This window comes from Hordeum vulgare, chromosome 2H (genome assembly GCF_904849725.1).
Source record: "Hordeum vulgare subsp. vulgare chromosome 2H, MorexV3_pseudomolecules_assembly, whole genome shotgun sequence".
Lineage (NCBI taxonomy): Eukaryota > Viridiplantae > Streptophyta > Magnoliopsida > Poales > Poaceae > Hordeum > Hordeum vulgare.
In genome coordinates this window covers 7,443,863-7,732,220 of record NC_058519.1, presented here as the reverse complement: position 1 = coordinate 7,732,220, position 288,358 = coordinate 7,443,863, and the positions used below count along the sequence as shown (strand labels likewise).

Sequence of the window (288,358 nt, the reverse complement as noted above, 5' to 3'; positions counted from 1 at the left end):
TTTAACAATTTCTGACTTCATTTGGTATATTTCGTGCATTTATATATTTGTTTTGAGCTAGTTGACCCTGAAATTGAAAAGCACTACAAATGAACTCTGAAAATGTTGAAAGTTGGCATGCTATCATCATTTCACCCACATAGCATGTGTTAAAAAGTTGAGAGGGATATGACAAAAACTGGATGCAGTTCGTGTACAAAACTGACAATCTCTCTCGAAGTAACAGGGTTTCGAACGAGAACTCATCTCTTACAAAGGGATTTCATTTTTTTGAACTTAAATGAACTCCATACTTTTTGTGTGTTCAAAATGCACCATTCAAAGGCATATCACAAATTTCAACAATTTCTGACTTCATTTGGTATATTTCGTGCATTTACTTATTTGTTTTGAGCTAGTTGACCCTGAAATTGAAAAGCACTACAAATGAACTCTGGAAATGTTGAAAGTTGGCATGCTATCATCATTTCACCCACATATCATGTGTTAAAAAGTTGAGAGGGATACGACAAAAACTGGATGCAGTTCGTGTACAAAACTGACAATCTCTCTCGAAGTAGCATGGTTTCGAACGAGAACTCGTCTCTTACAAATGGATTTCATTTTTTTGAACTTATTTGAACTCCATAGTATTTGTGTGTTCAAAATGCACCATTCAAAGGCACATCACAAAATTTCAACAATTTCTGACTTCATTTGGTATATTTCGTGCATTTACTTATTTGTTTTGAGCTAGTTGACCCTGAAATTAAAAAGCAGTACAAATGAACTCTGAAAATGATGAAAGTTGGCATGCTATCATCATTTCACCCACATAGCATGTGTTAAAAAGTTGAGAGGGATACGACAAAAACTGGATGCAGGTCGTGTACAAAACTGACAATCTCTCTCGAAGTAGCAGGGTTTCGAACGAGAACTCATCTCTTACAAAGGGATTTCATTTTTTTGAACTTATTTGAACTCCATACTTTTTGTGTGTTAAAAATGCACCATTCAAAGGCACATCACAAAATTTCAACAATTTCTGACTTCATTTGGTATATTTCGTGCATTTACATATTTGTTTTGAGCTAGTTGACCCTGAAATTGAAAAGCACTACAAATGAACTCTGGAAATGTTGAAAGTTGGCATGCTATCATCATTTCACCCACATAGCATGTGTTAAAAAGTTGAGAGGGCTACGACAAAAACTGGATGCAGTTCGTGTACAAAACTGACAATCTCTCTCGAAGTAGCAGGGTTTCGAACGAGAACTCGTCTCTTACAAAGGGATTTCATTTTTTTGAACTTATTTGAACTCCATAGTTTTTGTGTGTTCAAAATGCACCATTCAAAGGCACATCACAAAATTTCAACAATTTCTAACTTCATTTGGTATATTTCGTGCATTTACTTATTTGTTTTGAGCTAGTTGACCCTGAAATTGAAAAGCACTACAAATGAACTCTGAAAATGTTGAAAGTTGGCATGCTATCATCATTTCACCCACATAGCATGTGTAAAAAAGTTGAGAGGGCTACGACAAAAACTGGATGCAGTTCGTGTACAAAACTGACAATCTCTCTCGAAGTAGCACGGTTTCGAACGAGAACTCATCTCTTACAAAGGGATTTTATTTTTTGAACTTATTTGAACTCAATACTTTTTGTGTGTTCAAAATGCACCATGCAAAGGCACATCACAACATTTCAACAATATCTGACTTCATTTGGTATATTTCGTGCATTTACTTATTTTTTTGAGCTAGTTGACCCTGAAATTGAAAAGCACTAGAAATGAACTCTGAAAATGTTGAAAGTTGGCATGCTATCATCATTTCACCCACATAGCATGTGTTAAAAAGTTGAGAAGGATATGACAAAAACTGGATGCAGTTCGTGTACAAAACTGACAATCTCTCTCGAAGTAGCAGGGTTTCGAACGAGAACTCATCTCTTACAAAGGGATTTCATTTTTTTGAACTTATTTGACCTCCATAGTTTTTGTGTGTTCAAAATGCACCATCCAAAGGCACATCACAAAATATCAACAATTTCTGACTTCATTTCGTATATTTCGTGCATTTACTTATTTGTTTTGAGCTAGTTGACCCTGAAATTGAAAAGCACTACAAATGAACTCTAAAAATGTTGAAAGTTGGCATGCTATCATCATTTCACCCACATATCATGTGTTAAAAAGTTGAGAGGGATACGACAAAAACTGGATGCAGTTCGTGTACAAAACTGACAATCTCTCTCGAAGTAGCAGGGTTTCGAACGAGAACTCGTCTCTTACAAAGGGATTTCATTTTTTCGAACTTATTTGAACTCCATAGTATTTGTGTGTTCAAAATGCACCATTCAAAGGCACATCACAAAATTTCAACAATTTCTGACTTCATTTGGTATATTTCGTGCATTTACTTATTTGTTTTGAGCTAGTTGACCCTGAAATTAAAAAGCAGTACAAATGAACTCTGAAAATGTTGAAAGTTGGCATGCTATCATCATTTCACCCACATAGCATGTGTTAAAAAGTTGAGAGGGATACGACAAAAACTGGATGCAGGTCGTGTACAAAACTGACAATCTCTCTCGAAGTAGCAGGGTTTCGAACGAGAACTCATCTCTTACAAAGGGATTTCATTTTTTTGAACTTATTTGAACTCCATACTTTTTGTGTGTTAAAAATGCACCATTCAAAGGCACATCACAAAATTTCAACAATTTCTGACTTCATTTGGTATATTTCGTGCATTTACATATTTGTTTTGAGCTAGTTGACCCTGAAATTGAAAAGCACTACAAATGAACTCTGGAAATGTTGAAAGTTGGCATGCTATCATCATTTCACCCACATAGCATGTGTTAAAAAGTTGAGAGGGCTACGACAAAAACTGGATGCAGTTCGTGTACAAAACTGACAATCTCTCTCGAAGTAGCAGGGTTTCGAACGAGAACTCGTCTCTTACAAAGGGATTTCATTTTTTTGAACTTATTTGAACTCCATAGTTTTTGTGTGTTCAAAATGCACCATTCAAAGGCACATCACAAAATTTCAACAATTTCTAACTTCATTTGGTATATTTCGTGCATTTACTTATTTGTTTTGAGCTAGTTGACCCTGAAATTGAAAAGCACTACAAATGAACTCTGAAAATGTTGAAAGTTGGCATGCTATCATCATTTCACCCACATAGCATGTGTAAAAAAGTTGAGAGGGCTACGACAAAAACTGGATGCAGTTCGTGTACAAAACTGACAATCTCTCTCGAAGTAGCACGGTTTCGAACGAGAACTCATCTCTTACAAAGGGATTTTATTTTTTGAACTTATTTGAACTCAATACTTTTTGTGTGTTCAAAATGCACCATGCAAAGGCACATCACAACATTTCAACAATATCTGACTTCATTTGGTATATTTCGTGCATTTACTTATTTTTTTGAGCTAGTTGACCCTGAAATTGAAAAGCACTAGAAATGAACTCTGAAAATGTTGAAAGTTGGCATGCTATCATCATTTCACCCACATAGCATGTGTTAAAAAGTTGAGACGGATATGACAAAAACTGGATGCAGTTCGTGTACAAAACTGACAATCTCTCTCGAAGTAGCAGGGTTTCGAACGAGAACTCATCTCTTACAAAGGGATTTCATTTTTTTGAACTTATTTGACCTCCATAGTTTTTGTGTGTTCAAAATGCACCATCCAAAGGCACATCACAAAATATCAACAATTTCTGACTTCATTTCGTATATTTCGTGCATTTACTTATTTGTTTTGAGCTAGTTGACCCTGAAATTGAAAAGCACTACAAATGAACTCTAAAAATGTTGAAAGTTGGCATGCTATCATCATTTCACCCACATATCATGTGTAAAAAAGTTGAGAGGGATACGACAAAAACTGGATGCAGTTCGTGTACAAAACTGACAATCTCTCTCGAAGTAGCAGGGTTTCGAACGAGAACTCGTCTCTTACAAAGGGATTTCATTTTTTCGAACTTATTTGAACTCCATAGTATTTGTGTGTTCAAAATGCACCATTCAAAGGCACATCACAAAATTTCAACAATTTCTGACTTCATTTGCTATATTTCGTGCATTTACTTATTTGTTTTGAGCTAGTTGACCCTGAAATTAAAAACCAGTACAAATGAACTCTGAAAATGTTGAAAGTTGGCATGCTATCATCATTTCACCCACATAGCATGTGTTAAAAAGTTGAGAGGGATACGACAAAAACTGGATGCAGGTCGTGTACAAAACTGACAATCTCTCTCGAAGTAGCAGGGTTTCGAACGAGAACTCATCTCTTACAAAGGGATTTCATTTTTTTGAACTTATTTGAACTCCATACTTTTTGTGTGTTAAAAATGCACCATTCAAAGGCACATCACAAAATTTCAACAATTTCTGACTTCATTTGGTATATTTCGTGCATTTACATATTTGTTTTGAGCTAGTTGACCCTGAAATTGAAAAGCACTACAAATGAACTCTGGAAATGTTGAAAGTTGGCATGCTATCATCATTTCACCCACATAGCATGTGTTAAAAAGTTGAGAGGGCTACGACAAAAACTGGATGCAGTTCGTGTACAAAACTGACAATCTCTCTCGAAGTAGCAGGGTTTCGAACGAGAACTCGTCTCTTACAAAGGGATTTCATTTTTTTGAACTTATTTGAACTCCATAGTTTTTGTGTGTTCAAAATGCACCATTAAAAGGCACATCACAAAATTTCAACAATTTCTAACTTCATTTGGTATATTTCGTGCATTTACTTATTTGTTTTGAGCTAGTTGACCCTGAAATTGAAAAGCACTACAAATGAACTCTGAAAATGTTGAAAGTTGGCATGCTATCATCATTTCACCCACATAGCATGTGTAAAAAAGTTGAGAGGGCTACGACAAAAACTGGATGCAGTTCGTGTACAAAACTGACAATCTCTCTCGAAGTAGCACGGTTTCGAACGAGAACTCATCTCTTACAAAGGGATTTTATTTTTTGAACTTATTTGAACTCAATAATTTTTGTGTGTTCAAAATGCACCATGCAAAGGCACATCACAACATTTCAACAATTTCTGACTTCATTTGGTATATTTCGTGCATTTACTTATTTTTTTGAGCTAGTTGCCCCTGAAATTGAAAAGCACTAGAAATGAACTCTGAAAATGTTGAAAGTTGGCATGCTGTCATCATTTCACCCACATAGCATGTGTTAAAAAGTTGAGACGGATATGACAAAAACTGGATGCAGTTAGTGTACAAAACTGACAATCTCTCTCGAAGTAGCAGGGTTTCGAACGAGAACTCATCTCTTACAAAGGGATTTCATTTTTTTGAACTTATTTGACCTCCATAGTTTTTGTGTGTTCAAAATGCACCATCCAAAGGCACATCACAAAATATCAACAATTTCTGACTTCATTTCGTATATTTCGTGCATTTACTTATTTGTTTTGAGCTAGTTGACCCTGAAATTGAAAAGCACTACAAATGAACTCTAAAAATGTTGAAAGTTGGCATGCTATCATCATTTCACCCACATAGCATGTGTTAAAAAGTTGAGAGGGATACGACAAAAACTGGATGCAGTTCGTGTACAAAACTGACAATCTCTCTCGAAGTAGCAGGGTTTCGAACGAGAACTCATCTCTTACAAAGGGATTTCATTTTTTTGAACTTATTTGAACTCCATACTTTTTGTGTGTTCAAAATTCACCATTCAAAGGCACATCAGAAAATTTCAACAATTTCTGACTACATTTGGTATATTTCGTGCATTTACTTATTTGTTTTGAGCTAGTTGACCCTAAAATTGAAAAGCACTACAAATGAACTCTGGAAATGTTGAAAGTTGGCACGCTATCATCATTTCACCCACATAGCATGTGTTAAAATTTTGAGAGGGCTACGGCAAAAACTGGATGCAGTTCGTGTACTAAACTGACAATCTCTCTCGAAGTAGCAGGGTTTCAAACGAGAAATCATCTCTTACAAAGGGATTTCATTTTTTTGAACTTATTTGAACTCCATAGTTTTTGTGTGTTCAAAATGCACCATTCAAAGGCACATCACAAAATTTTAACAATTTCTGACTTCATTTGGTATATTTCGTGCATTTATATATTTGTTTTGAGCTAGTTGACCCTGAAATTGAAAAGCACTACAAATGAACTCTGAAAATGTTGAAAGTTGGCATGCTATCATCATTTCACCCACATAGCATGTGTTAAAAAGTTGAGAGGGATATGACAAAAACTGGATGCAGTTCGTGTACAAAACTGACAATCTCTCTCGAAGTAGCAGGGTTTCGAACGAGAACTCATCTCTTACAAAGGGATTTCATTTTTTTGAACTTATTTGAACTCCATACTTTTTCTGTGTTCAAAATGCACCATTCAAAGGCATATCACAAATTTCAACAATTTCTGACTTCATTTGGTATATTTCGTGCATTTACTTATTTGTTTTGAGCTAGTTGACCCTGAAATTGAAAAGCACTACAAATGAACTCTGAAAATGTTGAAAGTTGGCATGCTATCATCATTTCACCCACATAGCATGTGTTAAAAAGTTGAGAGGGCTACGACAAAAACTGGATGCAGTTCGTGTACAAAAGTGACAATCTCTCTCGAAGTAGCATGGTTTCGAACGAGAACTCGTCTCTTACAAAGGGATTTCATTTTTTTGAACTTATTTGAACTCCATAGTATTTGTGTGTTCAAAATGCACCATTCAAAGGCACATCACAAAATTTCAACAATTTCTGACTTCATTTGGTATATTTCGTGCATTTACTTATTTGTTTTGAGCTAGTTGACCCTGAAATTAAAAAGCAGTACAAATGAACTCTGAAAATGATGAAAGTTGGCATGCTATCATCATTTCACCCACATAGCATGTGTTAAAAAGTTGAGAGGGATACGAAAAAAACTGGATGCAGTTCGTGTACAAAACTGACAATCTCTCTCGAAGTAGCAGGGTTTCGAACGAGAACTCATCTCTTACAAAGGGATTTCATTTTTTTGAACTTATTTGAACTCCATACTTTTTGTGTGTTCAAAATGCACCATTCAAAGGCACATCACAAAATTTCAACAATTTCTGACTTCATTTGGTATATTTCGTGCATTTACTTATTTGTTTTCAGCTAGTTGACCCTGAAATTGAAAAGCACTACAAATGAACTCTGGAAATGTTGAAAGTTGGCATGCTATCATCATTTCACCCACATAGCATGTGTTAAAAAGTTGAGAGGGCTACGACAAAAACTGGATGCAGTTCGTGTACAGAACTGACAATCTCTCTCGAAGTAGCAGGGTTTCGAACGAGAACTCGTCTCTTACAAAGGGATTTCATTTTTTTGAACTTATTTGAACTCCATAGTTTTTGTGTGTTCAAAATGCACCATTCAAAGGCACATCACAAAATTTCAACAATTTCTAACGTCATTTGGTATATTTCGTGCATTTACTTATTTGTTTTGAGCTAGTTGACCCTGAAATTGAAAAGCACTACAAATGAACTCTGAAAATGTTGAAAGTTGGCATGCTATCATCATTTCACCCACATAGCATGTGTAAAAAAGTTGAGAGGGCTACGACAAAAACTGGATGCAGTTCGTGTACAAAACTGACAATCTCTCTCGAAGTAGCACGGTTTCGAACGAGAACTCATCTCTTACAAAGGGATTTCATTTTTTGAACTTATTTGAACTCAATACTTTTTGTGTGTTCAAAATGCACCATGCAAAGGCACATCACAACATTTCAACAATTTCTGACTTCATTTGGTATATTTCGTGCATTTACTTATTTTTTTTGAGCTAGTTGACCCTGAAATTGAAAAGCACTAGAAATGAACTCTGAAAATGTTGAAAGTTGGCATGCTATCATCATTTCACCCACATAGCATGTGTTCAAAAGTTGAGAGGGATACGACAAAAACTGGATGCAGTTCGTGTACAAAACTGACAATCTCTCTCGAAGTAGCAGGGTTTCGAACGAGAACTCATCTCTTACAAAGGGATTTCATTTTTTTGAACTTATTTGAACTCCATACTTTTTGTGTGTTCAAAATTCACCATTCAAAGGCACATCAGAAAATTTCAACAATTTCTGACTTCATTTGGTATATTTCGTGCATTTACTTATTTGTTTTGAGCTAGTTGACCCTGAAATTGAAAAGCACTACAAATGAACTCTGGAAATGTTGAAAGTTGGCACGCTATCATCATTTCACCCACATAGCATGTGTTAAAATTTTGAGAGGGCTACGGCAAAAACTGGATGCAGTTCGTGTACTAAACTGACAATCTCTCTCGAAGTAGCAGGGTTTCAAATGAGAAATCATCTCTTACAAAGGGATTTCATTTTTTTGAACTTATTTGAACTCCATAGTTTTTGTGTGTTCAAAATGCACCATTCAAAGGCACATCACAAAATTTCAACAATTTCTAACTTCATTTGGTATATTTCGTGCATTTACATATTTGTTTTGAGCTAGTTGACCCTGAAATTGAAAAGCACTCCAAATGAACTCTGAAAATGTTGAAAGTTGGCATGCTATCATCATTTCACCCACATAGCATGTGTTAAAAAGTTGAGAGGGATATGACCAAAACTGGATGCAGTTCGTGTACAAAACTGACAATCTCTCTCGAAGTAGTAGGGTTTCGAACGAGAACTCATCTCTTACAACGGGATTTCATTTTTTTGAACTTATTTGAACTCCATACTTTTTGTGTGTTCAAAATTCACCATTCAAAGGCACATCACAAAGTTTCAACAATTTCTGACTTCATTTGGTATATTTCGTGCATTTACTTATTTGTTTTGAGCTAGTTGACCCTGAAATTGAAAAGCACTACAAATGAACTCTGGAAATGTTGAAAGTTGGCACGCTATCATCATTTCACCCACATAGCATGTGTTAAAAATTTGAGAGGGCTACGGCAAAAACTGGATGCAGTTCGTGTACTAAACTGACAATCTCTCTCGAAGTAGCAGGGTTTCGAACGAGAAATCATCTCTTACAAAGGGATTTCATTTTTTTGAACTTATTTGAACTCCATAGTTTTTGTGTGTTCAAAATGCACCATTCAAAGGCACATCACAAAATTTCAACAATTTCTGACTTCATTTGGTATATTTCGTGCATTTACATATTTGTTTTGAGCTAGTTGATCCTTAAATTAAAAAGCACTACAAATGAACTCTGAAAATGTTGAAAGTTGGCATGCTATCATCATTTCACCCACATAGCATGTGTTAAAAAGTTGAGAGGGCTACGACAAAAACTGGATGCAGTTCGTGTACAAAACTGACAATCTCTCTCGAAGTAGCAGGGTTTCGAACGAGAACTCGTCTCTTACAAAGGGATTTCATTTTTTTGAACTTATTTGAACTCCATAGTATTTGTGTGTTCAAAATGCACCATTCAAAGGCACATCACAAAATTTCAACAATTTCTGACTTCATTTGGTATATTTCGTGCATTTACTTATTTGTTTTGAGCTAGTTGACCCTGAAATTAAAAAGCAGTACAAATGAACTCTGAAAATGATGAAAGTTGGCATGCTATCATCATTTCACCCACATAGCATGTGTTAAAAAGTTGAGAGGGATACGACAAAAACTGGATGCAGTTCGTGTACAAAACTGACAATCTCTCTCGAAGTAGCAGGGTTTCGAACGAGAACTCATCTCTTACAAAGGGATTTCATTTTTTTGAACTTATTTGAACTCCATACTTTTTGTGTGTTCAAAATGCACCATTCAAAGGCACATCACAAAATTTCAACAATTTCTGACTTCATTTGGTATATTTCGTGCATTTACTTATTTGTTTTGAGCTAGTTGACCCTGAAATTGAAAAGCACTACAAATGAACTCTGGAAATGTTGAAAGTTGGCATGCTATCATCATTTCACCCACATAGCATGTGTTAAAAAGTTGAGAGGGCTACGACAAAAACTGGATGCAGTTCGTGTACAAAACTGACAATCTCTCTCGAAGTAGCAGGGTTTCGAACGAGAACTCGTCTCTTACAAAGGGATTTCATTTTTTTGAACTTATTTGAACTCCATAGTTTTTGTGTGTTCAAAATGCACCATTCAAAGGCACATCACAAAATTTCAACAATTTCTAACGTCATTTGGTATATTTCGTGCATTTACTTATTTGTTTTGAGCTAGTTGACCCTGAAATTGAAAAGCACTACAAATGAACTCTGAAAATGTTGAAAGTTGGCATGCTATCATCATTTCACCCACATAGCATGTGTAAAAAAGTTGAGAGGGCTACGACAAAAACTGGATGCAGTTCGTGTACAAAACTGACAATCTCTCTCGAAGTAGCACGGTTTCGAACGAGAACTCATCTCTTACAAAGGGATTTCATTTTTTGAACTTATTTCAACTCAATACTTTTTGTGTGTTCAAAATGCACCATGCAAAGGCACATCACAACATTTCAACAATTTCTGACTTCATTTGGTATATTTCGTGCATTTACTTATTTTTTTTGAGCTAGTTGACCCTGAAATTGAAAAGCACTAGAAATGAACTCTGAAAATGTTGAAAGTTGGCATGCTATCATCATTTCACACACATAGCATGTGTTCAAAAGTTGAGAGGGATACGACAAAAACTGGATGCAGTTCGTGTACAAAACTGACAATCTCTCTCGAAGTAGCAGGGTTTCGAACGAGAACTCATCTCTTACAAAGGGATTTCATTTTTTTGAACTTATTTGAACTCCATACTTTTTGTGTGTTCAAAATTCACCATTCAAAGGCACATCAGAAAATTTCAACAATTTCTGACTTCATTTGGTATATTTCGTGCATTTACATATTTGTTTTGAGCTAGTTGACCCTGAAATTGAAAAGCACTACAAATGAACTCTGGAAATGTTGAAAGTTGGCACGCTATCATCATTTCACCCACATAGCATGTGTTAAAATTTTGAGAGGGCTACGGCAAAAACTGGATGCAGTTCGTGTACTAAACTGACAATCTCTCTCGAAGTAGCAGGGTTTCAAACGAGAAATCATCTCTTACAAAGGGATTTCATTTTTTTGAACTTCTTTGAACTCCATAGTTTTTGTGTGTTCAAAATGCACCATTCAAAGGCACATCACAAAATTTCAACAATTTCTGACTTCATTTGGTATATTTCGTGCATTTACATATTTGTTTTGAGCTAGTTGACCCTGAAATTGAAAAGCACTCCAAATGAACTCTGAAAATGTTGAAAGTTGGCATGCTATCATCATTTCACCCACATAGCATGTGTTAAAAAGTTGAGAGGGATATGACCAAAACTGGATGCAGTTCGTGTACAAAACTGACAATCTCTCTCGAAGTAGTAGGGTTTCGAACGAGAACTCATCTCTTACAACGGGATTTCATTTTTTTGAACTTATTTGAACTCCATACTTTTTGTGTGTTCAAAATTCACCATTCAAAGGCACATCACAAAGTTTCAACAATTTCTGACTTCATTTGGTATATTTCGTGCATTTACTTATTTGTTTTGAGCTAGTTGACCCTGAAATTGAAAAGCACTACAAATGATCTCTGGAAATGTTGAAAGTTGGCACGCTATCATCATTTCACCCACATAGCATGTGTTAAAAATTTGAGAGGGCTACGGCAAAAACTGGATGCAGTTCGTGTACTAAACTGACAATCTCTCTCGAAGTAGCAGGGTTTCGAACGAGAAATCATATCTTACAAAGGGATTTCATTTTTTTGAACTTATTTGAACTCCATAGTTTTTGTGTGTTCAAAATGCACCATTCAAAGGCACATCACAAAATTTCAACAATTTCTGACTTCATTTGGTATATTTCGTGCATTTACATATTTGTTTTGAGCTAGTTGATCCTGAAATTAAAAAGCACTGCAAATGAACTCTGAAAATGTTGAAAGTTGGCATGCTATCATCATTTCACCCACATAGCATGTGTTAAAAAGTTGAGAGGGCTACGACAAAAACTGGATGCAGTTCGTGTACAAAACTGACAATCTCTCTCGAAGTAGCAGGGTTTCGAACGAGAACTCGTCTCTTACAAAGGGATTTCATTTTTTTGAACTTATTTGAACTCCATAGTATTTGTGTGTTCAAAATGCACCATTCAAAGGCACATCACAAAATTTCAACAATTTCTGACTTCATTTGGTATATTTCGTGCATTTACTTATTTGTTTTGAGCTAGTTGACCCTGAAATTAAAAAGCAGTACAAATGAACTCTGAAAATGTTGAAAGTTGGCATGCTATCATCATTTCACCCACATAGCATGTGTTAAAAAGTTGAGAGGGATACGACAAAAACTGGATGCAGTTCGTGTACAAAACTGACAATCTCTCTCGAAGTAGCAGGGTTTCGAACGAGAACTCATCTCTTACAAAGGGATTTCATTTTTTTGAACTTATTTGAACTCCATACTTTTTGTGTGTTCAAAATGCACCATTCAAAGGCACATCACAAAATTTCAAAAATTTCTGACTTCATTTGGTATATTTCGTGCATTTACTTATTTGTTTTGAGCTAGTTGACCCTGAAATTGAAAAGCACTACAAATGAACTCTGGAAATGTTGAAAGTTGGCATGCTATCATCATTTCACCCACATAGTATGTGTTAAAAAGTTGAGAGGGCTACGACAAAAACTGGATGCAGTTCGTGTACAAAACTGACAATCTCTCTCGAAGTAGCAGGGTTTCGAACGAGAACTCGTCTCTTACAAAGGGATTTCATTTTTTGAACTTATCTGAACTCCATAGTTTTTGTGTGTTCAAAATGCACCATTCAAAGGCACATCACAAAATTTCAACAATTTCTAACTTCATTTGGTATATTTCGTGCATTTACTTATTTGTTTTGAGCTAGTTGACCCTGAAATTGAAAAGCACTACAAATGAACTCTGAAAATGTTGAAAGTTGGCATGCTATCATCATTTCACCCACATAGCATGTGTTAAAAAGTTGAGAGGGCTACGACAAAAACTGGATGCAGTTCGTGTACAAAACTGACAATCTCTCTCGAAGTAGCACGGTTTCGAACGAGAACTCATCTCTTACAAAGGGATTTCATTTTTTGAACTTATTTGAACTCAATACTTTTTGTGTGTTCAAAATGCACCATGCAAAGGCACATCACAAAATTTCAACAATTTCTAACTTCATTTGGTATATTTCGTGCATTTACATATTTGTTTTGTGCTAGTTGACCCTGAAATTGAAAAGCACTACAAATGAACTCTGAAAATGTTGAAAGTTGGCACGCTATCATCAATTCACCCACATAGCATGTGTTAAAAAGTTGAGAGGGATATGACAAAAACTGGATGCAGTTCGTGTACAAAACTGACAATCTCTCTCGAAGTAGCACGGTTTCGAACGAGAACTCATCTCTTACAAAGGGATTTCATTTTTTTGAACTTATTTGAACTCCATACTTTTTGTGTGTTCAAAATGCACCATTCAAAGGCACATCACAAAATTTCAACAATTTCTGACTTCATTTCGTATATTTCGTGCATTTACTTATTTGTTTTGAGCTAGTTGACCCTGAAATTGAAAAGCACTACAAATGAACTCTGGAAATGTTGAAAGTTGGCACGCTATCATCATTTCACCCACATAGCATGTGTTAAAAATTTGAGAGGGCTACGGCAAAAACTGGATGCAGTTCGTGTACTAAACTGACAATCTCTCTCGAAGTAGCAGGGTTTCGAACGAGAAATCATCTCTTACAAAGGGATTTCATTTTTTTGAACTTATTTGAACTCCATAGTTTTTGTGTGTTCAAAATGCACCACTCAAAGGCACATCACAAAATTTCAACAATTTCTGACTTCATTTGGTATATTTCGTGCATTTACTTATTTGTTTTGAGCTAGTTGACCCTGAAATTGAAAAGCACTACAAATGAACTCTGGAAATGTTGAAAGTTGGCATGCTATCATCATTTCACCCACATAGCATGTGTTAAAAAGTTGAGAGGGCTACGACAAAAACTGGATGCAGTTCGTGTACAAAACTGACAATCTCTCTCGAAGTAGCAGGGTTTCGAACGAGAACTCGTCTCTTACAAAGGGATTTCATTTTTTTGAACTTATTTGAACTCCATAGTTTTTGTGTGTTCGAAATTCACCATTCAAAGGCACATCACAAAATTTCAACAATTTCTGACTTCATTTGGTATATTTCGTGCATTTACATATTTGTTTTGAGCTAGTTGACCCTGAAATTGAAAAGCACTACAAATGAACTCTGAAAATGTTGAAAGTTGGCACGCTATCATCATTTCACCCACATAGCATGTGTTAAAAAGTTGAGAGGGATATGACAAAAACTGGATGCAGTTCGTGTACAAAACTGACAATCTCTCTCGAAGTAGCAGGGTTTCGAACGAGAACTCACCTCTTACAAAGGGATTTCATTTTTTTGAACTTATTTGAACTCCATACTTTTTGTGTGTTCAAAATGCACCATTCAAAGGCACATCACAAAATTTCAACAATTTCTGACTTCATTTGGTATATTTCGTGCATTTACTTATTTGTTTTGAGCTAGTTGACCCTGAAATTGAAAAGCACTACAAATGAACTCTGGAAATGTTGAAAGTTGGCATGCTATCATCATTTCACCCACATAGCATGTGTTAAAAAGTTGAGAGGGCAACGACAAAAACTGGATGCAGTTCGTGTACAAAACTTACAATCTCTCTCGAAGTAGCAGGGTTTCGTACGAGAACTCGTCTCTTACAAAGGGATTTCATTTTTTTGAACTTATATGAACTCCATAGTTTTTGTGTGTTCAAAATGCACCATTCAAAGGCACATCACAAAATTTCAACAATTTCTAACTTCATTTGGTATATTTCGTGCATTTACTTATTTGTTTTGAGCTAGTTGACCCTGAAATTGAAAAGCACTACAAATGAACTCTGAAAATGTTGAAAGTTGGCATGCTATCATCATTTCACCCACATAGCATGTGTTAAAAAGTTGAGAGGGCTACGACAAAAACTGGATGCAGTTCGTGTACAAAACTGACAATCTCTCTCGAAGTAGCACGGTTTCGAACGAGAACTCGTCTCTTACAAAGGGATTTCATTTTTTTGAACTTATTTGAACTCAATACTTTTTGTGTGTTCAAAATGCACCATGCAAAGGCACATCACAACATTTCAACAATTTCTGACTTCATTTGGTATATTTCGTGCATTTACTTATTTTTTTTGAGCTAGTTGACCCTGAAATAGAAAAGCACTAGAAATGAACTCTGAAAATGTTGAAAGTTGGCATGCTATCATCATTTCACCCACATAGCATGTGTTAAAAAGTTGAGAGGGCTACGACAAAAACTGGATGCAGTTCGTGTACAAAACTGACAATCTCTCTCGAAGTAGCAGGGTTTCGAACGAGAACTCGTCTCTTACAAAGGGATTTCATTTTTTTGAACTTATTTGACCTCCATAGTTTTTGTGTGTTCAAAATGCACCATGCAAAGGCACATCACAACATTTCAACAATTTCTGACTTCATTTGGTATATTTCGTGCATTTACTTATTTGTTTTGAGCTAGTTGACCCTGAAATTGAGAAGCACTAGAAATGAACTCTGAAAATGTTGAAAGTTGGCATGCTATCATCATTTCACCCACATAGCATGTGTTAAAAATTTGAGAGGGATACGACAAAAACTGGATGCAGTTCGTGTACAAAACTGACAATCTCTCTCAAAGTAGCAGGGTTTCGAACGAGAACTCATCTCTTACAAAGGGATTTCATTTTTTTGAACTTATTTGAACTCCGTACTTTTTGTGTGTTCAAAATGCACCATTCAAAGGCACATCACAAAATTTCAACAATTTCTGACTTCATTTGGAATATTTCGTGCATTTACTTATTTGTTTTGAGCTAGTTGACCCTGAAATTGAAAAGCACTACAAATGAACTCCGGAAATGTTGAAACTTGGCACGCTATCATCATTTCACCCACATAGCATGTGTTAAAAATTTGAGAGGGCTACGACAAAAACTGGATGCAGTTCGTGTACAAAACTGACAATCTCTCTCGAAGTAGCAGGGTTTCAACGAGAAATCGTCACTTACAAAGGGATTTCATTTTTTTGAACTTATTTGAACTCCATAGTTTTTGTGTGTTCAAAATGCACCATTCAAAGGCACATCACAAAATTTCAACAATTTCTAACTTCATTTGGTATATTTCGTGCATTTACATATTTGTTTTGAGCTAGTTGACCCTGAAATTGAAAAGCACTACAAATGAACTCTGAAAATGTTGAAACTTGGCACGCTATCATCATTTCACCCACATAGCATGTGTTAAAAAGTTGAGAGGGATATGACAAAAACTGGATGCAGTTCGTGTACAAAACTGACAATCTCTCTCGAAGTAGCAGGGTTTCGAACGAGAACTCACCTCTTACAAAGGGATTTCATTTTTTTGAACTTATTTGAACTCCATACTTTTTGTGTGTTCAAAATGCACCATTCAAAGGCACATCACAAAATTTCAACAATTCCTGACTTCATTTGGTATATTTCGTGCATTTACTTATTTGTTTTGAGCTAGTTGACCCTGAAATTGAAAAGCACTACAAATGAACTCTGGAAATGTTGAAAGTTGGCATGCTATCATCATTTCACCCACATAGCATGTGTTAAAAAGTTGAGAGGGCTACGACAAAAACTGGATGCAGTTCGTGTACAAAACTGACAATCTCTCTCGAAGTAGGAGGGTTTCGAACGAGAACTCGTCTCTTACAAAGGGATTTCATTTTTTTGAACTTATTTGAACTCCATACTTTTTGTGTGTTCAAAATGCACCATTCAAAGGCACATCACAAAATTTCAACAATTTCTGACTTCATTTGGTATATTTCGTGCATTTACTTATTTGTTTTGAGCTAGTTGACCCTGAAATTGAAAAGCACTACAAATGAACTCTGGAAATGTTGAAAGTTGGCATGCTATCATCATTTCACCCACATAGCATGTGTTAAAAAGTTGAGAGGGCTACGACAAAAACTGGATGCAGTTCGTGTACAAAACTGACAATCTCTCTCGAAGTAGCAGGGTTTCGAACGAGAACTCGTCTCTTACAAAGGGATTTCATTTTTTTGAACTTATTTGAACTTCATAGTTTTTGTGTGTTCGAAATTCACCATTCAAAGGCACATCACAAAATTTCAACAATTTCTGACTTCATTTGGTATATTTCGTGCATTTACTTATTTGTTTTGAGCTAGTTGACCCTGAAATTAAAAAGCACTACAAATGAACTCTGAAAATGTTGAAAGTTGGCATGCTATCATCATTTCACTCACATAGCATGTGTTAAAAAGTTGAGAGGGATACGACAAAAACTGGATGCAGTTCGTGTACAAAACTGACAATCTCTCTCGAAGTAGCAGGGTTTCGAACGAGAACTCATCTCTTACAAAGGGATTTCATTTTTTTGAACTTATTTGAACTCCATACTTTTTGTGTGTTCAAAATGCACCATTCAAAGGCACATCACAAAATTTCAACAATTTCTGACTTCATTTGGTATATTTCGTGCATTTACTTATTTGTTTTGAGCTAGTTGACCCTGAAATTGAAAAGCACTACAAATGAACTCTGGAAATGTTGAAAGTTGGCATGCTATCATCATTTCACCCACATAGCATGTGTTAAAAAGTTGAGAGGGCAACGACAAAAACTGGATGCAGTTCGTGTACAAAACTTACAATCTCTCTCGAAGTAGCAGGGTTTCGAACGAGAACTCGTCTCTTACAAAGGGATTTCATTTTTTTGAACTTATATGAACTCCATAGTTTTTGTGTGTTCAAAATGCACCATTCAAAGGCACATCACAAAATTTCAACAATTTCTAACTTCATTTGGTATATTTCGTGCATTTACTTATTTGTTTTGAGCTAGTTGACCCTGAAATTGAAAAGCACTACAAATGAACTCTGAAAATGTTGAAAGTTGGCATGCTATCATCATTTCACCCACATAGCATGTGTTAAAAAGTTGAGAGGGCTACGACAAAAACTGGATGCAGTTCGTGTACAAAACTGACAATCTCTCTCGAAGTAGCACGGTTTCGAACGAGAACTCATCTCTTACAAAGGGATTTCATTTTTTGAACTTATTTGAACTCAATACTTTTTGTGTGTTCAAAATGCACCATGCAAAGGCACATCACAACATTTCAACAATTTCTGACTTCATTTGGTATATTTCGTGCATTTACTTATTTTTTTTGAGCTAGTTGACCCTGAAATTGAAAAGCACTAGAAATGAACTCTTAAAATGTTGAAAGTTGGCATGCTATCATCATTTCACCCACATAGCATGTGTTAAAAAGTTGAGAGGGCTACGACAAAAACTGGATGCAGTTCGTGTACAAAACTGACAATCTCTCTCGAAGTAGCAGGGTTTCGAACGAGAACTCGTCTCTTACAAAGGGATTTCATTTTTTTGAACTTATTTGACCTCCATAGTTTTTGTGTGTTCAAAATGCACCATCCAAAGGCACATCACAAAATTTCAACAATTTCTGACTTCATTTCGTATATTTCGTGCATTTACTTATTTGTTTTGAGCTAGTTGACCCTGAAATTGAAAAGCACTACAAATGAACTCTGAAAATGTTGAAAGTTGGCATGCTATCATCATTTCACCCACATAGCATGTGTTAAAAATTTGAGAGGGCTACGGCAAAAACTGGATGCAGTTCGTGTACAAAACTGACAATCTCTCTCGAAGTAGCAGGGTTTCAACGAGAAATCGTCTCTTACAAAGGGATTTCATTTTTTTGAACTTATTTGAACTCCATAGTTTTTGTGTGTTCAAAATGCACCATTCAAAGGCACATCACAAAATTTCAACAATTTCTGACTTCATTTGGTATATTTCGTGCATTTACATATTTGTTTTGAGCTAGTTGACCCTGAAATTGAAAAGCACTACAAATGAACTCTGAAAATGTTGAAAGTTGGCATGCTATCATCATTTCACCCACATAGCATGTGTTAAAAAGTTGAGAGGGATATGACAAAAACTGGATGCAGTTCGTGTACAAAACTGACAATCTCTCTCGAAGTAGCAGGGTTTCGAACGAGAACTCATCTCTTACAAAGGGATTTCATTTTTTTGAACTTATTTGAACTCCATACTTTTTGTGTGTTCAAAATGCACCATTCAAAGGCATATCACAAATTTCAACAATTTCTGACTTCATTTGGTATATTTCGTGCATTTACTTATTTGTTTTGAGCTAGTTGACCCTGAAATTGAAAAGCACTACAAATGAACTCTGGAAATGTTGAAAGTTGGCATGCTATCATCATTTCACCCACATAGCATGTGTTAAAAAGTTGAGAGGGCTACGACAAAAACTGGATGCAGTTCGTGTACAAAACTGACAATCTCTCTCGAAGTAGCAGGGTTTCGAACGAGAACTCGTCTCTTACAAAGGGATTTCATTTTTTTGAACTTATTTGAACTCCATAGTTTTTGTGTATTCAAAATTCACCATTCAAAGGCACATCACAAAATTTCAACAATTTCTGACTTAATTTGGTATATTTCGTGCATTTACTTATTTGTTTTGAGCTAGTTGACCCTGAAATTAAAAAGCACTACAAATGAACTCTGAAAATGTTGAAAGTTGGCATGCTATCATCATTTCACCCACATAGCATGTGTTAAAAAGTTGAGAGGGATACGACAAAAACTGGATGCAGTTCGTGTACAAAACTGACAATCTCTCTCGAAGTAGCAGGGTTTCGAACGACAACTCATCTCTTACAAAGGGATTTCATTTTTTTGAACTTATTTGAACTCCATACTTTTTGTGTGTTCAAAATGCACCATTCAAAGGCACATCACAAAATGTCAACAATTTCTGACTTCATTTGGTATATTTCGTGCATTTACTTATTTGTTTTGAGCTAGTTGACCCTGAAATTGAAAAGCACTACAAATGAACTCTGGAAATGTTGAAAGTTGGCATGCTATCATCATTTCACCCACATAGCATGTGTTAAAAAGTTGAGAGGGCTACGACAAAAACTGGATGCAGTTCGTGTACAAAACTGACAATCTCTCTCGAAGTAGCAGGGTTTCGAACGAGAACTCGTCTCTTACAAAGGGATTTCATTTTTTTGAACTTATTTGAACTTCATAGTTTTTGTGTGTTCGAAATTCACCATTCAAAGGCACATCACAAAATTTCAACAATTTCTGACTTCATTTGGTATATTTCGTGCATTTACTTATTTGTTTTGAGCTAGTTGACCCTGAAATTAAAAAGCACTACAAATGAACTCTGAAAATGTTGAAAGTTGGCATGCTATCATCATTTCACTCACATAGCATGTGTTAAAAAGTTGAGAGGGATACGACAAAAACTGGATGCAGTTCGTGTACAAAACTGACAATCTCTCTCGAAGTAGCAGGGTTTCGAACGAGAACTCATCTCTTACAAAGGGATTTCATTTTTTTGAACTTATTTGAACTCCATACTTTTTGTGTGTTCAAAATGCACCATTCAAAGGCATATCACAAATTTCAACAATTTCTGACTTCATTTGGTATATTTCGTGCATTTACTTATTTGTTTTGAGCTAGTTGACCCTGAAATTGAAAAGCACTACAAATGAACTCTGGAAATGTTGAAAGTTGGCATGCTATCATCATTTCACCCACATAGCATGTGTTAAAAAGTTGAGAGGGCTACGACAAAAACTGGATGCAGTTCGTGTACAAAACTGACAATCTCTCTCGAAGTAGCAGGGTTTCGAACGAGAACTCGTCTCTTACAAAGGGATTTCATTTTTTTGAACTTATTTGAACTCCATAGTTTTTGTGTATTCAAAATTCACCATTCAAAGGCACATCACAAAATTTCAACAATTTCTGACTTAATTTGGTATATTTCGTGCATTTACTTATTTGTTTTGAGCTAGTTGACCCTGAAATTAAAAAGCACTACAAATGAACTCTGAAAATGTTGAAAGTTGGCATGCTATCATCATTTCACCCACATAGCATGTGTTAAAAAGTTGAGAGGGATACGACAAAAACTGGATGCAGTTCGTGTACAAAACTGACAATCTCTCTCGAAGTAGCAGGGTTTCGAACGACAACTCATCTCTTACAAAGGGATTTCATTTTTTTGAACTTATTTGAACTCCATACTTTTTGTGTGTTCAAAATGCACCATTCAAAGGCACATCACAAAATGTCAACAATTTCTGACTTCATTTGGTATATTTCGTGCATTTACTTATTTGTTTTGAGCTAGTTGACCCTGAAATTGAAAAGCACTACAAATGAACTCTGGAAATGTTGAAAGTTGGCATGCTATCATCATTTCACCCACATAGCATGTGTTAAAAAGTTGAGAGGGCTACGACAAAAACTGGATGCAGTTCGTGTACAAAACTGACAATCTCTCTCGAAGTAGCAGGGTTTCGAACGAGAACTCGTCTCTTACAAAGGGATTTCATTTTTTTGAACTTATTTGAACTTCATAGTTTTTGTGTGTTCGAAATTCACCATTCAAAGGCACATCACAAAATTTCAACAATTTCTGACTTCATTTGGTATATTTCGTGCATTTACTTATTTGTTTTGAGCTAGTTGACCCTGAAATTAAAAAGCACTACAAATGAACTGTGAAAATGTTGAAAGTTGGCATGCTATCATCATTTCACTCACATAGCATGTGTTAAAAAGTTGAGAGGGATACGACAAAAACTGGATGCAGTTCGTGTACAAAACTGACAATCTCTCTCGAAGTAGCAGGGTTTCGAACGAGAACTCATCTCTTACAAAGGGATTTCATTTTTTTGAACTTATTTGAACTCCATACTTTTTGTGTGTTCAAAATGCACCATTCAAAGGCACATCACAAAATTTCAACAATTTCTGACTTCATTTGGTATATTTCGTGCATTTACTTATTTGTTTTGAGCTAGTTGACCCTGAAATTGAAAAGCACTACAAATGAACTCTGGAAATGTTGAAAGTTGGCATGCTATCATCATTTCACCCACATAGCATGTGTTAAAAAGTTGAGAGGGCAACGACAAAAACTGGATGCAGTTCGTGTACAAAACTTACAATCTCTCTCGAAGTAGCAGGGTTTCGAACGAGAACTCGTCTCTTACAAAGGGATTTCATTTTTTTGAACTTATATGAACTCCATAGTTTTTGTCTGTTCAAAATGCACCATTCAAAGGCACATCACAAAATTTCAACAATTTCTAACTTCATTTGGTATATTTCGTGCATTTACTTATTTGTTTTGAGCTAGTTGACCCTGAAATTGAAAAGCACTACAAATGAACTCTGAAAATGTTGAAAGTTGGCATGCTATCATCATTTCACCCACATAGCATGTGTTAAAAAGTTGAGAGGGCTACGACAAAAACTGGATGCAGTTCGTGTACAAAACTGACAATCTCTCTCGAAGTAGCACGGTTTCGAACGAGAACTCATCTCTTACAAAGGGATTTCATTTTTTGAACTTATTTGAACTCAATACTTTTTGTGTGTTCAAAATGCACCATGCAAAGGCACATCACAACATTTCAACAATTTCTGACTTCATTTGGTATATTTCGTGCATTTACTTATTTTTTTTGAGCTAGTTGACCCTGAAATTGAAAAGCACTAGAAATGAACTCTTAAAATGTTGAAAGTTGGCATGCTATCATCATTTCACCCACATAGCATGTGTTAAAAAGTTGAGAGGGCTACGACAAAAACTGGATGCAGTTCGTGTACAAAACTGACAATCTCTCTCGAAGTAGCAGGGTTTCGAACGAGAACTCGTCTCTTACAAAGGGATTTCATTTTTTTGAACTTATTTGACCTCCATAGTTTTTGTGTGTTCAAAATGCACCATCCAAAGGCACATCACAAAATTTCAACAATTTCTGACTTCATTTCGTATATTTCGTGCATTTACTTATTTGTTTTGAGCTAGTTGACCCTGAAATTGAAAAGCACTACAAATGAACTCTGAAAATGTTGAAAGTTGGCATGCTATCATCATTTCACCCACATAGCATGTGTTAAAAATTTGAGAGGGCTACGGCAAAAACTGGATGCAGTTCGTGTACAAAACTGACAATCTCTCTCGAAGTAGCAGGGTTTCAACGAGAAATCGTCTCTTACAAAGGGATTTCATTTTTTTGAACTTATTTGAACTCCATAGTTTTTGTGTGTTCAAAATGCACCATTCAAAGGCACATCACAAAATTTCAACAATTTCTGACTTCATTTGGTATATTTCGTGCATTTACATATTTGTTTTGAGCTAGTTGACCCTGAAATTGAAAAGCACTACAAATGAACTCTGAAAATGTTGAAAGTTGGCATGCTATCATCATTTCACCCACATAGCATGTGTTAAAAAGTTGAGAGGGATATGACAAAAACTGGATGCAGTTCGTGTACAAAACTGACAATCTCTCTCGAAGTAGCAGGGTTTCGAACGAGAACTCATCTCTTACAAAGGGATTTCATTTTTTTGAACTTATTTGAACTCCATACTTTTTGTGTGTTCAAAATGCACCATTCAAAGGCATATCACAAATTTCAACAATTTCTGACTTCATTTGGTATATTTCGTGCATTTACTTATTTGTTTTGAGCTAGTTGACCCTGAAATTGAAAAGCACTACAAATGAACTCTGGAAATGTTGAAAGTTGGCATGCTATCATCATTTCACCCACATAGCATGTGTTAAAAAGTTGAGAGGGCTACGACAAAAACTGGATGCAGTTCGTGTACAAAACTGACAATCTCTCTCGAAGTAGCAGGGTTTCGAACGAGAACTCGTCTCTTACAAAGGGATTTCATTTTTTTGAACTTATTTGAACTCCATAGTTTTTGTGTATTCAAAATTCACCATTCAAAGGCACATCACAAAATTTCAACAATTTCTGACTTAATTTGGTATATTTCGTGCATTTACTTATTTGTTTTGAGCTAGTTGACCCTGAAATTAAAAAGCACTACAAATGAACTCTGAAAATGTTGAAAGTTGGCATGCTATCATCATTTCACCCACATAGCATGTGTTAAAAAGTTGAGAGGGATACGACAAAAACTGGATGCAGTTCGTGTACAAAACTGACAATCTCTCTCGAAGTAGCAGGGTTTCGAACGACAACTCATCTCTTACAAAGGGATTTCATTTTTTTGAACTTATTTGAACTCCATGCTTTTTGTGTGTTCAAAATGCACCATTCAAAGGCACATCACAAAATTTCAACAATTTCTGACTTCATTTGGTATATTTCGTGCATTTACTTATTTGTTTTGAGCTAGTTGACCCTGAAATTGAAAAGCACTACAAATGAACTCTGGAAATGTTGAAAGTTGGCATGCTATCATCATTTCACCCACATAGAATGTGTTAAAAAGTTGAGAGGGCTACGACAAAAACTGGATGTAGTTCGTGTACAAAACTGACAATCTCTCTCGAAGTAGCAGGGTTTCGAACGAGAACTCGTCTCTTACAAAGGGATTTCATTTTTTTGAACTTATTTGAACTCCATACTTTATGTGTGTTCAAAATGCACCATTCAAAGGCACATCACAAAATTTCAACAATTTCTAACTTCATTTGGTATATTTCGTGCATTTACTTATTTGTTTTGAGCTAGTTGACCCTGAAATTGAAAAGCACTACAAATGAACTCTGGAAATGTTGAAAGTTGGCATGCTATCATCATTTCACCCACATAGCATGTGTTAAAAAGTTGAGAGGGATATGACAAAAACTGGATGCAGTTCGTGTACGAAACTGACAATCTCTCTCGAAGTAGCAGGGTTTCGAACGAGAACTCATCTCTTACAAAGGGATTTCATTTTTTTGAACTTATTTGAACTCCATACTTTTTGTGTGTTCAAAATGCACCATTCAAAGGCATATCACAAATTTCAACAATTTCTGACTTCATTTGGTATATTCCGTGCATTTACTTATTTGTTTTGAGCTAGTTGACCCTGAAATTGAAAAGCACTACACATGAACTCTGGAAATGTTGAAAGTTGGCATGCTATCATCATTTCACCCACATAGCATGTGTTAAAAAGTTGAGAGGGCTACGACAAAAACTGGATGCAGTTCGTGTACAAAACTGACAATCTCTCTCGAAGTAGCAGGGTTTCGAACGAGAACTCGTCTCTTACAAAGGGATTTCATTTTTTTGAACTTATTTGAACTCCATAGTTTTTGTGTGTTCAAAATTCACCATTCAAAGGCACATCACAAAATTTCAACAATTTCTGACTTCATTTGGTATATTTCGTGCATTTACTTATTTGTTTTGAGCTAGTTGACCCTGAAATTAAAAAGCACTACAAATGAACTCTGAAAATGTTGAAAGTTGGCATGCTATCATCATTTCACCCACATAGCATGTGTTAAAAAGTTGAGAGGGATACGACAAAAACTGGATGCAGTTCATGTACAAAACTGACAATCTCTCTCGAAGTAGCAGTGTTTCGAACGACAACTCATCTCTTACAAAGGGATTTCATTTTTTTGAACTTATTTGAACTCCATACTTTTTGTGTGTTCAAAATGCACCATTCAAAGGCACATCACAAAATTTCAACAATTTCTGACTTCATTTGGTATATTTCGTGCATTTACTTATTTGTTTTGAGCTAGTTGACCCTGAAATTGAAAAGCACTACAAATGAACTCTGGAAATGTTGAAAGTTGGCATGCTATCATCATTTCACCCACATAGCATGTGTTAAAAAGTTGAGAGGGCTACGACAAAAACTGGATGCAGTTCGTGTACAAAACTGACAATCTCTCTCGAAGTAGCTGGGTTTCGAACGAGAACTCGTCTCTTACAAAGGGATTTCATTTTTTTGAACTTATTTGAACTCCATAGTTTTTGTGTGTTCAAAATGCACCATTCAAAGGCACATCACAAAATTTCAACAATTTCTAACTTCATTTGGTATATTTCGTGCATTTACTTATTTGATTTGAGCTAGTTGACCCTGAAATTGAAAAGGACTACAAATGAACTCTGAAAATGTGGAAAGTTGGCATGCTATCATCATTTCACCCACATAGCATGTGTTAAAAAGTTGAGAGGGCTACGACAAAAACTGGATGCAGTTCGTGTACAAAACTGACAATCTCTCTCGAAGTAGCACGGTTTCGAACGAGAACTCATCTCTTACAAAGGGATTTCATTTTTTGAACTTATTTGAACTCAGTACTTTTTGTGTGTTCAAAATGCACCATGCAAAGGCACATCACAACATTTCAACAATTTCTGACTTCATTTGGTATATTTCGTGCATTTACTTTTTTTTTTTGAGCTAGTTGACCCTGAAATTGAAAAGCACTAGAAATGAACTCTGAAAATGTTGAAAGTTGGCATTCTATCATCATTTCACCCACATAGCATGTGTTAAAAAGTTGAGAGGACTACGACAAAAACTGGATGCAGTTCGTGTACAAAACTGACAATCTCTCTCGAAGTAGCAGGGTTTCGAACGAGAACTCGTCTCTTACAAAGGGATTTCATTTTTTTGAACTTATTTGACCTCCATAGTTTTTGTGTGTTCAAAATGCACCATCCAAAGGCACATCACAAAATTTCAACAATTTCTGACTTCATTTCGTATATTTCGTGCATTTACTTATTTGTTTTGAGCTAGTTGACCCTGAAATTGAAAAGCACTACAAATGAACTCTGAAAATGTTGAATGTTGGCATGCTATCATCATTTCACCCACATAGCATGTGTTAAAAAGTTGAGAGGGATACGACAAAAACTGGATGCAGTTCGTGTACAAAACTGACAATCTCTCTCAAAGTAGCAGGGTTTCGAACGAGAACTCATCTCTTACAAAGGAATTTCATTTTTTTGAACTTATTTGGACTCCATACTTTTTGTGTGTTCAAAATGCACCATTCAAAGGCACATCACAAAATTTCAACAATTTCTGACTTCATTTGGAATATTTCGTGCATTTACTTATTTGTTTTGAGCTAGTTGACCCTGAAATTGAAAAGCACTACAAATGAACTCCGGAAATGTTGAAAGTTGGCACGCTATCATCATTTCACAAACATAGCATGTGTTAAAAATTTGAGAGGGCTACGGCAAAAACTGGATGCAGTTCGTGTACAAAACTGACAATCTCTCTCGAAGTAGCAGGGTTTCAACGAGAAATCGTCTCTTACAAAGGGATTTCATTTTTTTGAACTTATTTGAACTCCATAGTTTTTGTGTGTTCAAAATGCACCATTCAAAGGCACATCACAAAATTTCAACAATTTCTGACTTCATTTGGTATATTTCGTGCATTTACATATTTGTTTTGAGCTAGTTGACCCTGAAATTGAAAAGCACTACAAATGAACTCTGAAAATGTTGAAAGTTGGCATGCTATCATCATTTCACCCACATAGCATGTGTTAAAAAGTTGAGAGGGATATGACAAAAACTGGATGCAGTTCGTGTACAAAACTGACAATCTCTCTCGAAGTAGCAGGGTTTCGAACGAGAACTCATCTCTTACAAAGGGATTTCATTTTTTTGAACTTATTTGAACTCCATACTTTTTGTGTGCTCAAAATGCACCATTCAAAGGCATATCACAAATTTCAACAATTTCTGACTTCATTTGGTATATTCCGTGCATTTACTTATTTGTTTTGAGCTAGTTGACCCTGAAATTGAAAAGCACTACACATGAACTCTGGAAATGTTGAAAGTTGGCATGCTATCATCATCTCACCCACATAGCATGTGTTAAAAAGTTGAGAGGGCTACGACAAAAACTGGATGCAGTTCGTGTACAAAACTGACAATCTCTCTCGAAGTAGCAGGGTTTCGAACGAGAACTCATCTCTTACAAAGGGATTTCATTTTTTTGAACTTATTTGAACTCCATACTTTTTGTGTGTTCAAAATGCACCATTCAAAGGCACATCACAAAATTTCAACAATTTCTGACTTCATTTGGTATATTTCGTGCATTTACTTATTTGTTTTGAGCTAGTTGACCCTGAAATTGAAAAGCACTACAAATGAACTCTGGAAATGTTGAAAGTTGGCATGCTATCATCATTTCACCCACATAGCATGTGTTAAAAAGTTGAGAGGGCTACGACAAAAACTGGATGCAGTTCGTGTACAAAACTGACAATCTCTCTCGAAGTAGCTGGGTTTCGAACGAGAACTCGTCTCTTACAAAGGGATTTCATTTTTTTGAACTTATTTGAACTCCATACTTTATGTGTGTTCAAAATGCACCATTCAAAGGCACATCACAAAATTTCAACAATTTCTAACTTCATTTGGTATATTTCGTGCATTTACTTATTTGTTTTGAGCTAGTTGACCCTGAAATTGAAAAGCACTACAAATGAACTCTGGAAATGTTGAAAGTTGGCATGCTATCATCATTTCACCCACATAGCATGTGTTAAAAAGTTGAGAGGGATATGACAAAAACTGGATGCAGTTCGTGTACGAAACTGACAATCTCTCTCGAAGTAGCAGGGTTTCGAACGAGAACTCATCTCTTACAAAGGGATTTCATTTTTTTGAACTTATTTGAACTCCATACTTTTTGTGTGTTCAAAATGCACCATTCAAAGGCATATCACAAATTTCAACAATTTCTGACTTCATTTGGTATATTCCGTGCATTTACTTATTTATTTTGAGCTAGTTGACCCTGAAATTGAAAAGCACTACACATGAACTCTGGAAATGTTGAAAGTTGGCATGCTATCATCATTTCACCCACATAGCATGTGTTAAAAAGTTGAGAGGGCTACGACAAAAACTGGATGCAGTTCGTGTACAAAACTGACAATCTCTCTCGAAGTAGCAGGGTTTCGAACGAGAACTCGTCTCTTACAAAGGGATTTCATTTTTTTGAACTTATTTGAACTCCATAGTTTTTGTGTGTTCAAAATTCACCATTCAAAGGCACATCACAAAATTTCAACAATTTCTGACTTCATTTGGTATATTTCGTGCATTTACTTATTTGTTTTGAGCTAGTTGACCCTGAAATTAAAAAGCACTACAAATGAACTCTGAAAATGTTGAAAGTTGGCATGCTATCATCATTTCACCCACATAGCATGTGTTAAAAAGTTGAGAGGGATACGACAAAAACTGGATGCAGTTCGTGTACAAAACTGACAATCTCTCTCGAAGTAGCAGTGTTTCGAACGACAACTCATCTCTTACAAAGGGATTTCATTTTTTTGAACTTATTTGAACTCCATACTTTTTGTGTGTTCAAAATGCACCATTCAAAGGCACATCACAAAATTTCAACAATTTCTGACTTCATTTGGTATATTTCGTGCATTTACTTATTTGTTTTGAGCTAGTTGACCCTGAAATTGAAAAGCACTACAAATGAACTCTGGAAATGTTGAAAGTTGGCATGCTATCATCATTTCACCCACATGGCATGTGTTAAAAAGTTGAGAGGGCTACGACAAAAACTGGATGCAGTTCGTGTACAAAACTGACAATCTCTCTCGAAGTAGCTGGGTTTCGAACGAGAACTCGTCTCTTACAAAGGGATTTCATTTTTTTGAACTTATTTGAACTCCATAGTTTTTGTGTGTTCAAAATGCACCATTCAAAGGCACATCACAAAATTTCAACAATTTCTAACTTCATTTGGTATATTTCGTGCATTTACTTATTTGATTTGAGCTAGTTGACCCTGAAATTGAAAAGCACTACAAATGAACTCTGAAAATGTGGAAAGTTGGCATGCTATCATCATTTCACCCACATAGCATGTGTTAAAAAGTTGAGAGGGCTACGACAAAAACTGGATGCAGTTCGTGTACAAAACTGACAATCTCTCTCGAAGTAGCACGGTTTCGAACGAGAACTCATCTCTTACAAAGGGATTTCATTTTTTGAACTTATTTGAACTCAGTACTTTTTGTGTGTTCAAAATGCACCATGCAAAGGCACATCACAACATTTCAACAATTTCTGACTTCATTTGGTATATTTCATGCATTTACTTATTTTTTTTGAGCTGGTTGACCCTGAAATTGAAAAGCACTAGAAATGAACTCTGAAAATGTTGAAAGTTGGCATTCTATCATCATTTCACCCACATAGCATGTGTTAAAAAGTTGAGAGGACTACGACAAAAACTGGATGCAGTTCGTGTACAAAACTGACAATCTCTCTCGAAGTAGCAGGGTTTCGAACGAGAACTCGTCTCTTACAAAGGGATTTCATTTTTTTGAACTTATTTGACCTCCATAGTTTTTGTGTGTTCAAAATGCACCATCCAAAGGCACATCACAAAATTTCAACAATTTCTGACTTCATTTCGTATATTTCGTGCATTTACTTATTTGTTTTGAGCTAGTTGACCCTGAAATTGAAAAGCACTACAAATGAACTCTGAAAATGTTGAATGTTGGCATGCTATCATCATTTCACCCACATAGCATGTGTTAAAAAGTTGAGAGGGATACGACAAAAACTGGATGCAGTTCGTGTACAAAACTGACAATCTCTCTCAAAGTAGCAGGGTTTCGAACGAGAACTCATCTCTTACAAAGGAATTTCATTTTTTTGAACTTATTTGAACTCCATACTTTTTGTGTGTTCAAAATGCACCATTCAAAGGCACATCACAAAATTTCAACAATTTCTGACTTCATTTGGAATATTTCGTGCATTTACTTATTTGTTTTGAGCTAGTTGACCCTGAAATTGAAAAGCACTACAAATGAACTCCGGAAATGTTGAAAGTTGGCACGCTATCATCATTTCACCCACATAGCATGTGTTAAAAATTTGAGAGGGCTACGGCAAAAACTGGATGCAGTTCGTGTACAAAACTGACAATCTCTCTCGAAGTAGCAGGGTTTCAACGAGAAATCGTCTCTTACAAAGGGATTTCATTTTTTTGAACTTATTTGAACTCCATAGTTTTTGTGTGTTCAAAATGCACCATTCAAAGGCACATCACAAAATTTCAACAATTTCTGACTTCATTTGGTATATTTCGTGCATTTACATATTTGTTTTGAGCTAGTTGACCCTGAAATTGAAAAGCACTACAAATGAACTCTGAAAATGTTGAAAGTTGGCATGCTATCATCATTTCACCCACATAGCATGTGTTAAAAAGTTGAGAGGGATATGACAAAAACTGGATGCAGTTCGTGTACAAAACTGACAATCTCTCTCGAAGTAGCAGGGTTTCGAACGAGAACTCATCTCTTACAAAGGGATTTCATTTTTTTGAACTTATTTGAACTCGATACTTTTTGTGTGCTCAAAATGCACCATTCAAAGGCATATCACAAATTTCAACAATTTCTGACTTCATTTGGTATATTCCGTGCATTTACTTATTTGTTTTGAGCTAGTTGACCCTGAAATTGAAAAGCACTACACATGAACTCTGGAAATGTTGAAAGTTGGCATGCTATCATCATCTCACCCACATAGCATGTGTTAAAAAGTTGAGAGGGCTACGACAAAAACTGGATGCAGTTCGTGTACAAAACTGACAATCTCTCTCGAAGTAGCAGGGTTTCGAACGAGAACTCGTCTCTTACAAAGGGATTTCATTTTTTTGAACTTATTTGAACTCCATAGTTTTTGTGTGTTCAAAATTCACCATTCAAAGGCACATCACAAAATTTCAACAATTTCTGACTTCATTTGGTATATTTCGTGCATTTACTTATTTGTTTTGAGCTAGTTGACCCTGAAATTAAAAAGCACTACAAATGAACTATGAAAATGTTGAAAGTTGGCATGCTATCATCATTTCACCCACATAGCATGTGTTAAAAAGTTGAGAGGGATACGACAAAAACTGGATGCAGTTCGTGTACAAAACTGACAATCTCTCTCGAAGTAGCAGGGTTTCGAACGAGAACTCATCTCTTAGAAAGGGATTTCATTTTTTTGAACTTATTTGAACTCCATACTTTTTGTGTGTTCAAAATGCACCATTCAAAGGCACATCACAAAATTTCAACAATTTCTGACTTCATTTGGTATATTTCGTGCATTTACTTATTTGTTTTGAGCTAGTTGACCCTGAAATTGAAAAGCACTACAAATGAACTCTGGAAATGTTGAAAGTTGGCATGCTATCATCATTTCACCCACATAGCATGTGTTAAAAAGTTGAGAGGGCTACGACAAAAACTGGATGCAGTTTGTGTACAAAACTGACAATCTCTCTCGAAGTAGCACGGTTTCGAACGAGAACTCGTCTCTTACAAAGGGATTTCATTTTTTTGAACTTATTTGAACTCCATTGTTTTTGTGTGTTCCAAATGCACCATTCAAAGGCAAATTACAAAATTTCAACAATTTCTGACTTCATTTGGTATATTTCGTGCATTTACTTATTTGTTTTGAGCTAGTTGACCCTGAAATTGAAAAGCACTACAAATGAACTCTGAAAATGTTGAAAGTTGGCATGCTATCATCATTTCACCCACATAGCATGTGTTAAAAAGTTGAGAGGGCTACGACAAAAACTGGATGCAGTTCGTGTACAAAACTGACAATCTCTCTCGAAGTAGCAGGGTTTCGAACGAGAACTCATCTCTTACAAAGGAATTTCATTTTTTTGAACTTATTTGAACTCCATACTTTTTGTGTGTTCAAAATGCACCATTCAAAGGCACATCACAAAATTTCAACAATTTCTGACTTCATTTGGAATATTTCGTGCATTTACTTATTTGTTTTGAGCTAGTTGACCCTGAAATTGAAAAGCACTACAAATGAACTCCGGAAATGTTGAAAGTTGGCACGCTATCATCATTTCACCCACATAGCATGTGTTAAAAATTTGAGAGGGCTACGGCAAAAACTGGATGCAGTTCGTGTACAAAACTGACAATCTCTCTCGAAGTAGCAGGGTTTCAACGAGAAATCGTCTCTTACAAAGGGATTTCATTTTTTTGAACTTATTTGAACTCCATAGTTTTTGTGTGTTCAAAATGCACCATTCAAAGGCACATCACAAAATTTCAACAATTTCTGACTTCATTTGGTATATTTCGTGCATTTACATATTTGTTTTGAGCTAGTTGACCCTGAAATTGAAAAGCACTACAAATGAACTCTGAAAATGTTGAAAGTTGGCATGCTATCATCATTTCACCCACATAGCATGTGTTAAAAAGTTGAGAGGGATATGACAAAAACTGGATGCAGTTCGTGTACAAAACTGACAATCTCTCTCGAAGTAGCAGGGTTTCGAACGAGAACTCATCTCTTACAAAGGGATTTCATTTTTTTGAACTTATTTGAACTCGATACTTTTTGTGTGCTCAAAATGCACCATTCAAAGGCATATCACAAATTTCAACAATTTCTGACTTCATTTGGTATATTCCGTGCATTTACTTATTTGTTTTGAGCTAGTTGACCCTGAAATTGAAAAGCACTACACATGAACTCTGGAAATGTTGAAAGTTGGCATGCTATCATCATCTCACCCACATAGCATGTGTTAAAAAGTTGAGAGGGCTACGACAAAAACTGGATGCAGTTCGTGTACAAAACTGACAATCTCTCTCGAAGTAGCAGGGTTTCGAACGAGAACTCGTCTCTTACAAAGGGATTTCATTTTTTTGAACTTATTTGAACTCCATAGTTTTTGTGTGTTCAAAATTCACCATTCAAAGGCACATCACAAAATTTCAACAATTTCTGACTTCATTTGGTATATTTCGTGCATTTACTTATTTGTTTTGAGCTAGTTGACCCTGAAATTAAAAAGCACTACAAATGAACTATGAAAATGTTGAAAGTTGGCATGCTATCATCATTTCACCCACATAGCATGTGTTAAAAAGTTGAGAGGGATACGACAAAAACTGGATGCAGTTCGTGTACAAAACTGACAATCTCTCTCGAAGTAGCAGGGTTTCGAACGAGAACTCATCTCTTAGAAAGGGATTTCATTTTTTTGAACTTATTTGAACTCCATACTTTTTGTGTGTTCAAAATGCACCATTCAAAGGCACATCACAAAATTTCAACAATTTCTGACTTCATTTGGTATATTTCGTGCATTTACTTATTTGTTTTGAGCTAGTTGACCCTGAAATTGAAAAGCACTACAAATGAACTCTGGAAATGTTGAAAGTTGGCATGCTATCATCATTTCACCCACATAGCATGTGTTAAAAAGTTGAGAGGGCTACGACAAAAACTGGATGCAGTTTGTGTACAAAACTGACAATCTCTCTCGAAGTAGCACGGTTTCGAACGAGAACTCGTCTCTTACAAAGGGATTTCATTTTTTTGAACTTATTTGAACTCCATTGTTTTTGTGTGTTCCAAATGCACCATTCAAAGGCAAATTACAAAATTTCAACAATTTCTGACTTCATTTGGTATATTTCGTGCATTTACTTATTTGTTTTGAGCTAGTTGACCCTGAAATTGAAAAGCACTACAAATGAACTCTGAAAATGTTGAAAGTTGGCATGCTATCATCATTTCACCCACATAGCATGTGTTAAAAAGTTGAGAGGGCTACGACAAAAACTGGATGCAGTTCGTGTACAAAACTGACAATCTCTCTCGAAGTAGCAGGGTTTCGAACGAGAACTCATCTCTTACAAAGGAATTTCATTTTTTTGAACTTATTTGAACTCCATACTTTTTGTGTGTTCAAAATGCACCATTCAAAGGCACATCACAAAATTTCAACAATTTCTGACTTCATTTGGAATATTTCGTGCATTTACTTATTTGTTTTGAGCTAGTTGACCCTGAAATTGAAAAGCACTACAAATGAACTCCGGAAATGTTGAAAGTTGGCACGCTATCATCATTTCACCCACATAGCATGTGTTAAAAATTTGAGAGGGCTACGGCAAAAACTGGATGCAGTTCGTGTACAAAACTGACAATCTCTCTCGAAGTAGCAGGGTTTCAACGAGAAATCGTCTCTTACAAAGGGATTTCATTTTTTTGAACTTATTTGAACTCCATAGTTTTTGTGTGTTCAAAATGCACCATTCAAAGGCACATCACAAAATTTCAACAATTTCTGACTTCATTTGGTATATTTCGTGCATTTACATATTTGTTTTGAGCTAGTTGACCCTGAAATTGAAAAGGACTACAAATGAACTCTGAAAATGTTGAAAGTTGGCATGCTATCATCATTTCACCCACATAGCATGTGTTAAAAAGTTGAGAGGGATATGACAAAAACTGGATGCAGTTCGTGTACAAAACTGACAATCTCTCTCGAAGTAGCAGGGTTTCGAACGAGAACTCATCTCTTACAAAGGGATTTCATTTTTTTGAACTTATTTGAACTCCATACTTTTTGTGTGTTCAAAATGCACCATTCAAAGGCATATCACAAATTTCAACAATTTCTGACTTCATTTGGTATATTCCGTGCATTTACTTATTTGTTTTGAGCTAGTTGACCCTGAAATTGAAAAGCACTACACATGAACTCTCGAAATGTTGAAAGTTGGCATGCTATCATCATTTCACCCACATAGCATGTGTTAAAAAGTTGAGAGGGCTACGACAAAAACTGGATGCAGTTCGTGTACAAAACTGACAATCTCTCTCGAAGTAGCAGGGTTTCGAACGAGAACTCGTCTCTTACAAAGGGATTTCATTTTTTTGAACTTATTTGAACTCCATAGTTTTTGTGTGTTCAAAATTCACCATTCAAAGGCACATCACAAAATTTCAACAATTTCTGACTTCATTTGGTATATTTCGTGCATTTACTTATTTGTTTTGAGCTAGTTGACCCTGAAATTAAAAAGCACTACAAATGAACTCTGAAAATGTTGAAAGTTGGCATGCTATCATCATTTCACCCACATAGCATGTGTTAAAAAGTTGAGACGGATACGACAAAAACTGGATGCAGTTCGTGTACAAAACTGACAATCTCTCTCGAAGTAGCAGGGTTTCGAACGAGAACTCATCTCTTAGAAAGGGATTTCATTTTTTTGAACTTATTTGAACTCCATACTTTTTGTGTGTTCAAAATGCACCATTCAAAGGCACATCACAAAATTTCAACAATTTCTGACTTCATTTGGTATATTTCGTGCATTTACTTATTTGTTTTGAGCTAGTTGACCCTGAAATTGAAAAGCACTACAAATGAACTCTGGAAATGTTGAAAGTTGGCATGCTATCATCATTTCACCCACATAGCATGTGTTAAAAAGTTGAGAGGGCTACGACAAAAACTGGATGCAGTTTGTGTACAAAACTGACAATCTCTCTCGAAGTAGCACGGTTTCGAACGAGAACTCGTCTCTTACAAAGGGATTTCATTTTTTTGAACTTATTTGAACTCCATTGTTTTTGTGTGTTCCAAATGCACCATTCAAAGGCAAATTACAAAATTTCAACAATTTCTGACTTCATTTGGTATATTTCGTGCATTTACTTATTTGTTTTGAGCTAGTTGACCCTGAAATTGAAAAGCACTACAAATGAACTCTGAAAATGTTGAAAGTTGGCATGCTATCATCATTTCACCCACATAGCATGTGTTAAAAAGTTGAGAGGGCTACGACAAAAACTGGATGCAGTTCGTGTACAAAACTGACAATCTCTCTCGAAGTAGCAGGGTTTCGAACGAGAACTCATCTCTTACAAAGGGATTTCATTTTTTTGAACTTATTTGAACTCCATACTTTTTGTGTGTTCAAAATGCACCATTCAAAGGCACATCACAAAATGGACAATATCTCTCGAAGTAGAAGCGCCTCCCACAATAAGAGACGACATTCTTCTTCTCTCATATATGGTGGACACTAGCTCACCTGATTTTTCAACCGTCGATGATGGTCTCTACTCCTACTTCCCCTAGTGCATAACCAATATCTAGCACAAGGAGAAGAAGGAGAAGCGACCCCCACAACAAAAGTGGTTCCGCGGCACGCCACGTGGTTCCGCTGCACGCCACGTGGGACTAATTGTCTTCCATTTTTAAATGATTGTTTTAATCAAAAACATATCTGTTACGAAAGGGATTTCATTTTTTGAACTTATTTGAACTGTAGACTTTTTGTATATATATGTGGTCGAAATGCATGATACCATGAAGTTAGAAAGGGCTAAACCATTCAAAAGTAGCAAATGAAGTTAGAAAGGGCTAAACAATTCAAATTTGGAAACTATAATGGCACAAACAGAAACTAGACATATATAAATTGGTTCAAGAAGTACATGATACTAGTCCAAACAGTACATAATAATAGCTACCATAGATATATATACAAATGTTCGACGTTCAGAACACTACTCGTCTGAATCATCTAAATCAGAATGTCCACGTTCCTCGAGGTGACGCTGGCTATAGTTGACGACTCGAATCTTGTGGTAAAACTCGTATGAAACGTATGCATCTTTTGCTGCATAATCAATGTTGATATCATCAAGTGGGCCCTTCTCCCAAAGTTTGTGCTGATACTTTGGGAAACTAGTCTTCATATCACCATATGACTCGTCGATCAAGGCAACTGCCATATGAGCCATCGAAGTCCTGTCATGTCGAAGCCTGAATATCGTTTGGAGATCAACGAGGCAACCAGCTGGTATCTCAATACCGAAGCTGTGCCTCATCTTCAGCTTGTCGTTCCTTATGTCAACGGAAGCAAAAGTGATGCCGCTGCAAAGGAACTCCATGAGTTCTGGACAATGCTTGTCACTCCTGCAACAGAAACAAATTAAAATGGAACAAATGTTACATACTGCTGCAATAAGGAAACATGTTTCACTACAACTAAAGAGAAACTTATCTTTAGGATTCAAATAGAACATATGCAATGGAACCTAGAGAGATCACTATAGCTATCCAATGGAACCTAGAGAGATCACTAGCTATATGCAATTTTCATGACTATGACATATCATATTGCTATCCAATGGAACCTAGAGAGATCACTAGCTATATTCAATTTTCATAACCTTGGATCAAAGAACACCGCATAAAATTGTATCACTACAACTATGATTTAAATGGAACATATTGAACCAATCAGATTTTTCAGATTGTGGAACACTATTCCAATCAGATTGTGTTCCCCTCAACTAATCAAAATTGTTTCACTACAACTATTTGAAGGGAACCAACTATGATTCCAATGGAACATATTAAACACTAGTTGATTCTAATACGATTTTTCAGATTATGGAACACTATTCCAATCAGATTGTGCTCCCCTTCAACTAATCAAAACTGTTTCACTACAACTATTTGAAGGGAACCAACTATGATTCCAATGGAACATATTAAACACTAGTTGATTCTAATACAATTTTTCAGATTATGGAACACTATTCCAATTAGATTGTGCTCCCCTTCAACTAATCAAAATTGTTTCACTACAACTATTTGAAGGGAACCAACTACGATTCCAATGGAACATATTAAACACTAGTTGATTCTAATACGATTTTTCAGATTATGGAACACTATCCCAATTAGATTGTGCTCCCCTTTAACTAATCAAAATTGTTTCACTACAACTATTTGAAGGGAACCAACTATATTTGAAACAAATAAACTTACAATGTCACTATTTGGATCAAAGAAAGCCTCAATACTTACCTCGCCCATTGGAAGATCAAGACATGGCTTGCGAAGCATATTTGGATGACGGCAACACCGCGTTGATCGGCCGTGTACTCCAGATCAAGCCCGAAGAACTTCTCATGATCCGATGCATGGTCAAACCATCGTTCCTTCAACTTTTGAAGAAAAAACGGCACCTCCCTGCTCAGGTTCGTGTACACGACACGGAGCTTGGTCGTGCCATGTGCGAGCACCTCACGAAAGATAGTTGGCATGGTGGAAGAAGAGAAGGGAAGAAGAAAGGAGAAGAACAGAGGAGAAGAATAGAGAGGGCAACGCGAGAGAGAAGAAGAACAGAGAAATGGAGACTGTACGCTTCGGTTCGTGCTTTTCATCGCCCGAAACGACGCGGGATGCAAATCGTTTGGGCCTTTAATCCCGGGTTGAGCCACCAACCGGGACTAAAGAGGTATACCAAACGGCTGCCACCACTACAGCAGGCCACGTGTTATGCCTTTAGTCCCGGGTTGAGCCACCAACCGGGACTAAAGAGGTATACCAACGGTCGCCACCACTACGGCAGGCCACGTGTTAGTCCTTTAGTCCCGGGTTGAGCCACCAACCGGGACTAAAGGGGGATACGAACAGTTGCCACCACCACTGCCCGCCCCGTAGCCCTTTAGTCCCGGTTTGGGACACGAACCGGGACTAAAGGCTCCTTACGGGCCGGGACTAAAGCCTCGAGGGAGGCATTGAGAATTGGGGCGACGTGGCCGGGCCTTTAGTCCCGACCCAGAGGTAGGTCGGGACTAAATGGTCCAGGCCAAAGGCCCATTTTCTACTAGTGACGGTATGAACCCAAAACCAAGCACTTCTCCCATTGCAAGAATCATAGATCTAGTTGGCCAAACAAAACCCAAGACTCGGAGAGACTTACAAGGATATCAAATCATGCATATAAGAAATCAGCAAAGACTCAAATATAATTCATAGATAATCTGATCACAAATCCACAATTCATCGGATCTCGACAAACACACCGCCAAAGAGGATTACATCGGATAGATATCCATGAAGATCATGGAGAACTTTGTATTGAAGATCCAAGAGAGAGAAGAAACCATCTAGCTACTAACTACGGACCCGTAGGTCTAAAGTGGACTACTCACGAGTCATTGGAGAGGCGATGAAGTTAATGTAGAAGCCCTCCAACTCCAAAGTCCCCTCCGGCAGGGCACCGGGAAGGGTCTCTAGATGAGATCTCGCGGAAACGGAAGCTTGCGGCGGCGGAAAAGTGTTTTCGTGGATGCCCTGATTTTTTCTGGGATTTTAGGGAATTTATAGGCCAAAGAGCTAGGGCTGGGTAGCGCTAGGGAGGCCACAAGCCTGGTTGCCGCGGGCCTCCCTGGCCGCGGCAACAGGGCTTGTGGGCTCCCTATGCCCCCCCTGCCTTGGCCCTCATGTCCCCCGATCTTCTTCCATTCTGTAAAAATTCATTTTGGGGATTTTATTCCGTTTGGACTCCGTTCCAAGATCAGATCTGAAAAGAGTAAAAAACACAGAAAAACACGAACTGGCACTTGGCACTGAATTAATAAGTTAGTCCCAAAAAGATATAAAAGGTATATAAAACATCCAAATTTGACAAGATAACAACATGAAACCATCAAAAATTATAGATACGTTTGAGGCGTATCAGTGAGTATATGAGTTACGAGGTTGGTGCTCACTTAAGACAATGTGGAATTGTTTCACAATTGACACCGCGTGGAACATAACAGCGTAATGGCGTGTCCGAACGTCGTAATCGTAGTTTATTAGATATGGTGTGTTCTATGATGTCTCTTACCGATTTGTCATTATCGTTTTGGGGCTATGCATTGGTGAGAGCTGCATTCACTTATATAAGGCACCATCAAAATCCGTTGAGACGACGACATATGAATTGTGATTTGGCAAGAAGCCAAAGTTGTCGTTTCTTAAAGTTTGGGGATGTGATGCTTATGTAAAAAAGCTTCAGCCTGAAAAGCTGGAACCCAAAGCGGAAAAGTGTGTCTTCATAGGATACCCAAACGAGATAGTTGGGTACACCTTCTATCTTAGATCAGAAGACAAAGTGTTTGTCGCTAAAAACGCAACATTTCTTGAGAAAGAGTTTCTCTCTAAAGAATTGAGTGGAGGGGGGCAGATAGAACTTGATGAGGTTGTAGAACCTTTGCTTCAACCAGATGGTGGTGCATGACAGAAAGAAGTTTCTGTCGAAGCTACACTGGTTGAAGAGGAAGCTAGCTATGACGATCATGAAACTTCAGATCAAGTTGTGATCGGACCTCGTAGGTCGACAAGGGCACGTACTACTCCTGAGTGGTACGGGAATCCTATGTTATCAATCATGTTGTTAGACAACAATGAACCTACAAGCTATGGAGAAGCAATGGTGGGCCTAGATTCCAATAAATGGTTAGAGGCCGTAAATTCCGAGATAGGATCTATGTACTAAAACAAAGTATGGACTTTGCAAGTATTACCTGAAGGGCGGAAGGCCATTCAAAACAAATGAATCTTTAAGAACAAGACGAAAGTGTACGGTAATGTGACCGTCTATAAAGCTCGACTTTTGACAAAGGGTTTTTCACAAGTTCAAGGAGTTGACTATGATGAGACTTTCTCACCCGTAGCGATTTTTAAGTCCGTCAAAATCATGTTAGCAATAGCTGCATTTTTTGATTATGAAATTTGGGAGATGGATGTCAAAACAGTGTTCCTTAATGGGTTTCTTAAGGAAGAGTTTTATATGATGTAATTGGAAGGTTTTGTCGATCCAGAGAATGCTGACAAAGTATGCAATCTCAAGCGATCCATTTATGGACTGGTACAAGCATCTATGAGTTGGAATGAGTGCTTTGATGAGGTGATCAAGGCGTTTGGGTTTATACAAGTTTTTGGAGAAGCTTGTATTTACAAGAAAGTGAGTGGGAGCTCTATAGCATTTCTAATATTATATGTAGATGACATATTGATGATTGGAAATAATATAGAAATTTTGGGAAGCGTAAAGGATTACCTAAATAAAAGTTTTTCAATGAAGGCTCTCGGAGAAGCTGCTTACATATTAGGCATCAAGATCTATAGAGATAGATCAAGACAGCTGATAAGACTTTCACAAAGCACATACCTTGATAAGATTTTGAAAAAGTTCAAAATGGAACAATCCAAGAAGGGGTTCTTGCCTGTGTTACAAGGTATAAAGTTGAGTAAGACTCAATGCCCAGTAAGTGCAGAAGATAGAGAAAAGATGAGTGTCGTCCCCTATGCTTTAGCGACAGGGTCTATCATGTATGCAATGATGTGCACTAGACATGATGCCAGCCTTGCCATAAGGATGGCGGGAAGGTTTCAAAGTAATCCAGGAATGGAGCACTGAACAGCGGTCAAGAATATTCTGACGTACGTGAAAAGGACTAAGAAAATGTTTCTCGTTTATGGAGGTGATGAAGAGCTCGTCGTAAAGTGTTACGTCAATGCAAGCTTCGACACTGATCCGGATGACTCAAGTCACAAACCGGATACGTATTTATTCTCAATGGGGGTGCGGTAAGCTGGTGCAGTTCCAAGTAGAGCGTTGTACCTGATTCTACATGCCAAGCGGAGTACATAGCTACCTCGGAGGCGGCTAAAGAGGGTGTGTGGATGAAGCAGTTCATGACAGATCTTGGAGTTGTGCCAAGTGCACTGGATGCAATAATTTGTTTTGTGACAACACTGGTGCCATTTCAATAACAAAGGAACCAAGGTTTCACAAGAGGACCAGACACATAAAACGATACTTCAATGCCATCCGCGATAACATCAAGGAGGAGGACATAAATATTTCCACAATGCACACAGATTTGAATGTTGCAGACCCGTTAACTAAGCCTCTTCCATGAGCAAAGCATGATCAACAGCAGAACTGTATTGGTGTTAGATTCGTTACATTGTAAATCACATAGTGATCTGAAGCTAGATTATTGTTTCTAGTGCAAGTGGGAGATTGTTGGTAATATGCCCTAGAGGCAATAATAAAATAGTTATTATTATATTTTCTGTTTCAAGATAATCGTTTATTACCCATGCTATAATTGTTGAATAGAAACACAAATACATGCATGGACACATAGACAAAACATTGTCCCTAGTAAGCCTCTAGTTGACTAGCTCATTGATCAAAGATGGTTAAGCTTTCCTAGCAATAGATGACTGTTGTCACTTGATAACGGGATCACATCATTAGGAGAATGATGTGATGGACAAGACCCAAACTATGAACGTAGCATGAGATCGTGTTATTTTATTGCTACTGTTTTCTGCATGTCAAGTATACATTCCTATGACCATGAGATCATGTAACTCACTAACACTGAACGAATGCCTTGTATGTATCAAACGTGGCAACGCAACTGGGTGACTATGAAGGTGCTCTAAAGGTATCTCCGAAGGTGCGGTGAAGTTGGGATGGATCAAGACTGGGATTTGTCACTTTGTATGAGGGAGAGGTATCTCGGGGCCCACTCGGTAATACAACATCACAAACAAGCCTTGCAAGCAATGTGGCTAAGGAGTTAGCCACGGGATTTTGTATTCCCAAACTGGTAAAGAGACTTGCCGGTAACGAGATTGAAATAGGTATAGAGATACCGACGATCGAATCTCGGGCAAGTAACATACCGAAGGACAAAGGGGATGTTATATAGGAATAGTTGAATCCTTGACATAGAGGTTCAATCGGTAAAGATCTTCGTAGAATATGTAGGATCCAATATGGACATCCAGGTCCACCTATTGGTTATTTACCGGAGAGTTTCTCTCGTCATGTCGACATAGTTCTCGAACCCGCATGGTCTGCACACTTAAGGTTCGGTGACATTTCAGTATTATTGAGTTATGTATGTTGGTGCCCAAAAGTTGTTTGGAGTCCCGGATGAGATCCCGGATGTCATGAGGAGCTCCGGAATGGTCCGGAGGTATAGATTGATATACATGAAAGTTGCATTTGGCTACTAGAAAGATTTTGGGCATTAGCGGTAAAGTACCGGGAGTGACGAATGGGTTTCGGGGTTTTACCGGGAGGGGCCACCCACCCGGGAAAGGACCTAATAGGCCTAGAGGTGGTGCACCAGCCCCTAGTGTGCTGGTGAGGCCAGCCCAATAAACCAATTTCGGCCAAAGCTGCAAAAAGAAAAGGAAAATAAAAAAGGAAGGAGGTGGCCAAGTAGGAAGGGAGTCCTCCACCAAACCGAATTGGAGGAGGACTCTCCTCCCTTGGCTCGGCCGAGGCCTCCTCCTTGAGTAGGAGGCAAGGAATCCCTCCCTCCTCTTCCTCCTATATATAGTGGAGGTTTAGAGGGCAAACTACACCAGAAAAAGCCACGTGCTGCCCTCTCCTCCATAGATCGTCTCCCTCATCTATATTAGTCCGGCATTGCTTGGCGAAGCCCTGCTAGATTAGTTCACCACCACCACACCTTCGTGCTTTCGGATAACTCATCTACCTCTCCGCCCCTCTTGCTGGATCAAGAAGGCGGAGATCGTCATTTAGTTGTACGTGTGCTGAACACGGAGGTGTGGTCCGTTCGGTGCTAGATCGGGACGGAGTTCGTGGGACGCTTGTGATTCAGATTGCAAAGACATTCGACTACATCAACCGAGTTTCTTAACGCTTCCCGCTTAGAGATCTACAAGGGTATGTGGATCCGATGTCCCCTCTTGTAGATGATCATCACCATGGATAGGTCTTGCGTGTGCGTAGGAATTTTTTGTTTCCCATGCAACATTCCCCAACAATTCTTACAAGCCCTAAGGCCACCCACCGGAGACAAAAGCCTATTGTCCCGACATCAAGTTACTCAAACGTCTAGCACCTGACTTAACCCAAATGATGGCCTCCTAATGAATCTGATTGAAGATGTATCCCACAGTCACGATTTTGTTGTTGAAGACCCTCGAGTTTCGCTCATTCCAAATCTCCCAAGCGACTATCATTGCTAGCGAGGATATGCCCTTATGGTTATCGCGATTTCCGCCCATGAAGTGGTCCAACCAAGAAAAGACAATGTTGATGTCCACCCAAGAGGTAGCATCGAGGAAATGGTGCCAAAGCTAATTCCGCATGGAGCCCAGACTCTTAGGGAGAAGAGGCATTGGAACAGGAGGTGCACGGCTGACTCCATGGTGGCGCTACACACGGGGCATAGTCTATAGTTGGCCACCCCCGCTTGGCCAATCGATCCTCCGTCCACACCCTATTTTGAATGATTAGCCATGCGAAGAATCTTCACTTAGGGGGAGCCCACACACCTTCCAAACTATAGTGTTGAATCTTGTTCTAGTTTGCGTGAAGAATTGGGCTTTGTAAGCCGATGTTACGGCGTAGTATCGAGACGGCGTCACATAATAGTGTCTAGCCTATCTTTGATGATTTGCACATGAGAGGTGTAGGACCGCCTAAGAAGTCGATACGTTGCGCCCAAGAGTCACCATCAAGGGCATCTTTTACGCTGCACTATTTTCTTTTTGAGATGTCATAAATGAAGGGCAATTTGCCGTGGCCGCAAACCATTAACCCAAGGCAAGTTCCAATAGCTTGCCTTGGCCCCGTCGCCGACCGTGATGATAGTGAAAGGTCCATATCTGAGTCGTCACATGGGTTGCCGGTACCCACCCAAGTTCTCTCTGATGCGACCCACTCAAGCCAAGGCCAATGAAGGCGCAAACCGCATGCGGACTTGGCTAGGTGAAGAATCCCAAGGCTCCCAAGGGAAGTAGGCCTGCAAACCACCTCCCATTTTATTTTTCATTTTTCGTCGGAGACCTTGTGTGTACCCGTCCAGAGGAAGTCCCTCCGCAGCTTATAAAATGAATTGCAATACCTCAACCGGAATGTCAAGTGGAGTGATGTGATAGATCATCATGGCCAAAGTAGCGCGAGCAATGGTGGTGAAGTATTTCCCTTGCCGGGGGGGGGAGAGTTTAGTCGCCACCTTTTCTTCCACGTGTTGGAAGTGAACACTCTTGAGGCTCTTAGCCGACAAAGGCAGCCCCATGTAGCGCATGGGGAAGGATGCCTTGGTCGCCGGAAGGCTTTGCATGATATCGTCGAGGTTGATTCCATCGCATCAAATAGGCGTAAAAAGGGACTTGCAAAAATTTGTCCTTAGCCCGGTTACCTCACCAAAATCGTTTAGGATTGTAGCAAGCACACGGATGTCCTCCTTGATAGGGGCCACGAAAATGGCGGCGGCGTCCGCATAGAGGGATGAGCGGTAGATCTCCCTATGCACCCCAAGGGATGCAGCACCCCTGCTTGGTGGCCAGCTGCAAGAGACACACAAGTGGGTCAATCGCGATGATGAAGAGCAGCGGGGACAGCAGGTCTCCTTGCCGTAGCCCACACCCATGCCAAATTGGGTCACCAGGGACGCCATTGAGAAGGACTAGTTGAAGGGAGCACTTCAATCCAGTTACGGAAGCGTCTGGGGAACCCACACTGCTGTACTTGGTCTAAGATGTAGCCCCATTGCACCGAGTCGAAGGTCTTCTTTATGTCAAGTTTGAGGAGAATGGATGGTTTTTTCGGCGGTGCAGGCATCGCGCATAGTTGCTAACAAACATGAAATTATCATTTATGCTCCTAGTCTTGATGAAAGCCCTTTGTGCGTTGGAGACGAGGGCGTCCATGTAAGGACCAAGTCTTGTGGCCAACATCGCTGGAATAATCTTTGCAATGGCGTGAATTAGACTGATGGGGCGAAAGTCGAGAATCTCCTCCATCCAAGTTTCAGCGATTATGACAATCACACGTCATAACTAGAAGACAAGCTAATTAAGGTTGATTGTGAGTCTGAGTCTCAGTCCCAGGATTGCCCTGTCCCCTGGAGACATGTATTATACTTATTTTACTTGGTGTAAAAAAAGGCATCACTTTTTTTTTTCCAGAAACTAGGGTTTGGTCTAGCTTTTTTGATACAACAACAACACCAACATAACCAGAAATCCAAGTTTAATAAAATATGGAAAAATAAATAAGCCTACTGGAACCAAAGCTGTGTGCATCTTTTTTTCTCTCGAAAAGGCCACATGCCATATATTAAGGCACTCTTTGGAACCACTCAGATTATATAATTCAGTTTTTATAATGTATTGTGTCTCCGAACATGACAGAATATGATGTAGATTATAAAAACTAGATGGATAGATTATTAAAAACTCACAATCTACTCTATCCCAGGTAAAATCGAATTAGGAATTGCTAATGACACATTACCCTTGTAAAGTTGGAGATAATTACATTCCTGCCACCGCCACCCTCCTTTTCCTTAAAAAAACAAAAGACACACAGGTCATTATGAAATGTAGAACCTAGATTACAGTTTATATAATCTGGCCTCCAAACATGCCCACCTAGATTATTTTTATAAACCAGATTATATAATCTATCTTCATAATTCAGATTATCATAATCTATTATGGGTCCAAACAGGGCCTAAGTAGCACAAACTCTCACAAGAACACTCGTACCAGCACCCGCAAAAAAACACTCGTACCAGAACACTCTTATGGAAATTCAAAATTATATCCAACCCTTCAGGGTACCAAAGTCTTCTTCGTCATGTGTCGACCGGCCACACTTTATGAACAAAGCACGTTGTCGCAGCAGATGAAACTTGTTTAAACTAGGGAACATGTAAAAGCAACGACAGGGAGGTCGCTGATATAGATCAGAAGACGTCGAGGGCCATGATGTACATCTTAAACCTTGCAGACACTTAGTGTGTACTCACTGTACGTATCTCCTAGATTCTATATATGCGAAAATGACGTTTAGAGCTCGGCCTTCATTGAGGCCGGTTTTTAAAAAATCCAAAATTCTTCAAAACTCATAATTTTTTACATTTCAAAAAAATCTGTAATAAATACAAATATACATGGAAACATAACACACAAGTGTGGAAATTTTTAGGATGAAATATGTAAACAAGGGTTGTGTTAAAAAGGAAAATATGTGGCTTTTTAACACATGATAATATTCATCCCAAAAGACCTCCAATTTGTTCTTCTTGCATCATCGTTGAAGCCGGCGTGCCATCTTTGAGGTGGAGAAAAAATTGGGAGGACATTAATTCCATACACGTCGAGATTGCACACCCGACCACGACACCGCCTCACACGCAAGCCCACACCCTATTTTCACTCCGGACCGCTAGATCTAGGGTTCCCCTTTCCCCACCCTTCCGCCCCCATAGCATCCAGAGAGGGGAGTTTTTAATTAGTAGAAAACATAAGGCTGGTCATAGAGGAAGTAACTTAGCTAGTAACATATTGCATTTCAAGAAACAATCGGTTATGTGTCAAGTAGTTAATAAGGAAAGAGGTGTTTAGAGTAACATAATATGTTACTGTAACATAGCACTTCACAATATATTATATCACTAAGCTCCCTTGGATTGGAGGCCTCTCATTCAATTGAGATAACCAATTTAGAATTGGGTCACCGACTTTGATCGCGTCAACAATCTCTCACTCAATTATTTTAATTAACTATGCTCTTTTTCATTGAGAAATTAAATATTGGATTCCGTTCATGATTTTGATAGGGTCGATAATTTTTCAAATCAATTGGAAGCAACTAGCCTATAAAAACTTACCAACCTAGACACCCTGACATCACCTAGAAAAAATATAGCGTCAACATGTGATACTTTAGCACCAATATAATACATGCAGCCACCGACACCGAATTTGTTTCGACATAAGTATGAGTTGATTGGCAGATCACAAAATAACACTACGAAGGACCACCAGAACACCGCATTACATGAATAAAAAAGAAAAGATGCTTCATCATTTTCCCACAAAGTAAACCTAATACTCGCGCCGTTTTAAAATCTAAGATGTATTAATTTATTGAAAAATCAATTTTTTTTAAACTTGGATCAAGTTTAGACGCAAAAATATTGACATCCACAATACAAAATAATAAAATATGATAACTCATTTCATGATGAATCTAAGAATCCGATTTGATATTATGGATACCGATATGTTCCTACAAAATGCGGTCAAATTTAAAGAGGTTTAATTTTTTTTAAACTAGTACACCTTATATTTTAAAATAGATTGAATACAAATGAAAATCCAACAACATTAACAGCCCAACATTAACAGCCCAATAAAGCGCGTCCAACCTTTCTAGTAAAAGATGAATCTACAAGCTAATATATAAAGCAATCTACGACACTTGTACATATTACTTTGCACTATGAATGTAATAACTTAAACTAATATCATACCCATGATACTAATATAAACTACTCACCGGCAACAACTCCCCGTCTCTTCACTCAAAGATGCACATGCGAGCTAATGAGTATGTTGGAACCTACGAAGCACCGATACGGCGACACTGATACGGTGATACGGGTACGGTGATACGGGATACATCAAGTATATATAAATAATGATAAAATAACATGCAATAAAAACTAACATAATAAATGTATGAGATGATAACAAAATACCGACCCACTGGTTGCCTAATTACTTTCATACCTTATTGTTTCTCATTTTAAAATCTCACTATCATCAATGAATAATACGACCAATCGGTCATAGACTGTCACAGTACGATTTGGACTGTAATATCTATTAATATGGCAATATAAAATTAATAAATCTTTTAAAATTAAAAACTTGAGATTGTCAAAATGACAAACATATATAAAGATCAACTTTGGATTGCACGAGTGGGCCAAATAATGAATTGCACAAGTAACATCCTTAACAAAGCACTTTTATCCAACTAGTACGTTAGTACAGTCCACGTGCACTACCTATATGAACAGATCAACGATACATCAAGACATGGACAATACACAACGGCGATACTTTGAGGATACGCGTATCGCCATTTCTTTTAAATTGAAAATGACGATACTTCGGGGATACCCGTATCGAAGGCGTATCTGAAGTATCGGAGTATCGGTGAAGTACTGAACGGCGATACACAAATTTCTGAAGTATCGGTGCTTCGTAGGTTGAAACAAAAGAAACCTCTTCTTAGCAATTTGAAATTGGCAAGTGCATATGCATCCGGAACAGCCAAGAGAAATTCCATTTGTAAACCGTTCGAATGTGTACATGTTAATATGCTCGTACTGTCATCGCCGTCGTCTGTCTCTTCACTGTCGTGGTCTGGGTCATACGTTAAGGTTCTGTTTAATGATGGACAAGTTACGTACGACGGACAGCTACTCGCGTTGACGCATCGTTTAGAAATATACTCTGTTGGGTTAAATGAGAATCAACGGGCCAGGACCAGTCTGACAAAAAGTTTCTATCAGACTACTGGTACGAAGCGTTTTCCAATCTTGTGGGCTAGCTACGTACGATGATGAAAGCCACTTGACCTCTGCAGATATGACGACCTATCATACCAACATAAACAGAAATCCAAGTTTAATCAAGTATGGAAAAATAAATAAATAAATAAATAACTGGGTGTTGGCCGCGTGCATCTTCTTTTTCTTTCAGAAAGGCCACAAGCCATATACTCCCTCCGTTCCAAAATAACCGTCTTAAGTTTATAATAAAGCTAATACAAAGTTGTACTAAGGTTAAGACACTGATTTTAAAACGGAAGGAATACTTATTAAGTAGCACAAACCCTTACAAAAACACTCGTACAAGAACGGTCTTACAAAAATTGAAAAATACATCCAACCCTTCAGGATACCAAAGTCTTCTTCGTCATGCGTCCACCGACCACACATCATGAATAAAACTTGTTGCCGTAGCGGATCAAACTTGTTTATATTAACTAGGGAACATGTAAAAGCAATGACCGGGAGGTCTTCGATATAGACTACAAGAGGTCGATGGCTATGACGTACATCGATCTTAACCTTACAGAGACTTGGTGTATACTCATTGTACGTACCTCGTAGATGCCACATATGATTCAATAGAGGCGCCTTATATGCAAAACTACACTGGGATAACATAGGAGACCACGTCAGTATTGAACACGAGGACTTTTCTTGTCGGAACCTAAAAGAGTACTGTGAAAATTATTAAATCAAAAATAATAGGAACTCATAAATCCACCATCAACTATATCAGCCAGCAAAATTCTATAATGCATATTTCTCAAAATTATAAAATTACATATTTTAAAAGTACCTTTTCAAATACACATATGCATATTATTTATAAACATCGAATCTGCATCTTTTGAGGGTCAATGAAAGTAATAAAGAAAAGTTGTAAAAAAACACGAGCTATGCTAGCTCTAAACTCAGTTGGAGTTATTTCTTAAATAAGGTGGCTGCGAGTGCCAGTCTTAGACCTGCGCGGGTGGGAAAATTGCGGTCTTTGCCCTCTGTGTGGGAGGGAGCAAGAAACAGGGGCTCACCTCTTCTTCAAGTGCTGCTTCACCAAAAGACTCTCGAGGTTAGTCATTGACAAGCTCGGCCTCGATCATATGGACTCTTCTACTTGGCACATGGAAGTCTCCGTCAAGGATTGGTGGCCGAACAGGTTCGGTGTCGGTATCTCCAATAAAAAGGCAATGGCCTCTCTCAGAATGCTGGTTTCATGGACCATCTGGAACGAGAGGAACGCACGCACCTTCCGTCACAATAGCGCGCCGCCACCAATTCTTCTCAACAACATGATCGACGAGGCGAGACGATGGGTCACGGCTGGAGCTAGGAGGCTAGGGGAAAGTTTAGTAAGTGAGTAGTTGCCATGTGGCGTGTAATGTGGGTTGTAAACGGAGAAACTCTATTCCCCTCTTAATTAATTGATGAGGCTAAATATTTTGCCTCTGTTTCAAAAAAAAAGTCTCAGACATGTTGTTTCCCCGCAGACATGTACTATTTTGTATTTGGTGCACAATTCGATTAGGAATTCATAATTCACCATCGACTAGATTGTCAGCAGAACACATGGCAGATCATCAGGCATATTGAAATATATAAATAACCAAATTCTTGAAAACACATAAAAAATCAACAAGTGACAAACAATTAAATAGAAAGAAACAAACATAACCGAAAGGCTATAAGTGTTTAGGAAGCAATAAAAGAAAGAAAAAAACTTAGCACATTTTTATAATATAAATTCTTGATTAAAAGAAAAACTAAATTCAACAAAACGTGCAGTTAATTTAAGAAAACTAAGAAAAAAATGAAACAAAAAATTAGGAATTATCATTTTTTAAAAATTCCCTAGTTAGTAAAGCATTGAATATAGTGCTACCTAAAAGAAAAAAGAGCAGACTGGTACAATATAAATTTGAAACTCTATCTCCATCTAATTATATAGTCTACTTAAAACTGATCTTTTTTCCTTTTGTAATACTAGATATAGATTTGATTACACGGATGCAACTTGTACGATGTACGATATGATCTATGCCACAGCTAGATAGTCTCTTCCATGAACACCAGTGGATAACGATGATTCTGTTCTTTAGAATAATTTGCAGTTTATGCCAAAAAGTGTAATTACTATAGCAACTTATTTAAATGACGAACCTGCAGCAATAAACGAAAAAGCTCACAGTACAAACCCAACAGCAAGAACTTACTCGTAGCATTATCAGCAACAACCACTAGCCTGGCAATTCACTGTCCTGGAAAATACAATTCATTAAACTAGAAAATTACTTCCAAAATAAGAATTCTCACATCGTTTTCAAGCACGAACCTATCTCTATGGATAACCTGTTTCACTTGATTATTAAGCATAATCTGCCGCTGTCTAGTTCTTCAGAATTTTGCCTATATCAAAGGAAAAATGAACCGGGCCTTGAGCCTGATTAGGACGAGCATTTGTTTTTTGCCTTTTCGGTGTTGGGGAACCTCCCCGGCTCAATAATCATTCTGTACAAGTTTGTTTCTACCAAAATGCATGACAATATAGCTTTTATATCTCAGAAGAAATGGTTTCTCGCAACAAAAGCAACCGTAGTTAATAGAATAAGAAAAACTTAGTTCATAGAACAACAAGTTGGCGATACAGAACATATTAATGCATGAACGACATGATGGTAAGACGGGGTCAAAGCTGGGCACACAATTGTACAGCCAGGCATATATATACAACGTAAACATACAAGTTTTGTGCAATTCCCGGGATTATTTGCATGGTACACCATAATGGAAAATAGGAGGTTTTATTTTATATAATTATAGGTACACACATTACTTCAGGGTTACAATCATCGATAGTTTCTTTGTTCGTACACACATGCAGTGTCCTAACATTACAAGAAAACCGAACGCAGCGCCAGCAATATGTAACACGCACTAGTTCCAGATACATTGTGTCGACCCATAAATGAGAAAATGCAAAGTAACTCTATTTAATTTGATCACAAATAGAGATGTGCAGCCAGCCGGGGTGTAGCTTGCAGAACAAGTGGTTCAGCTAGTGCAAGGCCGGCATTGCCTTCTTGGAGACTGATACTCTTAACGCCGGGAACCTTTGTCCAAGTGAATCCCTGCAACATCCTTGCGAACAACATCATCGTGATAGACGTACCAAGTGAAATCCCAGGACAACCCCTCCTCCCACTGCTAAATGAAATGAAACGTAGGCCTGGATCAGTGAGAAGTACATTCGCGGTGTTCAAATGCCTCTCAGGCTGAAACTCCAGTGGTTCAGTCCAGATCTTGGGATTGCGGCCAAGCCCAAGCCGGCTTATAAGCATGTGGCTATCTTTGGGGATGGTGTAGCCAGCAACAGTTGTGTCCGCCATGGCGACATGGGGTACATTAAGAGCATGGTATGGGTGTATGCGAAAGGCCTCCCGGATGCACGATTTGAGATAGTTTAGCCGAGGAATGTCAGACTCTTCAACTAGTCTATCTTTACCAACAACAGTGTCGAGTTCCTCAGTCGCTTTTTTCATGATCTCTGGCGTGTTCATCATCTCAGCGAGTGCCCACTCAACCGCATGAGATGGGTTATCGACTGCTGCAAACATCATTTCCTACACCCATAGATGTGAGAACAAATATAGTAATCAGTATAACGCAAGAGAAAAAAGTTAATACATGTATAATATGGATCGAAGAACAATGAATGAAATTTTTATTGAGGTTAAGGCGACATACTAACCGCTGTTTGTGCTCTAATGTCTTGTAGGGACAACAATGGTTGTCCCTCTGCATCTTTAAGATGAACCAGGACATCCAGAAAGTCTCTGGCCTCTTTCTTTTCATCACATTTCTCAAGTGTAGACGACCTTTCGCGGATCCGCTCCTCTATAATTGGATCATGCAACCGGTTGATTGTTTGCATGGCATCCTTGGAAACCTTTTCGTGGCCATCCAGGTCGAGGCCTAGGAGGGCTGGGAAGTAGTCGGACACGCAAAAGCTGTAGAGATGGTTTAGGGCCATGAAGAGAGCGGCAACATGTGCCACCTCATCATGTCCAGGCCCACTACTGGATGAAGTTGGTAGGTCACTGAAGTATCTTTTACCGAACACAAGCCTTCTTATCATGTTACCAACGAAATGTTGGGTAACATGACGGATGTTGACAATGTTGCTTGGACATGCCATGTCGTTGCAATGAGTTTTATTAATGTACCTCACGAGGTGGTCGTACTCCTCTTTCCGGAGGTGGTGGAGCTTTCGCTCCATGGACGAGGTGAGGATCTCAGCAGTGAGGACGCGCCTCATCTTCTTCCAATGGTCTCCGTGTGGTGAGAACATGGAGCCCTTGTACCCGAAGCTGCATATGCCCGAGGCGAAGGTGGTGGGACGGGAGGCAAAAACTTCATCATTTTTGCGTAGTACCTCAGAGGCCATCTGTGGGCATGCCACAACAATGACATGAGTAGCCCCGAGACGGAGGCACATGATGTCGGTGTTCATCTCCTTGAGCATGCCATGGATCCATCGGAATACCGCCGGCTTGTTCAGAATCACCTGATGCAGGCTACCGATGATGGGTAGCGCCGCAGGCCCCGGAGGCAGCCTGCCTGGCCGCCCCCCTTGCTTGGACAATAGCACTCTTTTAATTTTCAAGAGAAAATACACCAGCATGGTGGCCATGATAACCAGAGTACCAAGAGTCATATTGCATAAGCTGGTTGGGATGTTATATATGAAGTAGGATAGAAGGCAATTTGTGGAACTGATTGGTGATGGACAGATGTTGCGTTTGAAGACACTCTTCTTGCTTGGTGCATCTATGCTAGTTAGTTCTGCTGGTATTTATAGGACAAGCTGGGGAGCTAGCATCCTTGACGTACATAATAATTATTTAACCAGTTAGTGACTTCTTTCATTGCCCCACGTGGCCACATACTCATCATACATTTTAGAGAGTCCACCTACTTTTGTTTAGACAAATGGATAGAGAGCAAATTAAGTGAATGTTGGCCACTCAGTTAGAGAAGTTCTTCACTTGATCATCACCAAAAGCTCTTCCAATCGGCATAGTAAGAGAAGGCCTTTGCTGAGCTTGCTCACATGGAGTCTTTCCTCCATTCGGATTTCACTAGCCTATGGTGAGAAGGAACCTTGAGAGTTTTATGGAAATCCATCCCATTCCAGAGTGTCACAGGCATACAAAGATTTAAAATTTCTTTTGTATGGATTGATGCACACAACCATTTATTATTACAAAGTTTCAACGCCGGAACTAAGAGCATGTACAGCCGGGCGCGTCACATCCTTCTGAAATACCCGGACAGATGCCCGAATGACTGATCAGTAAAGGAAAAGCAGGCCAGCCGAAATCTCCATACCCGCTCTAAACACCCGGGCTAACCGGAGGCTGCCTTATCCAATTTAAATGTAGGACGGATATGAGGAGACCTAGACGCGCTCGGGTGTGTCCGCCATGTTGGATCCGCACCATGCTGGTCCATCCCGTCCCCACATATATTTGGCCCCATCCGTTTGTCGAACCAAACCATAGCCACTCAATTCCACTCTTATCCCCTTGCATCTGTCTAAAGCTCACTTTCGGGGATCTCCGGCCTTCTCCGACATGTCGGACAGCGGATCTGAGTCCTCCATCACCAGATGTGCGAACTAGGACTTCATCCCAGCCGGGCAAGACGAGGAGATGGCCGCACACATTAGGCTCCACCACGCCCGCAAGGAGAACGCCCGACAAACAGTCAGACTTGATCTGGCGGGAATCCATAGTGTCAGCCCAAATGGCGCTTGGATCGAGCGCGAGGTTGCGTTACCGTCGCCTCGCCTGAGGCAGTGCACTCTCTTAGGTGTCCGACTACCATAGAGGTGTAGCCCGTTCATTCGCATGCCAAGGACGAGGCCTTCTGTGGCCCGTCCGCATCTGAGACTAATATGGTGATGTGTGCCCATCGTGTGAGGTAGAGGGAGCGGGACGCCACGGCAGCCTTCCCGGCGGACATCGGCGAGGCGGAGTCGCACTCTCCGGTGCCGATACAGCAGGTGTCCGGCAATCCCGGGCACCACAACAACGTTGTACTGGACGTTTCGGCCTGCGACCACGATAGATCGGTAATCAACCTCACTTCGACCAGCAATGTGTAGGCGACGACTCCGTCAAAGAAGAATAGGGCATGGGAGATGGTGGTGCTTCAGAGTCCCGTGAACCGGTGTGTGTTCCATGTCCTACTTATCATGTAATTGTATGAATTTGAGTATTCATAATTGAGCTATTTGGTTGTGGAAATGTTAATTTAAAGTCTGACCGGAACTGTCTCGGCGCGTACACCGACATTTGCGGCTTCGAATTTGTTGTATACTTGTATCCAGCCGTAGATGCTCTAAATGTTATTTACTTCGATCCAATATAAACATCATAACTTTGAACTAAGGTTAGGGACTAGAGGAATTAAGAAGAACACGGGCTAGCAGAACCCGACAAAAGTGAACTCCTGGGTAAGTACCATCACTAAAATGTGTTATTCATGGGAGACAACCTAGGCAACTGCTCCTGGACAACCTAGACAACCATCCCTTGGCCATGCCAAATTGTGTAATCAATGCAGGATCTGATATGGTTGGGCTTACATGGCAATATCTATGATGGCATGACAAAAATTACCACATCGACCCCACATAGGATATGACATGGCATGTTCTAAGACCAAATTGTATGGGCAATAAATTTCCATGGCCCAGCCATTTCAGGTGACTAAAGAGGCCGAGCCCAACATTACAGGCCAATAATTTGTCTACCACACAATTTGATTTGTATGTAGTGGGCGTTTTAAATGTAAAATTTGCGTTTTCGATTCAATTTATAATAAAGTTGTGAACCAATGTCAGGCCATCTCCTTGTTTTCTTTCCATTAATTTTCTCCTTCCCAGCGATGCATTAAGATAAGAGAACAGAACGCAATGGACAACCATAAAAGAAAACAACTTTGATGGACCCGAACAACCATGAATAACAAACATGTTTATGTTGATTTCATCACTACATAAAACATACACATGGACATAAATACACCATAAGCATCGTTTTAATCATCGGCTTCACCACAATTTCCTCCTATGAACTGCCCTATTGCTCAAACATCCTCTGTTGCTCGAACCACAAGGAAGCTGAACCATAGAATCAAATCAAGCTCCAAAAGAGATATACATCTCACTAAACCTTGTAAGAATCTGCTCTCTTTAAAGTAGAGCTATGAAAAAAACTAGATGGTGTGTTATGATGCATGCTCCTCCTTGACGAAGAAAAGGTGAGACATGCATTGAAATACTTGAGATCTGAAGTACTTAGAAGAAACACCAAACGCTCACCTACACGGAATCAGAATATGTAGGACTCAACCACCGTAGACTAATTTCGTGATTCATGGCTCACATATTGCTGTTGAACTAACAATTTTACTAAATGCATAATGTGAAATACTGCTCACGTATTACTACTGAATTAACAATATTACTAAATACATAATGTGAAATATTTATAAATAATCCGTATGGTTCCAGAACAAACATGTCAACCTGCCAAAAACCGACAATGGTACTTCAAAAGATGTATTAGAATGATCATGATAGAATTGGCTAAGAGCCAGTTAATAAAAAAATAGAGCAGAAAATTAATAAGAACATCTCACAACTTATATATTTGTTGAGAAAACGGAACTCAGTGCAGAGAACAAAAAACAGGTTGTAACATATTAAAATAATGAGAGTGAGCATAAGAACTTGGTATGTAACCATCACTCTCCATGTTATTAAAAATGTCAACTGAAACAAAAGATTATTATTTATGAGCAACATCCATATAGTGCCAACATTGAGAACTAGTGTATCGAGAACTAAATATAAACGACCATATATATCAGATGAGTGCATAATAACCCTATCGTAAACGAACATCTATATCACACTAGTCGATGAGTCGCAAAAAGAAGTCGGATCAACAATAGGTCAACGAGTCACGACTAGTTGCAACTGGGGGGTCAACTATTTAAGAGCGGGGTCAACTATTTAAGAGCCACTATGCCAGTATGACTAGTCGACTCGGAAACCTTGATGAAAACAAGTATCATGTGAAGCAAGCAAAAACATTTTCAAGGCAGGGGAATGATTGCCAATAATAAAAATCAATCAACTAGTACAAACAGCAATCAAACTGTTGGCATAAACTTTTAGATCATCGATCATAGTACTACAAAATCTCAATATAGAAAAAATACCAAGTTTAAGCTTGTATTCCCATGCACCCAGCTTAACTATGTGAATACCCGAAGCACTGAAGTAGAATAACACACCTTCGACATCGTATTGGACCACCCCATGGATTTGATGTTCATGTCTTGCTCAGACGACCCTTGGAGAAATGGGCGCTCTAGAAGGTAAAGAAGCGCTCTAGAAGGTAAAGAACGTGCTCGCCAAGAAAAGCGCGTCAATGATCTCCTTGACGCCGCCTACGAGCAGGAGGCTCGCCTTGATCCTACTCATGCCTTCTCGGTGTCTCCGGCTCTCGACCCCGAGGGTCACGGCGACCCCAACGGCCATCAGCAAGCTTAGCATTCCTCAGCCCCTCGCTCCTCTGGCCGGAGGGCTGAGGGAAGCCAAGACCGGCGTTCCCAGCGCCGGAGCGAACCACGAGCAGTTTCTAGCCGGCGCCGCAAGGCGGATAGAGATGATGGTGATTCGGTCCACGAAGTTCCCCCGCCTAGGCGGCGGAAAAGGGTCGTCACTCCCATACCCCCGATCCTGAATGAGCTCGCGGCCCGGATTGGCGCTCGCATCCCTTGCAGCAAGAATGATGCTCGTCTCCGCATCGACCTTCTGGCGCAGTCGGCCCTCGTGGACGAGGAGGGTCCCATTGGTCCGGCGTGCTTCAGCCCCCGGATCCAAGGGGAGCCATTCCCTACTGGCTTCACCCTTCCCCGCGACACGCCAAAGTACAATGGCACTCCCAAGCCAGATGACTGGCTGATCGACTACACTACTGTAGTCCGCATCGCCCGGGTCAACAAGCGCGTAGCCGTCGGCTACGGGCCACTTATGCTGACCGGCTCGGCAAGGACTTGGCTTAACAGCCTGCCAGTCGACAGCGTCAACTCTTGGGTTGACTTTGAAGACGCGTTCGTCTAGCACTTACGAGCGCCCTGGCCGGCCCCGTGAGCTGGCCATGTGCGTTCAGAAATCTGGACGGAGTTGTGCAACTCCTCTGAAGGAGTGTATGAGGTACAAGCTATCCAGTACTTCATCGACGGCTGCCGACACGGCACCCTTCTCAAACACAAACTCATGTGCTCCGAGCCGACCTCTTTGGCGGTTCTCATGGCCAAGGCGGATAAATACTCCACTACCGATTCCGCCATGAATCAGCGCAACAGACAAGAACGTCCAACCGCCGGCTACGTCCGAGTCGGCTGGTGACAACCGAGGTAGACAGAACAACAAGCGCAAGGCGGATCAACTTGACCCATGACTTGAAAGCAAACAGGTGTCCAACATGGAGGAAGAGCAGGCGGCTCAGCGACAGCGGACTGGCAAGAACGCCTCGCAGCCCAAGCTCACCTTCGAGAAGATGCTTGACGCGCCTTGCAAGATGCATACCGGGGCGAAGCCGGCCACCCATACACTCCGGCAGTGCAGCCTCGCACAAGGCATGTCCCGGGATGAGGGTCTGCCGGCTCCCCCTGGGGCAGCGCCTCGAGGTCCGTCTCCCGGGCTGGGTCCGGCTCCAGCTCAGCTGCCTCCCAATGATGACCGTCTCCATGACCAGTTCCCCAAGCAGCACGGGTCCTACATCGTCTTCACCAGTGAAGGCAACGACAAGCACAGCCAACGTCAACGCCGGAATGAGGTGAATGCCACTGTACCCTCGGTTCCCCAATACATGCATTGGTCTGAAAAGCCAATTACGTGGAGCCGGGCGGACCATCCTGCGGTGATGCCGAACCCCGGCACATAGGCGCTCGTCCTCAACCCACCCTCATATCCAAGAGACTCGCATGCCGGTTCTCGCGGGTGTTGGTCGACGGCGGCAGCAGCATCAACATCCTCTACTGAGACACTCTGCTCAAGCTCGGGCTGAAGGAGAAGGACGTGCAGCCGACCAGGACTGCCTTCGACGGCATAGTGCCGGGACAGTCTTGCTCGCCGATCAGCAAAATCCAGCTGGATGTCCTCTTCGGCGACAAGGCGCACTTGCGCCGTGAGCCAATTTGGTTTGAGGTGGTGGACCTCAACAGCCCCTACCCCGCGCTCGTGATTACCGAGGAGAAAAGGCAGCTTCACCGGCTCGTGGCTCAGGCTACCGAGCAGCCAGCAATGCCCGCTCCTCCGTCCCAGTCGGCCAGCGAGGCCTCGTTCGAGCCGTCCAAGGAGACGAAGCAAGTGTTGCTCGACCCGGCCAACCCCAAGCAGTGCATCACCATCGGCGCCAACCTCAACCCCAAATAGGAAGGCGAGCTCGTCGACTTCCTCCCTGAGAATCGAGACATCTTTGCATGGTCCCCAAAGGACATGCCGGAAGTCCCAAGGGAGTACGCCGAGCACAAGCTTCATGTGCGGCCGGATGCAAAGCCGGTCAAAAAACCTTTGCGCCGCTTCGCTAAGGGGAAGCGGCGCACCATCGGAGAAGAGATCACCGGGCTGCTTGCAGCCTGCTTCATAATGGAAGTTTTCCACCCGGACTGGCTGGCCAACCCAGTCTTGGTGCTGAAGAAGAACAAGACATGACGCATGTGTATCGATTGCACAAGCCTGAATAAGGTGTGCTCGAAAGACCCTTTTGTCCTGCCATGGATAGATCTAGTGATCGACTTGTTGGAAATATGCCCTAGAGGCAATAATAAATTAGGTATTATTATATTTCTTAGTTCATGATAATCGTTTATTATCCATGCTATAATTGTATTGATTGGAAACACAGTGCATGTGTGGATACATAGACAAAACACTGTCCCTAGTAAGCCTCTAGTTGACTAGCTCGTTGATCAAAGATGGTCAAGGTTTCTAGACCATAGGCAAGTGTTGTCACTTGATAACGGGATCACATCATTAGGAGAATCATGTGATGGACTAGACCCAAACTAATAGACATAGCATGTTGATCGTGTCATTTTGTTGCTACTGTTTTCTGCGTGTCAAGTATTTGTTCCTATGACCATGAGATCATATAACTCACTGACACCGGAGGAATGCTTTGTGTGTATCAAACGTCACAACGTAACTGGGTGACTATAAAGATGCTCTGCAGGTATCTCCGAAGGTGTTCGTTGAGTTAGTATGGATCAAGACTTGGATTTGTCACTCCGTGTGACGGAGAGGTATCTTGGGGCCCACTCGGTAATACAACATCACACACAAGCCTTGCAAGCAATGTGACTAAGTGTAAGTCACAGGATCTTGTATTATGGAACGAGTAAAGAGACTTGCCGGTAAACGAGATTGAAATAGGTATGCGGATACTGACGATCGAATCTCGGGCAAGTAACATACCGAAGGACAAAGGGAATGACATACGGGATTATATGAATCCTTGGCACTGAGGTTCAAACGATAAGATCTTCATAGAATATGTGGGATCCAATATGGGCATCCAGGTCCCGCTATTGGATATTGACCGAGAAGTCTCTCGGGTCATGTCTACATAGTTCTCGAACCCGTAGGGTCTGCACACTTAAGGTTCGATGTTGTTTTATGCGTATTTGAGTTATATGGTTCGTTACCGAATCTTGTTCGGAGTCCTGGATGAGATCACGGACGTCACGAGGGTTTCCGGAATGGTTCGTAAACGAAGATTGATATATAGGATGACCTCATTTGATTACCGGAAGGTTTTCGGCGTTACCGGGAATGACGAATGGGTTCCGGGTGTTCACCGGGGGGGCAACCCACCCCGGGGAAGCCCATAGGCCTTGGGGGTGGCGCACCAGCCCTTGGTGGGCTGGTGGGACAGCCCAAGAAGGCCCTATGCGCCATAGGAAGAAAATCAAAGAGAAAACGAAAAAAAGAGGAGGTGGGAAAAGGGGGAAGGACTCCACCTTCCAAACCTAGTTGGATTCGGTTTGGAAGGGGAGGACTCCCCCCCTTGGCTCGGACGACCCCCTTGGGGCTCCTTGAGCCTCAAGGCAAGGCCCCCCCTCTCCCACCTATATATATGGAGGTTTTAGGGCTGATTTGAGACAACTTTGCCACGGCAGCCCAACGACATATCTCCACGGTTTTACCTCTAGATCGCGTTTCTGCGGAGCTCGGGCGGAGCCCTGGGGAGATTAGATCACCACCAACCTTTGGAGCGCCGTCACGCTGCCGGAGAACTCATCTACCTCTCCATCTCTCTTGCTGGATCAAGAAGGCCGAGATCATCGTCGAGTTGTACGTGTGCTGAACGCGGAGGTGCCGTCCGTTCGGCACTAGATCATGGGACGGATCGCGGGACGGTTCGCGGGGCGGATCGAGGGACGTGAGGACGTTCCACTACATCAACCGCGTTCACTAACGCTTCTGCTGTGCGATCTACAATGGTACGTAGATCGGATATCCCCTCTCGTAGATGGACATCACCATGATAGTGTTGGGGAACGTCGCATGGGAAACAAAAAAAATTCTACGCGCACGAAGACCTATCATGGTGATGTCCATCTATGAGAGGGGATGAGTGATCTACGTACCCTTGTAGACCGTACAGCAGAAGCGTTAGAGAACGCGGTTGATGTAGTGGAACGTCCTCACGTCCCTCGATCCGCCCCGCGAACAATTACGCGATCAGTCCCACGATCTAGTACCGAACGGACGGCACCTCCGCGTTCAGCACACGTACAGCTCGACGATGATCTCGGCCTTCTTGATCCAGCAAGAGAGACGGAGAGGTAGAAGAGTTCTCCGACAGCGTGACGGCGCTCCGGTGGTTGGTGATGACCTTGTCTCAGCAGGGCTCCGCCCGAGCTCTGCAGAAACGCGATCTAGAGGAAAAACCGTGGAGGTATGTGGTCGGGCTGCCGTGGAAAAGTCGTCTCAAATCAGCCCTAAAACCTCCGTATATATAGGTGGGAGGGAGGGGAGGAGTCAGCCTCAAAACCTAAAGGTTTGGCCGAAATTGGAGGTGGAGGAGTCCTACTCCAATCCTACTTGGAGTAGGATTCCACCTTCCCACTTGGAAACTCTTTCCACCTTGTGTTTTTTCCTTCTCAAACCTTATGGGCCTTAGTGGGAACTTATTCCAGCCCACTAGGGGCTGGTTTATCTCTTCCCATAGCCCATGAGACCCCTTGGGGCGTGACACCCCTCCCGATGGTCCCCGGCACCCCTCCCGGCACTCCCGGTACACTACCGATGAGCCCGAAACTTTTCCGGTAATGCACGAAAACCTTCCGGTAACCAAATGAGGTCATCCTATATATCAATCTTCGTTTCCGGACCATTCCGGAAACCCTCGTGACGTCCGTGATCTCATCCGGGACTCCGAACAACATTCGGTAACCAACCATATAACTCAAATACGCATAAAACAACGTCGAACCTTAAGTGTGCAGACCCTGCGGGTTCGAGAACTATGTAGACATGACCCGAGAGACTCCTCGGTCAATATCCAATAGCGGGACCTGGATGCCCATATTGGATCCTACATATTCTACGAAGATCTTATCGTTTGAACCTCAGTGCCAAGGATTCATATAATCCCGTATGTCATTCCCTTTGTCCTTCGGTATGTTACTTGCCCGAGATTCGATCGTTAGTATCCGCATACCTATTTCAATCTCGTTTACCGGCAAGTCTCTTTACTCGTTCCGTAATACAAGATCCCGCAACTTACATTAAGTTACATTGCTTGCAAGGCTTGTGTGTGATGTTGTATTACCGAGTGGGCCCCGAGATACCTCTCCGTCACACGGAGTGACAAATCCCAGTCTCGATATATACTAACTCAACGAACACCTTCGGAGATACCTGTAGAGCATCTTTATAGTCACCCAGTTACGTTGCGACGTTTGATACACACAAAGCATTCCTCCGGTGTCCGTGAGTTATATGATCTCATGGTCATAGGAACAAATACTTGACACGCAGAAAACAGTAGCAACAGATTGACACAATCAACATGCTACGTCTATTAGTTTGGGTCTAGTCCATCACATGATTCTCCTAATGATGTGATCCCGTTATCAAGTGACAACACTTGCCTATGGCCAGGAAACCTTGACCATCTTTGATCAACGAGCTAGTCAACTAGAGGCTTACTAGGGACAGTGTTTTGTCTATGTATCCACACAAGTATTGTGTTTCCAATCAATACAATTATAGCATGGATAATAAACGATTATCATGAACTAAGAAATATAATAATAACTAATATGTTATTGCCTCTAGGGCATATTTCCAACAGTCTCCCACTTGCACTAGAGTCAATAATCTAGTTCACATCACCATGTGATTCCAACGAATCCAACACCCATATAGTTATGGGGTCTAATCACGTCTTGCTCGTGAGAGAGGTTTTAGTCAACGGTTTTGAAACTTTCAGATTCGTGCGCTCTTTACAAATCTTTATGTCATCTTATAGATGCTGCTACTACGTGCTATTCGGAAATGCTCCAAATATCTACTCTACTATACGAATCCGTTTCACTACTCATAGTTATCCGGATTAGTGTCAAAGCTTGCATTGACGTAACCCTTTACGACAAACTCTTTAACCACCTCCATAATCGAGAAAAATTCCTTAGTCCATTAGTTACTAAGGATAAATTTCGACCGCTGCTAGTGATTCAATCATGGATCACTCTCTGTACCTCTCAACATACTTTGAGTCAAGGCACACTTCAGGTGCGGTACACAGCATGGCATACTTTAGATTCTACGGCTAAGGCATAGAAGACGACCTTCGTCTATTCTCTTTATTCTGCTGTGGTCGGGTTTTGAGTCTTACTCAAATTCACACCACACAACGCAACCAAGAACTCCTTCTTTGCTGGTCTATTTTGAACTCTTTCAAAAACTTGTCAAGGCATGCATCTTGTTGAAACTTCTATTAAGCGCTTCCGATCTATCTCCATAGATCTTTGATGCTCAACGTTCAAGTAGCGTAATCCAGGTACTCCTTTGAAAACTTCTTTCAAACAACCTTGTATGCTTTACAGAAATTCTACATTACTTCTGATCCACAATATGTCAACCACATATACCTATCAGAAATTCTATAGTGCTCCCACTCACTTCTTTGGAAATACAAGTTTCTCATAAACCTTGTACAAACCCAAAATCTTTGATCATCTCATCAAAGTGTATATTCCAACTCCGAGATGCTTGCACCAGTCCATTGAAGGATCACTGGAGCTTGCATACTTGCTAGTATCTTTAGGATCGACAAAACCTTCTGGTTGTATCACATACAATGTTTGCTCAAGGAAACCGTCGAGAAAACAATGTTTTGACATCCTACGTGCAATATTTCATAAATAATGCATCAACAACTAACATAATTCTAACAGACTTTTAGCATCGCTACGAGTGAGAAAGTCTCATCATAGTCAACTGTTTTATCTTATCGAAAACATCTTTGCGACAAGTCGAGCTTTTCTTAATAGTGACTTATCACCATCATCGTCTGTCTTCTTTTAAAGATCCATTTTTACTCAATAGTCCTATGACCATCAAGTAGTTCTACCAAAGTCTACACTTTGTTTTCACACATGGATCCTCTCTCGGATTTCATGGCTTCCAGCCATTTGTCGGAATCTGGGCCCACCATCGCTTTCTCCATAACTCGTAGGTTCACTGTTGCTCAACAACATGACCCCCAAGACAGGGTTACCGTACTACTCTGCAGCAGTACGCGACCTTGTCGACCTACGAGGTTTGTAGTAACTTGATTCGAAGCTCAATGATCATCATCATCAGCTTCCACTTCAATTGGTGTAGGCGCCACATGAACAACTTCCTGCGCCCTGCTACACACTGGTTGAAGTGATGGTTCAATAACCTCATCAAGTTCTACTACCCTCCCACTCAATTCTTTCGAGAGAAACCTTTCCTCGAGAAAGGATCCGTTTCTAGAAACAAACACTTTGCTTTCGGATCTGAGATAGGAGATGTACCCAACTATTTTGGATATCCTATGAAGATGCATTTATCCGCTTTGGGTTCGAGCTTATCAGACTGAAACTTTTTCACATAAGTGTCGAAACCCCAAACTTTCAAGAAACGACAGTTTAGATTTCTCTAAACCTCAGTCTATACTGTGTCATCTCAACGGAAATACGCGGTGCCCTATTTAAAGTGAGTGCGGTTGTCTCTAATGCATAACCCATAAACGATAGTGGTAACTCGATAAGAGACATCATAGTATGCACCATACCAAATAGTGCGTGGCTATGACGTTCAGACACATCATCACACTATGATGTTCCAGGTGGCATGAACTGCGAAACAATTTCCACATTGTCTTAACTGTGTACCAAAACTCGTAACTCAGATATTCATTTCCATGATCATATCGTAGATAGTTTATCCTCTTGTTACGACGAACTTCACTCTAAAACGGAATTGAACTTTTCAACATTTTAGACTTGTGATTCATTAAGTAAATACTCCTGTATCTACTCAAATCGTCAGTGAAGTAAGAACATAATGATATCCACTACGTGCCTCAGCACCCATTGGACTGCATACATCAAAATGTATCACTTCCAACAAGTTACTATCTTATTTCATCTCAATGAAAACGAGGCCTTGCTCATGTGGTATGGTTTGCATGTCACTAGTGATTCGAAATCAGGTGAGTACAAAGATCCATCAGCATGGAGCCTCTTCATGCAATTTATACTAACATGACTCAAGCGGCAGTGCCACAAGTAAGTGGTACTATCATCATTAACTCGTATCTTTTTGGCACCAATATTATGAACATGTGCAACACTACGATCGAGATTCAATAAACCATTGAAGGTGATTATTCAAGAAAATAGAGTAACCATTATTCTCTTTAAATGAATAATCGTATTGCAATAAACACGACCCAATCATGTTCATGCTTAACGCAAGCACCAAATAACAATTAGTTAGGTTTAACACCAATCCCGATGGTAGAGGGAGCGTGCGACGTTTGATCATATCAACCTTGGAAACACTTCCAACACGTATCGTCACCTCGCCTTTAGCTAGTCTCCGTTTATGCCGTAGCTTTCATTTCGTGTTACTAATCACTTAGCAATCGAACCGGTATCCAATACCCTCATGCTACTAGGAGTACTAGTAAAGTACACATCAACATCATGTATATCTAATATACTTCTCTTGACTTTTGCCAGCCTTCTTATCTACCAAGTATCTAGAGTTTCTCCGCCTTAGTGACTGTTCCCCTCATTACAAAAGCACTTAGTCTCGGGTTTGGGTTTAATCTTGGGTCTCTTCATTACTGCAGCAACTGTTTTGCCGTTTCACGAAGTATCCCTTCTAGCCCTTGCCTTTCTTGAAACTTAGTGGTTTTACAAACCATCAACTATTGATGCTCCTTCTTGATTTCTACTTTTGTAGTGTCAAACATCGCGAATCGCTCAAGGATCATTGTATGTATCCTTGTTATGTTATAGTTCATCACGAAGCTCTCACAGCTTGGTGGCAGTGACTTTGGAGAACTATCACTATCTCATCTGGAAGATTAACTCCCACTTGATTCAAGCGATTGTCGTACTGAGACAATCTGAGCACATGCTCAACGATTGAGCCTTTTCTCCTGTGCTTTGTGGACAAAGAATCTTGTCGGAGGTCTCATACCTCTTAACAAGGGCACAAGCATGAAATCACAATTTCATCTCTTTAGAACATCACTTATGTTCCGTGACGTTTTACAACGTTTTCGGCGCCTTGCTTCTAAGCCATTAAGTATTTTTGTACTGAACTATCGTGTAGTCATCAGAAACGTGTATGTCGGATGTTCACAGCATCCACAGACGACGCTTGAGGTGCAGCACACCGAGTGGTGCATTAAGGACATAAGCCTTCTGTGCAGCAACGAGGACAATCCTCGGTTTTACAGACTCAGTCTGCAAAGTTTGCTACTATCAACTTTCAACTAAATTTTCTCTAGGAACATATAAAACAGTAGAGCTATAGCGCAAGCTACATCGTAATTCGCAAAGACCATTAGACTATGTTCATGACAATTAGTTCAATTAATCATATTACTTAAGAACTCCCACTCAAAAAGTACATCTCTCTAGTCATTTGAGTGGTACATGATCCAAATCCACTATCTCAAGTCCGATCATCACGTGAGTCGAGAATAGTTTCAGTGGTAAGCATCTCTATGCTAATCATATCAACTATACGATTCATGCTCGACCTTTCGGTCTCATGTGTTCCGAGGCCATGTCTGCACATGCTAGGCTCGTCAAGCTTAACCCGAGTGTTCCGCGTGCGCAACTGTTTTGCACCCGTTGTATGTGAACGTTGAGTCTATCACACCCGATCATCACGTGGTGTCTCGAAACGACGAACTGTAGCAACGGTGCACAGTCGGGGAGAACACAATTTCGTCTTGAAATTTTAGTGAGAGATCACCTCATAATGCTACCATCGTTCTAAGCAAAATAAGGTGCATAAAAGGATTAACATCACATGCAATTTATAAGTGACATGAGATGGCCATCATCACGTGCTTCTTGATCTCCATCACCGAAGCGCCGGCACGATCTTCTTGTCACCGACGTCACACCATGATCTCCATCATCATGATCTCCATCAACGTGTCGCAATCGGGGTTGTCGTGCTACTCATGCTATTACTACTAAAGCTACGTACTAGCAAAATAGTAAACGCATCTGCAAGCACAAACGTTAGTTATAAAGACAACCCTATGGCTCCTGCCGGTTGCCGTACCATCGACGTGCAAGTCGATATTATCTATTACAACATGATCATCTCATACATCCAATATATCACATCACATCTTGGCCATATCACATCACAAGCATACCCTGCAAAAACAAGTTAGACGTCCTCTAATTTTGTTGTTGCATGTTTTACGTGGTGACCATGGGTATCTAGTAGGATCGCATCTTACTTACGCAAACACCACAACGGAGATATATGAATTGCTATTTAACCTCATCCAAGGACCTCCTCGGTCAAATCTGATTCAACTAAAGTTGGAGAAACCGTCACTTGCCAGTCATCTTTGAGCAAAGGGGGTTACTCGTAACGATGAAACCAGTCTCTCGTAAGCGTACGAGTAATGTCGGTCCAAGCCGCTTCAATCCAACAATACCGCGGAATCAAGAAAAGACTAAGGAGGGCAGAAAAACGCACATCACCGCCCACAAAAACTTTTGTGTTCTACTCGAGAAGACATCTACGCATGAACCTAGCTCATGATGCCACTGTTGGGGAACGTCGCATGGGAAACAAAAAATTTCCTGCGCGCGAAGACCTATCATGGTGATGTCCATCTACGAGAGGGGATGAGTGATCTACGTACCCTTGTAGACCGTACAGCAGAAGCGTTAGAGAACGCGGTTGATGTAGTGGAACGTCCTCACGTCCCTCGATCCGCCCCGCGAACAATTCCGCGATCAGTCCCACGATCTAGTACCGAACGGACGGCACCTCCGCGTTCAGCACACGTACAGCTCGACGATGATCTCGGCCTTCTTGATCCAGCAAGAGAGACGGAGAGGTAGAAGAGTTCTCCGACAGCGTGACGGCGCTCCGGAGGTTGGTGATGACCTTGTCTCAGCAGGGCTCCGCCCGAGCTCTGCAGAAACGCGATCTAGAGGAAAAACCGTGGAGGTATGTGGTCGGGCTGCCGTGGAAAAGTCGTCTCAAATCAGCCCTAAAACCTCCGTATATATAGGTGGGAGGGAGGGGAGGAGGCAGCCTCAAAACCTAAAGGTTTGGCCGAAATTGGAGGTGGAGGAGTCCTACTCCAATCCTACTTGGAGTAGGATTCCACCTTCCCACTTGGAAACTCTTTCCACCTTGTGTTTTTTCCTTCTCAAACCTTATGAGCCTTAGTGGGAACTTATTCCAGCCCACTAGGGGCTGGTTTATCTCTTCCGATAGCCCATGAGACCCCTTGGGGCGTGACACCCCTCACGATCGTCCTCGGCACCCCTCCCGGCACTCCCGGTACACTACCGATGAGCCCGAAACTTTTCCGATAATGCACGAAAACCTTCCGGTAACCAAATGAGGTCATCCTATATATCAATCTTCGTTTCCGGACCATTCCGGAAACCCTCGTGACGTCCGTGATCTCATCCGGGACTCCGAACAACATTCGGTAACCAACCATATAACTCAAATACGCATAAAACAACGTCGAACCTTAAGTGTGCAGACCCTGCGGGTTCGAGAACTATGTAGACATGACCCGAGAGACTCCTCGGTCAATATCCAATAGCGGGACCTGGATGCCCATATTGGATCCTACATATTCTACGAAGATCTTATCGTTTGAACCTCAGTGCCAAGGATTCATATAATCCCGTATGTCATTCCCTTTGTCCTTCGGTATGTTACTTGCCCGAGATTCGACCGTTAGTATCCGCATACCTATTTCAATCTCGTTTACCGGCAAGTCTCTTTACTCGTTCGGTAATACAAGATCCCGCAACTTACATTAAGTTACATTGCTTGCAAGGCTTGTGTGTGATGTTGTATTACCGAGTGGGCCCCGAGATACCTCTCCGTCACACGGAGTGACAAATCCCAGTCTCGATCTATACTAACTCAACGAACACCTTCGGAGATACCTGTAGAGCATCTTTATAGTCACCCAGTTACGTTGCGACGTTTGATACACAAAAAGCATTCCTCCGGTGTCCGTGAGTTATATGATCTCATGGTCATAGGAACAAATACTTGACACGCAGAAAACAGTAGCAACAAAATGACACAATCAACATGCTACGTCTATTAGTTTGGATCTAGTCCATCACATGATTCTCCTAATGATGTGATCCCGTTATCAAGTGACAACACTTGCCTATGGCCAGGAAACCTTGACCATCTTTGATCAACGAGCTAGTCAACTAGAGGCTTACTAGGGACAGTGTTTTGTCTATGTATCCACACAAGTATTGTGTTTCCAATCAATACAATTATAGCATGGATAATAAACGATTATCATGAACTAAGAAATATAATAATAACTAATTTGTTATTGCCTCTAGGGCATATTTCCAACAGATAGGTCATTGTGCGCGTAGGAAATTTTTTGTTTCCCATGCGATGTTCCCCAACAGTGGCATCATGAGCTAGGTTCATGCGTAGATGTCTTCTCGAGTAGAACACAAAAGTTTTTGTGGGCGGTGATGTGCGTTTTGCTGCCCTCCTTAGTCTTTTCTTGATTCCACGGTATTGTTGGATTGAAGCGGCTTGGACCGACATTACTCGTATGCTTACGAGAGACTAGTTTCATCGCTACGAGTAACCCCGTTGCTCAAAGATGACTGGCAAGTGTCGGTTTCTCCAACTTTAGTTGAATCGGATTTGACCGAGGAGGTCCTTGTATAAGGTTAAATAGCAATTCATATATCTCTGTTGTGGTGTTTGCGTAAGTAAGATGCGATCCTACTAGATACCCATGGTCACCACGTAAAACATGCAACAACAAAATTAGAGGACGTCTAACTTGTTTTTGCAGGGTATGCTTGTGATGTGATATGGCCAACGATGTGATGTGATATTGGATGTATGAGATGATCATGTTGTAATAGATAATATCGACTTGCACGTCGATGGTACGGCAACCGGCAGGAGCCATAGGGTTGTCTTTAAACTAACATTTGTGCTTGCAGATGCGTTTACTATATTGCTAGGACGTAGCTTTAGTAGTAATAGCATGAGTAGCACGACAACCCTGATGGCGACACGTTGATGGAGATCATGATGATGGAGATCATGGTGTGACGCCGGTGACAAGAAGATCGTGCCGGTGCTTTGGTGATGGAGATCAAGAAGCACGTGATGATGGCCATATCATGTCACTTATGAATTACATGTGATGTTAATCCTTTATGCACCTTATCTTGCTTAGAACGACGGTAGCATTATGAGGTGATCTCTCACTAAAATTTCAAGACGAAATTGTGTTCCCCCCGACTGTGCACCGTTGCGACAGTTCTTCGTTCCGAGACACCACGTGATGATCGGGTGTGATAGACTCAACATTCACATACAACGGGTGCAAAACAGTTGCACACGCGGAACACTCGGGTTAAGCTTGACGAGCCTAGCATGTGCAGACATGGCCTCGGAACACATGAGACCGAAAGGTCGAGCATGAATCGTATAGTTGATATGATTAGCATAGAGATGCTTACCACTGAAACTATTCTCGACTCACGTGATGATCGGACTTGAGATAGTGGATTTGGATCATGTACCACTCAAATGACTAGAGAGATGTACTTTTTGAGTGGAAGTTCTTAAGTAATATGATTAATTGAACTAATTGTCATGAACTTAGTCTAATGGTCTTTACGAATTACGTTGTAGCTTGCGCTATAGCTCTACTGTTTTTATATGTTCCTAGAGTAAATTTATTTTGAAAGTTGATAGTAGCAAACTTTGAAGAGGATTGTCCTCGTTGCTGCACAGAAGGCTTATGTACTTAATGCACCACTCGGTGTGCTGCACCTCGAGCATCGTCTGTGGATGTTGTGAACATCCGACATACACGTTTCTGATGACTACACGATAGTTCAGTGCAAAATACTTAATGGCTTAGAAGCAAGGCGCCGAAGACGTTTTGAAACGTCACGGAACATAAGTAATGTTCTAAAGAGATGAAATTGTGATTTCATGCTTGTGCCCTTGTTAAGAGGTACGAGAACTCCGACAAGATTCTTTGTCCACAAAGTAAAGGAGAAAATCTCAATCGTTGAGCGTGTGCTCAGATTGTCTGAGTACGACAATCACTTGAATCAAGTGGGAGTTAATCTTCCAGATGAGATAGTGATGGTTCTCCAAAGTCACTGCCACCAAGCTGTGAGAGCTTCGTGATGAACTATAACATATCAAGGATAGATACAATGATCCTTGAGCGATTCGCGATGTTTGACACTGCGAAAGTAGAAATCAAGAAGGAGCATCAATAGTTGATGGTTTGTAAAACCACTAAGTTTCAAGAAAGGAAAGGGCTAGAAGGGATACTTCGTGAAATGGCAAAACAGTTGTGGCACTAATGAAGAGACCCAAGATTAAACCCAAACCTGAGACTAAGTTCTTCTGTAATGAGGGGAACAGTCACTGAGGCGGAGCAACTCTAGATACTTGGTAGATAAGAAGGCTGGCAAAAGTCGAAAGAAGTATATTTGATATACATAATGTGTACTTTACTAGTACTCCTAGTAGCATGAGGGTATTGGATACCGGTTCGGTTGCTAAGTGATTAGTAACACGAAATGATAGCTACGGCATAAACGGAGACTAGCTAAAGGTGAGGTGACGATCCGTGTTGGAAGTGTTTCCAAGATTGATATGATCAAAACGTCGCACGCTCCCTCTACCATCGGGATTGGTGTTAAACCTAAATAATTGTTATTTTTTGCTTGCGTTAAGCATGAACATGATTGGATCGTGTTTATTGCAATACGATTATTCATTTAAAGAGAATTATGGTTACTCTATTTGCTTGAATAATCACCTTCAATGGTTTATTGAATCTCGATCATGGTGTTACACATGTTCATGATATTGGTGCCAAAAGATACGAGGTAATGATGATAGTACCACTTACTTGTGGCACTGCCGCTTGAGTCATGTTGGTATAAATTGCATGAAGAGGCTCCATGCTGATGGATCTTTATACTCAATTGATTTTGAATCACTAGTGACATGCAAATCATACCACATGAGCAAGGCCTTGTTTTCATTGAGATGAAACAAGATAGTAACTTATTGGAAGTGATACATTTTGATGTATGCGGTCCAATGGGTGCTTAGGCACGCAGTGGATATCATTATGTTCTTACTTCAATGACGATTTGAGCTGATACAAGAGTATTTACTTAATGAATCACAAGTCTGAAATATTGAAAAGTTCAATTCTGTTTCAGAGTGAAGTTCGTCGTAACAAGAGGATAAACTATCTACGATATGTTCATAGAAATGAATATCTGAGTTACGAGTTTTGGTACGCAGTTAAGACAATGTGGAAATTGTTTCGCAGTTCATGCCACCTGGAACATCATAGTGTGATGATGTGTCTGAACGTCATAGCCACGCACTATTTGGTATGGTCCATGCTATGATGTCTCTTATCGAATTACCACTATCGTTTATGGGTTATGCATTAGAGACAACCGCATTCACTTTAAATAGGGCGCCGCGTATTTCCGTTGAGATGACACAGTATAGACTAAGGTTTAGAGAAATCTAAACTGTCGTTTCTTGAAAGTTAGGGCTTCGACACTTATGTGAAAAAGTTTCAGTCTGATAAGCTCGAACCCAAAGCGGATAAATGCATCTTCATAGGATATCCAAAACAGTTGGGTACATCTCCTATCTCAGATCCGAAAACAAAGTATTTGTTTCTAGAAATGGATCCTTTCTTGAGGAAAGGTTTCTCTCGAAAGAATTGAGTGGGAGGGTGGTAGAACTTGATGAGGTTATTGAACCATCACTTCGACTAGTGTATAGCAGGGCACAGGAAGTTGTTCCTGTGGCGCCTACACCAATTGAAGTGAAAGCTGATGATGGTGATCATCGAACATCGGATCAAGTTACTACAAGCCTCGTAGGTTGACAAGGTCGCGTACTGCTGCAGAGTGGTACGGTAACCGTGTCTTGGAGGTCATGTTGTTGAGCAACAGTGAACCTACGAGTTATGAAGAAAGCAATGGTGGGCCCGGATTCCGACAAATGGCTGGAAGCCATGAAATCCGAGAGAGGATCCATGTATGAAAACAAAGTGTAGACTTTGGAAGAACTACTTGATGGTCATAGGACTATTGAGAAAAGATGGATCTTTAAAAGGAAGACAGACGATGATGGTGATAAGTCACTATTAAGAAAAGCTCGACTTGTCGCAAAGATGTTTTCGACAAGATCAAACAGTTGACTATGATGAGACTTTCTCACTCGTAGCGATGCTAAAAGTCCGTTAGAATTATGTTAGTAGTTGCTGCATTATTTATGAAATATTGCACGTAGGATTTCAAAACATTGTTTCCTCGACGGTTTCCTTGAGCAAACATTGTATGTGATACAACCAGGAGGTTTTGTCGATCCTAAAGATACTAGCAAGTATGCAAGCTCCAGTGATCCTTCAATGGACTGGTGCAAGCATCTCGGAGTTGGAATATACACTTTGATGAGATGATCAATGATTTTGGGTTTGTACAAGCTTTATGAGAAACTTGAATTTCCAAAGAAGTGAGTGGGAGCACTATAGAATTTCTGATAAGTATATGTGGTTGACATATTATGGATCGGAAGTAATTTTTGTAAAGCATACAAGGTTGTTTGAGAGGAGTTTTCAAAGGAATACTTGGATTGCGCTACTTGAACGTTGAGCATCAAAGATCTATGGAGATAGATCAAAAGCGCTTAATGGAAGTTTCAACAAGATGCATGCCTTGACAAGTTTTTGAAGGAGTTCAAAATAGATCAGCAAAGAAGGAGTTCTTGGTTGCGTTTAAGGTGTGAATTTGAGTAAGACTCAAAACCCGACCACGGCAGAATAAAGAGGATAGACGAAGGTCGTCTTCTATGCCTTAGCCGTAGACTCTAAAGTATGTCATGCTGAGTACCGCACCTGATGTGTGCCTTGTAGCAAGTCTGTTAAGAGGTACACAGAGTGATCCAGGATTGAATCACTCATCAGCGGTCAAAGTTATCCTTAGTAACTAAATAGACTAAGGAATTTTTCTCGATTATGGAGGTGGTTAAAGAGTTCATCGTAAAGGGTTATGTTGATGCAAGCTTTGACACTAATCCGAATAACTATGAGTAGTGAAACGGATTCGTATAGTAGAGTAGATATTTGGAGTATTTCCGAATAGCACATAGTAGCAACATCTATAAGATGACATAAAGGTTTGTAAAGAACACACGGATCTGAAAGTTTTAAAACTGTTGACTAAAACCTCTCTCACGAGCAAGACGTGATCAGACCCCATAACTATATGGGTGTTGGATTCGTTGAAATCACATGGTGATGTGAACTAGATTATTGACTCTAGTGCAAGTGGGAGACTGTTGGAAATATGCCCTAGAGGCAATAATAAATTAGTTATTATTATATTTCTTAGTTCATGATAATCGTTTATTATCCATGCTATAATTGTATTGATTGGAAACACAGTGCATGTGTGGATACATAGACAAAACACTGTCCCTAGTAAGCCTCTAGTTGACAAGCTCGTTGATCAAAGATGGTCAAGGTTTCCTGACCATAGGCAAGTGTTGTCACTTGATAACGGGATCACATCATTAGGAGAATCATGTGATGGACTAGACCCAAACCAATAGACGTAGCATGTTGATCGTGTCATTTTGTTGCTACTGTTTTCTGCGTGTCAAGTATTTGTTCCTATGACCATGAGATCATATGACTCACTGACACCGGAGGAATGCTTTGTGTGTATCAAATGTCACAACGTAACTGGGTGACTATAAATATGCTCTACAGGTATCTCCGAAGGTTTTTATTGAGTTAGTATGGATCAAGACTGGGATTTGTCACTCCGTATGACGGAGAGGTATCTCGGGGCCCACTCGGTAATACAACATCACAAACAAGCCTTGCAAGCAATGTGACTTAGTGTAAGTTGCGGGATCTTGTATTACAGAACGAGTAAAGATACTTGCCGGTAAACGAGATTGAAATAGGTATGCGGATACTGACGATCGAATCTCGGGCAAGTAACATACCGAAGGACAAAGGGAATGACATACGGGATTATATGAATCCTTGGCACTGAGGTTCAAACGATAAGATCTTCGTAGAATATGTGGGATCCAATATGGGCATCCAGGTCCCGCTATTGGATATTGACCGAGAAGTCTCTCGGGTCATGTCTACATAGTTCTCGAACCCGCAGGGTCTGCACACTTAAGGTTTGACGTTGTTTTATGCGTATTTGAGTTATATGGTTGGTTACCGAATGTTGTTCGGAGTCCCGGATTAGATCACGGACGTCACGAGGCTTTCCGGAATGGTCCGGAAATGAAGATTGATATATAGGATGACCTCATTTGACTACCGGAAGGTTTTCGGAGTTATCGGGAATGTACCGGGAATGACGAATGTGTTCCGGGTGTTCACCGGGGGGGGGGGGGGGGCAACCCACCCCGGGGAAGCCCATAGGCCTTGGGGGTGGCGTACCAGCCCTTGGTGGGCTGGTGGGACAGCCCAAGAAGGCCCTATGCGCCATAGGAAGAAAATCAAAGAAAAAAAGAAAAAAAAAGGAGGTGGGAAAAGGGGGAAGGACTCCACCTTCCAAACCTAGTTGGATTCGGTTTGGAAGGGGAGGACTCCCCCCTTGGCTCAGCCGACCCCCTTGGGGCTCCTTGAGCCTCAAGGCAAGGCCCCCCCCTCTCCGACCTATATATACGACGGTTTTAGGGCTGATTTGAGACAACTTTGCCACGGCAGCCCGACCACATATCTCCACGGTTTTACCTCTAGATCGCGTTTCTGCGGAGCTCGGGCGGAGCCCTGCCGAGATTAGATCCCCACCAACCTCCGGAGCACCGTCACGCTGCCGGAGAACTCATCTACCTCTCCGTCGCTCTTGCTGGATCAAGAAGGCCAAGATCATCGTCAAGCTGTACGTGTGCTGAACGCGGAGGTGCCGTCCGTTCGGCACTAGATCGTGGGACGGTTCGCAGGGCGGATCGAGGGACGTGAGGACGTTCCACTACATCAATTGCGTTCACTAACGCTTCGGCTGTGCGATCTACAAGGGTACGTAGATCGAATATCCCCTCTCGTAGATGGACATCACCATGATAGGTCTTCGTGCGCGTAGGAAATTTTTTGTTTCCCATGCGACATTCCCGAACACGACTCCACGGCCGGTTGTGAATTGTTGTCTTTTCTGGACTCTTATTCCGGCTACCACCAAATCAAGCTGGACCTGGTCGATCGGCTCAATACCTCCTTCGTCACGCCTTTTTGAGCCTACTATGATGTTCGGCCTGAAGAACGCCAGCACAACGTTCCAGCGCTGCATGCAACAATGCCTCCTGCCGCAAATCGGCAGGAACATTCACTTCTACGTCGACGACATCATCGTCAAGACCAAGCAACATTTCAGTTTGCTTGACGATCTGTGGGAGACCTTCGCCAACCTGTGCGAGTACAAGATCCGGGTCAATTCGGAGAAGTGCGTATTTGGAGTTCCAGCCGGCAAGCTCTTGTGTTCCTTCGTGTCGTCTGCGGCATCCAAGCTAACCACAAGAAGATCAGAACCATCGAGCGCATGGCAAAGCCAGCTCGACTCCTCGACGTTCAGAAGTTTGCCGGTTGCCTGGCATCCCTCAGTCGGTTCGTCAGCCGACTGGGCGAGAAGGTGCTTCCACTCTATCAGTTGATGAAGAAAACAACCAAATTCGAGTGGAATGATCCAGTGGACGAAGCTTTCCGCGACCTCAAGCGCGTAATCCCCAGCACGCCAATCTTGGTTGCGCTGGTAGAGAGGGAGCCCATCCTCATCTACATCGCAGCAACCACACGCGTGGTCAGTGTAGTCTTGGTAGTGGAGCACAAGGAAGAGGGCAAGGTGTTGTTGATTCAGCGCCCTGTCTATTATCTGAGCGAGGTCTTGTCCGCCTTCAAGGAAAACCACCCACACTATCAAAAGATGTGCTATGGCGTGTACTTTGCCACCAAGAAGTTGAAGCAATACTTCCAGGAGCATGCCATCACGGTGGTGAGCACGGCTCCACTTTCAGAAATCATGGGAAACCGTGATGCCACGGGCCGGATCTTCAAGTGGTCCATCCCCATGGCCGACCACGACATCCGCTACGAGCCGTGCACCACCATCAAGTCTCGAGTGGTGGCGGATTTCCTCATCGATTGGACCTAGACCCAATTCTTGTTGCCGCCTCCCTACTCCTCACATTGGCGGACGCACTTCAACGGCTCGAAGATGCGAACTGGTCTGGGAGTCGGCATCGTCTTGACGTCTCCGAAAGGAGACCAACTCAAGTATGCTCTCCAGATACATTTCGCCACCTACAACAATATCGCCGATTACGAGGCGCTCACACACGGCCTCCGGCTTGCCAGAGAAATCGGCATCCGGAGGATTCTTTGCTTCGATGACTCAGATCTTGTGGTGCACCAAGTCTCTGGCGAGTGGGACGCCAGGGACGCCAACATGGCCAGCTACCGCTTCCTCATCCAGCAGCTCAGATCTACCGCCAACACAAAAGACAAAATCATAACAGAATTATGAAGGTGTGGAGAAAACAAAACAGGAAGCAAAAAGCAAAGAAACATTTATTCATTGGGTTGCCTCCCAACAAGCGCTATCGTTTAACGCCCTTAGCTAGGCATTGATTTCAATGATGCTCACATAAAATGTAAGGATTGAAACACAACGAGAGCATCATGGAGCAAATGGCTAGCACATTTAAGTCTAACCCACTTCCTATGTATAGGGATTTTGTGATCAAACAGTTTATTGGAGCAAGAATCAACTAGCATATATAGGAAGGTAAAACAAGCATAGCTTCAAAAATTTCAACATATGGAGAGGAAGCTTGATACTATTTGAATAAGTAGAAGCATATGATCCTCTCTCATAGTAATTTTCAGTAGCATCATGAATGAATTCAACAATATAACTAGCACCTAAGGCTTTCTTTTCATGACCTACAAGCATAGAAATTTTACTACTCTCGACATAAGGAAATCTATTCTCAAGAATAGTAGTGGGAGTATCGTAAAAGACTTGAGCACTACAAATTGTGTCCATAATGAAAAAGCACGGTTTAGCAAAGGGTTTCTCGAGAGTATGAAAAGTTTTATCATCCCTCTTCTTTAAATCATAAGTATCCTTGCAAGAATCATCATAGATAGGGGGCATGCTTTCATCAAAATGATTTTGATCATTCAAAGTGGAAGAGCTAAAAAGACCATCTTCATCAAATATAGCATCCCCAAGCTTGTGGCTTTGCATATCATTAGCATCTTGGGTATTCAAAGAATTCATGCTAAGAATATTGCAATCATGCCCGTCATTCACATATTCTATGCCAAGCATTCTATGTAATTCTTCTTTCAGCATTTGAGCACAATTTTCCTTCCCATCATGCTCACGAAAGACATTGAAAAGATGGAGCATATGAGGCATCCTCAATTCCATTTTTTTTGAAGTTTTCTAGCAAAAGAACAAGAAACAAAAAGATTCGATTGCAAGATCTAAATATATACCTTCAAGCGCTAACCTCCCCGGCAACGGCGCCAGAAAAGAGCTTGATGTCTACTACGCAACCTTCTCCTTGTAGATGTTGTTGGGCCTCCAAGCGCAGAGGTTTGTAGGACAGTAGCAATATTCCCTCAAGTGGGTGACCTAAGGTTTATAAATCCGCGGGAGGTGTAGGATGAAGATGGTCTCTCTCAAGCAACCCTGCAACCAAATAACAAAGAGTCTCTTGTGTCCCCAACACACCCAATACAATGGTAAGTTGTATAGGTGCACTAGTTCGGCGAAGATATGGTCATACAAGTGCAATATGGATGGTAGATATAGGTTTTTGTAATCTGAAATTACAAAAAACAACAAGGTAACTAGTAACAAAAGTGAGCACGAACGGTATTGCAATGCGTGGAAACAAGGCCTAGGGTTCATACTTTCACTAGTGAAGTTATCTCAACAATGATAACATAATTGGATCATATAACTAGCCCTCAACATGCAACAAAGAGTCACTCCAAAGTCACTAATAGCGGAGAACAAACGAAGAGATTATTGTCGGGTACGAAACCACCACAAAGTTATTCTTTCTGATCGATCTATTCAAGAGTCCGTAGTAAAATAGCACGAAGCTATTCTTTCCATTCAATCTTTCATAGAGTTCGTACTAGAATAACACCTTAAGGTACATATCAACCAAGACCCTAATGTCACCTAGATACTCCATTGTCACCTCAAGTATCCGTGGGTATGATTATACGATATGCATCACACAATCTCAGAATCATCTATTCAACCAACACATAGAACTTCAAAGAGTGCCCCAAAGTTTCTACCAGAGAGTCAAAACGTGTGCCAACCCCTGTGCATAGGTTCCCAATGTCACGAACCCACAAGTTCATCACCAAAACATACATCAAGTACTCACATGAATCCACGTGTGCAAACCCATATGCATAGGTTCCCAATGTCACGAACCCGCAAGTTGATCACAGCAGATGGACACGTGCAAGACATACATCAAGTGTTCTCAAAGACTCAATCCGATAAGATAACTCCAAAGGGGAAACTCAATTCATTCCAAGAAGGGAAAGGGGGAAGAACATCATAAGATCCAACTATAGTAGCAAAGCCCACGGTACATCGAGATCAAGACATCTCAAGAACACGAGACAGAGAGAGATCAAACACATAGATACTGGTACATACCCTCAGCCCCGAGGAAGAACTACTCCCTCCTCGTCATGGAGATCGCCAGGATGATGAAGATGGCCACCGGAGATGGATTCCCCCTCCGGCAGGGTGCCGGAACGGGGTCCAGATTGATTTTTGGTGGCTACAGAGGCTTGCGGCGGCGGAACTCCCGATCTAGGTTTCTTTCTGGAGGTTTCTGGATTTATAGGACCAGATGGCGGTGGAGTTGCATCAAGTGGGCCCCTGAGGGGCCCACAAGCTTGGTTTGTGCGGCCTGGGGGGCGCCGACAGGGCTTGTGGCTTCCTCGGGACCCCTCTCCGGTATCTTTTTCTTCCGGTATTTTTGATATTTTCCATAAAAAATCATCGCGAAAGAATTATTCCGTTTGGACTCCGCCTGAAAAAGGGTCAAAAACACGGAAAGAACAGGAACTGGCACTTGGCACTGAATTAATAGGTTAGTCCCAAAAAAGATATAAAACATCCAAAGTTTGACAAGATAACAGCATGAAACCATCAAAAATTATAGATACGTTGGAGACGTATCAGGCATCCCCAAGCTTGAGCTCTTGCCACTATTTATCTCTTTGTCCATAAGAACTTCACCCAAAACTTGAAAACTTCACAACACGAAACTTAAACAGAAACTCGTGATAACATTAGTATAAGAAAGCAAACCACCACTTCCTTAGGTACTGTAGCAAACTTAAATTCTACTTATGTTGATGTTGGGTTACTGTATTTTCAATCTTCCATGGTTAATACCCCCCGATACTATCCATAGTTTCATCAAAATAAGCAACCAACTCAACAAAAACAGAATCTGTTAACAGCAGACCAGTCTGTAGCAATCTGTATACTTCGTATACTTCTGGTACTTTAAAATTTCTGACAAATTACGACAGTCTGAAGAATTTGTGTAGCAATCAGAACCAAAAAGAATAAACTCAAAATCTCTTACAGAAAAAAATGAAAATTCTTTCATGAGCAGAAAGTTTCTGTCTTTTCCAGCATGACCAAACGATCATCCCCAAGACTAATCATAACAGTTTTACTTGGCACAAACGCTAAAGAAACACAGAAAACACATTCATAACAGAATTATGAAAATGTGGAAAACAAAAAACAGAAAAAAAAGGATAAATGCGTTGGGTTGCCTCCCAACAAGCGCTATTGTTTAACGCCCTTAGCTAGGCATTGATAATTCAATGATGCTCACATAAAAGACAAGAATTGAAGCACAACGAGAGCATCATAAAGCATGTGAAAATCACATCTAACTCTAACATACTTCCTATGCATAGGCATTTTATAGAAAAACAAATTGTCAAGACAACCAATAGTTATCATATGCAAGGAAGAAGAAAGAGACAATAGAAATCTCCACATAACGAGAGGTAATTGGGTAACATGAAAGTTTCTACCACAATATTTTCCTCTCTTATAATAATTACATGTGGGATCATCATCAACTAAAGTCATGACTTCTCCAAACCCACGTTCAATAATGTTGCAAATATCATATTCATCATGAGGCTTAAAAAAATTTCAAGATCATAAGAAAAATCATCGCCCCACTCATGATCATTGCAACATGTAGTGGACATAGCAAAACTAGCATCCCCAAGCTTAGGGTTTTGCATATTTTTAGCATGATTGTCACTAATAGAATTTATAGTGAAACCATTGCAATCATGCTTTTCATCCAAGGAGCCCTGGTGAATCACTTCATAAATTTCTACCTCACAATTTTCAGATTCACGCATCTCAAGCAAAACTCCATAAAGATGGTCAAGTGCACTCAACTCACTAGCAATTGGATCAACATAACTGGATCTCTTAAAGAGATTAGCAAGTGGATGAGGATCCATATCACTAGATTTTCAGCAAGCGAAGATGCAAGCATATTGAAGGCACATGGCACACAAGCGAACAGAAAGCAAGCGAGAGGAAAGGGCAGAAAAAGAAGGCAAAAGACAAAAGAAAACGACAAAGGAGAAAGGCAAATGAAAACGACAAATGTGAAGTGGGGGATAGGAAAATGACAGGCAACTGGCAAACAAAGTAAATGCAAGAGATGAGTTTGTGACACCTACTTGGATAGATCTTGACTTGATATCTCCTCCCCGGCAACGGCGCCAAAAATAGGCGTGTTGACGGGAGATTATTCTTGTCTTGATACTCCTCGACAAGCGATCCTCCCCGGCAACGGCGCTAAAAATCCTTCTGCTGCGGCTACAAAAGACCTTCCCCGACAATGGCGCCAGGAATCCTTCTGCTCCTAGCTATGCCTATAGGGATTTCCTTGGCAAATATGCAAAGGATTCCCCCAAGGCCATGGAGCCTTGCGTTAGTGTTCCCGTGAAGAGGAAAGGGTGATGTAGCACAGTGGCGGTAAGTATTTCCCTCAGTTTGAGAACCAAGGTATCAATCCAGTAGGAGGAGCGTTCAAGTCACAAGTACCTGCACAAACACAAAGAGCTTGCACCCAATGCTAAGAAGGGGTTGTCAATCCCTTATAGATTATTTGCAAAGTGATAACTAAAAGCAAAAAGTAAACAAAGCAAAGTAAAAGTAAAAGTGGAGACGATAGTTGTGAATAGACCCAGGGGTCGTAATGTTCACTAGTGGCTTCTCTCATGAAAGAAAGTAGACGGTGGGTGAACGAATTACTATCGAGCAATTGATAGGACCGCGCAAAGTCATGACGTTATCTATGGCAATGATCGTATCTATAGGAATCACGTCCAGAAAAAGTAGACCCATACTTTCTGCATCTACTACTATTACTCCACACGTTGACCGCTATCCAGCATGCATCTATTGTATTGAGTTCATAAGAACAGAGTAAGGCCTTAAGCAAGATGACATGATGTAGATGGACAATCTCAAATCTATGATGAAAGCCCATCTTGTTATCCTTGATGGCAACAACATGATGCGTGCCTTGCTGCCCCTTCTGTCACTGGGAAAGGTCACCGCATGCACTAGTGGGGACAGGGCCTATAGCCCTGGCCCGTAAAGGGCTTTAGTCCCGGTTCACCAACCGGGACTAAAGGGGCGGGACTAAAGGCCTAACCTTTTCGTCCCGGCCCTCTTACACGCCGGGACTAAAGGTGCTCCACGTGGGCGCCTCGTAGCGCCCCAGGGGCAGGCCCTTTAGTCCCGGATCGTTACACGGACCGGGACTAAAGATTTTCAGATTTTGCTGGTTTTTGGGTTTTTTTTGAATGAAATTATTTTTGGGTTTTAGGATTTTAGGGTTTAGGTGTTCGGGAGATTAACGTGATGCCTCGTTTGGTGTTCGGGAATTAGTTTTCATATAATTTAAAATAGAAATAATTATGCATATATATATATATAAGATTAACTTATCTTACAAGCGATCATATATATACAATTATATGGAGATGTGAATTATCGGGACTAGAGCCCGTCTATTCGATTACATGGACGAACATCAGTAATGGTCCTTAGCTACACTAAATCGTCCTTTGTCTTCTATAGCTTCCGTCCTCAGAAATCCCGCAAGCTCCTCTGCAACAGTAATCGCGCGTTGCTCTGGTAGGACCTTCGTCCTCATGGCCGTGTGCTATATAAGAAGAGGAGATGAATATGAATATCAATCATGATAACAAAGAATGACGGGTGAAAATAGAGGTGTGGATGTTCATTGCTTACGTCGAATCTGTGATCCTTGACCTCAGAGGTAAACGTGCGAATGGTCTCGCAAACATAGTATCCGCATAGATGCGTTCCCCGTGGCTGTTGGTCGCACTTTACGAGAATAGAATATATATAATCAAAATAATAATCTAGCATCATAAATATATTGAAAATTAATAGAAGTATATCATACTACTACTTACCTGAGCCACTCTAAAGGTCAGCTTCTCAGGAAAGTTACCGGGAGTCATGCACTTGAACCGATTCCAAACCCTCCCCGACAAGGATAATGATTTGCTAAGTTCTTCATTAATTGATATATCAGAAAATCATCGAAAGAGACCGATAGAGCGCAAGAATGGTTAAAATTACCCTTGGAGCATGTCGTGCAGGCTTTGAAACTGTTCCAAGGGTCTCGATAATGGGTCGAAGGCATCAACTCTTCCCTTATCAATTTGAATGTCCAACAGAATCCAATGGAAGCTGCACATGTATATATATATGTGTGTGTGTGTGTGTGTGTGTTTGTGTGTGTGTGTGTGTGTGTGTGTGTGAGTGTGTCAGTAACTTATCAATTACAATTATAAGTGAACGGACACAACAGAGTAAAGACCCTCACCTAAAGTTGTATGGAAACAGTATGTGGTCACAGAAATTTTGATCTCTTAGAAACCTTAGAAGGTTTTCCTCCGTCTCCTTGGGATAATTAGTTAGCGTCGCTATATGTATTTTATCTGGATCAATAAACCCAATATTTAGCATGCTCTTACTTTTACACTCCAGAATCTTCATTCTGCATAATAGAGTACAAGTTATATATAGACAATGAATTGAAATAACTAAACAAGTTATATGTAGACAAAGAATTGAAAAACTTACAAACAATAGCAACTCATAAGCGATTTGTCGAGGGCGTCGCCATTGTACATCTGGAAGAGTTCATCAAAGTCGATATGGATTTCTTCGGAGTGGCCGTAGTACTCCCATGGGACACTCAGCACGATCATCGTTCTCCCATTCTTTGATTCACTTAAGTACCATTTATGCAAGTAACGCATATTTGTTGGGAGATCATCTTTGCTGACCAAAGGCTCTCCCATGACAAACTGTGGCTTAGGGGCTGCCACAGCCTTGGGTATCCTGTCGTCTTGGGAAGCCAGCAAATCTTCAACCGAGATACCACATTCATCCGCCAACTCCTTTGCTTTTTCAAAAGCATGCCCCTGCACCGGAGGGGGAACATTCTCGGTTAACACCTTGAGGGGTGGGATCGACTGTTTGTCCTGTTGTCCAAGCTGAGGAACGTCTGATTTTTTCTTGCTCGTAGTTGAACTTGATTTGCTCCCACTTGTACTTGCACGTGACCTGCTCTTTTTCACTTCCTTCTGCAATGTGCGTGTATAGTCATCAGGCTTATAGTGTAAGTCATATTGTGATGGAGTGGTTATGAAGTCTTTTGCCCATGCTATGTTCTTCTCGGTGTATTCCGGGGGGGGGGGGGGGCTCGGGTTCCTTCCTTTTCATCTGCGCATCATGCTGTTCCTTTGCTATCCTGGCGTTTTCCTAGGCGGTAGGATCATAAGGTCTGATAGGAAGATTAGCATGAGGTACCTTTGGGAGGGGTGACAGTTTGTGCTTTGGGGAGCTCTGTCCCTTAGAAATCATCGACAAAGCGTTCTTGCTGGCACGCTTCCGCCTAGTATCATGTGCGGGCGGCGGTGGAGACGGACGACCCAAGTCCGGCGGCGGTGATCGAGATGGACTCGTGTTGTGCTGGCCGACGTCATGTGGAGGGATTGGAGGTAATGGAGGTTTAGGTGACCTGCGGCGACTCGGAGGCGGTGTTGTCCTTGGGGCCGAGCCTGGAAGCTTGATGTAGTTCTTGTCCCATAGGATGACTCCACCCAGTACTTCTCCGAGTATCCTCTCATCTTTGGGTCCAGCTATGTCGAGCTCCATATCATTAAACCCCGTCGTGATTTCACCCACCCCGACTTTAGCAAAGCCAGCTGGAATCTCACGGCCATGCCAGCGTGCATCAGGGCCAGAAGGTAAAGCTTGTCCGACGGCCACCTTCATGGATATGTTTTTGAATTTCTGATGGAGTTCGCATGATGTTGACTCCTTGATTCCATCCACGGGGTAGCCGGGACCGCCCTCTATCATTCTTCGTTCATCGTTGGGCGGGGCCTCAGATTCAGCCACGCTGCTTTTCCGCTTTGATGGGGCGCCGGTAATATCAACTGCAGGATCTTCCTGGCGCGGTACTCCTCTAAGCTCATTAATTTGCTTCTGTTGCTCGTTAATCCTGGCAAGCGACTGGTTGAACTTGTCATTCTCCTCATCTTACTGCCGCTTCTTTGCTCTCTCTCGGCTTCTGTAAGTGTCTTGGTCTCTGGAAAACCCAAGCCACCATGGGTAAGAAGGACCGAAGCCTCGCGTTCGTCCTCCATGTTCGTCATTGCCGAGGACCAGTGTGAGCAAATCTTTATCTCTATCTGCAGTGAACTTTCTTTGTCCCTCCTTAATTTCTTTCACTGTCCTTTTCCAATTCTCCCTGGGTATCCTAAGATCGTCATTGCAGATGAGGTCCCCTGTTGTTTCGTCGTACGACCCACCATGCGTAAGGAACCAATTTCTTGCTCTCAATTCCCACTCATCACTAAGTGGTTCAGGTACGACGCCTTTATCTATCAGATCTTGCTCTTTCTTATCCCACTTTGGGATGGCAGTCTCATAGCCCCCTGGCCCCAGCTTGTGGTGATATTTCTTCTTGTCGGCATTTATCGTGTTCTTTTCTGATAATGTCTGGGCATCTTCTGACTCCTTGTACTCTTGAAATGCCTTCCAGTGATTTGCCTGCTTGGCTAGATATCCCTCGAATACTGGCACTTTCTGTGTCTTCTGATAGTTTTTCCATAGCTTCTTCTTCCAGCTACGGAACAGTTCGGCCATCTTCTTCAGAGTCCACTGCTTGACTTTGGCCCTCAGTTTGTCTGCGGCGTCTTCATTCTCACATTCTGGCAGGTTGAAATGTGACATGAGATCATTCCAAAGATTATCTTTGTACCTTTCGGCGACATAGTCACTATCAGCTGCCCCTTTGCGCTTGTTCCACTCCCGAACGCTGATCGGGACATGATCACTAACGAGAACTCCACATTGCTTCTTGAATGTGTCAGCAGCATTCTTAGGAAGCTTGGGTTCGCCCGTAGGAAATATCACCTCAAATGTGTAATGCGTCCGTGCATCCAACTTTCTAGTCGGGCCTCGTTTCGTAGTTTTGCTCGATGTGGAGGCCTAAGAGGGAGAAACATTCGTCAAATGAATGTATATGTATACAATATAGAGTTATCTTCAATATTTTTCACATATTACAAGTGATTGTCGAACTTCATATGTATACATCGCCGGACTTCTCCTCTTCACCGGCTTCTCCATCAGTGGAGCTATCACCTTCTCCGTCATTAGACCTATCTCCTGCCCCATCGGCTTCATATTCGTGTCGCTCGACCTCCATTCCAACGTCCTGGTTTAGATATGACGACGGAGATTCAGCTGGTTCAACGTCGGGGCCGTCTTTGATTTTATCTTCCAGAAGTTCTTCCTCTTCGAGGTTCGTGATATGTGGATACATAGTTCTGCAAAAAACGGATTCTCTTAACCTTTGTACCAAAAAAGAATTATTCTATCAGGAACTCCGTTCCAAAACAACTTAAGTCCCGGGTCGTGGCTCCACCCGGGAATCTTAGATTTCTGCATAGTATTCAAAGTAGGATTACTTTTCCAATTTGAGCATTGTGGATCCATAGTATTAAGCAAAACCAAATCGTAAAATAAAGTAGTATTCAAATTAGCATGCATTCAATTATAAGCTAATACATCATCACTTTTGTCCGTACATTGTCGAATATTATCACTAATACTCCTCGAATACTATCATACATATAGCATCACAAATACATCTAGAACCGTAGCGCCCGACGGGTACCGGCGCGGGCGGTGGACATCCAAAGAGAAGGAACCTTCACAGGATCATAGCTCTAGTGAGATCCCCGAAGAACCTGCCAAGTATGCTCGAACCTGCCCTCCAATGCAACCATGTAGCGATGGACGTGCTCATCCTCCTCACTGACACGGTGACGTACCACCTCCGCGGTGTCCGGAAGCCTCGACACCCTCACTGGCCCACGCGACCGCCACCAAACAAGGATCGGGTCAACGACGGGCTGGCTCCTCACCAACCTACGCCCCCCGGAAGGTAGCACCTCCCAATACCAGCCGGGCGGAGCCCAGTCTCGGACAGGGCCCCTCTGATCAAGCAGGTGTCCTTCGCCGAGTCGACGACGAGGATGCGGGATAGGCATCGTAAAATGAACTAAAAAAATAAACTAGTTCTATTAATTTTCTTGCTAAAAATAAACTATTAACACTTAAGCATATACAATAGCAAAATTAAACTATTAACACTTATTTTCATTTTTCTTCTCCTCCTCTTCTTTTCTTCTCTTCTCCTCCTCTTCTTTTCTTCTCTTCTCCTCCTCTTCTTTTCTTATACACTATACACTATATACACTATAGCAAAATTCCTCCTCTCCTTATACACTACACACTATATACACTATACACTTAAGCATATACACTATACACTATACACTTTTTCTTCTTTTCTTCTCCTCCTCTTCTTATTTTCATTTTTCCTAATCTTATTTTCTTATTTTTGTTCATATTTCTTCTTCTTGTAACCCTAACCTAACTCTAAATATTACTAACCCTAATAATCTAGCACAAACCTAACAACAATAGGAATTAAATGACAAAAAAATCTTTTCTTCTCCTTTTTCTTCTTTTCTTCTCCTTTTTCTTCCTTTCTTCTCCTTTTACTTCTTCTCTTCTCCTTTTTCTTCTTTTCTTCTATACTGGCCGGAGTGTTGGGGAGGAGGGGGCGGAGGGCTTACTGGCCGAAGTGTTGGGGAGGAGGACGGCGCGACGGCGAGGAGGACGGCGCGGTGGCGAGGAGGACGGCGTGGCGGCGTGGCGGCGAGGAGGACGGCGCGGCGGCGAGGAGCACGGGGCGACGGTGAGGAGGACGGCCGACGGCGAGCAGGACGGCGGGCAGCCTTACGGCGTCGGTTAGTTCGTCGCTGTGCCGCGCCGGGCAGGAGAACGAGAGGAAGAAGAGAAATGGACGAATTGGGTTGGAAATTTTCGAAGTCCCGCTTATATAGGTGGATCTATAGTCCCGGTGCTTGGCTCGGGACGGGACTAAAGTCCCCCTTTAGTCCCGGGTGGAGCCACGACCCGGGACTAAAGGTCTCTTTTCGGGCAGACCAAGAGGCGGGAAGCAGGGTGTCTTTAGTCCCGGTGCGTGGCTCCAGCCGGGACTAAAGGGGGTCTTTAGTCCTGGGGCGTGGCTCCACCCGGGACCAAAGCCCCTCCTCAGCTTCACGATAAGTTTAGTCCCACCTCGCCCAGCGAGGGGGACTAACACTTGTTTATAAGCTCCGTCGCAGCTTGTCCATCGAGCTCCTCTCTAAAGCAGGCTTACGGGCCTAAACTTACTGAAAATTGAAACTATATTCGAAGTTGTGGATAAAATTCAATCTGAATTCAAAGTGAATTCAGGTTGAATTTTGTCCATGATTTCTCATATAGTTTCAATTTTTTGCTATTTTCAAAATTAATTATTTTGACTATCCAAACTATTAACTTATTTTGTTATTTTCAATTAAAAACTATGTTTATTAAAAATTCTTTTTGCATATCTGAGAATTTGACAAAGCTATGATAATGAAAAGTGTTTGAAATTGAATAAATAATTCAAAACTATTTTCTATTTTAATAATTTATAATTTTGACTATCCAAACTATTATCTATTTTGTTATTTTCAACTAAAAACTATGTTTATTAAAAATTATTTTTGCATATTTGAGAATTTGACAAAACTATGATAATGAAAAGTGTTTGAAATTGAATAAATAATTCAAAACTATTTTCTATTTTCATAATTAATAATTTTGACTATCCAAACTATTATCTCTCGAAGTAGCCGGGTTTCGAGCGAGAACTCATCTCTTACAAAGGGATTTCATTTTTTGAACTTATTTGAAATCCATACTTTTTGTGTGTTCAAAATGCACCATTCAAAGGCACATCACAAAATTTCAACAATTTCTAACTTCATTTGGTATGTTTCGTGCATTTACTTATTTTTTTTGAGCTAGTTGACCCTGAAATTAAAAAGCACTACAAATGAACTCTGAAAATGTTGAATGTTGGCATGCTATCATCATTTCACCCACATAGCATGTGTTAAAAAGTTGAGAGGGCTACGACAAAAACTGGATGCAGTTCGTGTACAAAACTGACAATCTCTCTCGAAGTAGCAGGGTTTCGAACAAGAACTCATCTCTTACAAAGGGATTTCATTTTTTTGAACTTATTTGAACTCCATAATTTTTGTGTGTTCAAAATGCACCATTGAAAGGCACATCACAAAATTTCAACAATTTCTGACTTCATTTGGTATATTTCGTGCATTTACTTATTTTTTTTGAGCTAGTTGACCCTGAAATTGAAAAGCACTACAAATGAACTCTGAAAATGTTGAAAGTTGCCATGCTATCATCATTTCACCCACATAGCATGTGTTAAAAAGTTGAGAGGGCTACGACAAAACTGGATGCAGTTCGTGTACAAAACTAACAATCTCTCTCGAAGTAGCAAGGTGTTGAACGAGAACTCATGTCTTACAAAGGGATTTCATTTTTTTGAACTTATTTGAACTCCATAGTTTTTGTGTGTTCAAAATGCACCATTCAAAGGGACATCACAAAATTTCAACAATTTCTGACTTCATTTGGTATATTTCGTGCATTTACTTATTTGTTTTGAGCTAGTTGACCCTGAAATTGAAAAGCACTACAAATGAACTCTGAAAATGTTGAAAGTTGGCATGCTATCATCATTTCACCCACATAGCATGTGTTAAAAAGTTGAGAGGGCGACGACAAAGACTGGATGCAGTTCGTGTACAAAACTGACAATCTCTCTCGAAGTAGCAGGGTTTCGAACGAGAACTCATCTTTTACAAAGGGATTTCATTTTTTGAACTTATTTGAACTCCATAATTTTTTGTGTGTTCAAAATGCACCATTCAAAGGCACATCACAAAATTTCAACAATTTCTGACTTCATTTGGTATATTTCGTGCATTTACTCTTTTTTTGAGCTAGTTGACCCTGAAATTGAAAAGCACTATAAATGAACTCTGAAAATGTTGAAAGTTGGCATGCTATCATCATTTCACCCACATAGCATGTGTTAAAAAGTTGAGAGGGCTACGACAAAAACTGGTTGCAGTTCGTGTACAAAACTGACAATCTCTCTCGAAGTAGCAGGGTTTCGAACGAGAACTCATCTCTTACAAAGGGATTTCATTTTTTTGAACTTATTTGAACTCCATACTTTTTGTGTGTTCAAAATGCACCATTCAAAGGCACATCACAAAATTTCAACAATTTCTGACGTCATTTGGTATATTTCGTGCATTTACTTATTTTTTTGAGCTAGTTGACCCTGAAATTGAAAAGCACTACAAATGAACTCCGAAAATGTTGTAAGTTGGCATGCTATCATCATTTCACCCACATAGCATGTGTTAAAAAGTTGAGAGCGCTACGACAAAAACTGGATGCAGTTCGTGTACAAAACTGACAATCTCTCTCGAAGTAGCAGGGTTTCGAACGAGAACTCGTCTCTTACAAAGGGATTTCATTTTTTTGAACTTATTTGAACTCCATAGTTTTTGTGTGTTCAAAATGAACCATTCAAAGGCACATCACAAAATTTCAACAATTTCTGACTTCATTTGGTATATTTCGTGGTATTTACTTATTTTTTTGAGCTAGTTGACCCTGAAATTGAAAAGCACTACAAATGAACTCTGAAAATGTTGAAAGTTGGCATGCTATCATAATTTCACCCACATAGCATGTGTTAAAAAGTTGAGAGGGCTAAGACAAAAACTGGATGAACTTCGTGTACAAAACTGACAATCTCTCTCGAAGTAGCAGGGTTTCGAACGAGAACTCGTCTGTTACAAAGGGATTTCATTTTTTTGAACTTATTTGAACTCAATACTTTTTGTGTGTTCAAAATGCACCATTCAAAGGACATCACAAAATTTCAACAATTTCTGAGTTCATTTGGTATATTTCGTGCATTTACTTATTGTTTTGAGCTAGTTGACCCTGAAATTGAAAAGCACTACAAATGAACTCTGAAAATGTTGAAAGTTGGCATGCTATCATCATTTCACCCACATAGCATGTGTTAAAAAGTTGAGAGGGCTACGACAAAAACTGGATGCAGTTCGTGTACAAAAGTGACAATCTCTCTCGAAGTAGCAGGGTTTCGAACGAGAACTCATCTCTTACAAAGGGATTTCATTTTTTTGAACTTATCTGAACTCCATACTTTTTGTGTGTTCAAAATGCACCATTCAAAGGCACATCACAAAATTTCAACAATTTCTGACTTCATTTGGTATATTTCGTGCATTTACTTATTTTTTTGAGCTAGTTGACCCTGAAATTGAAAAGCACTACAAATGAACTCTGAAAATGTTGAAAGTTGGCATGCTATCATCATTTCACCCACATAGCATGTGTTAAAAAGTTGAGAGGGCTACGACAAAAACAGGATGCAGTTCGTGTACAAAACTGACAATCTCTCTCGAAGTAGCAGGGTTTCGAACGAGAACTCGTCTCTTACAAAGGGATTTCATTTTTTTGAACTTATTTGAACTCCATAGTTTTTTTGTGTTCAAAATGCACCATTCAAAGGCACATCACAACATTTCAACAATTTCTGACTTCATTTGGTATATTTCGTGGTATTTACTTATTTTTTTGAGCTAGTTGACCCTGAAATTGAAAAGCACTGCAAATGAACTCTGAAAATGTTGAAAGTTGGCATGCTATCATAATTTCACCCACATAGCATGTGTTAAAAAGTTGAGAGGGCTAAGACAAAAACTGGATGAAGTTCGTGTACAAAACTGACAATCTCTCTCGAAGTAGCAGGGTTTCGAACGAGAACTCGTCTCTTACAAAGGGATTTCATTTTTTTGAACTTATTTGAACTCCATACTTTTTGTGTGTTCAAAATGCACCATTCAAAGGACATCACAAAATTTCAACAATTTCTGAGTTCATTTGGTATATTTCGTGCATTTACTTATTTGTTTTGAGCTAGTTGACCCTGAAATTGAAAAGCACTACAAATGAACTCTGAAAATGTTGAAAGTTGGCATGCTATCATCATTTCACCCACATAGCATGTGTTAAAAAGTTGAGAGGGATACGACAAAAACTGGATGCAGTTCGTGTACAAAACTGACAATCTCCCTCGAAGTAGCAGGGTTTCGAACGAGAACTCATCTCTTACAAAGGGATTTCATTTCTTGAACTTATTTGAACTCCATACTTTTTGTGTGTTCAAAATGCACCATTGAAAGGCACATCACAAAATTTCAACAATTTCTGACTTCATTTGGTATATTTCGTGCATTTACTTATTTTTTTTGAGCTAGTTGACCCTGAAATTGAAAAGCACTACAAATGAACTCTGAAAATGTTGAAAGTTGGAATGCTAGCATCATTTCACCCACATAGCATGTGTTAAAAAGTTGAGAGGGCTACGACAAAAACTGGATGCAGTTCGTGTACAAAACTGACAATCTCTCTCGAAGTCGCAGGGTTTCGAACGAGAACTCGTCTCTTACAAAGGGATTTCATTTTTTGAACTTATTTTAACTCCATACTTTTTGTGTGTTCAAAATGCACCATTCAAAGGCACATCACAACATTTCAACAATTTCTGACTTCATTTGGTATATTTCGTGCATTTACTTATTTTTTGAGCTAGTTGACCCTGAAATTGAAAAGCACTATAAATGAACTCTGAAAATGTTGAAAGTTGGCATGCTATCATCATTTCACCCACATAGCATGTGTTAAAAAGTTGAGAGGGCTACGACAAAAACTGGATGCAGTTCGTGTACAAAACTGACAATCTCTCTCGAAGTAGCAGGGTTTCGAACGAGAACTCATCTCTTACAAAGGGATTTCATTTTTTTGAACTTATCTGAACTCCATACTTTTTGTGTGTTCAAAATGCACCATTCAAAGGCACATCACAAAATTTCAACAATTTCTGACTTCATTTGGTATATTTCGTGCATTTACTTATTTTTTTGAGCTAGTTGACCCTGAAATTGAAAAGCACTACAAATGAACTCCGAAAATGTTGAAAGTTGGCATGCTATCATCATTTCACCCACATAGCATGTGTTAAAAAGTTGAGAGGGCTACGACAAAAACTGGATGCAGTTCGTGTACAAAACTGACAATCTCTCTCGAAGTAGCAGGGTTTCGAACGAGAACTCGTCTCTTACAAAGGGATTTCATTTTTTTGAACTTATTTGAACTCCATAGTTTTTTTGTGTTCAAAATGCACCATTCAAAGGCACATCACAACATTTCAACAATTTCTGACTTCATTTGGTATATTTCGTGGTATTTACTTATTTTTTTGAGCTAGTTGACCCTGAAATTGAAAAGCACTGCAAATGAACTCTGAAAATGTTGAAAGTTGGCATGCTATCATAATTTCACCCACATAGCATGTGTTAAAAAGTTGAGAGGGCTAAGACAAAAACTGGATGAAGTTCGTGTACAAAACTGACAATCTCTCTCGAAGTAGCAGGGTTTCGAACGAGAACTCGTCTCTTACAAAGGGATTTCATTTTTTTGAACTTATTTGAACTCCATACTTTTTGTGTGTTCAAAATGCACCATTCAAAGGACATCACAAAATTTCAACAATTTCTGAGTTCATTTGGTATATTTCGTGCATTTACTTATTTGTTTTGAGCTAGTTGACCCTGAAATTGAAAAGCACTACAAATGAACTCTGAAAATGTTGAAAGTTGGCATGCTATCATCATTTCACCCACATAGCATGTGTTAAAAAGTTGAGAGGGATACGACAAAAACTGGATGCAGTTCGTGTACAAAACTGACAATCTCCCTCGAAGTAGCAGGGTTTCGAACGAGAACTCATCTCTTACAAAGGGATTTCATTTCTTGAACTTATTTGAACTCCATACTTTTTGTGTGTTCAAAATGCACCATTGAAAGGCACATCACAAAATTTCAACAATTTCTGACTTCATTTGGTATATTTCGTGCATTTACTTATTTTTTTTGAGCTAGTTGACCCTGAAATTGAAAAGCACTACAAATGAACTCTGAAAATGTTGAAAGTTGGAATGCTAGCATCATTTCACCCACATAGCATGTGTTAAAAAGTTGAGAGGGCTACGACAAAAACTGGATGCAGTTCGTGTACAAAACTGACAATCTCTCTCGAAGTAGCAGGGTTTCGAACGAGAACTCGTCTCTTACAAAGGGATTTCATTTTGTGAACTTATTTTAACTCCATACTTTTTGTGTGTTCAAAATGCACCATTCAAAGGCACATCACAACATTTCAACAATTTCTGACTTCATTTGGTATATTTCGTGCATTTACTTATTTTTTGAGCTAGTTGACCCTGAAATTGAAAAGCACTATAAATGAACTCTGAAAATGTTGAAAGTTGGCATGCTATCATCATTTCACCCACATAGCATGTGTTAAAAAGTTGAGAGGGCTACGACAAAAACTGGATGCAGTTCGTGTACAAAACTGACAATCTCTCTCGAAGTAGCAGGGTTTCGAACGAGAACTCGTCTCTTACAAAGGGATTTCATTTTTTTGAACTTATTTGAACTCCATACTTTTTGTGTGTTCAAAATGCACCATTCAAAGGCACATCACAAAATTTCAACAATTTCTGACTTCATTTGGTATATTTCGTGCATTTACTTATTTTTTTGAGCTAGTTGACCCTGAAATTGAAAAGCACTACAAATGAACTCCGAAAATGTTGAAAGTTGGCATGCTATCATCATTTCACCCACATAGCATGTGTTAAAAAGATGAGAGGGCTAAGACAAAAACTGGATGCAGTTCGTGTACAAAACTGACAATCTCTCTCGAAGTAGCAGGGTTTCGAACGAGAACTCGTCTCTTACAAAGGGATTTCATTTTTTTGAACTTATTTGAACTCCATAGTTTTTGTGTGTTCAAAATGAACCATTCAAAGGCACATCACAAAATTTCAACAATTTCTGACTTCATTTGGTATATTTCGTGGTATTTACTTATTTTTTTGAGCTAGTTGACCCTGAAATTGAAAAGCACTACAAATGAACTCTGAAAATGTTGAAAGTTGGCATGCTATCATAATTTCACCCACATAGCATGTGTTAAAAAGTTGAGAGGGCTAAGACAAATACTGGATGAAGTTCGTGTACAAAACTGACAATCTCTCTCGAAGTAGCAGGGTTTCGAACGAGAACTCGTCTCTTACAAAGGGATTTCATTTTTTTGAACTTATTTGAACTCCATACTTTTTGTGTGTTCAAAATGCACCATTCAAAGGACATCACAAAATTTCAACAATTTCTGAGTTCATTTGGTATATTTCGTGCATTTACTTATTTGTTTTGAGCTAGTTGACCCTGAAATTGAAAAGCACTACAAATGAACTCTGAAAATGTTGAAAGTTGGCATGCTATCATCATTTCACCCACATAGCATGTGTTAAAAAGTTGAGAGGGCTACGACAAAAACTGGATGCAGTTCGTGTACAAAACTGACAATCTCTCTCGAAGTAGGAGGGTTTCGAACGAGAACTCATCTCTTACAAAGGGATTTCATTTTTTTGAACTTATTTTAACTCCATACTTTTTGTGTGTTCAAAATGCACCATTCAAAGGCACATCACAAAATTTCAACAATTTCTAACTTCATTTGGTATATTTCGTGCATTTACTTATTTTTTTGAGCTAGTTGACCCTGAAATTGAAAAGCACTACAAATGAACTCTGAAAATGTTGAAAGTTGGCATGCTATCATCATTTCACGCACATAGCATGTGTTAAAAAGTTGAGAGGGCTACGACAAAAACTGGATGCAGTTCGTGTACAAAACTGACAATCTCTCTCGAAGTAGCAGGGTTTCGAACGAGAACTCGTCTCTTACAAAGGGATTTCATTTTTTTGAACTTATTTGAACTCCATTGTTTTTTTGTGTTCAAAATGCACCATTCAAAGGCACATCACAAAATTTCAACAATTTCTGACTTCATTTGGTATATTTCGTGGTATTTACTTATTTTTTTGACCTAGTTGACCCTGAAATTGAAAAGAACTAAAAATGAACTCTGAAAATGTTGAAAGTTGCCATGCTATCATAATTTCACCCACATAGCATGTGTTAAAAAGTTGAGAGGGCTACGACAAAAACTGGATGCAGTTCGTGTACAAAACTGACAATCTCTCTCGATGTAGCAGGGTTTCGAACGAGAACTCGTCTCTTACAAAGGGATTTCATTTTTTTGAACTTATTTGAACTCCATACTTTTTGTGTGTTCAAAATGCACCATTCAAAGGACATCACAAAATTTCAACAATTTCTGAGTTCATTTGGTATATTTCGTGCATTTACTTATTTGTTTTGAGCTAGTTGACCCTGAAATTGAAAAGCACTACAAATGAACTCTGAAAATGTTGAAAGTTGGCATGCTATCATCATTTCACCCACATAGCATGTGTTAAAAAGTTGAGAGGGATACGACAAAAACTGGATGCAGTTCGTGTACAAAACTGACAATCTCCCTCGAAGTAGCAGGGTTTCGAACGAGAACTCATCTCTTACAAAGGGATTTCATTTTTTGAACTTATTTGAACTCCATACTTTTTGTGTGTTTAAAATGCACCATTCAAAGGCACATCACAACATTTCAACAATTTCCGACTTCATTTGGTATATTTCGTGGTATTTACTTATTTTTTTGAGCTAGTTGACCCTGAAATTGAAAAGCACTACAAATGAACTCTGAAAATGTTGAAAGTTGGCATGCTATCATAATTTCACCCACATAGCATGTGTTAAAAAGTTGAGAGGGCTAAGACAAATACTGGATGAAGTTCGTGTACAAAACTGACAATCTCTCTCGAAGTAGCAGGGTTTCGAACGAGAACTCGTCTCTTACAAAGGGATTTCATTTTTTTGAACTTATTTGAACTCCATACTTTTTGTGTGTTCAAAATGCACCATTCAAAGGACATCACAAAATTTCAACAATTTCTGAGTTCATTTGGTATATTTCGTGCATTTACTTATTGTTTTGAGCTAGTTGACCCTGAAATTGAAAAGCACTACAAATGAACTCTGAAAATGTTGAAAGTTGGCATGCTATCATCATTTCACCCACATAGCATGTGTTAAAAAGTTGAGAGGGCTACGACAAAAACTGGATGCAGTTCGTGTACAAAACTGACAATCTCTCTCGAAGTACCAGGGTTTCGAACGAGAACTCATCTCTTACAAAGGGATTTCATTTTTTTGAACTTATTTGAACTCCATACTTTTTGTGTGTTCAAAATGCACCATTCAAAGGCACATCACAAAATTTCAACAATTTCTGACTTCATTTGGTATATTTCGTGCATTTACTTATTTTTTTGAGCTAGTTGACCCTGTAATTGAAAAGCACTACAAATGAACTCTGAAAATGTTGAAAGTTGGCATGCTATCATCATTTCACCCACATAGCATGTGTTAAAAAGTTGAGAGGGATACGACAAAAACTGGATGCAGTTCGTGTACAAAACTGACAATCTCCCTCGAAGTAGCAGGGTTTCGAACGAGAACTCATCTCTTACAAAGGGATTTCATTTTTTGAACTTATTTGAACTCCATACTTTTTGTGTGTTTAAAATGCACCATTCAAAGGCACATCACAACATTTCAACAATTTCCGACTTCATTTGGTATATTTCGTGGTATTTACTTATTTTTTTGAGCTAGTTGACCCTGAAATTGAAAAGCACTACAAATGAACTCTGAAAATGTTGAAAGTTGGCATGCTATCATAATTTCACCCACATAGCATGTGTTAAAAAGTTGAGAGGGCTAAGACAAATACTGGATGAAGTTCGTGTACAAAACTGACAATCTCTCTCGAAGTAGCAGGGTTTCGAACGAGAACTCGTCTCTTACAAAGGGATTTCATTTTTTTGAACTTATTTGAACTCCATACTTTTTGTGTGTTCAAAATGCACCATTCAAAGGACATCACAAAATTTCAACAATTTCTGAGTTCATTTGGTATATTTCGTGCATTTACTTATTGTTTTGAGCTAGTTGACCCTGAAATTGAAAAGCACTACAAATGAACTCTGAAAATGTTGAAAGTTGGCATGCTATCATCATTTCACCCACATAGCATGTGTTAAAAAGTTGAGAGGGCTACGACAAAAACTGGATGCAGTTCGTGTACAAAACTGACAATCTCTCTCGAAGTAGCAGGGTTTCGAACGAGAACTCATCTCTTACAAAGGGATTTCATTTTTTTGAACTTATTTGAACTCCATACTTTTTGTGTGTTCAAAATGCACCATTAAAAGGCACATCACAAAATTTCAACAATTTCTGACTTCATTTGGTATATTTCGTGCATTTACTTATTTTTTTGAGCTAGTTGACCCTGAAATTGAAAAGCACTACAAATGAACTCTGAAAATGTTGAAAGTTGGCATGCTATCATCATTTCACCCACATAGCATGTGTTAAAAAGTTGAGAGGGCTACGACAAAAACTGGATGCAGTTCGTGTACAAAACTGACAATCTCTCTCGAAGTAGCAGGGTTTCGAACGAGAACTCGTCTCTTACAAAGGGATTTCATTTTTTTGAACTTATTTGAACTCCATAGTTTTTTTGTGTTCAAAATGCACCATTCAAAGGCACATCACAAAATTTCAACAATTTCTGACTTCATTTGGTATATTTCGTGGTATTTACTTATTTTTTTGAGCTAGTTGACCCTGAAATTGAAAAGAACTAAAAATGAACTCTGAAAATGTTGAAAGTTGCCATGCTATCATAATTTCACCCACATAGCATGTGTTAAAAAGTTGAGAGGGCTAAGACAAAAACTGGATGAAGTTCGTGTACAAAACTGACAATCTCTCTCGAAGTAGCAGGGTTTCGAACGAGAACTCGTCTCTTACAAAGGGATTTCATTTTTTTGAACTTATTTGAACTCCATACTTTTTGTGTGTTCAAAATGCACCATTCAAAGGACATCACAAAATTTCAACAATTTCTGAGTTCATTTGGTATATTTCGTGCATCTACTTATTTGTTTTGAGCTAGTTGACCCTGAAATTGAAAAGCACTACAAATGAACTCTGAAAATGTTGAAAGTTGGCATGCTATCATCATTTCACCCACATAGCATGTGTTAAAAAGTTGAGAGGGATACGACAAAAACTGGATGCAGTTCGTGTACAAAACTGACAATCTCCCTCGAAGTAGCAGGGTTTCGAACGAGAACTCATCTCTTACAAAGGGATTTCATTTTTTGAACTTATTTGAACTCCATACTTTTTGTGTGTTTAAAATGCACCATTCAAAGGCACATCACAACATTTCAACAATTTCCGACTTCATTTGGTATATTTCGTGGTATTTACTTATTTTTTTGAGCTAGTTGACCCTGAAATTGAAAAGCACTACAAATGAACTCTGAAAATGTTGAAAGTTGGCATGCTATCATAATTTCACCCACATAGCATGTGTTAAAAAGTTGAGAGGGCTAAGACAAATACTGGATGAAGTTCGTGTACAAAACTGACAATCTCTCTCGAAGTAGCAGGGTTTCGAACGAGAACTCGTCTCTTACAAAGGGATTTCATTTTTTTGAACTTATTTGAACTCCATACTTTTTGTGTGTTCAAAATGCAGCATTCAAAGGACATCACAAAGTTTCAACAATTTCTGAGTTCATTTGGTATATTTCGTGCATTTACTTATTGTTTTGAGCTAGTTGACCCTGAAATTGAAAAGCACTACAAATGAACTCTGAAAATGTTGAAAGTTGGCATGCTATCATCATTTCACCCACATAGCATGTGTTCAAAAGTTGAGAGGGCTACGACAAAAACTGGATGCAGTTCGTGTACAAAACTGACAATCTCTCTCGAAGTAGCAGGGTTTCAAACGAGAACTCATCTCTTACAAAGGGATTTCATTTTTTTGAACTTATTTGAACTCCATACTTTTTGTGTGTTCAAAATGCACCATTCAAAGGCACATCACAAAATTTCAACAATTTCTGACTTCATTTGGTATATTTCGTGCATTTACTTATTTTTTTGAGCTAGTTGACCCTGAAATTGAAAAGCACTACAAATGAACTCTGAAAATGTTGAAAGTTGGCATGCTATCATCATTTCACCCACATAGCATGTGTTAAAAAGTTGAGAGGGCTACGACAAAAACTGGATGCAGTTCGTGTACAAAACTGACAATCTCTCTCGAAGTAGCAGGGTTTCGAACGAGAACTCATCTCTTACAAAGGGATTTCATTTTTTTGAACTTATTTGAACTCCATACTTTTTGTGTGTTCAAAATGCACCATTCAAAGGACATCACAAAATTTCAACAATTTCTGAGTTCATTTGGTATATTTCGTGCATTTACTTATTGTTTTGAGCTAGTTGACCCTGAAATTGAAAAGCACTACAAATGAACTCTGAAAATGTTGAAAGTTGGCATGCTATCATCATTTCACCCACATAGCATGTGTTAAAAAGTTGAGAGGGCTACGACAAAAACTGGATGCAGTTCGTGTACAAAACTGACAATCTCTCTCGAAGTAGCAGGGTTTCGAACGAGAACTCATCTCTTACAAAGGGATTTCATTTTTTTGAACTTATTTGAACTCCATACTTTTTGTGTGTTCAAAATGCACCATTAAAAGGCACATCACAAAATTTCAACAATTTCTGACTTCATTTGGTATATTTCGTGCATTTACTTATTTTTTTGAGCTAGTTGACCCTGAAATTGAAAAGCACTACAAATGAACTCTGAAAATGTTGAAAGTTGGCATGCTATCATCATTTCACCCACATAGCATGTGTTAAAAAGTTGAGAGGGCTACGACAAAAACTGGATGCAGTTCGTGTACAAAACTGACAATCTCTCTCGAAGTAGCAGGGTTTCGAACGAGAACTCGTCTCTTACAAAGGGATTTCATTTTTTTGAACTTATTTGAACTCCATAGTTTTTTTGTGTTCAAAATGCACCATTCAAAGGCACATCACAAAATTTCAACAATTTCTGACTTCATTTGGTATATTTCGTGGTATTTACTTATTTTTTTGAGCTAGTTGACCCTGAAATTGAAAAGAACTAAAAATGAACTCTGAAAATGTTGAAAGTTGCCATGCTATCATAATTTCACCCACATAGCATGTGTTAAAAAGTTGAGAGGGCTAAGACAAAAACTGGATGAAGTTCGTGTACAAAACTGACAATCTCTCTCGAAGTAGCAGGGTTTCGAACGAGAACTCGTCTCTTACAAAGGGATTTCATTTTTTTGAACTTATTTGAACTCCATACTTTTTGTGTGTTCAAAATGCACCATTCAAAGGACATCACAAAATTTCAACAATTTCTGAGTTCATTTGGTATATTTCGTGCATCTACTTATTTGTTTTGAGCTAGTTGACCCTGAAATTGAAAAGCACTACAAATGAACTCTGAAAATGTTGAAAGTTGGCATGCTATCATCATTTCACCCACATAGCATGTGTTAAAAAGTTGAGAGGGATACGACAAAAACTGGATGCAGTTCGTGTACAAAACTGACAATCTCCCTCGAAGTAGCAGGGTTTCGAACGAGAACTCATCTCTTACAAAGGGATTTCATTTTTTGAACTTATTTGAACTCCATACTTTTTGTGTGTTTAAAATGCACCATTCAAAGGCACATCACAACATTTCAACAATTTCCGACTTCATTTGGTATATTTCGTGGTATTTACTTATTTTTTTGAGCTAGTTGACCCTGAAATTGAAAAGCACTACAAATGAACTCTGAAAATGTTGAAAGTTGGCATGCTATCATAATTTCACCCACATAGCATGTGTTAAAAAGTTGAGAGGGCTAAGACAAATACTGGATGAAGTTCGTGTACAAAACTGACAATCTCTCTCGAAGTAGCAGGGTTTCGAACGAGAACTCGTCTCTTACAAAGGGATTTCATTTTTTTGAACTTATTTGAACTCCATACTTTTTGTGTGTTCAAAATGCAGCATTCAAAGGACATCACAAAGTTTCAACAATTTCTGAGTTCATTTGGTATATTTCGTGCATTTACTTATTGTTTTGAGCTAGTTGACCCTGAAATTGAAAAGCACTACAAATGAACTCTGAAAATGTTGAAAGTTGGCATGCTATCATCATTTCACCCACATAGCATGTGTTCAAAAGTTGAGAGGGCTACGACAAAAACTGGATGCAGTTCGTGTACAAAACTGACAATCTCTCTCGAAGTAGCAGGGTTTCGAACGAGAACTCATCTCTTACAAAGGGATTTCATTTTTTTGAACTTATTTGAACTCCATACTTTTTGTGTGTTCAAAATGCAGCATTCAAAGGACATCACAAAGTTTCAACAATTTCTGAGTTCATTTGGTATATTTCGTGCATTTACTTATTGTTTTGAGCTAGTTGACCCTGAAATTGAAAAGCACTACAAATGAACTCTGAAAATGTTGAAAGTTGGCATGCTATCATCATTTCACCCACATAGCATGTGTTCAAAAGTTGAGAGGGCTACGACAAAAACTGGATGCAGTTCGTGTACAAAACTGACAATCTCTCTCGAAGTAGCAGGGTTTCGAACGAGAACTCATCTCTTACAAAGGGATTTCATTTTTTTGAACTTATTTGAACTCCATACTTTTTGTGTGTTCAAAATGCACCATTCAAAGGCACATCACAAAATTTCAACAATTTCTGACTTCATTTGGTATATTTCGTGCATTTACTTATTTTTTTGAGCTAGTTGACCCTGAAATTGAAAAGCACTACAAATGAACTCTGAAAATGTTGAAAGTTGGCATGCTATCATCATTTCACCCACATAGCATGTGTTAAAAAGTTGAGAGGGATACGACAAAAACTGGATGCAGTTCGTGTACAAAACTGACAATCTCCCTCGAAGTAGCAGGGTTTCGAACGAGAACTCATATCTTACAAAGGGATTTCATTTTTTGAACTTATTTGAACTCCATACTTTTTGTGTGTTTAAAATGCACCATTCAAAGGCACATCACAACATTTCAACAATTTCCGACTTCATTTGGTATATTTCGTGGTATTTACTTATTTTTTTGAGCTAGTTGACCCTGAAATTGAAAAGCACTACAAATGAACTCTGAAAATGTTGAAAGTTGGCATGCTATCATAATTTCACCCACATAGCATGTGTTAAAAAGTTGAGAGGGCTAAGACAAATACTGGATGATGTTCGTGTACAAAACTGACAATCTCTCTCGAAGTAGCAGGGTTTCGAACGAGAACTCGTCTCTTACAAAGGGATTTCATTTTTTTGAACTTATTTGAACTCCATACTTTTTGTGTGTTCAAAATGCACCATTCAAAGGACATCACAAAATTTCAACAATTTCTGAGTTCGTTTGGTATATTTCGTGCATTTACTTATTGTTTTGAGCTAGTTGACCCTGAAATTGAAAAGCACTACAAATGAACTCTGAAAATGTTGAAAGTTGGCATGCTATCATCATTTCACCCACATAGCATGTGTTAAAAAGTTGAGAGGGCTACGACAAAAACTGGATGCAGTTCGTGTACAAAACTGACAATCTCTCTCGAAGTAGCAGGGTTTCGAACGAGAACTCATCTCTTACAAAGGGATTTCATTTTTTTGAACTTATTTGAACTCCATACTTTTTGTGTGTTCAAAATGCACCATTCAAAGGCACATCACAAAATTTCAACAATTTCTGACTTCATTTGGTATATTTCGTGCATTTACTTATTTTTTTGAGCTAGTTGACCCTGAAATTGAAAAGCACTACAAATGAACTCTGAAAATGTTGAAAGTTGGCATGCTATCATCATTTCACCCACATAGCATGTGGTAAAAAGTTGAGAGGGCTACGACAAAAACTGGATGCAGTTCGTGTACAAAACTGACAATCTCTCTCGAAGTAGCAGGGTTTCGAACGAGAACTCGTCTCTTACAAAGGGATTTCATTTTTTTGAACTTATTTGAACTCCATAGTTTTTTTGTGTTCAAAATGCACCATTCAAAGGCACATCAAAAAATTTCAACAATTTCTGACTTCATTTGGTATATTTCGTGGTATTTACTTATTTTTTGAGCTAGTTGACCCTCAAATTGAAAAGCACTAAAAATGAACTCTGAAAATGTTGAAAGTTGCCATGCTATCATCATTTCACCCACATAGCATGTGTTAAAAAGTTGAGAGGGCTAAGACAAAAACTGGATGAAGTTCGTGTACAAAACTGACAATCTCTCTCGAAGTAGCAGGGTTTCGAACGAGAACTCGTCTCTTACAAAGGGATTTCATTTTTTTGATCTTATTTGAACTCCATACTTTTTGTGTGTTCAAAATGCACCATTCAAAGGACATCACAAAATTTCAACAATTTCTGAGTTCATTTGGTATATTTCGTGCATTTACTTATTTGTTTTGAGCTAGTTGACCCTGAAATTGAAAAGCACTACAAATGAACTCTGAAAATGTTGAAAGTTGGCATGCTATCATCATTTCACCCACATAGCATGTGTTAAAAAGTTGAGAGGGCTACGACAAAAACTGGATGCAGTTGGTGTACAAAACTGACAATCTCCCTCGAAGTAGCAGGGTTTCGAACGAGAACTCATCTCTTACAAAGGGATTTCATTTTTTGAACTTATTTGAACTCCATACTTTTTGTGTGTTTAAAATGCACCATTCAAAGGCACATCACAACATTTCAACAATTTCCGACTTCATTTGGTATATTTCGTGGTATTTACTTATTTTTTTGAGCTAGTTGACCCTGAAATTGAAAAGCACTACAAATGAACTCTGAAAATGTTGAAAGTTGGCATGCTATCATAATTTCACCCACATAGCATGTGTTAAAAAGTTGAGAGGGCTAAGACAAATACTGGATGAAGTTCGTGTACAAAACTGACAATCTCTCTCGAAGTAGCAGGGTTTCGAACGAGAACTCGTCTCTTACAAAGGGATTTCATTTTTTTGAACTTATTTGAACTCCATACTTTTTGTGTGTTCAAAATGCACCATTCAAAGGACATCACAAAGTTTCAACAATTTCTGAGTTCATTTGGTATATTTCGTGCATTTACTTATTGTTTTGAGCTAGTTGACCCTGAAATTGAAAAGCACTACAAATGAACTCTGAAAATGTTGAAAGTTGGCATGCTATCATCATTTCACCCACATAGCATGTGTTAAAAAGTTGAGAGGGCTACGACAAAAACTGGATGCAGTTCATGTACAAAACTGACAATCTCTCTCGAAGTAGCAGGGTTTCGAACGAGAACTCGTCTCTTACAAAGGGATTTCATTTTTTTGAACTTATTTGAACTCCATACTTTTTGTGTTTTCAAAATGCACCATTCAAAGGACATCACAAAGTTTCAACAATTTCTGAGTTCATTTGGTATATTTCGTGCATTTACTTATTGTTTTGAGCTAGTTGACCCTGAAATTGAAAAGCACTACAAATGAACTCTGAAAATGTTGAAAGTTGGCATGCTATCATCATTTCAACCACATAGCATGTGTTAAAAAGTTGAGAGGGCTACGACAAAAACTGGATGCAGTTCGTGTACAAAACTGACAATCTCTCTCGAAGTAGCAGGGTTTCGAACGAGAACTCATCTCTTACAAAGGGATTTCATTTTTTTGAACTTATTTGAACTCCATACTTTTTGTGTGTTCAAAATGCACCATTCAAAGGCACATCACAAAATTTCAACAATTTCTGACTTCATTTGGTATATTTCGTGCATTTACTTATTTTTTTGAGCTAGTTGACCCTGAAATTGAAAAGCACTACAAATGAACTCTGAAAATGTTGAAAGTTGGCATGCTATCATCATTTCACCCACATAGCATGTGTTAAAAAGTTGAGAGGGCTACGACAAAAACTGGATGCAGTTCGTGTACAAAACTGACAATCTCTCTCGAAGTAGCAGGGTTTCGAACGAGAACTCGTCTCTTACAAAGGGATTTCATTTTTTTGAACTTATTTGAACTCCATAGTTTTTTTGTGTTCAAAATGCACCATTCAAAGGCACATCACAAAATTTCAACAATTTCTGACTTCATTTGGTATATTTCGTGGTATTTACTTATTTTTTGAGCTAGTTGACCCTGAAATTGAAAAGCACTAAAAATGAACTCTGAAAATGTTGAAAGTTGCCATGCTATCATCATTTCACCCACATAGCATGTGTTAAAAAGTTGAGAGGGCTAAGACAAAAACTGGATGAAGTTCGTGTACAAAACTGACAATCTCTCTCGAAGTAGCAGGGTTTCGAACGAGAACTCGTCTCTTACAAAGGGATTTCATTTTTTTGATCTTATTTGAACTCCATACTTTTTGTGTGTTCAAAATGCACCATTCAAAGGACATCACAAAATTTCAACAATTTCTGAGTTCATTTGGTATATTTCGTGCATTTACTTATTTGTTTTGAGCTAGTTGACCCTGAAATTGAAAAGCACTACAAATGAACTCTGAAAATGTTGAAAGTTGGCATGCTATCATCATTTCACCCACATAGAATGTGTTAAAAAGTTGAGAGGGATACGACAAAAACTGGATGCAGTTCGTGTACAAAACTGACAATCTCCCTCGAAGTAGCAGGGTTTCGAACGAGAACTCATCTCTTACAAAGGGATTTCATTTTTTGAACTTATTTGAACTCCATACTTTTTGTGTGTTTAAAATGCACCATTCAAAGGCACATCACAACATTTCAACAATTTCCGACTTCATTTGGTATATTTCGTGGTATTTACTTATTTTTTTGAGCTAGTTGACCCTGAAATTGAAAAGCACTACAAATGAACTCTGAAAATGTTGAAAGTTGGCATGCTATCATAATTTCACCCACATAGCATGTGTTAAAAAGGTGAGAGGGCTAAGACAAAAACTGGATGAAGTTCGTGTACAAAACTGACAATCTCTCTCGAAGTAGCAGGGTTTCGAACGAGAACTCGTCTCTTACAAAGGGATTTCATTTTTTTGAACTTATTTGAACTCCATACTTTTTATGTGTTCAAAATGCACAATTCAAAGGACATCACAAAATTTCAACAATTTCTGAGTTCATTTGGTATATTTCGTGCATTTACTTATTTGTTTTGAGCTAGTTGACCCTGAAATTGAAAAGCACTACAAATGAACTCTGAAAATGTTGAAAGTTGGCATGCTATCATCATTTCACCCACATAGCATGTGTTAAAAAGTTGAGAGGGATACGACAAAACTGGATGCAGTTCGTGTACAAAACTGACAATCTCCCTCGAAGTAGCAGGGTTTCGAACGAGAACTCATCTCTTACAAAGGGATTTCATTTTTTGAACTTATTTGAACTCCATACTTTTTGTGTCAAAATGCACCATTGAAAGGCACATCACAAAATTTCAACAATTTCTGACTTCATTTGGTATATTTCGTGCATTTACTTATTTTTTTTGAGCTAGTTGACCCTGAAATTGAAAAGCACTACAAATGAACTCTGAAAATGTTGAAAGTTGGAATGCTATCATCATTTCACCCACATAGCATGTGTTAAAAAGTTGAGAGGGCTACGACAAAAACTGGATGCAGTTCGTGTACAAAACTGACAATCTCTCTCGAAGTAGCAGGGTTTCGAACGAGAACTCGTCTCTTACAAAGGGATTTCATTTTTTTGAACTTATTTGAACTGCATAGTTTTTGTGTGTTCAAAATGAACCATTCAAAGGCACATCACAAAATTTCAACAATTTCTGACTTCATTTGGTATATTTCGTGGTATTTACTTATTTTTTTGAGCTAGTTGACCCTGAAATTGAAAAGCACTACAAATGAGCTCTGAAAATGTTGGAAGTTGCCATGCTATCATAATTTCACCCACATAGCATGTGTTAAAAAGTCGAGAGGGATAAGACAAAAACTGGATGAAGTTCGTGTACAAAACTGACAATCTCTCTCGAAGTAGCAGGGTTTCGAACGAGAACTCGTCTCTTACAAAGGGATCTCATTTTTTTGAACTTATTTGAACTCCATACTTTTTGTGTGTTCAAAATGCACCATTCAAAGGACATCACAAAATTTCAACAATTTCTGAGTTCATTTGGTATATTTCGTGCATTTACTTATTTGTTTTGAGCTAGTTGACCCTGAAATTGAAAAGCACTACAAATGAACTCTGAAAATGTGAAAAGTTCGCATGCTATCATCATTTCACCCACATAGCATTTGTTAAAAAGTAGAGAGGGATACGACAAAAACTGGATGCAGTTCGTGTACAAAACTGACAATCTCCCTCGAAGTAGCAGGGTTTCGAACGAGAACTCATCTCTTACAAAGGGATCTCATTTTTTAAACTTATTTGAACTCCATACTTTTTGTGTGTTCAAAATGCACCATTGAAAGGCACATCACAAAATTTCAACAATTTCTGACTTCATTTGGTATATTTCGTGCATTTACTTATTTTTTTTGAGCTAGTTGACCCTGAAATTGAAAAGCACTACAAATGAACTCTGAAAATGTTGAAAGTTGGCATGCTATCATCATTTCACCCACATAGCATGTGTTAAAAAGTTCAGAGGGCTACGACAAAAACTGGATGCAGTTCGTGTACAAAACTGACAATCTCTCTCGAAGTAGCAGGGTTTCGAACGAGAACTCGTCTCTTACAAAGGGATTTCATTTTTTTGAACTTATTTGAACTCCATAGTTTTTGTGTGTTCAAAATGCACCATTCAAAGGCACATCACAAAATTTCAACAATTTCTGACTTCATTTGGTATATTTCGTGCATTTACATATTTGTTTTGAGCTAGTTGACCCTGAAATTGAAAAGCACTACAAATGAACATTAAAAATGTTGAAAGTTGCCATGCTATCATCATTGCACCCACATAGCATGTCTTAAAAAGTTGAGAGGGCTACGACAAAAACTGGATGAAGTTCGTGTACAAAACTGACAATCTCTCTCGAAGTAGCAGGGTTTCGAACGAGAACTCATCTCTTACAAAGGGATTTCATTTTTTTGAACTTATTTGAACTCCATACTTTTTGTGTGTTCAAAATGCACCATTAAAAGGCACATCAAAAAATTTCAACAATTTCTGACTTCATTTGGTATATTTCGTGCATTTACTTATTTGTTTTGAGCTAGTTGACCCTGAAATTGAAAAGCACTACAAATGAACTCTGGAAATGTTGAAAGTTGGCATGCTATCATCATTTCACCCACATAGCATGTGTTAAAAAGTTGATAGGGATACAAAAAAAACTGGATGCAGTTCGTGTACAAAACTGACAATCTCTCTCGAAGTAGCAGGGTTTCGAACGAGAACTCATCTCTTACAAAGGGATTTCCTTTTTTTGAACTTATTTGAACTCCATAGTTTTTGTGTGTTCAAAATGCACCATTCAAAGGCACATCACAAAATTTCAACAATTTCTGACTTCATTTGGTATATTTCGTGCATTTACTTATTTGTTTTGAGCTAGTTGACCCTGAAATTGAAAAGCACTACAAATGAACTCTGAAAATGTTGAAAGTTGGCATGCTATCATCATTTCACCCACATAGCATGTGTTAAAAAGTTGAGAGGGATACGACAAAAACTGGATGCAGTTCGTGTACAAAACTGACAATCTCCCTCGAAGTAGCAGGGTTTCGAACGAGAACTCATCTCTTACAAAGGGATTTCATTTTTTGAACTTATTTGAACTCCATACTTTTTGTGTGTTTAAAATGCACCATTCAAAGGCACATCACAACATTTCAACAATTTCCGACTTCATTTGGTATATTTCGTGGTATTTACTTATTTTTTTGAGCTAGTTGACCCTGAAATTGAAAAGCACTACAAATGAACTCTGAAAATGTTGAAAGTTGGCATGCTATCATAATTTCACCCACATAGAATGTGTTAAAAAGTTGAGAGGGCTAAGACAAATACTGGATGAAGTTCGTGTACAAAACTGACAATCTCTCTCGAAGTAGCAGGGTTTCGAACGAGAACTCGTCTCTTACAAAGGGATTTCATTTTTTTGAACTTATTTGAACTCCATACTTTTTGTGTGTTCAAAATGCACCATTCAAAGGACATCACAAAATTTCAACAATTTCTGAGTTCATTTGGTATATTTCGTGCATTTACTTATTGTTTTGAGCTAGTTGACCCTGAAATTGAAAAGCACTACAAATGAACTCTGAAAATGTTGAAAGTTGGCATGCTATCATCATTTCACCCACATAGCATGTGTTAAAAAGTTGAGAGGGCTACGACAAAAACTGGATGCAGTTCGTGTACAAAACTGACAATCTCTCTCGAAGTAGCAGGGTTTCGAACGAGAACTCATCTCTTACAAAGGGATTTCATTTTTTGGAACTTATTTGAACTCCATACTTTTTGTGTGTTCAAAATGCACCATTCAAAGGCACATCACAAAATTTCAACAATTTCTGACTTCATTTGGTATATTTCGTGCATTTACTTATTTTTTTGAGCTAGTTGACCCTGAAATTGAAAAGCACTACAAATGAACTCTGAAAATGTTGAAAGTTGGCATGCTATCATCATTTCACCCACATAGCATGTGTTAAAAAGTTGAGAGGGCTACGACAAAAACTGGATGCAGTTCGTGTACAAAACTGACAATCTCTCTCGAAGTAGCAGGGTTTCGAACGAGAACTCGTCTCTTACAAAGGGATTTCATTTTTTTGAACTTATTTGAACTGCATAGTTTTTGTGTGTTCAAAATGAACCATTCGAAGGCACATCACAAAATTTCAACAATTTCTGACTTCATTTGGTATATTTCGTGGTATTTACTTATTTTTTTGAGCTAGTTGACCCTGAAATTGAAAAGCACTAAAAATGAACTCTGAAAATGTTGAAAGTTGCCATGCTATCATAATTTCACCCACATAGCATGTGTTAAAAAGTTGAGAGGGATAAGACAAAAACTGGATGAAGTTCGTGTACAAAACTGACAATCTCTCTCGAAGTAGCAGGGTTTCGAACGAGAACTCGTCTCTTACAAAGGGATCTCATTTTTTTGAACTTATTTGAACTCCATACTTTTTGTGTGTTCAAAATGCACCATTCAAAGGACATCACAAAATTTCAACAATTTCTGAGTTCATTTGGTATATTTCGTGCATTTACTTATTTGTTTTGAGCTAGTTGACCCTGAAATTGAAAAGCACTACAAATGAACTCTGAAAATGTGAAAAGTTCGCATGCTATCATCATTTCACCCACATAGCATGTGTTAAAAAGTTGAGAGGGATACGACAAAAACTGGATGCAGTTCGTGTACAAAACTGACAATCTCCCTCGAAGTAGCAGGGTTTCGAACGAGAACTCATGTGTTACAAAGGGATCTCATTTTTTAAACTTATTTGAACTCCATACTTTTTGTGTGTTCAAAATGCACCATTGAAAGGCACATCACAAAATTTCAACAATTTCTGACTTCATTTGGTATATTTCGTGCATTTACTTATTTTTTTTGAGCTAGTTGACCCTGAAATTGAAAAGCACTACAAATGAACTCTGAAAATGTTGAAAGTTGGCATGCTATCATCATTTCACCCACATAGCATGTGTTAAAAAGTTCAGAGGGCTAAGACAAATACTGGATGAAGTTCGTGTACAAAACTGACAATCTCTCTCGAAGTAGCAGGGTTTCGAACGAGAACTCGTCTCTTACAAAGGGATTTCATTTTTTTGAACTTATTTGAACTCCATAGTTTTTGTGTGTTCAAAATGCACCATTCAAAGGCACATCACAAAATTTCAACAATTTCTGACTTCATTTGGTATATTTCGTGCATTTACATATTTGTTTTGAGCTAGTTGACCCTGAAATTGAAAAGCACTACAAATGAACATTGAAAATGTTGAAAGTTGCCATGCTATCATCATTGCACCCACATAGCATGTCTTAAAAAGTTGAGAGGGCTACGACAAAAACTGGATGAAGTTCGTGTACAAAACTGACAATCTCTCTCGAAGTAGCAGGGTTTCGAACGAGAACTCGTCTCTTACAAAGGGATCTCATTTTTTTGAACTTATTTGAACTCCATACTTTTTGTGTGTTCAAAATGCACCATTCAAAGGACATCACAAAATTTCAACAATTTCTGAGTTCATTTGGTATATTTCGTGCATTTACTTATTGTTTTGAGCTAGTTGACCCTGAAATTGAAAAGCACTACAAATGAACTCTGAAAATGTTGAAAGTTGGCATGCTATCATCATTTCACCCACATAGCATGTGTTAAAAAGTTGAGAGGGCTACGACAAAAACTGGATGCAGTTCGTGTACAAAACTGACAATCTCTCTCGAAGTAGCAGGGTTTCGAACGAGAACTCATCTCTTACAAAGGGATTTCATTTTTTGGAACTTATTTGAACTCCATACTTTTTGTGTGTTCAAAATGCACCATTCAAAGGCACATCACAAAATTTCAACAATTTCTGACTTCATTTGGTATATTTCGTGCATTTACTTATTTTTTTGAGCTAGTTGACCCTGAAATTGAAAAGCACTACAAATGAACTCTGAAAATGTTGAAAGTTGGCATGCTATCATCATTTCACCCACATAGCATGTGTTAAAAAGTTGAGAGGGCTACGACAAAAACTGGATGCAGTTCGTGTACAAAACTGACAATCTCTCTCGAAGTAGCAGGGTTTCGAACGAGAACTCGTCTCTTACAAAGGGATTTCATTTTTTTGAACTTATTTGAACTGCATAGTTTTTGTGTGTTCAAAATGAACCATTCAAAGGCACATCACAAAATTTCAACAATTTCTGACTTCATTTGGTATATTTCGTGGTATTTACTTATTTTTTTGAGCTAGTTGACCCTGAAATTGAAAAGCACTAAAAATGAACTCTGAAAATGTTGAAAGTTGCCATGCTATCATAATTTCACCCACATAGCATGTGTTAAAAAGTTGAGAGGGATAAGACAAAAACTGGATGAAGTTCGTGTACAAAACTGACAATCTCTCTCGAAGTAGCAGGGTTTCGAACGAGAACTCGTCTCTTACAAAGGGATCACATTTTTTTGAACTTATTTGAACTCCATACTTTTTGTGTGTTCAAAATGCACCATTCAAAGGACATCACAAAATTTCAACAATTTCTGAGTTCATTTGGTATATTTCGTGCATTTACTTATTTGTTTTGAGCTAGTTGACCCTGAAATTGAAAAGCACTACAAATGAACTCTGAAAATGTGAAAAGTTCGCATGCTATCATCATTTCACCCACATAGCATGTGTTAAAAAGTTGAGAGGGATACGACAAAAACTGGATGCAGTTCGTGTACAAAACTGACAATCTCCCTCGAAGTAGCAGGGTTTCGAACGAGAACTCATGTGTTACAAAGGGATCTCATTTTTTAAACTTATTTGAACTCCATACTTTTTGTGTGTTCAAAATGCACCATTGAAAGGCACATCACAAAATTTCAACAATTTCTGACTTCATTTGGTATATTTCGTGCATTTACTTATTTTTTTTGAGCTAGTTGACCCTGAAATTGAAAAGCACTACAAATGAACTCTGAAAATGTTGAAAGTTGGCATGCTATCATCATTTCACCCACATAGCATGTGTTAAAAAGTTCAGAGGGCTAAGACAAATACTGGATGAAGTTCGTGTACAAAACTGACAATCTCTCTCGAAGTAGCAGGGTTTCGAACGAGAACTCGTCTCTTACAAAGGGATTTCATTTTTTTGAACTTATTTGAACTCCATAGTTTTTGTGTGTTCAAAATGCACCATTCAAAGGCACATCACAAAATTTCAACAATTTCTGACTTCATTTGGTATATTTCGTGCATTTACATATTTGTTTTGAGCTAGTTGACCCTGAAATTGAAAAGCACTACAAATGAACATTGAAAATGTTGAAAGTTGCCATGCTATCATCATTGCACCCACATAGCATGTCTTAAAAAGTTGAGAGGGCTACGACAAAAACTGGATGAAGTTCGTGTACAAAACTGACAATCTCTCTCGAAGTAGCAGGGTTTCGAACGAGAACTCGTCTCTTACAAAGGGATCTCATTTTTTTGAACTTATTTGAACTCCATACTTTTTGTGTGTTCAAAATGCACCATTCAAAGGACATCACAAAATTTCAACAATTTCTGAGTTCATTTGGTATATTTCGTGCATTTACTTATTTGTTTTGAGCTAGTTGACCCTGAAATTGAAAAGCACTACAAATGAACTCTGAAAATGTGAAAAGTTCGCATGCTATCATCATTTCACCCACATAGCATTTGTTAAAAAGTAGAGAGGGATACGACAAAAACTGGATGCAGTTCGTGTACAAAACTGACAATCTCCCTCGAAGTAGCAGGGTTTCGAACGAGAACTCATCTCTTACAAAGGGATCTCATTTTTTAAACTTATTTGAACTCCATACTTTTTGTGTGTTCAAAATGCACCATTGAAAGGCACATCACAAAATTTCAACAATTTCTGACTTCATTTGGTATATTTCGTGCATTTACTTATTTTTTTTGAGCTAGTTGACCCTGAAATTGAAAAGCACTACAAATGAACTCTGAAAATGTTGAAAGTTGGCATGCTATCATCATTTCACCCACATAGCATGTGTTAAAAAGTTCAGAGGGCTACGACAAAAACTGGATGCAGTTCGTGTACAAAACTGACAATCTCTCTCGAAGTAGCAGGGTTTCGAACGAGAACTCGTCTCTTACAAAGGGATTTCATTTTTTTGAACTTATTTGAATTCCATAGTTTTTGTGTGTTCAAAATGCACCATTCAAAGGCACATCACAAAATTTCAACAATTTCTGACTTCATTTGGTATATTTCGTGCATTTACATATTTGTTTTGAGCTAGTTGACCCTGAAATTGAAAAGCACTACAAATGAACATTGAAAATGTTGAAAGTTGCCATGCTATCATCATTGCACCCACATAGCATGTCTTAAAAAGTTGAGAGGGCTACGACAAAAACTGGATGAAGTTCGTGTACAAAACTGACAATCTCTCTCGAAGTAGCAGGGTTTCGAACGAGAACTCATCTCTTACAAAGGGATTTCATTTTTTTGAACTTATTTGAACTCCATACTTTTTGTGTGTTCAAAATGCACCATTAAAAGGCACATCAAAAAATTTCAACAATTTCTGACTTCATTTGGTATATTTCGTGCATTTACTTATTTGTTTTGAGCTAGTTGACCCTGAAATTGAAAAGCACTACAAATGAACTCTGGAAATGTTGAAAGTTGGCATGCTATCATCATTTCACCCACATAGCATGTGTTAAAAAGTTGATAGGGATACAAAAAAAACTGGATGCAGTTCGTGTACAAAACTGACAATCTCTCTCGAAGTAGCAGGGTTTCGAACGAGAACTCATCTCTTACAAAGGGATTTCCTTTTTTTGAACTTATTTGAACTCCATAGTTTTTGTGTGTTCAAAATGCACCATTCAAAGGCACATCAGAAAATTTCAACAATTTCTGACTTCATTTGGTATATTTCGTGCATTTACTTATTTGTTTTGAGCTAGTTGACCCTGAAATTGAAAAGCACTACAAATGAACTCTGAAAATGTTGAAAGTTGGCATGCTATCATCATTTCGCCCACATAGCAGGTGTTAAAAAGTTGAGAGGGATACGACAAAAACTGGATGCACTTCGTGTACAAAACTGACAATTTCTCTCGAAGTAGCAGGGTTTCGAACGAGAACTCATCTCTTACAAAGGGATTTCATTTTTTTGAACTTATTTGAACTCCATACTTTTTGTGTGTTCAAAATGCACCACTCAAAGGCACATCACAAAATTTCAGCAATTTCTGACTTCATTTGGTATATTTCGTGCATTTACTTATTTTTTTTGAGCTAGTTGACCCTGAAATTGAAAAGCACTACAAATGGACTCTGGAAATGTTCAAAGTTGGCATGCTATCATCATTTCACCCACATAGCATGTGTTAAAAAGTTGAGAGGGCTACGACAAAAACTGGATGCAGTTCGTGTACAAAACTGACAATCTCTCTCGAAGTAGCACGGTTTCGAACGAGAACTCGTCTCTTACAAAGGGATTTCATTTTCTTGAACTTATTTGAACTCCATACTTTTTGTGTGTTCAAAATGCACCATTCAAAGGCACATCACAAAATTTCAACAATTTCTGACTTCATTTGGTATATTTCGTGCATTTACTTATTTGTTTTGAGCTAGTTGACCCTGAAATTGAAAAGCACTACAAATGAACTCTGGAAATGTTGAAAGTTGGCATGCTATCATCATTTCACCCACATAGCATGTGTTAAAAAGTTGAGAGGGCTACGACAAAAACTGGATGCAGTTCGTGTACAAAAATGACAATCTCTCTCGAAGTAGCAGGGTTTCAAACGAGAACTCGTCTCTTACAAAGGGATTTCATTTTTTTGAACTTATTTAAACTCCATAGTTTTTGATTGTTCAAAATGCACCATTCAAAGGCACATCAATAAATTTCAACAATTTCTGACTTCATTTGGTATATTTCGTGCATTTACTTATTTGTTTTGAGCTAGTTGACCCTGAAATTGAAAAGCACTACAAATGAGCTCTGAAAATGTTGAAAGTTGGCATGCTATCATCATTTCACCCACATAGCATGTGTTAAAAAGTTGAGGGGGATACGACAAAAACTAGATGTAGTTCGTGTACAAAACTAACAATCTCTCTCGAAGTAGCAGGGTTTCGAACGAGAACTCATCTCTTACAAAGGGATTTCATTTTTTTGAACTTATTTGAACTCCATACTTTTTGTGTGTTCAAAATGCACCATTCAAAGGCACATCACAAAATGGACAATATCTCTCGAAGTAGAAGCGCCTCCCACAATAAGAGACGACATTCTTCTTCTCTCATATATGGTGGACACTAGCTCACCTGATTTTTCAACCGTCGATGATGGTTGCTACTCCTACTTCCCCTAGTGCATAACCAATATCTAGCACAAGGAGAAGAAGGAGAAGCGACCCCCACAACAAAAGTGGTTCCGCGGCACGCCACGTGGTTCCACTGCACACCACGTGGGACTAATGGTCTTTCATTTTTAAATGATTGTTTTAATCAAAAACAGATCTGTTACAAAAGGGATTTCAGTTTTTGAACTTATTTGAACTGAAGACTTTTTGTATATATATGTGGTCGAAATGCATGATACCATGGAGTTAGAAAGGGCTAAACCATTCAAAAGTAGCAAATGAAGTTAGAAAGGGCTAAACAATTCAAATTTGGAAACTATAATGGCACAAACAGAAACTAGACATATATAAATTGGTCCAAGAAGTACATGATACTAGTCCAAACAGTACATAATAATAGCTACCGTAGATATATATACAAGTGTTCGACGTTCAGAATACTACTCGTCTAAATCATCTAAATCAGAATGTCCACGATCCTCGAGGTGACGCTGGCTATAGTTGACGACTCGAATCTTGCGGTACAACTCGTATGAAACGTATGCATCTTTTGCTGCATAATCAATGTTGATATCATCAAGTGGGCCCTTCTACCAAAGTTTGTGCTGATACTTTGGGAAACTGGTCTTCATATCACCATATGACTCGTCGATCAAGGCAACTGCCATATGAGCCATCGAAGTCCTGTCATGTCGAAGCCTGAATATCGTTTGGAGATCAACGAGGCAACCAGCTGGTATCTCAATACCGAAGCTATGCCTCATCTTCAGCTTGTCGTTCCTTATGTCAACGGAAGCAAAAGTGATGCCGCTGCAAAGGAACTCCATGAGTTCTGGACAATGCTTCTCACTCCTGCAACAGAAACAAATTAAAATGGAACAAATGTTACATACTGCTGCAATAAGGAAACATGTTTCACTACAACTAAAGAGAAACTTATCTTTAGGATTCAAATAGAACATATGCAATGGAACCTAGAGAGATCACTATAGCTATCCAATGGAACCTAGAGAGATCACTAGCTATATGCAATTTTCATGACTATGACATATCATATTGCTATCCAATGGAATCTAGAGAGATCACTAGCTATATTCAATTTTCATAACCTTGGATCAAAGAACACCACATAAAATTGTATCACTACAACTATGATTTAAATGGAACATATTGAACCAATCAAATTTTTCAGATTGTGGAACACTATTCCAATCAGATTGTGTTCCCCTCAACTAATAAAAATTGTTTCACTACAACTATTTGAAGGGAACCAACTATGATTCCAATGGAACATATTAAACACTAGTTGATTCTAATACGATTTTTCAGATTATGGAACACTATTCCAATCAGATTGTGCTCCCCTTCAACTAATCAAAATTGTTTCACTACAACTATTTGAAGGGAACCAACTATGATTCCAATGGAACATATTAAACACTAGTTGATTCTAATACAATTTTTCAGATTATGGAACACTATTCCAATTAGATTGTGCTCCCCTTCAACTAATCAAAATGTTTCACTACAACTATTTGAAGGGAACCAACTACGATTCCAATGGAACATATTAAACACTAGTTGATTCTAATACGATTTTTCAGATTATGGAACACTATTCCAATTAGATAGTGCTCCCCTTCAACTAATCAAAATTGTTTCACTACAACTATTTGAAGGGAACCAACTATGATTGAAACAAATAAACTTACAATGTCATTATCTTGGATCAAAGAAAGCCTCAAAACTTACCTCGCCCATTGGAAGATCAAGACATGGCTTGCGAAGCATATTTGGATGACGGCAACACCGCGTTGATCGGCCGTGTACTCCAGATCAAGCCCGAAGAACTTCTCATGATCCGATGCATGGTCAAACCATCGTTCCTTCAACTGTTGAAGAAAAAACGGCACCTCCCTGCTCAGGTTCGTGTACACAACACGGAGCTTGGTCGTGCCATGTGCGAGCACCTCACGAAAGATAGTTGGCATGGTGGAAGAAGAGAAGGGAAGAAGAGAGGAGAAGAACAGAGGAGAAGAATAGAGAGGGCGACGCGAGAGAGAAGAAGAACAGAGAAATGGCGACTGTACGCTTCGGTTCGTGCTTTTCTTCGCCCGAAAAGACGCGGGATGCAAACCGTTTGGGCCTTTAATCCCGGGTTGAGCCACCAACCGGGACTAAAGAGGTATACCAAACGGTTGCCACCACTACGGCAGGCCACGTGTTATGCCTTTAGTCCCGGGTTGAGCCACCAACCGGGACTAAAGAGGTATACCAACGGTCGCCACCACTACGGCAGGCCACGTGTTAGTCCTTTAGTCCCGGGTTGAGCCACCAACCGGGACTAAAGGGGGATACGAACGGTTGCCACCACCACTGCCCGCTGCAAGAATCATAGATCTAGTTGGCCAAACAAAACCCAAGACTCGGAGAGACTTACAAGGATATCAAATCATGCATATGAGAAATCAGGAAAGACTCAAATATAATTCATAGATAATCTGATCACAAATCCACAATTCATCGGATCTCGACAAACACACCGCCAAAGAGGATTACATCGGATAAATCTCCATGAAGATCATGGAGAACTTTGTATTGAAGATCCAAGAGAGAGAAGAAACCATCTAGCTACTAACTACGGACCCGTAGGTCTAAAGTGGACTACTCACGAGTCAATGGAGAGGCGATGAACTTGATGTAGAAGCCGTCCAACTCCAAAGTCCCCTCCGGCAGGGCACCGGGAAGGGTCTCCAGATGAGATCTCGTGGAAACGGAAGCTTGCGGCGGCGGAAAAGTGTTTTCGTGGATGCCCTGATTTTGTCTGGGATTTTAGGGAATTTATAGGCCAAAGAGCTAGGGTTGGGTAGCGCTAGGGAGGCCACAAGCCTGGTTGCCGCGGGCCCCCTGGCCGCGGCAATAGGGTTTGTGGGCTCCCTGTGCCCCCCTGCCTTGGCCCTCAAGTCCCCCGATCTTCTTCCATTCTGGAAAATTCATTTTGGGGATTTTATTTCGTTTGGACTCCGTTCCAAAATCAGATCTGAAAAGAGTAAAAAACACAGAAAAACACGAACTGGCACTTGGCACTGAATTAATAAGTTAGTCCCAAAAAGATATAAAAGGTATATAAAACATCCAAAGTTGACAAGATAACAACATGAAACCATCAAAAATTATAGATACGTTTGAGGCGTATCAGTGAGTATATGAGTTACGAGGTTGGTGCTCACTTAAGACAATGTGGAATTGTTTCACAATTGACACCGCGTGGAACATAACAGCGTAATGGCGTGTCCGAACGTCGTAATCCTAGTTTATTAGATATGGTGTGTTCTATGATGTCTCTTACCGATTTGTCATTATCGTTTTGGGGCTATGCATTGGAGAGAGCTGCATTCACTTATATAAGGCACCATCAAAATCCGTTGAGACGATGACATATGAATTGTGGTTTGGCAAGAAGCCAAAGTTGTCGTTTCTTAAAGTTTGGGGATGTGATGCTTATGTAAAAAAGCTTCAGCCTGAAAAGCTGGAACCCAAAGCGGAAAAGTGTGTCTTCATAGGATACCCAAACGAGATAGTTGGGTACACCTTCTATCTTAGATCAGAAGACAAAGTGTTTGTCGCTAAAAACGCAACATTTCTTGAGAAAGAGTTTCTCTCTAAAGAATTGAGTGGAGGGGGGAAGATAGAACTTGATGAGGTTGTAGAACGTTTGCTTCAACCAGATGGTGGTGCATGACAGAAAGAAGTTTCTGTCGAAGCTACACCGGTTGAAGAGGAAGCTAGCTATGACGATCATGAAACTTCAGATCAAGTTGTGATCGGACCTCGTAGGTCGACAAGGGCACGTATTACTCCTGAGTGGTACGGGAATCCTATGTTATCAATCATGTTGTTAGACAACAATGAACCTACAAGCTATGGAGAAGCAATGGTGGGCCTGGATTCCAATAAATGGTTAGAGGCCGTAAATTCCGAGATAGGATCTATGTACTAAAACAAAGTATGGACTTTGCAAGTATTACCTGAAGGGTAGAAGGCCATTCAAAACAAATGGATCTTTAAGAACAAGACGAACGTGGACGGTAATGTGACCGTCTATAAAGCTCGACTTTTGACAAAGGGTTTTTCACAAGTTCAAGGAGTTGACTATGATGAGACTTTCTCACCCGTAGCGATTCTTAAGTCCGTCAAAATCATGTTAGCAATAGCTGCATTTTTTGATTATGAAATTTGGGAGATGGATGTCAAAACAGTTTTCCTTAATGGGTTTCTTAAGGAAGAGTTTTATATGATGTAATTGGAAGGTTTTGTCGATCCAGAGAATGCTGACAAAGTATGCAATCTCAAGCGATCCATTTATGGACTGGTACAAGCATCTCGGAGTTGGAATGAGTGCTTTGATGAGGTGATCAAGGCGTTTGGGTTTATACAAGTTTTTGGAGAAGCTTGTATTTACAAGAAAGTGAGTGGGAGCTCTATAGCATTTCTAATATTATATGTAGATGACATATTGATGATTGGAAATAATATAGAACTTTTGGGAAGCATAAAGGATTACCTAAATAAAAGTTTTTCAATGAAGGCTCTCGGAGAAGCTGCTTACATATTAGGCATCAAGATCTATAGAGATAGATCAAGATAGCTGATAAGACTTTCACAAAGAACATACCTTGATAAGATTTTGGAAAAGTTCAAAATGGAACAATCCAAGAAGGGGTTCATGCCTGTGTTACAAGGTATAAAGTTGAGTAAGACTCAATGCCCAGTAAGTGCAGAAGATAGATAAAAGATGAGTGTCGTCCCCTATGCTTCAGCCACAGGGTCTATCATGTATGCAATGATGTGCACTAGACATGATGCCAGCCTTGCCATAAGGATGGCGGGAAGGTTTCAAAGTAATCCAGGAATGGAGCATTGAACAGGGGTCAAGAATATTCTGACGTACGTGAAAAGGACTAAGAAAATGTTTCTCGTTTACGGAGGTGATGAAGAGCTCGTCGTAAAGTGTTACGTCAATGCAAGCTTCAACACTGATCCGGATGACTCAAGTCACAAACCGGATACGTATTTATTCTCAATGGGGGTGCGGTAAGCTGGTGCAGTTCCAAGTAGAGCGTCGTACCTGATTCTACATGCCAAGCGGAGTACATAGCTACCTCGGAGGCGGCTAAAGAGAGTGTGTGGATGAAGCAGTTCATGACAGATCTTGGAGTTGTGCCAAGTGCACTGGATGCAATAATTTGTTTTGTGACAACACTGGCGCCATTTCAATAACCAAGGAACCAAGGTTTCACAAGAGGACCAGACACATAAAACGATACTTCAATGTCATCCGCGATAACATCAAGGAGGAGGACATAAATATTTCCACAATGCACACAGATTTGAATGTTGCAGACCCGTTAACTAAGCCTCTTCCACGAGCAAAACATGATCAACAGCAGAACTGTATTGGTGTTAGATTTGTTACATTGTAAATTACATAGTGATCTGAAGCTAGATTATTGTTTCTAGTGCAAGTGGGAGATTGTTGGTAATATGCCCTAGAGGCAATAATAAAATAGTTATTATTATATTTCCTGTTTCAAGATAATCGTTTATTACCCATGCTATAATTGTTGAATAGAAACACAAATACATGCGTGGACACATAGACAAAACATTGTCCCTAGTAAGCCTCTAGTTGACTAGCTCATTGATCAAAGATGGTTAAGGTTTCCTAGCCATAGACAAGTGTTGTCACTTGATAACGGGATCACATCATTAGGAGAATGATGTGATGGACAAGACCCAAACTATGAACGTAGCATGAGATCGTGTTATTTTATTGCTACTGTTTTCTGCATGTCAAGTATACATTCCTATGACCATGAGATCATGTAACTCACTAACACTGAACGAGTGCCTTGTATGTATCAAACGTGGCAACGTAACTGGGTGACTATGAAGGTGCTCTAAAGGTATCTCCGAAGGTGCGTTGAAGTTGGCATGGATCAAGACTGGGATTTGTCACTTTGTATGAGGGAGAGGTATCTCGGGGCCCACTCGGTAATACAACATCACAAACAAGCCTTGCAAGGAATGTGGCTAAGGAGTTAGCCACAGGATTTTGTATTCCCAAACTGGTAAAGAGACTTGCCGGTAACAAGATTGAAATAGGTATAGAGATACCGACGATCGAATCTCGGGCAAGTAACATACCGAAGGACAAATGGGATGTTATACAGGAATAGTTGAATCCTTGACATAGAGATTCAATCGGTAAAGATCTTCGTAGAATATGTAGGATCCAATATGGAAATCCAGGTCCACCTATTGGTTATTTACCGGAGAGTTTCTCACGTCATGTCGACATAGTTCTCGAACCCGCATGGTCTGCACACTTAAGGTTCAGTGACATTTCAGTATTATTGAGTTATGTATGTTGGTGCCCAAAAGTTGTTTGGAGTCCCGGATGAGATCCTGGATGTCACGAGGAGCTCCGGAATGGTCCGGAGGTACAGATTGATATACATGAAAGTTGCATTTGGCTTCTGGAAAGATTTCGGGCATTAGCGGTAAAGTACCGGGAGTGACGAATGGGTTTCGGGGTTTTACCGGGAGTGGCCACCCACCCGGGAAAGGACCTAATAGGCCTAGAGGTGGTGCACCAGCCCCTAGTGTGCTGGTGAGGCCAGCCCAATAAACCAATTTCGGCCAAAGCTGCAAAAAGAAAAGGAAAATAAAAAAGGAAGGAGGTGGCCAAGTAGGAAGGGAGTCCTCCACCAAACCGAATTGGAGGAGGACTCTCCTCCCTTGGCTCGTCCGAGGCCTCCTCCTTGGAGTAGGAGGCAAGGAATCCCTCCCTCCTCTTCCTCCTATATATAGTGGAGGTTTAGAGGGCAAACTACACCAGAAAAAGCCACGTGCTGCCCTCTCCTTCATAGATCGTCTCCCTCATCTATATTAGTCCGGCATTGCTTGGCGAAGCCCTGCTAGATTAGTTCACCACCAGCACACCTTCGTGCTTTTGGATAACTCATCTACCTCTCCGCCCCTCTTGCTGGATCAAGAAGGCGAAGATCGTCATTTAGTTGTAGTGTGCTGAACACGGAGGTGTGGTCCGTTCGGTGCTAGATCGGGACGGAGTTCGTGGGACGCTTGTGATTCAGATTGCAAAGACATTCGACTACATCAACCGAGTTTTAACGCTTCCCGCTTAGAGATCCACAAGGGTATGTGGATCCGATGTCCCCTCTCGTAGATGATCATCACCATGGATAGGTCTTGCGTGTGCGTAGGAATTTTTTGTTTCCCATGCAACGTTCCCCAACAATTCTTACAAGCCCTAAGGCCACCCCACCGGAGACAAAAGCCTATTGTTCCGACATCAAGTTACTCAAACGTCTAGCACCTAACTTAACCCAAATGATGGCCTCCTAATGAATCTGATTGAAGATGTATCCCACAGTCACGATTTTGTTGTTGAAGACCCTCGAGTTTCACTCATTCCAAATCTCCCAAGCGACTATCATTGCAAGCGAGGATATGCCCTTATGGTTATCGCGATTTCCGCCCATGAAGTGGTCCCACCAAGAAAAGACAATGTTGATGTCCACCCAAGAGGTAGCATCGAGGCAATGGTGCCAAAGCTAATTCCGCATGGAGCCCAGACTCTTAGGGAGAAGAGGCATTGGAACAGGAGGTGCACGGCTGACTCCATGGTGGCGCTACACACGAGGCATAGTCTATAGTTGGCCACCCCCGCTTGGCCAATCGATCCTCCGTCACACCATATTTTGAATGATTAGCCATGCGAAGAATCTTCACTTAGGGGGAGCCCACACACCTTCCAAACTATAGTGTTGACTCTTGTTGTAGTTTGCCTGAAGAATTGGGCTTTGTAAGTCGATGTTACGGCGTAGTATAGAGACGACGTCACATAATAGTGTCTAGCCTATCTTTGATGATTTGCACATGAGAGGTGTAGGACCGCCTAAGAAGTCGATACGTTGCGCCCAAGAGTCACCATCAAGGGCATCTTTTACGCTGCACTATTTTCTTTTTGAGATGTCATAAATGAAGGGCAATTTGCCGCGGCCGCAAACCATTAACCCAAGGCAAGTTCCAATAGCTTCCCTTGGCCCCGTCGCCGACCGTGATGATAGTGAAAGGTCCATATCTGAGTCGTCACATGGGTTGCCGGTACCCACCCAAGTTCTCTCTGATGCGACCCACTCAAGCCAAGGCCAACGAAGGCGCAAACCGCATGCGGACTTGGCTTGGTGAAGAATCCCAAGGCTCCCAAGGGAAGTAGGCCTGCAAACCGGCTCCCATTTTATTTTGCATTTTTCGTCGGAGACCTTGTGTGTACCCGTCCAGAGGAAGTCCCTCCGCAGCTTATAAAATGAATTGCAATACCTCAACCGGAATGTCAAGTGGAGTGATGTGATAGATCATCATGGCCAAAGTAGCGCGAGCAATGGTGGTGAAGTATTTCCCTTGCCGGGGGGAGAGTTTAGTCGCCACCTTTTCTTCCACGTGTTGGAAGTGAACACTCTTGAGGCTCTTAGCCGACAAAGGCAGCCCCATGTAGCGCATGGGGAAGGATGCCTTGGTCGCCGGAAGGCTTTGCATGATATCGTCGACGTTGATTCCATCGCATCAAATAGGCGTAAAAAGGGACTTGCAAAAATTTGTCCTTAGCCCGGTTACCTCACCAAAATCGTTTAGGATTGTAGCAAGCACACGGATGTCCTCCTTGATAGGGGCCACGAAAATGGCGGCGGCGTCAGAATAGAGGGATGAGCGGTAGAGCTCCCTATGCACCCCTGCTTGGTGGCCAGCTGCAAGAGACACACAAGTGGGTCAATCGCGATGATGAAGAGCAGCGGGGACAGCAGGTCTCCTTGCCGTAGCCCGCACCCATGCCAAATTGGGTCACCAGGGACGCCATTGAGAAGGACTAGTTGAAGGGAGCACTGCAATCCAGTTACGGAAGCGTCAGGGGAACCCACACTGCTGTACTTGGTCTAAGATGTAGCCCCATTGCACCGAGTCGAAGGTCTTCTTTATGTCAAGTTTGAGGAGAATGGATGGTTTTTTCGGCGGTGCAGGCATCGCGCATAGTTGCTAACAAACATGAAATTATCATTTATGCTCCTAGTCTTGATGAAAGCCCTTTGTGCGTTGGAGACGAGGGCGTCCATGTAAGGACCAAGTCTTGTGGCCAACATCGCTGGAATAATCTTTGCAATGGCGTGAATTAGGCTGATGGGGCGAAAGTCGAGAATCTCCTCCATCCAAGTGTCACGATTATGACAATCACACGTCATGACTAGAAGACAAGCTAATTAAGGTTGATTGTGAGTCTGAGTCTCAGTCCCAGGATTGCCCTGTCCCCTGGAGACATGTATTATACTTATTTTACTTGGTGTAAAAAAAGGCATCACTTTTTTTTCCAGAAACTAGGGTTTGGTCTAGCTTTTTTGATACAACAACAACACCAACATAACCAGAAATCCAAGTTTAATAAAATATGGAAAAATAAATAAGCCTACTGGAACCAGGTGTTGGCTGTGTGCATCTTTTTTCTCTCGAAAAGGCCACATGCCATATATTAAGGCCCTCTTTGAAACCACTCAGATTATATAATTCAGTTTTTATAATCTATTGTGTCTCCGAACATGACAGAATATGGTGTAGATTATAAAAACTAGATGGATAGATTATTAAAAACTCACAATCTACTCTATCCCAGGTAAAATCGGATTAGGAATTGCTAATGACACATTACCCTTGTAAAGTTGGAGATAATTACATTCCTGCCACCGCCACCCTCCTTTTCCTTAAAAAAACAAAAGACAGACAGGTCATTATGCAATGTAGAACCTAGATTACAGTTTATATAATCTGGCATCCAAACATGCCCACCTAGATTATTTTTATAACCCAGATTATATGATCTATCTTCATAATTCAGATTATTATAATCTATTATGGTACCAGCACCCGCAAAAAAACACTCGTACCAGAACGCTCTTATGGAAATTCAAAATTATATCCAACCCTTCAGGGTACCAAACTCTTCTTCATCATGTGTCGACCGGCCACACTTTATGAACAAAGCACGTTGTCGCAGCGGATGAAACTTGTTTAAACTAGGGAACATGTAAAAGCAACGACAGGGAGGTTGCTGATATAGATCGGAAGACGTCGAGGGCAATGATGTACATCTTAAACCTTGCAGACACTTAGTGTGTACTCACTGTACGTATCTCCTAGATGCTATATATGCGAAAATGACGTTTAGAGCTCGGCCTTCATTGAGGCCAGTTTTTAAAAAATCCAAAATTCTTCAAAACTCATAATTTTTTACATTTCAAAAAAATATGTAAAAAATACAAATATACATGGAAACATAACACACAAGTGTGGAAATTTTTAGGATGAAATATGTAAACAAGGGTTGTGTTAAAAAGGAAAATATGTGGCTTTTTAACACATGATAATATTCATCCCAAAAGACCTCCAATTTGTTCTTCTTGCATCATCGTTGAAGCCAGCGTGCCATCCTTGAGGTGGAGAAAAAAATTGGGAGGACATTAATTCCATACACGTCGAGATTGCACACCCGACCACGACACCGCCTCACACGCAAGCCCACACCCTATTTTCACTCCGGACCGCTAGATCTAGGGTTCCCCTTTCCCCACCCTTCCGGCCCCATAGCATCCAGAGAGGGGAGTTTTTAATTAGTAGAAAACATAAGGCAGGTCATAGAGGAAGTAACTTAGCTAGTAACATATTGCATTTCAAGAAACAATCGGTTATGTGTCAAGTAGTTAATAAGGAAAGAGGTGTTTAGAGTAACATAATATGTTACTGTAACATAGCACTTCACAATATATTATATCACTAAGCTCCCTTGGATTGGAGGCCTCTCATTCAATTGAGATAACCAATTTAGAATTGGGTCACCGACTTTGATCGCGTCAACAATCTCTCACTCAATTATTTTAATTAACTATGCTCTTTTTCATTGAGAAATTAAATATTGGATTCCGTTCATGATTTTGATGGGGTCGATAATTTTTCAAATCAATTGGAAGCAACTAGCCTATAAAAACTTACCAACCTAGACACCCTGACATCACCTAGAAAAAATATAGCGTCAACATGTGATACTTTAGCACCAATATAATACATGCAGCCACCGACACCGAATTTGTTTCGACATAAGTATGAGTTGATTGGCAGATCACAAAATAACACTACGAAGGACCACCAGAACACCACATTACATGAATAAAAAAGAAAAGATGCTTCATCATTTTCCCACAAAGTAAACCTAATACTCGCGCCGTTTTAAAATCTAAGATGTATTAATTTATTGAAAAATCAACTTTTTTTAAACTTGGATCAAGTTTAGACGCAAAAATATTGACATCCACAATACAAAATAATAAAATATGATAACTCATTTCATGATGAATCTAAGAATCCGATTTGATATTATGGATACCGATATGTTCCTACAAAATGCGGTCAAATTTAAAGAGGTTTAATTTTTTTTAAACTAGTACACCTTATATTTTAAAAAAGATTGAATACAAATGAAAATCCAACAACATTAACAGCCCAACATTAACAGCCCAATAAAGCGCGTCCAACCTTTCTAGTAAGAGATGAATCTACAAGCTAATATATAAAGCAATCTACGACACTTGTACATATTACTTTGCACTATGAATATAATAACTTAAACTAATATCATACCCACGATACTAATATAAACTACTCACCGGCAACAACTCCCCGTCTCTTCACTCAAAGATGCACATGCGAGCTATTGAGTATGTTGGAACCTACGAAGCACCGATACGGCGACACTGATACGGTGATACGGGTACGGTGATACGGGATACAACAAGCATATATAAATAATGATAAATAACATGCAATAAAAACTAACATAATAAATGTATGAGATGATAACAAAATACCGACCCACTGGTTGCCTAATTACTTTCATACCTTATTGTTTCTTATTTTAAAATCTCACTATCATCAATGAATAATACGACTAATCGGTCATAGACTGTCACAGTACGATTTAGACTGTAATATCTATTAATATGGCAATATAAAATTAATAAATCTTTTAAAATTAAAAACTTGAGATTGTCAAATGACAAACATATATAAAGATCAACTTTGGATTGCAATATAAAATTAATAAATCTTTTAAAAGTAACATCCTTAACAAAGCACTTTTATCCAACTAGTACGTTAGTACAGTCCACGTGCACTACCTATATGAACAGATCAACGATACATCAAGACATGGACAATACACAATGGCGATACTTTGAGGATACGCGTATCGCCATTTCTTTTAAATTGAAAATGACGATACTTCGGGGATACCCGTATCGAAGGCGTATCTAAAGTATCGGAGTATCGAAGACGTATCTGAAGTATCAGAGTATCGGTGAAGTACTGAAAATTTCTGAAGTATGGGTGCTTCGTAGGGCTTGAGGTCCAAGCAACTGGACCCATAGGGGCCCACAAGCCCTGTTGCCGCGGCCAGGGGGAGGCCGCGGCAACCAAGCTTGTGGCCCCCGTGGCGCTCTCCTGTCCTAGGTCTTCGGCCTATAAATTCCCTAAAAATCTAGAAAAAATCAGGGTGTCCATGAAAACACTTTTCCACCGCCGCAAGCTTCCATTTCCGCGAGATCTCATCTGGAGACCCTTCTCGGTGCCTTGCCGGAGGGGACTTTGGAGTTGGAGGGCTTCTTCATCAACATCATTGCCCCTCCAATGACTCGTGAGTAGTTCACTTCAGACCTACGGGTCCGTAGTTAGTAGCTAGATGGCTTCTTCTCTCTCTTGGATCTTCAATACAAAGTTCTCCATGATCTTCATGGAGATTTATCCGATGTAATCCTCTTTGGCAGTGTGTTTGTCGAGATCCGATGAATTGTGGATTTGTGATCAGATTATCTATGATATATATTTGATTCTTTGCTTATTTCTTATATGCATGATTTGATATCCTGGTAAGTCTCTCCGAGTCTTGGGTTTTGTTTGGCCAACTAGATCTATGATTCTTGCAATGGGAGAAGTGCTTGGTTTTGGGTTCATACCGTGTGGTGACCATTCCCAGTGACAGAAGGGGCAACAAGGCACGCATCGTGTTGTTGCCATCAAGGGTATAAAGATGGGCTTTTATCATAGATATGAGATTGTCCATCTACATCATGTCATCTTGCTTAAGGCGTTACTCTGTTCTCTTGAACTTAATACACTAGATGCATGCTGGATAGCGGTCGACGTGTGGAGTAATAGTAGTAGATGCAGAAAGTATCGGTCTACTTGTTTTGGACGTTATGCCTATAGATATAATCATTGCCATAGATAATGTCACGACTTTGCGCGGTTCTATCAATTGCTCGACAGTAATTCGTTCACCCACCGTCTACTTGCTTTCATGAGAGAAGCCACTAGTGAACACTACGGCCGCCGGGTCTATTCACACCTATCGTTTCCACTTTCGCTTTTACTTTGCTTTGTTACATTGTTGCTTTCAGTTCTCACTTGGTAAACAATCTATAAGGGATTGACAACCCCTTCATAGCGTTGGGAGCAAGATCTTTGTGTTTGTGCAGGTACTTGTGATACTCCTTCACTGGATCGATACCTTGGTTCTCAAAACTGAGGGAAATACTTACCGTCGCTGTGCTACATCACCCTTTCCACTTCGAGGGAACACCAACACAAGGCTCCAAGGCCACGGGGGAATCCTTTGCATATTTTCCAAGGAAGTCCCTAAAGGCGTAGCCGGAGCAAAAGTATTCTTGGTGCCGTTGCTGAGGAGTATCAAGACAAGAATAGTCTCCCGTCAGCACACTTCTTTCTAGCCCCGTTGGAAGGTCTTTTGTTGCAGTAGCACCCATCTTGTTACCCTTGATGGCAACAACACGATGCGTGCCTTGCTGCCCCTTCTGTCACTGGGAAAGGTCACCGCACGGTATGAACCCAAAACCAAGCACTTCTCCCATTGTAAGAATCATAGATCTAGTTGGCCAAACAAAACCTAAGACTCGGAGAGACTTACAAGGATATCAAATCATGCATATAAGAAATCAGCAAAGACTGAAAAATATAATTCATAGATAATCTGATCACAAATCCACAATTCATCGGATCTCGACAATCACACCGCCAAAGAGGATTACATCGGATAGATCTCCATGAAGATCATGGAGAACTTTGTATTGAAGATCCAAGAGAGAGAAGAAGCCATCTAGCTACTAACTACGGACCCGTAGGTCTGAAGTGGGCTACTCACGAGTCACTGGAGAGGCGATGAAGTTGATGTAGAAGCCCTCCAACTCCAAAGTCCCCTCCGGCAGGGCACCGGGAAGGGTCTCCAGATGAGATATCGTGGAAACAGAAGCTTGCGTTGGCGGAAAACTGTTTTCGTGGATGCCCTGATTTTTTCTGGGATTTTAGGGAATTTTTAGGCCAAAGAGCTAGGGCAGGGGAGCGCCAGGGAGGCCACATGCCTGGTTGTCGCAGGCCCCCTCGCCGCGGCAACACAGCTTGTGGGCTCCCTATGGGCCCCCTACCTTGGCCGTAAATTCTCCCGATCTTCTTCCTTTCTGGAAAAATTCATTTCGGGGATTTTATTCCGTTTGGACTCCGTTCCAAAATCATATCTGAAAAAGAGTCAAAAACATAGAAAAAACAGGAACTGGTACTTGGCACTGAATTAGTAAGTTAGTCCCAAAAAGATATAAAAGGTATATAAAACATCCAAAGTTGACAAGATAACAATATGAAACCATAAAAAATTATAGATACGTTTGAGACGTATCAAGCATCCCCAAGCTTAACTCCTGCTCGTCCTCGAGTAGGGAAGTGATAAAGAATGAATTTTTGATGCTTTCATGCTACCTAGCATAGATGTCCTTTGTAACTCCTCTTATGTGACGTGAATGTTCAGATCCATTAGATTCAAAACAATAGTTTGCTATTGACGTGGAGACATAATACTTCAAGCAAACTAGCAAGGTAATCATGAACTTTCAAAATAACAAGGCCAAAAGGAAGTTATCCCTACAAAATCATATAGTCTGGCTATGCTCTATCATCCTTGCACAACGAATTTAAATCATGCACAACCTCGGTATTGGCCAAGTAATTGTTTTCACACCTTTACTTTCTCAAACCTTTTCAACTCTCACGCAATACATGAGCGTGAGCCATGGTTTTAGCACTATAAGTGGAATGGAGTGTGGTGGAGGTTGCAAGGCAAACAAGGAGAAGATGGTCACAGTGACTAGGCATATCAATGAACTATTGAGATGCTCATCAATAGATATCAACGTGAATGAGTAGGGATTGCCATACAAATGATGCACTAGAGCTGAGAGTATGTGAAAGCTCTTGAAGAAAACTAGTGGGTGTGCATCCAACTTGCTTGCTCACGAAGACCTAAGGCAATTTTCAGGAAGCCTATCATTGGAATATACAAGCCAAGTTATATAATGAAAATTTCCCACTAGCTATATGGTGGTGACAAAACGAGAGACTCTCAATCATGAAGATCATGGTGCTTAATAAGCACAAGTGTGGAAAGATAGTAGCATTGTCCCTTCTCTCTTTTTCTCTCATTTTTTTGGCGGGCTCTTTGGCCTATTTTTTTATTTTTATTTTGGTGGGCATCTTTGGCCTCTTTTTGTAAATGGGCTTCGCTGGCCTCCTTTATTTCCTCACAAGGGACAATGCTCCATCAATGATTATCATCACACTTACAACCCAAAACTTAGAGCAATGATGACTCTATATGGAATGCCTTCGGTAGTGTACCATGACAATGATCTAGCATGGCATAGACATCAAATGGAAACATCATGATAGCTACCTTATGATCATGCAATGGCAATGTAGAAGTGGTGGCACATGTCATGTTGGTAGTTGCATGGCAATATATCTCGGAATGGCTTTGAAAAAGCCATAGTAGGTAGGTATGGTGGCTGTTTTGAGGGAGGCTAATGGTGGGTTTTATGCACCGGCAAAAGTTGCATGGCACTAAAGAGGATAGTGATGGTGGAAGGTGAAAGTGCATCTAAACCATGGACTCAACATTAGTCATGAAGAACTCATATACTTGTTGCAAAAGTTTTAGTAGTAATCGAAACAAAGCATTCGACGCATACTCCTAGGGGAAGGTTTGGTAGGTATAAACCATCGCGCGATCTCGACCGCCACACAAAGGATGACAATCAATGAACTAATCATGCTCAGACTTCATCACACAGCGGTTCACCATACGTGCATGCTACGGGAATCACTAACTTCATCACAAGTATTTCTACGGGAACACCTTACTAGTATAACTTCAATATTACCACAACCACAACTCAAAACTAATTGAGATGAATCAAACTTCTCTAACTATTCAATGCACATGAAGGTGGAATTTTTAATATCCCTTTGGATAACTACCCCTTTTGAGACTACTTTCATAGCATAGATCAACTACCATGCCACACGCTTCCGTGCTCTAAAAGATAGAAGTGAAACACAAAGAGCAAAATCAACTAGCTCAAAAGATATAAGTGAAGCACATGTGAGCTGAATTGTCTAACCAAAAGATATAAGTGAAGCTCGACAAAATCACGGTGAGTGCATGTCTCTCTCTCTAGGTGTGCAGCAAGGAAGATTGTGACACAACAAAAATAGAAGACTCCTACGATACAAGACGCTCCAAGCAAAACACATAACATGTGGTGAATAAAAATATAGCCCCAAGTAACGTTACCGATGGATTGAAGACGAAAGAGGGGATGCCTTCCCGGGGCATCCCCAAGCTTAGGCTTTTAAGGCATCCTTGAATCAACTTGGGATGCCTTGGGCATTGATGTCTACTACGCAACCTTCTCCTTGTAGACGTTGTTGGGACAATAATAGTTTGCTATTGATGTGGAGACAATAATGCTTCATCACATAGCGGTTCACCGTACCTGCATGCTACGGGAATCACTAACTTCAACACAAGTATCTCTAGATTCACAATACCATACTAACATAACTTTAATATTACCAGAACCACATCTCAAAACTAATTGAGAGGAATCAAGCTTCTCTTTCTACTCAATGCACTTTTGGGACTAATTTCATAGCATAAGCCAACTACCAAGTCATGCGCCGCTGTGCTCTAAAAGATATAAGTGAAGCACATAGAGAAAAATCAACTAGCTCTAAAGATATAAGTGAAGCACAAGAGCAAAAGTATATAGCTCAAAATATATAAGTGAAGCACAATGAGCATTCTAGCAAAATTACGATGAGTGCATGTCTCTCTCTCTCAAAAAGGTGTGCAACAACGATTATTGCGACACAACAAAAATAAAAAACTCCTACAAGACAAGACGCTCCAAGCAAAACACATATCATGTGGTGAATAAAAATATAGCTCCAAGTAACATTACCGATGGATTGAAGACGAAAGAGGGGATGCCTTCCCGGGGCATCCCCAAGCTTAGGATTTTTCGGCATCCTTGAATCAACTTGGGGTGCCTTAGGCATCCCCAAGCTTGAGCTCTTGCCACTCTTTATCTCTTTGTCCATAAGAACTTCACCCAGAAATTGAAAACTTCACAACACAAAACTTAAACAGAAACTCGTGATATCATTAGTATAAGAAAGAAAATCACCACTTCCTTAGGTATTGTCGCAAACTTAAATTCTACTTATGTTGGTGTTGGGTTGCTGTATTTTCACTTTTCCATGGCTAGTACCCTCTAATACTATCCATAGTTTCATCAAAATAAGCAACCAACTCAACAAAAACAGAATCTCTTAACAGCAGACCAGTCTGTAGAAATATGTATACTTCGCATACTTCTGGTACTTCAAAAAATCTAAAAAATAACGACAGTCTGAAGAAATTGGATAGAAATCGGCAGCAAAAAGAATCAACTCAAAATCTCTTACAAAATAAAAATGAAAATTCTTTTCGTGAGCAGAAAGTTTGTGTCTTTTTCCAGCATTATCAAACAATCATCACCAAGACTAATCATAACGGTTTTGCTTGGCACAAACACAAAAAGAAACACAAAAGACAAAATCATAACAGAATTATGAAGGTGTGTAGAAAACAAAACAGGAAGCAAAAAGCAAAGAAAAATTTATTCATTGGGTTGCCTCCCAACAAGCGCTATCGTTTAACGCCCTTAGCTAGGCATTGATTTCAATGATGCTCACATTAAATGTAAGGATTGAAACACAATGAGAGCATCATGGAGTAAATGGCTAGCACATTTAAGTCTAACCCACTTACTATGCATAGGTATTTTGTGATCAAACAATTTATTGTAGCAAGAATCAACTAGCATAGGAAGGTAAAACAAGCATAGCTTGAAAAATTTCAACATATGGAGAGGAAGCTTGATACTATTGCAATAAGTAGAAGCATATGGTCCTCTCTCATAGTAATTTTCAGTAGCATCATGAATGAATTCAACAATATAACCAGCACCTAAGGCATTCTTTTCATGATCTACAAGCATAGAAATTTTACTACTCTCCACATAAGGAAATATATTTTCAAGAATAGTAGTGGGAGTATCGTAAAAGACTTGAGCACTACAAACTGTGTCCACAATGAAAAAGCAAGGTTTAGCAAAGGGTTTCTCGAGAGTATGAAAAGTTTTGTCATCCCTCTTCTTTAAAGTATAAGTATCCTCGCAATAATCATCATAGATAGGGGGCATGCTTTCATGAAAATGATTTTGATCATTCAAAGTGGAAGAGCTAAAAAGATCATCTTCATCAAATATAGCATCCCCAAGCTTGTGGCTTTGCGTATCATTAGCATCATGGGTATTCAAAGAATTCATGCTAAGAATATTGCAATCATGCTCATCATTCACATATTCTATGCCAAGCATTCTATGTAATTCTTCTTTCAGCATTTGAGCACAATTTTCCTTCCCATCATGCTCACGAAAGACATTGAAAAGATGGAGCATATGAGGCATCCTCAATTCCATTTTTTTGAAGTTTTCTAGCGAAAGAACAAGAAACACAAAGATTCGATTGCAAGATCTAAATATATAACTTCAAGCGCTAACCTCCCCGGCAACGGCGCCAGAAAAGAGCTTGATGTCTAATACGCAACCTTCTCCTTGTAGATGTTGTTGGCCTCCAAGAGCAGAGGTTTGTAGGACAGTAGCAATATTCCCTCAAGTGGGTGACCTAAGGATTATCAATCCGCGAGAGGCGTAGGATGAAGATGGTCTCTCTCAAGCAACCCTGCAACCCAATAACAAAGAGTCTCTTGTGTCCCCAACACACCCAATACAATGGTAAGTTGTATAGGTGCACTAGTTCGGCGAAGAGCTGGTGATACAAGTGCAATATGGATGATAGATATAGGTTTTTGTAATCTGAAATTACAAAAACAGCAAGGTAACTAGTAACAAAAGTGAGCACGAACGGTATTGCAATGTGTGGAAACAAGGCCTAGGGTTCATACTTTCACTAGTGAAGTTCTCTCAACAATGATAACATAATTGGATCATATAACTAGCCCTCAACATGCAACAAAGAGTCACTCCAAAGTCACTAATAGCGGAGAACAAACGAAGAGATTATTGTCGGGTACGAAACCACCACAAAGTTATTCTTTCTGATCGATCTATTCAAGAGTCCGTAGTAAAACAGCACGAAGCTATTCTTTCCGTTCAATCTTTCATAGAGTTCGTACTAGAATAACACCTTAAGGTACATATCAACCAAGACCCTAATGTCACCTAGATACTCCATTGTCACCTCAAGTATCCGTGGGTATGATTATACGATATGCATCACACAATCTCAGAATCATCTATTCAACCAACACATAGAACTTCAAAGAGTGCCCCAAAGTTTCTACCAGAGAGTCAAAACGTGTGCCAACCCGTGTGCATAGGTTCCCAATGTCACCAACCCGCAAGTTGATCACCAAAACATAAATCAAGTACTCACATGAATCCACGTGTGCCAGCCCATATGCATAGGTTCCCAATGTCACGAACCTGGAAGTTGATCACATCAGATAGACACGTGCAAGACATACATCAAGTGTTCTCAAAGACTCAATCCGATAAGATAACTCCAAAGGGGAAACTCAATTCATTACAAGAAGGGAGAGGTGGAAGAACATCATAAGATTCAACTATAGTAGCAAAGCCCACGGTACATCGAGATCAAGACATCTCAAGAACACGAGAGAGAGATCAAACAGATAGATACTGGTACATACCCTCAGCCCCGAGGGAGAACTACTCCCTCCTCGTCATGGAGATCGCCGGGATGATGAAGATGGCCATCGGAGATGGATTCCCCCTCCGGCAGGGTGCTGGAACGGGATCCAGATTGGTTTCTGGTGGCTACAGAGGCTTGCGGCGGCGGAACTCCGATCTAGGTTTCTTTCTGGAGGTTTGTGGATTTATAGGACCAGATGGCGGTGGAGTTGCGTCAAGTGGGCCCCTGAGGGGCCCATAAGCTTGGTTCGTGCGGCTTGGGGGGGGGGCGCCGACAAGCCTTGTGGCTTCCTCGGGACCCTCTCTCCGGTATCTTTTTCTTCCGGTATTTTTGATATTTTCCATAAAAATCATCGCGAAAGAATTATTCCGTTTGGACTCCGCCTGAAAAAGGGTCAAAACACGGAAAGAACAGGAACTAGCACTTGGCACTGAATTAATAGGTTAGTCCCAAAAAAGATATAAAAGGCATGAAACCATCAAAAATTATAGATACGTTGGAGACGTATCAAGCATCCCCAACCTTAACTCATGGTCGTCCTCGAGTAGGGAAGTGATAAAGAATGAATTTTTGATGCTTTCATGCTACCTAGCATAGATGTTCTTTGTAACTCCTCTTATCACTAATGGGGACAGGGCCTATAGCCCCGGCCCGTAAGGGGCTTTAGTCCCGGTTCACCAACCGGGACAAAAGGGGCGGGACTAATGGCCTAACCTTTTCGTCCCGGCCCTCTTACACGCCGGGACTAAAGGTGCTCCACGTGGGCGCCTCGTAGCGCCCCAGGGGCAGGCCCTTTAGTCCCGCTTCGTTACACGGTCCGGGACTAAAGATTTTCAGATTTTGCTGGCTTTTGGGTTTTTTTTTTTGAATGAAATTATTTTTGGGTTTTAGGGTTTAGGTGTTCAGGAGATTAACGTGATGCCTCGTTTTGTGTTCGGGAATTAGTTTTCATATAATTTAAAATATAAATAATTATGCATATATATTTATAAGATTAACTTATCTTACAAGCGATCATATATATACAATTATATGGAGATCTGAATTATCGGTACTAGAGCCCATCTATTCGATTACATGGACGAACATCAGTAATGGCCCTTAGCTACACTGAATCGTCCTTTATCTTCTATAGGTTCCGTCCTCAGAAATCCCGCAAGCTCCTCTGCAACAGCAATCGCGCGTTGCTGTTGTAGGACCTTCGTCCTCATGGCCGTGTGCTATATAAGAAGAGGAGATGAATATGAATATCAATCATGATAACAAAGAATGACGGGTAAAAATAGAGGTGTGAATGTTCATTGCGTACGTCGAATCTTTGCTCCTTGAACTCAGAGGTAAACGTGTGAATGGTCTCACAAACATAGTATCCGCATAGATGCGTTCCCCGTGGCTGCTGGTCGCACTTTACGAGAATGGAATATATATAATCAAAATAATAATCTAGCATCATAAATGTATTGAAAATTAATAGAAGTATATCATACTACTACTGACCTGAGCCGCTCTAAAGGTCAGCTTCTCAGGAAAGTTACCGGGAGTCACGCACTTGAACCGATTCCAAACCCTGCCCGACAAGGATAATGATTTGCTAAGTTTTTCATTAATTGATATATCAGAAAATCATCGAAAGAGACCGATAGAGCGCAAGAATGATTAAAATTACCCTTGGAGCATGTCCTGCAGGCTTTGGAACTGTTCCAAGGGTCTCGATAATGGGTCGAAGGCATCAACTCTTCCCTTATCAATTTGAATGTCCAACAGAATCCAATGGAAGCTGCACATGTGTGTGTGTATATATATATATATATGTGTGTGTGTGTGTGTGTGTGTGTGTGCGCGCGTAACTTATCAATTACACTTATAAGTGAATGGAGACAACAGAGTGAAGACCCTCACCTGAAGTTGTATGGAAACAGTATGTGGTCACAGAAATTTTGATCTCTTAGAAACCTTAGAAGGTTTTCCTCCGTCTCCTTGGGATAATTAGTTAGGGTCGCTATATGTATTTTATCTGGATCAATAAACCCAATATTTATGATGCTCTTACTTTTACACTCCAGAATCTTCATTCTGCATAATAGAGTACAAGTTATATATAGACAATGAATTGAAATAACTAAACAAGTTATATGTAGACAACGAATTGAAAAACTTACAGACAATAGCAACTCATAAGCGATTTGTCGAGGGCGTCGCCGTTGTACATCTGGAAGAGTTCATCAAAGTCGATATGGATTTCTTCGGAGAGGCCGTAGTACTCCCGTGGGACACTCACCACGATCATCGTTCTCCCATTCTTTGATTCACTTAAGTACCATTTATGCAAGTAACGCATATTTGTTGGGAGATCATCTTTGCTGACCAAAGGCTCTCCATGACAAACTGTGGCTTAGGGGCTACCACAACCTTGGGTATCCTGTCGTCTTGGGAAGCCAGCAAATTTTCAACCAAGATACCACATTCATCCGCCAACTCCTTTGCTTTTTCAAAAGCTTGCCCCTGCACCGGAGGGGGAACATTCTCGGTTAACACCTTGAGGGGTGGGATCGACTGTTTGGCCTGTTGTCCTAGCTGAGGAATGTCTGATTTTTTCTTGCTTGTAGTTGAACTTGATTTGCTCCCACTTGCACTTGCATGTGACCTGCTCTTTTTCACTTCCTTCTGCAATGTGCGTGTATAGTCATCAGGCTTATAGTGTAAGTCATACTGTGATGGAGTGGTTATGAAGTCTTTTGCCCATGCTATGTTCTTCTCGGTGTATTTCGGGCGGGGTCGGGTTCCTTCCTTTTCATCTGCGCCTCATGTTGTTCCTTTGCTATCCTGGCGTTTTCCTCAGGGGTACGATCATAAGGTCTGATAGGAAGATTAGCATGAGGTACCTTTGGGAGGGGCGACAGTTTGCGCTTTGGGGAGCTCCGTCCCTTAGAAATCATCGACGAAGCGTTCTTGCTGGCACGCTTCCGCTTAGTATCATGTGCGGGCGGCGGCGGAGACGGACGACCCAAGTCCGGCGGCGATGATCGAGATGGACTCGTGTTGTGCTGGCCGATGTCATGGGGAGGGCTTGGAGGTAATGGAGGTGTAGGTGACCTGTGACGACTCGGAGGCGGTGTTGTCCTTGGGGCTGAGCCTAGAAGCTTGATGTAGTTCTTGACTCCACCCAGTACTTCTCCGAGTGTCCTCTCATCTTCGGGTCTAGCTATGTCGAGCTCCATATCATTAAACCCCGTCATGATTTCATCCACGCCGACTTTAGCAAAGCCAGCTGGAATCTCACGGTCGTGCCAGCGTGCATCAGGGCCAGAAGGTAAAGCTTGTCCGACGGCCACCTTCATGGATATGTTCTTGAATTTCTGATGGAGTTCACACGATGCTGACTCCTTGATTCCATCCACGGGGTAGCCGGGACCGCCCTCTATCATTCTTCGTTCATCGTCGGGCGGGGCCTCAGATTCAGCCACGCTGCTTTTCCGCTTAGATGGGGCGCCGGTAATATCAACTGCAGGATCTTCCTGGTGCGGTACTCCTCTAAGCTCATCAATCTGCTTCTGTTGCTCGTTAATCCTGGCAAGCAACTGGTTGAACTTGTCATTCTCCTCATCCTGCTGCCGCTTCTTTGCTCTCTCTCGGCTTCTGTAAGTGTCTTGGTCTCTGGCAAACCCAAGCCACCACGGGTAAGAAGAACTGAAGCCTCGCGTTCGTCCTCCATGTTCGTCATTGTCGAGGACCAGTGTGAGCAAATCTTTCTCTCTATCTGCAGTGAACTTTCTTCTTCCCTCCTTAATTTCTTTCACTATCCTTTTCCAATTCTCCCTGGGTATCCTAAGATTGTCATTGCAGATGAGGTCCCCTGTTGTTTCGTCGTACGACCCATCATGCGCAAGGAACCAATTTCTTGCTCTCAATTCCCACTCATCATGGAGTGGTTCAGGTACGACGCCTTTATCTATCAGATCTTGCTCTTTCTTATCCCACTTTGGGATGGCAGTCTCATAGCCCCCTGGCCCCAGCTTGTGGTGATATATCTTCTTGTCGGCATTTATCTTATTCTTTTCTGATAATGCCTGGACATCTTCTGACTCCATGTACTCTTGAAATGCCTTCCAGTGATTCGCCTGCTTGGCTAGATACCCCTCGAATACTGGCACTTTCTGTGTCTTCAGATAGTTTTTCCATAGCTTCTTCTTCGAGCTACGGAACAGTTCGGCCATCTTCTTCAGAGTCCACTGCTTGACTTTGGCCCTCAGTTTGTCTGCGGCGTCTTCATTCTCACATTCTGGCAGGTTGAAATGTGACATGAGATCATTCCAAAGATTATCTTTGTACCTTTCGGCGACATAGTCACTATCGGCTGCCCCTTTGCGCTTGTTCCACTCCCGAACGCTGATCGGGACGTGATCCCTAACGAGAACTCCGCATTGCTTCTTGAATGTGTCAGCAGCATTCTTAGGAAGCTTGGGTTCGCCCGTAGGAAATATTACCTCACATGTGTAATGCGTCCGTACATCCAACTTTCTAGTCGGGCCTCGTTTCGTAGTTTTGCTCGATGTGGAGGCCTAAGAGGGAGAAACATTCGTCAAATGAATGTATATGTATACAATATAGAGCTATCGCCAATATTTTTCACATATTACAAGTGATTGTCGAACTTCATATGTATACCTCGCCGGACTTCTCCTCTTCACCGGCTTCTCCATCAGTGGAGCTATCACCTTCTCCGTCATTGGACCTATCTCCTGCCCCATCGGCTTCATCTTCGTGTTGCTCGACCTCCATTCCAACGTCCTGGTTTAGATATAACGACGGAGATTCAGCTGGTTCAACGTCGGGGCCGTCTTTGATTATATCTTCGAGAAGTTCTTCCTCTTTGAGGTTCCTGATATATGGATCCATAGTTCTGCAAAAAAACGGATTCTCTTAACCTTTGTACCAAAAACCAAAGTAGGAGTACTTTTCCAATTTGAGACTCCTAAATTTCTGCATAGTATTCAAAGTAGGAGTATGTCACATCCCTGACACCTTAAGCAAGTTAATCTTGTGCTCATGTCTTCTTTGCATTTGCATCTAAGAATTTTCAACAAGATCAAAGAAAGAGGTGAAGGAAAACTCAAAACCCTAGCCACTACTTTAAATAAAGGATATCTCAAACTAGTTAAAACCAATGAACCCAAAATGGCCTCAAGAAATGTTCAAACTTTGTGATAAATCATGAAAGTAAACGAGCATTGGAGAAAACTATTTTCTTGACACTTAAGCATTTTAAATAAATGCAAAAAGCTACTGGTTTCAAGTTTTAAATTTGAAAACAGAAACTTTAAATTCTCAAAAATGTTGAAAACTTTGGAAATGGTTGGATTTATTCCAACAAATATTCTAGGGTGCTCAACTTAGTTTTTACAAATTATTTGGGAGTTGAAATAAATAGAAAAGCAGTGAAATAGCAAAAACAGAAACAAAAATACAAAGAAAATGGAAAACTCTTACCTGTCGCCTAGCCGGCCTAGCCCATCTTCCTCAGTCGTCTCCTCCCCCGCGCTAGTAGGAGCAGGAGGTGGCCGCCGCGTTCTCCGGCGCGGCCACGCACATGTGCGCCTGCCTGGCCGCCGCCTCGCGCTGGCAAGGCCAGGGATAAGCTCCCCGAGGCCACCCCTATCCATTCCAGCGCCAGTTCTCCCCCTCCTCTCGGATCTCTCCTCCCTCCTTCTGCCGCCATTGGAGCCCGAGCAGAGCTCGAGCTCGCCGTCGATCTAGCCGCCCCTTCTCCCTTCCGAGCCACGCATTAGCTCCGCCGCATCCCCCTGAAGCTCCCTAGCCACGAGCCCGACGCCGAGATGCAGTGAAACGACGAGCAGCCGTCGTCTTCTTCCTCGGGCCACCGAAGATCGCCGCCGACGTTCTCTCTCTCCAGGCCGTCCCCGAGCAGACTAGCGCCACCACTGCACTCCCCGTGAGCATGCGGTCATTTCCCCTAAGATTTCCCTGTCGATCCCCTCCTCTAGGCCTAGCTTCGCCGGAGCCCGACAAGATCCGCCGCTGCAGCTCGTCGCCGGTAGCCCTCCTGTGATCAGCTCGTCCTTCCGAGGGCACCAGCAGCTTCAGGTCATCGCGTAGATGCTATAGGAACTAAGAACCGTGCGTAGTTCCCTCTGAATCAAAGACCCCGATGACGCCCGAGCCTTGGCCGCCGCCAAGCTCGTCGCCGGCGTCATCTCCGGCCAGTTCAGCCCCATCTAAGTGCAGAAATGGAGCTGCGGGTGATGTGTCGTTCTTCTGGTGCTCTCCGCGCAGCATTTGGCCTCCTGTGCGCCGTTTCCGAGCCCCTCCACCGTTCTGGTGGTCGCCGGAGGCTCCCCGCCGGCGAGGACGACCTCGCCGCCGGTGGATCTCGGCTGGCCTGAGCCACTGACTGGTGGGGCCAGCCTCTGGCAAGATTAAAGTTAATAAAAATAAATCAGATAAGTTAATAAGTCACTGACATGTGGGACCAGTAAGTTTAATCAACTAATTAAGTTTAAACTTAATCTCAAATTGACCAGAGAGACTGACCAGTGGGTCCCACTGGTCAGGTTTGACTTTCAACGGCCAGATGGACATGCTGATGTCATGCTGATGCAATAAAAGTATTTTCCAGTATAAAAATAATTCCAGAAAAGTTTAAAACTTCAAAAATTCATAGAAATTAATTTGTAACTCCAATGAAAATAATTTATATATGAAAAAGTATCAGAAAAATTCAAGGAATCTGAATATGCTATTTTCAATCATGTTTGAAAAAGTTACAGAACCCTAACATGTAGAATAATGAATAATTCAATTCTTATAATTACTTTATAAATGGAATTTGGAAAAATATTCAAATTTCATTATGAATGACATGATCACACACTGTCCTAATTACAAATCAATACCCTAACATGACGTTTCATGCATGTTAACATCAAGTTGATCTGAGCATCAGGTCGAATCAATTAAATCGGTATCCGGGAATACCTCGTTTCAATTGATATCCGAATATGATTCAAATCAATTACAAACCTAATACATGTAAATTACATTAGTTAATCACCTTGCATGCCATGCTCATGCATCATCTTGCTTGCATATGATTGTTATTGATTGTTGCCATTCATTTCGGTAGGCTCCGCACCCCCGGATTCCATCGAATATCCGTCTGACGGATATTGTCCCTCCTCTGAGCAACAAGGCAAGCAACCCTTTTGATCATCCCGATAATTCCCATGTTCTTGCTCCTGCACTTATTTATTGCATTAGGATCAAATGCTTCAACTGCTTTTGCCACGTTAGTTGAACCCACTTCCTTTGCATGACCTAACCTTGTCACAGTAAATAGCCGAACCTTGCAACCTAGCATACCTGGTAGTTGCTTGAGCTATGATGTGCCTTATCCTGCTATGCATGCTATGCTTAGATTTGTGTATGGTCTGTCATCTCGGAGATGAATAGAATTGTGAGAATGTGTTCGGTAAGCAAAGGTTGTGTGTTGAACCTGACTTGGTAAAGGTACCGGTGAAAGTCTGTGTAGGAGTACATGGCGGGTTGTTTCATTGGAACCGTCCATAGGAACTGAGTTTCGTGTATGTAATCCAAGACTAGATACTACCACATGCTGGGCCCTGAAATATGACCCCGCTCGGCCTATTAATCGCTTAGTACTCGGTCCAGGAGTTGCAAGTAGTTTCTGGTGTTTATAGTAATGCTGGAGGCCGTGCATGGTGCTGACCTGAGAGGTGGGCCGTGATGCGGTAGGCAGTGGCACGGTGTACCAAGTGGCACCCGGATGGTGGGCTTGGGAACCCTGCGCACATCGTTTGAGGCTGTGGCGGAAACCTTGGCCGGACTTCCGTAGGGGTTACTCTCAGATAGGCGATAAACCTGGACTAGGTACTAGTGTGGTTAACGGTCGTGGCCGACTCCCCCGCTGGGCTTCCGCTTGAAGGTTGCCGAGGTGCATGACGTGCACATGGCGATAAGTGGCGAGAGCGTGTGTGACGAAGTACACCCCTGCAGGGTTATGATCTATTCGAATAGCCGCGTCCGCGGATATGGACTACTTGGAGACATATGTGGTTCATAGATAACTTCAATGGCTACTCATAAAATTGCCAAGATAAGCGTGAGTGTCGTGGACGGCATTTCCGTATGGAGACGGAATGATTCCACGATAGTGTATTGTTGTAGTGTTAGTGGACTCGTGTGCGAGAAATCAAGTTGTCAAAATAATTTCAAAATGCAAGTTGTCTAGCCACGAGTCAAATGCTGGCTTTCCGCATGAAACCCCACAATACCTTATTGATACTTTGCTTGAGTAGATAGTTATCCTAAAGTCTTGCTGAGTACCTTCGTACTCATGTTTGCTTAATAAATGTTGCAGAGGTTGCTAATGACCGTAATGGAGGGTTCTTCGTAGACATCGACGACGAGGAGTAGCTGGTGTCCCAGCTACGATCTGGCCCTACGTTGGATCTATAGTACAGTCAGGCCATGTGCCTTCTAGTTGCACCTGTCTATACTCAGACAGTTTTAAACTCTTCCGCTGGCTTGTAACTGAATGACTGCTATTATGGGTCGTGAGACCCTTAATGTGTAATATTATGTGTCAGGCTCCTCCGAGCCTCTTAAATAAGGGTTGTATGTTTATGGTTATGTTGTGATGCCATCGATGCATCTATACATATCGGTATGCCATGCGTACGTGTGTCGTACTTGATATGTATGGGGTTCGATTACTTAGTCGTGAACTTTAGTAGCACTCCTTACAAGGAAATGCCCCTTGGTAGTACGCTACTGCTCCGGACACATTGGTTGACCGGCATGTGTCCTTCTTAGCTGCTGTGTTTGTCCCCTTTGGGGAAATGTCACGCGATGTAATGGAGTCCTTGTAGCTTGCTACGACTCTTCTACATTCGCTGATGACCGACACCTGCTTTGTTGGGTCATGTATGCCTGTCCTTGTGCGGTACTGCCACTTTGGGTTATGACTAAACATGTCGATCCGGGTTCTTTGACATTGGAATGCTAGCGACACTATTGCATATGTGAGTGAAAAGACGCAAACGGTCCCGGCTAAGGTAAGGCTGCAGCCGCGGAGTTAACCGTGTGTGAGACCGCAAAGGGATACGATGTGTTACAGGCTGGATTCCTATGGCTTAGGATCGGGGTCCCGACAGCGTTGGTATCAGAGTCTGACTGACTGTAGGATTACTAAGCCAAACTGGTCGAAGTTGAGTCTAGAATTGCTTTAGTTATATATAAGGGAATTGTTTGTGGAAGGGAACGTAAGACTCTTGTTCTCTTCTCAAGTTATTCTATTCTGGTCATCCTCGTCTTTTCTGCGGGAATTAAGAACAAGGTTACTCATCTTCTTCTAGGCTCGTGTTTCTGATCGGTAGATTATAGGATTACGGGTCACGAGATATTGGGTTTCTGTCATTCCTAGGAAAAAGGAAGTAAGTTCGATGATCAGAGAGTTGAACTTGATAGTTGAGTGGTTACGCTATTCCATTTTTGGGTTGTCTCAAAATTTGTTTTTGAGCATTTACAGCCGTTATGGTGCCCAATTTCTAATTCGGAGCTCTAATGCTTTTGCATTACTCTCTATTTACAGATGCCTGGCCGTCCTTCTCGTTAGGTGGTACGTCTGACCAGGTGCATTGATGTGCCGGTTCATACGGCCATGCTGGTCAGGGTGATGTCGGTGTGCGGTTACCGCTGGTACCCCGAGTACACAGTGGAGGAACAGTACCGAGACTTCAACCAGAGCCAGTACATCTGCACTGTTAGGGTATTTCCAGACTACCCTGGAGCTGAGAAGCCAATACATTGGTCCTATGGGTTGGGGGTCACCGTTGACATGGCACTACAGGATGCTACCTATTCAATGCTGACCATTATGAGAGCGAGACATGCACTGTTGCAGAATTAAGAGTTCTGCTATGTTCCGGCCTCTCATCCTGGTGAAGAGGGATACCTCAGTGGAGACTATTTTGATTCTTCTATGGAGGATCCACTACTACAGTCCACTGTTGAGATGCTAGAGAACAGAGACAGGGATGCTCGTGCTCTCCGCATGGAGCTTTATGCTACCCGTGCCCGTCTGTGGACGACCTTGACACAGCTGGCACCGGTAGTCCAGACAGGGTATGGAGAAATGGAGATGCTGAACCCTGTTAGGACTCATCTTCCGGCCCACGTTGACTGGCTAGCTATAGGAGGAGTCACACCTCTTCGGGGACCCCTCTTACCACCAGTCAGGGGACCAAGGCCACATCCGTGTCCTTATGGATCCCAGGGATCTCAGGCTAGAGTGTTTCGTGATCCGTAGGTTGAGCTTCCAGGTCATGGAGGTAATCTCTATGAGATGTTCTATGCGGATGCCTGAGCTGTGAGCGGAAGGATAGTATGGTAGTAGCCGTACGTTCACAGTCCTGCGTGACTTGTGAAGTATGCCTGTGATGTGAAATGAATTCCGGAGGCCTAGATAAATAATGTATAGGAAGCTTGTAAGCCTCTGATGAGTAGTTTCATAATCTCAGTAGTTTGCTCTTCGGTTAAGATTGTACTGAACTATGTAAGGGTGTGTATGAACCATGGTGTATATATATAGCAGTTGCTTGTTACCATGCTGTTCGGATATTCATTTCCGCATTCCGTGTGTTCAGTACATTCTTAATCCATAGCTAGTATTGATATGATATTGGTCTAAGCTATGAGTTTGTTTGTCATGATGGTGTTCACCAGGTTGAACCGTGCCCCTGCTCATGAGCAAGGCGAGGATAGTCAAGCGTCGCAGGAAGACCTGCCTCACCCACCTTCTCTGGTGGAAGTGATGCTTGAGGCAGAAAGAATTAAAAGGGAGACCAACCGACTGCTAGAGCGTATTGAGCAGAATACGGCTCGACAGCCTAGGAATGCTGCAGTGTCCCTCAATGACTTTGTGAAGCTGAATCCTCCAAAGTTTCATCATTCCGTCGATCCCCTCGACGCTGATGACTGGCTGTGCAGCATCTCACGCAAGATTCGCTCTGCGAATGTGTCTGAGGCCGACAAGGTGACCTTTGCGGCGTATTTCCTGGAAGGACCCGCCAATCTGTGGTGGGAGAACTTTGAAGCTATGCGTCCCGCTGAACCAGTGGCGACATGGGCAGACTTCAGTGCAGCTTTTCGTCTGCACCACATTCCAGAGGTCCTGATGGACAGAAAGAGAGAGGAGTTATGTGCCTTCTCTCAGGGCAAGTTGACTGTGGATGCCTATAGCCGCGAGTTCGGTAACCTCGCCCGCTATGTAACAGAGCAGGTGTCTACTGACGCCAAGAATCAAGCAAGATTCCGTAAGGGTCTGAGCCCTGAGCTTGGTCGTGATCTGCGCCTCCATGAGTGTGCAAGCTTTCAAGCCCTGGTCAACAAAGCGATCAGTGCCGAGACTGGTCATACTGACTTCGAAGCCACAAGGAAGCACTCCCGTGACTTTGGCTCGTCTTCTGGTTCCGCTTTCCAGAACGCGGGCTGTGGGTTCCAAACAGTTCTTTGCCGCCAAGATACACTCCGAGGCCATCCTACGTGGCGCCTCAGACGAATCAGGCCAACCCTCCAGCAAAAGCTTATGGTGGTCCAGCTAGCAATGCTGCACCACGTGCCAACCAAGTGATATGCTACAAGTGTGGAGAACCAGGGCACTATTCCCGTGAGTGTCCTCAGAATGTGGGTGCCAAGCAACCCGGAAAGTCCATGGGGCAAGCCAAGTCTGGCAAAGCTTACTATGTGAAGCCAACTCCTGCACGTGGCCGTGTGAACTATATTTCCGCAGAAGAAGCTGCAGAGAATCCCGACGTCATGCTGGGTACGCTTCTTGTTAATCATCACCCAGCATCCGTTCTCTTTGACACTGGGTCTTCTCATTCCTTCATTTCAGAAAGTTATGCAGAGTTGCATAACATGTCTTTTTGTGATATGCCAATCCCATTGGTTGTCCAAACTCCTGGTAGTAAATAGCAAACCTCTAGGATAACCTATGACAATGAAATTCTAGTAGACAGACTAGTTTTTCTAGCCTCATTGATAGCCTTGAAATCTTCGGATATTAATATCATCTTGGGCATGGACTGGATGTCAGCTCACTATGCCAAGATTGATACTCATTCTAGAAATGTCCAGCTTACCCATCCCTCGGGTGAGATAGTAAATGTCTCTACTCGAGTTGCCAAATGCCAACTCTATTCCTTAAAGGCGAACCCTCTTCCGGAACTTGAAGACATTCCGATAGTCCGTGACTTCCCGGATGTTTTTCCAGAGGAACTGCCAGGAATTCCACCTGACAGAGATGTAGAGTTTGTGATAGATCTTGTTCCGGGAACTGTCCCAATAGCCAGAAGACCTTATAAGATGGCACCCCTGGAGCTAGCCGAACTTAAGAAGCAACTAGATGAGGCCTTGAATAAAGGTTTCATTCGTCCTAGCTCCTCTCCTTGGGCTTGCCCCGTCCTCTTCGTCAAGAAGAAAGACGGAACGGATCGGATGGTTGTAGATTACCGACCAGTTAATCTGGTCACCATAAAGAACAAGTATCCGCTCCCCAGGATCAACGACCTGTACGATCAGCTCACTGGATCCTTAGTCTTCTCCAAAATGGATTTGAGGTTGGGATACCATCAAATCAAGATTAAGAACGGGGACATTCCAAAAATGGCTTTTGTTACTCGTTATGGCCAATACGAGTACACCGTCATGTCCTTCGGTTTGACCAATGCCCCAGCCACCTTCTCTCGACTGATGAATTCAATCTTCATGGAGTATTTGGATAAATTCGTCGTGGTATACCTCGATGATATTCTCATCTACTCGAAGAATGAACAAGAACATGCCGAGCATCTAAGGCTGGTATTGATGAAACTTCGAGAGCATCGCCTTTATGCCAAGTTTTCAAAATGTGAATTTTGGTTACCAGAAGTGACCTATCTGGGTCACGTAATCTCTGGTAAGGGTATTGTTGTCAATCCCGAGAGAGTTCAAGCTGTCCTTGATTGGACTCAACCTGAATCGGTTAAGAAAGTTAGGAGTTTTCTTGGTCTAGCGAGCTATTGTCGCCGCTTCGTCGAGAATTTCTCCAAGGTTGCAAAGCCTCTAACTGAACTCCTCAAGAAAGATAAAAAGTTCGAGTGGACACCACAGTGTGAGCATAGTTTTCAGGAACTGAAAAGGCGCCTGACTTCCGCACCTGTGTTGCTACCACCAGATTTTTCTAAGGACTTTGTTATCTATTGCGACGCCTCGCGACAAGGATTAGGTTGCATTCTCATGCAAGATCGTCATGTGATCGCATACGCATCTCGTCAGTTGCGTCCACATGAGGATAATTATCCCACACATGACCTTGAGCTTGCAGCTGTGGTCCATGCACTAAAAACCTAGCGACATTACCTTCTGGGTAATCGTTGCGAAATATTCACCGATCACCAAAGTCTGAAATATATCTTCACCCAGCCGGATTTGAATCTCAGGCAAAGACGATGGGTTGAGTTGATCTCGGATTACGACTTAGGGATAACTTATTGCCCGGGGAAGGCCAATGTTATGGCCGATGCACTAAGTCGTAAATCTTATTGTAACAATTTGATGCTACAACAAGGTCAACCACATCTCCATGAGGACTTTCGGAAGTTGAATCTTCATATCGTTCCTCAAGGATTCCTTTCTACCCTGGTGGCGAAGCCTACTCTTAAGGATCTAATTATAGCTGGCCAAAAGTGTGACAAGGGTATATCACGGATCAAGGAGAATATTTTTAGCAGAAACGCTAAAGAATTCTCGATGAACGATCAAGGTGTTGTGTTCTTCCAGAATCGTCTAGTGGTTCCTAAGAACCCACATCTAAGGCAGTTAATCCTTAAGGAGGCTCACGATTCTCCTCTCACCATTCATCCCGGTAGTACTAAGATGTATCAGGACCTACGCCAGAGGTTCTGGTGGACTAGGATGAAGAGAGAAATTGCTGAGTTCGTTGCTAACTGCGACGTTTGTTGTCGAGTTAAGGCAGAACATCAAAGGCCTGCTGGCACCCTTCAACTTCTAGCTATTCCTGAATGGAAATGGGATAAAGTTAGCATGGATTTCATTACCGGATTTCCCAAGACCAAGAAAGGGAATAATGCTATCTTTGTGGTCATTGACCGTCTTTCCAAAATGGCTCATTTTCTTCCTGTTCGTGAGAGTATAACAGCTAGCCAGCTAGCAGAGTTATATATCTCTCGAATAGTGTCTCTTCATGGCGTTCGCCTGGAGATTAACTCGGACCATGGGAGTATCTTTACTTCTTGCTTCTTGGAAAGTTTTCAGAATGCCATGGGGACTCACTTATCTTTTAGCACTGCTTTCCATCCCCAATCAAGTGGTCAAGTAGAAAGAGTGAATCAAATCCTAGAAGATATTCTCCGAGCTTGTGTTATATCATTCGGTATGAATTGGGAGAAGTGCCTTCCATTCGCCGAATTCGCTTATAACAATAGTTATCAATCAAGCTTGGGCAAAGCCCCTTTTGAAGTTCTCTATGGACGAAGATGTCGAACACCTCTTAATTGGTCAGAAACCGGACAGAGGCAACTCTTTGCCCCGGATATGATCCAGGATGCAGAAGAGCAGGTTCGCATTATTCGTGAAAAGTTGAAAACAGCCCAGTCTCGTCAAAAGAGCCAATATGATCGTCATCATAAGGCTGTGACCTTTGAAGTTGACGAGAAGGCTTACCTTCGGGTTACACCTTTGAAGGGTACCCATCGTTTCGGTATCAAGGGCAAGTTGGCTCCTCGTTACATTGGTCCTTTTCGCATTCTTGCCAAACGAGGAGAAGTTGCCTACCAGTTGGAACTTCCTCCGCATCTTTCCAAGGTTCATGATGTTTTCCACGTCTCGCAACTCAGGCGTTGCTTTTCGGATCCTATCCGTGAAGTGGACCACGAAACGCTTGATCTCCAAGATAACCTTTCATACCGAGAATACCCTGTGCGTATTCTTGATCAAGCTGAGCGTACCACTCGACGTCGAAACCTCATGTTTCGTAAAGTTCAATGGTCAAATCATTCTGAAAAGGAGGCAACTTGGGAAAGAGAGGATCGTCTCCGACTTGAGTATCCTGCGTTATTTCCGACGACTTCTAAATCTCAGGACGAGATTCTTTTGAGTGGGGGTGAGTTGTCACATCCCTGACACCTTAAGCAAGTTAATCTTGTGCTCATGTCTTCTTTGCATTTGCATCTAAGAATTTTCAACAAGATCAAAGAAAGAGGTGAAGGAAAACTCAAAACCCTAGCCACTACTTTAAATAAAGGAGATCTCAAACTAGTTAAAATCAATGAACCCAAAATGGCCTCAAGAAATTTTCAAACTTTCTGATAAATCATGAAAGTAAATGAGCATTGGAGAAAACTATTTTCTTGACACTTAAGCATTTTAAATAAATGCAAAAAGCTACTGGTTTCAAGTTTTAAATTTGAAAACAGAAACTTTAAATTCTCAAAAATGTTGAAAACTTTGGAAATGGTTGGATTTATTCCAACAAATATTCTAGGGTGCTCAACTAAGTTCTTAAAAATTATTTGGGAGTTGAAATAAGTAGAAAAGCAGTGAAATAGCAAAAACAGAAACAAAAAGACAAGGAAATGGAAAACTCTTACCTGTCGCCTAGCCGGCCCAGCCCATCTTCCTCAGTCGTCTCCTCCCCCGCGCCAGTAGGAGCAGGAGGTGGCCGCCGCCTCGCGCTGGCAAGGCCAGGGATAAGCTCCCCGAGGCCACCCCTATCCATTCCAGCGCCAGTTCTCCCCCTCCTCTCGGATCTCTCCTCCCTCCTTCTGCCGCCATTGGAGCCCGAGCAGAGCTCGAGCTTGTCGTCGATATAGCCGCCCCTTCTCCCTTCCGAGCCACGCATTAGCTCCGCCGCATCCCCCTGAAGCTCCCTAGCCACGAGCCCGACGCCGGGATGCAGTGAAACGACGAGCAGCCGTCGTCTTCTTCCTCAGGCCACCGAAGATCGCCGCCGACGTTCTCCCTCTCCAGGCCATCCCCGAGCAGACTAGCGCCACCACTGCACTCCCCGTGAGCATGCGGTCATTTCCCCTAAGATTTCCCTATCGATCCCCTCCTCTAGGCCTAGCTTCGCCGGAGCCCGACAAGATCCGCCGCTGCAGCTCGTCGCCGGTAGCCCTCCGGTGATCAGCTCGTCCTTCCGAGAGCACCAGCAGCTTCAACTCGTCGCGTAGATGCTGTAGGAACTAAGAACTGTGCGTAGTTCCCTCTGAATCAAAGACCCCGATGACGCCCGAGCCTTGGTCGCCGCCAAGCTCATCGCCGGTGTCATCTTCGGCCAGTTCACACCCATCTAAGTGCAGAAATGGAGCTGCGGGAGATGTGTCGTTCTTCTGGTGCTCTCCGCGCAGCATTTGGCCCCCTGTGCGCTGTTTCCGAGCCCCTCCGCCGTTCTGGTGGTCGCAGGAGGCTCCCCGCCGGCGAGGACGACCTCGCCACCGGTGGATCTCGGCTGGCCTGAGCCACTGACTGGTGGGGCCAGCCTCTGGCAAGACTAAAGTTAATAAAAATAAATCAGATAAGTTAATAAGTCACTGACATGTGGGACCGGTAAGTTTAGTCAACTAATTAAGTTTAAACATAATCTAAAATTGACCAGAGAGACTGACCAGTGGGTCCCACTGGTCAGGTTTGACTTTCAACGGCCAGATGGACCTGCTGATGTCATGCTGATGCAATCAAAGTATTTTCCAGTATAAAAATAATTCCAGAAAAGTTTAAAACTTCAAAAATTCATAGAAATTAATCTGTAACTCCAATGAAAATAATTTATATATGAAAAAGTATCAGAAAAATTCAAGGAATCTGAATATGCTATTTTCAATCATGTTTGAAAAAGTTACAGAACCCTAACATGTAGAATAATGAATAATTCAATTCTTATAATTACTTTATAAATGGAATTTGGAAAAATATTCAAATTTCATTATGAATGACATGATCACACACTGTCCTAATTACAAATCAATACCCTAACATGACATTTCATGCATGTTAACATCAAGTTGATCTGAGCATCATGTCGAATCAATTAAATCGGTATCCAGGAATACCTCGTTTCAATTGATATCCGAATATGATTCAAATCAATTACAAACCTAATACATGTAAATTACATTAGTTAATCACCTTGCATGCCATGCTCATGCATCATCTTGCTTGCATATGATTGTTATTGATTGTTGCCATTCATTTCGGTAGGCTCCGCACCCCCGGATTCCACCGAATATCCGTCTGACGGATATTGTCCCTCCTCTGAGCAACAAGGCAATAAACCCTTTTGATCATCCCGATAATTCCCATGTTCTTGCTCCTGCACTTATTTATTGCATTAGGATCAAATGCTTCAACTGCTTTTGCCACGTTAGTTGAACCCACTTCCTTTGGATGACCTAACCTTGTCACAGTAAATAGCCGAACCTTGCAACCTAGCATACCTGGTAGTTGCTTGAGCTATGATGTGCCTTATCCTGCTATGCATGCTATGCTTAGAGTTTTGTATGGTCTGTCATCTGGGAGATGAACAAAATTGTGAGAATGTGTTCGGTAAGCAAAGGTTGTGTGTTGAACCTGACTTGGTAAAGGTACCGGTGAAAGGCTGTGTAGGAGTACATGGCGGGTTGTTTCATTGGAACCGTCCATAGGAACTGAGTTCCGTGTATGTAATCCAAGACTAGATACTACCACATGCTGGGCCCTGAAATATGACCCCGCTCGGCCTATTAATCGCTTAGTACTCGGTCCAGGAGTTGCAAGTAGTTTCTGGTGTTTATAGTAATGCTGGAGGCCGTGCATGGTGCTGACCTGAGAGGTGGGCCGTGATGCGGTAGGCAGTGGCACGGTGTACCAAGTGGCACCCGGATGGTGGGCTTGGGAACCCTGCGCACATCGTTTGAGGCCGTGGCCGAAACCTCGGCCGGACTTCCGTACGGGTTACTCTCAGATAGGCGATAAACCTGGACTAGGTACTAGTGTTGTTAACGGTCGTGGCCGACTCCCTAGATGGGCTTCCGCTTGAAGGTTGCCGAGGTGCATGACGTGCACATGGCGATAAGTGGCGAGAGCGTGTGTGACGAAGTACACCCCTGCAGGGTTATGATCTATTCGAATAGCCGCGTCCGCGGATATGGACTACTTGGAGACATATGTGGTTCATAGATAACTTCAATGGCTACTCATAAAATTGCCAAGATAAGCGTGAGTGTCGTGGACGGCATTTCCGTATGGGGACGGAATGATTCCACGATAGTGTATTGTTGTGGTGTTAGTGGACTCGTGTGCGAGAAATCAAGTTGTCAAAATAATTTCAAAATGCAAGTTGTCTAGCCACGAGTCAAATGCTGGCTTTCCGCATGAAACCCCACAATACCTTATTGATACTTTGCATTAGTAGATAGTTATCCTAAAGTCTTGCTGAGTACCTTCGTACTCATGTTTGCTTAATAAATGTTGCAGAGGTTGCTAATGACCCTAATGGAGGGTTCTTCGTAGACATCGACGATGACGAGTAGCTGGTGTCCCAGCTACGATCTGGCCCTACGTTGGATCTGTAGTATAGTCAGGCCATGTGCCTTCTAGTTGTACCTGTCTGTACTCAGACAGTTTTAAACTCTTCCGCTGGCTTGTAACTGAATGACTGCAATTATGGGTCGTGAGACCCTTAATGTGTAATATTATGTGTGAGGCTCCTCCGAGCCTCTTAAATAAGGGTTGTATGTTTATGTTTATGTTGTGATGCCATTCATGTATCTATACATATCGGTATGCCATGCGTACGTGTGTCGTACTTGATATGTATGGGGTTCGATTACTTAGTCGTGAACTTTAGTAGCACTCCTTACAAGGAAATGCCCCTTTGTGATCCAATGAGCCTTGGTAGTACGCTACTGCTCCGGACACATTGGTTGACCGGCATGTGTCATTCTTAGCTGCTGTGTCTGTCCCCTTTGGGGAAATGTCACGCGATGTAATGGAGTCCTTGTAGCTTGCTACGACTCGTCTACATTCGCTGATGACCGACACCTGCTTTGTTGGGTCATGTATGCCTGTCCTTGTGCGGTACTGCCACTTTGGGTTATGACTAAACATGTCGATCCGGGTTCTTTGACATTGGAATGCTAGCGACACTATTGCATATGTGAGTCAAAAGACGCAAACGGTCACGGCTAAGGTAAGGCTGCAGCCGTGGAGTTAACTGTGCGTGAGACCGCAAAGGGATGCGATGTGTTACATGCTGGATTCCTATGGCTTAGGATCGGGGTCTCGACAGAGTAATTTTCCAATTTGAGCATTCAATAAGCAAAACCAAATCGTAAAATAAAGTAGTATTCAAATTAGCATGCATTCAATTATAAGCTAATACATCATCACTTTTGTCCGTACATCGTCGAATATTATCATTAATAATCCTCGAATACTATCATACATATAGCATCACTAATACATCTAGAACCGTAGCGCCCGACGGGTATCGGCGCGGGCGGTGGACACCCAAAGAGAAGGAACCATCACAGGATCATAGCTCCAGTGAGATCCCCGAAGAACCTGCCAGGTATGCTCGAACCTGCCCTCCAACGCAACCATGTAGCGACGGACGTGCTCATCCTCCTCGCTGACACGGTGACGTACCACCTCCGCAGTGTCCGGAAGCCTCGGCACCATCACTGGCCGACGCGACCGCCACCAAACAAGGATCAGGTCAACGACGGGCTGGCTCCTCACCAACCTACGCCCCCCCGGAAGGTAGCACCTCCCAATACCAGCCGTGCGGAGCCCAGTCCCGGACAGGGCCCCTCTGATCAAGCACGTGTCCTCCGCCGAGTCGAAGACGAGGATGCGGGATAGGCATCGTAAAATGAACTAAAAAAATAAACTAGTTCCATTAATTTTCTTGCTAAAAATAAACTATTAACACTTAAGCATATACAATAGCAAAATTAAACTATTAACACTTATTTTCATTTTTCTTCTCCTCCTCTTCTTTCTTCTCTTCTCCTCCTCTTCTTTTCTTCTCTTCTCCTCCTCTTCTTTTCTTCTTTTCTTATACACTATACACTATATACACTATAGAAAAATTCCTCCTCTCCTTATACACTATACACTATATACACTATACACTTAAGCAAATACACTATACAATATACACTTTTTCTTCTTTTCTTCTCCTCCTCTTCTTATTTTCATTTTTCCTAATCTTATTTTCTTATTTTTGTTCATATTTTTTCTTCTTGTAACCCTAACCTAATTCTAAATATTACTAACCCTAATAATCTAGCACAAACCTAATAACAATAGGAATTAAATGACAAAAAGATCTTTTCTTTTTCTTCTTTTCTTCTCCTTTTTCTTCTTTTCTTCTCCTTTTTCTTCCTTTCTTCTCTTCTCCTTTTTCTTCTTTTCTTCTATACTGGCCGGAGTGTTGGGGAGGAGGGGGCGGGGGGCTTACTGGCCGGAGTGTTGGCGAGGAGGACGGCGCGGAGGACGGCGCGACGGCGAGGAGCACGACGCGACGGCAAGGAGGGCGGCGAGGAGGACGACGAGGAGGACGGTGCGGCGGCGACGAGGACGGCCCAACGGCGAGGAGGACGGCGCGGCGGCGAGGAGGACGACCGACGGCGAGCAGGACGGCACGGCGGCGAGGAGGACGACCGACGACGAGCAGGACGACGGGCAGCCTGACGACGTCGGTTACGTTCGTCGTTGTGCCGCGCCGGGCAGGAGAACGAGAGGAAGAAGAAGAGAAATGGACGAATTGGGTTGGAAATTTTCGAAGTCCCGCTTATATAGGTGGATCTATAGTCCCGGTGCGTGGCTCGGGCCGGGACTAAAGACCCCCTTTAGTCCCGGTTGGTGCCATGACCCGGGACTAAAGGCCTCTTTTCGGGCAGACCAAGAGGCGGGAAGCAGGGGGTCTTTAGTCCGGGGGCGTGGCTCCAACCGGGACTAAAGGGGGTCTTTAGTCCCGGGGCGTGGCACCAACCGGGACTAAAGCCCCTCCTCGGCTGTACGATAAGTTTAGTCCCACCTCGCCCAGCGAGGGGGACCAACACTTGTTTATAAGCCCCGTCGCAGCTTCTCCATCGAGCTCCTCTCTAAAGCAGGCTTACGGGCCTAAACTCACTGGAAATTGTAACTATATTAGAAATTATAGGGAAAATTCAATCTAAATTCAAATGAGAATTTACGTTGAATTTTCTCTATGATCTCGAATATAGTTTCAATTTTTTTTTTCATAATTAATAATTTTGACTATCCAAACTATTATCTATTTTGTTATTTTCAATTAAAAACTATGTTTATTAATAATTCTTTTTGCATATTTGAGAATTTGACAAAACTATGATAATGAAAAGTGTTTCAAATTGAATAAATAATGCAAAACTATTTTTTATTTTCATAATTAATAATTTTGACTATCCAAACTATTATCTATTTTGTTATTTTCAATTAAAAACTATGTTTATTAAAAATTCTTTTTGCATATTTGAGAATTTGACAAAACTATGATAATGAAAAGTGTTTCAAATTGAATAAATAATGCAAAACTATTTAATATTTTCATAATTAATAATTTTGACTATCCAAACTATTATCTATTTTGTTATTTTCAATTAAAAACTATGTTTATTAAAAAATTCTTTTTGCATATTTGAGAATTTGACAAAACTATGATAATGAAAAGTGTTTCAAATTGAATAAATAATGCAAAACAATTTTTTATTTTCATAATTAATAATTTTGACTATCCAAACTATTATCTTTTTTGTTATTTTCAATTAAAAACTATGTTTTTTTTTCATATTTGAGAATTTGACAAAACTACGATAATGAAAAGTGTTTCAAATTGAATAAATAATGCAAAACAATTTTTTATTTTCATAATTAATAATTTTGACTATCCAAACTATTATCTATTTTGTTATTTTCAATTAAAAACTGAAAATGTAGAAAGTTGGCATGCTATCATCATTTCACCCACATAGCATGTGGTAAAAAGTTGAGAGGGCTACGACAAAAACTCGATGCACTTTGTGTACAAAACTGACAATCTCTCTCGAAGTAGGAGGGTTTCGAACGAGAACTCATCTCTTACAAAGGGATTTCATTTTTTTGAACTTATTTGAACTCCATACTTTTTGTGTGTTCAAAATGCACCATTCAAAGGCACATCACAAAATTTCAACAATTTCTGACTTCATTTGGTATATTTCGTGCATTTACTTAATTTTTTTGAGCTAGTTCACCCTGAAATTGAAAAGCACTACAAATGAACTCTGAAAATGTTGAAAGTTGGTATCTTATCATCATTTCACCCACATAGCATGTGTTAAAAAGTTGAGAGGGCTACGACAAAAACTGGATGCACTTCGTGTACAAAACTGACAATCTCTCTCGAAGTAGCAGGGTTTCGAACGAGAACTCATCTCTTACAAAGGGATTTCATTTTTTTGAACTTATTTGAACTCCATACTTTTTGTGTGTTCAAAATGCACCTTTCAAAGGCACATCACAAAATTTCAACAATTTCTGACTTCATTTGGTATATTTCGTGCATTTACTTATTTTTTTTTGAGCTAGTTGACCCTGAAATTGAAAAGCACTACAAATGAACTCTGGAAATATTGAAAGTTGGCATGCTATCATCATTTCACCCACATAGCATGTGTTAAAAAGGTGAGAGGGCTACGACACAGACTGGATGCAGTTCGTGTACAAAACTGACAATCTCTCTCGAAGTAGCAGGGTTTCGAACGAGAACTCATCTCTTACAAGGGATTTCATTTTTTTTAAACTTAGTTGAACTCCATACTTTTTGTGTGTTCAAAATGCACCATTCAAAGGCACATCACAAAATTTCAACAATTTTTGACTTCATTTGGTATATTTCGTGCATTTACTTATTTTTTGAGCTAGTTGACCCTGAAATTGAAAAGCACTACAAATGAACTCTGAAAATGTTGAAAGTTGGCATGCTATCATCAATTCACCCACATAGCATGTGTTAAAAAGTTGAGAGGGATACGACAAAAACTGGATGCACCTCGTGTACAAAACTGACAATCTTTCTCGAAGTAGCAGGGTTTCGAACGAGAACTCATCTCTTACAAACGGATTTCATTTTTTTAAAACTTATTTGAACTCCATACTTTTTGTGTGTTCAAAATGCACCATTCGAAGGCACATCACAGAATTTCAACAATTTCTGACTTCATTTGGTATATTTCGTGCATTTACTTATTTTTTTGAGCTAGTTGACCCTCAAATTGAAAAGCAGTACAAATGAACTCTGAAAATGTTGAAAGTTGGCATGCTATCATCATTTCACCCACATAGCATGTGTTAAAAAGTTGAGAGGGCTACGACAAAAACTGGATGCAGTTCGTGTACAAAACTGACAATCTCTCTCGAAGTAGCAGGGTTTCGAACGAGAACTCATCTCTTACAAAGGGATTTCATTTTTTTTGAACTTGTTTGAACTCCAAACTTTTTGTGTGTTAAAAATGCACCATTCAAAGGCACATCACAAAATTTCAACAATTTCTGACTTCATTTGGTATATTTCGTGCATTTACTTATTTTTTTTGAGCTAGTTGACCCTGAAATTGAAAAGCACTGAACTTATTTGAGCTTATTTGAACTGAAGACTTTTTGTATATATATGTGGTCGAAATGCATGATACCATGAAGTTAGAAAGGGCTAAACCATTCAAAAGTAGCAAATGAAGTTAGAAAGGGCTAAACCATTCAAATTTGGAAACTATAATGGCACAAAAAGAAACTAGACATATATAAATTGGTCCAAGAAGTACATGATACTAGCCCAAACAGTACATAATAATAACTACCATAGATATATATACAAGTGTTAGACGTTCAGAACACTACTCGTCTGAATCATCTAAATCAGAATGTCCAAGTTCCTCGAGGTGACGCTGACCATAGTTGACGACTCGAATCTTGCGGTACAACTCGTATGAAACGTATGCATCTTTTGCTGCATACTGAATGTTGATATCATCAAGTGGGCCCTTCTCCCAAAGTTTGTGCTGATACTTTGGGAAACTGGTCTTCATATCACAATATGACTCGTCGATCAAGGCAACTGCCATATGAGCCATCGAAGTCCTGTCATGTCGAAGCCTGAATATCGTTTGGAGATCAACGAGGCAACCGGCTGGTATCTCAATACCGAAGCTGTGCCTCATCTTCAGCCTGTCTTTCCTTATGTCAACGGAAGCAAAAGTGACACCGCTGCGAACGAACTCCATGAGTCCAGGACAATGCTTGTCACTCCTGCAACAGAAACAAATTAGAATGGAAGAAATGTTACATACAAGGAAACATGTTTCACTACAACTAAAGAGAAACTTATCTTTAGGATTCAAATAGAACATATGCAATGGAACCTAGAGAGATCACTACAACTATTTGAAGCGAACCAACTATGATTCCAAAGGAACATATTAAACACTAGCTCATTCTAATACGATTTTTCAGATTATGGAACACTATTCCAATCAGATTGTGTTCCCCTTCAACTAATCAAAATTGTTTCACTACAACTATTTGAAGCGAACCAACTATAATTCCAATGGAACATATTAAACACTAGTTGATTCCAATAGGATTTTTCAGATTATGGAACACTATTCCAATCAGATTGTGTTCCCCTTCAACTAATCAAAATTGTTTCACTACAACTATTTGAAGGGAACCAACTATGATTCCAATGGAACATATTAAACACTAGTTGATTCTAATACGATTTTTCAGATTATGGAAGACTATTCCAATCAGATTGTGCTCCCCTTCAAGTAATCAAAATTGTTTCACTACAACTATTTGAAGGGAACCAACTATGATTCCAATGGAACATATTAAAAACTAGTTGATTCTAATATGATTTTTCAGATTATGGAAGACTATTCCAATCAGATTGTGCTCCCATTCAACTAATCAAAATTGTTTCACTACAACTATTTGAAGGGAACCAACTATGATTCCAATGGAACATATTAAACACTAGTTGATTCTAATACGATTTTTCAGATTATGGAACACTATTCCAATTAGATTGTGCTCCCCTTCAACTAATAAAAAATGTTTCACTACAACTATTTGAAGGGAACCAACTATGATTCCAATGGAACATATTAAACACTAGTTGATTCTAATACGATTTTTCAGATTATGGAACACTATTCCAATTAGATTGTGCTCCCCTTCAACTAATCAAAATTGTTTCACTACAACTATTTGAAGGGAACCAACTATGATAGAAACAAATAAACTTATACAATGTCATTATCTTGGATCAAAGAAAGCCTCAAAACTTACTTCGCCCATTGGAAGATCAAGACATGGCTTGCGAAGCATATTTTGATGACGGCAATACCGCGTTGATCGGCCGTGTACTCCAGATCCAGCCCGAAGGAAAAACCATTGTTCCTTCAACTGTTGAAGGAAAAACGGCACCTCCGTGCTCAGGTTCGTGTACACGACACGGAGCTTCGTCGTGCCATGCGCGACCACCTCATGAAAGGTAGTTGGCATGGTGGAAGAAGAGAAGGGAAGAAGAGAGGAGAAGAACAGAGAGGGCGACGCGAGAGAGAAGAAGAACAGAGAGGGCGACGCGAGAGAGAAGAAGAACAGAGAAATGGCGACTGTACGCTTTGGTTCGTGCTTTTCATCACCCGAAACAACGCGGAATGCAAACCGTTTGGGCCTTTAATCCCGGTTTGAGCCACCAACCGGGACTAAAGAGGTATACCAAACGGTTGCCACCACTACGGCAGGCCACGTGTTAGGCTTTTAGTCCCGGGTTCAACCACCAGCCGGGACTAAAGAGGTATGCCAATGGTCGCCCCACTACGGCAGGCCACGTGTTAGTCCTTTAGTCCCGGGTTGAGCCACCAGCCGAGACTAAAGAGGTATACCAACCGTCGCCACAACCACGACATGCCACGTGTTAGTCCTTTAGTCCCGTGTTGAGCCACCAACCGGGACTAAAGGGTGATACGAACGGTTGCCACCACCACTGCCAGCCGCGTAGCCCTTTAGTCCCGGTTTGGGACACGAACCGGGACTAAAGGCTCCTTACGGGCCGGGACTAAAGCCTCGAGGGAGGCATTGAGAATTGGGGCGACGTGGCCGGGCCTTTAGTCCCGGCCCAGAGGCAGGCCGAGACTAAATGGTCCAGGCCAAAGGCCCGTTTTCTACTAGTGTATGTGACATGAATGTTCAGATCCGTTAGATTCAAAACAATAGTTTGCTATTGATGTGGAGACAATAATACTTCAAGCAAACTAGCAAGGTAATCATGAACTTTCAAAATAACAAGGCCAAAAGAAAGTTATCCCTACAAAACCATATAGTCTGGCTATGCTCTATCATCCTTGCACAACAAATTTAAATCATGCACAACCCCGGTATTGGCCAAGTAATTGTTTTCACACCTTTACTTTCTCAAACTTTTTCGACTCTCACGCAATACATGAGCGTGAGCCATGGTTTTAGCACTATAAGTGGTGTGGAGTGTGGTGGAGGTTGCAAGGCAAACAAGGAGAAGATGGTCACATTGACTAGGCATATCAATGAGCTATGGAGATGCTCATCAATAGATATCAACATGAATGAGTAGGGATTGCCATACAAATGATGCACTAGAGCTAAGAGTATGTGAAAGCTCTTAAAGAAAACTAGTGGGTGTGCATCCAACTTGCTTGATCACGAAGACCTAAGGCAATTTTGAGGAAGCCTATCATTGGAATATACAAGCCAAGTTATATAATGAAAATTTCCCACTTGCTATATGGTGGTGACAAAACGAGAGACTCTCAATCATGAAGATCATGGTTCTTAATATGCACAAGTGTGGAAAGGTGGTTGCATTGTCCCTTCTCTATTTTTCTCTCTCTTTTTTGGTGGGCTCTTTGGCCTCTTTTTTTTTGTTTTTTGTTTTTTTGGTGGGCATCTTTGGCCTCTTTTATTTCTTCACATGGGACAATGCTCCATCTATGATGATCATCACACTTACAACTCAAAAGTTAGAGCAATGATGACTCTATATGGAATGCCTTTGGTAGTGTACCGTGACAATGATCTAGCATGGCATAGCCATCAATGGAAACATCATGCTAGCTATCTTATGATCATGCAATGTCAATGTAGAAGTGGTGGCACATGTCATGGTGGTAGTCGTATAGAAATATATCTCGGAGAGGGGGAAGAACATCATAAGATCCAACTATAGTAGCAAAGCCCACGGTACATCGAGATCAAGACATCTCAAGAACACGAGAGAGAGAGAGATCAAACACATAGATACTGGTACATACCCTCAGCCCCGAGGAATAACTACTCCCTCCTCGTCATGGAGATCGCCACCGGAGATGGATTCCCCCTCCGGCAGGGTGCCGGAACGGGCTCCAGATTGATTTTTGGTGGCTACAGAGGCTTGTGGCGGCGGAACTCCCGATCTAGGTTTCTTTCTGGAGGTTTCTAGATTTATAGGACCAGATGGCGGTGGAGTTGCGTCAAGTGGGACTCTGAGGGGCCCACAAGCTTGGTTGGTGCGACCTGGGGGGGGCGCCGACAGGGCTTGTGGCTTCCTCGGGACCCCTCTCCGGTATCTTTTTCTTTCGGTATTTTTGATATTTTCCATAAAAAATCATCGCGAAATAATTATTCCGTTTGGACTCCGCCTGAAAAAGGGTCAAAAACACGGAAAGAACAGGAACTGGCACTTGGCACTGAATTAATAGGTTAGTCCCAAAAAACATATAAAACATCCAAAGTTTGACAAGATAACTGCATGAAACCATAAAAATTTATAGATACGTTGGAGACGTATCAGGCATCCCCAAGCTTGAGCTCTTGCCACTCTTTATCTCTTTGTCCATAAGAACTTCACCCAAAACTTGAAAACTTCACAACACGAAACTTAAACAGAAACTCGTGATAACATTAGTATAAGAAAGCAAACCACCACTTCCTTAGGTACTGTAGCAAACTTAAATTCTACTTATGTTGATGTTGGGTTACTGTATTTTCAATCTTCCATGGCTAATACCCCCCGATACTATCCATAGTTTCATCAAAATAAGCAACCAACTCAACAAAAACAGAATCTGTTAACAGCAGACCATTCTGTAGCAATCTGTATACTTCGTATACTTCTGGTACTTCAAAAATTCTGCAAAATTACGACAGCCTGAAGAATTTGCGTAGAAATCAGCATCAAAAAGAATAAACTCAAAATCTCTTACAGAAAAAATGAAAATTCTTTCATGAGCAGAAAGTTTCTGTCTTTTCCAGCATGACCAAACGATCATCCCCAAGACTAATCATAACGGTTTTACTTGGCACAAACGCTAAAGAAACAAAGAAAACACATTCATAATAGAACTATGAAAATGTGGAAAACACAAAACAGAAAAAAGGATAAATGCGTTGGGTTGCCTCCCAACAAGCGCTATTGTTTAACGCCTTTAGCTAGGCATTGATAATTCAATGATGCTCACATAAAAGACTAGAATCGAAGCACAACGACAGCATCATAAAGCATGTGAAAATCACATCTAACTCTAACATACTTCCTATGCATAGGCATTTTATAGGAAAACAAATTGTCAAGACAACCAATAGTTATCATATGCAAGGAAGAAGAAAGAGACAATAGCAATCTCCACATAACGAGAGGTAATTGGGTAACATGAAAGTTTCTACCACAATATTTTCCTCTCTTGTAATAATTACATGTGGGATCATCATCAACTAAAGTCATGACTTCTCCAAACCCACGTTCAATAATATTGCAAATATCATATTCATCACGAGGCTTAAACAAATTTTCAAGATCATAAGAAAAATCATCGCCCCACTCATGATCATCGCAACATGTAGTGGACATAGCAAAACTAGCATCCCCAAGCTTAGGGTTTTGCATTTTTATCATGATTGTCACTAATAGAATTTATAGTGAAGCCATTGCAATCATGCTTTTCATCCAAGGAGCCCTGGTGAATCACTTCATAAATTTCTACCTCACAATTTTCAGATTCACGCATCTCAAGAAAAACTCCATAAAGATAGTCAAGTGCACTCAACTCACTAGCAATTGGATCAACATAACTGGATCTCTTAAAGTGATTAGCAAGTGGATGAGGATCCATATCACTAGATTTTTAGCAAGCGAAGATGCAAGCATATTGAAGGCACATGGCGAGAGGAAAGGGCGAAAAAAGAAGGCAAAACGACAAATGAGAAAGGCAAATGAAAACGGCAAATGTGAAGTGGGGGAGAAGAAAACGAGAGGCAACTGGCAAACAAAGTAAATGCAAGAGATGAGTTTGTGACACCTACTTGGATAGATCTTGACTTGATATCTCCTCCCCGGCAACGGCGCCAGAAATAGGCGTGTTGACGGGAGATTATTCTTGTCTTGGTACTCCTCGGCAAGCGATCCTCCCCGGCAACGGCGCTAGAAATCCTTATACTACGGCTACAAAAGACCTTCCCCGACAATGGCGCCAGGAATCCTTCTGCTGCTCGCTACGCCTATAGGGATTTCCTTGGCAAATATGCAAAGGATTCCCCCGAGGCCTTGGAGCCTTGCGTTAGTGTTCCCGTGAAGAGGAAAGGGTGATGTAGCACAGTGGCGGTAAGTATTTCCCTCAGTTTGAGAACCAAGGTATCAATCCAGCAGGAGGAGCGTTCAAGTCACAAGTACCTGCACAAACACAAAGAGCTTGCACCCAATGCTAAGAAGGGGTTGTCAATCCCTTATAGATTGTTTGCAAAGTGAGAACTGAAAGCAAAAAGTAAACAAAGCAAAGTAAAAGTAAAAGTGGAGACGATAGTTGTGAATAGACCCAGGGGCCGTAGTGTTCACTAGTGGCTTCTCTCATGAAAGAAAGTAGACGGTGGGTGAATGAATTACTGTCAAGCAATTGATAGAACCGCGCAAAGTCATCACGTTATCTATGGCAATGATCATATTTATAGGAATCACGTCCAAAAAAAGTAGACCGATACTTTCTGCATCTACTACTATTACTCCACACGTCGACCGCTATCCAGCATACATCTATTGTATTGAGTTCATAAGAACAGGGTAACGCCTTAAGCAAGATGACATGATGTAGATGGACAATCTCAAATCTATGATGAAAGCCCATCTTGTTACCCTTGATGGCAACAACACGATGCGTGCCTTGCTGCCCCTTTTGTCACTGGGAAAGGTCACCGCACGCTATGAACCCAAAACCAAGCACTTCTTCCATTGCAAGAATCATAGATCTAGTTGGCCAAACAAAACCCAAGACTCGGAGAGACTTACAAGGATATCAAATCATGCATATAAGAAATCAGCAAAGACTCAAATATAATTCGTAGATAATCTGATCACGAATCCACAATTCATCGGATCTCGACAAACACACCACCAAAGAGGATTACATCGGATAGATCTCCATGAAGATCATGGAGAACTTTGTATTGAAGATCCAAGAGAGAGAAGAAACCATCTAGCTACTAACTACGAACCCGTAGGTCTAAAGTCGACTACTCACGAGTCATTGGAGAAGCGATGAAGTTGATGTAGAAGCCCTCCAACTCCAAAGTTCCCTCCGGCAGGGCACCGGGAAGGGTCTCCAGATGAGATCTCTCGGAAACGGAAGCTTGCGGCGGCGGAAAAGTGTTTTCGTGGATGCCCTCATTTTTTCTGGGATTTTAGGGAATTTATAGGCCAAAGAGCTTGGGCTGGGTAGCGCCAGGGAGGCCACAAGCCTGGTTGCCGTGGGCCCCCCTCGCCGCGGCAACAGGGCTTATGGGCTCCCTGTGGGCCCCCTGCCTTGGCCCTCAAGTCCCCCGATCTTCTTCCGTTCTGGAAAAATTCATTTTGGGGATTTTATTCCGTTTGGACTCCGTGCCAAAATCAGATCTGAAAAGAGTAAAAAACACAGAAAAAACACGAACTGGCACTTGGCACTGAATTAATAAGTTAGTCCAAAAAAGATATAAAAGGTATATAAAACATCCAAAGTTGACAAGATAACAACATGAAACCATCAAAAATTATAGATACGTTTGAGACGTATCAGTGAGTATATGAGTTACGAGGTTGGTGCTCACTTAAGACAATGTGGAATTGTTTCACAATTTACGCCGCGTGGAACACCACAGCATAATGGCGTGTCCGAACGTCGTAATCGTAGTTTATTAGATATGGTGTGTTCTATGATGTCTCTTACCGATTTGTCATTATTGTTTTGGGGCTATGCATTGGAGAGAGCTGCATTCACTTATATAAGGCACCATCAAAATCCGTTGAGACAACACATATGAATTGTGGTTTGGCAAGAAGCCAAAGTTGTCGTTTCTTAAAGTTTGGGGATGTGAAGCTTATGTAAAAAAGCTTCAGCCTGAAAAGCTGGAACCCAAAGCGGAAAAGTGTGTCTTCATAGGATACCCAAATGAGATAGTTGGGTACACCTTCTATCTCAGATCAGAAGGCAAAGTGTTTGTCACTAAAAACGCAACATTTCTTGAGAAAGAGTTTCTCTCGAAAGAGTTGAGTGGAGGGGGGCAGATAGAACTTGATGAGGTTATAGAACCTTTGCTTCAACCAGATGGTGGTGCATGACAGAAAGAAGTTTCTGTCGAAGCTACACCGGTGGAAGAGGAAGCTAGTTATGACGATCATGAAACTTCATATCAAGTTACGATCAGACCTCGTAGGTCGACAAGGGCACGTACTACTCCTGAGTGGTACGGGAATCCTATGTTATCAATCATGTTGTTAGACAACCATTAACCAACAACCTATGGAGAAGCAATGGTGGGCCTGGATTCCAACAAATGGTTAGAGGCCATAAATTCCGAGATAGGATCTATGTACTAAAACAAAGTATGGACTTTGCAAGTATTACCTGAAGGGCAGAAGGCCATTCAAAACAAATGGATCTTTAAGAACAAGACGAACGTGGACGGTAATGTGACCGTCTATAAAGCTCGACATTTGACGAAGGGTTTTTGACAAGTTCAAGGAGTTGACTATGATGAGACTGTCTCACCCGTAGCGATTCTTAAGTCCGTCAAAATCATGTTAGCAATAGCTGCATTTTTTGATTATGAAATTTGGGAGATGGATGTCAAAACAGTGTTCCTTAATGGGTTTCTTAAGGAAGAGTTGTATATGATGTAATTGGAAGGTTTTGTCGATCCAGAGAATGCTGACAAAGTATGCAATCTCAAGCGATCCATTTATGGACTGGTACAAGCATCTCAGAGTTGAAATGAGTGCTTTGATGAGGTGATCAAGGCGTTTGGGTTTATACAAGTTTTTGGAGAAGCTTGTATTTACAAGAAAGTGAGTGGGAGCTCTATAGCGTTTCTAATATTATATGTAGATGACATATTGATGATTGGAAATAATATAGAACTTTTGGGAAGCGTAAAGGATTACCTAAATAAAAGTTTTTCAATGAAGGCTCTTGGAGAAGCTGCTTACATATTAGGCATCAAGATCTATAGAGATAGATCAAGACGGCTGATAAGACTTTCACAAAGCACATACCTTGATAAGATTTTGAAAAAGTTCAAAATGGAACAATCCAAGAAGGGGTTCTTGCTTGTGTTACAAGGTATAAAGTTGAGTAAGACTCAATGCCCAGTAAGTGCAGAAGATAGAGAAAAGATGAGTGTCGTCCCCTATGCTTCAACCATAGGGTCTATCATGTATGCAATGATGTGCACTAGACATGATGTCAGCCTTTCCATAAGGATGGCGGGAAGGTTTCAAAGTAATACAGGAATGGCGCACTAAACAGCGGTCAAGAATATTCTGAAGTACGTGAAAAGGACTAAGAAAATGTTTCTCCTTTATGGAGGTGATGAAGAGCTCGTCGTAAAGTGTTACGTCAATGCAAGCTTCGACACTGATCCGGATGACTCAAGTCACAAACCGGATACGTATTTATTCTCAATGGGGGTGTGGTAAGCTGGTGCAGTTCCAAGTAGAGCGTCGTACCTGATTCTACATGCGAAGCGGAGTACATAGCTACCTCGGAGGCGGCTAAAGAGGGTGTGTGGATGAAGCAGTTCATGACAGATCTTGGAGTTGTGCCAAGTGCACTGGATGCAATAATTTGTTCTGTGACAACACTGGTGCCATTTCTCTAACCAAGGAACCAAGGTTTCACAAGAGGACCAGACACATAAAACGATACTTCAATGCCATCCGCGATTACATCAAGGAGGAGGACATAAATATTTCCACAATGCACACAGATTTGAATGTTGCAGACCCGTTAACTAAGCCTCTTCAACGAGCAAAACATGATCAACAGCAGAACTGTATTGGTGTTAGATTCGTTACATTGTAAATCACATAGTGATCTGAAGCTAGATTATTGACTCTAGTGCAAGTGGGAGATTGTTGGTAATATGCCCTAGAGGCCATAATAAAATAGTTATTATTATATTTCCTGTTTCAAGATAATCGTTTATTATCCATGCTATAATTGTTGAATAGAAACACAGATACATGCATGGACACATAGACAAAACATTGTCCCTAGTAAGCCTCTAGTTGACTAGCTCATTGATCAAAGATGGTTAAGGTTTCCTAGCCATAGACAAGTGTTGTCACTTGATAACGGGATCACATCATTAGGAGAATGATGTGATGGACAAGACCTAAACTATGAACGTAGCATGAGATCGTGTTATTTTATTGCTAATGTTTTCTGCATGTCAAGTATACATTCCTATGACCATGAGATCATGTAACTCACTAACACTGAACGAATGCCTTGTATGTATCAAACGTGGCAACATAACTGGGTGACTATGAAGGTGCTCTAAAGGTATCTCTGAAGGTGCGTTGAAGTTGGCATGGATCAAGACTGGGATTTGTAACTTTGTATGAGGGAGAGGTATCTCGGGGCCCACTCGGTAATACAACATCACAAACAAGCCTTGCAAGCAATGTGGCTAAGGAGTTAGCCACGGGATTTTGTATTCCGAAACTGGTAAAGAGACTTGCCGGTGACGAGATTGAAATAGGTTAGAGATACCGACGATCGAATATCGGGCAAGTAACATACCGAAGGACAAAGGGGATGTTATACAGGAATAGCTGAATCCTTGACATAGAGGTTCAATCGATAAAGATCTTCGTAGAATATGTAGGATCCAATATGGACATCCAGGTCCACCTATTGGTTATTTACCGGAGAGTTTCTCACGTCATGTCGACATAGTTCTCGAACCCGCATGGTCTGCACACTTAAGGTTCGGTGACATTTCAGTATTATCGAGTTATGTATGTTGGTGCCCAAAAGTTGTTTGGAGTCCCGGATGTCACGAGGAGCTCTGGAATGGTCCGGAGGTAAAGATTGATATACATGAAAGTTGCATTTGGCTTCTGGAAAGATTTCGGGCATTACCGGTAAAGTACCGGGAGTGACGAATGGGTTTCGGGGTTTTACCGGGAGGGGCCACCCACCCGGGAAAGGACCTAATAGGCCTAGAGGTGGCACACCAGCCCCTAGTGTGCTGGTGAGGCCAGCCCAATAAACCAATTTCGGCCAAAGGTGCAAAAAGAAAAGGAAAATAAAAAAGGAAGGAGGTGGCCAAGTAGGAAGGGAGTCCTCCACCAAACCGAATTGGAGGAGGACTCTCCTCCCTTGGGTCGGCCGAGGCCTCCTCCTTGGAGTAGGAGGCAAGGAAGCCCTCCCTCCTCTTCCTCCTATATATAGTGGAGGTTTTGAGGGCAAACTACACCAGAAAAAGCCACGTGCTGCCCTCTCCTCCATAGATCGTCTCCCTCATCTATATTAGTCCGGCATTGCTTGGCGAAGCCCTCCTAGATTAGTTCACCACCACCACCACCACACCTTCGTGCTTTCGGATAACTCATCTACCTCTCCGCCCCTCTTGCTGGATCAAGAAGGCGGAGATCGTCATTTAGTTGTACATGTGCTGAACACGGAGGTGTGGTCCGTTCGGTGCTAGATCGGGACGGAGTTCGTGGGACAATTGTGATTCAGATTAGAAAGACGTTCGACTACATCAACCGAGTTTCTTAACGCTTCCCGCTTAGAGATCTACAAGGGTATGTGGATCCGATGTCCCCTCTCCTAGATGATCATCACCATGGATAGGTCTTGCATGTGCGTAGGAATCTTTTGTTTCCCATGCAATGTTCCCCAACAATTCTTACAATCCCTAAGGTCACCCCACCGGAGACAAAAGCCTATTGTCCCGACATCAAGTTACTCAAACGTCTAGCACCTGACTTAACCCAAATGATGGCCTCCTAATGAATCTGATTGAAGATGTATCCCACAGTCACGATTTTGTTGTTTAAGACCCTCGAGTTTCGCTCATTCCAAATCTCCCAAGCGACTATCATTGCTAGCGAGGATATGCCCTTATGGTTATCGCGATTTCCGCCCATGAAGTGTTCCCACCAAGAAAAGAAAATGTTGATGTCCACCCAAGAGGTAGCATCGATGCAATGGTGCCAAAGCTAATTCCGCATGGAGCCCAGACTCTTAGGGAGAAGAGGCATTGGAACGGGAGGTGCACGGCTGACTCCATGGTGGCGCTACACACGGGGCATAGTCTATAGTTGGCCACACCCGCTTGGCCAATCGATCCTCCGTCCACACCCTATTTTGAATGATTAGCCATGCGAAGAATCTTCACTTAGGGGGAGCCCACACACCTTCCAAACTATAGTGTTTAATCTTGTTGTAGTTTGCGTGAAGAATTGGGCTTTGTAAGCCGATGTTACGGCGTAGTATCGAGACGGCGTCACATAATAGTGTCTAGCCTATCTTCGATGATTTGCACATGAAAGGTGTAGGACCGCCTAAGAAGTCGATACGTTGCACCCAAGAGTCACCATCAAGGGCATCTTTTACGCTGCACTATTTTCTTTTTGAGATGTCATAAATGAAGGCCAATTTGCCGCGGCCGCAAACCATTAACCCAAGGCAAGTTCCAATAGCTTGCCTTGGCCCCGTCGCCGACCGTCATGATAGTGAAAGGTCCATATCTGAGTCATCACATGGGTTGCCGGTACCCACCCAAGTTCTCTCTGATGCGACCCACTCAAGCCAAGGCCAACGAAGGCGCAAACCGCATGCGGACTTGGCTAGGTGAAGAATCCCAAGGCTCCCAAGGGAAGTAGGCCTGCAAACCACCTCCCATTTTATTTTGCATTTTTCGTCGGAGACCTTGTGTGTACCCGTCCAGAGGAAGTCCCTCCGGAGCTTATAAAATGAATTGCAATACCTCAACCGGAATGTCAAGTGGAGTGATGTGATAGATCATCATGGCCAAAGTAGCGCGAGCAATGGTGGTGAAGTATTTCCCTTGCCGGGGGGGGGGGGGGGGGGGAGAGTTTAGTCGCCACCTTTTCTTCCACGTGTTGGAAGTGAACACTCTTGAGGCTCTTAACCGACAAAGGCAGCCCCATGTAGCGCATGGGGAAGGATGTCTTGGCCGCTGGAAGGCTTTGCATGATATCGTCGAGGTCGATTCCATCGCATCAAATAGGCGTAAAAAGGGACTTGCAAAAATTTGTCCTTAGCCCGGTTACCTCACCAAAATCGTTTAGGATTGTAGCAAGCACACGGATGTCCTCCTTGATAGGGGCCACAAAAATGGCGGCGGTGTCCGCATAGAGGAATGAGCGGTAGAGCTCCCTATGCACCCCAAGGGATGCAGCCCCCCTGCTTGGTGGCCAGCTGCAAGAGACACACAAGGGGGTCAATCGCGATGATGAAGAGCAGCGGGGACAGCAGGTCTTCTTGCCGTAGCCCGCACCCATGCCAAATTGGGTCACCAGGGACGCCATTGAGAAGAACTAGTTGAAAGGAGCACTGCAATCCAGTTACGGAAGCGTTAGGGGAACCCACGCTGCTGTACTTGGTTTAAGATGTAGCCCCATTGCACCGAGTCGAAGGTCTTCTTTATGTCAAGTTTGAGGAGAATGGATGGTTTTTTCGGCGGTGCAGGCATCGCGCATAGTTGCTAACAAACATGAAATTATCATTTATGCTCCTAGTCTTGATGAAAGCCCTTTGTGCGTTGGAGACGAGGGTGTCCATGTAAGGACCAAGTCTTGTGGCCAACATCGTTGGAATAATCTTTGCGATGGCGTGAATTAGACTGATGGGGCGAAAGTCGAGAATCTCCTGCATCCAAGTGTCAACGATTATGACAATCATAGGTCATAACTAGAAGACAAGCTAATTAAGGTTGATTGTGAGTCTGAGTCTCAGTCCCAGGATTGCCCTGTCCCCTGGAGACATGTATTATACTTATTTTACTTGGTGTAAAAAAAGGCATCACATTTTTTTCGAGAAACTAGGGTTTGGTCTAGCTTTTTTGATACAACAACAACACCAACGTAACCAGAAATCCGAGTTTAATAAAATATGGAAAAATAAATAAGCCTACTGGAACCAGGTGTTGGCTGTGTGCATCTTTTTTTCTCTCGAAAAGGCCACATGCCATATATTAAGGCACTGTTTGGAACCACTCAGATTATATAATTCAGTTTTTATAATCTATTGTGTCTCCGAACATGACAGATTATGGTGTAGATTATAAAAACTAGATGGACAGATTATTAAAAACTCACAATCTACTCTATCCCAGGTAAAATCGGATTATGGATTGCTAATGACACATTACCCTTGTAAAGTTGGAGATAATTACATTCCTGCCACCGCCACCCTCCTTTTTCTTAAAAAAAACAAAAGACAGACAGGTCATTATGCAATGTAAAACCTAGATTACAGTTTATATAATCTGGCCTCCAAACATGCCCACCTAGATTATTTTTATAAACGAGATTATATAATCTATCTTCATAATCCAGATTATTATAATATATTATGGTTCCAAACAGATCCTAAGTAGCACAAACCCTCACAAGAACACTCGTACCAGCACCCGCAAAAAAAACACTCGTACCAGAACGCTCTTATAGAAATTCAAAATTATATCCAACCCTTCAAGGTACCAAAGACTTATTCGTCATGTGTCGACCGGCCACACTTCATGAACAAAGCACGTTGTCGCAGCGGAAGAAACTTGTTTAAACTAGGGAACATGTAAAAGCAACGAACGGGAGGTCGCTGATATAGATCAGAAGACGTCGAGGGCCATGATGTACATCTTAACCTTGCAGAGACTTAGTGTGTACTCACTGTATGTATCTCCTAGATGCTATATATGCCAAAATGACGTTTAGAGCTCGGCCTTCATTGAGGCCGGTTTTAAAAAAATCCAAAATTCTTCAAAACTCATAATTTTTTACATTTCAAAAAAATCTGTAAAAAATACAGATATACATGGAAACATAACACACAAGTGTGGAAATTTTTAGGATGAAATATGTAAACAAGGGTTGTGTTATAAAGTAAAATATGTGGCTTTTTAACACATGATAATATTCATCCCAAAAGACCTCCAATTTGTTCTTCTTGCATCATCGTTGAAGCCGGCGTGCCATCTTTGAGGTGGAGAAAAAATTGGGAGGACATTAGTTCCATACACGTCGAGATTGCACACCCGACCACGACACCGCCTCACACGCAAGCCCACACCATATTTTCACTCCGGACCGCTAGATCTAGGGTTCCCCTATCCCCACCCTTCCGCCCCCATAGCGTCCAGAGAGGGGAGTTTTTAATTAGTAGAAAACATAAGGCTGGTCATAGAGGAAGTAACTTAGCTAGTAACATATTGCATTTCAAGAAACAATCGCTTATGTGTCAAGTAGTTAATAAGGAAAGAGGTGTTTAGAGTAACATAATATGTTACTGTAACATAGCACTTCACATTATATTATATCACTAAGCTCCCTTGGATTGGAAGCCTCTCATTCAATTGAGATAACCAATTTAGAATTGGGTCACCGACTTTGATCGCGTCAACAATCTCTCACTCAATTATTTTAATTAACTATGCTCTTTTTCCTTGAGAAATTAAATATTGGATTCCGTTCATGATTTTGATGGGGTCGAAATTTTTTCAAATCAATTGGAAGCAACTAGCCTATAAAAACTTACCAACCTAGACACCGTGACATCACCTAGAAAAAATATAGTGTCAACATGTGATACTTTAGCACCAATATAATACATGCAGCCACTGACACAGAATTTGTTTCGACATAAGTATGAGTTGATTGGCAGATCACAAAATAACACTACGAAGGACCACCAGAACACCGAATTACATGAATAAAAAAGAAAAGATGCTTCATCATTTTCCCACAAAGTAAACCTAATACTTGCGCCGTTTTAAAATCTAAGATGTATTAATTTATTGAAAAATCAACTTTTTTTAAACTTTGATCAAGTTTAGACGCAAAAATATTGACATCCACAATACAAAATAATAAAATATGATAACTCATTTCATGATGAATCTAAGAATCCGATTTGATATTATGGATACCGATATGTTCCTACAAAATGCGGTCAAATTTAAAGAGGTTTAATTTTTTTTAAACTAGTACACCTTATATTTTAAAATAGATTGAATACAAATGAAAATCCAACAACATTAACAGCCCAACATTAACAGCCCAATAAAGCGCGTCCAACCTTTCTAGTAAAAGATGAATCTACAAGCTAATATATAAAGCAATCTACGACACTTGTACATATTACTTTGCACTATGAATATAATAACTTAAAGTAATATCATACCCATGATACTAATATAAACTACTCACCGGCAACAACTCCCCGTCTCTTCACTCAAAGATGCACATGCGAGCTAATGAGTATGTTGGAACCTACGAAGCACCGATACGGCGACACTGATACGGTGATACGGGTACGGCGATACGGGATACAGCAAGCATATATAAATAATGATAAAATAACATGCAATAAAAACTAACATAATAAATGTATGAGATTATAACAAAATATCGACCCACTGGTTGCCTAATTACTTTCATACCTTATTGTTTCTCATTTTAAAATCTCACTATCATCAATGAATAATACGACCAATCGGTCATAGACTGTCACAGTACGATTTAGACTGTAATATCTATTAATATGGCAATATAAAATTAATAAATCTTTTAAAATTAAAAACTTGAGATTGTCAAATGACAAACATATATAAAGATCAACTTTGGATTGCACGAGTGGGCCAAATAATGAATTGCACAAGTAACATCCTTAACAAAGCACTTTTATCCAACTAGTACGTTAGTACAGTCCACGTGCACTACCTATATGAACAGATCAACGATACATCAAGACATGGACAATACACAACGGCGATACTTTGAGGATACGCGTATCGCCATTTCTTTTAAATTGAAAATGACGATACTTCGGGGATACCCGTATCGAAGGCGTATCTGAAGTATCGGAGTATCGGTGAAGTACTGAACGGCGATACACAAATTTCTGAAGTATTGGTGCTTGGTAGGTTGAAACAAAAGAAACCTCTTCTTAGCAATTTGAAATTGGCAAGTGCATATGCATCCGGAACAGCCAAGAGAAATTCCATTTGTAAACCGTTCGAATGTGTACATGTTAATATGCTCGTACTGTCATCGCCGTCGTCTGTCTCTTCACTGTCGTGGTCTGGGTCATACGTTAAGGTTCTGTTTAATGATGGACAAGTTACGTACGACGGACAGCTACTCACGCGCGTTGAGACTAATGATGGACAAGTTACATACGACGGACAGCTACGCGCGCGTTCAGGATACCAAAGTCTTCTTCGTCATGCGTCCACCGGCCACACATCCTGAATAAAACTCGTTGCCGTAGCGGATCAAACTTGTTTATATTAACTAGGGAACATGTAAAAGCAATGACCGGGAGGTCTTCGATATAGACTACAAGACGTCGATGGCTATGACGTACATCAATCTTAACCTTACAGAGACTTGGTGTATACTCATTGTACGTACCTCGTAGATGCCACATATGATTCAGTAGAGGCGCCTTATATGCAAAACTACACTGGGATAACATAGGAGACCACGTCAGTATTGAACACGAGGACTTTTCTTATCGGAACCTAAAAGAGTACTGTGAAAATTATTAAATCAAAAATAATAGGAATTCATAAATCCACCATCAACTATATCAGCCAGCAAAATTCTATAATAGCATATTTCTCAAAATTATAAAATTACATATTTTAAAAGTACCTTTTCAGATACACATATGCATATGATTTATAAACATCGAATCTGCATCTTTTGAGGGTCAATGAAAGTAATAAAGAAAAGTTGTAAAAAAACACGAGCTTTGCTAGCTCTAAACTCAGTTGGAGTTATTTCTTAAATAAGCTGGCTGCGAGTGCCAGTCTTAGACCTGCGCGGGTGGGAAAATTTCGGTCTTTGCCCTCTCTGTGGGAGGGAGCAAGAAACAGGGGCTCACCTCTTCTTCAAGTGCTGCTTCACCAAAAGACTCTGGAGGTTATTGACAAGCTCGGCCTCGATCATATGGACTCTTCTGCTTGGCACTTGGAAGCCTCGATCATATGGGACTATCATTTTTTAAATTCCCTAGTTAGTAAAGCAATGAATATAGTGCTACCTAAAATAAAAAAGAGCAGACTGGTACAATATAAACTTTGAAACTCAATCTCCATCTAATTATACAGTCTACTTAAAACTGATCTTTTTTCCTTTTGTAATACTAGATATAGATTTGATTACATGGATGCAACTTGTACGATTTACGATATGATCATACGATTTACGATATGATCATACGATTACAATAGATTTGATTATATGGATGCCACAGCTAGATAGTCTCGTCCAATACTACTGCACCCTCTACCTCGTACCTCTAATTTGCGTCAAGATTAATGCTATTCTTATATAAAGAAATAGTTTTTTTGTTTCTTCTAAACAAGAGATCATATGACCGTGAAACATTACAGGCGAACTATACACAAATGAATCTAATTGTATATTTTTTATTTTTAAAATTCTGTATACAAGAGAACATAAATTTGTCAAATTTCAAATTCTGAATGAGTCGTATAATTTTACAAATTTATGTTACGCCAAAAAGCCCGAAAACTTTTCTGCACATAGTAGTACATGTGTGATATTCATTTGCAAAGTTTTGAGTTATTTTTTTTTATTTGGGCGAAAAATTTGCTCGCACCAACTTTGATTCAAAAATGGATGGTGAGGATAGAGTGTACACTAGTATGAGCCTATGAGATACAACCAGAATTTTCCCTTTACAACTCGCAAAATAGAAGGGCTTTATCTTGTCGCTAGAATCTACTGTAGGCACAGGAGCCCATACAGTAGTTACTGTCGCTAGAATCTACTGTAAGCCAGAGATTCACTGGAAAAAAAAAATATGTAAGCCAGAGACTTGATGCAAACGTAAGCAACAGACATACTTGATGTTAACTCACGCCAACACAACTGTAAAAAAAAAAAAAAACTCCTACCCAGATAAAAGAAACAAATCGTTATGGTGTCACTACTCACTATGGTAATATGGTAAGCTTAAATATTACCATACAACTAAAAAATGGTGAACCAACCTGAGTTCAAGTTATAGAGGTGCTTGGATTTTCCTGGATTTACTTCTCGTCTTCCCGTGACTTACGTGCAGTGTGAGATACGTACCTGTTGAGTATTAAGGCGTATGTGACGACTTTATCAATGTTACAATAATATGTCGTCTCAATATTTTAAGGTGCTCATAAGATAGGATGTGCATGTCGTGCATTAATAAGTGTGAGGTATGCGTGTACGTATGAGCATATGCGTATGTGCTATCTTAAAAAATAAAAATAAAAGCCACAATAAATTGCGTAGATCAATGGAAACACTCTCTTTAATCACTGCTGAAATGCATCAGCAAAGGATTCCTCATCTATATATACTCTAGTATGAAAAAAGTCAGTCCTACAAATAAATTAGCCATGTACACCATCCACCCAGATGAAATAGTATCTACTTCTATTATGCAATCAAAGAAATTAGACACCAGTCAGTATTTACGACCTACTGCTTCTCGGGGTCGTCAGTGCCGCCCACCCACCCAAATGATACCGTAACAAAAATATTGTTGGCAGTACCTATGCCCTCATTTGTTAACCCCTATAAGCAATTCTCCGCCCTTAAGTCTTTCTGGCAACAATAACATGATTTCCGGCAGATGATTTCCTTTATTCAGGTATTTCCTCCGACAGTTAACTGGCACCAATAAACAGCGGAGCGAAAGTTCTCTCTTTACTTCTCGGGTTTCTGGAATTTATAGGATTTTTCAGTGTTGAAATCACGCGCAACGGAGCCATGTGGGCCTCACAAGCCATCAGGGCGCGGCCAAGGCCCAGCACGCACCCTGTTGGCTTGTGCCTCTGTGTCAGCCCTCCTCTGGTTGTTCTTCGCTCCAATGTTACTCATATGTTCTAGAAAAAATCATAAAACGTTTCGGGCGATTCTAAGAACTTTCATTTTCTACACAAAAAAACAACACCATGATAATTCTGCAGCAAATAGCGTCAGTCCGGGTTAGTTCTAAATAAATTATATAAAGTGCATCAATACCATATAAAGTTATTATAAACATAGGCAAATATAGCATGAATACTTCGTAAATTATCGATACGTTGGAGACGTATCGTTCACCATTGAAGCTAACTCAACTCACGTGATGATCGGACTTGACTTAGTGAATTTGGATCATGTGTCACTCGAATGACTAGAGGGATGTCAATTTAAGTGAGAATTTACTAGTAATATGATTAACTAAACTCAATTATCTTAAACATAGTCTAAGTAATCTTTGCAAATTTTATGTCGTAGATCAATGGCTCGCGCGGTAGCAACTCTAAACTTTGTATGCGTTCCTAGAGAAAGGTAAGCTAAAATATGATGGAAGCAACTTTGTTGACTGGGATCGTAATCTGAGGCTTATACTCATGGCTGCCGAAAAGCAATATGTCCTTGATGCGCCCCTAGGTGATGAACCACCCCAACCTACATTGCCAAAAGTTATGAACGTCTCGCAGACACGCAAGGATGACTACTCATTAGTTCAATGTGCAGTTTTGTATGGCTTAGGACCGGGACTTCAAAGATGTTTTAACGTCATGAACCATATGAGATGCTCCACGAGTTGAAGTTTATATTTGAGAGGAATGTCTGGATCGAGAGGTATGAGACCTTCGATAAGTTCTATGCTTGCAAAATGGGAGAGAACGGGTTTGTCAGTGAACATGTGCTTAGAATGTCTGGGTACTGTAACTGTCTGGCTGAGCTAGGAATTGCTCTCCTGCCAGAAGCTATCACTGACAGAGCTCTTCAATCACTGTCAGCTAGCTACAAAGGCTTTGTGTTGAACTATGACATGCAAGGGATGAATAAGTCACTCGCTAAGCTGTTTGCGATGCTGAAACTCGCTGAGTGAGAAATCCAGAAACAACACCAAGTGTTTATGGTCAATATGACCACCAGTTTCAAAAAAATGGCAAATGCAAGAAGGGTGACTCCAAGAAGAGTGGCAAATCTATTGCCCCTACGACGAAGAAACCGAAGTCTGGATCCAAGCCGGAGACTGAGTGTTATCATTGCAAGGCGACTGGTGACTAGAAGCGGAACTGCCCCAAGTATCTGGCTGATAAGAAGGTGGCCAACGCCAAATAAGGTATATTTGATATACATGTTATTGATGTGTGCCTCATCAGCTCTCATAGTAGTGCCTGGGTATTTGATATCGGTTCTGTTGCTCACATTTGCAACTCGAAACATGAACTGCAGAATAAACAAAGGCTGGCGAAGGACGAAGTGACTATGCACGTGGGAAATGGTTCCAAGGTTGATGTGATCGCCGTCGACACGCTCTCACATCAATTACCGTCGGGATTAGTGATGAACCTAAATAAGTATTATTTAGTGTCTCCGTTAAGCACGAACATTATATCTAGATGTTATGTATTACGAGACGATTACTCATTTAAGTTGAATCTCGATGGTTACTAACCCAATGTGAGGGGGTTTTTCATGTTGAATATCGATAGTGATGACACTCATATCCATAACATTGATACCAAAAGATGTAGAGTTAATGATGATAGCATCACTTTTGTGTGGAACTGCCGTTAGGTCATATTGGTATAAAACGCATGAAGAAACTCCATGTTGATGGAATTTTGGAGTCAATTGATTTTGAATCACTTGACACATGTGAACCATGCCTCATGGGCAAGATGACTAAGACTCTGTTCTCCGGAACAATCACTAGTAGAAAACGGGCCTTTGGCCGGGACCATTTAGTCCCGGCCCGCCTCTGGGCCGGGACTAAAGGCCCGGCCACGTCGCCCCAATTCTCATACCTCCCTCGAGGCTTTATTCCCGGCCCGTAAGGAGCCGTTAGTCCCGGTTCGTGTCCCAAGCCGGGACTAAAGGGCTACGCAGTGGGCAGCCCGCATGTGCGACACCTTTAGTCCCGGTTTGTGTCTCAAACTGGGACTAAAGTCCTCTGCCTATATATAGCACAGCCCCCCTCTCCCCTCTTCATTGCAATTTTTCTTGGATGGAAGATTGTGGGTGGGTGCTTTCTCTCCACTTTTTTGATGCACTAGAGGTGTTTGTTGAAATGTGAGTTAGAGCGATGCCGCTTCAGTTCACCGAACACAACTACAATATGAGATGCCCGAGCCACGCTTAAACCTCTTCCTCTTTATTTCTACTTATTCTAAAAGGTTAGCAACTATATTTCCTCGTTTAGATCGTGCGGTACTAATTTTTAGGATCGTGATTGTATTTGATATACTGTCGTATAACGCAGATGAGCCATCCATGGATGTACGGTGACCGACGCACGGCCGCTTACAGAGAAGGCGTGCATTCTTTTCGAGATGCAGCCGATGCGAACAAGCATGGTGGTGGCTATAGGTTTTGTCCATGTGTTGAATGTCGGAATGAGAAGGATTACACTTCCTCAAGAGTCATTCAGAGCCACCTGCTTCGGTCCGGTTTTATGTCAGGCTATAATGTTTGGACCAAGTACGGAGAAAGAGGGGTTATGATGGAAGACGACGATGAAGAAGAAGAGAATGATGATGACAACTACCGATCTATGTTCCCTGAGTATGCTGATACCGCAATGGAAGACAATGAAGAAGAAGATCAGGATGAAGAACGGGAACCAGATGAGCCCGCTGATGATCTTGGCTGGGTCATTTCTGATGCACGGCGAGGTTGCGACACAGAAAAGGAGAGGTTGCAGTTCGAGGAGATGTTACAGGACCACAACAAATTGTTGTACCCAACTTGTGAAGATGGCCAGAAGAAGCTGGGTAGCACACTGGAATTGCTGAAGTGGAAGGCAGAGACCGGTGTGACTGACTCGTCATTCGAAAAGTTGCTGGTACTGATGAAGAAGATGCTTCCAAGAAAGAACGAATTACCCGCCAGCACGTACGAAGCAAAGAAGCTTGTCTGCCCTCTAGGATTAGACGTGTAGAAGATACATGCATGCCCTAATGACTGCATCCTCTATCGCGGTGAGAAGTACGAGAATATGGATAAATGCCCAGTATGCACTGCATTGCGGTATAAGATCAGAAAAGATGACCCTGGTGATATTGAGGGCGAGCCACCCAGGAAGAGGGTTCCTGCGAAGGTGATGTGGTATGCTCCTAGAATACCACGGTTGAAACGTCTGTTCAGAAATAAAGATCATGCGAAGTTGTTGCGATGGCACATGGAAGATCGTATGAAAGACGATAAGTTGAGGCACACCGCTGATGGTCGGCAGTGGAGAAAAATCGAGAGAGAGTTCCCGAGATTTGCAGCTGACACAAGGAACTTATGGTTAGGTCTGAGTACAGATGGCATGAATCCTTTTGGGGAGCAGAGTTGCAGTCACAGCACCTGGCCCGTTACTCTATGTATCTACAACCTTCCTCCTTGGTTGTGCATGAAGTGGAAGTTCATTATGATGCCAGTGCTTATACAAGGTCCAAAGCAACCCGACAACGATATTGATGTGTACCTAAGACCATTAGTTGATGAACTTTTACAGTTGTGGGCCGAACCAGGTGTACGTGTGTGGGACGAGCACCAACAAGAGGAATTTGACCTTCGAGCGTTGCTTTTCGTAACCATCAATGATTGGCCTGCTCTTAGTAACATTTCAGGACAGTCAAACAAGGGATACAATGCATGCACGCACTGTTTGGATCAGACAGAAAGTATATATCTCGACAACTGTAGGAAGAATGTGTATCCGTACAATCGTCGTTTTCTTCCGCCCAATCATCCCTTAAAGAAAAAAGGCAAGCATTTCAATGACAAGGCAGAATCCCGGGGGAAGCCTATCATCCGTACTGGTGTTGAAGTATTTGATATGGTCAAAGATTTAAAAGTAATATTTGGAAAGGGTCCTGGCAGCCAACCTGTTCCTAACGGCCCTGATAAGCGCGTACCCATGTGGAAGAAGAAATCTATATTTTGGGAGCTACCCTACTGGGAAGTCCATGAGGTCCGCTCGGCAATCGACGTGATGCACCTGACGAAGAATCTCTGCGTGAATATTCTAGGCTTCCTGGGCTTGTATGGGAAGTCAAAAGATACACCGGAAGCACGGGAGGACCAGGAACGTCATAAAGGAAGAGATGGCATGCATCCAGGGCAGTTTCAAGGGCGTGCCAGCTATGCTCTTACTAAGGAAGAGAAGGAAATCTTCTTTGAAGTCCTGTTCAGTATCAAGGTCCCGACTGGCTTCTCGTCGAATATAAAGGGAATTGTAAATATGAAAGAAAAAATTGCAAAACCTAAAGTCTCATGACTGCCACGTGCTTATGACGCAATTGCTTCCGGTTGCATTGAGGGGAATTCTACCGGAAAATGTTCGCCTGGCAATTGTGAAGGTATGTGCATTCCTCAATGTAATTTCTCAGAAGGTAATCGATCGATAAAGTCTATCAGGGTTACAAATTGATGTGGTCCAATGTCTGGTCAGCTTTGAGCTATTGTTCCCGCCATCCTTCTTCAATATAATTACACACCTCCTAGTTCACCTAGTCGAAGAGATTAGAATTCTCGGTCCTGTGTTTCTACACAATATGCTCCCCTTCGAGAGTTTCATGGGAGTCTTAAAGAATATTCTACGCTCCGAAAACCCGGGGATGGCTGACTCTTGGATTAAAGGGGGTCACGAGAAGACTTTCGGCAGTTGGTTGCAGACACATCTCATGAATGACGACACCGTTGAAGATGAGCTGTACTGTTTGGCCAGGCCACCATCTTCGACTATATGTACTTTCCAATGGTATGAGATAAATGGGAATACATTTTACACGGTTGCCCAAGATAAAAAGAGCACCAACCAAAATAGTGGTGTCCGCTTTGATGCAACAGACGAGAATGGGCACTGTTTGTAAACATATTACGGGTACATAGAGGAGATATGGGAACTTGACTATGGACCTACCTTTAAGATCCCTTTATTTCGGTGCAAATGGGTGAAGCTGACAGGAGGCGGGGTAGTTGTAGACCAAAAGTACGGCATGACAAGAGTGGATCTCAACAATCTTGCGTACATGGACGAACCATTTGTCCTAGCCAATGATGTCCCTCAGGTTTTCTATGTGAAGGACATGTCTACATTAATGAGAAAAAGAAATCAGCAAAAGAAGATATTGTACGATGAGCCAAAACGCCACATAGTTCTTTCAGGGAAAAGAAACATCGTGGGAGTAGATGACAAGACAGACATGTCAGAAAGATTATAATAAGTTTCATGAAATTCCGCCCTTCAAAGTGAAAACTGACCCAAGCATCCTACTGAGTGATGAAGATTCTCCATGGCTACGACCCAGAAGAAAACAGAAATAATAGATAGGAATATTGGTGCAATAATGTAATAATGTATTAAACCTTTTATGTAATGCATGTATGGAATGTACTAAATTTGAAACACTTTTCATTTTCATAGTATCCATGTAAGAGAAAAGTTCTCGTTCGAAATTTTGTGGTGTGCCTTTGAATGGTGCATTTTGAACACACAAAAAGTATGGAGTTCAAATAAGTTCAAAAAAATAAAATCCCTTTGTAAGAGATGAGTTCTCGTTCGAAACCCTGATACTTCGAGAGAGATTGTCCGTTTTGTACATGAAGTGCATCCAGTTTTTGTCGTACCCCTCTCAACTTTTTAACACATGCTATGTGGGTGAAATGATGATAGCATGCCAACTTTCAACATTTTCAGAGTTCATTTGGAGTGCTTTTTCAATTTCAGGGTCAACTAGCTCAAAACAAATAAGTAAATGCACGAAATATACGAAATGAAGTCAGAAATTATTGAAATTTTGTGGTGTCCCTTTGAATGGTGCATTTTGAACACACAAAAAGTATGGAGTTCAAATAAGTTCAAAAAAATGAAATCCCTTTGTAAGAGATGAGTTCTCGTTCGAAACCCTGATACTTCGAGAGAGATTGTCCGTTTTGTACACGAAGTGCATGCAGTTTTTGTCGTAGCCCTCTCAACTTTTTAACACATGCTATGTGGGTGTAATGATGATTGCATGCCAATTTTCAACATTTTCAGAGTTCATTTGTATTGCTTTTCAATTTGAGGGTCAACTAGCTCAAAAAAAATAAGTAAATGCACGAAATTGTCGGGACCCCGATCCTAAGCCATAGGAATCCAGCCTGTAACACATCGCATCCCTTTGTGGTCTCACGCACGGTTAACTCCACGGCTGCAGCCTTACCTTAGCCGGGACCGTTTGCGTCTTTTGACTCACGTATGCGATAGTGTCGCTAGCATTCCAATGTCAAAGAACCCGGATCGACATGTCTAGTCATAAACCAAAGTGGCAGTTCCGCACAAGGACAGGCATATATGACCCAACAAAGCAGGTGTCGGTCATCAACGAACGTAGACGAGTCGTAGCAAGCTACAAGGACTCCATTACGTCGCGTGACATTTCCCCAAAGGGGACAGACGCAGCAGCTAAGAAGGACACATGCCGGTCAACCAATGTGTCCGGAGCAGTAGCGAACTACCAAGGCTCGTTGGATCACAAAGGGGCATTTCCTTGTAAGGGGTGCTACTAAAGTTCACGACTAGGTATTCGAACCCCATACATATCAAGTAAGACACACGTACGCATGGCATACCGATATGTATAGATACATCGATGGCATCACAACATAACCATAAACATACAAGCTTTATTTAAGAGGCTCAGAAGAGCCACACACATATTATTACACATTAAGGGTCTCACGACCCATAATATCAGTCACACAATACAAACCAGCGGAAGAGTTATAAGCTGTCTGGGTACAGACAGAGCAACTAGGAGGCACATGGCCTGACTATACTATAGAGCCGACGTAGGGCTAGATCGTAGCTGGGACACCAGCTACTCGTCGTCGTCGATGTTTACGAAGAACCCTTCATTAGGGTCATTAGCAACCTCTGCAACATGATTAAGAAAACATGAGTATGAAGGTACTCAGCAAGACTTTAGGATGGCTAACTACTCATGCAAGGTATCAAGAAGGTATTGTGGGGTTTCATGCGGGAAGCCAGCATTTGACTCGTGGCTAGACAACTTGCTTTTTGAAATTAGTTTTGACAACTTGATTTCTCGCACACGAGTCCACTAACACCACAACAATACACTATCGTGGAATCATTCCGTCTCCATACGGAAATGCCGTCCACGACACTCACGCTTATCTTGACAATTTTATGAGTAGCCATTAAAATTATCTATGAACAACATATGTCTCCAAGTAGTCCATATCCGCGGACGCGGCTATTCGAATAGATCATAACCCTGCAGGGGTGTACTTCGTCACCCACGCTCCCGCCACTTATCACCATGTGCATGTCATGCACCTCGGCAACCTTCAAGCGGAAGCCCAGCGAGGGAGTCAGCCACGACCGTTAACCACACTAGTACCTAGTCCAGGTTTATCGCCTATCTGAGAGTAACCCGTACGGAAGTCCGGCCGAGGTTTCCGCCACGGCCTCAAACGATGTGCGCAGGGTTCCCAAGCCCACCATCCGGGTGCCACTTGGTACACCGTGCCACTGCCTACCGCATCACGGTCCACCTCTCAGGTCAGCACCATGCACGGCCTCCAGCATTACTATAAACACCAGAAACTACTTGCAACTCCTGGACCGAGTACTACGCGATTAATAGGCCGAGCGGGGTCATATTTCAGGGCCTAGCATGTGGTAGTATCTAGTCTTGGATTACATACACGGAACTCAGTTCCTAAGGACGGTTCCAATGAAACAACCCGCCATGTTCAACACATGACCTTTGCTCACCGGTACCTTTACCAAATCAAGTTCAACACACGACCTTTGCTCACCGAACACATTCCACATTTCTGTTCATCTCCCAGATGACAGACCATACACAACTCTAAGCATAGCATGCATAGCAGGATAAGGCACATCATAGCTCAAGCAACTACCAGGTATGCTAGGTTGCAAGGTTCGGCTATTTACTGTGACAAGGTTAAGTCATGCAAAGGAAGTGGGTCCAACTATCATGGCAAAAGCAGTTGAAGCATTTCATCCTAATGCATTAAATAGGTGCAGGAGCAAGAACATAGGTGTTATCGGGATGATCAAAAGGGGTGCTTGCCTTGTTGCTCAGAGGAGGAACGATATCCGTCGGGCGGATATTCGGTGGAATCCGGGGGTGCGGAGCCTACCGAAATGAACGGCAACATTCAATAACAATCATATGCAATCAAAATGATGCATGAGCATGGCATGAGAATGCAAAGTGATAAGTTATTATAATCAAGATGTTTTGGGTTTAGAGTTGATTTGAATCACATTCGAATAGCAATTCAAATGGGTATTCCCGGATATCGGTTTAATTGATTCGACCTGATGCTCAGATCATCCTAATGTTAACATGCATGAAATGTCATGTTATGGTACTGATTTACATCTAAGGCAGTGTGTGATCATTGCATTTATAATGAAATTTGGATATTTTTGCAAATTCCATTTATAAAGTGATTAAAAGAATTGAATTATTCCTTATTTCACAATTTAGGGTTCTGTAACTTTTTCAAACATAGCTGAAAATAGCATAATCAGAATCTTTGAATTTTTCTGATACTTTTTCATATATAAATTATTTTCATTGGAGTTACAGATTAATTTCTATGATTTTTGCAATTTTTAGCAATTTCCTGAATTATTTTTATACTGGAAATTCCATTTATTGCATCAGGCTGACGTCAGCAGGTCAGCTGACCTGTGCAGGTCAAACCTGACAGGGGGGCCCCACTGGTCAGCCTCTCTGGGACTAATCCCGCGCTGACCAGCCCCTAATTGGGGTTTGACCAGGCGTGGGGCCCTCTGTCAGCGAGTCAGAGGAGGGCGATTAGGCCCTAATGGCCGGCCACGTCGACGGCCACCGGAGGGTGGTCGCCGGCGACCAAACCCGCGGCGGAGGGCTCGCCGGAGGCGACCTAGACGGCGCTGCACAGCACCAAATCGCACGCGGATGGCAGCTACAGCAAGCTCGCAAAGCGGCCGATCTGGCAGGACCAACTCGGGAGGTTAGGGTCGCCGGAAGAGGCGTCGGCGACGAGCCGGAGCGGCGGTGCTCGTCGGGCTCCGGTGGAACTAGGGCTAGAGGAGGGGATCGACGGGGAAAGCTTAGGGAAAACCACCGCATGCTCACAGGGAGTGCAAAGAAGAGCTCAGATGGCTCGGGGAAGGCCTGGGGGCAACGAATCGACGGGAGAGGTCCGGCGGCCGGAGGAAGAAGACGACGGCGTTGCGGGCGTTGCAGGGCTCGAGGGGACTTCGGCTTCTGCAGATACGACCAGGGCGACGAGGCGGATCTAATGGCGTGCTCGGGGAGGGGTTCCTATGGCCAGGGCAACGGCCAGCTCGAGCTCGAGCTCGGCTCTAATGGCGGCAGCAGGGAGGGGGAGGAGATCCGGGCGGAGGGGAAGAACCGAGGCGGGGAATGGATAGGGGAGGCTCTTGGGAGCTTATCCCCGCCGTCGCCAGCGCGAACCGGCGGCCAGGCAGGCACGCAGGTGCGTGGCCGCGCCGGAGGAGGCGGCGGCCACCTCCTGCTGCCTACTGGCGCGGGGAAGGGGACGAGCGGCGAGATGGGCTGGGCCTGGCGTGGGCGTCAGGTTAGATTTTCTCTATTTTCTCCTTTTCTGTTTTTCTGTTTTGCTATTTATTGCTTTGCTATTTATTTCAGCTCGAAAACAAAAAGTAAAACTAATTTTGACCTCCTGAAATATTTGTTATAATATCCCCACTCATTTCCAAGACTTTCAACATTTTTGGAAAATTATAGCTTCTGTTTTCAAATTTTTAAATTTGAAACCAGTGGCTTTTGCATTTATTGAAAATGCTTAAAGTGTCAAGAAAATAGTTTTCTCTAATGCTCATTTACTTTCATGATTTATCAGAAAGTTTGAACATTTCTTGAGGCCATTTTGGGTTCATTGATTTTGAACTAGTTGAATTTTCCTTTAATTAAAATGGTGGCTAGGGTTTAGAGTTTTTTTCCTTTGCCACTTTGTTGTTTTTGTTGGAACTTCTTGGATGCAAATGCAAAGAAGACATGAGCACAATGCTATCTAGCTTAAGGTTTAGGGATGTGACAACTCACCCCCACTCAAAAGAATCTCGTCCCGAGATTTAGAAGTCGTCGGGAAAAACGCAGGATAGAGACGATCCTCTCTTTCCCAAGTTGCCTCCTTTTCAGAATGATTTGACCATTGAACTTTAAGAAACTTGAGATTTCGACGTCGAGTGGTACGCTCAGCTTGATCAAGAATACGCACGGGGTATTCTCGGGAAGAAAGGTTATCTTGGAGATCAAGCGTTTCGTGGTCCACTTCACGGATAGGATCCAAAAAGCAACGCCTGAGTTGCGAGACGTGGAAAACATCATGAACCTTGGAAAGATGCGGAGGAAGTTCCAGCTGGTAGGCAACTTCTCCTCATTTGGCAAGAATGCGGAAAGGTCCAATGTAACGAGGAGCCAACTTGCCCTTGATACCGAAACAATGGGTACCCTTCAAAGGTGTAACCCGAAGGTAAGCCTTCTCGTCAACTTCAAAGGTCACAGCCTTATGATGACGATCATATTGGCTCTTTTGACGAGACTGGGCTGTTTTCAACTTTTCACGAATAATGCGAACCTGCTCTTCTGCGTCCTGGATCATGTCCGGGCCAAAGAGTTGCCTCTCTCCGGTTTCTGACCAATTAAGAGGTGTTCGACATTTTCGTCCATAGAGAACTTCAAAAGGGGCTTTGCCCAAGCTTGATTGATAACTATTGTTATAAGCGAATTCGGCGAATGGAAGGCACTTCTCCCAATTCATACCGAACGAAATAACACAAGCTCGGAGCATATCTTCTAGGATTTGGTTCACTCTTTCTACTTGACCACTTGACTGGGGATGGAAAGCAGTGCTAAAAGATAGGTGAGTCCCCATGGCATTCTGAAAACTTTCCCAGAAACGAGAAGTAAAGATACTTCCACGATCCGAGTTAATTTCCAGGGGAACACCATGAAGAGACACTATTCGAGAGATATATAACTCTGCTAGCTGGTTAGCGGTTATACTCTCACAAACAGCAAGAAAATGAGCCACTTTGGACAGACGGTCAATGACCACAAAGATAGCATTGTTTCCTTTCTTGGTCTTGGGAAATCCGGTAATGAAATCCATGCTAACTTTATCCCATTTCCATTTAGGAATAGCTAAAGGTTGAAGGGTGCCAGCAGGCCTTTGATGTTCTGCCTTAACTCAACGACAAACGTCGCAGTTAGCAACGAACTCAGCAATTTCTCTCTTCATCCTAGTCCACCAGAACCTCTGGCGTAGGTCCTGATACATCTTAGTACTACCGGGATGAATGGTGAGAGGAGAATCATGAGCCTCCTTAAGGATTAACTGCCTTAGATGTGGGTTCTTAGGAACCACTAAACGATTCTGGAAGAACACCACACCTTGATCATTCATGGAAAATTCTTTAGCGTTTCCGCTAAAAATATTCTCCTTGATCCGTGATATACCCTTGTCACGCTTTTGGCCGGCTATAATTTGATCCTTAAGAGTAGGCTTCGCCACCAGGGTAGAAATGAATCCTTGAGGAACGATATGAAGATTCAACTTCCGAAAGTCCTCATGGAGAAGTGGTTGACCTTGTTGTAGCATCAAATTGTTACAATAAGATTTACGACTTAGTGCATCGGCCATAACATTGGCCTTCCCCGGGGTGTAAGTTATCCCTAAGTCATAATCCGAGATCAACTCAATCCACCGTCTTTGCCTGAGATTCAAATCCGGCTGGGTGAAGATATATTTCAGACTTTGGTGATCAGTGAATATTTCGCAACGATTACCCAAAAGGTAATGTCGCCAGGTTTTTAGTGCATGGACCACAGCTGCAAGCTCAAGGTCATGTGTGGGATAATTATCCTCATGTGGACGCAACTGGCGAGATGCGTATGCGATCAGATGACGATCTTGCATGAGAATGCAACCTAATCCTTGTCGCGAAGCGTCGCAATAGATAACAAAGTCCTTAGAGAAATCTGGTGGTAGCAACACAGGTGCGGAAGTCAGGCGTCTTTTCAGTTCCTGAAAACTATGTTCACACTGTGGTGTCCACTCGAACTTTTTATCCTTCTTGAGGAGTCCAGTCAGAGGCTTTGCAACCTTGGAGAAAGTCTCGACGAAGCGGCGACAATAGCTTGCTAGACCAAGAAAACTCCTAACTTTCTTAACCGATTCAGGTTGAGTCCAATCAAGGACAGCTTGAACTCTCTCGGGATTGACAGCAATACCCTTACTAGAGATTACGTGGCCTAGATAGGTCACTTCTGGTAACCAGAATTCACATTTTGAAAATTTGGCATAAAGGAGATGCTCTCGAAGTTTCATCAATACCAACCTTAGATGCTCGGCATGTTCTTGTTCATTCTTGGAGTAAATGAGAATATCATCGAGGTATACTACGACGAATTTATCCAAATACTCCATAAAGATTGAATTCATCAGTCGAGAGAAGGTGGCTGGGGCATTGGTTAAACCGAAGGACATAACGGTGTACTCATATTGGCCATAACGAGTAACGAAGGCCGTTTTTGGAATGTCCCCGTTCTTAATCTTGATTTGATGGTATCCCAACCTCAAATCCATTTTGGAGAAGACTGAGGATCCAGCGAGCTGATCGTACAGATCGTTGATCCTGGGGAGCGGATACTTGTTCTTTATGGTGACCAGGTTAACTGGTCGATAATCTACAACCATCCGATCCGTTCCGTCTTTCTTCTTGACGAAGAGGACGGGACAAGCCCAAGGAGAAGAGCTAGGACGAATGAAACCTTTGCTCAAGGCCTCATCTAATTGCTTCTTAAGTTCGGCTAGCTCCAGGGGTGCCATCTTATAAGGTCTTCTGGCTATTGGGACAGTTCCCGGAACAAGATCTATCACAAACTCTACATCTCTGTCACGTGGAATTCCTGGCAGTTCCTCTGGAAAAACATCCGGAAAGTCACGGACTACCGGAATGTCTTCAAGTTCCGGAAGAGGGTTGGAATTTAGGGAATAGAGTTGGCATTTGGCAACTCGAGTAGAGACATTTACTATCTCACCCGAGGGATGGGTAAGCTGGACATTTCTAGAGTGAGTATCAATCTTGGCATAGTGAGCTGACAACCAGTCCATGCCCAAGATCATATTAATATCCGAAGATTTCAATGCTATCAATGAGGCTAGAAAAACTAGCCTGTCTACTAGAATTTCATTGCCATAGGTTATCCTAGAGGTTTGCCACTTACTACCAGGGGTTTGGACCACCAATGGGATTGGCATATCACAAAATGACATGTTATGCAACTGTGCATAACTTTCTGAAATGAAGGAATGAGAAGACCCAGTGTCAAAGAGAACGGACGCTGGGTGATGATTAACAAGAAGCGTACCCAGCATGACGTCGGGATCCTCTGCAGCTTCTTCTGCTGACACATAGTTCACACGGCCACGTGCAGGAGTTGGCTTCACATAAAATGCTTGCCCGACTTGGCCTGCCCGACGGACTTTCCGGGTTGCTTGGCACCCACATTCTAAGGACACTCACGGGAATAATGCCCTGGTTCTCCACACTTGTAGTATATCACCTGGTTGGCACGTGGTGCAGCATTGCCAGCTGGACCACCATAAGCTTTTGCTGGAGGGTTGGCCTGATTCGTCTGAGGCGCCACGTAGGATGGCCTCGGAGTGTATCTTGGCGGCAGAGAACTGTTTGGAACCCACAGCCTGCGTTTTGGAAACGCGGAACCAGATGACGAGGCAAAGTCACGGGAGTGCTTCCTTGTGGCTTCGAAGTCAGTATGACCAGTCTCCGCACTGATCGCTTTGTTGACCAGGGCTTGAAAGCTTGCACACTCATGGAGGCGCAGATTTCGACGAAGCTCAGGGCTCAGACCCTTACGGAATCTTCCTTGCTTCTTGGCGTCAGTAGACACCTCCTCTGTTGCATAGCGGGCGAGGTTACCGAACTCGCGGCTATAGGCATCCACAGACAACTTGCCCTGAGTGAAGGCACAGAACTCCTCTCTCTTTCTGTCCATCAGGCCCTCTGGAATATGGTGCAGACGAAAAGCTGCACTGAAGTCTGCCCATGTGGCCACTGGTTCAGCGGGACGCATAGCTTCAAAATTCTCCCACCACAGATTGGCGGGTCCCTCCAAGAAATACGTCGCGAAGGTCACCTTGTCGGCTTCAGATACATTTGCCGAGCGAATCTTGCGTGACATGCTGCATAGCCAGTCATCAGCGTCGAGGGGATCGACGGAATGATGAAACTTTGGAGGATTCAGCTTCACAAAGTCATTGAGGGATACTGCAGCATTCCTAGGCTGTCGAGCCGTATTCTGCTCAATACGCTCTAGCAGTCGGTTGGTCTCCCTTTTGTTTCTTTCTGCCTCAAGCATCACTTCTACCAGAGAAGGTGGTTGAGGCAGGTCTTCCTGCGACGCTTGACTACCCTCACCTTGCTCATGAGCTGGGGCACGGTTCAACCTGGTGAACACCATCCTGACAAACAAACTCATAGCTTAGACCAATAACATATCATTGCTAGCTATGGATTAAGAATGTACTGAACACACGGAATGCGGAAATGAATATCCGAACAACATGGTAACAAGCAACTGCTATATATACACCATGGTTCATACACACCCTTACATAGTTCAGTACAAACTTACTCGAAGAGCAAACTACTGAAATGGTGGAACTACTCATCAGAGGCTTACAAGCTTCCTATACATTATTTATCTAGGCCTCCGGAATTCGTTTCACATTACTACCATACTCCACAAGTCACACAGGACTGTGAACGTACGGCTACTACCAAACTATCCTTCCGCTCACAGCTCAGGCATCCGCATAGAACATCTCATAGAGATTACCTCCATGACCTGGAAGCTCAACCTGCGGATCAGGAAACACTCTAGCCTGAGATCCCTGGGATCCATAAGGACACGGATGTGGCCTTCGTCCCCTGACTGGTGGTAAGAGGGGTCCCCGAAGAGGTGTGACTCCTCCTATAGCTGGCCAGTCAACGTGGGCCGGAAGATGGGTCCTAACAGGGTTCAGCATCTCCATCTCTCCATACCCTGTCTGGACTTCCGGTGCCAGCTGCGTCAAAGCTGTCCACAGGCGGGCACGGGTAGCGTAAAGCTCCATGCGGAGAGCACGAGCATCCCTGTCTCTGTTCTCTAGCATCTCAACAGTGGACTGCAGAAGTGGGTCCTCCATAGAAGAATCAAAATAGACCCCACTGAGGTATCCCTCTTCACCAGACTGAGAGGCCGGAACATAGCAGAACTCTGAATTCTGCAGCAGTGCATGTCTCGCTCTCATAATAGTCAGCATTGAATAGGCATCATCTTGTACTGCCATGTCAACAGTGACTCCCAACCCATAGGACCAATGGATTGGCTTCTCCGCTCCAGGGTAGTCTGGAAATACCCTAACAGTGCAGATGTACTGGCTCTGGTTGAAGTCTCGGTACTGTTCCTCCACTGTGTACTCGGGGTACCAGCGGTAACCGCACACCGACATCATCCTGACCAGCATGGCCGTATGACCCGGTACATCAATGCACCTGGTCAGACGTACCACCTGACGAGAAGGACGGCCAGGCATCTGTAAATAGAGAGTAATGCAGAAGCATTAGAGCTCTGAATGCAAAATTGGGCAGCATAACGGCTGTAAATGCTCAAAAACAAATTTTGAGACAACCCAAAAATGAAATAGCGTCACCACTCAACTATCAAGTTCAACTCTCTGATCATCAAACTTACTTCCTGCTTCCTAGGAATAAAAGAAACCCAATATCTCTCGACCCGTAGTCCTATAATCTACCGATCAAAATCCGATCCTAGGAGAAGATGAGTAACCTAGTCCTTAATTCCCGCGGAAAAGACGAGGATGACCAGAATAGAATATCTTGAGAAGAGAACAAGAGTGTTACGTTCCCTTCCACAAACAATTCCCTTATATATAACTAAAGCAATTCTAGACTCCACTTCGACCAGTTTGGCTTAGTAATCCTACAGTCAGTCAGGCTCTGATACCAACGCTGTCGGGACCCCGATCCTAAGCCAAAGGAATCCAGCCTGTAACACATCGCATCCCTTTGTGGTCTCACGCACGGTTAACTCCACGGCTGCAGCCTTACCTTAGCCGGGACCGTTTGCATCTTTTGACTCACGTATGCGATAGTGTCGCTAGCATTCCAATGTCAAAGAACCCGGATCGACATGTCTAGTCATAAACCAAAGTGGCAGTTCCGCACAAGGACAGGCATACATGACCCAACAAAGCAGGTGTCGGTCATCAACGAACGTAGACGAGTCGTAGCAAGCTACAAGGACTCCATTACGTCGCGTGACATTTCCCCAAAGGGGACAGACACAGCAGCTAAGAAGGACACATGCCGGTCAACCAATGTGTCCGGAGCAGTAGCGAACTACCAAGGCTCGTTGGATCACAAAGGGGCATTTCCTTGTAAGGGGTGCTACTAAAGTTCACGACTAGGTATTCGAACCCCATACATATCAAGTAAGACACACGTACGCATGGCATACCGATATGTATAGATACATCGATGGCATCACAACATAACCATAAACATACAAGCTTTATTTAAGAGGCTCAGAAGAGCCACACACATATTATTACACATTAAGGGTCTCACGACCCATAATATCAGTGACACAATACAAGCCAGCGGAAGAGTTATAACCTGTCTGGGTACAGACAGAGCAACTAGGAGGCACATGGCCTGACTATACAATAGAGCCGACGTAGGGCCAGATCGTAGCTGGGACACCAGCTACTCGTCGTCGTCGATGTCTATGAAGAACCCTTCATTAGGGTCATTAGCAACCTCTACAACATGATTAAGCAAACATGAGTACGAAGGTACTCAGCAAGACTTTAGGATGGCTAACTACTCATGCAAGGTATCAAGAAGGTATTGTGGGGTTTCATGCGGGAAGCCAGCATTTGACTCGTGGCTAGACAACTTGCTTTTTGAAATTAGTTTTGACAACTTGATTTCTCGCACACGAGTCCACTAACACCACAACAATACACTATAGTGGAATCATTTCGTCTCCATACGGAAATGCCGTCCACGACACTCACGCTTATCTTGACAATTTTATGAGTAGCCATTGAAATTATCTATGAACAACATATGTCTCCAAGTAGTCCATATCCGCGAACGCGGCTATTCGAATAGATCATAACCCTGCAGGGATGTACTTCGTCACACACGCTCCCGCCACTTATCGCCATGTGCACGTCATGCACCTCGGCAACCTTCAAGCGGAAGCCCAGCGAGGGAGTCGGCCACGACCGTTAACCACACTAGTACCTAGTCCAGGTTTATCGCCTATCTGAGAGTAACCCGTACGGATGTCCGGCCGAGGTTTCCGCCACGGCCTCAAACGATGTGCGCAGGGTTCCCAAGCCCACCATCCGGGTGCCACTTGGTACACCGTGCCACTGCCTACCGCATCACGGTCCACCTCTCAGGTCAGCACCATGCACGGCCTCCAGCATTACTATAAACACCAGAAACTACTTGCAACTCCTGGACCGAGTACTACGCGATTAATAGGCCGAACGGGGTCATATTTCAGGGCCCAGCATGTGGTAGTATCTAGTCTTGGATTACATACACGGAACTCAGTTCCTAAGGACGGTTCCAATGAAACAACCCGCCATGTACTCCTACATAGCCTTTCACCGGTACCTTTACCAAATCAAGTTCAACACACGACCTTTGCTCACCGAACACATTCCACATTTCTGTTCATCTCCCAGATGACAGACCATACACAACTCTAAGCATAGCATGCATAGCAGGATAAGGCACATCATAGCTCAAGCAACTACCAGGTATGCTAGGTTGCAAGGTTCGGCTATTTACTGTGACAAGGTTAAGTCATGCAAAGGAAGTGGGTCCAACTATCGTGGCAAAAGCAGTTGAAGCATTTGATCCTAATGCATTAAATAGGTGCAGGAGCAAGAACATAGGTGTTATCGGGATGATCAAAAGGGGTGCTTGCCTTGTTGCTCAGAGGAGGAACGATATCCGTCGGGCGGATATTCGGTGGAATCCGGGGGTGCGGAGCCTACCGAAATGAACGGCAACATTCAATAACAATCATATGCAATCAAAATGATGCATGAGCATGGCATGAGAATGCAAAGTGATAAGTTATTATAATCAAGATGTTTTGGGTTTAGAGTTGATTTGAATCACATTCGAATAGCAATTCAAACGGATATTCCCGGATACCGGTTTAATTGATTCGACCTGATGCTCAGATCATCCTAATGTTAACATGCATGAAATGTCATGTTATGGTACTGATTTACATCTAGGGCAGTGTGTGATCATTGCATTTATAATGAAATTTGGATATTTTTGCAAATTCCATTTATAAAGTGATTAAAAGAATTGAATTATTCCTTATTTCACAATTTAGGGTTCTGTAACTTTTTCAAACATAGCTGAAAATAGCATAATCAGAATCTTTGAATTTTTCTGATACTTTTTCATATATAAATTATTTTCATTGGAGTTACAGATTAATTTCTATGATTTTTGCAATTTTTAGCAATTTCCTGAATTATTTTTATACTGGAAATTCCATTTATTGCATCAGGCTGACGTCAGCAGGTCAGCCGACCTGTGCAGGTCAAACCTGACAGGGGGGGCCCCACTGGTCAGCCTCTCTGGGACTAATCCCGCGCTGACCAGCCCCTAATTGGGGTTTGACCAGGCGTGGGGCCCTGTGTCAGCGAGTCAGAGGAGGGCGATTAGGCCCTAATGGCCGGCCACGTCGACGGCCACCGGAGGGTGGTCGCCGGCGACCAAACCCGCGGTGGAGGGCTCGCCGGAGGCGACCTAGACAGCGCTGCACAGCACCAAATCGCACGCGGATGGCAGCTACAGCAAGCTCGCGAAGCGGCCGATCTGGCAGGACCAACTGGGGAGGCTAGGGTCGCCGGAAGAGGCGTCGGCGACGAGCCGGAGCGGCGGTGCTCGTCGGGCTCCGGTGGAACTAGGGCTAGAGGAGGGGATCGACGGGGAAAGCTTAGGGAAAACCACCGCATGCTCACAGGGAGTGCAGAGAAGAGCTCAGACGGCTCGGGGAAGGCCTGGGGGCGACGAATCGACGGGAGAGGTCCGGCGGCCGGAGGAAGAAGACGACAGCGTTGCGGGCGTTGCAGGGCTCGAGGGGACTTCGGCTTCTGCAGAGACGACCAGGGCGACGAGGCGGATCTAATGGCGTGCTCGGGGAGGGGTTCCTATGGCCAGGGCAACGGCCAGCTCGAGCTCGAGCTCGGCTCTAATGGCGGCAGCAGGGAGGGGGAGGAGATCCGGGCGGAGGGGAAGAACCGAGGCGGGGAATGGATAGGGGAGGCTCTGGGGAGCTTATCCCCGCCGTCGCCAGCGCGAACCGGCGGCCAGGCAGGCACGCAGGTGCGTGGCCGCGCCGGAGGAGGCGGCGGCCACCTCCTGCTGCCTACTGGCGCGGGGAATGGGACGAGCGGCGAGATGGGCTGGGCCTGGCGTGGGCGTCAGGTAAGATTTTCTCTATTTTCTCCTTTTCTGTTTTTCTGTTTTGCTATTTATTGCTTTGCTATTTATTTCAGCTCCAAAACAAAAAGTAAAACTAATTTTGACCTCCTGAAATATTTGTTATAATATCCCCACTCATTTTCAAGACTTTCAACATTTTTGGAAAATTATAGCTTCTGTTTTCAAATTTTTAAATTTGAAACCAGTGGCTTTTGCATTTATTTAAAATGCTTAAAGTGTCAAGAAAATAGTTTTCTCTAATGCTCATTTACTTTCATGATTTATCAGAAAGTTTGAACATTTCTTGAGGCCATTTTGGGTTCATTGATTTTGAACTAGTTGAATTTTCCTTTAATTAAAATGGTGGCTAGGGTTTAGAGTTTTTTTTCCTTTGCCACTTTGTTGTTTTTGTTGGAACTTCTTGGATGCAAATGCAAAGAAGACATGAGCACAATGCTATCTAGCTTAAGGTTTAGGGATGTGACAGAAATATACCAAACGAAGTCAGAAATTGTTGAAATTTTGTGGTGTGCCTTTGAATGGTGCATTTTGAACACACAAAAAGTATGGAGTTCAAATATGTTAAAAAAATGAAATCCCTTTGTAAGAGATGAGTTCTCGTTCGAAACCCTCATACTTCGAGAGAGATTGTCCGTTTTGTACACGAAGTGCATGCAGTTTTTGTGGTAGCCCTCTCAACTTTTTAACACATGCTATGTGGGTGAAACGATGATAGCATGCCAACTTTCAACATTTTCAGAGTTCATTTGGAGTGCTTTTCAATTTCAGGGTCAACTAGCTCAAAAAAATAAGTAAATGCACGAAATATATCAAATGAAGTCAGAAATTATTGAAATTTTGTGGTGTGCCTTTGAATGGTGCATTTTGAACACACAAAAACTATGGAGTTCAAATAAGTTCAAAAAATGAAATCCCTTTGTAAGAGATGAGTTCTCGTTCGAAAACCTGATACTTCGAGAGAGATTGTCCGTTTTGTACACGAAGTGCATGCAGTTTTTGTCGTAGCCCTCTCAACTTTTTAACACATGCTATGTGGGTGAAATGATGATAGCATGCTAAATTTCAACATTTTCAGAGTTCATTTGTAGTGCTTTTCAATTTCAGGGTCAACTAGCTCAAGAAAAAAAGTAAATGCACGAAATATACCAAATGAAGTCAGAAATTGTTGAAATTTTGTGGTGTGCCTTTGGATGGTGCATTTTGAACACACAAAAAGTATGGAGTTCAAATAAGTTCAAAAAAATGAAATTCCTTTGTAAGAGATGAGTTCTCGTTCGAAACCCTGATACTTCGAGAGAGATTGTCCGTTTTGTACACGAAGTGGACGCAGTTTTTGTCGTAGCCCTCTCAACTTTTTAACACATGCTATTTGGGTGAAATGATGATAGCATGCCAACTTTCAACATTTTCACAGTTCATTTGTAGTGCATTTCAATTCCAGGGTCAACTAGCTCAAAAAAAATAAGTAAATGCACGAAATATACCAAATAAAGTCAGAAATTGTTGAAATTTTGTGGTGTGCCTTTGAATGGTGCATTTTGAACACACAAAAAGTATGGAGTTCAAATAAGTTCAAAAAATCATTGCAGAACATATGACCAAATTAATACAAGTTCATCACCACATTAAAGCCAAAGAACAGTAGTGATCAAATGTTATTATTGCAAAAAATAAATACATAAAGTTCTCTCATAAAACAACATACAACTATGTAAAACATTTAAATGCAACAACAAACGCGATCAAAATCGCAACTAAGGTAACAATTGACCCAAGAGCATAATGATACCAAGCCTCTTTATCAATGGCATATTTTCTAATATTCCTAATCTTCAAGCGCATTTCATCCATCTTCAAGCGCATTGCATCCATCTTCAACCGCATCGCATCGATCTTCATCTTGCGATCATCGATGACATCGGCGACATGCAACTCCAGTTCCATATTTTATCCTCAATTATTTTCAATTTTTTCTTCAAATATTTTTTTCTTTTTCAACCAAATTTAACTTCTCGACAAGAATTTTTGTGTGGGTTGGAATTCCCGGTTCACATACCTCCTAGATTAAAAACATATATGTCACATTGGTCGTCATAGTTGTCATAAACACTAAGTAAAACAGATAGTTATAGAATATTATATATACCACATCCGAATCATAGACAGGACGAGGGCCGACGGAGGCGGATACCAAAATCATCGCACTATATAATAACAAAAAATAATGAAAGTGAGTAATTTATACAAGTATGTATCTAAATCATACGAGTAAGATTTTTTTGATTTTAAAAAGAAGATAAGAACAAGAGGCTCACCATGGTGGTGCTCGCAGTTGGTGTGCACGGCCAAACCTAGACAAATATTAAGGAAAATGAAGCTTGGAGGTCGAGTTTGGAGAGGAGAAAGCTTAAGTAGAGTGGCTCGGGCATTTCATCGAACACGTCATGTGCATGAACTAGAGTGGCAAGAGCATGGCATGGTCACACTTCAACAACCAAAAAACAGGGGATATGGCGGGCAGGGGCGAGGGTTTATATAGGCAAAACTATAGTCCCGTTTCTTGCCACGCACCGGGACTAAAGGCCCCTGCTTCCCGCCTTCTTGTTCGCCGAAAAAGGGCCTTTAGTCCCGAGTCGTGGCTCCACCCGGGACTAAAGACCCCCTTTAGTCCCGGTTGGAGCCACGCTCCGGGACTAAAGGCCCCTGCTTCCCGCCTTCTGTTCTGCCCGAAAAATGGCCTTTAGTCCCGGGTCGTGGCGCCACCCGGGACTAAAGGGGTCTTTAGTCCCGGATCGAGCCCCGAACCAGGACTAAAGATCCACCTGTATAAGCGGGAGTTAGAAAATTTCGAACCCAAATCGTCCATTTTCTCTTCTTCTTCCTCTCGCTCTCCTGTCGGCGCGGCAAACGACGAACTCGACGACGCCGTCAGGCTGCCCACCGTCCTGCTCGCCGCCGCCTGCCGTCCTCCTCGCCATCGCCGTCGTCCTGCTCGCCGCCGCCGTCCTCCTCGCCGCGCGCCGCCCTCCTCGCCGCGCGTCGCCGTCCTCCTCGCCGCGCACCGTCGACACCCCCGGCCGGTAAGCCCCACGCCCCCTCCTCCCCAACACTCCGACCAGCACAAGCAAAATCTGAAAAAGGAGAAGAAAGGAAGAAAAAGGAGAAGAAAGGAAGAAAAAGGAGAAGAAAAGAAGAAAAAGGAGAAGAAAAAAAGAAAAAGGAGAAGAAAGGAAGAAAAAGGAGAAGAAAGGAAGAAAAAGTAGAAGAAATGAAGAAAAAGGGAAGAAAGAAAGAAAAAGGAGAAGAAAGGAAGAAAAAGGAGAATAAGAAAAGGAGGAGAAGAAAAGAAGAAAAAGGAGAATAATAAGAGGATCAGGAGACGAGAAGAAGAGGAAAATAGAAGAAGAGGAGAGGAGACGAAGTAGTAGAAGAATAGGAGAAGTAGACGTAGAAGTAGAAGTAGAAATATAATTTTGCTATTGTATATGCTTAAGTGTTAATAGTTTTATTTTTCTATTGTATATGCTTAAGTGTTAATAGAAGAATAGGAGAAGTAGAAGTAGAAGTAGAAGAATAGGAGAAGTAGAAGTAGAAATATAATTTTCTATTGTATTTTTAGAGTTTAGGTTCTAGCCAAGACCCGGGACTAAAGGTCATCCTATATAAAACGAGCCTTCGAAGTTTCCAACCCCTCTTATATAGTTTGTTAGTTTATTAGTTAATCAAATGTCCCTTTTTTGCAGAACTATGGATCCACATATGAGGAACCTCGAAGAGGAAGAACTTCTCGAAGATATAATCAAAGACGGCCCCGACGTTGAACCAGCCGAATCTCCGACGTCATATCTAAACGACTCCGGATATGGAATGGAGGTCGAGCGACACGAAGATGAAGCCGATGGGGCAGGAGATAGGTCCAACGATGGAGAAGGTGATGATAGCTCCACTGATGGAGAAGCCGGTGGAGAAGCTGGTGAAGAAATAATAAAGTCCGGCGAGGTATACATATGAAGTTCGACAATCACTTGTAATATGTGAAAAATATTGGAGATAGCTCTAGATTGTATACATATACATTCATTTGATGAATGTTTCTCCCTCTTAGGCCTCCACATCGAGCAAATCTATGAAATGAGGCCCGACTAGAAAGTTGGATGCACGGACGCATTACACCTTTGAGGTGAAAATGCCTACGGGCGAACCCAAGCTTCCTAAGAATGCTGCTGACACATTCAAGAAGCAATGCGGAGTTCTCGTTAGGGATCACGTCCCGAGCAGCGTTCGAGAGTGTAACAAGTGCAAAGGGGCAGCCGATAGTGACTATGTCACCGAAAGGTACAAAGATAATCTTTGGAATGATCTCATGTCACATTTCAACCTGCCAGAATGTGAGAATGAAGACACCGCAGACAAATTGAGGGCCAAAGTCAAGCAGTGGAGTCTAAAGAAGATGGACGAAGTGTTCCGTAGCTGGAAGAAGAAGCTATGGAAAAACTATCTGGAGACCAAGAAAGTGCCAGTATTCGAGGGGTATCTAGCCAAGCAGGCGAATCACTGGAAAGAATTTCAAGAGTACAAGGAGTCAGAAGATGCCCAGGCATTATCAGAAAGGAACAAGATAAATGCTGACAAGAAGAAATATCACCACAAGCTGGGGCCAGGGGGCTATGAGACTGCCATCCCAAAGTGGGAAAAGAAAGAGCAAGATCTGATAGATAAAGGCATCGTACCTGAACCACTCCGTGATGAGTGGGAAGTGAGAGCAAGAAATTGGTTCCTTGCGCATGGTGGGTCGTACGACGAAAAAACAGGGGACCTCATCTGCCTTGACAATCTTAGGATACCCAGGGAGAATTGGATAAGGATAGTGAAAGAAATTAAGGAGGGACAAAGAAAGTTCACTTCAGATAGAGATAAAGATTTGCTCACACTGGTCCTCGGCAATGACGAACATGGAGGACGAACACGAGGCTTCGGTCCATCTTACCCGTGGTGGCTTGGGTTTGTTAGAGACCAAGACACTTACAGAAGCTGAGAGAGAGCAAAGAAGCGGCAACAGGATGAGGAGAATGACAAGTTCAACCAGTTGCTTGCCAGGATTAACGAGCAACAGAAGCAGATTGATGAGCTTAGAGGAGTACCGCGCCAGGAAGATCCTGCACTTGATATTACCGGCGCCCCATCTAAGCCGAAAAGCAGCGTGACCGAATCTGAGGCCCCGCCCGGCGATGAACGAAGAATAATACAGGGCGGTCCCGGCTACCCCGTGGATGGAATCAAGGAGTCAACATCAAGTGAACTCCATCAGAAATTCAAGAACATATCCATGAAGGTGGCTCTTGTACAAGCTTTACCTTCTGGCCCTGATGCACGCTGGCATGGCCGTCAGATTCCAGCTGGCTTTGCTAAAGTCGGGGTGGATGAAATCATGACGGGGTTTAGTGATATGTAGCTCGACATAGCTGGACCCGAAGATGAGAGGACACTCGGAGAAGTACTGGGTGGAGTCATCCTATGGGACAAGAACTACATCAAGCTTCCAGGCTCGGCCCCAAGGACAACACCGCTTCCGAGTCGTCGCAGGGCACCTACACCTCCATTACCTCCAAGCCCTCCACATGATGTTGGCCAGCACAACACGAGTCCATCTCTATCTCCGCCGCCGCCCGCTCCGGATACAAAGCCTGAGCCTGCCACGGATACAAAGCGGGAGCGTGCCACCAAGAACGCTTCGCCGCCGCCCGCTCCGGATACAAAGCCTGAGCTTGCCACAGATACAAAGCGGGAGCATGCCACCAAGAACGCTCCGCCGCAGCCCGCTCCGGATACAAAGCCTGAGCCTGCCACGGATACAAAGCGGGAGCGTGCCACCAAGAAACCTCCGCCGCCGCCCGCTCCGGATACAAAGCCTGAGCCTGCCACGGATACAAAGCGGGAGCGTGCCACCAAGAACGCTACACCGCCGCCCGCTCCAGATACGCAGCCTGAGACTGCCACGGATACAAAGCGGGAGCGTGCCACCAAGAACGCTCCGCTGCCGCCCGCTCCGGATACAAAGCCTGAGCCTGCCACGAATACAAAGCGTGAGCGTGCCACCAAGAACGCTCTGCCGCCGCCCGCTCCGGATACAAAGCCTGAGCCTGCCACGGGTACAAAGCGGGAGCGTGCCACCAAGAACGCTCCGCCGACGATTCCTAAGCCACAGAGCACCCCAAAGCGCAAACGGTCGCCCCTCCCAAAGGTACGTCATGCTAATCTTCCTATCGGACCTTATGATCGTACCCCCTTCCATCACAGTATGACTTACACCATAAGCCTGATGACTATACACGCACATTGCCAGCACAACATGAGTCCATCTCGATCACCGCCGCCGGACTTGGGTCATCCGTCTCTGCCGCCGCTCGCTCCGGATACTAAGCGGGAGCGTGCCACCAAGAATGCTCCGCCGATGATTCCTATGCCAGAGAGCACCCCAAAGCGCAAACTGTCGCCCCTCCCAAAGGTACGTCATGCTAATCTTCCTATCAGACCTTATGACTTACTCCATAAGCCTGATGACTATACACGCACATTGCAGAAGGAAGTGAAAAAGAGCAGATCACGTGCAAGTGTAAGTGGGAGCAAATCAAGTTCAACTACAAGCAAGAAAAAATCAGACGTTCCTCAGCTTGGACAACAGGCCAAACAGTCGATCCCACCCCTCAAGGTGTTCACCGAGAATGTTCCCCCTTCGATGCAGGGTCTAGCTTTAGAAAGTGCAAAGAAGTTGGCGGCTGCATGTGGTGTCTCGGTTGAACAATTGTTGTCTTCCCAAGACGACAAGATACCCAAGGCTGTGGTAGCCCCTAAGCCACAGTTTGTCTTGGGTGAGCCTTTGGTCAGCAAAGATGATCTCCGAACAAATATGCGTTACTTGCATCAATGATACTTAAGTGAATCAAAGAATGGGAGAGCGATGATCGTGCTGAGTGTCCCCAAGGAGTACTACGGCCGCCCTGAACAAATCCATATCGACTTTGATGAACTCTTCCAGATGTACACTGGCGACGCCCTCGACAAATCGCTTATGAGTTGCTATTGTCTGTAAGTTTTTCAATTCGTTGTCTACATATATATAACTTGTTTAGTTATTTCAATTCATTGTCTATATATAACTTGTACTCTATTATGCAGAATGAAGATTCTGTATTGTAAAAGTAAGTGCATCCTAAATATTGGGTTTATTGACCCAGATAAAATACATATAGCGACGCTAACTAATTATCCCAAGGAGACGGAGGAAAACCTTCTTAGGTTTCTAATAGATCAAAATTTCTGTGACCACATACTGTTTCCATACAACTTCAGGTGAGGGTCTTTACTCTGTTGTGTCCATTCACTTATAAGTGTAATTGATAAGTTACTGACACTTATATATATATACATGTGCAGCTTCCATTGGATTCTGTTGGACATTCAAATTGATAAGGGAAGAGTTGATGCCTTCGACCCATTATCGAGACCCTTGAAACAGTTCCAAAGCCTGCAGGACATGCTCCAAGGGTAATTTTAATCATTCTTGCGCTCTATCAGTCTATTTCGATGATTTTCTGATATATCAATTAATGAAAAACTGAGCAAATCATTATCCTTGTCGGGTAGGGTTTGGAAGCGGTTCAAGTGCGTGACTCCCGGTAACTTTCATGAGAAGCTGACCTTTAAAGCGGCTCAGGTAAGTAGTAGTATGATATACTTCTATTAATTTTCAATACATTTACTACGCTAGATTATTATTTTGATTATATATATTATATTCTCGTAAAGTGCGACCAGCAGCCACGGGGAACGCATCTATGCGGATACTATGTTTGCGAGACCATTCGCACGTTTACCTCTGAGCACAAGGATCAGAGATTCGACGTAAGCAATGAACATTCACACCTCTATTTTTACCCATCATTCTTTGTTATCATGATTGATATTCATATTCATCTCCTCTTCTTATATAGCACACGGCCATGACGACGAAGGTCCTACCAGAGCAACGCGCGATTGCTGTTGGAGAGGAGCTTGCGACCTTTTTGAGGACGGAAGCTATAGATGACAAAGGACGATTTAGTGTAGCTAGGGGCCATTACTGATGTCTGTCCATGTAATCGAATAGACGGGCTCTAGTCCCGATAATTCAGATCTCCATATAATTGTATATATATGCTCGCTTGTAAGATAAGTTAATTATATATATATATATATATGCATTATTTCTATTTTAAATTATACTGAAACTAATTCCCGAACACCAAACGAGGCATCACGTTGTAGCGACCCGACTCAAGACGAGTCAAGCCTCTGGTGTTTCCGTACCATCCCAAGATCATGCTGGTACACACACAGTACATAATGTATATATTCAATAGTTCAATCACACAGCTTTATTAGTCGAAATCTCATAAAGAGTACTTTATTACAATAAAGGATTACAATAAAGTGGCTGAAGGCCATCTCATGAGATATCTAACAAACACTAGCGGAAGCATCAGGTAGACGAGTCCATCCGACTCCAAGGGCATGGCGCTGAGCGTAGATCGTAGCCTCACTCCTGGTCGGAAAAGTACTCTGCAACATGATACGTTGCAGCCGTGTAGGTCAGCATATTGAATATGCCGGCAAGTCATCAAAGAGAGGAGTAAAATAATAATCAACTATCTCTACATGCATATTTGGCCGGTGGGGCTGAGTTTTGCATAAAGCCAGTTTTATCCTACAACAAGAGGGGTTGGAAGCAAAATATTACTACATTGTTGGTTGTTAACGAGATGGTTCCGCCAACCAATTCTCGTACCCGAATACTTGTTAACACCCACATCATTATTAAGTTGTGTCGAGAGTTTAGGGAAATTTCAATGCCTTCGGCTCAAGTTGTCCATGACCGTGGACACTGCTAATCGATTAGGTTGGGCACTCTCTAGAGTTTTGCACACGTTCCCCACAAGATTTGATCGCCTCCGGGTTTGTCCTCGCACTTCAGGGTGGCTGAAGACCGGATGATCAAAACATGGTCTTTCAACGGGTCCCTCTGAATCCCTGTCGGTGCCCATCCATTCCTACCGTTCTTCTACATCTGCTAGCACCGCCTGTCCAGAGTCGCCGCGTTGTCCAACCAAGCCAGAGCCCATAATGACTTGTGGCTGTGCAGGTAAGCCTTGAGTCTTGAAGTCTCCGTCCGTCTCTTCGAGCCTGGGTGAAGCTTTCCGCAGGATGACATGGCCTCTCCAGCATCCCGGGCATCCACTGGGTTCTCCAGGGAGCCGATCAACCGTCCTTCACCCAGAGTTGCATTGCGTCCGAGGTCTTGAAAATCTTGTATTAACCGGTCTTGATTATTTAATCAACCTCGCATCACTCGTGATATACACTCAACCGAAAACCCGTCTACTCAAGCATAGCATTAAGAAATTGTCGTCCCGGGGCCAAGTATCGGGGTTGTTGTGTTCCTACCCCATGATACTACAACTTATACTAAAGTTTCCAAGTACCTAGGCAGCATGCAATTGCGCAAAGAAAGGTGATCTACCATGCATCGAAAACATAGGTAAAATAACATGATCAAAATGACTTGCCTTGATGATAGTTGTCTTGCACAAGCGCTTCTAAGTAACACGCTTCGCACTCCGGATGATCTACCGGTACAAACACAAAACACGCCATAAGCACTTCAATCAAGCCACAAGTAAAAATAACATCACAAGTAAGGATTTGAGAAAGCCTAAGTAAAAGAATTCATCATGCGCCGGTATGGCAGAAACTTGTTTCTGTTGAAAACACCAGTCAAAATACTTTAAATTTTTTGAAACTTCTACCACAGTAATATTTAATCACTAGGAAGCAGTAGCAAAAAGAATCAACTCAAAATCATTTTTTAGACTCCTGGAATAGGCAAAACAAGGTTTAAACTAAATCTGATCTAACTTATATTTGAAAATTTCAAACATAGACAAATTATATGTTTTAACAACTATAGAAAAATTGCAGTCTACAGGAACAAGAATCAATGTCATTGGACTTCGGGATCAAAAGTTGTGGCCAAAACAAAACAGAAACTTTCTGTTTTTGCAATTTAGATAGAAAAACTGAAGTTGACTAGCTAACAAATAGGGGGGTAGACGTGGCATGTTGTGATACGCTGCGGGGTGTGTTTGTCGCAACGTTAGGAGCAAACGGCCGAGGGCTAGTGAAACTTGCTGGTTAAATGATTAAGTGAAATAAAACCGCCGGTTTCTACTCTAAACCGAAGTGGTATCCTAAGATCTAGTCTAAACCACACATCTAAGATCTAACGGCTACAAAAGAAAAAAAATAAACAACAGAGAAGAGGAGGGAGTACCGGCAGTGGGATGGCTACTCCGGTGAGGTGGCGTCGCCGGCGAGGGTGAGGGGGCTCCGGGGCGGTGGAGAGACGGGGAGGCGGCGGTGGTGGTCCTCCTCCGAGGGGAGGCGTCGGGCGGAGCGAAGAGGGGCGCCGGGGTGCTGCTCCAGGGGGGCCGAAGTGCAGTAGGAGCTTCTGCTCCGGTGGCTGCGACAGGGGGCGGCTCGGGCGGCGGCTCGACGGGGTTAGGGTGGGAACGGGGGCGGCCGGGGGTGGGGGTTCTTGTAGGCCAGGGAGGGGGAGAGGAAAGGAAGGGGAGAGGTGGATCGGGGAGGGAATCCCGAATTTCCTGGGGGGTGGCTCGGTCTCGGGCATAAATTAGGAAGGAGGAAGAAGATGGCCGACGGGGTGGAGGGGTCGGTCGGTGGGGTCCGCCGGTCATAGAGAGGGAGGCGGGTGCGGTTGGGAAGGGCGGCCGGCTATTAAGGGATTCGTCCCTGGCGGCGGGTGATTCGGCCCAAGGCCCTATAATGCGCTCGGGGCGGCGACTTCCAAAGAAAGAACTTTCCTAATTTTAAATCCTTTTTCCGAATTAGAAAAATAAAAGCGAATAAAAGGAAAGTAAATCAAAATATTAATATAGGGTATTATATACCAAAAAAATCAGAAAAATATTCTCTACCCGAATAACATTTTTCCAAAGAAAAAACTAAAAACTTAAAAAAATGTTTTTTCAGAAATTCCCAAATTTGCTTTATTTCTTTTTGCAATTATTTTTGCAAATGATCCTTGGATTTTCTTGGCTCAAATATTTCAGAAATGTCGCGCACTTTGGAGGGTCATTTTCCTCCGCTCTCTCTCTCTTGCGTGCAAGAGAGTATTTCTCCGGGCATTTCTCGTGCGAGGAAAAAACGGAAATGCAAATCAAAAGACGAAAGATTTTCAAGTGCTAAATTTTATTTCAATCAACATGCATAGATGCTTAGCTACAATGTAAAACATTCCCAATTAGGAAAATTGGGATGTTACAAACCTACCCACCTTAAGATGAATCTCACCCTCGAGATTTGGGTTGGCTAGAAAATAGGTGCGGGTGGTCTCGGCGAAGATCCTCTTCTCGTTCCCAGGTGGCTTCTTCCTCGGTGTGGTGGCTCCACAACACCTTGCAGAACTTGATGATCTTGCTGCGGGTAATTCTGTTGGCAGTCTCGAGAATCCGGACGGGTTTCTCCTCATACGTCAGATCACTGTCAAGCTGTATGGCCTCTAGGGGCACTGTATCTCTCAACGGAACATCGGCCATCTCAGCGTGGCATTTCTTCAACTGGGAAACATGGAAGACATCATGAACTCCGGACAATCCTTCCGGCAGTTCCAGTTTGTATGCAACTTCGCCTCTACGCTCAAGAATTTTGTAAGGGACTATGAAACGAGGTGCTAATTTTCCTTTCACACCGAATCTCTTGATTCCTCGAAGTGGAGACACTGGAAGATATGCTCGGTCTCCCACTTCGTACGTTACTTCCTTGCGTTTGCTGTCAGCATAACTCTTGTGCCTGGACTGAGCTATCTTGAGTCGGTCACGAATTAGCTTGACCTTCTCTTCAGAATCTCGGATAAGGTCGGGACCAAGAAGTTGTCGGTCTCCAACTCCATCCCACATTAACGGTGTTCTGCACCTCCTTCCGTATAGAGCTTCGAAAGGGGCCATCTTCAGACTGGTCTGGTAGTTGTTGTTGTATGAGAACTCGACATAAGGTAAATTGTCATCCTAACTAGACCCATAGTCTAGTGCGCAAGCTCTCAACATGTCCTCCAGAATCTAATTGACTCTCTCGGTCTGTCCATCTGTCTGCGGGTGAAAAGCTGTACTGAACTCCAATCTTGTTCCCAAGGTTTCATGCAGTTGGTGCCAAAATTTGGATGTGAACTGAGTCCCTCTATCAGACACAATGCAGACATACGATCCTCGTCATATATATCTTGGCCAGCTTGGCACTTGTGTAAGTAGTCTTCACCGGGATGAAGTGAGCTACATTGGTCAAACGATCGACCACAACCCAAATAGAATCATAGCCAGAACGGGTCCGAGGTAATCCTGTGATGAAGTCCATACCAAGCTTTTCCCATTTCCACTCGGGTATCGGCAGAGGTTGGAGCAAACCTGCTGGCTTCTGATGCTCGGCTTTTACTCGCTGACAAACATCGCATATCGCTACGAACTCGGCAATGTCTTTCTTCAATCCTATCCACCAGAAACTTTCTTTCAGATCCCGATACATCTTGGTGTTGCCGGGGTGTATCGAGTACGGGGAATCATGGGCTTCCTGAAGTATCAACTTCCTGAGTTCGGGATCATTGGGCACATAGATGCGATCCTCAAACCATAAAGTTTCGTGTTCATCCTCACGAAAACCTTTAGCCTTCCCGTCTTCCATTTTCTGCTTAATCTCAGCTATCTCCTTGTCTGATTTCTGTGCTTCGCGGATCTTTTCTATCAAAGTGGACTGAATTTCCAGAGTGGCAACAAATCCTCTTGGAACTATCTCCAATTTGAGCTCTCGGAGGTCATTGACTAACTCCTGGGGTAATCCTCCAGCTGTGAGCGTGTTCACATAACTCTTGCGGCTCAACTCATCGGCTACAACATTTGCCTTGCCTGGGTGATAATGCAATCTCATGTCATAGTCCTTGATCAACTCTAGCCATCGCCTCTGTCTGAGGTTCAACTCCTTCTGCGTGAAGATATATTTCAGGCTCTTGTGATCAGTGTAAACATCACAACTATTTCCGATCAGGAAATGTCTCGAGGACTTGAGAGCGTGCACTACGGCTGCTAGTTCCAAGTCATGTGTGGCATAATTCAACTCATGAGGTCTGAGCTGTCTGGATGCATAGGCTACAACCTTGCCTTCTTGCATGAGCACTCCTCCAAGTCCTTGACGAGAAGCGTCACAGTAAACCTGGAAATCCTTCCGAATGTTCGGCAATATCAACACTGGGGTTGTAACAAGACGTTTCTTCAGCTCTTGAAAACTGGTTTCACATTCCTCAGTCCAAACATACATGGATTCCTTCTTCAACAACTCTTTCATGGGCTTGGAAATCTTTGAGAAATTCACAATGAACCTCCGGTAATATCCGGCAAGTCCGAGGAAACTGCGGATCTCCTTGACTGAAGTGGGTGCTACCCATTCGGTGACTGCTGCGACCTTGGCAGGGTCCACTGCTATGCCTTCTCCTGAGATGACGTGTCCGAGGAATCCGACTTCCTTCAACCAAAACTCACATTTGCTAAACTTTGTGTATAGCTTATGCTCTCGAAGTTTCCCCAGAACTAGACGCAGATGTTCCTTGTGTTCCTCTTCGTTCTTGGAGACTATCAGTATGTCATCGATGAACACCACGACAAACTTGTCCAAGTATTCCATAAATACCTTGTTCATCAGATTCATAAAATATGCCGGAGCATTAATCAATCCAAATGACATGACCGCGTACTCATACAAGCCGTACCGAGTGGTGAAGGCTGTCTTTGGTATATCCTGTTCACGAATCTTCAACTGATGATACCCGGATCGAAGATCGATCTTTGAGAATACGCGAGCTCCAACTAACTGATCAAACAGATCATTGATCATCGGCAAGGGGTACTTGTTCTTGATGGTCACATCGTTCAATGCACGATAATTGACAACCATTCTCAAGGACTTGTCCTTCTTTTCAACCAAGAGCACTGGGGCTCCCCAAGGTGAAGAACTTGGGCGAATATACCCTTTGTCCAATAACTCCTTAATTTGCTTCTTGATTTCTATCAAGTCATTTGCGGGCATCCGATAGGGTCTCTTGGATATCGGGGCTGTTCCGGGTAATAGCTCAATCAAGAACTCAATCTCTCTATCGAGTGGCATGCCCGGCAATTCCTCCGGAAATACATTTGGGTACTCCTGTACAATCGGTACTTCCTCCTGGACTACTCCCGTGAGAGAGTTTACTCGCTTACTCCGTGTCGGGCGCTGAGACACGTACTTAATCTGCTTCTGCTCGGGGGTGGTGAGCAAAATAGACTTAAGGGCAGAATCGATATTCCCTTCATACTTGGCCAACCAATCCATGCCTAGGATTACATCCAATCCCTGGGACTCTAATGCGATGAGGTCGGTGGGAAAATTATGGTTCCCGATGTTGAGACTCAAAGCATGGCATCCTATCCCGGCTATCATCATGCCTCCTGGGAACTGACCTTAATAGGTTGGCTGAGGGTTCTAGTTGGCAAACTATACTTTTCCACAACTACCCTTGATATGAATGAATGTGTTGCACCAGAATCAAAAAGTACCAATACTGGATGTGAGTTTAGCAAAAACTTACCAACCACAGTATCGGGGTGATCATAGACCTCTTCAAAATCAATGTGGTTCACCTGAGCTCGAGGAAAAGGATTGGGCTTCTTTGCTGCAGAGTTGCCGTTGCCGTTTCCATTTCCCTGCTTGTTCTGGGGACATTCAGTGGCATAGTGTCCCGTCTTCTGACACTTGAAGCAGGTGATGTGAGTCAGATCCTTCTGAGCTGGAGCCGAATGCTGCTGAGTGCCAGTACCGCCATTCTTGAAGTTGTTGTTTTTGCGGTGGTTCCCATTTCCTCCATGGTTGTGGCCTCCATGGTTGTGCACCGGGTGGTTATGCTGAACGTGTCCTCCAAACTTACCGGATCCAGTCCCGGTATTCCCTGAATAGGGGGTGTAGCGAGGCTTCTGCTGAGTGACGGTGTTGAACTTTCCAACCCCATACTTTCGCTTGCGGTTCTCCATCTGCTGATGTTTCCCCTCCAAGATGAGGGCCTTATCAACCAGCTCCTGATAGTTGTTGAAGGTGGCTACCGTCAACTGAATGCTCAGCTCATCATTGAGTCCCTCCAAGAACTTTTCCTGCTTGGCCGCATCATCGGCCACATCTCCAGGTGCATAACGGGCGAGCATCCTGAATTCATCGACGTACTGGGCCACAGAGCGATTCCCCGGGCGTAAGTTGTGAAACTCACGCTTCTTTAGACTCATTGCACCAGCTGACACATGTGCGGTGCGGAAGGCTTGCTTGAATTGCTCCCAAGTGACTCCAGCAATGGGTTAAGTGGTGCTGTAGTTCTCCCACCAAGCAGCCGCAGGGCCTTCAAGTTGATGCGCGGCAAAACGCACCTTCTCAGCTTCAGAACAACCAGCAGTGATAAGTTCACGCTCCATCTTGCGGAGCCAATCATCTGCCACAATGGCTCAATGCTACTGGAGAAAGTTGGAGGGTTCAACCTCAGAAAACGGGTGAGATTGTCAGCCTGAGGTGGATGATGGTTGTTGTTGTTGTTCTGGTTCTGGATGATCAGCTGCATCAGGGTGTTTTGTTGCTGGATTAACTGGGTGAGTTCCGGCGGAAAATTGGACTCAGGGGAGCGTCTCGGAGGCATCTGATGTTTGTAGAGGGGTGAGATTAGCATAGAACAATGGTCTAAGAGTAATTACACTACCCATATGAATGCAACACACAAGTATCACACCACACATTTTATTCAATATCATCACAAAGGTTCACACGGGGATACAAAATTCGATAATCCTAAACATCGGCCTAAAACGTATAACGATAAAGTAAATTTGGTGGTCTAGTCTAAGTGTCCTCCTCAGAAAAGCATGGTGACGGGTCCTTCGGTGGAGCTTTCCTCATAGTCCTCGTCGTTGCTGATCAAGGGGGCTACGTCTCCTTCGGGATGAAGGTTCTCGCCCATGTCCAGTTCCTCCTCCAGGTATGCAACTCGAGTCTTCAGCTTCTCGATTCGCTCCAGAAAGTCCTTCACGTCCAGCTCATGCTCATAGTGGGCTTCCCGGGGTGCATCTTCAAGTTCAAGCTCGCGGAGCGACAGTTGCTTGATCTTCCTGGCATCCTTGATCACGTGATGTTCTAGAGTCCCGCTGTGCTTCTCCAAGGTCTGGGCATAAGAGAAGAGAGCGTCCTTGGTCTTGCTTGAGATGATATCTCCGTCTTCGTTTCTCCGGGATACGGTGAATAGGTCTGGAGAAATAGGACAGCCTTTGTATTCTTCCTTGATACGTCCGAGTGCACAATGGATCGCCATGTCCCTTCCGAGAATCCAGTTGGGTGCGATGAACTTGAAATCCATCGGCTCAGTGCGCGGCTGGAATGTTCTTCCGGGAATGTGCACCTCGATCCTGTAGCATGAATCCTCCGGGTAAGACGAAGTTGGCTTCCCTGTGATAGTCGGCAGAGCAATCCTCAAATCCTTGGTGATCTGCACCAGCTCCTTTCCGAATGGCATAGTGGTGTCGGGCTGGCAAAACTCCGTGAACTTAACAGGGATGAAGGTGGCCATCTAAACATTGGAAAATCGTAGAGAAGTCAGAAATGATCAAAAGAGGAAATAGAAGATTTATAGACATAAGAGAAAATAGTTTTCTTCCTAAGGCTTTTCCATTCCTAGAGGTTACGTCCTAAGGTCAGTGTGTGCTCTCAATACCATTTCTGTAGCGACCCGACTCAAGACGAGTCAAGCCTCTGGTGTTTCCGTACCATCCCAAGATCTTGCTGGTACACACACAGTACATAATGTATATATTCAAGAGTTCAATCACACAGCTTTATTAATCTAAATCTCATAAACAGTACTTTATTACAATAAATGATTACAATAAAGTGGCTGAAGGCCATCTCATGAGATATCTAACGAAGACTAGCGGAAGCATCAGGTAGACGAGTCCATTCGACTCCAAGGGCATGTCGCTAAGCGTAGATCGTAGCCTCACTCCTGGTCGGAAAAGTACTCTACAACATGACACGTTGTGTCCGTGTAGGTCAGCATATTGAATATGCCGGCAAGTCATCAAAGAGAGGAGTAAAATAATAATCAACTATCTCTACATGCATATTTGGCCGGTGGGGCTAAGTTTTGCATAAAGCCAGTTTTATCCTACAACAAGAGGGGTTCGAAGCAAAATATTACTACATTGTTGGTTGTTAACGAGATGGTTCCGCCAACCAATTCTCGTACCCGAATAGTTGTTAACACCCACATCATTATTAAGTTGTGTCGAGAGTTCAGGGAAATTTCAATGCCTTCGGCTCAAGTTTCCATGACCGTGGACACGGCTAATCGATTAGGTTGGGCACTCTGCAGAGTTTTGCACACGTTCCCCACAAGATTTGATCGCCTTTGGGTTTGTCCTCGCACTTCAGGGTGTTTGAAGACCGGATGATCAAAACATGGTCTTTCAACGGGTCCCTCTGAATCCCTGTCGGTGCCCATCCATTCCTACCGTTCTTCTACATCTGCTAGCACCGCCTGTCCAGAGTCGCCGCGTTGTCCAACCAAGCCAGAGCCCATAATGACTTGTGGCTGTGCAGGTAAGCCTTGAGTCTTGAAGTCTCCGTCCGTCTCTTCGAGCCTGGGTGAAGCTTTCCGCAGGATGACATGGCCTCTCCAGCATCCCGGGCATCCACTGGGTTCTCCAGGGAGCCGATCAACCGTCCTTCACCCAGAGTTGCATTGCGTCCGAGGTCTTGAAAATCTTGTATTAACCGGTCTTGATTATTTAATCAACCTCGCATCACTCGTGATATACACTCAACCGAAAACCCGTCTACTCAAGCATAGCATTAAGAAATTGTCGTCCCGGGGCCAAGTATCGGGGTTGTTGTGTTCCTACCCCATGATACTACAACTTATACTAAAGTTTCCAAGTACCTAGGCAGCATGCAATTGCGCAAAGAAAGGTGATCTACCATGCATCGAAAACATAGGTAAAATAACATGATCAAAATGACTTGCCTTGATGATAGTTGTCTTGCACAAGCGCTTCTAAGTAACACGCTTCGCACTCCGGATGATCTACCGGTACAAACACAAAACACGCCATAAGCACTTCAATCAAGCCACAAGTAAAAATAACATCACAAGTAAGGATTTGAGAAAGCCTAAGTAAAAGAATTCATCACGTGCCGGTATGGCAAAAACTTGTTTCTGTTGCAAACACCAGTAAACATACTTTAAAAAATTTGAAACTTCTACCACAGTAAGATTTAATCACTAGGAAGCAGTAGCAAAAAGAATCAACTCAGAATCATTTTTTAGACTCCTGGAATAGGAAAAACAAGGTTTAAACTAAATCTGATCTAACTTATATTTGAAAATTTCAAACATAGACAAATTATAAGTTTTTAGAAACTACAGACAAATTGGAGTCTACTGGAACAAGAATCAATGTCATTGGACTTCGGGATCAAACGTTGTGGCCAAAACAAAACGGAAACTTTCTGTTTTTGCAATTTGGACAGAAAAACTGAAGTTGACTAGCTAACAAATAGGGGGGTAGACGTGGCATGTTGTGATAGGCTGCGGGGTGTGTTTGTCGCAACGTTAGGAGCAAACGGCCTAGGGCTAGTGAAACTTGCTGGTTAAATGATTAAGTGAAATAAAACCGCCGGTTTTCTACTCTAAACCGAAGGGGTATCCTAAGATCTAATCTAAACCACACATCTAAGATCTAACGGCTACAAAAGAAAAAAAAGAAACAACAAATAAGAGGAGGGAGTACCGGCAGTGGGATGGCTACTCCGGCGAGGTGGCGTCGCCGGCGAGGGTGAGGGGGCTCCGGGGCGGTGGAAAGACAGGGAGGCGGCGGCGGTGGTCGTCCGCCGAGGGGAGGCGTCGGGCGGAGCAAAGAGGGGCGCCGGGGTGCTGCTCCAGGGGGTCCGAAGTGCAGCAAGAGCTTCGGCTCCGGTGGCTGTGGCAGGGGGCGGCTCGGGCGGCGGCTCACCGGGGTTAGGGTGGGAACGGGGGCGGCCGGGGGTGGGGGTTCTTATAGGCCAGGGAGGGGGAGAGGAAAGGAAGGGGAGAGGTGGATCGGGGAGGGAATCCCGAGTTTCCTGGGGGGTGGCTCGGTCTCGGGCAGAAATTAGGAAGGAGGAAGAAGATGGCCGACGGGGTGGAGGGGTCGGTCGGTGGGGTCCGCCGGTCATAGAGAGGGAGGCGGGTGCGGTTGGGAAGGGCGGCCGGCTATTAAGGGATTCATCCCTGGTGGCGGGGGATTCGGCCCAAGGCCCTATAATGCGCTCGGGGCGGCGACTTCCAAAGAAAGAACTTTCCTAATTTTAAATCCTTTTTCCGGATCAGAAAAATAAAAGCGAATAAAAGGAAAGTAAATCAAAATATTAATATAGGGTGTTATATACCAAAAAAATCAGAAAAATATTCTCTACCCGAATAACATTTTTCCAAAGCAAAAATAAAAACTTAAAAAAAATGTTTTTTCAGAAATTCCCAAATTTGCTTTATTTGTTTTTGCAATTATTTTTGCAAATGATCCTTGGATTTTCTTGGCTCAAATATTTCAGAAATGTCCCGCACTTTGGAGGGTCATTTTCCTCCGCTCTCTCTCTTGCGTGCAAGAGAGTATTTCTCCGGGCATTTCTCGTGCGAGGAAAAAATGGAAATGAAAATCAAAAGACGAAAGAATTTCAAGTGCTAAATTTTATTTCAATCAACATGCATAGATGCTTAGCTACAATGTAAAGCATTCCCAATTAGGAAAATTGGGATGTTACACACGTTAATCTCCCGAACACCTAAACCCTAAAATCCTAAAACCAAAAAATAATTTCATTAAAAAAAAGCCAAAAACCAGCAAAATCTGAAAATCTTGAGTCCCGGTCCGTGTAACGAGCCGGGACTAAAGGGCCTGCCCCTGGGGCGCTACGAGGCGCCCACGTGGAGCACCTTTAGTCCCGGCATGTAAGAGGGCCGGGACGAAAAGGATAGGCCTTTAGTCCCGCCCCTTTAGTCCCGGTTGGTGAACCGGGACTAAAGCCCCTTACGGGCCGGGGCTATAGGCCCTGTCCCCACTAGTGAATGGAGCATGCAAGTGACTTGTTGGAGATCATACACTGATGTGTGCGGACAAATGAGTATCGAGGCGCATGGTGGATATCGTTATTTTCTCACCTTCACTCATGATTTGAGTAGATATGGTTATTTTTGCTTGATGAAGCACAAGTCTAAAATATTTGAAAAGTTCAAGCAATTTCAGAGTGAAGTTGAAAATCATCGTAACAAGAAGATCAAATTCCTACGTTCTGATCAAGGAGGTGAGTGCTACAGCTACAAAAGACCTTCCCCGGTAATGGCGCCAGGAATCCTTGTGCCGCTGGCTACGCCTATAGGGATTTCCTTGGCAAATATGCAAAGGATTCCCCCGAGGCCTTGGAGCCTTGAGTTGGTGTTCCCTTGAAGAGGAAAGGGTGATGTAGCACAGTGGCGGTAAGTATTTCCCTCAGTTTGAGAGCCAAGGTATGAATACAGTAGGAGGAACGTTCAAGTGACAAGTACCTGCACAAACACAAAGAGCTTGCACCCAACGCTAAGAAGGTGTTGTCAATCCCTTATAGATTGTTTGCAAAGTGAGAACTGAAAGCAAAAAGTAAACAAAGCAAAGGTAAAAGTGGAGACGATAGTTGTGAATAGACCCAGGGGCCGTAGTGTTCACTAGTGGCTTCTCTCATGAAAGCAAGTAGACGGTGGGTGAACTAATTACTGATGAGCAATTGATAGAATTGTGCAAAGTCATGACGTTATCTATGGCAATGATCAAATCTATAGGCATCACGTCCAAAACAAGTAGACCGATACTTTCTGCATCTACTACTATTACTCCACACGTCGACCGCTATCTAGCATGCATCGAGTGTATTGAGTTCATAAGAACGGAGTAACGCCTTAAGCAAGATGACATGATGTAGATGGACAATCTCAAATCTATGATGAAAGCCCATTAATACGTCTCAAACGTATCTATAATTTTTGATGGTTCCACGCTGTTATCTTGTCAACTTTGGATGTTTTGTTTACCTTTTATATCTTTTTTGGGACTAACTTATTAACTCAGTGCCAAGTGCTAGTTCCCGTTTTTTCTGTGTTTTTGACTCTTTCCAGATCTGATTTTGGAACGGAGTCCAAACGGAATAAAATCCCCGAAATGAATTTTTCCAGAACGGAAGAAGATCGGGAGGCTTGAGGGACAAGCGAGTGGGCCCACAAGCCCTGTTGCCACGGCCAAGGGGGGAGAGCGCGGCAACCAAGCTTGTGGCCCCCCTGGCGCTCCCTTGCCCTAGGTCTTTGGCCTATAAATTCCCTAAAAAGCCAGAAAAAATCAGGGCGTCCACGAAAACACTTTTCCGCCGCTGCAAGCTTCCGTTTCCGTGAGATCTCATCTGGAGACCCTTCCCGGTGCCCTGCCGGAGGGGACTTTGGAGTTGGAGGACTTCTTCATCAACATCATCGCCCCTCCAATGACTTGTGAGTAGTTCACTTCAGACCTACGGGTCCATAGTTAGTAGCTAGATGGCTTCTTCTCTCTCTTGGATCTTCAATACAAAGTTCTCCATGATCTTCATGGAGATCTATCTGATGTAATCCTCTTTGGCGGTGTGTTTGTCGAGATCCGATGAATTGTGGATTTGTGATCAGATTATCTATGATATATATTTGAGTCTTTGCTGATTTCTTATATGCATGATTTGATATCCTTATAAGTCTCTCCGTGTCTTGGGTTTTGTTTGGCCAACTAGATCTATGATTCTTGCAATGGGAGAAGTGCTTGGTTTTGAGTTCATACCGTGTGGTGACCTTTCCCAGTGATAGAAGGGGCAGCAAGGCACGCATCGTGTTGTTGCCATCAAGGGTAAAAAGATGGGCTTTTACAGTAGATATGAGATTGTCCATCTACATCATGTCATCTTGCTTAAGGCGTTACTCTGTTCTCTTGAACTTATGACACTAGATGCATGCTGGATAGCGGTTGACGTGTGGAGTAATAGTAGTAGATGCAGAAAGTATCGGTCTACTTGTTTTGGACGTAATGCCTATAGATATAATCATTGCCATAGATAACGACACAACTTTGCGCGGTTCTATCTATTGCTCGACAGTAATTCGTTCACCCACCGTCTACTTGCTTTCATGAGAGAAGCCACTAGTGAACACTACGACCCCCGGGTCTATTCACACCAATTGTTTCCACTTTTGCTTTTACTTTGCTTTGTTACTTTGTTGCTTTCAGTTCTCACTTGGCAAACAATCTATAAGGGATTTACAACCCCTTCATAGCGTTGGGAGCAAGCTCTTTGTGTTTGTGAAGGTACTTGTGATACTCCTTCACTGGATCGATACCTTGGTTCTCAAAACTGAGGGAAATACTTACCGTCGCTGTGCTACATCACCCTTTCTGCTTCGAGGGAACACCAACACAAGGCTCCAAGGCCAGGGGGAATCCTTTGCATATATTCCAAGGAAGTCCCTAAAGGCGTAGCCGTAGCAGAAGGATTCCTGGTGCCGTTGCTGAGGAGTATCAAGACAAGAATAGTCTCCCGTCAGCACGCTTGTTTCTGGCGCCGTTGGAAGGTCTTTTGTTGCCGTAGCAGAAGTATTTTTGGCGCCGTTGCTAGGGAAGGAGAGATCTATCCAAGTAGGTCTCACAAACTCATCTCTTGCATTTACGTTTTTGCCAGTTGCCTCTCGTTTTCCTCTCCCCCACTTCACATTTGCCGTTTTCATTTGCCTTTCTCCTTTGCCTTTTTCTTCTGCCTTTTTGCCATTTTCCTTTGCCGGTTTTCTTGCTTGCTGGTGTGCTTGTTTGTTTGTTGAAGTCATCATGGCTGAAAACACCAAACTTTGCGACTTCTCGAGTACCAATAATAATGATTTTAGTAGTACTCCGATTGCTCCCGCCACTAGTGTGAAATCGTATGAAATCAACGAATCTTTGCTGAATCTTGTTATGAAAGAGCAATTCTCTGGATTTCCTAGTGATGATGCCGCATCCCATCTCAATACCTTCATTGAGATTTGCGATATGCAAAAGAAAAGAGATGTGGATAATGACGTGATTAAGTTGAAGCTTTTTCCTTTCTCGTTGCGAGATCACGCAAAAACTTGGTTTTCTTCTTTGCCTAAAAATAGTATCGATTCTTGGGATAAGTGCAAAGATGCTTACATATCCAAGTATTTTCCGCTGGCTAAGATTATCTCCTTACGTAACGATATCATGAATTTCAAGCAACTTGATCATCAACACGTTGCACAATATTGGGAGAGCATGAAGTTAATGATTAGAAATTGTCCCGCTCATGGCTTGAGTTTGTGGATGATTATACAAATCTTTTATGCTGGCTTGAATTTTGCCTCTCGCAATATCTTGGACTCCGCCTCAGGTGGAACGTTTATGGAAATCACGTTAGGAGACGCTACAAAACTCCTAGACAATATCTTGACCAACTACTCTCAGTGGCACACTGAAAGGTCACCTGCTAGCAAAAAGGCACACGCTATAGAAGAAATTAACTCGCTTAGTGCTAAGATGGACGAGTTGAGGAATTTGGTTGCTAGTAGAAACGCTCCTTTAGATCCTAATGACATGACACTATCTTCCTTGATTGAGAGTAGCAACGTTAGTTTGGACGTTAAATTTGTTGGTAGGAACCATTTTGGCAACAACAATGCTTTTAGAGGAAACTATGTTCCTAGGCCTTTTCCTAGTAACTCCTCTAACAATTATGGCAATTCCTACAACAACACTTATGGAAATCACAACAAATTGCCCTCTGATTTAGAGAGTAATATCAAAGAGTTCATCAACTCTCAAAAGATTTTCAATGCGTCCATAGAGGAAAAACTACTCAAAATTGACGATTTGGCTAAGAGCGTTGATAGGATGTCTTGTGATATTGATGCTTTAAAAGTTATATGTGCTCCTCCCAAGGTCAACTTGGATGAAACTTTGAAAGCTATGCGTGTCTCCATGAATGAGAGCAAAGAAAGAACCGCCCAAATTCGCGCTAGGCATGAATGGTTTAAAAGGGTGCATTCTAGTGATGCAAATCATGAAGATCTTAAAGTGCCTCGTGTGACTCCTCTTGAATCTTTGTTTTCACGTGTCAAACCTATTGATGAAGGGGCTGGATATGAATCCACTTTGGTTGAAAAACGCCCCAATGATTCGGAGTCCACCTATCTTGATGATAAAGGTGTGGAGAGTGGAGTAGAAGAAATCAAAATTTTGGGTAGTAATGAAAATCCCACATTGGATTTCAAGGAATTCAATTATGATAGTTGCTCCTTGTTTGAATGCATTTCTTTGATGTAATCCATTGCAAACTCTCCACATGCTTATAGCCAAAGCAAAGCCTTTACCGCGCATATCGTAGATGCTATGACGAAATATCTTGAAGAGAAGCCCGAACTAGAAGTCTCTATACCTAGAAAATTTCACGATGAGTGGGAACCTACCATCAAAATCAAGATCAAAAACTATGAGTGCAATGCTTTGTGTGATTTGGGTGCTAGTGTTTCCACGATTCCAAAGTCTTTATGTGATATTCTTGGTTTTCATGAGATTGAAAAGTGTTCTCTTAATTTGCATCTTGCGGGTTCTACTGTCAAGAAACCCATGGGAAGGATAGATGATGTTCTTAGTAAGAACTATGTACCCGTGGATTTCATTGTACTTGACATAGATTGCAATCCTTCATGTCCCATTATTCTTGGTAGACCTTTCCTAAGGACTATTGGTGCTATCATTGATATGAAGGAAGGGAATATTAGATTTCAATTTCCTCTAAAGAAGGGCATGGATCATTTTCCTAGAAAGAAAATACGATTGCCTTATGAATCTATGATGAGGGCTACTTATGGTTTGAGCACCAAGGATGACTATACGTGATTCCATCACCTTATGCCTAGCTAAGGGCGTTAAACAATAGCGCTTGTTGGGAGGCAACCCAACGAATCTATCCTTTTTCTTTCTGTTTTGTGTTTTCCACACTTTCATAATTCTGTTATGATTTTGTTTTTTGTGTTTCTTTTTGCGTTTGTGCCAAGCAAAACCGTTATGATTAGTCTTGCGGATGATCGTTTGGTCATGCTGGAAAAGACAGAAACTTTCTGCTCACGAAAAGAATTTTCATTTTTTTTCTGAAAGAGCTTTTGAGTTGATTCTTTTTGCTACTGATTTCTAGGAAAATTCTTCAGACTGTAGAAAGTTTTCAGAATTTTGGAAGTACCAGAAGTATAATAAGTGTACAGATTGCTACAGACTGGTCTGCTGTTAACAGATTCTGTTTTTGTTGTGTTGGTTGCTTATTTTGATGAAACTATGGATAGTATCGGGGGGTATTAGCCATGAAAGATTAAAAATACAGTAACCCAACATCAAAGTAATTAGAATGTAAGTTTGCTACAGTACCTAAGGAAGTGGTGGTTTGCTTTCTTATACTAATGTTATCACGAGTTTCTGTTTAAGTTTCGTGTTGTGAAGTTTTCAAGTTTTGGGTGAAGTTATTATGGACAAAAGGATAAAGTGTGGCAAGAGATCAAGCTTGGGGATTCCCAAGGCAGCCCAAGATGATTCAAGGATGCCGTAAAAGCCTAAGCTTGGGGATGCCCCGGGAAGGCATCCCCTCTTTCGTCTTCAATCCATCGGTAACGTTACTTGGGGCTATATTTTTATTCACCACATGTTATGTGTTTTGCTTGGAGCGTCTTGTATCGTAGGAGTCTTTTATTTTTTTGTGTCACAATCATACTTTCTGCACACCTAGAGAGAGATACATGCATTCACCGTGATTTTGTCGAGCTTCACTTATATCCTTTGGTTAGACAATTCAGCTCATATGTGCTTCACTTATATCTTTTGAGCTAGTTGCTTTTGCTCTATGTGCTTCACTTATATCTTTTAGAGCACGGCGGTGCGTGGCTTGGTAGTTGATCTATGCTTTGAAAGTGGTCTCAAAAGGGGTAGTTATCCAAAGGTATGCGAAAACTTCCACCTTCATGTGCATTGAATAGTTAGAGAAGTTTGATTCATCTCAACTAGTTTTGAGTTGTGGTTATGGTAATATTGAAGTTATATTAGTAAGGTGTTGTGGATCTAGAAATACTTGTGTTTAAGTTAGTGATTCCCGTAGCATGCACATATGGTGAACTGCTATGTGATGAAGTCTGAGCATGATTAGTCAATTGATTGTCATCCTTTGTGTGGCGGTCGGGATCGCGTGATGGTTTATACCTACCAACCCTTCCCCTAGGAGTATGCGTTGAATGCTTTGTTTCGATTACTAATAAAACTTTTGCAACAAATATATGAGTTCTTCATGACTAATGTTGAGTCCATGATTTAGATGCACTTTCACCTTCCACTATCACTATCTTCTTTAGTGTCGTGCAACTTTCGCCGTTGCACAAAACCCACCATTAGCCTCCATCAAAACAGCCACCATAGCTACCTACTATGGCTTGTTCAAAGTCATTCCAAGATACATTGCCATGAAACTACCACCATGACATGTGCCACCACGTCTACATTGCCATTGCATGATGTTTCCATTAATGTCCATGCCATGCTAGATCATTGTCACGGTACACTACCGAAGGCATTCCATATAGAGTCATCGTTGCTCTAAGTTTTGAGTTGTAAAGTGTGATGATCATCATTGATGGAGCATTGTCCCATGTGAGTAAATAAAAGAGGCCAGCGAAGCCCATATACAAAAAGAGGCCAATGATGCCCAGCAAAAAAAAGAGGCCAAAGAGCCCATCCAAAAAATGAGAGAAAAAGAGAGAAGGGACAATGCTACCACCTTTCCACACTTGTGCATATTAAGCACCATGATCTTCATGATTGAGAGTCTCTCATTTTGTCACCACCATATAGCTAGTGGGAAATTTTCATTATATAACTTGGCTCGTATATTCCAATGATAGGCTTCCTCAAATTTGCATTAGGTCTTCGTGAGCAAGCAAGTTGGATGCACACCCACTAGTTTCTTTAAGAGCTTTCACATAGTCTTAGCTCTAGTGCATCATTTGAATGGAAATCCCTACTCATTCACATTGATATCTATTGATGAGAATCTCCACACCTCATTGATATGCCTAGTTAATGTGACCATCTTCTCCTTGTTTTTCTTGCAACCTCCACCACACTCCACACCACTTATAGTGCTAAAACCATGGCTCACGCTCATGTATTGCGTGAGAGTTGAAAAAGTTTGAGAAAGTAAAGGTGTGAAAACAATTACTTGGCCAATACCGGGGATGTGCATGATTTAGATTCGTTGTGCAATGATGATAGTGCATAGCCAGACTATATGATTTTGTAGGGATAACTTTCTTGTGGCCTTGTTATTTTGAAAGTTCATGATTACCTTGCTAGTTTGCTTGAATTATTATTGTCTCCACGTCAATAGCAAACTATTGTTTTGAATCTAATGGATCTGAACATTCAAGTCACATAATAGGAGTTACAAAGGGCATCTATGCTAGGTAGCATGAAAGTATCAAAAATTCATTCTTTATCACTTCCCTAGTCGAGGACGAGCAGGAGTTAAGCTTGGGGATGCTTGATACGTCTCAAACGTATCTATTATTTTTGATGGTTTCACGCTGTTATCTTGTCAACTTTGGATGTTTTCTTTACCTTTTATATCTTTTTTGGGACTAACTTATTAACTCAGTGCCAAGTGCCAGTTCCTGTTTTTTCTGTGTTTTTGACTCTTTCCAGATCTGATTTTGGAACGGAGTCCAAACAGAATAACATCCCCGAAACGAATTTTTCTAGAACGGAAGAAGATTGGGAGGCTTGAGGTCCAAGCAAGTGGACCCACAGGGGGCCCACAAGCCCTGTTGCCGCGGCCAGGGGGAGGCCGCGGCAACCAAGCTTGTGGCCCCCCTGGCGCTCCCCTGTCCTAGGTCTTTGGCCTATAAATTCCCTAAAAATCCAGAAAAAATCAGGGCGTCCACAAAAACACTTTTCCGCCGCCGCAAGGTTCCGTTTCCGCGATATCTCATCTGGAGACCCTTCCCGGTGCCCTGCCGGAGGGGACTTTGGAGTTGGAGGGCTTCTTCATCAACATCATCGCCCCTCCAATGACTCGTGAGAAGTTCACTTCAGACCTACGGGTCAGTAGTTAGTAGCTAGATGGCTTCTTCTCTCTCTTGGATCTTCAATACAAATTTCTCCATGATCTTCATGGAGATTTATCCGATGTAATCCTCTTTGGCGGTGTGTTTGTCGAGATCCGATGAATTTTGGATTTGTGATCAGATTATCTATGATATATATTTGAGTCTTTGTTGATTTCTTATATGCATGATTTGATATCCTTGTAAGTCTCTCCGAGTCTTCGGTTTTGTTTGGCCAACTAGATCTATGATTCCTGCAATGGGAGAAGTGCTTGGTTTTGGGTTCATACCGTGTGGTGACCTTTCCCAGTGACAGAAGGGGCAACAAGGCACGCATCGTGTTGCTTCCATCAAGGGTAACAAGATGGGCTTTTATCAGAGATATGAGATTGTCCATCTACATCATGTCATCTTGCTTAAGGCATTACTCTGTTCTCTTGAACTTAATACACTAGATGCAAGCTGGATAGCGGTCGACGTGTGGAGTAATAGTAGTAGATGCAGAAAGTATCGGTCTACTTGTTTTGGACGTGATGCCTATAGATATAATCATTGACATAGATAACGTCACGACTTTGTGCGGTTCTATCAATTGCTCGACAGTAATTCGTTCACCCACCGTCTACTTGCTTTCATGAGAGAAGCCACTAGTGAACACTATGGCCCCTGGGTCTATTCACACCTATCGTTTCCACTTTCGCTTTTACTTTGCTTTGTCACATTGTTGCTTTCATTTCTCACTTGGCAAACAATCTATAAGGGATTGACAACCCCTTCATAGCGTTGGGAGCAAGATCTTTGTGTTTGTGCAGGTACTTGTGATACTCCTTCACTGGTTCGATACGTTGGTTCTCAAAACTGAGGGAAATACTTACCGTCGCTGTGCTACATCACCCTTTCCGCTTCGAGGGAACACCAACGCAAGGCTGCAAGGCCACGGGGGAATCCTTTGCATATTTGCCAAGGAAGTCCCAAAAGGCGTAGCCGTAGCAGAAGGATTCCTGGTGCCATTGCTGAGGAGTATCAAGACAAGAATAGTCTCCCGTCAGCACGCATGTTTCTAGCGCCGTTGGAAGGTCTTTTGTTGCAGTAGCACGATGCGTGCCTTGCTGCCCCTTCTGTCACTGGGAAAGGTCACCGCACGGTATGAACCCAAAACCAAGCACTTCTCCCATTGCAAGAATCATAGATCTAGTTGGCCAAACAAAACCTAAGACTCGGAGAGACTTACAAGGATATCAAATCATGCATATAAGAAATCAGCAAAGACTCAAATATAATTCATAGATAATCTGATCACAAATCCACAATTCATCGGATCTCGACAAACACACCGCCAAAGAGGATTACACCGGATAGATCTCCATGAAGATCATGGACAACTTTGTATTGAAGATCCAAGAGAGAGAAGAAGCCATCTAGCTACTAACTACGGACCCGTAGGTGTGAAGTGGTCTACTCACGAGTCATTGGAGAGGCGATGAACTTGATGTAGAAGCCCTCCAACTCCAAAGTCCCCTCCGGCAGGGCACCGGGAAGGGTCTCCAGATGAGATCTCGTGGAAACGGAAGCTTGCGTCGGCGGAAAAGTGTTTTCGTGGATGCCCTGATTTTTTCTGGGATTTTAGGGAATTTATAGGCCAAAGAGCTAGGGCAGGGGAGCGCCAGGGTGGCCACAAGCCTGGTTGCCGCGGGCCCCCTGGCCGCGGCAACACAGCTTGTGGGCTCCCTATGGGCCCCCTACCTTGGCCCTAAAGTCCCCCGATCTTCTTCCTTGATGGAAAAATTCATTTCGGGGATTTTATTCCGTTTGGACTCCGTTCCAAAATCAGATCTGAAAAAGAGTCAAAAACATAGAAAAAACAGGAACTGGCACTTGGCACTGAATTAGTAAGTTAGTCCCAAAAAAGATATAAAAGGTATATAAAACATCCAAAGTTGACAACATAACAACATGAAACCATCAAAAATTATACATACGTTTGAGACGTATCAAGCATTCCCAGACTTAACTCCTGCTCGTCCTCGAGTAGGGAAGTGATAAAGAATGAATTTTTGATGCTTTCATGCTACCTAGCATAGATGTCCTTTGTAACTCCTCTTATGTGACGTGAATGTTCAGATCCATTAGATTCAAAACAATAGTTTGCTATTGACGTGGAGACAATAATACTTCAAGCAAACTAGCAAGGTAATCATGAACTTTCAAAATAACAAGGCCAAAAGAAAGTTATCCCTACAAAATCATATAGTCTGGCTATGCTCTATCATCCTTGCACAACGAATTTAAATCATGCACAACCTCGGTATTTGCCAAGTAATTGTTTTCACACCTTTACTTTCTCAAACCTTTTCAACTCTCACGCAATACATGAGCGTGAGCCATGGTTTTAGCACTATAAGTGGAATGGAGTGTGGTGGAGGTTGCAAGGAAAACAAGGAGAAGATGGTCACAGTGACTAGGCATAACAATGAACTATAGAGATGCTCATCAATAGATATCAACGTGAATGAGTAGGGATTGCCATACAAATGATGCACTAGAGCTGAGAGTATGTGAAAGCTCTTAAAGAAAACTAGTGGGTGTGCATCCAACTTGCTTGCTCTTGAAGACCTAAGGCAATTTTAAGGAAGCCTATCATTGGAATATACAAGCGAAGTTATATAATGAAAATTTCCCACTAGCTATATGGTGGTGACAAAACGAGAGACTCTCAATCATGAAGATCATGGTGCTTAATATGCACAAGTGTGGAAAGGTGGTAGCATTGTCCCTTCTCTATTTTTCTCTCTTTTTTTTGGTGGGCTCTTTGGCCTCTTTTTTTTTGGTGGGCATCTTTGGCCTCTTTTATTTCTTCACATGGGACAATGCTCCATCAATGATGATCATCACACTTAGAACTCAAAAGTTAGAGCAATGATGACTCTATATGGAATGCCTTCGGTAGTGTACCGTGACAATGATCTAGCATGGCATAGACATCAATGGAAACATCATGCTAGCTATCTTATGCTCATGCAATGTCAATGTAGAAGTGGTGGCACATGTCATGGTGGTAGTCGTATAGAAATATATCTCGGAATAGCTTCGAAAAAGCCATAGTAGGTAGTTATGGTGGTTGTTTTGAGGGAGGCTATATGGGTTGTTTTGTGCACCGGCGAAAGTTGCACGGCAATAAAGAAGATAGTGATGGTGGAAGGTGAAAGTGCATCTAAACCATGGACTCAACATTAGTCATGAAGAACTCATATAATTGTTGCAAAAGTTTTATTAGTAATCGAAACAAAGCATTCAACGCATACTCCTAGGGGAAGGGTTGGTAGTTATAAACCATCGCTCGATCCCGACCGCTACACAAAGGATGAAAATCAATAAACTAATCATGCTCAAACTTCATCATATAGCGGTTCACCATACGTGCATGCTACGGGAATCACTAACTTCAACACAAGTATCTCTAGATTCACAACACCATACTAACATAACTTAAATATTACCACAACCACATCTCAAAACTAATTGAGAGGAATCAAGCTCTTCTTTCTACTCAATGCACATGAAGATGGAAGTTTTCGTAACCCTTTGGATAACTACCACTTTTGGGACTACTTTCATAGCATAAGCCAACTACCAAGCCTTGCACCGCTGTGCTCTAAAAGATATAAGTGAAGCACATAGAGCAAAATCAACTAGCTCTAAAGATATAAATGAAGCACAAGAGCAAAAGTATCTAGCTCAAAAGATATAAGTGAAGCACAATGAGCATTCTAGCAAAATCACGATGAGTGCATATCTCTCTCTCAAAAAGATATGCAGAAAGGATTATTGTGACACAAAAAACATAAAAAACTCCTACGATACAAGACGCTCCAAGCAAAACAAATATCATGTGGTGAATAAAAATATAGCTCCAAGTAACATTACCGATGGATTGAAGACGAAAGAGGGGATGCCTTCCCGGGATATACCCAAGCTTAGGCTTTTTCAGCATTCTTGAATCAACTTGGGGTGCCTTGGGCATCCCCAAGCTTGAGCTCTTGCCACTCTTTATCTCTTTGTCCATAAGAACTTCACCCAGAACTTGAAAACTTCACAACACAAAACTTAAACAGAAACTCGTGATATCATTAGTATAAGAAAGCAAATCACCACTTCCTTAGGTACCGTAGCAAACATAAATTCTACTTATGTTGGTGTTGGGTTGCTGTATTTTCACTTTTCCATGGCTAGTACCCTCCGATACTATCCATAGTTTCATCAAAATAAGCAACCAACTCAACAAAAACATAATCTGTTAACAGCAGACCAGTCTGTAGAAATCTGTATACTTCGCATACTTCTGGTACTTCAAAAAATCTGAAAACTTACGACAATATGAATAAATTTCATAGAAATCGGAAGCAAAATGAATGAACTCAAAAGCTCTTACAGAATAAAAATGCAAATTCTTTTCGTGAGCAGACAGTTTCTGTCTTTTTCCAGCATGATCAAACAACCATCACCAAGACTAATCATAACGGTTTTGCTTGGCACAAACACAAAAACAAACACAAAAGACACAATCATAAGAGAATTATGAAGGTGTGGAGAAAACAAAACAGGAAGCAAAAAGAAAATAAAAATTTATTCATTGGGTTGCCTCCCAACAAGCGCTATCATTTAATGCCCTTAGCTAGGCATTGATTTCAATGATGCTCACATAAAATGTAAGGATTGAAACACAACGAGAGCATCATTGAGAAAATGGCTAGCACATTTAAGTCTAACCCACTTCCTATGCATAGGGATTTTGTGATCAAACAATTTATTGGAGCAAGAATCAACTAGCCTAGGAAGGTAAAACAAGCATAACTTCAAAAATTTCAACATATGGAGAGGAAGCTTGATACTATTGCAATAAGTAGAAGCATATGATCCTCTCTCATAGTAATTTTCAGTAGCATCATGAATAAATTCAACAATATAACCAGCACCTAAGGCATTCTTTTCATGATCTACAAGCATAGAAATTTTACTACTCTCCACATAAGGAAATCTATTCTCAAGAATAGTAGTGGGAGTATCGTAAAAGACTTGAGCACTACAAATTGTGTCCACAATGAAAAAGCAAGGTTTAGCAAAGGGTTTCTAGAGAGTATGACAAGTTTTGTCATCTCTCTTCTTTAAATCATAAGTATCCTCGCAATAATCATCATAGATAGGGGGCATGCTTTCATCAAAATGATTTTGATCATTCAAAGTGGAAGAGCTAAAAAGACCATCTTCATCAAATATAGCATCCCCAAGCTTGTGGCTTTGCATATCATTAGCATCATGGGTATTAAAAGAATTCATGCTAAGAATATTGCAATCATGCTCGTCATTCACATATTCTATGCCAAGCATTCTATGTAATTCTTCTTTCAGCATTTGAGCACAATTTTCCATCCCATCATGCTCACGAAAGACATTGAAAAGATGGAGCATATGAGGCATCCTCAATTCCATTTTTTTGAAGTTTTCTAGCGAAAGAACAAGAAACAAAAAGATTCGATTGCAAGATCTAAATATATACCTTCAAGCGCTAACCTCCCCGGCAACGGCGCCAGAAAAGAGCTTGATGTCTACTACGCAACCTTCTCCTTGTAGATGTTGTTGGGCCTCCAAGTGCAGAGGTTTGTAGGACAGTAGCAATATTCCCTCAAGTGGGTGACCTAAGGTTTATCAATCCGTGGGAGGCGTAGGATGAAGATGGTCTCTCTCAAGCAACCCTGCAACCAAATAACAAAGAGTCTCTTGTGTCCCCAACACACCCAATACAATGGTAAGTTTTATAGGTGCACTAGTTCGGCGAAGAGATGGTGATACAAGTGCAATATGGATGGTAGATATAGGTTTTTGTAATCTGAAATTACAAAAACAGCAAGGTAACTAGTAACAAAAGTGAGCACGAACGGTATTGCAATGCGTGGAAACAAGGCCTAGGGTTCATACTTTCACTAGTGAAGTTGTCTCAACAATGATAACATAATTGGATCATATAACTGGCCCTCAACATGCAACAAAGAGTCACTCCAAAGTCACTAATAGCGGAGAACAAACGAAGAGATTATTGTCGGGTACGAAACCACCACAAAGTTATTCTTTCTGATCGATCTATTCAAGAGTCCGTAGTAAAATAGCACGAAGCTATTCTTCCGTTCAATCTTTCATAGAGTTCGTACTAGAATAACACCTTAAGGTACATATCAACCAAGATCCTAATTTCACCTAGATACTCCATTGTCACCTCAAATATCCGTGGGTATGATTATACAATATGCACCACACAATCTCAGAATCATCTATTCAACCAACACATAGAACTTCAAAGAGTGCCCCAAAGTTTCTACCAGAGAGTCAAAACGTGTGCCAACCCCTGTGCATAGGTTCCCAATGTCACGAACCCGCAAGTTGATCACCAAAACATACATCAAGTACTTACATGAATCCACATGTGCCAACCCATATGCATAGGTTCCCAATGTCACGAACCGCAAGTTGATCACAGCAGATGGACACGTGCAAGACATACATCAAGTGTTCTCAAAGACTCAATCCGATAAGATAACTCCAAAGGGGAAACTCAATTCATTACAAGAAGGGAGAGGGGGAAGAACATCATAAGATCCAACTATAGTAGCAAAGCCCACGGTACATCGAGATCAAGACATCTCAAGAACACGAGAGAGAGAGAGATCAAACACATAGATACTGGTACATACACTCAGCCCCGAGGAAGAACTACTCCCTCCTCGTCATGGAGATCGCCAGGATGATGAAGATGGCCACCGGAGATGGATTCCCCCTCCGGAAGGGTGCCAGAACGGGCTCCAGATTGATTTTTGGTGGCTACAGAGGCTTGCGGCGGCGGAACTCCCGATCTAGGTTTCTTTCTGGAGGTTTCTAGATTTATAGGACCAGATGGCGGTGGAGTTGCGTCAAGTAGGCCCGTGAGGGGCCCACAAGCTTGGTTGGTGCGACCTGGGGGGGGGGGCCGACAGGGCTTGTGGCTTCCTCGAGACCCCCTCTCCGGTATCTTTTTCTTTCGGTATTTTTGATATTTTCCATTAAAAAATCATCGCGAAAGAATTATTCCATTTGGACTCCGCTTGAAAAAGGGTCAAAAACACGGAAAGAACAGGAACTGGCACTTGGCACTAAATTAATAGGTTAGTCCCAAAAAAGATATAAAACATCCAAAGTTTGACAAGATAACAACATGAAACCATCAAAAATTATAGATATGTTGGAGACGTATCAGGCATCCCCAAGCTTGAGCTCTTGCCACTCTTTATCTCTTTGTCCATAAAAACTTCACCCAAAACTTGAAAACTTCACAACATGAAACTTAAACAGAAACTCATGATAACATTAGTATAAGAAAGCAAACCACCACTTCCTTAGGTACTGTAGCAAACTTAAATTATACTTATGTTGATGTTGGGTTACTGTATTTTCAAAATTCCATGGCTAATACCCCCCGATACTATCCATAGTTTCATCAAAATAAGCAACCAACTCAACAAAAACAGAATCTGTTAACAACATACCAGTCTGTAGCAATCTGTATACTTCGTATACTTCTGGTACTTCAAAAATTCTGAAAAATTACGACAGTCTGAAGAATTTGCGTAGAAATCAGCATCAAAAAGAATAAACTCAAATTCTCTTACAGAAAAAAAAGAAAATTCTTTCACGAGCAGAAAGTTTCTGTCTTTTCCAGCATTACCAAACGATCATCCCCGAGACTAATCATAACGGTTTTACTTGGCACAAACGCTAAAGAAACACAGAAAACACATTCATAACAGAATTATGAAAATGTGGAAAACAGAAAACAGAAAAAAAGGATAAATGCGTTGGGTTGCCTCCCAACAAGCGCTATTGTTTAACGCCCTTAGCTAGGCATTGATAATTCAATGATGCTCACATAAAAGACAAGAATCGAAGCACAACGAGAGCATCATAAAGCATGTGAAAATCACATCTAACTCTAACATACTTCCTATGCATAGGCATTTTATCGGAAAACAAATTGTCAAGACAACCAATAGTTATCATATGCAAGGAAGAAGAAATAGACAATAGCAATCTCCACATAACGAGAGGTAATTGGGTAACATGAAAGTTTCTACCACAATATTTTCCCCTCTTATAATAATTACATGTGGGACCATCATCAACTAAAGTCATGACTTCTCCAAACCCACGTTCAATAATATTGCAAATATCATATACATCATGAGGCTTAAACAAATTTTCAAGATCATAAGAAAAATCATCGCCCCACTCATGATCATTGCAACATGTAGTGGACATAGCAAAACTAGAATCCCCAAGCTTAGGGTTTTCCATATTTTTAGCATGATTGTCACTAATAGAATTTATAGTGAAGCCATTGCAATCATGCTTTTCATCCAAGGAGCCCTGGTGAATCACTTCATAAATTTCTATCTCACAATTTTCAGATTCACGCATCTCAAGCAAAACTCCATAAAGATAGTCAAGTGCACTCAACTCACTAGCAATTGGATCAACATAACTGGATCTCTTAAAGAGATTAGCAAGTGGATGAGGATCCATATCACTAGATTTTCAGCAGGCGAAGATGCAAGCATATTGAAGGCACATGGCACACAAGCGAACAGAAAGCAAGCGAGAGGAAAGGACGGAAAAAGAAGGCAAAAGACAAAAGAAAACGACAAATGAGAAAGGCAAATGAAAACGGCAAATGTGAAGTGGGGGAGAAGAAAACGAGAGGCAACTGGCAAACAAAGTAAATGCAAGAGATGAGTTTGTGACACCTACTTGGATAGATCTTGACTTGATATCTCCTCCCCGGCAACGGCGCCAGAAATAGGCGTGTTGACGGGAGATTATTCTTGTCTTGATACTCCTCGGCAAGCGATCCTCCGCGGCAACGGCGCTAGAAATCCTTCTGCTACGGCTACAAAAGACCTTCTCCGACAATGGCGCCAGGAATCCTTCTCCTGCTGCTACGTCTATATGGATTTCCTTGGCAAATATGCAAAGGATTCCCCCGAGGCCTTGGAGCCTTGCGTTAGTGTTCCCGTGAAGAGGAAAGGGTGACGTAGCACAATGACGGTAAGTATTTCCCTCAGTTTGAGAACCAAGGTATCAATCCAGTAGAGGAGCTTTCAAGTCACAAGTACCTGCACAAACACAAAGAGCTTGCACCCAATGCTAAGAAGGGGTTGTCAATCCCTTGTAGATTGTTTAAAAAGTGAGAACTGAAAGCAAAAAGTAAACAAAGCAAAGTAAAAGTAAAAGTGGAGACGATAGTTGTGAATAGACCCATGGGCCGTAGTGTTCACTAGTGGCTTCTCTCATGAATGCAAGTAGACGGTGGGTGAACGAATTACTGTCGAGCAATTGATAGAACCGCGCAAAGTCATCACGTTATCTATGGCAATGATCATATCTATAGAAATCACGTCCAAAAAAAGTAGACCGATACTTTCTGCATCTACTACTATTACTCCACACGTCGCCCGCTATCCAGCATACATCTATTGTATTCAGTTCATAAGAACAGAGTAACGCCTTAAGCAAGATGACATGATGTAGATGGATAATCTCAAATCTATGATGAAAGCCCATCTTGTTACCCTTGATGGCAACAACATGATGCGTGCCTTGCTGCCCCTTCTGTCACTGGGAAAGGTCACCGCACGGTATGAACCCAAAACCAAGCACTTCTCCCATTGCAAGAATCATAGATCTAGTTGGCCAAACAAAACCCAAGACTTGGAGAGACTTACAAGGATATCAAATCATGCATATAAGAGATCAGCAAAGACTCCAATATAATTCATAGATAATCTGATCACGAATCCACAATTCATCGGATCTCGACAAACACACCGCCAAAGAGGATTACATCGGATAGATCTCCATGAAGATCATGGAGAACTTTGTATTGAAGATCCAAGAGAGAGAAGAAACCATCTAGCTACTAACTACGAACCCGTAGGTCTAAAGTGGACTACTCACGAGTCATTGGAGAGGCGATGAAGTTGATGTAGAAGCCCTCCAACTCCAAAGTTCCCTCCGGCAGGGCACCGGGAAGGGTCTCCAGATGAGATCTCACGGAAACGGAAGCTTGCGGCGGCGAAAAAGTGTTTTCTTGGATGCCCTGATTTTTTCTGGGATTTTAGGGAATTTATAGGGCAAAGAGCTAGGGCTGGGTAGCGCCAGGGAGGCCACAAGCCTGGTTGCCGCGGGCCCCCCTGGCCGCGGCAACAGGGCTTGTGGGCTCCCTATGGGCCCATGCCTTGGCCCTCAAGTCCCCCGATCTTCTTCCGTTCTGGAAAAATTCATTTTGGGGATTTTATTCCGTTTGGACTCCGTTCAAAAATCAGATCTGGAAAGAGTAAAAAACACAGAAAAAACACGAACTGGCACTTGGCACTGAATTAATAAGTTAGTCCAAAAAAGATATAAAAGGTATATAAAACATCCAAAGTTGACAAGATAACAACATGAAACCATCAAAAATTATAGATACGTTTGAGACGTATCAGTGACTATATGAGTTACGAGGTTGGTGCTCACTTAAGACAATGTGAAATTGTTTCACAATTGACACCGCGTGGAACACCACAACGTAATGGCGTGTCCGAACGTCGTAATCGTAGTTTATTAGATATGGTGTGTTCTATGATGTCTCTTACCGATTTGTCAGGGCTATGCATTGGAGAGAGCTGCATTCACTTATATAAGGCACCATCAAAATCCGTTGAGACAACGACATATGAATTGTGGTTTGGCAAGAAGCCAAAGTTGTCGTTTCTTAAAGTTTGGGGATGTGATGCTGATGTAAAAAAGCTTCAGCCTGAAAAGCTAGAACCCAAAGCGGAAAAGTGTGTCTTCATAAGATACCCAAACGAGATAGTTGGGGACACCTTCTATCTCAGATCAGAAGGCAAAGTGTTTGTTGCTAAAAACGCAACATTTCTTGAGAAAGAGTTTCTCTCGAAAGAATTGAGTGGAGGGGGGCAGATAGAACTTGATGAGGTTGTAGAACCTTTGCTTCAACAAGATGGTGGTGCATGACAGAAAGAAGTTTATGTCGAAGCTACACCGGTTGAAGAGGAAGCTAGTTATGACGATCATGAAACTTCACATCAAGTTGCGATCGGACCTCGTAGGTCGACAAGGGCACGTACTACTCCTGAGTGGTATGGGAATCCTATGTTATCAATCATGTTGTGAGACAACAATGAACGTACACGCAATGGAGAAGCAATGGTGGGCCTGGATTCCAACAAATGGTTAGAGGCCATAAATTCCAAGATAGGATCTATGTACTAAAACAAAGTATGGACTTTGCAAGTATTACCTGAAGGGCGGAAGGCCATTCAAAACAAATGGATCTTTAAGAACAAGACGAACGTGGACGGTAATGTGACCGTCTATAAAGCTCGACTTTTGACAAAGGGTTTTTCACAAGTTCAAGGAGTTGACTATGATGACACTTTCTCACCCGTAGCGATTCTTAAGTCCGTCAAAATCATGTTAGCAATAGCTGCATTTTTTTCTTATGAAATTTGGGAGATGGATGTCAAAACAGTGTTCCTTAATGGGTTTCTTAAGGAAGAGTTGTATATGATGTAATTGGAAGGTTTTGTCGATCCAAAGAATGGTGACAAAGTATGCAATCTCAACTGATCCATTTATGGACTGGTACAAGCATCTCGAAGTTGGAATGAGTGCTTTGATGAGGTGATCAAGGCGTTTGGGTTTATACAATTTTTTGGAGAAGCTTGTATTTACAAGAAAGTGAGTGGGAGCTCTATAGCGTTTCTAATATTATATGTAGATGACATATTGATGATTGGAAATAATATAGAAGTTCTGGGAAGCGTAAAGGATTACCTAAATAAAAGTTTTTCAATGAAGGCTCTCGGAGAAGCGGCTTACATATTAGGCATCAAGATCTATAGAGATATATCAAGACGGCTGATAAGACTTTCACAAAGCACATACCTTGATAAGATTTTGAAAAAGTTCAAAATGGAACAATCCAAGAAGGGGTTCTTGCCTGTGTTACAAGGTATAAAGTTGAGTAAGACTCAATGCCCAGTAAGTGCAGAAGATAGAGAAAAGATGAGTGTCGTCCCTATGCTTCAACCATAGGGTCTATAATGTATGCAATGATGTGCACTAGACATGATGTCAGCCTTGCCATAAGGATGTCGGGAAGGTTTCAATGTAATCCAGGAATGGAGCACTAAACATCGGTCAAGAATATTCTGAAGTACGTGAAAAGGACTAAGAAAATGTTTCTCGTTTATGGAGGTGATGAAGAGCTCGTCGTAAAGTGTTACGTCAATGCAAGCTTCGACACTGATCCGGATGACTCAAGTCACAAACCGGATACGTATTTATTCTCAATGGGGGTGTGGTAAGCTGGTGCAGTTCCAAGTAGAGCGTCGTACCTGATTCTACATGCGAAGCGGAGTACATAGCTACCTCGGAGGCCGCTAAAGAGGGTGTGTGGATGAAGCAGTTCATGACAGATCTTGGAGTTGTGCCAAGTGCACTGGATGCAATAATTTGTTCTGTGACAACACAGGTGCCATTTCTCTAACCAAGGAACCAAGGTTTCACAAGAGGACCAGACACTTAAAACGATACTTCAATGCCATCCACGATTACATCAAGGAGGAGGACATAAATATTTCCACAATGCACATAGATTTGAATGTTGCAGACCCGTTAACTAAGCCTCTTCCACGAGCAAAACATGATCAACAGCAGAACTGTATTGGTGTTAGATTCGTTACCTTGTAAATCACATAGTGATATGAAGCTAGATTATTGACTCTAGTGCAAGTGGGAGATTGTTGGTAATATGCCCTAGAGGCAATAATAAAATAGTTATTATTATATTTCCTGTTTCAAGATAATCGTTTATTATCGATGCTATAATTGTTGAATAGAAACACAAATACATGCATGGACACATAGAGAAAACATTGTCCCTAGTAAGCCTCTAGTTGACTAGCTCATTGATCAAAGATGGTTAAGGTTTCCTAGCCATAGACAAGTGTTGTCACTTGATGATGGGATCACATCATTAGGAGAATGATGTGATGGACAAGACCCAAACTATGAACATAGCATGAGATCGTGTTATTTTATTGCTACTGTTTTCTGCATGTCAAGTATACATTCCAATGACCATGAGATCATGTAACTCACTAACACTGAACGAATGCCTTGTATGTATCAAACGTGGCAACGTAACTGGGTGACTATGAAGGTGCTCTAAAGGTATCTCCGAAGGTGCGTTGAAGTTGGCATGGATCAAGACTGGGATTAGTCACTTTGTATGAGGGAGAGGTATCTCGGGGCCCACTCGGTAATACAACATCAAAAACAAGCCTTGCAAGCAATGTGGCTAAGGAGTTAGCCACGGGATTTTGTATTCCGAAACTGGTAAAGAGACTTGCCGGTAACGAGATTGAAATAGGTATAGAGATACCGACGATCGTATCTCGGGCGAGTAACATACCGAAGGACAAAGGGGATGTTATACAGGAATAGCTGAAACCTTGACATAGAGGTTCAATCGACAAAGATCTTCGTAGAATATGTAGGATCCAATATGGACATCCAGGTGCACCTATTGGTTATTTACCGGAGAGTTTCTCACGTCATGTCGACATAGTTCTCGAACCCGCATGGTGTGCACACTTAAGGTTCGGTGACATTTCAGTATTATTGAGTTATGTATGTTGGTGCCCAAAAGTTGTTTGGAGTCCCAGATGAGATCTCGGAGTCCACGAGGAGCTCCGGAATGGTCCGGAGGTAAAGATTGATATACATGAAAGTTGCATTTGGCTTCTGGAAAGATTTCGGGCATTATCGGTAAAGTACCGGGAGTGACGAATGGGTTTCGGGGTTTTACCGGGAGGGGCCACCCACCCGGGAAAGGACCTAATAGGCCTAGAGGTGGCGCACCAGCCCCTAGTGTGCTGGTGAGGCCAGCCCAATAAACCAATTTCGGCCAAAGGGGCAAAAAGAAAACGAAAATAAAAAAGGAAGGAGGTGGCCAAGTAGGAAGGGAGTCCTCCACCAAACCGAATTGGAGGAGGACTCTTCTCCCTTGGCTCGGCCGAGGCCTCCTCCTTGGAGTAGGAGGCAAGGAAGCCCTCCCTCCTCTTCCTCCTATATATAGTGGAGGTTTTGAGGGCAAACTACACCAGAAAAAGCCACGTGCTGCCCTCTCCTCCATAGATCGTCTCCCTCATCTATATTAGTCGGGCATTGCTTGGCGAAGCCCTGCTAGATTAGTTCACCACCACCACCACCACCACACCTTCATGCTTTCGGATAACTCATCTACCTCTCCGCCCCTCTTGCTGGATCAAGAAGGCGGAGATCGTCATTTAGTTGTACGTGTGCTGAACACGGAGGTGTGGTCCGTTCGGTGCTAGATCGGGACGGAGTTCGTGGGACGCTTGCGATTCAGATTGCAAAGACGTTCGACTACATCAACCGAGTTTCTTAACGCTTCCCGCTTAGAGATCTACAAGGGTATGTGGATCCGATGTCCCCTCTCGTAGATGATCATCACCATGGATAGGTCTTGCGTGTGCGTAGGAATTTTTTGTTTCCCATGCAACGTTCCCCAACAATTCTTACAAGCCCTACGGCCACCCCACCGGAGACAAAAGCCTATTGTCCCGACATCAAGTTACTCAAATGTCTAGCACCTTGATAGGGGCCACAAAAATGGCGGCGGTGTCCGCATAAAGGGATGAGCGGTAGAGCTCCCTATGCACCCCAAGGGATGCAGCCCCCTGCTTGGTGGCCAGCTGCAAGAGACACACAAGGGGGTCAATCGCGATGATGAAGAGCAGTGGGGACAGCAGGTCACCTTGCCGTAGCCCGCACCCATGCCAAATTGGGTCACCAGGGACAGCATTGAGAAGGACTAGTTGAAAGGAGCACTGCAATCCAGTTACGGAAGCGTCAGGGGAACCCACGCTGCTGTACTTGGTCTAAGATGTAGCCCCATTGCACCGAGTCGAAGGTTTTATTTATGTCAAGTTTCAGGAGAATGGATGGTTTTTTCGGCGGTGCAGGCATCACGCATAGTTGCTAACAAACATGAAATTATCATTTATGCTCCTAGTCTTGATGAAAGCCCTTTGTGCGTTGGAGACGAGGGCGTCCATGTAAGGACCAAGTCTTGTGGCCAACATCGTTGGAATAATCTTTGCGATGGCGTGAATTAGACTGATGGGGTGAAAGTCGAGAATCTCCTCCATCCAAGTGTCAACGATTATGACAATCATAGGTCATAACTAGAAGACAAGCTAATTAAGGTTGATTGTGAGTCTGAGTCTGAGTCCCAGGATTGCCCTGTTATACTTATTTTACTTGGTGTAAAAAAAGGCATCACTTTTTTTTCCAAAAACTAGGGTTTGGTCTAGCTTTTTTGATACAACAACAACACCAACATAACCAGAAATCCAAGTTTAATAAAATATGGAAAAATTAATAAGCCTACTGGAACCAGGTGTTGGCTGTGTGCATCTTTTTTTCTCTCGAAAAGGCCACATGCCATATATTAAGGCACTGTTTGGAACCGCTCACATTATATAATTCAGTTTTTATAATCTATTGTGTCTCCGAACATGACAGATTTGTTGGGGAACGTCGCATGGGAAACAAAAATTTTCCTACGCGCACGAAGACCTATCATGGTGATGTCCATCTACGAGAGGGGATGAGTGATCTACGTACCCTTGTAGATCGAACAACAGAAGCGTTAGAGAACGCGGTTGATGTAGTGGAACGTCCTCACGTCCCTCGATCCGCCCCGCGAACAATCCCGCGATCAGTCCCACGATCTAGTACCGAACGGACGGCACCTCCGCGTTCAGCACACGTACAGCTCGACGATGATCTCGGCCTTCTTGATCCAGCAAGAGAGACGAAGAGGTAGAACAGTTCTCCGGCAGCGTGATGGCGCTCCGGAGGTTGGTGATGATCTTGTCTCAGCAGGGCTCCGCCCGAGCTCCGCAGAAACGCGATCTAGAGGAAAAACTATGGAGGTATGTGGTCGGGCAGCCGTGAGAAAGTCGTCTCAAATCAGCCCTAATTGCTCCATATATATAGGAGGGGGGAGGGGGACCTTGCCTTGGGGTCCAAGGGACCCTCAAGGGGTCGGCCGAGCCAAGGGGGGGAGGACTCCCCCCCCAAACCGAGTTGGACTTGGTTTGGTGGGAGGAGTCCCCCTCCCTTCCCACTTCCTCCCTCCTTTTTTTTTCTTTCCCTTTGATTTCTTTTTCTTGGCGCATAGGCCCCCTTGGGGCTGTCCCACCAGCCCACTAAGGGCTGGTGTGTCTCCCCAAAGCCTATGGGCTTCCCCGGGGTGGGTTGCCCCCCCCCCCCGGTGAACTCCCAGAACCCATTCGTCATTCCCGGTACATTCCCGGTAACTCCGAAAACCTTCCGGTAATCAAATGAGGTCATCCTATATATCAATCTTCGTTTCCGGACCATTCCGGAAACCCTCGTGACGTCCGTGATCTCATCCGGGACTCCGAACAACATTTGGTAACCAACCATATAACTCAAATACGCATAAAACAACGTCGAACCTTAAGTGTGCAGACCCTGCGGGTTCGAGAACTATGTAGACATGACCCGAGAGACTCCTTGGTCAATATCCAATAGCGGGACCTGGATGCCCATATTGGATCCTACATATTCTACTAAGATCTTATCGTTTGAACCTCAGTGCCAAGGATTCGTATAATCCCGTATGTCATTCCCTTTGTCCTTTGGTATGTTACTTGCCCGAGATTCGATCGTCAGTATCCGCATACCTATTTCAATCTCGTTTACCGGTAAGTCTCTTTACTCGTTCCGTAATACAAGATCCCGCAACTTACACTAAGTTACAATGCTTGCAAGGCTTGTGTGTGATGTTGTATTACCGAGTGGGCCCCGAGATACCTCTCCGTCACACGGAGTGACAAATCCCAGTCTTGATCCATACTAACTCAACTAACACCTTCGGAGATACCTGTAGAGCATCTTTATAGTCACCCAGTTACGTTGCGACGTTTGATACACACAAAGCATTCCTCCGGTGTCAGTGAGTTATATGATCTCATGGTCATAGGAATAAATACTTGACACGCAGAAAACAGTAGCAACAAAATGACACAATCAACATGCTACGTCTATTAGTTTGGGTCTAGTCCATCACAATCAAAATTCTCCCAATGACGTGATCCAGTTATCAAGCAACAACACCTTGTTCATAATCAGAAGACACTGACTATCATCGATCAACTGGCTAGCCAACTAGAGGCATGCTAGGGACGGTGTTTTGTCTATGTATCCACACATGTAAATGAGTCTTCATTCAATACAATTATAGCATGGATAATAAACTATTATCTTGATACAGGAATTATAATAATAACTATACATTTATTATTGCCTCTAGGGCATAATTCCAACAAGATTATGGTGTAGATTATGAAAACTAGATGGACAGATTATTAAAAACTCACAATCTACTCTATCCCAGGTAAAATCGGATTATGGATTGCTAATGAAACATTACCCTTGTAAAGTTGGAGATAATTACATTCCTGCCACCGCCACCCTCCTTTTTCTTAAAAAAACAAAAAACAGAGAGGTCATTATGCAATGTAAAACCTATATTACAGTTTATATAATCTGGGCTCCAAACATGCCCACCTAGATTATTTTTATAAACCAGATTATATAATCTATCTTCATAATCCAGATTATTATAATCTATTATGGTTCCAAACAGGTCCTAAGTAGCACAAACCCTCACAAGAACACTCGTACCAGCACCCGCAAAAAAAACACTCGTACCAGAACGCTCTTATAGAAATTCAAAATTATATCCAACCCTTCAAGGTACCAAAGACTTATTCGTCATGTGTCGACCGTCCACACTTCATGAACAAAGCACGTTGTCGTAGCGGATGAAACTTGTTTAAACTAGGGAACATGTAAAAGCAATGACCGGGAGGTCGCTGATATAGATCAGAAGACGTCGAGGGCCATGATGTACATCTTAACCTTGCAGAGACTTAGTGTGTACTCACTGTATGTATCTCCTAGATGCTATATATGCGAAAATGACGTTTAGAGCTCGGCCTTAATTGAGGCCGGTTTTAAAAAAATCCAAAATTCTTCAAAACTCATAATTTTTTACATTTCAAAAAAATCTGTAAAAAATATAGATATACATGGAAACATAACACACAAGTGTGGAAATTTTTAGGATGAAATATGTAAACAAGGGTTGTGTTACAAAGTAAAATATGTGGCTTTTTAACACATGATAATATTCATCCCAAAATACCTCCAATTTGTTCTTCTTGCATCATCATTGAAGCCGGCGTGCCATCTTTGAGGTGGAGAAAAAATTGGGAGGGCAGTAGTTCCATACGCGTCGAGATTGCACACCTGACCACGACACCGCCTCACACGCAAGCTGACACCCTATTTTCACTCCGGACCGCTAGATCTAGGGTTCCCCTTTCCCCACCCTTCCGCCCCCATAGCGTCCAGAGAGGGGAGTTTTTAATTAGTAGAAAACATAAGGCTGGTCATAGAGGAAGTAACTTAGCTAGTAACATATTGCATTTCAAGAAACAATTGCTTATGTGTCAAGTAGTTAATAAGGAAAGAGGTGTTTAGAGTAACATAATATGTTACTGTAACATAGAACTTCACAATATATTATATCACTAAGCTCCCTTGGATTGGAGGCCTCTCATTCAATTGGGATAACCAATTTAGAATTGGCTCACCGACTTTGATCGCGTCAACAATCTCTCACTCAATTATTTTAATTTAGTATGCTCTTTTTCATTGAGAAATTAAATATTGGATTCCGTTCATGATTTTGATGGGGTCGATAATTTTTCAAATCAATTGGAAGCAACTAGCCTATAAAAACTTACCAACCTAGACACCCTGACATCACCTAGAAAAAATACAGCATCCACTAGTAGAAAACGGGCCTTTGGCCTGGACCATTTAGTCCCGGAGTGCCTCTGGGCTGGGACTAAAGGCCCGGCCACGTCGCCCCAATTCTCAATTCCTCCCTCGAGGCTTTAGTCCCGGGCCGTAAGGAGCCTTTAGACCCGGTTCCTGTCCCAAACCGGGACTAAAGGGCTACGCGGCGGGCGGTGGTGGTGGCAACCGTTCGTATCCCCCTTTAGACCCGGTTGGTGGCTCAACCCGGGACTAAAGGCCTAACACGTGGCATGCCGTGGTTGTGGAGGCGGTTGTTATACCTCTTTAGTCCCGGTTGGTGGCTCAACCCGGGACTAAAGGACTAATACGTGGCCTGCCGTAGTGGGGCGACCGTTGGCGTACCTCTTTAGTCTCGTTTGGTGGTTGAACCCGGGACTAAAAACCTAATGCGTGGCCTGCCGTAGTGGTGGCAACCGTTTGGTATACCTCTTTAGTCCCGGTTGGTGGCTCAACCCGGGATTAATGGCCCAAACGGTTTGCATCCCGCGTTGTTTCGGGCGATGAAAAGCACGAACCGAAGCGTACAGTCGCCATTTCTCTGTTCTTCTTCTCTCTCGCGTCGCCCTCTCTATTCTTCTTCTCTCTCGCGTCGCCCTCTCTATTCTTCTCCTCTCTTCTTCCCTTCTCTTCTTCCACCATGCCAACTATCTTTGGTGAGGTGGCCGCGCATGGCGCGACGAAGCTCCTTGTCGTGTACACGAACCTGAGCACGGAGGTGCCGTTTTTCCTTCAACAGTTGAAGGAACGATGGTTTAACCACGCACCGGATCATGAGAAGTTCTTCGGGCTTGATCTGGAGTACACGACCGATCAACGTGGTGTCGCCGTCATCCAAATATGCTTCGCAACCCATTTCTTGATCTTCCAATGGGCGAAGTATGTTTTGAGGCTTTTTTTGATCCAAGATAATCCCTCCCCTAGGGTCACTACTCCCACGTTCACATGGATTTTGTGTATTTGTGTATCTGATTAAGGAGCGTAGTAGATTTTGTGTATTTGTACATTTGATTTAGTAGTGTAGTATGTGTGTAGTACATTTGATTTAGTAGTGTAGTACATTTGATTTTGTGTATTTGTACATTTGATTTAGTAGTGTACTATGTGTGGAGTACATTTGATTTATTTGTGTTCATTTATAATTCACATTGGATCGAATTTTATCAATCCGATAGGACTTAGTTTGTAGTTTGGATTTACTAGTTAACAAGCTTTCTTTTGTTTTCATATTATGCATAATGTCCATAATCTATCATAGTGAATTCCACGTATAAGTTTATTTGTTTCTATCATAGTTGGTTCCCTTCAAATAGATGTACTGAAGCATGTTTCCTTATTGCAGCAGTAGGTTCATAATCTATCTCTAGGTTCCATTGCATATGTGCTATATGAATCCTAAAGATAAGTTTCTCTTTAGTTGTAGTGAAACATGTTTCCTTATTGCAGCAGTATGTAACATTTGGTCCATTTTAATTTGTTTCTGTTGCAGGAGTGACAAGCATTGTCCAGGACTCATGGAGTTCCTTCGCAGCGGCGTCACTTTTGCTTCCGTTGACATAAGGAACGACAGACTGAAGATGAGGCACAACTTCGGTATTGAGATACCAGCTGGTTGGCTCGTTGATATCCAAACGATATTCAAGATTCAACATGACAGGACTTCGATGGCTCGTATGGCAGTTGTCTTGATCGACGATTCATATGCTGATATGAAGACCAGTTTCCCAAGGTCTCAGCACAGACTTTGGGAGAAGGGTCCACTTGATGATATCAACATTGAGTATATGGCAAAAGATGCATATGTTTCATACGAGTTGTACCGCAGGATTCGACTCGTCAACTATGGCGAGCGTCACCTATATCCCCTCGAGGAAGGTGGACATTCTGATTCAGATGATTCAGACGAGTAGTGTTCTTAACGTCGAACACTTGTATATATATATATATATCTATTGTAGCTATTATTATGTACTGTTTGGACTAGTATCATGTACTTCTTGGACCAATTTATATATGTCTAGTTTATGTTTGTGCCATTATAGTTTCCAAATTTGAATGGTTTAGCCCTTTCTAACTTCATTTGCTACTTTTGAATGGTTTAGCCCTTTCTAACTTCATGGTATCATCCATTTCGACCACATATATATACAAAAAGTCTTCAGTTCAAATAAGTTCAAAAAATGAAATCCCTTTTGTAACAGATCTGTTTTTGATTAAAACAATCACTTCTCCTTCTTCTCCTTGTGCTAGATATTGGTTATGCACTAGGGGAAGTAGGAGTAGCGACCATCATCGACGGTTGAAAAATCAAGTGAGCTAGTGTCCACCACATATGAGAGAAGAAGAAATCCCTTTATGATGTGCCTTTGAATGGTGCATTTTGAACACACAAAAGTATGGAGTTCAAATAAGTTTAAAAAAAATGAAATCCCTTGTAAGAGATGAGTTCTCGTTCGAAACCCTGCTACTTCGAGAGAGATTGTCAGTTTTGTACACGAACTGCATCCAGTCTTTGTCGTAGCCCTCTCAACCTTTTAACACATGCTATGTGGGTGAAATGATGATAGCATGCCAACTTTCAACATTTCCAGAGTTCATTTGTAGTCCTTTTCAATTTCAGGGTCAACTAGCTCAAAAAAAATAAGTAAATGCACGAAATATAACAAAATAAGTCAGAAATTGTTGAAATTTTGTGATGTGCCTTTGAATGGTGCATTTTGAACACACAAAAAGTATGGAGTTCAAATAAGTTTTTAAAAAAAATGAAATCCCTTTGTAAGAGATGAGTTCTCGTTCGAAACCCTGCTACTTCGAGAGAGATTGTCAGTTTTGTACACGAACTGCATCCAGTCTTTGTCGTAGCCCTCTCAACTTTTTAACACATGCTATGTGGGTGAAATGATGATAGCATGCCAACTTTCAACATTTCCAGAGTTCATTTGTAGTGCTTTTCAATTTCAGGCTCAACTAGCTCAAAAAAATTAGTAAATGCACGAAATATAACAAATTAAATCAGAAATTGTTGAAATTTTGTGATGTGCCTTTGAATGGTACATTTTGAACACACAAAAAGTATGGAGTTCAAATAAGTTTAAAAAAATGAAATCCCTTGTAAGAGATGAGTTCTCGTTCGAAACCCTGCTACTTCGAGAGAGATTGTCAGTTTTGTACATGAACTGCATCTAGTCTTTGTCGTAGCCCTCTCAACTTTTTAACAAATTCTATGTGGGTGAAATGATGATAGCATGCCAACTTTCAACATTTCCAGAGTTCATTTGTAGTCCTTTTCAATTTCAGGGTCAACTAGCTCAAAAAAAAAGTAAATGCACGAAATATAACAAATGAAGTCAGAAATTGTTGAAATTTTTTGATGTGCCTTTGAATGGTGCATTTTGAACACACAAAAAGTATGGAGTTCAAATAAGTTTAAAAAAATGAAATGCCTTGTAAGAGATGAGTTCTCGTTCGAAACCCTCCTACTTCGAGAGAGATTGTCAGTTTTGTACACGAACTGCATCTAGTCTTTGTCATAGCCCTCTCAACTTTTTAACACATGCTATGTGGGTGAAATGATGATAGCATGCCAACTTTCAACATTTCCAGAGTTCATTTGTAGTGATTTTCAATTTCAGGGTCAACTAGCTCAAAAAAAAGTAAATGCACGAAATATAACAAAAGAAGTCAGAAATTGTTGAAATTTTGTGATGTGCCTTTGAATGGTGCATTTTGAACACACAAAAAGTATGGAGTTCAAATAAGTTTAAAAAAAATGAAATCCCTTGTAAGAGATGAGTTCTCGTTCGAAACCCTGCTACTTCGAGAGAGATTGTCAGTTTTTTACACGAACTGCATCCAGTCTTTGTCGTAGCCCTCTAAACATTTTAACACAGGCTATGTGGGTGAAATGATGATAGCATGCCAACTTTCAACATTTCCAGAGTTCATTTGTAGTGCTTTTCAATTTCAGGGTCAACTAGCTCAAAAAAATAAGTAAATGCACGAAATATAACAAATTAAGTCAGAAATTGTTGAAATTTTGCGATGTGCCTTTGAATGGTACATTTTGAACACACAAAAAGTATGGAGTTCAGATAAGTTTAAAAAAAATGAAATCCCTTGTAAGAGATGAGTTCTCGTTCGAATCCCTGCTACTTCGAGAGAGATTGTCAGTTTTGTACACGAACTGCATCTAGTCTTTGTCGTAGCCCTCTCAACTTTTTAACAAATTCTATGTGGGTGAAATGATGATAGCATGCCAACTTTCAACATTTCCAGAGTTCATTTGTACTCCTTTACAATTTCAGGGTCAACTAGCTCAAAAAAAATAAGTAAATGCACGAAATTTAACAAATGAAGTCAGAAATTGTTGAAATTTTTTGATGTGCCTTTGAATGGTGCATTTTGAACACACAAAAAGTATGGAGTTCAAATAAGTTTAAAAAAATTGAAATCCCTTGTAAGAGATGAGTTCTCGTTCGAAACCCTCCTACTTCGAGAGAGATTGTCAGTTTTGTACACGAACTGCATCTAGTCTTTGTCATAGCCCTCTCAACTTTTTAACACATGCTATGTGGGTGAAATGATGATAGCATGCCAACTTTCAACATTTCCAGAGTTCATTTGTAGTGCTTTTCAATTTCAGGGTCAACTAGCTCAAAAAAAATAAGTAAATGCACGAAATTTAACAAATGAAGTCAGAAATTGTTGAAATTTTGTGATGTGCCTTTGAATGGTGCATTTTGAACACACAAAAAGTATGGAGTTCAAATAAGTTTTAAAAAAATGAAATCCCTTGTAAGAGATGAGTTCTCGTTCGAAACCCTGCTACTTCGAGAGAGATTGTCAGTTTTGTACACGAACTGCATCCAGTCTTTGTCGTAGCCCTCTCAACATTTTAACACATGCTATGTGGGTGAAATTATGATAGCATGCCAACTTTCAACATTTCCAGAGTTCATTTGTAGTGTTTTTCAATTTCAGGGTCAACTAGCTCCAAAAAATACGTAAATGCACGAAATATAACAAATTAAGTCAGAAATTGTTGAAATTTTGTGATGTGCCTTTGAATGGTACATTTTGAACACACAAAAAGTATGGAGTTCAAATAAGTTTAAAAAAAATGAAATCCCTTGTAAGAGATGAGTTCTCGTTCGAAACCCTGCTACTTCGAGAGAGATTGTCAGTTTTGTACACGAACTGCATCCAGTCTTTGTCGTAGCCCTCTCAACTTTTTAAAAAATTCTATGTGGGTGAAATGATGATATCATGCCAACTTTCAACATTTCCAGAGTTCATTTGTAGTCCTTTTCAATTTCAGGGTCAACTAGCTCAAAAAAAAAAGTAAATGCACGAAATTTAACAAATGAAGTCAGAAATTGTTGAAATTTTTTGATGTGCCTTTGAATGGTGCATTTTGAACACACAAAAAGTATGGAGTTCAAATAAGTTTAAAAAAAATGAAATCCCTGGTAAGAGATGAGTTCTCGTTCGAAACCCTCCTACTTCGAGAGAGATTGTCAGTTTTGTACACGAACTGCATCTTGTCTTTGTCATAGCCCTCTCAACTTTTTAACACATGCTATGTGGGTGAAATGATGATAGCATGGCAACTTTCAACATTTCCAGAGTTCATTTGTAGTGCTTTTCAATTTCGGGGTTAACCAGCTCAAAAAAAAAGTAAATGCACGAAATATAACAAATGAAGTCAGAAATTGTTGAAATTTTGTGATGTGCCTTTGAATGGTGCATTTTGAACACACAAAAAGTATGGAGTTCAAATAAGTTTAAAAAAAATGAAATCCCTTGTAAGAGATGAGTTCTCGTTCGAAACCCTGCTACTTCGAGAGAGATTGTCAGTTTTGTACACGAACTGCATCCAGTCTTTGTCGTAGCCCTCTCAACATTTTAACACATGCTACGTGGGTGAAATGATGATAGCATGCCAACTTTCAACATTTCGAGAGTTCATTTGTAGTGCTTTTCAATTTCAGGGTCAACTAGCTCAAAAAAATAAGTAAATGCACGAAATATAACAAATTAAGTCAGAAATTGTTGAAATTTTGTGGTGTGCCTTTGAATGGTACATTTTTAACACACAAAAAGTATTGAGTTCAAATAAGTTTAAAAAAATGAAATCCCTTGTAAGAGATGAGTTCTCGTTCGAAACCCCGCTACTTCGAGAGAGATTGTCAGTTTTGTACACGAACTGCATCCAGTCTTTGTCGTAGCCCTCTCAACTTTTTAACAAATTCTATGTGGGTGAAATGATGATATCATGCCAACTTTCAACATTTCCAGAGTTCATTTGTAGTCCTTTTCAATTTCAGGGTCAACTAGCTCAAAAAAAAAAGTAAATGCACGAAATTTAACAAATGAAGTGAGAAATTGTTGAAATTTTTTGATGTGCCTTTGAATGGTGCATTTTGAACACACAAAAGTTATGGAGTTCAAATAAGTTCAAAAAAAATGAAATCCCTTGTAAGAGATGAGTTCTCGTTCGAAACCCTCCTACTTCGAGAGAGATTGTCAGTTTTGTACACGAACTGAATCCAGTCTTTGTCGTAGCCCTCTCAACTTTTTAACTCATGCTATGTGGGTGAAATGATGATAGCATGGCAACTTTCAACATTTTCAGAGTTCATTTGTAGTCCTTTTCAATTTCAGGGTCAACTAGCTCAAAAAAATAAGTAAATGCACGAAATATAACAAATGAAGTCAGAAATTTTTCAAATTTTCTGATGTGCCTTTGATTGGTGCATTTTGAACACACAAAAAGTACGGAGTTCAAATAAGTTTAAAAAAAATGAAATCCCTTTGTAAGAGATGTGTTCTCGTTCGAAACCCTGCTACTTCGAGAGAGATTGTCAGTTTTGTACACGAACTGCATCCAGTCTTTGTCGTAGCCCTCTCAACATTTTAACACATGCTATGTGGGTGAAATGATGATAGCATGCCAACTTTCAACATTTCCAGAGTTCATTTGTAGTGCTTTTCAATTTCAGGGTCAACTAGCTCAAAAAAATAAGTAAATGCACGAAATATAACAAATTAAGTCAGAAATTGTTGAAATTTTGTGATGTGCCTTTGAATGGTGCATTTTGAACACACAAAAAGTACGGAGTTCAAATAAGTATTAAAAAAAATGAAATCCCTTGTAAGAGATGAGTTCTTGTTCGAAACCCTGCTACTTCGAGAGAGATTGTCAGTTTTGTACACGAACTGCATCCAGTCTTTGTCGTAGCCCTCTCAACTTTTTAACACATGCTATGTGGGTGAAATGATGATAGCATGCCAACTTTCAACATTTTCAGAGTTCATTTGTAGTCCTTTTCAATTTCAGGGTCAACTAGCTCAAAAAAATAAGTAAATGCACGAAATATAACAAATGAAGTCAGAAATTGTTGAAATTTTTTGATGTGCCTTTGAATGGTGCATTTTGAACACACAAAAAGTATGGAGTTCAAATAAGTTTAAAAAAAATGAAATCCCTTTGTAAGAGATGAGTTCTCGTTCGAAACCCTGCTACTTCGAGAGAGATTGTCAGTTTTGTACACGAACTGCATCTAGTCTTTGTCGTAGCCCTCTCAACTTTTTAACACATGCTATGTGGGTGAAATGATGATAGCATGCCAACTTTCAACATTTCCAGACTTCATTTGTAGTGATTTTCAATTTCAGGGTCAACTAGCTCAAAAAAAAAAGTTAATGCACGAAATATAACAAATTAAGATAGAAATTGTTGAAATTTCGTGATGTGCCTTTGAATGGTGCATTTTTAACACACAAAAAGTATGGAGTTCAAATAAGTTAAAAAAATGAAATCCCTTGTAAGAGATGAGTTCTCGTTCGAAACCCTGCTACTTCTAGAGAGATTGTCAGTTTTGTACACGAACTGCATCCAGTCTTTGTCGTAGCCCTCTCAACTTTTTAACAAACGCTATGTGGGTGAAATGATGATAGCATGCCAACTTTCAATATTTCCAGAGTTCATTTGTAGTCTTTTTCAATTTCAGGGCCAACTAGCTGGAAAAAAAAGTAAATGCACGAAATATAACAAATGAAGTCAGAAATTGTTGAATTTTTTTTTATGTGACTTTGACTGGTGCATTTTGAACACACAAAAGTATGGAGTTCAAATAAGTTTTAAAAAAATGAAATCCCTTGTAAGAGCTGAGTTCTCGTTCGAAACCCTGCTACTTCGAGAGAGATTGTCAGTTTTGTACACGAACTGCATCCAGTCTTTGTCGTAGCCCTCTCAACTTTTTAACACATGCTATGTGGGTGAGATGATGATAGGATGCCAACTTTCAACATTTCTAGAGTTCATTTGTAGTGCTTTTCAATTTCATGGTCAACTAGCTCAAAAAAATAAGTAAATGCACGAAATATAACAAATTAAGTCAGAAATTGTTGAAATTTTGTGATGTCCCTTTGAATGGCGCATTTTGAACACACAAAAAGTATGGAGTTCAAGTAAGTTTAAAAAAAATGAAATCCCTTTGTAAGAGATGAGTTCTCGTTCGAAACCCTGCTACTTCGAGAGAGATTGTCAGTTTTGTACACGAACTGCATCCAGTCTTTGTCGTAGCCCTCTCAACTTTTTAACAAACGCTATGTGGGTGAAATGATGATAGCATGCCAACTTTCAAAATTTCCAGAGTTCATTTGTAGTCCTTTTCAATTTCAGGGTCAACTAGCTCAAAAAAAATAAGTAAATGCACGAAATATAACAAATTAAGTCAGAAATTGTTGAAATTTTGTGGTGTGCCTTTGAATGGTACATTTTGAACACACAAAAGGTATTGAGTTCAAATAAGTTTAAAAAAAATGAAATCCCTTGTAAGAGATGAGTTCTCGTTCGAAACCCTGCTACTTCGAGAGAGATTGTCAGTTTGGTACACGAACTGCATCCAGTCTTTGTCGTAGCCCTCTCAACTTTTTAACAAATTCTATGTGGGTGAAATGATGATATCATGCCAACTTTCAACATTTCCAGAGTTCATTTGTAGTCCTTTTCAATTTCAGGGTCAACTAGCTCAAAAAAAAAAGTAAATGCACGAAATTTAACAAATGAAGTGAGAAATTGTTGAAATTTTTTGATGTGCCTTTGAATGGTGCATTTTGAACACACAAAAAGTATGGAGTTCAAATAAGTTTAAAAAAAATGAAATCCCTTGTAAGAGATGAGTTCTCGTTCGAAACCCTCCTACTTCGAGAGAGATTGTCAGTTTTGTACACGAACTGAATCCAGTCTTTGTCGTAGCCCTCTCAACTTTTTAGCACATGCTATGTGGGTGAAATGATGATAGCATGGCAACTTTCAACATTTTCAGAGTTCATTTGTAGTCCTTTTCAATTTCAGGGTCAACTAGCTCAAAAAAATAAGTAAATGCACGAAATATAACAAATGAAGTCAGAAATTTTTGAAATTTTCTGATGTGCCTTTGAATGGTGCATTTTGAACACACAAAAAGTACGGAGTTCAAATAAGTTTAAAAAAATGAAATCCCTTTGTAAGAGATGTGTTCTCGTTCGAAACCCTGCTACTTCGAGAGAGACTGTTAGTTTTGTACACGAACTGCATCCAGTCTTTGTCGTAGCCCTCTCAACTTTTTAACACATGCTATGTGGGTGAAATGATGATAGCATGCCAACTTTCAACATTTTTTCAGAGTTCATTTGTAGTCCTTTTCAATTTCAGGGTCAACTAGCTCAAAAAAAAAAGTAAATGCACGAAATATAACAAATGAAGTCAGAAATTGTTGAAATTTTTTGATGTGCCTTTGAATGGTGCATTTTGAACACACAAAAAGTATGGAGTTCAAATAAGTTTAAAAAAATGAAATCCCTTTGTAAGAGATGAGTTCTCGTTCGAAACCCTACTACTTCGAGAGAGATTGTCAGTTTTGTACACGAACTGCATCCAGTCTTTGTGTGACATCGTCGACTTTTTCTACAGTAATTATTGTAATTAAGCTACAGTGATCAATCGCTAATGATGCCACGTCATCGAATTCCCATCTCAAACCGCGTTGATTCGAGTCTGTCCAGATCCAAAAATTGAAAACAAAAGGAAAGTACTTTATCGGTTCATTGCAAGTATTAAAAGAATATGTATATGAAAGAGAGAATTAAAAGTATGTATAATAAATTGTAAAAGAAAGTATATTAAAAGAAAGTATTTAAAAAGAAAAATCAGTTAGTGAAAAGAAATTAGAAAGAAAGAAATAATAAAAAGGGGAAAAAGAAAACAAAATAAAACAAAGCAAAAAAAAGGAAAGCAACCCCACCCCCTGGCCCAACTGGGCTCAAGGCCCAGCCGGCCACCCACCCCCGTGCCCCCTGGCTCAAACCCTAGTCCCCCCTGGCGAGCAGCCCTCCCTCGCTACTCCCTCCCCCCCCCCCCCCCGGGGAGCCGCCTCTCGCTCCCTCCCCGTTTTCCCAGCGCCGCCAGCGCCCCCCCCCCACGTCTCCCCATTCCGTGACTCTCTCTCTCGGCCCCCCACTCCCACCAACCGAGAGCCCCCACCCCACCTCCCGTAACCCTCCACCTCGCCCCAGATCCCACCTCGGCCGGCGGCCTCCCCTGCCTCCCGCCGGCGAGCTCCCCCGCCGGCCCCCTCCCTCCATCCTCTCCACCGCCTCCTCCTACCCCGGCGCCCCCCCCCCCCCCGTCGGTCCCCTCATCCTCCTCCCCCGGCGGCCCCTCATCCTCCCGGCCGGCGAGCCGCCCCCCATCTCGGCCCTCCATCCCGCCGGCCGCCCCCCGGGAGCCCCGTCGGCCTTCTCCCGCTCGGTCCGGGAGGGACCGGGCAGGGAGACCGGCCTCCCTCGGCCCCTTCACCACGCCGGCGAGCCCCTCACCAAACCGGGCCTCCCCTACGCCTCTTCCTCGCCGGATCCGGCCGGTTCCCCCTCGCCGGCGCGTCATCACCATCATCACCGTCCCCTCACCACCGGAACCACGCCGTCTCCACCGTCACCTTCGTGCGAACTCCGGCTTCACCGGGCCGTCTCGTCACCGTCGGTGAGCCCCTCCTCGGGCTCCTCCCACCTTGTCGTTCTCCTCGACGTCCCGGTTCCGTTCCGGCAAACGGGGCCTCGATCCGTCGACGGTAGACTCCGGTAGGAGGGATTGAAGTTTAGGTTCCTCTAGGTGGAGTTGGAGCAAAGTGAGTTCTCTGTCTCTCTGTTAACACAAAGAGAGATGAGAGTTTTGAGAAAAAAGAAAAAGAAATAAAAAGAATGGTTGTATTCCGTATGTATGTATGAGATGTGATGTATGTATTTGCGTATATGGATATTTAGAGGAATACGGTATTTGCACGGTTAGGTATCTATAAATAAAAAGATGAGTAAATAACCCTGGGTCACTTACCGGTGGGGCCAATGCACCCGCTGTCTATGACAGGGAGGCCCCACGCGAGAGTTAATATAAATTATAAAAATAATGTTTTTCTTAAATAAATAAATAAATAGATATATTAGTTAAAATAATTAATTAACATAATTAGAGTATGACACGTGGGTCCCTCGTTTAATTAATCTGATTAATAAATAATTAATCTTAATAAAAACTTGTGCTTATGACGTTCGGGACCCGCTGGTCAGTTGACCGGTCAAATGTTGATGTCAGCATGACACCGTGATGATGTCATAATAGGATTTTATTAAATCATTTAAATCTGTTTTTAATTCCTAAATAATTAATAAAACTTTGAAAATTAGTATTAAATAATCCGTAAGTCAGATCAAAATATTTTCAACATGAAAGTTGATCAGCAACACGAGACGAACCCGGATACACGGCCCGTTCGTCTGTCACGCGTCCGTAGCATAGCAAACATGGAACTTTTCCATCGTTTCCAGTATAACCGGTAGTAGCCCGAGACCCGGAAAATATCGTCAGATATTCTTCCGACCCATCTATGACGGATGTTGCTGCGTTAGCTCATGTCTAGCCTGCATCTTTCCATGTCATGCTTTGTGTTGCATCGGTGCTATTATTTATTGTTTCGCTGCTGCCGGGTACATCTACGACCCTGCCGATCAGTCCTTTGCCGCAGAGCAGCAAGGAAAGCAAATTCCCCTTGATCATTCCTATATCGCCTATGTCTTTCTTTCTACTGCTTGCATTAGTATTTTGCTACTGTTGTAGTTAGCTCCTATATCTGATGCACAGCCTATTTTTGATGAAATGCTACTTTCAGTGCTGTACCTTTAATCTGCTTAGTATAGGTGGAGAAGTCATCCCCTCTGACCCCGTAGATCAGTTGCCCCGCTTGTTTTCAAATCTCGATCTCTGATCGACGAGCCAGACCCGACACAGCACATTCACCCCCCTTCGTTGTACGACGCTACAGGGATACTATCGGGTACCGAGGGTGATACCTCGCTAAGTACTCCTGATGATATCTCTGTAGTATAGCTAGTCGGTCGTGGTTATCGAGGGTGATTCCTCTTTCACCATTCCCGATGACGCCTCTGTCGTGCAACCCCGCGAGTGTGGGACCCCCGAGGGTGATTCCTCTAAGCCCACCTTGACGGGTACATCGTTTGGGATCCAACGAGGTTGATACCTCGGATTCCCCCCGATGTTACGACCACACAGTTACTCGACCATGTTACTGGGATCATTGGTGATTAGTTGTAAGACGGGTGGATTCCCGCGAGACTGTGTTGTTGGCCTAATTAAAATGCTAATGGATTTGGGTATTTGATCTGGGTTGGTCGGAGACCTTTTCGCACTAACCGGCTACGCGGGAAGAATTATGGGTACTCGGCGTCGCGGTATCAGCCGAAGCTTTTCAGATGCCAGCAGTGTAGCGGCGCGCGCCCGAGTGGTCCCGAGATGCATCGCGCTTGTGATTAAGGGATGCTAGGACTGACGTCGGCCGCCCACGCCACGTGCAGGAGCGTGAAGGGGAACTGGGCCCATGAACCCTTTGTGCTTAGGATTTAGACCGGCGGGCTGGCCTCTCTGATTAGTCTTAGGTGGGGCTGCGACGTGTCGATATTCCAAGGCCGGGCAGGATCCAGAAAAGTATGTCCGGCCAGAGTGTTATCGACCGTGACGGGACATGTGGTGCACCCCTGCAGGGATGAAAATTAACTATTCGGATAGCCGTGTCCACGGTTACAGGACGACTTGGAGTTGTGCCCCGATCTTTTACAACTACAATTGTTACTTAACTGGAATTAGTTTGCCTCGGGATTGCTTCCTCGCAGGGAGTCGAGGGAGGATCTTTAGGCGTGACCTCACTTTAATATTGCTGCAACAATATGACTATTAATGTGTTACCCCTGTTCTACTCTCGTCTATTGCTGCAAGACCCTGAAGATGCTAGTCTTCGATAGGACTAGGCCTTCTCTCTCTATTCTCGCATTGCTGCAGTCAGCCACATATAACCCCCTTCTTTGATACTGATGCATAATTAGAATAGTTCTGATGTAAGACTTGCGAGTACTTTGGATGAGTACTCACCGCTGCTTTGCTCCCCCCTTGTCCCCTTGATCCGTTTGCTGCGACCAGATGATGAAGCCCAGGAGATGGGGGTCCCCGCCGCCGACGACTGCTACCCCGACGGTGCCTACTACTACGTGGAGGCCGCTGATGATCAGGAGTAGTTAGGAGGTTCCCAGGCAGGAGGCCTCGCCTCGTTCGATCGTTGTATCTTTTGTGCTAGCCTTCTCTAAGGCACCCCATGTTTTATGTCTGTACTCAGATATTTGTTGCTTCCGCTGACTCGTGTGTTTATCGAGCTTTCGTATTCTAGCCCTCGAGGCCCCTGGCTTGTAATATGAAGCTGATGTTGTTTTATTTGTGTCTAGAGTTGTGTTGTGATATCTCCCCGTGAGTCCTTGGGTTTGATCGTACGCATTTGCGTTTATGATTAGCGTACGATTAAGCCGAGGGCGTCACAAGTTGGTATCAGAGCCAACTGCCTGTAGGTAGACCCCTTTCCAACTGCTTGGCCGAAGTTGAGTCTAGTGTTTGAAAAACTTTACTAACACTGATGTTGTGGCTTACGGGCCCACATCTCAATTGGGTGGTATTAGTATCTTTTACTCCTTTCCTATACTCTGGGCTCTACTTTCTCTTCTCTTTCGGGTCAGAGATTTTACTAACTCTAACATTAGGTTCTCGAATCACATCGATCCGGAGCGCTGGACTATCTACTCTTTTTCTCCTGAATATGTATTACACACACTGTCATTGACATCCGTCAATCTTATTTTCAGATGCGTCCCGCAAGACAGCACGTGCGCCTGACCCAGGCCACTGAGACGACTGGGTTCCCGGCCATTTTGGTCGATCTTCTGACCAGGCTGGGATATCGCTGGTACCCTGAGTACACTGTATTCGAGGATTTCCGCGAGTACAACCAGCACCAGTACCAGGCTGAGGTTCGCATCTTCGACCAGAGGGGCGGCGAGACCCTCGAGCGCCACGTGTTCTGTGGTATTGGAGTGTCGGTCGAGATGGCCGTCCATGATGCGGCCTACATCGCCATCACCCGTCTCCGTGGAGCGTACCCTCACCTGGAGGAGAGCCCTTTCAGATACATCCCGCATGCTCCTGCTGGGGATGAGACTGGGTTTGATCTCACTGCCTACGCTTCTGACGTTCGGGAGTGCATCGACCGTTCCTACGTTGCTGTCTGCGCCCCCTACGTGACGCGTCGCTACGACGCGCGGATTCTGGTGCAGTACACTGAGGCAATGGATCGTGCTTTCCGAGCTCTGACTGTGGAGTTGTATGCTACGCGCGCTCGTCTTTACGACGCGTTGACAGAGCTGCAGCCATCACACTGTCCGAGGGTTCCACCTATGCGCATCCGCGAGCCGAGCAGGACAGAGCTACCATCAGCTCTCGAGTGGACTGATGTTGGGGGTAGAACCCCTGCACTTGGACCTCAGCTGCTCGACTGGATGCGGTACCCTCACCAGAGTCACAACGGGACACAGGGTCCTGTCCCTACCTTCTATCACCGCCAGCTACCAGGATTCGATCGTCCTCTCCGACGTTGATGTAGCCTTATCGCTACATCTCGTTGTGGTACTCTTCCACCGCGTGCCTGCGCGCCGCCTAGTGAGTCCAGGGTATTGTCAAATGCGTCCGGGCTATCGCCAAATTTTGAGTTTTTAATCGTTAGTCTGTAATCGAACTTATGTATGGGTCTGTATGTCGAACTCAACTACTATGGAGTATCTATCGCATTTCCCTTTCATTATGCTTGATTACTTCATGAATGCGTGCGATGCCTTTCAATTACTTTAAGCTAAACTACCCCTGCTAAATATTTAACAGGATGGTTAGACCAGTTGGCCGCCCGCGTGGCCCTACCAACGATGCACCACCCCCGCCTCCTGAGTATATGGCGGGGATGATCCAACAGTTTGAGCTGAACTGCCAGTTTATGCAAGGACTCATGGATCAGTTCCAAAGGACGAACATGAACCAACCGCAAGGCGTGACACTGCAAGACTTCTGCCGTTTCAACCCTGTGATCTACCGCAGCTCAACTCAGCCTCTTGATGCTGATGACTGGCTCCGTGACATTTCTTATGAGCTGGAGTCTGCCAATGTGCCCCTGGCGAGCTATGTCAACTTTGCCGCCTACTTTCTGAAGGGTCCCGCTGCTCAATGGTGGGACAGCCACAGGCGCTCTCAGCCCGATGGGACTATCATCACTTGGGCAGAGTTCAAGGCTGCTTTCCGTGCTCGATACATTCCCCAGGGAATCATGGACCGAAAGAAGCGTGAGTTCCGCAACTTGGTCCAGGGAAACAAGATTGTGGATGCTTACCAGCGGGAATTTCTGGAATTATCTCGCTATGCTGAAGAAGACATTGAGACTGATGCACGCAGGCAGGAGAAGTTCCGTGAAGGCCTCCACCCTGATATCAAGCTGACACTCCTCGTTCAGGACTATGTTGATTTCGCCACCCTAGTGAACAAGGCTATTCAGGTTCAGACTGGTCTGCAGGAATACAAAGATAGCAGCAAGCGCAACCGTGACATGGGCTCATCTTCGGGCTCATCTGCACAGAAGCGGAAGATCTGGATTCCCAACAACATGTACCATGCACCTGCTCCTACTCCGAGGCCGTCCTATGCTGCACCTCGCGTGCCTCCTCCACCACCTAGGCAGCCGAGGCTCCCAGCTCCACCGCCTCGAGTTCCTCCTTCCCGTCCTGAGGACGGGCTGTGCTTCAAGTGTGGCCGTCCAGGTCACCATGCTAGAGACTGCAGGCAGAATCCGAATCAGCTGGCACTTCCGCAACTGGCCGTGGCAGCAACCAGAACCGCAACTTCAACACTAAGCCTACTTATGTTCGTGGTCAGGCCAACAACATTGATATGGGTCAAGCTCAAGACCAGCCTGCTACCGTGATGGGTACACTTCTCGTTAACTCAGTACCTGCTTCTGTATTGTTTGATACAGGAGCATCGCATTCCTTTATGTCGGAAAATTTTGCATACATGCATGACATTAGGAGCGAAGAGATGAACATCCCGATAGTGGTAAACACCCCTGGGGGCGAATGCCGAACCTCTGTGGTTTCCCCCATGTTCCAGTTGAAATTGAAGGATTAGAATTCCTTGCCAACCCCATCCTACTAAAGTCATCCAACATTGATCTCATATTGGGGATGGACTGGTTGAAAGCTCATACGGCATCGATCGTTTGTGCCACCAAGACCGTCCACCTCCTACACCCTTCAGATGAAGTAATAAGCTACCATGCGCATCTCGTCCGTAATGCTGAGGCACGGCTGTATGCTTTGAATGCATTAAATGCGTCGCCTCTGGAAGGGATTGAAAACATACCAGTGGTCCGAGAATTCCAAGATGTCTTTCCAGAAGAACTTCCGGGGATTCCCCCTGCTCGAGCTGTCGAGTTTGTCATTGACTTGGTACCCGGTACCACCCCTATTGCCAAGCGTCCTTATAAAATGCCACCACATGAACTCCTTGAACTTAAGCAAGAAATTGACAACTCGCTCCGTCTGGGTTTCATCCGTCCGAGTTTCTCTGCTTGGGGAGCACCTTCTCTCTTTGTTAAGAAGAAGGATGGGACAAATCGATTGGTTCAAGACTATCGTCCTATCAACCTGGCCACTATTCAGAACAAATATCCTCTCCCTCGGATAAATGATTTGTATGATCAACTTGCTGGATCCACCGTTTTCTCTAAGCTCGACTTGAGATTGGGATACCACCAGATCCGTGTTCGCAAGGAGGATATTCTAAAGACCGCCTTTGTTACTCGATATGGATCATACGAGTACACCGTCATGTCCTTCGGCTTAACCAATGCACCGGCAACCTTCTCTCGACTGATGAATTATATATTCATGGACTACCTCGACAAATTTGTCGTGGTATATCTGGATGATATTCTGGTGTTTTCGAAGAACAAAGAAGAGCATGCTGAACATCTTCGTCTTGTACTGGATAAGCTTCGGGAGCATAAACTCTATCCGAAGTATTCCAAATGTGAGTTTTGTCTAGACGAAGTGACTTACCTTGGTCATGTGATTTCCAAGGATGGTATTGCTTTCAACCCCGAACGAATTCAAGCTATTCTTGACTGGACTCCCCCGAACAATGTCAAGCAAGTCAGAAGTTTTCTCGGACTCGCCAGCTATTGCCGTCGATTCGTCGAGAACTTCTCCAAGATTGCGAAGCCCTTAACCAACCTGCTTCACAAAGGTGTTAAGTATGAATGGACTGATAAATGTCAGGAAAGTTTCCAAGCGCTCAAGGACAAACTGACGTCCGCTCCAGTACTTGCTCCTCCAGATACGAAATGGGATTTCTTCATATACTGTGATGCTTCTCGTCAAGGAATAGGTTGTGTCCTAATGCAGGATCGCAAGGTGATCGCTTATGCTTCACGTCAACTGCGTTCTCATGAAGAGAACAACCCAGTTCATGATCTCGAGCTTGCCGCAGTCATTCATGCATTGAAGGAATGGCGACAATACCTTGTCGGTAATCGCTGTGAAATCTACACCGACCATCAAAGTCTGAAGTACTTGTTCACTCAACCGGAGCTGAACCTGCGTCAACAAAGATGGATGGAGCGTATAGCAGATTTTGACTGTAGTATATAATATACCCCTGGCAAGGCTAATGTAATGGCTGATGCCTTAAGTCGCAAGTCATACTTCAACCACCTCCAGGTTCATCAGGTTCACGATCGTTTGCAAGAGGAATTCCGTAAGCTGAACCTCCACATTGTTCTTCAGGGTTACCTTGTTCCGCCTCCTGAAGAGTATCAAAAGATGAACCTCCGTGTTGTTAATCAGGGTACCATCAGTAACCTAGTGGTTGAACCAGATCTTGTGAGCTCCATAAAGAATATACAAAACTTTGACGATGATGTCGACAGGATTAAGAGCTATATTGCAAAGGGTAAACCCTCCTTTTTCACTGTTGATGAAGGTGGCGCCTTGTATTTCAAGGGTCGCCTATTCGTCCCAAATAAGAAGGAAAATCTCAGGATGACTGGGAAGGTGATGGAAGAAGCTCATGACACACCATTGTCTATTCACCCGGGTAGTACCAAGATATACCAAGACATCCGGCAAAGGTTCTGGTGGCCCAATATGAAACAAGACATTGCACGCTATGTGGCAGAATGTGATATATGCCGGCGTATCAAAGCAGAACACCAAAAGCCTGCTGGAACTCTGCAACCTATCTCTATTCCCGAGTGGAAATGGGACCACGTTGAAATGGACTTTGTCACTGGTTTTCCCAGGTCTCAGAAAGGTAATGATGCTATTCTTGTCGTCATTGATCGACTGTCCAAAGTTGCACATTTCCTGGCCGTCAAGGAAACGATTAATGCTAGTCAACTGGCAGATCTTTATATGTCCAGAGTTGTTTCACTTCACGGTATTCCGTTGGTAATCAGTTCAGACCGTGGCAGTTTGTTCACTTCAAAATTCTGGGAAAGTTTTCAGAAGGCTATGGGGACTCATCTGTCCTTCAGCACTGCATTTCATCCTCAAACCCAGCGACAAGTTGAACGAGTCAACCAAATTCTCGAGGACATGCTTCGAGCTTGTGTCATTTCTTTCGGTAAGAAATGGGAGGAATCTCTCCCGTATGCCGAGTTCTCTTACAACAATAGCTATCAAGCTAGTCTGAAGATGGCCCCTTTCGAAGTATTGTATGGGCGAAGGTGTCGAACTCCTCTGAATTGGTCAGAAACTAGGGAACGATCACTCTTCGGTCCGGATATTATTCAACATGCCGAAGATCAAGTCCGCATTATTCATGAGAATCTGAAGGCTGCTCAGTCTCGTCAGAAGAGTCAGTATGACCGTCATCATCAAGATATGGTCTATCAACCTAGCGAAAAGGCTTATCTTCGTGTCACACCAACGAGAGGTGCACACCGTTTCGGAATCAAGGGCAAGTTAGCTCCTCGTTACATTGGTCCTTTCACTGTTCTCGAAAGGCGTGGAAGAGTGGCTTATCAATTGGAACTGCCAGCGAACCTTTCTCAGGTTCACGATGTCTTCCATGTTTCTCAGCTCCGTCGCTGCTTCAAGGACCCTATTCGAGCAGTGGATCACGATATGCTTGAACTACAACAAGACCTCTCTTATAAAGAGCATCCGGTCCGCATTCTCGACCAAGCTGAACGTAAGACTCGTCGCAAGGTCACAAAGTTCCTTAAGGTGCAGTGGTCAAATCACTCTGAAGATGAAGCCACTTGGGAACGCGAGGATCATCTTCGTGATGAATACCCCGGGATTTTTCCCTCTACCTCTTAATTCTCGGGACGAGAATTCTTGTTAGTAGGGGAGAATTGTGACATCCTCGACTTTTGCTACAGTAATTATTGTAATTTAGCTACAGTGATCAATCGCTAATGATGCCACGTCATCGAATTCCCATCTCAGACCCGCGTTGATTCGAGTGTGTCCAGATCCAAAAATTGAAAACAAAAGGAAAGTACTTTATCGGTTCATTGCAAGTATTAAAAGAATATGTATATGAAAGAGAGAATTAAAAGTATGTATAATAAATTGTAAAAGAAAGTATATTAAAAGAAAGTATCTAAAAAGAAAAATCAGTTAGTGAAAAGAAATTAGAAAGAAAGAAATAATAAAAAAGGGAAAAAGAAAACAAAATAAAACAAAGCAAAAGAAAAAAAAAAGGAAAGCAACCCCACCCCCTGGCCCAACTGGGCTCAAGGCCCAGCCGGCCACCCACCCCTGCGCCCCGTGGCTCAAACCCTAGTCCCCCCTGGCGAGCAGCCCTCCCTCGCTACTCCCTCCCCCCCCCCCCCCCCCCGGGGAGCCGCCTCTCGCTCCCTCCGCGTTTTCCCAGCGCCGCCAGCTCCCCCCCCCCGTCTCCCCATCCCGTGACTCTCTCTCTCGGCCCCCCCACTCCCACCAACCGAGAGCCCCTACCCCACCTCCCGTAACCCTCCACCTCGCCCCAGATCCCACCTCGGTCGGCGGCCTCCCCTGCATCCCGCCGGCGAGCTCCCCCGCCGGCCCCCTCCCTCCATCCTCTCCACCGCCTCCTCCTACCCCGGCGCCCCCCCCCCCCCCCCGTCGGTCCCCTCATCCTCCTCCCCCGGCAGCCCCTCATCCTCCCGGTCGGCGAGCCGCCCCCCATCTCGGCCCTGCATCCCGCCGGCCGCCCCCCGGGAGCCCCGTCGGCCTTCTCCCGCTCGGTCCGGGAGGGACCGGGCAGGGAGACCGGCCTCCCTCGGCCCCTTCACCACGCCGGCGAGCCCCTCACCCACCGGGCCTCCCCTACGCCTCTTCCTCGTCGGATCCGGCCGGTTCCCCCTCGCCGGCGCGTCATCACCATCATCACTGTCCCCTCCACCACCGGAACCACGCCGTCTCCACCGTCACCTTCGTGCGAACTACGGCTTCACCGGGCCGTCTCGTCACCGTCGGTGAGCCCGTCCTCGGGCTCCTCCCACCTTGTCGTTCTCCTGGACGTCCCGGCTCCGTTCCGGCAAACGGGGCCTTGATCCGTCGACGGTAGACTCCGGTAGGAGGGATTGAAGTTTAGGTTCTTCTAGGTGGAGTTGGAGCAAAGTGAGTTCTCTCTCTCTCTGTTAACAGAGAGAGAGATGAGAGTTTTGAGAAAAAAGAAAAAGAAATAAAAAGAAAGGTTGTATTCCGTATGTATGTATGAGATGTGATGTATGTATTTGCGTATATGGATATTTAGAGGAATACGGTATTTGCACGGTTAGGTATCTATAAATAAAAAGATGAGTAAATAACCCTGGGTCACTTACCGGTGGGGCCAATGCACCCGCTGTCTATGACAGGGAGGCCCCACGCGAGAGTTAATATAAATTATAAAAATAATGTTTTTCTTAAATAAATAAATAAATAGATATATTAGTTAAAATAATTAATTAACATAATTAAAGTATGACACGTGGGTCCCTCGTTGAATTAATCTGATTAATAAATAATTAATCTTAATAAAAACTTGTGCCTATGACGTTCGGGACCCGCTGGTTAGTTGACCGGTCAAATGTTGATGTCAGCATGACACCGCGATGATGTCATAATAGGATTTTATTAAATCATTTAAATCTGTTTTTAATTCCTAAATAATTAATAAAACTTTGAAAATTAATATTAAATAATCCGTAAGTCAGATCAAAATATTTTCAACATGAAAGTTGATGAGCAACACGAGACGAACCCGGATACACGGCCCGTTCGTCTGTCACGCGTCCCTAGCATAGCAAACATGGAACTTTTTCATCGTTTCCAGTATAACCGGTAGTAGCCCGAGACCCGGAAAATATCGTCAGATATTCTTCCGACCCGTCTATGACGGATGTTGCTGCGTTAGCTCATGTCTAGCCTGCATCTTTCCATGTCATGCTTTGTGTTGCATCGGTGCTATTATTTATTGTTTCTTCCCCCTCTTCTTACCAGTAGACCCCGAGACTGACGCTGCTGCCGGGTACATCTACGACCCTGCCGATCAGTCCTTTGCCGCAGAGCAGCAAGGCAAGCAAATTCCCCTTGATCATTCCTATATCGCCTATGTCTTTCTTTCTACTGCTTGCATTAGTATTTTGCTACTGTTGTAGTTAGCTCCTATATCTGATGCATAGCCTATTTTTGATGAACTGCTACTTTCAGTCCTGTACCTTTAATCTGATTAGTATAGGTGGAGCAGTCATCCCCTCTGACCCCGTAGATCAGTTGCCCCGCTTGTTTTCAAATCTCGATCTCTGATCGACGAGCCAGACCCGACACAGCACATTCACCCCCCTTCGTTGTACGACGCTACAGGGATACTATCGGGTACCGAGGGTGACACCTCGCTAAGTACTCCTGATGATATCTCTGTAGTATAGCTAGTCGGTCGTGGTTATCGAGGGTGATTCCTCTTTCACCATTCCCGATGACGCCTCTGTCGTGCAACCCCGCGAGTGTGGGACCCGCGAGGGTGATTCCTCTAAGCCCACCTTGACGGGTACATCGTTCGGGATCCAACGAGGGTGATACCTCAGATTCCCCCCGATGTTACGACCACACAGTTACTCGACCATGTTAGTGGGATCATTGGTGATTAGTTGTAAGACGGGTGGATTCCCGCGAGACTGTGTTGTTGGCCTAATTAAAATGCTAATGGATTTGGGTATTTGATCTGGGTTGGTCGGAGACCTTTTCGCACTAACCGGCTACGCGGGAAGAATTATGGGTACTCGGCGTCGCGGTATCAGCCGAAGCTTTTCAGATGCCAGCAGTGTAGCGGCGCGCGCCCGAGTGGTCCCGAGATGCATCCCGCTTGTGATTAAGGGATGCTAGGACTGACGTCGGCCGCCCACGCCACGTGGAGGAGCGTGAAGGGGAACTGGGCCCATGAACCCTTTGTGCTTAGGATTTAGACCGGCGGGCTGGCCTCTCTGATTAGTCTTAGGTGGGGCTGCGACGTGTCGATATTCCGAGGCCGGGCAGGACCCAGAAAAGTATGTCCGGCCAGAGTGTTATCGAGCGTGACGGGACATGTGGTGCACCCCTGCAGGGATGAAAATTAACTATTTGGATAGCCGTGTCCACGGTTATAGGACGACTTGGAGTTGTGCCCCGATCTTTTACAACTACAATTGTTACTTAACTGGAATTAGTTTGCCTCGGGATTGCTTCCTCGCAGGGAGTCGAGGGAGGATCTTTAGGCGTGACCTCACTTTAATATTGCTGCAACAATATGACTATTAATGTGTTACCCCTGTTCTACTCTCGTCTATTGCTGCAAGACCCTGAAGATGCTAGTCTTCGATAGGACTAGGCCTTCTCTCTCTATTCTCGCATTGCTGTAGTCAGTCCACATATAACCCCCTTCTTTGATACTGATGCATAATTAGAATAGTTCTGATGTAAGACTTGCGAGTACTTTGGATGAGTACTCACCGCTGCTTTGCTCCCCCTTGTCCCCTTGATCCGTTTGCTGCGACCAGATGATGAAGCCCAGGAGATGGAGGTCCCCGCCGCCGACGACTGCTACCCCGATGGTGCCTACTACTACGTGGAGGCCGCTGATGATCAGGAGTAGTTAGGAGGTTCCCAGGCAGGAGGCCTCGCCTCGTTCGATCGTTGTATCTTTTGTGCTAGCCTTCTCTAAGGCACCCCATGTTTTATGTCTGTACTCAGATATTTGTTGCTTCGGCTGACTCGTGTGTTTATCGAGCTTTCGTATTCTAGCCCTCGAGGCCCCTGGCTTGTAATATGAAGCTGATGTTATTTTATTTGTGTCTAGAGTTGTGTTGTGATATCTCCCCGTGAGTCCTTGGGTTTGATCGTACGCATTTGCGTTTATGATTAGCGTACGATTAAACCGAGGGCGTCACAAGTTGGTATCAGAGCCAACTGCCTGTAGGTAGACCCCTTTCCAACTCCTTGGCCGAAGTTGAGTCTAGTGTTTGAAAAACTTTACTAACACTGATGTTGTGGCTTACGGGCCCACATCTCAATTGGGTGGTATTAGTATCTTTTACTCCTTTCCTATACTCTGGGCTCTACTTTCTCTTCTCTTTCGGGTCAGAGATTTTACTAACTCTAACATTAGGTTCTCGAATCACATCGATCCGGAGCGCTGGACTATCTACTCTTTTTCTCCTGAATATGTATTACACACACTATCATTGACATCCGTCAATCTTATTTTCAGATGCGTCCCGCAAGACAGCACGTGCGCCTGACACAGGCCACTGAGACGACTGGGTTCCCGGCCATTTTGGTCGATCTTCTGACCAGGCTGGGATATCGCTGGTACCCCGAGTACACTGTGTTCGAGGATTTCCGCGAGTACAACCAGCACCAGTACCAGGCTGAGGTTCGCATCTTCGACCAGAGGGGCGGCGAGACCCTCGAGCGCCACGTGTTCTGTGGTATTGGAGTGTCGGTCGAGATGGCCGTCCATGATGCGGCCTACATCGCCATCTCCCGTCTCCGTGGAGCGTACCCTCACCTGGAGGAGAGCCCTTTCAGATACATCCCGCATGCTCCTGCTGGGGATGAGACTGGGTCTGATCTCACTGCCTACGCTTCTGACGTTCGGGAGTGCAGCGACCGTTCCTACGTCGCTGTCTGCGCCCCCTACGTGACGCGTCGCTACGACGCGTGGATTCTGGTGTATGATTAGCGTACGATTAAGCCCTCTCAACTTTTTAACACATGCTATGTGGGTGAAATGATGATAGCATGCCAACTTTCAACATTTCCAGAGTTCATTTGTAGTAATTTTCAATTTCAGGGTCAACTAGCTCAAAAAAAATAAGTAAATGCACGAAATATAACAAATTAAGATAGAAATTGTTGAAATTTTGTGATGTGCCTTTGAATGGTGCATTTTGAACACACAAAAAGTATGGAGTTCAAATAAGTTTAAAAAATGAAATTCCTTGTAAGAGATGAGTTCTCGTTTGAAACCCTGCTACTTCGAGAGAGATTGTCAGTTTTGTACACGAACTGCATCCAGTCTTTGTCGTAGCCCTCTCAACTTTTTAACAAATGCTATGTGGGTGAAATGATGATAGCATGCCAACTTTCAACATTTCCAGAGTTCATTGGTAGTCCTTTTCAATTTCAGGGTCAACTAGCTGAAAAAAATAAGTAAATGCACGAAATAGAACAAATGAAGTCAGAAATTGTTGAAATTTTTTTATGTGACTTTGAATGGTGCATTTTGAACACACAAAAAGTATGGAGTTCAAATAAGATTAAAAAAAATGAAATCCCTTGTAAGAGATGAGTTCTCGTTCGAAACCCTGCTACCTCGAGAGAGACTGTCAGTTTTGTACACGAACTGCATCCAGTCTTTGTCGTAGCCCTCTCAACTTTTTAACACATGCTATGTGGGTGAGATGATGATAGGATGCCAACTTTCAACATTTCCAGAGTTCATTTGTAGTGCTTTTCAATTTCAGGGTCAACTAGCTCAAAAAAATAAGTAAATGCACGAAATATAACAAATTAAGTCAGAAATTGTTGAAATTTTGTGATGTGCCTTTGAATGGTGCATTTTGAACACACAAAAAGTACGGAGTTCAAATAAGTTTAAAAAAATAAAATCCCTTGTAAGAGATGAGTTCTCGTTCGAAACCCTCCTACTTCGAGAGAGATTGTCAGTTTTGTACATGAACTGCATCCAGTCTTTGTCATAGCCCTCTCGACTTTTTAACACATGCTATGTGGGTGAAATGATGATAGCATGCCAACTTTCAACATTTTCACAGTTCATTTGTAGTCCTTTTCAATTTTGAGGGTCAACTAGCTAAAAAATAATAAGTAAATGCACGAAATATAACAAATGAAGTCAGAAATTGTTGAAATTTTTTGATGTGCCTTTGAATGGTGCATTTTGAACACACAAAAAGTATGGAGTTCAAATAAGTTTTAAAAAAATGAAATTCCTTTGTAAGAGATGAGTTCTCGTTCGAAACCCTGCTACTTCGAGAGAGATTGTCAGTTTTGTACACGAACTGCATCCAGTGTTTGTCGTAGCCCTCTCAACTTTTTAACACATGCTATGTGGGTGAAATGATGATAGCAGGCCAACTTTCAACATTTCCAGAGTTCATTTGTAGTGCTTTTCAATTTCAGGGTCAACTAGCTCAAAAAAAATAAGTAAATGCACGAAATATAACAAATTAAGTTATAAATTGTTGAAATTTTGCGATGTCCCTTTGAATGGCGCACTTTGAACACACAAAAAGTATGGAGTTCAAATAAGTTTATAAAAAATGAAATCCCTTTCTAAGAGATGAGTTTTCGTTCGAAACCCAGCTACTTCGAGAGAGATTGTCAGTATTGTACACGAACTGCATCCAGTCTTTGTCGTAGCCCTCTCAACTTTTTAACACATGCTATGTGGGTGAAATGATGATAGCAGGCCAACTTTCAACATTTCCAGAGTTCATTTGTAGTGCTTTTCAATTTCAGGGTCAACTAGCTCAAAAAAAAAATAAGTAAATGCATGAAATATAACAAATTAAGTCAGAAATTGTTGAAATTTCGTGATGTGCCTTTGAATGGTGCATTTTGAACACACAAAAAGTATGGAGTTCAAATAAGTTTAAAAAAATGAAATCCCTTTGTAAGAGATGAGTTCTCGTTCGAAACCCTGCTACTTCGAGAGAGATTGTCAGTTTTGTACACGAACTTCATCCAGTCTTTGTTGTAGCCCTCTCAACTTTTTAACACATGCTATGTGGGTGAAATGATGATAGCTTATCAACTTTCAACATTTCCAGAGTTCATTTGTAGTCCTTTTCAATTTCAGGGTCAACTAGCTCAAAAAAAATAAGTAAATGCACGAAATATAACAAATGAAGTCAGAAATTGTTGAAAACTTTCGATGTGCCTTTGAATGGTGCATTTTGAACACACAAAAAGTATGGAGTTCAAATAAGTTTAAAAAAAATGAAATCCCTTGTAAGAGATGAGTTCTCGTTCGAAACCCTGCTACTTCGAGAGAGATTGTCAGTTTTGTACACGAACTGCATCCAGTCTTTGTCGTAGCCCTCTCAACTTTTTAACACATGCTATGTGGGTGAAATGATGATGGCATGCCAACTTTCAATATTTCCAGAGTTCATTTGTAGTGCTTTTCAATTTCAGGGTCAACTAGCTCAAAAAAAAGTAAATGCACGAAATATAACAAATTAAGTCAGAAATTGTTGAAATTTTGTGATGTGCCTTTGAATGGTGCATTTTGAACACACAAAAAGTACGGAGTTCAAATAAGTTTAAAAAAAATGAAATCCCTTGTAAGAGATGAGTTCTTGTTCGAAACCCTGCTACTTCGAGAGAGATTGTCAGTTTTGTACACGAACTGCATCCAGTCTTTGTCGTAGCCCTCTCAACTTTTTAACACATGATATGTGGGTGAAATGATGATAGCAGGCCAACTTTCAACATTTCGAGAGTTCATTTGTAGTGCTTTTCAATTTCAGGGTCAACTAGCTCAAAAAAAATAAGTAAATGCATGAAATATAACAAATTAAGTCAGAAATTGTTTAAATTTCGTGATGTGCCTTTGAATGGTGCATTTTGAACACACAAAAAGTATGGAGTTCAAATAAGTTTAAAAAAATGAAATCCCTTTGTAAGAGATGAGTTCTCGTTCGAAACCCTGCTACTTCGAGAGAGATTGTCAGTTTTGTACACGAACTTTATCCAGTCTTTGTCGTAGCCCTCTCAACTTTTTAACACATGCTATGTGGGTGAAATGATGATAGCATGCCAACTTTCAACATTTCCGGAGTTCATTTGTAGTCCTTTCCAATTTCAGGGTCAACTAGCTCAAAAAAATAAGTAAATGCACGAAATATAACAAATGAAGTCATAAATTGTTGAAATTTTTTGATGTGCCTTTGAATGGTGCATTTTGAACACACAAAAAGTATGGAGTTCAAATAAGTTTAAAAAAATGAAATCCCTTTGTAAGAGATGAGTTCTCGTTCGAAACCCTTCTACTTCGAGAGAGATTGTCAGTTTTGTACACGAACTTTATCCAGTCTTTGTCGTAGCCCTCTCAACTTTTTAACATATGCTATGTGGGTGAAATGATGATAGCATGCCAACTTTCAACATTTCCGGAGTTCATTTGTAGTCCTTTCCAATTTCAGGGTCAACTAGCTCAAAAAAAATAAGTAAATGCACGAAATATAACAAATGAAGTCAGAAATTGTTGAAATTTTTTGATGTGCCTTTGAATGGTGCATTTTGAACACACAAAAATTATGGAGTTCAAATAAGTTTAAAAAATATGAAATCCCTTGTAAGAGATGAGTTCTCGTTCGAAACCCTGCTACTTCGAGAGAGATTGTCAGTTTTGTACACGAACTGCATCCAGTCTTTGTCGTAGCCCTCTCAACTTTTTAACACATGCTATGTGGGTGAAATGATGATAGCATGCCAACTTTCAATATTTCCGGAGTTCATTTGTAGTGCTTTTCAATTTCAGGGTCAACTAGCTCAAAAAAAAGTAAATGCACGAAATATAACAAATTAAGTCAGAAATTGTTGAAATTTTGTGATGTGCCTTTGAATGGTGCATTTTGAACACGCAAAAAGTACGGAGTTCAAATAAGTTTAAAAAAAATGAAATCCCTTGTAAGAGATGAGTTCTTGTTCGAAACCCTGCTACTTCGAGAGAGATTGTCTGTTTTGTACACGAACTGCATCAAGTCTTTGTCGTAGCCCTCTCAACTTTTTAACAAATGCTATGTGGGTGAAATGATGACAGCATGCCAACTTTCAACATTTCCAGAGTTCATTTGTAGTCCTTTTCAATTTCAGGGTCAACTAGCTGAAAAAAATAAGTAAATGCACGAAATATAACAAATGAAGTCAGAAATTGTTGAAATTTTTTGATGTGACTTTGAATGGTGCATTTTGAACACACAAAAAGTATGGAATTCAAATAAGTTTAAAAAAAATGAAATCCCTTGTAAGAGATGACTTCATGTTCGAAACCTTGCTACTTCGAGAGAGATTGTCAGTTTTGTACACGAACTGCATCCAGTCTTTGTCGTAGCCCTCTCAACTTTTTAACACATGCTATGTGGGTGAGATGATGATAGGATGCCAACTTTCAACATTTCCAGAGTTCATTTGTAGTGCTTTTCAATTTCAGGGTCAACTAGCTCAAAAAAATAAGTAAATGCACGAAATATAACAAATTAAGTCAGAAATTGTTGAAATTTTGTGATGTGCCTTTGAATGGTGCATTTTGAACACACAAAAAGTAAGGAGTTCAAATAAGTTTAAAAAAAATGAAATCCCTTGTAAGAGATGAGTTCTCGTTCGAAACCCTGCTACTTCGAGAGAGATTGTCAGTTTTGTACACGAACTGCATCCAGTCTTTGTCATAGCCCTCTCAACTTTTTAACACATGCTATGTGGGTGAAATGATGATAGCATGCCAACTTTCAACATTTTGAGAGTTCATTTGTAGTCCTTTTCAATTTCAGGGTCAACTAGCTAAAAAATAATAAGTAAATGCACGAAATATTCCAAATGAAGTCAGAAATTGTTGAAATTTTGTGATGTGCCTTTGAATGGTGCATTTTGAACACAAAAAAATTATGGAGTTCAAATAAGTTTAAAAAAAATGAAATCCCTTTGTAAGAGATGAGTTCTCGTTCGAAACCGTTCTACTTCGAGAGAGATTGTCAGTTTTGTACACGAACTGCATCCAGTGTTTGTCGTAGCCCTCTCAAATTTTTAACACATGCTATGTGGGTGAAATGATGATAGCAGGCCAACTTTCAACATTTTCCGAGTTCATTTGTAGTGCTTTTCTATTTCAGGGTCAACTAGCTCAAAAAATAATAATAAGTAAATGCACGAAATATAACAAATGAAGTCAGAAATTGTTGAAATTTTTCGATGTGCCTTTGAATGGCGCATTTTGAACACACAAAAAGTATGGAGTTCAAATAAGTTTAAAAAAAATAAAATCCCTTTGTAAGAGATGAGTTCTCGTTCGAAACCCTGCTACCTCGAGAGAGATTGTCAGTTTTGTACACGAACTGCATCCAGTCTTTGTCGTAGCCCTCTCAACTTTTTAACACATGCTATGTGGGTGAAATGATGATAGAAGGCCAACTTTCAACATTTCGAGAGTTCATTTTAGTGCTTTTCAATTTCAGGGTCAACTAGCTGAAAAAAATAAGTAAATGCATGAAATATAACAAATTAAGTCAGAAATTGTTGAAATTTCGTGATGTGCCTTTGAATGGTGCATTTTGAACACACAAAAAGTATGGAGTTCAAATAAGTTTAAAAAAATGAAATCCCTTTGTAAGAGATGAGTTCTCGTTCGAAACCCTGCTACTTCGAGAGAGATTGTCAGTTTTGTACACGAACTTCATCCAGTCTTTGTCATAGCCCTCTCAACTTTTTAACACATGCTATGTGGGTGAAATGATGATAGCATGCCAACTTTCAACATTTCCAGAGTTCATTTGTAGTCCTTTTCAATTTCAGGGTCAACTAGCTCAAAAAAAATAAGTAAATGCACGAAATATAACAAATGAAGTCAGAAATTGTTGAAATTTTTTGATGTGCCTTGGAATGGTGCATTTTGAACACACAAAAAGTATGGAGTTCAAATAAGTTTTAAAAAAATGAAATCCCTTGTAAGAGATGAGTTCTCGTTCGAAACCCTGCTACTTCGAGAGAGATTGTCAGTTTTGTACACGAACTGCATCCAGTCTTTGTCGTAGCCCTCTCAACTTTTTAACACATGCTATGTGGGTGAAATGATGATAGCATGCCAACTTTCAACATTTCCAGAGTTCATTTGTAGTGCTTTTCAATTTCAGGGTCAACTAGCTCAAAAAAAGTAAATGCACGAAATATAACAAATTAAGTCAGAAATTGTTGAAATTTTGTGATGTGCCTTTGAATGGTGCATTTTGAACACACAAAAAGTACGGAGTTCAAATAAGTTTAAAAAAAATGAAATCCCTTGTAAGAGATGAGTTCTTGTTCGAAACCCTGCTACTTCGAGAGAGATTGTCAGTTTTGTACACGAACTGCATCCAGTCTTTGTCGTAGCCCTCTCAACTTTTTAACACATGCTATGTGGGTGAAATGATGATAGTAGGCCAACTTTCAACATTTCCAGAGTTCATTTGTAGTGCTTTTCAATTTCAGGGTCAACTAGCTCAAAAAAAATAAGTAAATGCATGAAATATAACAAATTAAGTCAGAAATTGTTGAAATTTCGTGATGTGCCTTTGAATGGTGCATTTTGAACACACAAAAAGTATGGAGTTCAAATAAGTTTAAAAAAATGAAATCCCTTTGTAAGAGATGAGTTCTCGTTCGAAACCCTGCTACTTCGAGAGAGATTGTCAGTTTTGTACACGAACTTTATCCAGTCTTTGTCGTAGCCCTCTCAACTTTTTAACACATGCTATGTGGGTGAAATGATGATAGCATGCCAACTTTCAACATTTCCGGAGTTCATTTGTAGTCCTTTCCAATTTCAGGGTCAACTAGCTCAAAAAAAATAAGTAAATGCACGAAATATAACAAATGAAGTCATAAATTGTTGAAATTTTTTGATGTGCCTTTGAATGGTGCATTTTGAACACACAAAAAGCATGGAGTTCAAATAAGTTTAAAAAATATGAAATCCCTTGTAAGAGATGAGTTCTCGTTCGAAACCCTGCTACTTCGAGAGAGATTGTCAGTTTTGTACACGAACTGCATCCAGTCTTTGTCGTAGCCCTCTCAACTTTTTAACACATGCTATGTGGGTGAAATGATGATAGCATGCCAACTTTCAACATTTCCAGAGTTCATTTGTAGTGCTTTTCAATTTCATGGTCAACTAGCTCAAAAAAAATAAGTAAATGCATGAAATATAACAAATTAAGTCAGAAATTGTTGAAATTTCGTGATGTGCCTTTGAATGGTGCATTTTGAACACACAAAAAGTATGGAGTTCAAATAAGTTTAAAAAAATGAAATCCCTTTGTAAGAGATGAGTTTTCGTTCGAAACCCTCCTACTTCGAGAGAGATTGTCAGTTTTGTACACGAACTTTATCCAGTCTTTGTCGTAGCCCTCTCAACTTTTTAACATATGCTATGTGGGTGAAATGATGATAGCATGCCAACTTTCAACATTTCCGGAGTTCATTTGTAGTCCTTTCCAATTTCAGGGTCAACTAGCTCAAAAAAAATAAGTAAATGCACGAAATATAACAAATGAAGTCAGAAATTGTTGAAATTTTTTGATGTGCCTTTGAATGGTGCATTTTGAACACACAAAAAGTATGGAGTTCAAATAAGTTTAAAAAATATGAAATCCCTTGTAAGAGATGAGTTCTCGTTCGAAACCCTGCTACTTCGAGAGAGATTGTCAGTTTTGTACACGAACTGCATCCAGTCTTTGTCGTAGCCCTCTCAACTTTTTAACACATGCTATGTGGGTGAAATGATGATAGCATGCCAACTTTCAATATTTCCAGAGTTCATTTGTAGTGCTTTTCAATTTCAGGGTCAACTAGCTCAAAAAAAAGTAAATGCACGAAATATAACAAATTAAGTCAGAAATTGTTGAAATTTTGTGATGTGCCTTTGAATGGTGCATTTTGAACACACAAAAAGTACGGAGTTCAAATAAGTTTAAAAAAAATGAAATCCCTTGTAAGAGATGAGTTCTTGTTCGAAACCCTGCTACTTCGAGAGAGATTGTCAGTTTTGTACACGAACTGCATCAAGTCTTTGTCGTAGCCTTCTCAACTTTTTAACAAATGCTATGTGGGGGAAATGATGACAGCATGCCAACTTTCAACATTTCCGGAGTTCATTTGTAGTCCTTTTCAATTTCAGGGTCAACTAGCTGAAAAAAATAAGTAAATGCACGAAATATAACAAATGAAGTCAGAAATTGTTGAAATTTTTTGATGTGACTTTGAATGGTGCATTTTGAACACAAAAAAAGTATGGAATTCAAATAAGTTTTAAAAAAATGAAATCCCTTGTAAGAGATAAGTTCATGTTCGAAACCTTGCTACTTCGAGAGAGATTGTCAGTTTTGTACACGAACTGCATCCAGTCTTTGTCGTAGCCCTCTCAACTTTTTAACACATGCTATGTGGGTGAGATGATGATAGGATGCCAACTTTCAACATTTCCAGAGTTCATTTGTAGTGCTTTTCAATTTCAGGGTCAACTAGCTCAAAAAAATAAGTAAATGCACGAAATATAACAAATTAAGTCAGAAATTGTTGAAATTTTGTGATGTGCCTTTGAATGGTGCATTCTGAACACACAAAAAGTATGGAGTTCAAATAAGTTTTAAAAAAATGAAATCCCTTTGTAAGAGATGAGTTCTCGTTCGAAACCCTGCTACTTCGAGAGAGATTGTCAGTTTTGTACACGAACTTTATCCAGTCTTTGTCGTAGCCCTCTCAACTTTTTAACACATGCTATGTGGGTGAAATGATGATAGCATGCCAACTTTCAACATTTCCGGAGTTCATTTGTAGTCCTTTCCAATTTCAGGGTCAACTAGCTCAAAAAAATAAGTAAATGCACGAAATATAACAAATGAAGTCATAAATTGTAGAAATTTTTTGATGTGCCTTTGAATGGTGCATTTTGAACACACAAAAAGCATGGAGTTCAAATAAGTTTAAAAAATATGAAATCCCTTGTAAGAGATGAGTTCTCGTTCGAAACCCTGCTACTTCGAGAGAGATTGTCAGTTTTGTACACGAACTTCATCCAGTCTTTGTCGTAGCCCTCTCAACTTTTTAACACATGCTATGTGGGTGAAATGATGATAGCATGCCAACTTTCAACATTTCCAGAGTTCATTTGTAGTGCTTTTCAATTTCATGGTCAACTAGCTCAAAAAAAATAAGTAAATGCATGAAATATAACAAATTAAGTCAGAAATTGTTGAAATTTCGTGATGTGCCTTTGAATGGTGCATTTTGAACACACAAAAAGTATGGAGTTCAAATAAGTTTAAAAAAATGAAATCCCTTTGTAAGAGATGAGTTCTCGTTCGAAACCCTCCTACTTAGAGAGAGATTGTCAGTTTTGTACACGAACTTTATCCAGTCTTTGTCGTAGCCCTCTCAACTTTTTAACATATGCTATGTGGGTGAAATGATGATAGCATGCCAACTTTCAACATTTCCGGAGTTCATTTGTAGTCCTTTCCAATTTCAGGGTCAACTAGCTCAAAAAAATTAAGTAAATGCACGAAATATAACAAATGAAGTCAGAAATTGTTGAAATTTTTTGATGTGCCTTTGAATGGTGCATTTTGAACACACAAAAAGTATGGAGTTCAAATAAGTTTAAAAAATATGAAATCCCTTGTAAGAGATGAGTTCTCGTTCGAAACCCTGCTACTTCGAGAGAGATTGTCAGTTTTGTACACGAACTGCATCCAGTCTTTGTCGTAGCCCTCTCAACTTTTTAACACATGCTATGTGGGTGAAATGATGATAGCATGCCAACTTTCAATATTTCCAGAGTTCATTTGTAGTGCTTTTCAATTTCAGGGTCAACTAGCTCAAAAAAAAGTAAATGCACGAAATATAACAAATTAAGTCAGAAATTGTTGAAATTTTGTGATGTGCCTTTGAATGGTGCATTTTGAACACACAAAAAGTACGGAGTTCAAATAAGTTTAAAAAAAATGAAATCCCTTGTAAGAGATGAGTTCTTGTTCGAAACCCTGCTACTTCGAGAGAGATTGTCTGTTTTGTACACGAACTGCATCAAGTCTTTGTCGTAGCCCTCTCAACTTTTTAACAAATGCTATGTGGGTGAAATGATGACAGCATGCCAACTTTCAACATTTCCAGAGTTCATTTGTAGTCCTTTTCAATTTCAGGGTCAACTAGCTGAAAAAAATAAGTAAATGCACGAAATATAACAAATGAAGTCAGAAATTGTTGAAATTTTTTGATGTGACTTTGAATGGTGCATTTTGAACACACAAAAAGTATGGAATTCAAATAAGTTTTAAAAAAATGAAATCCCTTGTAAGAGATGAGTTCATGTTCGAAACCTTGCTACTTCGAGAGAGATTGTCAGTTTTGTACACGAACTGCATCCAGTCTTTGTCGTAGCCCTCTCAACTTTTTAACACATGCTATGTGGGTGAGATGATGATAGGATGCCAACTTTCAACATTTCCAGAGTTCATTTGTAGTGCTTTTCAATTTCAGGGTCAACTAGCTCAAAAAAATAAGTAAATGCACGAAATATAACAAATTAAGTCAGAAATTGTTGAAATTTTGTGATGTGCCTTTGAATGGTGCATTTTGAACACACAAAAAGTACGGAGTTCAAATAAGTTTAAAAAAAATGAAATCCCTTGTAAGAGATGAGTTCTCGTTCGAAACCCTGCTACTTCGAGAGAGATTGTCAGTTTTGTACACGAACTGCATCCAGTCTTTGTCATAGCCCTCTCAACTTTTTAACACATGCTATGTGGGTGAAATGATGATAGCATGCCAACTTTCAACATTTTGAGAGTTCATTTGTAGTCCTTTTCAATTTCAGGGTCAACTAGCTAAAAAATAATAAGTAAATGCACGAAATATTCCAAATGAAGTCAGAAATTGTTGAAATTTTGTGATGTGCCTTTGAATGGTGCATTTTGAACACACAAAAAGTATGGAGTTCAAATAAGTTTAAAAAAAATGAAATCCCTTTGTAAGAGATGAGTTCACGTTCGAAACCCTTCTACTTCGAGAGAGATTGTCAGTTTTGTACACGAACTGCATCGAGTGTTTGTCGTAGCCCTCTCAACTTTTTAACACATGCTATGTGGGTGAAATGATGATAGCAGGCCAACTTTCAACATTTCCAGAGTTCATTTGTAGTGCTTTTCAATTTCAGGGTCAACTAACTCAAAAAATAATAATAAGTAAATGCACGAAATATAACAAATGAAGTCAGAAATTGTTGAAATTTTTCGATGTGCCTTTGAATGGCGCATTTTGAACACACGAAAAGTATGGAGTTGAAATAAGTTTAAAAAAAATAAAATCCCTTTGTAAGAGATGAGTTCTCGTTCGAAACCCTGCTACCTCGAGAGAGATTGTCAGTTTTGTACACGAACTGCATCCAGTCTTTGTCGTAGCCCTCTCAACTTTTTAACACATGCTATGTGGGTGAAATGATGATAGAAGGCCAACTTTCAACATTTCGAGAGTTCATTTTAGTGCTTTTCAATTTCAGGGTCAACTAGCTGAAAAAAATAAGTAAATGCATGAAATATAACAAATTAAGTCAGAAATTGTTGAAATTTCGTGATGTGCCTTTGAATGGTGCATTTTGAACACACAAAAAGTATGGAGTTCAAATAAGTTTAAAAAAATGAAATCCCTTTGTAAGAGATGAGTTCTCGTTCGAAACCCTGCTACTTCGAGAGAGATTGTCAGTTTTGTACACGAACTTCATCCAGTCTTTGTCATAGCCCTCTCAACTTTTTAACACATGCTATGTGGGTGAAATGATGATAGCATGCCAGCTTTCAACATTTCAAGAGTTCATTTGTAGTCCTTTTCAATTTCAGGGTCAACTAGCTCAAAAAAAATAAGTAAATGCATGAAATATAACAAATGAAGTCAGAAATTGTTGAAATTTTTTGATGTGCCTTGGAATGGTGCATTTTGAACAAACAAAAAGTATGGAGTTCAAATAAGTTTTAAAAAAATGAAATCCCTTGTAAGAGATGAGTTCTCGTTCGAAACCCTGCTACTTCGAGAGAGATTGTCAGTTTTGTACACGAACTGCATCCAGTCTTTGTCGTAGCCCTCTCAACTTTTTAACACATGCTATGTGGGTGAAATGATGATAGCATGCCAAGTTTCAATATTTCCAGAGTTCATTTGTAGTGCTTTTCAATTTCAGGGTCAACTAGCTCAAAAAAAGTAAATGCACGAAATATAACAAATTAAGTCAGAAATTGTTGAAATTTTGTGATGTGCCTTTGACTGGTGCATTTTGAACACACAAAAAGCATGGAGTTCAAATAAGTTTAAAAAAAATGAAATCCCTTGTAAGAGATGAGTTCTTGTTCGAAACCCTGCTACTTCGAGAGAGATTGTCAGTTTTGTACACGAACTGCATCCAGTCTTTGTCGTAGCCCTCTCAACTTTTTAACACATGCTATGTGGGTGAAATGATGATAGCAGGCCAACTTTCAACATTTCCAGAGTTCATTTGTAGTGCTTTTCAATTTTAGGGTCAACTAGCTCAAAAAAAATAAGTAAATGCATGAAATATAACAAATTAAGTCAGAAATTGTTGAAATTTCGTGATGTGCCTTTGAATGGTGCATTTTGAACACACAAAAAGTATGGAGTTCAAATAAGTTTAAAAAAATGAAATCCCTTTGTAAGAGATGAGTTTTCGTTCGAAACCCTCCTACTTCGAGAGAGATTGTCAGTTTTGTACACGAACTTTATCCAGTCTTTGTCGTAGCCCTCTCAACTTTTTAACATATGCTATGTGGGTGAAATGATGATAGCATGCCAACTTTCAACATTTCCGGAGTTCATTTGTAGTCCTTTCCAATTTCAGGGTCAACTAGCTCAAAAAAAATAAGTAAATGCACGAAATATAACAAATGAAGTCATAAATTGTTGAATTTTT

The 288,358-nt window shown here is 41.6% G+C and overlaps 1 protein-coding gene across 1 annotated transcript; it reads right to left on the bottom strand.

The window, feature by feature from the left end:
* Positions 1-53,027: 53,027 nt before the first annotated feature.
* LOC123429100 (tyrosine N-monooxygenase-like) lies at positions 53,028-54,842 on the bottom strand. The gene is made up of 2 exons (XM_045113166.1): positions 53,811-54,842; positions 53,028-53,682 (listed from the first exon to the last, which is right to left on the bottom strand). Exons 1-2 carry the CDS (start codon positions 54,774-54,776, stop codon positions 53,062-53,064), a joined length of 1,587 nt encoding a protein of 528 aa, XP_044969101.1. The 5' UTR covers positions 54,777-54,842; the 3' UTR covers positions 53,028-53,061.
* Between the last annotated feature and the right edge of the window lie 233,516 nt (positions 54,843-288,358).

Coding starts and splice junctions, on each gene's coding strand:
- LOC123429100 (XM_045113166.1), bottom strand. CDS start 54,776: ATGACTCTTGGTACTCTGGTTATCATGGCCACCATGCTGGTGTATTTT. Junction 53,683..53,810: donor ACATTAGAGCACAAACAGCG/GTTAGTATGTCG, acceptor CTATGGGTGTAG/GAAATGATGTTTGCAGCAGT.